Raw genomic sequence first — 266,062 nt, 5'->3', positions numbered from 1 at the left:
TCCTCTGGGCAGAACTGGATGTATCTCTCACACTGCTCAGCTGTAGTACTCGTTCTTTGATCTACTGTGTGGGAAGTAGTGATGCTACTGTTTCTATGAAGGATCTACTGGATTAGCAGTCTTTTTGTCTTCAGAAAATATTTGATCCAGATCTGGTGGCTGCTGCAGTTTTCAGAAGATGATCCGCTCCTCTAGCCATGAACAGAGGTTGATATACCATATACACATTTAAACATGTTAAAAGAGCTTTGTAGAAAGGAATAGAAAGTTGTTTGTTTGAATAAAAAAATATGGTTTTGATTGAAAGCCCACTGAAGTCAATGGAAGTTGACATCTGATCAGTGGATTTTGGATGGAGTCTGAAGTTGTCTTCCTCTTGTCTGTTTTGGTACCACATCTTTAATCCTTTATATTAAAACATGTTGTTAAGTCTTGTACTTCTCCACTTTTTTGCAAATCACCGAAACTCTTCCAACTGTCATCCATTAAACAATGAAAACTTTTCACTGACTCATCAGACCTTGAAACAGCTTGATTCCTAAGTTTTCTGTATGAAAGTAAACCAAAGGAAATTCTAGAGCAACCATTACAGATTAAAGCTCCATATTTCACAGAGTCACAGAAAGGGTAAGGTTGGAAGGGACCACAGTAGGTCATCTGGTCCAACCTCCCTGCTCAAGCAGCGTCATCCTAGAGCACATTGCACAAGATTGCATCAGACAGTTCTTGAATATCTCCAGCGCAGGAGACAATCTGTTCTAGTGCTCAGTGACCTGCAAGTTCCTGTCAAAGCTGAGTTATGATACATGACATCATCCTACAGACAACTGGAGAAAACAGGGGAGCCAAAGTGGCCTTACTTTGCCCCGTACCTGAGTACAGTGAGAACCAAGTATTTTACGTGCTGGACCAGTGTGCATACAAGAATGGGAGCACTTTCATGGATTTAATGTAACTGGAAGTCAAATCACAGAAGGATTATGGCAATGATAGCACTGCTCTTCAGAAGTCTGTAATGTGGATGGAAAGCACTCTGTGTCTGCCCGCCACAGGAAAAAATGCAAAAGGTCAGTCAGAAAACTGAAAAAGAGAGGAAGAAGAAACCCTGGAGTTACTCACTGCAGTTCACACTTATGTGAGGGCAAAACTGAGACCATCGCAGTCACTTGGGTAGACTTCTGCACAGGGCAATAAATGCTAAATCCCTTCACTAATCACAGACAAATCTGTTCACTATGTAGTCTGGTAAAAGTCTGAATCCTTCTCTCTCTGTTTATAGCATTGGTTATTTTAGTGCCTGAATGGGTCTCCCCACATCAGTTGAAGGGACACCTGTCCTCCACCAAGGGTTCATTACCTGGCCATGAAATAAGGTATCTCTTCTATTTACAGTCCTCTCTTGGGATTCATGGGAGGGAAGAGAGGGTTAAGACTGTTTCAGGTGTCCAATAGCTGTAACACTTCTCTGACTACTATTGCCAAAATGCCTTCTGACAGGGATTTGTTTTAGGAAGAAACTTCAGTCCCAAGCCCAGTGCCGCAGGGGATTGCCTAGCAGCACAGAGGGCTGGATCCAAGTGCATTAAACTCTCTACATCCACTGCTAAAAAAACCCAACCCTGAGCCTAACTTTCAGTAATACTTCTTAAAGGTTTTGCTATATTTCTGGAATTAAGGGGTGAGTTAGTGTTTCATTCTCTAAGCCATAGTAGCTCAAAACCCACATCAATTGTTTTTCACGTGCAGCTGTTTTTTTATCCACAAGCCATGGCTCCAGGCATTTTGAGGGTTTTTCTCCCCCTTTTTTTCCCTCTCTTCTTACCATCCATTTTGGACAAGCAGGAATGAAGGGAAACCAGCTAATCTGCCCGTGCTCCATTTATAGGGGATTCAGGAGAAAAAAAGCAAAGCAAAAGACAGAAAGAGCTGGGGAGGACTTGCTAAAGAAAGAAAAGTGTTGGTAGGCACTCAGCGTAATTTTTTGCAGTAAGACCTGTGCTTGCTGGATTATTGCTGTCACTGTTTTCTTAGCTCCCACATAACCTCTGCCCTTCCTCCTTCCCTCCTTTCCTGGGTAATTGATATGCAAATATCAAAACAATGATGAAATTTCAATGCTATAGAAACCCACAGCACTGACACTTTCTATCTCAGTACTCTGCTCCATCCTGCATGCTACAAATTATTAGGAGGATTAACCTGCTGGCTGCTTCCTGAATGCCACCTCTGCCAAATTCAGCATCTAGTCAGCAGAAAGTCTCTGAAACACTCCTGGCAGCCATGGAGAGCAGCTGGGGCACCTAGAGGTGGCTGGGATGGTGAGGCAGCTGGCCATGGCCTGCAGCAATGGGGCTGGCAGTGGGATGAGGCTGGGCACAGTGCTCCCAAGCTCTCACACTGACTGTTGTTTCTGCCCCGTCACCTGAGAGCAGGGTGCCAGAGGACAGCCCAGCAGCTAGCAGCAGCCACAGCAGTGGGATGTGGGGCTGAAGGAGTGGGCTGGTGGGACAGAGAAAAAAGGCTAGGAAAACTGCTATTGCCTCTCCACTACCCTCCAGTCCACACAGGGGAGCTGGTCCAGATGCTGCCTTGTGCTGGAAATCCATCAAGTGCAGCAGTCAACGCATCTTTCATTTCCAAGAAATACCTGTCCAGCCATGGCATATCACAGCCCGTTTCTTAATTCCTGATAGGGGAACGACTCTTGGCATGGCTCTGCCTCACCGCTGATGTAAGTGCAGAACCAAACCCCCAAAGCTGGCATTCGGGGTGACAGAGGGAGTTGTCCTCTGCCAGTGGGTGTTGATAGGTGTGTGGAGACAGAAATCACCATGCTGTGCCTTCAATGGGAAAGGAGGGTGGTGCAATTGTGTTTGCTCCCACCTCTCAGCTGGGACATCTGTCAGGAGGACCATTCGGCAGGACCTTGGGTGTGTGGGGTACAGATGTTGGTGGGGCCATGTCACCACCTTTGGCATCTGCTCTTTGCCTTTTGGTTCAGTCCCTGAGTATCATCCTTCTGTGATCTTCCTCCCCTCTATGCTACTGAGCAGTCCAGGAGTCCTGGGGACTGTCACAGCATCCAGCTCTTCCCTGGTGACCTGATAAATGGAGCTTTGGTATCAAAGTGCAGGAACAAGCCTATTGTAGTGCACCTTACAGAAAGGTAATTAAGCAGAGGTAGCAGCAGGGACTCTTAGATGAAAACATAGAAGGAATTTAGGAAACTGGCTTAAAATCTAACATCACAAACCAGGAGTAGTCACTGGATGGTTCCTGGGCTTCCTCCAGGACAGCGACTTGTTGCCGAACCTGCTTCCCCAGTGGGACCGTTTGAGAACCGCGTTACGTTTGAATTAAATGAGGTTTAATAGCCTTCAGTTGCAATCACTACTCACGCAGAGGGAAAATGGTATTAGTAGAAAGCAAGACTGGAAAAACATGCCTCTGTCTGCCTGACCAACAGGATGAGCAATGAAAATCTGACAAACTGAGTTTAGAAGCACTCAAAGAAGCATTTGGCAGTGGTTTCATGGCAAACTTGGGGAGTCTGTAAATCCTCCCCTTCAGGCATTCCAGGTTAATTTAAATAATGACAATTTATCAAACATAGCAATAAAGGCAGCATTTAGAGAAAGTACATTATCATTTCGTCATCTCATTGACTCCATTGAAAAATGAAAAATGACTGTCAGAAAACATGTAGAAAAACATTGATTAAATGATTGCACTTTGATTGAATGAGCTGTTGATATAGAAACTTCCTCCCTGGATCTCAGAGGTACTGTGAGCATCGGTCCCCTCTTGACCCTGATTCCCTTTGGTAAGCAATGCAAGGGCTCCCACCCTACTTGCACAGGACATGCGGCGCAGCCTCCAAAGGCAGGCAGAGCCCCACACAGAACTGATGGGGAGTTCGTTCCCGTGAACCAGCAGCAAAGATGAAAGGAGCCTGAGTGTGACAGCATGGCCAGAGAGGGCAAGAACGTGACTGGCTGCCGTCCTCCTTCTCCTCTGTGTAGCAGAGACTCCACAAAAGTATGAAAGAAATTATGTCTGTTCTGTACTGATGAGGAAGCTCTCCTGACAAAGAGATGTGTTGTAGAAGGTCTATTTTCCTTCCTTTCATTGGAAAACAAAATATCTGCATCAAGGAGTCAGGAATAATCCAAGGAAGCAAGAGCACTGGCTCAGAGGAAGATACTGGCCATGTCATACAAAGGTCCTTTCTTCTAATGATTGCATCTATGCTGGCATGAAAGTCTATCTTCTAAGTAGCCATAACCACAGTGGATTTTGCACCCTGCTATCATATTTGCCAAAGCTGTTTCATGGAGGGATGCTCTGGGAATACACTTGGCAGCTGCCTGGGAGATGCAGAGCATGGCTAGGTAGGTGGGACCCTATGGGTGTCCTGTTCTGTTTTTTTCTTAGGCCATATTTGCAGGTCACAACATGAATTTCAGGTTAATCTGGTTCAGAGGAAGCCTTCAGGCTATCCTACACAGTGTCAACCCAACCAGCACACATCATTCACATCTCCCAGTATCAGTGAGAAGCAGGCATGTGCTGGATGCAACACAGAACAGCCTAAAGCCTACTTCTTTGAATATGACCTTGGGGTGGCAGAGGGCTTTCTGTGATTGCTGCTCCTTTCCACGAGACTCAAGAAAAACCCATGCGTTACTTCCCCCTGCCCCCAGAGTCTTAATTCAGTGTTGTGTATCTTGGTCCTTTTGTCCACTTTTGAGTGAAAGTGTCACACAGTGTTGCTAAAGAGAAAGGGAATGTGGCAGCATGGATATGGTGGAGTACTAGGCACTGGATCTGACAGCGGGCTCAGGCTATGCCTTTTGTGCTCGTGGAAGACACAAAAAAGGTGTAATTTGTCCTCCTGGCTCAACAACATCTTTTGTTCTGCTAGCTCAGGGTCAAAAGTGCAACTTCCGCTTTTACAGATTTATGGATTGGCAAGGCTGAGTGGGAAGACTGGGAATGAGAAAAATGCATCCTGGAGATGTACTGGAACCTCTCAGGCACAGAGGAGTATAACCATGAAGGCATATATATACTCAGGGAAATCCTGATGTGCTGGTCACACCTCTTTTTGGGCTCAGGTAAGTCATGCTATGTATCTGAAGAGCTAGAGTTCTTAGGGCACAGAACTGGGCTAACTTTGGCTATGCTTCTCTTTCTCCCTATACAAACCTCGTAACATCTGTGCAGGTAAATCATAAAAAGTAATGCATGGGATAAAGCGGTGTCATTAATTCTTACTATCATCTTTACCTCTGAGGGGTCTTAAATATGCCTACCAGAAAATTAAACATCTAAGATAGTTTGTATATACTAAAGAGTGCAAATAATATACAAGGTAAAGACATGACACTCAAAGCACAAGGCTGTCTTTAAAATCTTGTCCTCCAGCATGTTAGAGAAATCTGCCTATCTCCATGTTCCTTTCCTTAGATCAAAATCTCAACTCAGATGTTGCTTTTGCTTTGGGGTCTTGGCAGTGTTTCCAGCTGTTCTAGACATTATTTTGCTTTCTGCTGGATGTACACCAGGGTGACATCATGGCTATTTCTGGTCTCTGACAATAATCTCCTCTCTTCTGATAGTCAGAGGACAAATTCATTTCATATTTTTGATTCCTTGACTTTATGAGACTGATGTGCAGGAAAATGTGTACACTAAGACTCATCACATCAGGATGCAGTGGAAAGACCTAATGCTAGAAAGAGCTCAAGCTAGTTGAGGTACGTTCATTACAGTCAGACTTCATGCTGAAGATTACCAGGTGTGAGTATCACTGTGTGCTGGGTGGTGAAAAATGGATGTTTAAAAGAATACACCTTTGGTATGTCTAACATGCATCTAGCAAATTATCTGGAGTATATCGTGTAGTCAAATGAATTATCTTCTTGAAGTGGAAATGGAAGAGCATTTCACTCTTTAAACAGAAAGAGCTCCATAAATGTGGAACGTGCTGTGTCTATACTGCTGCGGCAGCATAATACAGCAGAGCTACCAATTCAAGTAGCTCGTGCATGTGAGTCTACATTTACTCTAGACACCCCTTGGGCTGTTCTCAAGCTTGGATCACTAGGGACTTTTTAAATATAATTTTTATAAGTAGTTAAATATGGGAGCCCTGGTTGTTCTGTGTATCTGGACATAGAACATGGGAGTGGGAAGACAGACGGGGAATCGGCCTAAGTAACACTATTTTCAGCTGCCTTATTCTAGCATGTGTTAAAGATGCCAGGGGCCTCATGACTTTTGTTCTGGTTGAAAATTGAGCAATTAAGCTAAATTAGCCTATATTAAGCTCTTGCTTACAGCTAGTTTTGGTACCTCTAAACCATGCTGCAGGCAGCAGTGAAGATGTGAAATATCAGTGTAGCCAGAAAAAAGCCTGATCTCATCTGAGAGAGTCCTCTGGGGGTTCTTCATCCTCCTCAAAGCAGCTCAGATTTCCAGGCCCTAGTGTGCCTCTGATTCCACAACATCCAACAGGAACATGAAGATCTGAAGACATTTTGCAGTACATAGCAGAACAGTGACAGTTTGTTACACCAGGACACACTGGCTGTGTACCTTTACCCAAGAGGTTTAGGATGAGCTTTCAGAGAAGAAAGAGAAGTTGAGCCAACTTCACTCTACACAACCTCTTCTCACCAGCATAGACCAGGCTGATCTGGTAAATTTGCAGGAAGAACAGAAAGTATAGCCTCTATAGGGCTGAGAGGCCTTAAATACCCGAGTCACTTCTGCAAATGGGCTTTGAGCACCAATGAGTAGTCGCTGGGTCCTACGTGAGATCAGAAGGGACTGCCAAATCTACATGCAGCCAGGTGCATTAGTTATCTACATCTTCCACCAAAGACCTGTGGACTCCTATAAAGACATTTCAACAGGCAAGCCTTCTTTAGGTGATTGCTTTAAGCTCTGCCTGAAGTCTGCAGGGTAATAATTTTGGTGTCTGGTGGTTGAAGGTTACTTTTGCTGGACAACTGGCAATTTCTTCAAGTGCCACGACTTGATGCTGTGACTGTGCTTGGAAGGAGAGGAAAAAGCACACAAAAAGGGACAGATACCAGCCAAATGTTACTCAGTTTGTATGAATAAGATCATATTTTTTGTTTGTATGAATAAGATAAACAGCCCTGACACTCTTGCTCATAAGGGTATGCTAAAACACCAAGTTCCCAAAGCAGCTGAAGTAAAAGATGCCCTCACCCACGAACAGCAAAGTATTGGTTTGAGTCCTGGGCAGAATTCCTCCTTCTCGGGAAAACATCCTAACCAACCAGATATTGTAGGTTGAATTGTTCTCAGTGTTTTTTCTTACTCATTTAGGTTTCTTTAGTAAATTTTACAGCCTGCTGCAGCAGAGAGATTGTGCATGAGAGGATGGCTTTATCACCTGCTGTTTTGGGCACCACATTAGGAGGAATGGCCTATCCCTACAGCGATATATATCCAAGTGCAAAGTAAATGTATATGCAAAGATATATAGTGTCAGCAGAAGCAATAAAAAGCAACACACCCCAAAACACCCACCACAACCCAGAGCAGTGTGGTAGGACATACAAGTGTAAATGTCTGCAGGTAACAAAAAAGCTTGAACCTTTTCTGGATGCATCCTGGATGCACTTCTATTTCAATTGAGATGACACCAGCAGCAGTCACTGTTGATACTATTGCTGCTTGAGTTTCAACTTTTGCCATTTACACAAATGACTACCAAAAGTTGCTGTGGACATTATGGAAAGATTTATTCCGGCATTTCTAGATCATTATTTCTTCTTATAGCCAAATCTATGTCCTTAACCCTCAAGCTTTTCAGCTACTCCAAACTTCATCTCTCAGTCAGTGAAAGCTTTGACCAGAGTTCTTTTTTCTCCTTGTCCTGAACTGATCAGCTGAAACACATATCATATATTTTAAGGAGGAAAAAAAGTTGTCTATTTGGGCTGGAAAATAAAATTAAATGAGCTTTCATTTCTACTGTTCCTTTCTTATCTCTTCTTGTTGTTTTCTTCCTTACTCCAAGTTCTTCTTGAGTCTTAAACTTGCTCTGCTTTTCTGTGTTGCAGCCTAAATGCAGTCTTTACTTCCTGCCATCATGACCTTTAATTCCTTTCTGTTCACAAAGCCAATCCTACCCCTGACATCTGTCCTACACCTGATATCTGTCCTCCCTTCCCTGCTCTGTCTTTCATAGCCACCCTCTTCACTCTGTCCCCTTCTGCTATGTTTTTTTATGAAAATAGTATAAGATTGTGTGTAAGAAATTACCCCTAAAGAATATCAGACAAATAATAAAGGAAGTGCTCAAGCAAGGCAGACTCTATTCTTCTGGGTCATTATAACATCTCTTTGTTTTATAAAGCATGAGACCAAAACACAAGCAATTCTGCAGAATGAAAAAAGATGAAACAATCACTCTTTGTGCTTCCTATCTTTATAAAATTACTCTAGACCTCTTGGAAAGTGTCCATTGTTAGTCTTGAAACCCCTCCTTCACGGGGCAAGCACAATAACTGCGGTGCCAAAGCAACTGTTGTGCTTAGCATCTGAAAACAACAAAGTCCAGCAATGCAGTGGCATGTTTCCACCAGATGACCACAACATCTCTGACAGACAAACACTGGAGTAGTCTTGGCATTGCAGGAGTAGTACTGCAGTTTGCAAACAAATTCCCTGATAATTTCCACTTATTGCTCACTGGTTGGACTTGCAGAGTCGTTCTGACACATGAGAATGAGATTTCCTTCAAAGACTGCTAAACCGGAGTCTCTGCTCCAGATGAGCATCTGCAGCACTCCAGCACCCAGGGCCACACACGGGATCACATGAATGACCAGTCCTTCAGGCAGCTATAAGCCACATGCATGATAGGGACATTACAGTCCAAAGAAAACTCCTTGTATAGACACAGGGTAGATGCTGATTTTATCTATAGGTCCATCTAGCATAATGAATTACCTGCTTTTATGTCCTGGATCTCCAGTGTCCTGACCCCTGTAGTCCCATTCCTGGGCACCTAGCTCCCTCCATCCCCTTACAGTGAGCACAGACAGCTCACTCAGGGAAATATGGACACGAAAATGGCAAGATGCCTAAAAAGCAGATGACAGGATGCTCTGATTTACAACACTTCTGTCTGTTTGTGGCCCCAGTCCCAGTGGAAATTGCATTCCTACTCACTGAAGCACCGCAAAGCCTTTCAACCCTAGTCCTTTTGCCTGAGTTTTATGATGCCAGGGGGATTGGGCTCACTGCCCTCCAGTAATCCAGGCAATGAATTAATGTTCCCTTTGCCCTAAGACGACTTCTGTAACAGCAAAACTCCTTAGACAGGATGTAGAGGGCTGTTCAACAACTTGGAAACCCCACTGTTGGAAAGATGTTGACATGTTGATCGGATTCATACAAGAACAGGAGGAAACAAAGGGGGAGGACAGACCTCTGCTACACGAACAGAGAATGAAGTCTGATCTGGCTGAACAATGACTGCAGAGAAATACTGATGGTATACTGAGGGTGTATGAGTCATATATGGTTGTTCAAGGCAGTGCAGTGCACAGCTGTGATACACAAAAGAAAACCATAACTGAATGCCAGGAAAAATTAAATGAAAGATGAAATGAAAGAAGAAATTAAAGAAGTTCAGGGAATTTCCAGCTCCATTAAAATACATAATAATGGATAATACAAGGATATCACAGCACTGTGAGAGTGAGACATATGAGACTCCTTTTTCCACTTCCAGTTTCTGTATCTTTAGAGACCATAAAACAGAATGTGCTGCCCTGCAGAACTAAGATTTTTAAGGGAAGCAAATAAACACATACATAGTTGCATATGAATGAACAGCAATAGACAGGATCAAAAACTTTTTTAAGACACAGAGCAGATGCTAAACTCTGGGGAATATCTCTAATTATGGTCAAATAATTTAATTTCATAGTTTTCCATTCTGGGCTTATTTGGCTCTTCACCAGGTCTTGGCCATTCTCAGAGATGGGACACTGAATGATTGAAATATGACTGAGATAGGGTTCTCCTTGGTTTGGAAGAAGAAAGAACGGGGAAAACAGGAAGGGAGATAAGCAATGCTTAAGACGAAATTTCAGAATGATTCAGGAGTTAGTAAGGATGGGAATATTTTTTTATGGCTTTGTGATTTTGCCATGGGACAAAATTCTAAATACATTCCTGATAGATGAGATCCTCAAACATCTGGAGAGATACGAGCTGATACAAAGTCACTTACATTTCATAAAGGATAAATTTAGACATTTCTAACAGCTGCAGTGACTGTGAGAGTTAGGCAGGGCTGTGGATGTAAGCTGTCAGAAGTTCAGCAGGGAAACAGTCTGATGGCTAGACTGGACACCAGGGCTTCACCTCATCATCGGCAAGGGGAGGATTTCCCAAGTGCAAGGGGATTCAAGGAGGTAATCGAATTTTCCTCATGTCTTGTAAGGGCCCTGCAGATCTGGGCAGAATGAATGAACTTCTGCTGCTTCTGTAGACCAGTGGCATCCTACTCCCCCCTATATGTACCTGGCACAAAATGCCTACAGGAGGTTACAGGCTGAAATGACAGGTCTGAGCCCCAGCCACCCACAATGTCCCCCAGAAACCTGCTGCTTTGGAGAGAGGCATTCTAAAAACGTTGTCATGGACATGAGGTGCACCCAGCTCCCTTTTTCATGCTGGGGTCAGGACATGGGCTGTAACAGCCTCATGTAACCACAGCACTTGCAGCACTGTGACCTGGAACACAGGGGAAAGTCAGACTACAAACTGGGAGGTATTTTGGCATCTTACAGCCCTTGTCTAAAAACATCTCAGCTTCTGGAGACCAGGAAGGAGTAGGAACACCATAGGACAAATGGTTCAGATTTTTAATGGGTTTGAAATTGGTTTGAAATCAAAGAAGATGAGATCCATTGATCCAATGTCGACTGACATTCCTGAGACGCAGCCAAGAAAAACAAGTTGCCATTCAGAAAGTCACTGAAGAACAAAAGAGAGAAGAAGGAGATGAAAGGGAGAATGGGAAAAAGCATAAAGCCATCAGCTCAATACATGTACCTAGTAGAGGTCTGCCATGTCAGACCTTAATACTATTAGTGTCTAATAAGGTCAAATGAAAAAGAATTTTTCATTCCATAAAAACACGTTGATGTGTTTGAAATGCTTCTTATTTTGATAAGAAAATAATCTGATTTCCAAACACATTTCAAGACATGATTTCCCTTTCCAGACTGGATGGATGCAGAACAAATTCTGGGATTTGATATGGTTTAAAGTGAATTAAAGCGGTAATTTTTTTCTCTACCCATCCTCCAATGTATTAAAGCAATTTTGCATTCATGCTTGCTGATCTAAACTGAAGCTTCTCCTTTACCCCATAGTCTTTAATTCTCCTTTCTAATGTAGAAAGCCCAGAGAAAAGAAAGAAGCAAAAATGTAAGTGGCTCGTTTTTGTCCATTAGGGCTTAAATAAAAGAATTTTTATACTTGTCTGAAACCATTTTTTTAAGCTGTTCCATGACAAACTCTATTCTAAAGTGTTCCACCAGAAAGCAACATTTATTTTGATCTGCTGCTTTATTTTACACACAGCATGTTCCTCATTGCTGCAGCAATACATCACTAAATCTGAGCAAACTTCGCTCTTCTTTGAAAGGCAAGGAGATGTGCAATGCATTTTTTTTTGTATACATTTAATGAACAGGAATAGAGACAATATGAAAACAATCAAACTATCCCAGCCTGCAAGGAAAGACAGAGACAGAACCAAGAGCTCAGGTTCAAAACACAGTTTGGAGAAAAGTCAACAGTGATTCGTAGATCACAGTTGTGAAGGCTTAGCCCCCAGTCTCCATCTTCAGGGTAGTGATTTATATTTTCTATCTTGGGACAATGCTTTTTTGGTGAGTAATTGTGTGGGTTTGTTTGTGGCCTCCTATGCACAGCATTTCTGTAATTTGAAAGAAGCTCTGTATTTTGAGAAAAGCAATGTCCAGTGGGATTGACATTGAACTGTCTGACAGCAGATTTTAGTGTTCTGTTAGCAGCAATGACTGCTTATATTTTTGAAAGTAAGAATGGATATGAAACACATTTTGGGCTTCTTTTCTGTAGTTAGTTTTCAAGATTATTCTAAAACAGAAGACTAAAGCACAATCCCCAGCAACTGGTTTGCATATGTCCACATAACAACCGTAACATTCATGATGCTGCTGGGACACGCGCTGTCTTTACGGACTCTTCGTGTAAGAATTTTAATTTAGCTAAAGTTGAAAGTTTAAAACTTGTGCTAGCTTGCTCCAAAGACCTTTTGTAATATTAGCTGAATTATGTCAAGTATTTTCTGTCAGGTATAAGATTTGTCATAAATCACAAGAAATCATGTAATAATGTAGTTCTGAGCATTATGTCTCCAAAAAGCCCCTTTCATAATGGGAAATTCTGTCTTATGCTTTTTAATGTCTTTCTTTCCTCCCTTCCCTTGGGCTGTGCTTTTTTCTTTCTTTTGTCCTTTCTAGGGAAATTAAAGCTTTCCTTTGGACTAACTGGAGAAGATCAACCATTTAGTTAAATTCTATGTTTGTACCTTCTTTATCTCCCTGTAACAGAGGCAATTTCCTTTCATCTGCACAAATATTTGGTACACTGGACTCCACATTTAACATTTAGTTTCTGCTCAGTAATTTTCCACTTGAGATCTTTTAGCAAAGATGGACATGAGCGAGCTTATGGAAAAGACTTCTATATGCTGGAAACATTTGGTTCAGAGCCAAACCCATCTCTTGTAAATTAACAACACCTACAAACATCCACCCCCAAATAGCATCACTGGGTAATGCTGCCTGTTGGAGCAGATTCTCCTAATATAAAGAGATCTTCTGCATGTCACTCTTCTCCTTGTATATCCTTAGGAAGCCCAGGGCAGAAGATACCATCCCAGGATGCCCAGAGCAAAAGTAGGGAAGCTAAGTTGGGCCACATGCCCATTTTCAAAGGTTTATTCTCTTGGGCAGCGCTCACTGGTAAGCCAGGGCTGTGCTCTTCAGCCCATAATGTTGAAGGAGCATGTGAAAGAGAAGAAAGAAGATGCTGGCACTAAACAAAGCCAGCAAAGAGCTGGATAGGACCAGCTGATGGAAGAGGCTGTGTCACAGCTGACCTTACTGTCCTTCAGTGACTCCAGGCAGATGGCAGCTTTGGCTAAGCTGCACACAATGGAGTCACTGAGAGATAGCTACTTACTCATTTCAGATTAAACCATGAAAGCAGAAGCTGTTGCAGCATCTTCAGTTATAAGAAAAGCCTTGCAGGAGTGTGCAAGTCTTTGAGGAATATGTCTGTGCAAGGCTTGCATGCCGAGTCCCATACTGGGGACTTAGATGTATTTCTGTGGTGAACGGAGGACCCTGTTTTGATCCTGTTGCTTCACCTCTTCTGCCTTCTCCTTTCAAAGATCACTGGCCCCATCACTGGGTGGCTTTGAGGATGGTCTCACTGAGAAGCAGCTGGCTCCTGCTCAGAGCCACTTCAGTGTCTGAGCCTCATCTTCCAGGAGAGACAAGTGAGCCTGAGTGAGGCCGTCAGGTCACCTCATGAGACAGAGCCAGGCACAGCAGTGCAGTGAGGCAGGAGCTGATTCTGGGGCTCTGCTCCAGAGCCTTGTGCAATGTGGATTTTAGGCCCTGAAGTACCCCTGAAATTACATGTAGCTTTGAGCAGCAATTAAGTGACAGGCAGCAGCCTAGTACCAGCCTCCTGCAGATCCCCTGATCAGAGACACTCAGGGCAGTCACGTAGCAGGGAGTGTGTAGTTTTGGGAAATGAGTCTGAAGCATTTAGGGTATTTTTTTTAAACATTAGCTGACTATCTGGGCAAATAATTTTCCGCCTATGGGTGTCTTACAAAAAGCTGACTATCTTGTTCTACTAATGAAGCTTTGTGACTGGGGTGCCTTGTGGGTGAACCAGTATGCTTTCTAATTCTCTAGGCAAACACCGACATTCCGTAGCACGAGTAAGTTGAGTGCTGAGCAGTGACTAATGAACAGCTGGTATGAATTCCTGACACTCCTGGAATCCAGAAATATGTTGATGAATTCTGGCAGAAGTCCAAATATTTGCAAAGTAATGACTAAGGTGGTAATGAACTACAGTTGACTGGCTCATTCATGTTAAGAGGCTCAGCAGTTTATCCCAGCGTACATCCAGAATCTCTGAGCCAGTTCTGGGTCACCTTTTCACGTCTGGAAGAAGAGAGGTGCCTGGGGATGCTACAAGCACTGAAGTAGAACAGGGACCCACTGAATACTGGTGCTCATCTGCACTGCACACATGCTCCATCCTAAGGCAACCAGGACTTCTGGCATGTGTGAGTGCTCCAAGCCCCTTCCTATCTGCAAGGCAAGGTGCACAAACAGCTCTAAAAATACTGGCCCAGGCAAAGTAGGTACCACAGAGAAGGAGGAAACTAAGCAGCAAATTAGGAAATGTCTGTGGCCTCATCTTGCACAAGGAGCAGCACAGAGAAGATTAAACTTGATGAAAGAGACAGAGTGACTGCCAGGCCAGCAGAGGCTGAACAATTTAGGATTAGATAATTTCAAACTGGGAAGAGGATTATTCTCTGAAAAGACAACCCATAGTTGAACAACAGAGAAGGTTAGGAAAAATCTATGTCAAAGAGCATAGATTCTATACTGGGAGCATATGTATTTACAGATGCTAATAGGCACCAGTAAATCTTGGCCTCTTCTATAGGGTCACCTTTGAAAAAAGACCTAGGGTGACTTAGCATTTTTGAACACACTGCCTCCTGGTGAGGCATATGCTAGGTTTATGCCAAAGACCTGCACTGATTTCAATGAGGTCCCTTTTGATGTGCACAAAAACAAATATGATCAGACCATACCTTGGACAATGTCGCTGAGATAGCTGAGTACATATCTCACTTGTCTTCCACCCCTCCTGTTCAGGCAGACACATTCAGTGTGTGTGGACAGGCATATTTCCCAGCATAGACTGGGAATGCTGCTCACAAATTTCCTTGAGTATATTCAAGCAGGCATCTCAAATTAAACTAAACTCAACACAACAAATAGTCTCACTTTTCCTTTCTCTTTTTTGAAAGGGATTTATTCTAATGATAAATTAATTTAACTGGCAGGCAAAACCACAGATGGGTGAACATGACATACTGATACAGCCAGATGGAATCATGTTTGTTTTAATCCACAATCAGTAGGCACAGCAGCAAGAGCCTTTTAATGCTACTTTATAGGAATCAAGTGCTCTGAAACTTGACTGGAATTATATCATGAGAAATAAATAGCTCAAGCCAGAGATAACAAAGGATATAAGGCAATGGTGGTGCAACATTGCTTCAGAGGAAAAATGCATCTAGAAATTGTTGAATGTAACAAACCCAAGGACTGAGAAGAATAAGCTGACCTGGGGGGATGTTTTGGCTGTCATTGACCACTCATCAGCCAGCGCTGGAGGTTTCCACAGCATTCAGGAGCCGTGAGAAACACAGCCCTGAAACAGCAGAAGATATTTCTTGGCAAGTGTCACTCCTCTGCTGCCACAACTGCTGGCCTACTCTTCCTCCTCCTCAGCTCTAGACACACACCCCACTGATGCCACAGGGACACATACCCCACCATCCATGAGCTGACTCCACTGCACGCACACGCTGGCTGGGGCATTTCCACTGACACACAGGGGTTTTGCATTGGAGCAGGATTTTGCATTAGGGCAGGGTTTTATTCATCTGACCTTTTTTTGGTTTGCTCACCACTGGATTTGGAAAGAAGAATCTAGACCACTGACGAAGTTCTTTCTTTTCTCCCCACCAGAGCCCCCAACACTTCTGATGTGAAAAAGCCATAGCTGTTAGTGCTTTCCAAGAAAAGCAGCACTGTTTTGCTAAAAGTGCCGACTGGCAGCAGGTTGGCATTGGGTTTCTTTGTTAAAAGATAACAGAGCTTACGTTTTCCGGGAGAAAGAAAAGTCCTATTGATATAATAATATCATGCCAGGCAGACAGCCCTGCTTGTGTAATCCACTTTGAGCACAATGCTGTGTTGTGGCTCGAGCATTGTTTCCAGATGAAAAGTGGCTGTGATTTGCCTGGTCAAGGACGTTATCCTGACTGACAGGTCTACAAAAGGAGACAGCATGTGTGGTGGGCTGAGAGGCCAGGGAAGTCTACCTGAGGGGTGAGGGGGTGGGGTAGGGACTGGGGGGCAGGGACCTTCCTGTATGTGCACCTCTCTTCTGTGGGTCAAAAGGGCGCCAAGGGCATTCATGGAGCTGGGGGAATCCCATGGTGCTGGCAGCATCCCATGGGGGTGGGCCACAAGGGGAGCACTGATAATTCTAAATCTGACAGCATTATATAAACAGAATTAGATACTGTTTGCAAAAAATGTTGATTTTCACTCTTTATTTTTTGCTGTTTACTGGCTATTGAAAATCCCAACTGGTTGAGACTTTCAAAATGTGTGATGAATGTGACTATGTTTCTCAACACAGAGTTCAAAGATAGTACCATGTTGTAGGCAGGAATCTGCCTTTGGTTTAGATCTGTAAATTACCCCTTTGCCTTCTATCTCTTCTTGACAATTCAGGTGGAGTCAGAAGGACACCATTACTTCAAGGTGTTGATCCAGGCTTGCTTTGGATCACACATCAATTCTGTGGCAAATACGATGAACCTTGTAGGCACTTCTGTCACCTGATGGGCTGTGCTTTGTGTTTGCAATATAACCAGGGAGCTAAAGAGTTGTTAAATCTTTGTAGCAGAAAGTCTGCTGTAAAGTTTTGCATGTATATATAATAACCCTTTTCCAGATGCAGAGTATCTGCCATTGGCAAAATAATGTCTTCTACATAAAGTCATTTATTACAACCACTGGTGTTATAATGACCAGCCCTAAGCTTTTGTAAAGCCTTCTTAGGACTAAATTCAGCGATCGGGTGTACAGCGATAAATCTGGTTCATACTGAAGTCCTATAAAGGTCATTCATGAACCTCACGCTAGCCATTTAAACTGAGGCCAAGTTTCACTCAAACATGAGAAGTGTGTAACAGCAGCACGGTCAGATGGGTGTAGGGATCAGATAGATAAGCAGGACAAAGAAGGCAGGAGATAAGAGTTGTTCTCCTCTTTGGAGCTTGATACCTCAACCAATGTCCTTTCTCTAGCAAAAAATATTTCAGTGTATTACTGATGATAAATGAGCATCTGCAGGACGCCAGCCCAAACCATCATCATTTTCATTACATATTCAGGGGATGGCACTAGGAGATAGTGCCAGGCAGATGGCCAGCACATGTGTTCTGCAGCATCAAAGTCCTTCTCTGTCTTCTGGGTAGGAATTTTGGGATTTAAATGCCAAGCAGCCCCGAGCTGCTCTTCAAAATCAGGCTGGTTTTACCTCTCCGCATGCAAAAATGCATGTGGAGTGTTATGCACATAATTAAACCAAACTCTACTCCAGACGTTCAAAACTGCCAAGCTAAGTGTGGCTGGGACAGTAGCTGATTAGTGAGAGAAGTGCATCACCTGCAGCCTCTGAGACCACTCCTAGCTAAGACATATCATTTTTTGACAGCTTTCCATCTGGTACTGACCAGGCCTGAACATGCTTAATTAGTGAGATCTGATGAGCACTAAGCCTGAGGTTGTATTAGTCTTGCTTCTAAATTTGGACACGTGCTTTGAACTAGTAATACGGGAGTTAAAAGCATCATGTAAACAGGATTAGACTTGGCTCACAAAACTTTTGCTTAGTCCTTGTTTGAGGGAATAAGAGACAGCAAGAAAGCATACGGCAGAGCAAATGCTTCAGACAAAAATGGCTAGTAACTCTAAAAACACACCTTTCAACATCTATCTCTGAGCATGTAAGAACACGGTATGCCTGGGGTCCTATGATGGGTGTCAGCACTTCCAGGTGGGATGATGTGCCTGGGAAAGCAGTGGCACTCAGCAGCAGCAGGGAGGGGAGTCTGCCTACAGTCCCTGCTGAACACAGGCCAGGCCATCCCGTTCAGAAAATACGTGCCCGTGGGATGGCATTTTGTATCTGCAGTGACTGGAGTGCTATGGAGCAGCCCATGAAGGTGCATCATGACCCAGCCTCCCTGCTGAGAGGAAGGTCAGGAAATCCAGGGCCCTTATGGAGAGCTGGCAAAAGCCATATGAGCAAAACTTCCGAGTTGAAAACAAAGGAAGTGTCCAGGGAAAGAACCTTGTAAGGTTTACCCCATGGCTGTGATGCAGCATTTATGTGGTTTCCTGAATCCAGATCTTCCATGGCTGGACTTCAGAGATCATGGACCCAGCAACCACTGCCTCCAACCAGGGTACAGTGTCAACACAGTGAGCACTGAAGGAAATAGCCTTCAACAGTGGTGTGGTGCAGGCATTTATCTGGGGATTTGCTGTCTCAGCAGGAGTGCACAAAGAATACATGGAGCTTGATATGTTTGAAAATATGTCAGACAGCACTCAAACACACGTGCTGATGGATGCACACAGCTCAGTATGTTTCCTATAGCTGAAGTATAGTTCCATGAGAGAAATTGAAGCTTTAGGGAGTGCAGTAACTTTCTGGGAGAGTGTCTTCATATGTGTAAATTCAGCCTAGAACACTGGAATCCAGATTCTGATCTGGTCTCTTGACATTTCCCAATAAAAGTATTAAATGATAATTTATCATGTCTTGTGAATATGATCACGGATGCCCCCCAGTTTTGGAGTTCAGGGTGACATGAATGCTCTGAGAAATGTATGTTTATTTGTTCCTGTCCAGTATACAGTATTGCTCTCCCTGAGCAGGGATCTCCCAGGCTAGCCAGAATCTCTTAATTTGCATTTCTGTTTAAGAGAGAGTTAAACCCACTTAATGTGCTATTTTGCCTTCTTTTCTTTTTCTCATTTATCTGCAGATGTTTCAGGATGGGAGTAGAATGCATAGAAAAAAAATCTCACCAGCTAATAAATGAAAGACAGTATTTAATTTATTTACTTTCAAGTAAACCAGGCAAGCCATTCAGACATTTGTTGCCAAACAAGATCATCAAGGCTAAGAGGCTTGTGTATACTATTCGTATTGTTCTGGTGAGCTATTTGCTTTGTACTTAGAGCAGTCTGTAAACTGTTTCTCTCTATATAATGAGAAAGAATTTTACACATGTAAAGAATTCTCCATGCTTCAGTTTACAGATGTGATTTAACAGCTTTTGCTTTCAGAGAGCTTGATGGAGAAATATCTGAGGTATCTAAAATATTATAAGGGAGGTCAGAAATGGCACTGAGAACTCAGGACTGGCTGCTTTTCTGGGCTCATTCAGGCTGCTGCAATGAAAGAAGTGCTTTGACTTTTGGAAAGTGTGTTTAATGGACTTGGAAGGAAGTGAACAAAAGCCAAAAACAGCTTCTGGCGAGTTTTAAAAACATCCTCTATTCTTCTTTATGTGTTTGTTTTCCCACTGAAAAGTACATTCAGTGGATCATATCGAAATGGCTTGCTGTGAAGGTATTCCATACATTATTAAAATACATTATATATAGTCTCCATATCATAATAATGTGGGAACACTCATCTTCTGAAACCATTTTCACCTTGTCTTATGTATTTCCATACAAATGCACACCCAGAAACTGGAGCTGTTCGCACACTGGAAAAAGTAACACCAGCTCCTTCCTTTGCCCTGAGGAGTATCAGATGAGCAGCTGTTTGTTGCATTCATGGAGGTGGTGGCCTTTAGGCATCAGTCTCCTCTAAAGGATCCTCCACTCCTCTGTGGATTCCTCCTCACTATCTTCCTTCCAGACTCCTACATTTTACCAGTCACTTTCATCTTCAAACATTGACTTCACCTCACTTGCAAACCTGTGGTTCAGATCACAGTAAGGAGAATATTGGTGCAGATACTTTATTTGAGATTTTAAGACGTGTCACTGGGGGACTACAACCAACACAACTCTGTTACTGGCTCTGAGACACAATCTTTGCTCCTTTGGATTATGTCTCTTTTGGCCCAGGAGAGATTCCTTCTTGTTGAGTACAATTCAAATTCATTGCTGAAAATGAGCTTGGAAGAAAAGTGTCTTTTTCCAGTTATGGCTGTACTGTTGAAAGATGTGGCACCAGCTGGAGTCCATCCATGTGTAAGTACAGCAAACTTCAATCAACAGTCTTAAGCAAGAGTGCAACCACTTCCAAATTTGAACACAATTCAAAAATATACAGTCTTCTCCAGGAAAATCAGTATTTTCCATCCTAGAAGAAATTCTCACACCCACGAAGAACATTATTTGCAAATACTCACAGCTAAATTAATCCAACAGAAAATGGATTTTCACAATCACACAATTTTTTTTCTGCATGAGCAAATTTTTTTGTACTTGAGGAAAGCTTCTTTAATATTAATTTGGTAAGCCAAAGTTCCTTGGAAATAGATAATAAAGCTTGTTCTCTTCTTTGTATTGTGCACTTAAAGCAATTCAGGAATTTGAACCTGGTCCAGAAAACCGGACACTGGTGTCACTGGTGAATCTCCCAGAGGAATGTGTCCACAGGAAAGGCTCTCAGCCATACATGGCTGCCTCCCTCCCAAGGCTGTTTTATTGCATACAAAACCCCAGCTGCACTCCTGCTTACACCACTGATCATAATTCCTTCTTCCTAAATTAGAGTTTCTCCCTCTAGCAACTGAACCTTCCTTATGGGAAGGTCCTACTTCTGTGGTTTATTCCAACAGAAGACTCTGATTTTCCTTGTCTTTGACAAAGCACACGTCCACATCCATATCCATTTCATTCCTCTACTGTTTGAGTCTCCCAAGAAAATCTTCATCTATGGTTTTTTTCACATCTTTCTCAAGATATCTGGGGAACAAATGTGTGCTTTCTTTATTTAGCAATATCTTACAGCAGCCTTAGACCATGTCAGCCAGCCTTTTAACTTGGATTAATTTAGTTTCTTTCTCTCTCTTTGCCCCTTTTGCCATCAACAGCTCTATTTCAGCTGTCACTTGCCAGCCGGTGATGTCACCTTTATGTATGTCTGCTGGGCCTCTGTTTTCACAAGAGGTCAGTTCCTCTGGATATCTGAACAGATTGCATGTTTTAGACTGCATCTGACACCTAAATCAATATATTTGACTTTCTTTTCAACAGTTATAGTTCCTGAAACTGAATGATTTGGCATCAATTTTGCCAGATCATTTTAACTTCCACATTTGTGTTTGAGCAATTTTTCTGCCTGCCACAGATGTCATTGACATGCTCCTGCCTTTCCAGTTCATTACCAAAGCTGTTAAAAACCTTTTGTTGGCCATCAATATGATTTACCACGTGTTGCTCTTTCCCATGACTAAGGTGGACTATTAGTGGGTCTGGAAGATCACCAGCATTCCTGGAATCTCTCTGTATCTCCACAATTTAAGTCCTGCCTACCAGATAACCTACTTAGAAGACAGAAACAATAAAACAACACAGTTTTAGACCACTGAATGTGGATTAATTCTTTTCCGTTTCCATCCCTTCTGAAACAGAAGTTGCTTCTTTGTGATTTTACATACCCCCAATACTTTAGCAAAAGCAGTAAGCCTTTCCCAACCACAACACTCAAGTACTTTGAGGGCTGTGGTTCAGAAAGTCTTCATTCTTATTTCTAAAGCAGTTGAGCTATGAGAACAGCACACAGTGATAATTCTTTTTATTTATTTACTTATTTATGGCGTGAATTGTTTTTTGTTTTCTGTCACATTAGGTCTTGCTGGCATTTTCTGACTGCCTCCATTCTTGATAAATGGCATTTCTCTGCAGTAGAGATGAAAACTACTTCTCCTAATGAAGCCATTTCATGTTTCTGCACTAGAATTTTCAAAACGCTCATTAAAATTTCATTGTCTACCAGTATGCAGACACACAAGACCTTATAAATAAATGCTTTTGCTCTTTTTGAGTCCAGTGATTAAACCTGAAAACATCAGTTAGAGGACATATAATTCGGGGTTTCAGTTTGCATAGACAATTCCCTCAGATACCACACAAGATGTAGGTAGTAAAGGTGAAATAAGATTCCACATCTTGGTCCTGTCCCATTATAAACAAGGGCATCTCTTGCCTGTAGTGATCAATCAACTCCACATTGCTTTTGCTGGGTGCTTTGAGTGAAGATCTCTTCTTTGCAAGCATCACTCTCCAAGCTGGAGGTGAGGTGATAGCATTCCATGATTGCCAGAAAAAAAATGGCTCATCGTGGACAGCTCTTCATACCTCTCCTACTGAACCAGGATGAGGAACTTCTAGCTGGTGATTTTCATACACAGACAAGTTATATCCAGAGGATTACTGCCAGACTCAGAAGTTCCTTGTCTATCACCCCAGTGACACAGGGGAGTGGACAGGATCTCACGTGTAGTTCTTGACAGGACTAAAAGTCACAGGGCTGTTTAGTGCACCTGGATTTTAAAAGACAAACTGCAGAGAACAGTGTAAAGCAATATTTAATGGACTTCCCAGTTCTTTTCTTGGTTTCTTTTCCCGTACTGGTACCTCAATCACGAAGTCCTGGTGAAGCTGAAGGAGGAAGAGAAACAGAGCTTCAGAATCAGACCCAGGACCTCAGAGCTGAACTGCTGCCTCGAAGGCGGCCAATGTGTGCACGCCTGAGCCCAGGGCCGCCTCCCATCCCTCTGAGCAGCTGTGGTTTCATTGTAGTATCATACGACCCCCTGCTGGCCTCGTTTTTCACCTCAGCACTTCTGGCATTCCAATTTTTCTGGTTTTTTCCCTCCTCGGGAACCTTGAAGGAGCCACCCTCTACAGGTGCTCCTTTCTGAGGATGCAAGTAACTTTTCTGGAAAAGGATGGCCCTGAAAGGGCCTGACCGATGTTGCCCAGCATTGTCCTGCTCCCTCTGCAGCAGTGGTGACAATCCTGGCAGGAACCGACCATATCTCAGGCTAATGAGTTGTCAGAAACCCGTTCCCGTCCCTCGCCTCCCGGGCAGGTTATTATTATGAGGGCTGTCAGTGGCGGGTGAGGATGGGGCAAGCAATCCATTTCTGCAGCCAGCGGGGAGCTGCGAATCTGTTCACAGGGGATCAGCGGGGTGCTGTGGGAACCGGCCTGCCCTGCAAGCGTCCACCAAGGGCTACCATTCAAGAGAGCTCTGTGGGTTCATGGCGAGCGCAGCGAGTTTGCCTCTAATGTATGCCCTAATGAGTCAGCGGAGGGTGTTCTGCCTGCCTGAATGTCTTTAGTGTGGCAAAGCGGAGTGGACATTCCCATACAATAGTGGGCTTAAATTCAGCTTCTCACCGATGCCTAATTCATGGGCGGAACGGCTTTTGTAATACCTATAGAAGAGAAGTACAGTAGGTCATTTCTCCAACTAATTGGAGTTGACAATCCCATATCTATCCATATCTCAGAGCCATTTGCACGCATTTGGAAAGGGAGGCATTTCGTCTTTACTCACGTGGTCAGCCACCGAGAAAATAATGTATGTATGGGTTTCTGCTTTAGGCAGTCACAGATTTGCAACAAAAACTAATATATCCTGGCAATGGTTTTTTCACTTCCTTAATGGCAGGTAGAGCATTAAGGGTTATCTTTCTTACCTCCATTCTCCACCTTTTAAAGGATGCTTCCTTTCCCCCACCGACAGTTTGATATCTCTGCAGGGCACTCTTTTCATGACTGTCGGTTGCCCCGCAGCACAGTGACTCAATCATGCATGTCTTCTAGGTGCCATCATAACATCAGTGGTCAAAATAATACAAAATGTCCCTGCTCTGCAAACGGGACTTTCACAACTTGCTGAAGGCCACTTGCTGGACCAGTAGTAGGAGTAAGACTGGTTCCCAAGCCCACGTCTATAACGACAAAGTGCATCAAGGTGTCACATGGTTTAGTCTTTTTCAGCATGGCATGAACTTCTGCTGTTATCAACACTTTATCCACTGGCTGGTTCAGATACAGCAGTTATATACCCAGAGAGTATAAACTTTTCCAATTTCATCAAGCACATAACACCTGAAGAAGAAAACTTCCAAAATTCCATGTGGAAACCAAATGAGCACTTTGGAGTGCTGTGCCAGTTAAAATTGGACCTTTACCTTTCTTTGCTAGACCATTTTCTCCTCAAAGACATCAGCCACAGAACTAAGTCCTGTCCCCACCTATATCAGCCTTTGGGAAGAATTAACAGTAGTTTGAGCTAATTTGAGGGATTTAAACTATATATTTTTTTTTTAATAAAAGTTTGGCTTAGTGTATTTGTCATGCTAGAGCCTTCAGACTTTCTCAGTGCAATCCTCAACTCTGTTAACAGTCTATGATGAAATCATATAACTAAATTAATAGCCTTTTCCATTCACTAAGTGCCACAGGGGATCCAAAATGTAGAACGTGGTAAAATTGCCTGGTTGGTACTTCATGCTGAGACTGAAGGAGACTGTAACACCGCTGGGATGGAGACAAATAAACTTTACACATTAATCCTATTGACTCAGAGGTGATTTGGCTGTTCTTGATTTGACATGGAAGTTTTGTAAGACACTATAGAGCTAGGAAGCAGTATAAAGCCACACAATAAATGGAAAAAAGATGAGATAAACTGCCGCTTTATTTTTCTAAATATGTTCATTAAGGATATTAATTTACTTAGGATGAAAAACTTTACTATGCTTTTGCTTTAAAAAAAGTCTGCTGGAACTGTGGGAAATATGTTTTAAATAACCCAGTAAATGGAGCACACGTCAGTAAAGACAGCTCAATTTCGTTACGGTGGTGTGATCACAAAAACATTTTCTACCATGCAACTTTTAATTAGTCTCGCAAAAAATTATTCTGCTTCACTTATACAGAGTACAGTAAATGGCTACATAAATGCATAAGGAATGAAATAAATACGCTTTGTTCAAACGTGGTGACCTTTGGGAGACAAAGATGATAAGAGAATGAAGTTTCTCTCTGCTTCCCCTTGTATTTATCCTGTGGCAAGTCAATGTTCCTTCATGAAATACAGTAATTATGATAAAAAATAAACCAAAGTGAACTTCTTCACTTCACACTTCAACAATCTTCCAGCCATACAGATGCATTCATGCATGTATGGCTGTCATTTCCAATCCAGACAATTTTTGATAAGCTTTAGCTATTCTGAGGTGCTGCCAGTTTGAGTGACAACCTTGATACCTGCAACTAAATGGTTAATCTGTTCACCATTGTGAATGTAATCAGTCCTCTCAGACCCAGTAGAATCCCACATTTTTCTGATGTCTGAAATAAAGTGGTTGTTAGTAAATAATATAGAGTATATGTACATATAATGTCCAACACATAAATAAATATTAATATGCATGGTACTGTCTGCACTGTTCTGTGGTATCACATATGTGTGCATATATATTTTTATATATATATATATATATATACACATTAATATTAAATCAGAGAAAATATGGAAAGGAAAACATATTGCTTAAATTATATAAAATAGATTTGCCTTTGCTACAAATATAAAAAAAATTAAGTGATGCTTTTCATTACAACATTTCAGATGCACAGCTCAGGTCTGAGTCATGTGTGCTCTATGACTTTTTAGTATAATTTAGCATCCAGTTCCCATGGAACTCAGGGGCATTCTGCCTTTGAAAGCACAGTCATTACTTCCATCCTGCTGCTATTTAAACACACTTGGGGATGATGTGTACTTCCAAATGTGAAAAAAGCAAAACCAGTGAAGGCAAAGGTTATGTAGGCAAAGGGTATTCAATTTCCCTCATTTGCTAAAGACATTACAGCTCCAATCAGTCTGCTGAGCTTGCACCTTTTAGCCCATTATCTGAGACTGGGTCAACTTGGCAACATCAAAAATGTTGTATTTTTCATTTGTATAAGCTATTATATACTCATATATTTGCTCACCATCAGAAACAATGGTCTGCAGTTGACTACTCAGGGGAAAAAAATCCAATTTCATGCACATTTTCAGAATAAACTCCCTGAAATTCTTACAAGACTCAGAAAGAAAACATATTGTATGAATAGTGTATTAGAGGAATGAGATTCCATTATGTATGACCTCAAAGATACCTCATAAAACACAGGTTCTTAAGTCTGGTAAATGTCACTCCCCAAACACTACAAAAAGCAGAGCTTTATCATAAAGGTAATTGCCAGCATGGGCTGTGGGAAGGTCCCTCCACACACCTAAATTCAAGTAATTATTAAATGGTGAACAAGTATCATGGCAGTCAGGTTTCTGGCCACTCTTATCTTCTGGATGGGTAAAATGTTTGCCAGGGTCTTCCAGTGGGAGCTGTTGTCCTGATGCTGAGAGAGAAGCACTGTCACCCTCTGCCACGATCACATTTCTCCTCAAACAGCCCAGTTTAGAGGGGCACAGGAATTGCCATCCACTTCACTCTATATTAAATTACCATATACCTAATATAAAGTCATACCTTCATTAAAATTCTTGGGGTCTCAACATGGTAGTATTGTGAATTAAACAAGACTATTCAGCTGTGAAATTTTTGTCTGTTGCTAAATAAATCTTTAATTGTATCATTTAATCCTCTAGGTCTCCTTTCCCTGAAATAGAAAATTATAAGAGCTTCTTCTTGAGCACTTAAGGCAAAACCCCACAAAACCACAGATGAGCAGAAGTGTTTTATGTCCAATTCACAGAAGCATATAAATCCATAAAGTGTCACAGGAATGAACTAGCCCTTTCCCCCTTAATAATTACGTATCTTTTAGAGTCTGTCAAAACAAGTAGTCACTTGCCTTACATGAAGCATTATAAGAAAGGAACAACAATATCAGTCCATTGCAACCTACAGCTGATCAAACAACCTTAAAGTCATTTAAGAAATACCACATTTGCCAGAAAATACTCAACCTTGTGTATGGCTACGCTAAATTTTTGCTTGCTGTGTAGCAAAACAAAATGGTACAAAAGTTTCATATCTAAGCTAGCATTTATTATACAAAATCCATATTAAATGCATCTGTTTATTAAGTGAAGTTGGCAATGCTATTATTAAAGTTTCATTGTTTTCCATCCTAAGCTCCTCTTTCTTAGCAGCTTATAATTCTGGCAGTCTTTAATTGTTTGTATAAACATTCACAGGAGGTAGAACTCTAGAAAAGCTTTCCTGGAAGCAGGAAATATCTGCTCCAAGCTGATATTCTTTAAGAAAATTTCATCCAAAAAGGTCATTTCCAAGAATGGTGCTTGGTTAAGAAATAGGTTCCTTTCCCCTTATTTAAAAAAAAAAATTTCTTCTGGAAAAACAAAAAAGAATTTTGGAGCAAAGATTTCAGTGCTGCAGCAAATGGTCTTTGTTGAGGGTACACCTTCTGCTAAACTTGCGAAACACGCCCACACTCTAACCCTTGAACACACCCTAATCCTCAAAATGATCGCAGTCTGCATGTGCTGGTCAAAGCGAGCCAGCTCAGGCACCAGAATATGTTTATTGGCAGAGAAGCAGGCTTTTTTCAATTGTTTTTATTACCCAAACTAGCTAAGTATCTCTATCCTGCATTGCAGTAAACAATACAATCAGGGCACGATCTTCCCTTTCCTTGCCTGGTCCGTACCTACCCTTACAAGTGAGCTTGTCACTGCAATTCTGGGCAGAAGAGTGGATCCTCTATTGACCATCACTGGGTCCTATTTCAAGAACACACACCGCTTATCCCCCAGGTCCTTCCCATGACTTGTGGTGTAAATTGCCACAGAGAAGACATTGCCCTGGAGAAGGAAGGCACCAAATGGATGTAAATGCCTCTGAGACCATGCTATGCTGCCAAGGCCACTGCTGCCAAGCGCAGACAGCAACAGTGGCTGTTATAAAAGATGCACAGAACAGAAAAGGATCCAAAGAGAGCAGTGTGGCAGTGGGACCAGGTCATCTTGGGCATGCAAGGAGCATCAGGAATTGACAGTGCACCATCAGAAGCACTGAAATTCCTCATAATATCTCTCCAGGGTCTTGGCACCCAAGCAGGGAAGCCCAGGGCACATCAGCTGCCTCCTCAGAAACACCTGCTGGGCAAAGAGAAGCCAGCTCTCATCCTCTGTGTACTTTGGAAAAAACCTAACAGTTGTATAATTGATCTAACAGTTTACTCAGCAAAATGAAGGCCAAACTAAATGACAATGAACAGCTTTACAGGAGGCAGTTACAAGGGAACAGCACATCAGTGACCTCCTGGCTAGAAATGAACCAGGTAGAGCTGGTCTCTGTGACCACTGTTGTGTCCACAGTGTAGTGGAAACTTCACTGGCCAAAACTCTAACTTACTTAACTCTTAGACAATTCTGAAGAAAGGCATTTCTGTGGTGACACACTGCACCCAGCACATACAGCTGGGCACTGGCCCAAGAAGTATGAAAGTCAGGACACTGGTATTTTGGGGATGGTTGGCATAAAACCAGTGTAAACAGCTATAGCCATGCTCTCTCCCCTGGATTTGTACCAGATGACATGTATTGAAGTACGGGATTTTCAGTTACTTTCATCCTGAGTATGCTGCAGTCTTGTTCTGTCTGCCTTGGGCATTTGGTCCTAATTAACTGACCATCCCCACAGTTAACTCCTGGTCCCTATAATCCTTCTTATCTCAGGCAGGATAAGCCTATGGGGTTCCCAAGGTTTGAGGAAAGCTTGCCCACCTACATGAGCTTGGACTCCTGCTTGTTTCAGGCAGGCAGTGAGATGCTCTGAGGTTCTGGTAGCTGACTAGAAACTATCTGCATGACAGCTTCTCCTCCACTCTGTTCCGTGGGGAAGGGTGTTCACATACATTTGCCTTTATAGCAGACCCTCGGCATTCCCTACCCTGCAGAGGCCCTCACAAAGGGCCACCAGTTTAGCAGAGAGGCAGAAGCCACTGTAAGTTACTGGTCTCAGATGCAGCTGCCTCCAAGATGAGATGTGAGCCCTGGGCTCAGGTTCAAGTCAAACAAGAAATGCAGATGTCACCTCTGGAACATTTTCAGAGCACAGGGGGTCGGGGATTTTTTCTGTCTGCAGACCCTTCCTGGAAATGAGACTTTCTGGCCCAGTTGCCTCAGGACCAGCACTGGCTCCCCTGGGAGAGGTGCAAATAACCCAGCAGTCTTTGCAGAGGCTCCAACCTCAAATCGCTCTTCCCTTTACCTATCAGAAAAAAAGATGTATCTGGCCAAATTAATAAAACCACAGCACATTAAAGCCTCACAGTGTAATAGAGGGAGTTCAGGACATATTTGTCCCTACAGCTGCCAATCAGCCTTGATGACTCACAGGTTACTTTGGGACTTGGGCTCCTATTTCTCTGCCTCATCTCTCCAGAATATTGCTTGGGCTCAGACAGAGTTTTCTAAGAAATTCAAGAATCCTGGATTTAGCTCCTTCTTTTAACACAGTATAATTTCTCTCACTTACTTTCTCCTTACCAGCTAGTTTCTTACTGCTCTTTCTCTGAAATGCTGAGGGAATCTGTATGATATCTAGTCTCTCCTGATCAGCAACACCCCAGTGACCCATGTACCTGTGGCTTAATAACTCCTTTCTCTTATCTTCCCCCACAAGATTCACTGCTAAAAATTGCATGAGCTTCTCTGTTACAATAGAGTTGCCACCTAATTCAGAAAGCTTCCAACACCAGCCAGACTTACTGAGCTCTGCTCAGACAGATTTCCCGAAACACCAACTCTTAAAGCACTTCTGTGATTTGGAGCCAGTTATTAGTTTCTATTAAGATGTTTGTGTGAAAGCACAGTTTCCAAATTCCTTCTGCATAATACTTATCTTCCCCTTTTTGACACACACAAGAACACCATTTTATTATTTATACAGATCACTTTGTTTTCCTCAGCACATAATTTCAATTCCAATTCATTAATGTCAAAGCATAAAAGAAGCAACCGCACATAAAGCAACAAAAGTTTGCCAAACGCAGAAGATAACAGCTGATAATTAAGGAAGTCCCATTATTTCCTGGCAAAGGAGCCTGTGTTTTCAGAGACACATTCTTAAAGGGCCTCTCTTTAGTGTAGCTGCATAATTTGCATGAACACTATTTGCACAAATAAATAAAGGTTTTCAATATGAATAAAAGGAGGCTTTAATGTTCCCATAATTTTTGTACAATACCAACCCCATGCCCCTTCTTGTTCACACAGCCCAGCCTTGTGACGGGTTCATAAATGTATATGCTAACAAAGTTCAGATCTTTTGCCCACTCTAGCAAACCTCTGGGGGAGTGGACAAAAGATCTGGGCTTTGTTAGCATATACCTGCCCCCACTCACACACCCTCAATCTCATTTCATACTGATATCACTCCAGAAAAAAACCATAGTACTGATGAAACTACACATAAATCTTCTACCCAAGAATAAACCCTCCATTTCTTTCTTCCCAGGCTCACCTGTGCCTCCTGCCCCTTGAGTCTTTCACAGCATGGTCTGCTCACTGGGCAAGTCCAGCCCAAACAGACTTTTGCATGTTGTGTTTTGTCACATTACTATTTGCCAGCCACTGCCAGGCATGCAGGGCCAATGGCAAGTCTCTTGGTTTTTGTATTTCCCCCATGCTCTTCCCTTCAGCTGTTTCCAAATGTTGTTCATCAAGACCGAGCATCTATTCTATGCTACAGTCTTATACTGAGATGAAAATTTGGCAGCATGTGGAAAGACACATGTTACTTGGATCAAACCTGAAATAGGCTATCCAGCTTTGTGCTTCCTAGCACTTGGATTGTGTATATCCACCCCTGCAGCACAGCTTGGCTTTGGTTTGGTTGATGAGGAACTCAGAGACAAATTAGATTGCTGTTCTTCTGAAGCCCGATGTCATTACCTACTGGTTCCCAGTCGTGATCCATGGTAAAGGCCTGTGGTGGATAGCTGTTGTCTCATTCATGGAGATTTGATCAAAGATGATGTTATTAAAATGACAAATCATCAGCAGAGAGGAAAGGTGTTTCACTGGCAGAGATCTCTGAGAAAGCACTGTTTGAAGCGAAACTTGTTGTGGCAAAGCCCCAAAAAGTCAGGATTATAACTCATGTGAGGGCTGTTGACAATCCACACAATACTGCTACAGCACTTCCCCAGTCACCAAGAGGTGATAAATGATACAGGTTTTTTGTGCATACAAAAAAAAAAAAAAGTGTTTCTTATTGAAAAAGATTTTTAAACAAGATACTTTCTACAGAAAAATTGTGAGCAAGAGCAAGTTTTCCATTCCAGTATGATTTTTAAAGGCAAGTCTTCCATTATGCCTATTGCTGAAAGAAAAATAAATTTATTTCATGGCAAGACTTGGCATGAGTTCTAGATCCTCTTCACATTTAAACATCATTGCTACAGCAGTAAAACTTCCCAAGGAGTTTGCACAGAGCTTCAAAACCCTTCTAGGTCCGTGAGACTAATAGTCACTGCATCCTCAAGTAGTTACAACAGAGAGCTTGTCAGAAATGAACTCCTAGTCTGCATAAGGCTACTTAAAAACTGCTTGTCTTAGATCAAGGTACCATATCACCTAATATTTTCAAGAACCAGACTTGGTCTGGGAATCTGGCAAGGTGCAGGAAGGAGGGTGGTACATCTTCACCCAGCACAGGTTTGTATTGTGAGAGCAGCAAGTTCTTACAAGGCTTTGTCAATTGTGAACCCAACAGAACCAGAAGCTGAAGTTCATCTGCTGCAGAGCAGGGCTAACTCCGTGCTGCTACACTGGAGCTCTTTTGATGTAAACCTGTCCTTTGAAGGTACTGTCTCCGAGTGAAGCTTCCTTTCTGTTAACTCAGCTCTGCCCACTCCTAACTCAGGGCTGTGGCTTCATGGCTGCTTTAAGTTCTCTGATTGCAACTGGTGCCCATGACATGGTGTCTTTGGTGTGGTGGTGGCACAGATGATGCTGTTACTACTCTGGTGGAAATGACTGTGTGGTACCACAAGTAGCTCACTTGATGTGGAATAAGAGTGCAGTGGAGGAAAACCCCATTTACACTGGCACATTGCTAGGAAAAGGCGTGGGACGGTCACTAAATATGCAGCCCAGAAGCTGGAACATGGGGCAGCTCTGACAGTTTCCTTAATAAATGTGTTTATGGCAGGCAGAAGGCAGTCATTGCAGGGAGTTCCCATCTCAGCAAACTTGGCTCAATCAGGAAAGAGTTCTGGGCAGCTCAGCTTTCTCTCAGCGATGTGAGGGGCTCCCTTCTCTGCCTGGCACTATGGCGACACAGTGTGTTAATGATGACAGTGAGCAATTGCACTTACACAGATAACACAATTTAACAAATCCCTCCACCAGAAATGCTGCTGCCCTCGGATATTCAGCTGCTTAATGTGTTTCCTTAGGAGCAGAGAGTAGGCGGTTGTGCTAAATTCCCACTCCTGAGCTGTAAGAGAAAATCCTATCCACCCACCCAAAAGCTAAGGTTTGGATTAATCTATGACAACAACTCTTTCCTGTTCATTTCCTGTTGAGCAGCAGCCTAAATACCCTGACCCAAAGGCAGAAAAGAATGCAAATGATTACTTCCCCTATTACATGAGGAAATACAAAGAGGACAAAAGGTGAATTTCAGCCCTGTGCTGAAGGTCAGGAGACAGCCAGCATATGAAAATTGTCTCTGAGTCAGGATGATTCAGTCAATAAGGTAAACAGCAAATTCCTCACAAGGGAGAAAGAAAAACACCAGCTATTTTGTTTCCTGATTAACTGAGTTATTCAGTTAACTACATCAGATGTAGTCATGCATTCTGTGCTTTCGGTACTCCTTTCTACCCTACCACTACACGAAATTGCTGTAGATCCAGTCTGCAGCTGATGAGATTACTGACACATGAATTCATGTACCAATTATGAAACTAGAAGTCAAGCACTCTTGCTCTCTGACTTCTACACTGCTATCTGTGATCCTGGGAAATTTGTTTTTATAATTACAGGGCTGGAATATTTATTCATCTGTCAGAGGAACAGAGTGTATTAAAAACTGAATATAACTGCTCCTGTATTTTTTGGTACACAAAAAGTTTTCCCAACATGAGTAGGAGACATTGTGATCAAAATTCGTTCCATATGTAAAAATAAGATGTGCTGTTATATTGACATCCATAGATACATGTTTATCCTTGGCAATTGTCAGAACAGTGCAAAAGTTGCTCCCACTATATGACTTTATTCAAGACACTCCCTTTAAGCTCATTGAGTTCTGCCACATTATACACATTACATGAAATCAGCTATTCTCTACTCCAAATGGAATGACAAATTTTGCTATATATACACCATTTCCCATTGTGTTCATACTTCTCCTACCTAGTCTCAATAGACTTCCTTAAAAAAATCTTGTAACTTAGTTACTCTTTCAGCTGGCCCATAGTGAGTCCTGCTACCAGAAAGACAATTAGCCTAATTTTGATGTTGTTTCTGTTGCCCATCCACCACACCCTAAAAGGAAATCACACTCATTTCTAATGATCTTGGAAACAAGGACCTGAGTATTTCCACAAGCAGTTTCACCTCAACATGAGGAGGCACTTCTTTACACTCAGAGTGGCAGAGCACTGGAACAGGCTGCCCAGGGAGGTTTTGGAGTCTCCCTCTCTGGAGACCTTCAAAATCCACCTGGACACGTTCCTGTGTCACCTGCTCTAGGTGACCCTGCCTCGGCAGGGAGGTTGGACTGGAGGATCTCCAGAGGTCCCTTCCAACCCTAACAATTCTGTGATTCTGTGAGTGCACTTTTGATACACGCTAGTTAACAGGAATTACAATTCCAGCTGTTTCACTTCTACTCATCCACAACACATGCATGGTGCCACTATGCATGACCTTCTGGACCTGGGAAAGATAGGCTGTTGAGTCAACAGCTTTAAACGTGCAGATTTAAAAGGTGATGATGGCTTTGGTTTCAACAGTAGGGCACTTGACTGACCTTTGGAAGGTAAAGTGCACAAAAAAGTAGTTTGGTTACAGAAAGATTAGTTCCTCATTCAGCAAAAACTACATTAAAGACTATAGGAATATGCTGTATGTATTATGGCATTTGATGAATTTAGATACAGAGCAGTAGAAAGCATTCGCGTGGATGTGACAAATTAGTAAGTGGTATAGACGTTGGTTCAACATGTTTGCCTGTCAAAGGTTAAGAGTCACAAATTTTGCTAGTACAGGACTGGCGTTTCACGAGTGTGAATAGGCTGATGACCTCCACAGCCAAGAAAAGCTCCGGCAAGTTCTTTGCCTGGGAGTGAAATGACACTGACAGAGAACTCGCATCTGTGTCTTATGAACTCTGAGGGTTTCTATCCATGCGTGTGGAGTCACGAACACGCGCTAGTCCGCAGGTTCATTCTCATACACGGGCTGACGCCACGAAGCTTCCAGGGCCCGCCGGGCTGGCGAGTACCACGGGAGAGCGTCAGAGCTGCCCCGTCCTGCGCCACGGCCACGGCACGGGCCGGGCGCTGCCACCTCGTGGGGATCGGCCTGCGCAGAGGAGCAAAAGCCCACTGTGCCGAGAGGTGCCCCTGACAGGCAGGACAGGGACACGGACGAGGACAGGGACACGGACGAGCGCACGGACGAGGGCACGAACCCGCGGCGGGCGCTCCCCCCACACCAGGCACCCGCCGCCTTGCGCCAACCGCGATTGGTTTGTGCCCGGGGTAGCCCGGCATTCTGGCCAATGAGAGAAGCCCGCGGCAGCGCCGAGCCAATGGGCAGCGCCGCCTTTGCCGTGGCGTGTGAGAGGTCGGGGGTGGGAGAGCGGCGCCCCCGGAACGGGAAGTCGGAGGGGAGCTGCTTCCCATCCCATCCCCTGCCGTCCTCCCGCGGAGCGCACGAGGGGTTCCCGCGTGGGCCTGCGCTTCTCCCGACATGGTAAAGGCAACGGGGGGTGCGCGGCAGGGCGGCGGGAGGGGCGGGAGCCGGGAGGCGCTGACCATGTGCTTCCCCTGCAGAGCCTGCCCCTGAACCCCAAGCCGTTCCTGAACGGGCTGACGGGGAAGCCGGTGATGGTGAAGCTGAAGTGGGGAATGGAGTACAAGGGCTACCTCGTCTCCGTGGACGGCTACATGAACATGCAGGTGAGTGCCGGGGTATCCCCTCTGAGGTGCCTCGGGCGGGGGTGGCGCCGGGGCTCGGCCCTGGGCCGGTGAAATGAGAACAAGTTGCCAATCAGAACAGGTTGCCCGGAGAAGTTGTGGATACCTCATCCCTGGAAGTGCTCAAGTCCAAGTTGGACGGGGCTTTGAGCAACCTGGTCTAGTGAGAGGTGCCCCTGCCCGCGGCAAGGCAGTGGAACGCCGTGATCTTTGGGGTCCCTTCCCGCCCAAACCCTTCTGTGGTGCGGGGACTGGCGGTGCCTCGGCGGGATTGCGGGGCCGCTCGGCTGCCCCGGCGCTGTAGTGAGCACTGGGCTGGGCCGGGGCCGATGTGTGCTTTGTGAAGCTGCTTTTGTTACAGTCTCATTTTTGCTCATTTCTCTATCAAGCTCGCAAACACAGAGGAATACATAGACGGTGCGTTGTCTGGACACCTGGGTGAAGTTTTGATAAGGTAATTGGGGTATTTATTTATGATGGAGGCAGGCTCTTTCTAAATCTTCTTACCACTTGTATTAAAACTTGCACGGGTGGGTGTTGTATTTCTTGAGTAACTAAGAGGCTAAGTGTAGGTCTTACAGCAGGGCTATGAATGTGTGTCTTTTATGTTGAGGTCCCTTTTGAGGGGAGGAAAAATGGAACTTTTGAGTATATTTCAAAAAGTATTTACTATCCCTTTTTTGGTGGGTAAAGCTTTAGTTTTCTGTGTTACTGTGTATCTGTTAATCCTTTGGCGTTGTACACTAGTGCGTTGCACCTGAAAACATTTCACGTGCTTGGAAGTTAAACTTGACCATAACTGCTGACCCAGAAGTAAAAATTTTTTTGTACAGCTTTGTCAACCAGTTACTACTTTTATAAGGGTTCATAATTGTAATGAACTTTGTGGAAAACCTGTACAAGGCCAACAGCAGCAATGTGTTATGCAGAATTTGGCTGCTGCCAGGCTACACACAAGCAGGAAAATGCTTAAAGCATCTTATGTGGGGAAAATGATAACATTTGCAGCTAAGAACTAATAGAACTCTTGGTCTATTTACAGGTGCAATAATGTTTTGTACATCAGAGGTGTGGAAGAAGAGGAAGAAGATGGAGAAATGAGAGAATAGATGTTTTGTATTTCTGGAAATAAACTTTTTTTTTCTTTCTGTTTTTCATACTTTTGTAATAAGGTGTTTACATTTTTCCTACTGTGTTTTAATATGGGGAAGTTAACCCTTTAAAAGGTCTTTAGTCTTATATTGGTGTCTGAAAAGCTAATGCTGGAGGAGCAACAGGTAATTATTTCATTTTAAAGCTGAAAATATTAAAATGAAAAGCGAGTATTTAAAAAACACCGGTTGTCTTCCCATCTGAAACACAGGAAAACGTGGAAGTTCCTATATTTTACAGTATGTATGCAGTGACTATTTAAATACACTTCATCTTTAAACCTGTTTATAAACCATTTGGAAATAGCTGGGAAGACTTCACTTCAGGTGAGATGTAGAGATCTGTTGTACCCCAGTGTCTCTCAGAAATATTCCACTGCCTTGAGTCACAAAGCTTGAAGTGTGGCTGTACAGTCATTAAGGAAGGACAAATTTGCATCAACTTAGTAGCCAACAGCCACACAAACAAAGCTCTTGGCAGCTATAAAGGTCAATAGACTTCAAATTGATAGAGTTAAGACAACAGACTGCAAAATGGGAGTGTGCTTTGTGACTCTGCTGAAAAATGGAGATGATACTGTTCTCCTGGGGGGTTCAGAAGTAAGAGAAGACATTCTGTTTAAAAGCTGCCCAGATGGTAGCTGTAGAAAAGAAGCTGCATGTGGAGTGCTGATCTCCAGGCCTGCCTGCTGGGTTTGCACATCCTTTGAGAGACAGCTGGAGTGAACAGTGCTGGATGCTTTGGACTGCATTAGGATTGTGTGAATTGGGGGAAAAACACCAGCCTGTCAGGATAGATCCTGCAGAGAAATACTTCCCTGTTTGTTTCTCATGTTGGAAGTCATCCCTGTAGCTATGCATGTGTTCCTTTAATATTTGCATCTGTAAGTTGCCATAAAGAGTGACAAATCATTTTGGATGTACTTGTGAAGGTCTTTCATTACATAAACCAGGCCCTTCTTTTTGGCAGCTTGAGGGCTTACTTCCCAGCTCTTCTACAATCCCACTGGGAAAGGGAAAAGAGCTATTTAAATTAACATCAGTAGTATCACAAGGCTAGGTAAGTACTTTTAAACTGGCAGTGAGCAACAACTAAATGTGTTCTTGGAACAGTTTTGGTGGCAGGAATGAGAGGCAAAAAAGTGTCATGTCTGATTTGTGATACAGCACAGCCTGTTAATGATGTGTGATGCAGAACAGTGTCCTTCCTCTGCTGCCATCAATAGTTACAGTGGTATCAGTATTGGAGGAGAAAAAGCTGTGACTGTCATCTTAGTATGTAATCAGTTCCTTGTCTGGAATGGGCCAGCACTGACCTGAAAGCTGCTCCTCCACATGAGGTGGAAGTGCAGCTGGAGGTGAGTTTAACATGTATGATCTTTGCACTGGATCAGCAGGCAGCACCATTACTGTGACAGCTTACCAAGTGTTTTAGTCTTTCAGCTTTTCAGAATAACTGGGAAGGCTTAGCTTATGCTGAACCACTTTTATGTGTATAGATGAATGTGACTGGTTCCTCAACTGAACAGAGGCATACCTATAGAAAGATGTCTGGAGTTGCGCTGTACAGCTAGAATGCTTAATTCCTGTCATGAGGGTAAAGAAAATGGTTTTGCCTTGCAGAGAGCTGAAGTCCTCCTGTGATTCATAGCACTTCCTCTGATTCCCTTCCTATGGAGTGAGAATTCTTCAATATAGAACACTGGTACTTGTTGGACAAATGTTAGTTTTTGTGCTAGGAAAATTCTTCACACAAGGAAGATCCAGTAGCAGTTAAAATGAGTAGAAACCTTTTTTAAAAACTGGCAGCACAAAAGAAGCAAGGGAGCATTTTGTCCATGTCCTTAACATGGCAGATACTTCCTAACTTAAAAACAGGCTGCTGATATTCCAGGACAGACCTGTACCCATCATCTGGAAAGTAGCCACATCTTTTCCATTTGTTTTTGTGAGGGGCTGTTGAGAAATGAATTAAAGTACTGAGACACTTATTATGACCTTTCAAAAGACATACCTAATGTATACTATATCTAGATGAAACCATTATCTAGAAGAAAAAAAGTGAAAATCTACATTAAGATGAATAGTAGGAAAGAAAAGACAAGTCGACTTACCTTTTGCAAAAGCAAGAACCCACTCAGAACTAAGAAAACAAAGATATTTTTCTCCTGTAGTCTCTCTCCCTCTTTTAAAGACTGAGATAAGCTGCTTTATAGTCTTGAGTTTTCACTCTCAGCGAAACCATGCTCCTTTCACATAGTTTCAGATTCTTTGGGGATTTTTTGTTACGCATGTTTTTCTGATAGGTACATTCCTTAGACTTCAGACTCAGAAAGACCGTTTTATTTTTGGTCCTAAATGGTGTGGAATGAATTGCAGTGCAGGTGAAGGTAAGATACTCTGAATAAATCAAAGTAATTAGAGCTGGTCCTTAGTTGGTATGAAGTAAGCCCCACGAATACAAACAGATTTTTCATCGCTTCTGGAGCAAGTCCGAAAGGTAAAAGAACTGCAAACATTCACTTATATGTATAATAAAGATACAAATAAAAGAGCTCATAATTTTACTTTTTAAATATAAGGTACCTAGAGTAACTAAAAAAAAAAATGCTTTCATGTGATAAAGTTGTTCAAATTGTTTATAGGATAAAAGAAGTTGAAGACAAAGTAGCAGGACACTCCATCAGCAAAAAATTATACCCTGCAAAACCACTTACTTAATATGGTAAAAAGTTAGTTAGTCAAAAAGAGCCTGGAAAGACTTACAGTAAGATATGACACCACATGTAGTTTTGAGCTTGTTTTTTGTGTTATTCATTTGGTATAGGTTGGTTGCTGTTTATTTTTTTACTTGGAAACTTTCCCATTCCTAGGAGTACCCAAAAGGAGTACAAAACATAGCTGAGAAGACCCTAAATCCTTATCATTGCTAAGAGACAAAATGCTGTGAACTCCGATTCTGTATTGTACAGGTCACTGACTGCAAAGAATGACAAGCTTTGGCCCTAAGGCCAGATGCTGGAATTGTACCAGTTCCTATGTCTGTGACAGGACACAAGAGCACGCAAGCTCTCCTTCCCTTAGCTGCAGTTTTTGTGAAAAGGAAACCTAGGCACCTAAGTTGGCAAGGTTACACTGCTCAGGGAAAACCAAATTGTCTCCTCTGGGGCAGATTGCGGTGTTCCCCAAAAAGGTTGACCCCATGTCACCAGAGGGTTATGGAAACCAAGCACACATAACAAATTTGCAATTTAGTTTGGATCTATTCCACATTTGCAAGTCAGTTTCGTTCGTGTGATGCAATTTCTATGTTTGATCCTGAGAGTCTAGTAACCTCTGCTGCTTTTGTAAACAGGGAAATAGCAGTCAGTAAATTCCACTAACGATTAGCTTTTGTTAAGGCATGCACAGCGTCTCCTTTCAGGACATTTCATCATGCTATATGTATTATTGTAAAGGACTGTTTAGCAGAAGAAAAAACTAACAGAAATTTAAGGAAAATTTAGCTAATATTTGGTCTAAGACAAATATTTAACTTTGGTCCTTTTGAAAAAATTACATGTTGCTTACAAGAATAAACATTCTAATGTAACTGACAATGTATTTGAAAAGGTGTTCTTGAGGAGTAAGTGCATCATACTGTCACATAAAGCACCAGTGAGAAGAGATGAAATCTCTTAATAACCTGATACTGAACTTTTTTATTTATCTCTACTTTCACTGGTTTTTTTTGTTTGTTTTTTTTTTACTTCTCATTATTATCATGTACTATTGAAAATGCCACATTTTAAAATTATTTTCAAAAAGCACTTTTGCTGGAACATTAAGGTGATTTAAAAGCTCTAAGTTTAGAAATTTAAGCTGGGTTTTTCTAACACTCTACAGTCCTCTGTTTACATCCAATGAATTCTACCAACATTAAAAAAATACAGCCAAGTACTTAGAATCTTTACCTCTTGAATAAAACTAGAATTTCCTGAGGATGCAACCTAGAAACTGCTCCTGTACTAACTTCTCTGAGCAATATTCTTAAAAATAGATCAGGCACAGCATGTCAGAAACCACTGATTGCAGTGGATTAACCTTTTTCTTCCTAGGCTGACCTATTGCAGAGAAAAATCTTCACCAGAAAAGAACCAGGGCATACACAAGCACGGCTGTAAGTTTTCTGCAAGCAGAATGTAAGTCTTAAAATGAAATATGCTCCTATGTTACTAAGCATAAAATCTTCACCTATTCTAAGGATTTAAATTAGGATCTGCCCTTGGCTCTTGCAAGGTTCCTCTTTAATTTCTGCTTTCAAACATATTGTGGAACTGCTGGGGAAAATCAGCAGCAACTCCTGAAAGCAGTAAAGCACTCTCTACCAGCTCTCCTGTCAATCTTCTGCATGCCCAGTGAGAGTTCAGGAGGAAGACAAGGATTATGTTGTGGTGCAGTATTGAGCTGGTGGAGAAGCATCACAAGGTAACACCCAACACGTAGTTTTACTCACTTTTCAGTTTTGATATTAAATACAAATTACTGTGCTTTAGCTGCATTTTTTGCCTCATTTGCAAACAAGACTTCACCAGAAAGGTTCATTCGAAGAGCTAACATATACATCTTTTTCTGCTGGACAGGAAAATATATATGCACACGGATGTGTTACAAGCATTTTAAATTGATCCTCTTTCTAAAAGAAAAGGTTTCTAAACAAGATTGCCACTGCCAGAAAGGTGTTTGAGGGACCACTTGTTTAGAAAGACACTCCACTTGCCAGCTGGGAATTACTGGAGCCCTATAGACTCTATGAATATTTGAAGAGAAAAGAAAACAAAAAATCCATGTTGAGAAAAAATATTTGCTCCACGACTCTTCCATCCCTGATTCTGTAGGGGGCAGCAGAATTTCGATCTTGGAATCGGATAAATTAATAGCTGCCCGGATAAATTAATGTCTGTCTGAACATCTGGTGCGGGGGAGGTGTTATGGTCCCTCAGAAGCTGTTGCTGGAATGCAAGCAAGGTGGTGGGTGCTGGAAAGGTGATGGATGATGGAGTCTGGATAAGGACCATGTGGGCAAACAAACGCTCCCAAATCAGAACCTCCTATTTTTTCGGCAAAGGGTAATCTCCGGATGGTACTGTGAGAACTGAGAGCTCTGGGAGGTCCCAGCTGGAAAAGCCGGTGCTTCGGAGCTGATCGTGAACCAGAGCGATGCACGGATGCTGTCCCGTTATCTGGACCGAATCGAGCAAGCATCCCTCCCCTGGAGCAGGCTGCTGCAAAGTTAGGACAGACCAAGCCGGGCGGAGCCAAGGCCGGGTCCGGGGTCGGGCTGAGCGCGGCCCGAGGCGGGACAGGGCGGGGGGCAGGAGGGGCTCTGTCCCGCCCGCCCCGGGGGACTTTGAGCCGAGCGGCGTCCCCGCCACTCGATGCCTGGGGCCATGGCGGGCCGGGAGCGGCAGCGGCTGCTGCTGGAGAACGCCCAGCAGCTGGTGCTGGTCTGCGGCCGGGGAGAGCGGTACCTGCGGCGGGACGGCGCCGCCCGCCTGGCCGTGCTGCGGAGCGCCAGCCTGGTGGTGGGGCTGTGAGTGCGGGGCCGGGGGGGGGCCGCAGGGGTGGCTGCGGGAAGGGGTCACTGCGAGCTGCCCTCGCCCCCAGCGCCGGCTTCTGCCCGGCTGTTGGCTCAGCCCACCGGTGGGGTGAGGAGAAGCCCCGTGCAAGGGGGGAAGAGATCCCCCCAGTGCGGTTCAGAGTTCCCGGTACCATCCCCAAGCTCCACTGGCAGAACGCTGCTATTCAACCAAAGATCAGCCCTGAAAAGGCTGATCCCTATGGTTTCTCAGGGCACGGGGCACGATCCAGCTCCAGGTGATGACAGTTTGATTTCCGTGAAGGGAAGAGAACCCTGCAGATAGATACCCACTGGAGGAATGCTGTATATTTGCTGACCTACAGGAGAAAAACAGTGTTATCTGTCTGGAATTAGAGGAGTAAAAAGGTGTTATCTAGAGGGATCTAAGCAGAGGACATGACAAGCATTATGGCAAACAGCTTGGAACACTTGGTGTTACCTCATTGTTTTCTGTGCATCTGTAAAATGAGCAAACCACCTCCCCACGGGCATCTTCAGTCCTGCTCAAGGTCCTGCCTCTGTTGTTCCAGGAGCTCTGTCACCGAGCACTTGACTTTTCAATAGGCTTGTACGTTCTTTGTTTGTTGTCTCTGGTTTGCAGGGATGGTTGTATCAAAGCTGTGGGCCAGGCAGATGTAATTCGCAATCAGTTTTCGGAAGCAACATTTGAAAGGATAATTGACTGCTCCGGGAAGTGCGTGTTACCAGGTAGGTGTATTTGTTCATAATGATACTAAGGAAGAGCACTGCCAGCAGGTCAAGGGAGGTAATCCTCCCCCTCCACTCAACCCTGGTGAGGCCACATCTAGAGTACTGTGTCCAGTTCTGGGCTCCTCAGTACAAGAGGGACATGGAGCTCCTGGAATGGGTCCAGTGGAGGGCAACAAAGATGATTAAGGGACTGGAGCATCTCCCTTATGAGGAAAGGCTGAGGGAGTTGGGCCTGTTCAGCACTCAGAAGAGATGACTGAGAGGGGACCTCATCAATGTATATGAATGAGGGTGTCAAAAAGATGGAGCCAGGCTCTCCTCGGAGATGCCAAGCAATAGGACAAGAAGCAACAGACTTAGAAACCGAAGCACAGGAAATTCCACCCGAATATGAGGAAAAACTTTTTTACTGTGCAAGTGACTGTGCACTAGAATAGGTTGCCCAGAGAGGTTGTGGAGTCTTCCGTGGAGATATTCAAGAACCATCTGGATGCAATCCTGTGCCATGTGCTCTAGGATGACCCTGATCGAGCAGGGGGGTTGGACCAGATGACCTACTGTGGCCCCTTACAACTTTACCCATTCTGTAATTCTGTGAATGCTGTGTGGTGACAAGTACATGCATGTTAAATGTCACTCCATCCTTTTTCTTCTATATTCATAATGATAGAATCTTGTGCTGGGGACAGAATATCACAGTGTTCCCATCAGGTGTGCTGTAAGGAGAAAATTATGGCACTAGAGGTGATTCTTTTTGGCTTTGTGGTGGAGCTTTGACCTCTTTCTCATCTTTACATGTGTTCCTCTGTATCATAGATCACAACAGTAAGGTAGCTGGTAAAAGTCACCAAGTGACTTTTCAGATTCATCTCTCTTTTCTGCCCATCAGCAATTCAGCCACAAAACTCAGTTTCTCCATCCTGCCCACAGCCAGTTGGAGGCAAAAGGTATTTTAAGTCACATATACTCTGCAACTTTACCTGACAACCCTCCCCCCCCCCCAAACCCTGGGCAAGCCTATTGCATGTTAAATATGCAAGAAGTGTTAGCACATGAGCTGTTAGACCTCCGGGCACTCAGTAGCACCAGCTTCACAGCATGTAGAGAAAGCTCCCTCTGTAGTAAGTGGACTGTTGCTAGAGGAAATGCTAATGTGCTAAGCCTGGCCTAAGCAGTTTGCCTTTTTTGAAGAGCACAGGTTTAAAATCTAATTAACTCTTTCAATGCTTGAAGTTTAATGAACTCTTTCAAAGTTTGTAATTTATCATTTTTTCTACAGTTTGAAAATATAATCAAAATAATATGAAAAACTTAGCAACTGATGCATTTACCTGGAGACATTTTGCATAAGGTGCTGGACTTAAAAAAAAATTGGAAGAAAATTAATAGCCTCTTAAGAAAATCTTAGATATTTGGCTGGCTGGATTTTTTTTTCTCTAACCAATAGAGACATTGTAGGGGAGCTTCCACTGCCTGTTCACTTTTCTTTCATGTTCATAATCCTTTTTCTTGCACATGGAAGTAACTCAAGTGTACATTTACTTTGTTTTCTTTAGGCCTGGTAGATGCACATACACATCCAGTGTGGGCTGGTGATAGGGTTCATGAGTTTGCAATGAAGGTAATGGCATAAAATTACACAGCTGGATTTTTCTTTCTCCTTTTTTTTTTTCTTTAAATGTACAACTATTTCTGCTTTCTAATGACTCCCATCTTTCCATTATAGAAAAATATGTGATTTCTGTCAGACAATCTGAGGGAGGAGGGATGATTTTGAATAGTGGTAGGCTGATAGAGGAGTGTAACTGCAGCCTTTGCAGCCAGCCTTGGCATATTTTTGCATTAATTGAAGCAATATAAAAGTGCTGCCTTCTATTACCATCTCAATATTGATTTTTTTTTCACCTTTTTTTCCACATAAATGAATTTTGAGCTAGGGTCCAGTTTTCCCCTTGGATTCAGAGGGAAGCAAATCTTCAGAATAATTCTCTTTGTGTCACTTCTTACTTCATTTCTTCACTTAAATGGAAGGGAGAGAGGAGGGAAAGGGAGGAGGAATTAATGGGGATTTTTTTTCTCCCCTCGTTGTCTCTCTCACTGCAAAGAGACCTCAAGGCACTTTACAGAATCCCTTGGATAGAAAATGTGCAATTCATAGCTAATTATATGGGGGGGTTGTTTTTTGTTTTCTTTTTTTTTCCCTAAGCTGGCAGGTGCATCCTATATGGAGATCCACCAGGCTGGGGGAGGAATCCATTTTACTGTGGAACACACCCGGAAAGCCACGGAAGAAGAGCTGTTCAGTACTTTCAAACACCGACTGGAACGCATGCTCAGAGCAGGATCCACATTGGTTGAGTGCAAGAGTGGCTATGGCTTAAACTTGGAAACAGAGCTCAAAATGCTCAGGGTGATTGAACGTGCTAAGAGGTCCATGGATATTGGCATTTCTTCAACGTACTGTGGAGCCCATTCTGTGCCGAAGTAATGAGATTGATTTTGCTTGCTCTTGTTAAGTATTACTGCTTTGCATTGAAAACTGGCTGTTATTTTCAGAAAGATTTCTTCTGCCCCACTCCTAAAATGCAACATACTTGAAACAAGTCAGTATTTACAGAAGGCTGTCCTAAGTTTTAATTTGAAAGAAGATGGGGGGACATTATTTAATGACTCCTAAATACCAACAAAACTTAGCACAGAACCCCTGCATGCAGCTGCATCCAGCTGATTCTCACACTGGATGTAACACAGATTACTGGGTTTCCTGTACAGAAAGTTCTTCTTCTTGCATTTGCTGCTATCCTTCAAGCTTAGTCTCTGCCATGAGATTTTTTTTTGTCAGCTAACAACAAAAAATACTGTATTTAATCCTTATATACCTCAGTAGACAAAGTTTAATTACGCTTCCATGCATTGAATACTTGCATACATCTTGTAGCTATGAGATGAGTAGAAAACTAAACTAAATGTGTTTAATCACAATGATTTTGATAGCTCAAGTAGGCATATCATAAAAAGCCTTTCTAGCTTTGACTTTTTTTTTTTTCCTTATGAAAATAATGTCTTCAGGTTACCAGATTTCAGTGTATGAAAGAATTAATGAGGAGTTTTAGATAGGTAGGTGCATGTGAAACATATATATTTTGACATACTAAGCAGCAGGCTGCTGCAAGACAAGGCATGTGAGATGGAAGCAGGCCTATTATGTGGCAATATTTAAGAGATGTTCATTAAAAGAAAAAAGAATACTCCAAAAAAAACCCTACCTCTCCCCATTCAAGAAAACATGACCTAGACATTTTTTTAACAATCTAATTATTTTGTATTTGGGGCAGAATGAGAAATTATCTTTTGTTAATTTAACTATTGAAAACTAATCCTGTATCATCTCCAGTAACTGGAGGATTGTAAAGAATAAAGTAACTAAAATCAGCTGAAAGCACCAACTACTTCTCTCAAGAAGTTCCACTAAAATTTGGAGGACTTAATGGGAAAAAAAATTGATGTTTTACCCAAAACTATATATATTTCTTAGCCCTTCCTTTCTTCCTCCTCTAAAAAGCCTTGGGAGGATCTCAGTCAAAATCCTGAGAAATAGTCTTTCCCACCAATACTTTAAGCATTTCTACAAGCTAATGGAATAAATAAATTCCAGTGTTTTTACAAACTTATTAGCATGTGAGAAAGACAGGTGAACCTTCTCAGTCTCTGCATGCTTCTGTCCCCACTGATGAACATTAAGCATAACAAAATACAGATAGTAAGGATACTGTATTTTAAATAAGGAGAAAAGGCAGTTGGGGATTTGAGGAAATTTCCTGAAGGAAATACTGAATTATCTGTATTTTCCAGTTTAGGTCTTCTTAAATCCTCTTCTCTTTTCAATCAAATGTTTTTGTTTGGAATATTTTGCTTGAATTTTATGCTATCCCTCAAAATTTTTCTCTGGCTTGGGTTTTTATTTTGAATAGGAGGAATTATGAAATTCTTTCCTGGTCCCTCTAGTCATCATTTTGAATCAAATTCATGATTTTGAGAAAGTCTGAATTTTTTATTGTTTTCTTCAGTTGGCAAGGGTTCATTGGGCCCTTTTCATCTTTGGCAAGACATTTCAAAGTGGTGCCTGAGCAGAAGTCTCTTGCATTAAAACACCAGCAGTTTTGTTTTGCGTTTTTGGGCATTATATCTTCTAAGGAGTGAAACCTAGACTTAATGTTTCCCTCTGGTTTGTCTTGGCTCTGGCCCTAATCTTTCAGACAAAATTCCTTCAAAGGCTTCTGAATAAAGGAAGAAAAAGGAGAAGGCTTGGCGTGGTCAAAGCCTGAGCAACCCCAATGACTGTGTCAGTGAGGGGTGAATGAAAGAAAGCACAATTCTGCTCTGATTTATAACTGCACATCCTTGTTTATAAATTCAAGCAGAATTCAGCTTCTTGAATTTATTGCCATTGCATAACTCCCAGTTCAGTCCTGTGTGGCACTCTACAGGGCCAATCTCTGCACGTCTTACAGTGCCGGAAAGGAGAATTGAGATGTCTCAGATATTTAACTGATGTACATCTATCTTTGGATATTAAAATTGCAAAATACTAACTCAACTTCATGTTCTGGGATTATTTGCTCTTTCAAAAGCATTCACTGATTTCTCCTGGGTTATCTCTGTGTAATAGAGGATTCAAAAGTGGTTCTAACCTTGGCAATTTAAACCTTGGGAGGTCCCTCTGATTTAGAAATAGTTATCTATCCATCACTCTAAATGATATAAAAGGAGAAGAGGTAAATTAAAAATAATTACTAGTACTGCACATCCCCTTTGAGCTTTGATATTTGCATAAAAATATTGCATGAATACCATTTAACATATTTAAATACTCATTTACATATCTTAAATAGTTATGTTTTAGAATACAGTATAAGGAGGTCAGAATATATGAATAGGAAAGCAAAAGAATTTGCTTTAAAATATCCCATATCTTGGTTAGCATCCAAGATTCCAACCTTATAACAAATATACAGTAGTACAGTCTAATATTCTTTGAATGGAAAGTAACTCATGTTTCAGAGTGCAGGAAGTACAGTGGGTTTACATTTTTTAATCTGAAGTTTTTTTGAGTGATTCATATTTACATCATTTCCTAAGTAATCTAGTAAATGGCTTGAACATGTGCCAGACTTCAAAGGTGTTACTCATATAGCTCTGTAACATTTTGTTTTCATTAGAGGGAAAACTGCTACTGAAGCCACAGAAGACATTATCAGTAACCATCTCCCTAAACTGAAAGAACTCAACCTAAGTGGTGAAATACACGTTAACAATATAGATGTGTTCTGTGAGAAGGGAGTCTTTGATCTGGAGTCTACGAGGAGAATTCTTCAAGCTGGAAAAGATATAGGGTTACAGATTAACTTCCATGGTGATGAACTCCATCCGATGAGATCTGCTGAGGTGCGCCTTTCTTACAATTCAGTTAAGCCATTTTTGCTCTTATGAGAGCTGAATCTGTGAAAGAATTGCAGCTTTCAAAACTGAGGTTTTCTTTTCTAAGACTTTATAAAATAGACCATTCATAGACATGTATTTGTATCAGATGATAGGAAGTGCAGTACTTGTGCAGCTTTGGAGTTAAGGACATGGGAGGAAACCTCGACCTCTGGGACTAATGTGCATTGGCTAATCAAACATTGACTTTGCTTATCTTCCACATGGGATACAGATGAGGAAGGTGGATATCCACGAACCCAAGAATGACAAAAACATGGTTTCTATACAACTTGAAAAATATTTTTTCATTAAATGTCCCATTAGCAGTGACAAGTCAAGTGTGCACTGAGCACACTCAGCGGTCTTATTACTCAGACCAGTATGTCTGAGCACACTCAGAGGGGTAGTTTAGTCAAGACTACATTCCCAAATATCTTGAAAAAGAAAGTCACTTTGAGACCATGTTTTACCATTGTTTAAACATTGCTTACTTCCTGTGGGGTCTGGTCAAGTTATTCTATGCTGTATTTAAAAAAACCAAAACCAAAACAAAACTTGATTGATCATAAAAGCCTTTCTGGCTTCCCCATTGAAGGCAGCAGTTGGACTTTTAGTTCTGCAACTAGTATCAGTTTTGTGAACCATTTTCTAATGTATCCTTTATGAACAGGAGTTGATAATGTTTTTATCCCTGGCTCTCCCATAATTTGCATGGTTGGCTGTTAAAAACACTACTGAAAGTATGCTTTGGCTCCGTGGATGGCTAAAGCTTCTGCAGTAAATTAACAAATATTTTGCCTCTGTACTCTGTTTGTTCTTTCAAGCATTCTTTATTATTTCTCTTCTAGTAAACTTTACGTTAATAGTGAATTGTCTCCTCTAGTTGTTTGGAAACAACTTTATTTTACTGAATTAATTGAGAATAGTGAGTAATTCTCTTGAAAATTTGCTTAGCTTGGAGCTGAACTAGGAGCCCGGGCTATCAGCCACCTGGAAGAAGTTAGTGATGAAGGCATCACAGCCATGGCAAGAGCTAAGTGTGCTGCTGTCCTTTTACCAACAACTGCCTACATGCTAAGGTAAGGCCACTAGATAGAAGGAAATCTTTCATAACAGCAAACCCATATTTGTGGGTTTAGGGTCTTTTAATGCAAAAGCGTAAGCATGTATCCATGTCTTTGGGATCAGACTGGATCAGTGAAGACAATCACAAGCACACAGACCTGAATGAGCCTTATTTCTGATGGAAATCCTCAAAAATCTGTTAGACTTCTGAGAAGTCTCACAATAGATTTGGAATGGCTTTACAGTGATTATGACTAAAACTTCCCAGTGAACGTATTTCATAGTGTCCACCCTTGAAAACACCCAGACTGATTGAGTGGCCAAACAATTTTGAAATGTTTATTACAGATATTGAGGATATTGAAAAGATCTTTTGCATTATAATTGCTAAGTAAGAAGATCCTCTAATGTATGCAGATTAAATTCACAGACTTAATAATCAGGAAGGGACTATTGCATTGCATGTGCCACTGCTTGTATTTGGGAGCCTGTCTCTGAAGATGTAAGGACTAGAAAATTAGGGGTTTTTGAGAAATGGAGATTTCCACCTTGTAAACTCTGGCTGAGGTCTGGATAAACACCAGAATTTCAGTGTCCTGGAGCCTGATGGTTGATACTGACTGCTGCCACATGCTATTACTGCAAAAGCAGTGGATCATACTTCCCACTTATGTTGTACGTTGGGGGATAGGTAGGGATGCAAGAGGACAATTTGGGCTTTCATCTCAGCCAAACTGAGTGATGACTTTTGGCTTTGTAAATCATTGTATAATAACTAACCAAATCCTACTGACAAGTGTCTTTTTCCTGATAGACTGAAGCAACCTCAAGCTCGAAAAATGTTGGAAGAAGGAGTTATAGTTGCTCTTGGCAGCGATTTTAATCCTAATGCATACTGTTTTTCAATGGTAAGCCACTCCTAATACTTATGACACTGCAAAATTATGAAATTCTTACTAGTACAACTTGTGTATAGACCTTGGATGCTATTAACGGTCTTCGTATTCATGAAGAGAGCTGTATGCCCCACACAGGCAGCTGCTCATGCTTGTTTGTGTGTGTTGGCAGTTTTAGCCAGAAATTCTTGAAAATGGAAGGGGTTCCATTCTTTATATGCACTGAGAGGCTTATAAAACAAGCTCTTGAATTCCTGATTTTAGAGTTCTCATTTTGGAGTTGGTAAGATTTACCTTACGTGGAACAACTCCCTCTGTTGTGCAAGGAAGAAGGAGAGTGCTTAGGGATTTGAAGTATAAACAGCTTTGTGTTGCTGGTAACTCCCATTTTCCCCTTACTTGTCTACTAGCCTATGGTGATGCATCTGGCCTGTGTAAACATGAAGATGTCAATGAATGAAGCATTGGCAGCTGCCACCATTAATGCGGCTTATGCTCTGGGGAAATCGGACACACATGGCTCCTTAGAGATCGGCAAGCAGGGGGATCTTGTTATCATAAATTCATCAAGGTTTGTTCTTCCACTGCCATTTCAAATGTGCTTTAACATTTGGGACTTTGTTTTTCACCACATTTGGATAGCAGAGAAATTACCTCTGCCTTAAAAAAGGGACACTGCTAGCATTTCAGACCCATTTTCATTCTCCTTACTCATTCAGTGGACAATAGAGCCTAAGATTTTGGGGCTGTTATTACAAACAATCAATGCCTAATAACAAATTATCTATTAATGCCTGTTTATTTTGTGGAAGAAATTCTCCACTGATCTGTATATCAACTCACTGCACTCATGCAGCAAGAGTCAAGATGTACACATGGAATAGTATTTTCCCATTTTCAAGCAAATATTTTAAAATTTCCAGGTATAATGGGTATGTGACCTCTTTGGGTATGTGACCTGTTTTTATGCAAGTTTGTATATTCTTAAACATTGTGTCTTTTTAGGTGGGAGCACTTGATTTACCAGTTTGGGGGACATGAAACACTGATCAACTACGTCATAGTTAAAGGAAAAGTTGTCTATCAAAATGAGACCTGTGAGACATTGAGCAGTTACTGAGAGAAGAAAGTTACTTACTAAGCTACTAAAATCAAATTAGCATGGAGTATTTCAAAGCAAGAGACAAAATCAGATTTGTAACTACCAGTAGATTGTTTGCCAGCTCACGTTACTCTTATTCAAATAAACTTTACCAAGCATTACCCCGTTGGTACTTCTTCATGTCCATTGTCCTTCTCTCTGCAGCAATAAAATAATTTCTAATTGTATCCATCTGAAATAAGACCGTTTCCAAAAATGGTTTCCTATACAATTAATCCATAAAATTATTGTATTTAAAAATAACCCAAACAAACCAGCAATCAATAAATGAAGTTTGGATCCAGGTAGAAGTTATTGGGAAGTGTGATGTTAAGTAACCTGTGACAGAGGGGCCAGGGGCTCAGGCATGCACATTTGGAGTGGCCTTTGGCTATGCTGGAAGGTCACAGCATGCCAAGGCAATGTTCACAGCTCCTGGGTCTGCTCGGTCTTGAACTCAGCAGATATCAGGAACCACAGTTATGGTGGGAAACACAGTACCTCTTACCTCTCCAAAATACCAAGTCTCGATTCTGCAGCCATGAATCAGCTGCTCTGCAATACGTTCCTTTGCTGAGAATCTTACAGCTCCTTTGAGGTTTTAGGGGCACAAGAAAGAGGAGAGGAAAAGGCAATCAGGTACACCACTCTCTGGGCTGCTGAAAGCTGGGGTGCATTGTAAGTTAGAGGTTGAGCCAGGCCTGCTATTAGAAATTAGTGATGCCAAAAACCTTAAAGTTTACTCTTAGAGGCAGTTAGCCCAGTGAGGTCTGATGAGTACAGCCAACCTCTCAAATTTTCAATTACCTTGAAACTTAAAAGAAGATCACATGCAGTGTCATTCAGATGTTCATTTATTCTAGGCTGAACCTGAAATAACACGAAACATATTTGCTCGTGGAAGTTTGAATGTGATGCTGATAAGTTAAGCATGACAATTCCTACTCAGAGCCACGTCAAAGTTTAAGAATCTGATTTTTTCAAAGCTCTCTTTCTTTTTTCTTTCAGTTACTACTTTTTTCCAGAGTTTGTACCATCATTTGGGGATGCAGTATGTAATAAAAAAGGATGATACAACTATGGAGAGTTTAGGCTTTTGCAGTATTTAAACAGAGGGTCTGGCGTAGGGAGGGTCTATGAATACACGTGGACTGTCTTTTCTTCAAATTTTCAAATGGATGGTGGCTGCAGAAACAAAAGGGATTTGCTTTCTGAAGGTGAAGTAATAAAACTACACCTGACCAGCATGAAGAACTTCACATAAAAAATAATTATTGATATAAGCAGGTGACACAACCTGTGATACAAAGCAGAGTGTTTAGTGAACCAGACCCTAAGGGAAGGACAACAGTGTCAGTCTGATTAACAGATATCTGAAAGTCATCACAAACATATATGAGCTTTAATATGATCTTCTGATCTCCCTAAGCCATCCCATATAATATTTTTGTTCATGCTTTATTTGAGCCAGGTTAGCCAACTAAATCAGTTTTTAGAACAATGTAATGGAATTCCTGCCACCTGACGTGTTTTCCTGCAAGCAGATGTTGCACCAGATGTGGGTGTGGACCTTTGTTTTTATAAAGCTTGAAAGAACAAGTATGAAGTCACACAGTCCATTCTGCCCAAGACAGCCTTCATAAATAACATTTATCCAGGGATTTGGTAAGTCTGTCAGGGAAGGAGCACAGGCATTTCTGAAATGCAGTGTGGTGCCGGAGCGGTGCCTCTCAGCTCTGCACAGTGCAAAGCTAAGGCCACCATGCTGCAGTGTGTGCTGGTGGTTCCTCGGTCCCAGGCAGTCAAAAGCAGAGGTGAGTGGGAAGCAAGGTCCAGAACCTCCTCTCTGAAGTGCCTAAGGCATTTGGAGCCCAAGATTGCATAAGGAAAACCTCAAATATTCTCTTTCTGGACAGGAATAGGCATTCATGGCCTGAAACTACTGAAGCGAGGGCATTCTGCTCTCATGCACAAGCTCTGATGGGAACCTCAAACTATGTGCTTGCCCGAGCAGCTCGGCTGAATCCAGCAGCCACTTGGGAGTGTGCCCCAGGGCTGCAATTAGTGGCAGTTTGCAGTTAGAGTGTGGGGTTATCCCTCAGTGGCACAGCTGGCCTGAGTGTTCCTGACAGCCAGTTATGTGGTTCTGCAGTTTACAGCACTAGTACCACCGTGGCTGTGCAGCTGCCAGGGAAGGCACATCCCTCTGGAGTGCAGGAAGTTTTTTGCTTTTAGCATCCACAGTGGTTGGGAGTGAGACATAGGTAACATGGACGTAGGAACTTCTGCCAGCTTTGCTGCTGAAGGAACTGTCAGCCTTAACACAAAGCTGAGGGCAAGTGGTTGATCCTACAAGATACAATAAGCTTGGCTGTTCATTTTCACTCATTTCTAATTAATACCTTATTCTATACAAAATGGAACAGCTTCAGGAGGAGATTGAGATATGCCTGCTACAGAGAGCCTCAAGCTGAAAGGGTAGGGACTTTCTTGGCACATGAGGGAGAGACAGGATGGAGATGCTGCACCTCAGGTGCAGATGGAAGGACCTGAACTGGGAGCTCATGTGCCATGGGTGTCCTAGTTCTCAGGTCTTCTGGCCAGGTTAGGTGTCTCCCTGGTAGCTTGCCAACAGGCATGAGCCCCCTCCTCAGGGCACATTTAACATGGCAGGTCTCAAACGCTCAAGGGTAGCCCCACACTAGTGCTTTGGCCACCCCTTGCAGCATAGCCAATAGCCTGGGAAGATTTCCAGCCCATGCTGAATGCCCCACAGCCAGCTCAGTAGTGCCATGTCATCATTGCACCATGATGTGATATCTGTGTCCTGACTCTTCCCTTGTAAAATAAAGCCTGTGCCAGAGGTCAGTGTTGTAACACAGAGAACATGTCATAAGCCCTTGGCAGCCAGGCAGATACCTGGTGAGCCATGGGAGTGTAGTTCTTGGTGCTATTGCCTCAGCACTGGTTCACATCCACCATTCCTACACCTCCTCCTCCCCCTTTTCTGGCCCCTGTTTCACCTGTCCTCTTTATTTCCAAATTAAGCTTTTGCTTTACATTTTCATCATCACACATGACAGGAAAATAGATTGTTATAGTCTTATGTGAAGCCTCAGTTTATTGATTGCAGATGTGAGCACATAGCTCTTGGAAAGCTGCATTAGCGTGGCTCACTTCAGTGATGACATCCACAGTGGCTGGGAGTGAGACATAGGTAACATGGACATAGGAACTTCTGCAAGAACTTCTCCAGAATATTTGTTCTGGAGAAATAATCTCCATAGCACATTCTTATGCACTCAGCTTTTCTGACTTGTGAAGCACCTGCTCAAAAAATGCTCCTGTTATACAAGAACCTGTACTTCACATATGATCTGCAAAAGAAAGAAGAATTAAATGTAAAGATAATTTTTCTTGTGGCAAAATGAAGGGGACCACAGCAGTTACACAAAGTGGAAAAAAAAAGTGAGAATATTAAATAGGCTGATATCACTGGCACAAATGAAGAGAAAACAGGCAAAGAGCTGACAAAACAAGTACAGGAGGCCCTGCATAAAACATCCACTGGCTTCAGCAGGAGTCTGAATGATTTGTGTTCAGAAGTTCAGGAAATTCAGTCAAAACCACACTATCAGGACAAAGTTGTCTTTCACATGTCAGGAAAGCAGTGAGCCATTTCTTTAATATCTGTTTGTACTCCTGAGCTAGACAGGCAAGTCCCCTGAGTCACCTGGAGAAACCACATTGAGTTTGAGTAGAACAGCCACCCTCAGACAAGGTCTGGAAAGGATCTGCTCTCTACCAGAGGATTAGAGCTCTTGAAGTTCATCCTGATGCTCATGGTCATGACTAACATCAGCATTCATTCTCAGCGATCCCAGAGAGAAAGCTGTAGGTGAAATGGGTCTTGATTCAGGGATATGTTCCCTCCTGTACTTTTCAATGTAAGGGTTAGCCACTTCCCACACCTGTGAAACAAGAAAGTGAAACAGCAGAGTCAGAGGCAAAACAAAAGGTCAGCTAAGACATCAACTCGCAAGTTCAGGAAGCCCTGTAGAAAAATTATCGAGGTTGAGGTAGATATGGGTAGGAGGCAGACCTGTGCAGATATACTGTATGTGATCAGCAGAATCAGAGAGGCAGAGAGAGCAAGGTTTAGGGAAAAGCATGTGGATGGAGTTGACAGGGGATGGGAAAGGATACAGCTCCAAGGGGACAAGGTGAAAGGATTCAAGGCAAAACCACTTTGCCTTGTCTTGTTAGCTGGTTAATGCTCTGTGTGCAATAGTTGGGAGAGAATTACTGTAACTTACAACAAAACCACTTGATCATGAAGGGGTTGGGGAAGTAAAACAGAAGCTGGCATGGACAAAGAAAAAGGGGAAGGACAGTTGTTGGGGTTCAAGGCAAAAAAGGAAAATGCTCTACAGTTCCCTTTGTCTCTCCTCCTGTAATGCAAGAAAAAAGGGGGAAGATTTTCTTCTCCCATTTGCTTACTCTCCTCAATTCTTTTGTTATTTTTGTGTTACAAACCAATAAAATAGATAGATCCTAAAGGTGTACACTTAGCGTAGGTTAACACATATCACCACTGCTATTCCCTCCGCCACGTCCCCTTATTGCTTTGAGACCATGAACAAAGGCCTTCAGGCTAGGGAACAATCACTGCCCCAGGAATAAGGATCACTATCTGGAGAGACTGTTGATACCTCCGGACATCTGTGGGGTTATAGGACCCTGCCCTCAAACAATTCAAAGTTGGACCTGTGTCTGGACCCTGACAGATTTAGAAGTGTAAGCTACTTATAACACAGGGCAGGTTTAGGAACTGATTTCTAAACCTATCCTCCAAAACTAAGAAAAAACAAATCTCAAAACATCTGGTGGGATTGCCCCAGGCAGAGGAGTGCTTTTAGTGAGGCCATGCAGGGCACGTATGGAGGGGTGTTTCCAGAGTAGAGCTGCAGCCTGCTCTTTGGGACAAACTACTGCGCATGCCAAAAGCCAGCACTCACCTTCTGCTCCACAAGCAGCCTGTGAGCTGCTTCGATGTCTGGGGCCATGAAGCGATCCTTCATCCAAGGCCTGTAACGAGACACATTGTGAACATCGGCCAAACATTAACCACCACCAGCAGCAGCTGCTCCCCAGGCAACCTCTGGGGGAGGCATTTATCTGATCTTACCTCACCACGGAGCGCACAAGGTCATAGACCTTCTCCAATGGGGTTGTTGTCCTCAGAGGGCGTAGGAATTCAATGCCCTGGCAGGCGGCAAGAAGCTCAATAGCCAGAACTAGGGAATCAGAACCGTGAAAGGGATGTTTGACAGGCACAGCTCAGGGGGAGGTTTCCTGTATAAAGCTACTGCTGGCCTTTGTTCTGGCTGATATGATATGGTTTCAGGCAATGTGAAAAAACAGTGGATCCACACACCCCAGAGAGCCACCCCAGTGACAGGAGTGTTTCATGGATGGTGTTGGGAGCAGTATCCAGCACCTCAGCAAGCAGATTTTGGGTCTCTGCTGTACAGACCTTTCAAGTGTACCAGGAACTTCTGGTCACCAGAGTCTTAAAACTCCGGGAGTCTCTTCCAGGGTGTCTTGAATATTCAAATTAACGTCCATCATAAATCAGAAAACCTTTTTAGCACTGAGAAGAGAGAGGCCTGAGCTTTAAAAGGAAGTTCTCTCTCTATAAAGCTTGCAAGAGCCCACGTGAAAACATCAGTAAAAATATAGCACTTTGGAAGAGAGTATTCTGTCTGGAGAAGCTGGCACTGTATCTGCATACTCACACCCCATCATTATCAGTAACAGCTCCTCATTTTCATGAGTCAATTCACCCAGGAACTGAGTAAACCAACTGGATCTAGGACACTCAGTTTCTTAGCATGATGTTGAAATACACGGCTTCCTTATCTCGTTTCTTTGCACCCAAAAAGTGTATTTCTGTAAAGTAAGTCTTCAGAGCTCTCAAATGTATAAACTGGGCAAGTGAGTTCAGCACTTGTGTACTGCGTATTACTCTGTTCTCCTACTAACAGCTGACACCTTATCTCTGTACATCATCTGGCAAATAAATAAATAAATCAAAAGCAAGAGAGCTTTTACCTCATTTCCATTCAAAAGATCTAAATGCTTGTACTTAATATGTACTTAACACAGTATTTTTAGACAGTTCTTTTAGATGCATTAACTCCCTTTTTCTTAAAATCTATCTAGAATGAATGACACTAATATCTTCATCTGGTTACATCCCAGAGGTCTATCTGAAAATCAGCATTTTAATTTTACCTTGTTCCACGTGTTCAATAACTCTCAAAGCTTTTCTTGCAGCCCATCCTCCCATGGACACGTGATCCTCTGTAGCAGCACTAGTTGAGAGGGAATCCACAGAAGAGGGGTGGCACAAGGCTTTGTTCTCAGAAACTGCAAAAAAATCCAGCACAATGAGTGTAGGAGAGAATGGGCAGGAGACAGAAGAAGCAATGGCCAACCTGGAGCACAAAGCCTGTCTGCCACTTTGGGTCCAACTACTGCTCCTCTTTCAAGGATGCATCCATATTTTACCTGGACTGAATCATTCGTAATAACCACCTTGATAACCTTTGCCTCTATATTGCAAACAATATCAATCTTCAGATGCAAATATTAGCCAAATATAGAAACACTGCTCACTCTTCCCCATCTTCAGGCTTGAGTTGCTCTGGCTCAAAGGCCTGATGGCATTAAAGAAAAAGAGCAGACAGCATAACCAAAACACAAGCCTGGTCTTGCCTGTTTCTCCAAGGCCTGTAAAGATCACTGGTTCCCTCTTTTTTTTTAGGGTTACAGATATCACCATTCCCCTGATTTCAAGAAGACAGCTAGAGATCAGCATCTGGTCTCCTCATTGGAGCTGAGGCACTCAAAGAACTTCCTCTAGAAAGATGCAGGAGTTTGATATGAATCCTCTCCCACCCTCATTTCACAAGACTGATCATATCCCTGAGAGTGACAGCATTCCTGCTTTGAAAGCCAGGTGTGAGCCCTGGAGTAAGTCTCTCAAGTTGCACCCCAAAGCAAGGGGAATTTGGCTGCAGGAAGGGCTTTGGGCACTGTTTGATGACAATTTGAAGTTGAGAGTTGCTCTTTAGAAGAGAAAAAATGAAGTCTGCATTCACAGAGCTCTGGCTGCACTCAGGCCTTTTCCTTTTGAAGCCCAGCGGGATGCTGTGTAATGCCCTTGCCAAATTAGTGGCTTCAGAAAAGCAACAAGAGCAACAGAGGGGTGGTGACACAATTGCAAATAGGCTGGAGTGACACAGTCCAGGACCAGAGCCCAGCTGGCGCATTCAAGCAGGTGATGGCAGGTCATAGAGGCTGCATGTGGCCACTGCAAACAGCTCAGTCCAGCAGCATAGAGCTCTTGGAGAGGGGTCAGAGACACGTCCAGTGGCATTGCAAAACATCTGCAAATTTTTTGCAGCTTTATCTATTAATCCTGGCAGTGAACAAGATTAGCTGGTACACAAACACCCTAGAAACTGGCAGAGTGATTTAAAAAATATTAGTAGTAGCTTTTTAAAAAAAAAGAAAAGGAACTCAAACTTCAGTTTAGATAAAATCCTGTCTATTTTGACCTGGAAAAGAAGGTTTTGACCCCTGGACTCCTGGTGTCAGCAGAGACCACAAACACCCCAGAAGCTGGGGTGCAGAAGTGTGCTGCGAAACCTGAAGCCAAGAAACAGCTGAGGCCTGGAGCCACCCTAAACTCTACCCAAACAAAAGGTAAGTTTCCAGCCCTCAAACAAGGGGACCAGATCCACTTCCCAAAATAGCCTCCAGGCTATCTAGTACATCAATTTAGTTAATTCACTTTTTTTTCAGCAGGATATTTATCTACTCATTTATCTGACATCCTCTGTTCCTTTGTCTGTTTGCATCTTTTGAAATTTACTGTCTTCTCAGAGCATGTTTACCTTTATATTGGCTCATGTTTTCCTGAACTGTAATATCTCAGCAGCCAGCAGGCTTTTTGTTGCCTTAGTCATGAGTGCCAGAGAAAAAAATGAACTAGTGCTTAATTTCAGTGTGCTCCTCTGATAACTAGCCCTGGGAACTCCAGTCTTCTGAGGACTATGGGGTCTGATACTGATGTACTGACCTGGCCATCAAATGGAGACACAGAGGGCCTTCCACTTTTGGGGCTGCTCAGAGCACTTAACCTGCCCAAGAGTCAGTGCAGAACAAGGAAGAAACCTGAGCTGAAATAATTGCAGCTGCACTCAATGCTCAGACTTTGCACCCAAACAGCACAAAATATGTGGAGAAGAGACTGAAAACAGGAGCGAGATACCTTTGTATCTACTATTAGATTACATCTGCCCTGATAGAAATTGGTCTGTCTTGCTCTCTCAACGATACTGCTCAAGCACTCACCCAGGGCAGCTGCTGTGCAGTGTGCAATCATGAAGCCTGAGTTCAGACCTCCTTCAGTGACTAAAAATGCAGGCAGTTCACTGAGTGAGGGGTTGCAGAGCCTCTCAATTCTCCTTTCACTAATTGCAGCGAGTTCATGCACACCAATTGCCAAATAGTCCAGAGCCTACAAAAGAAAAAAACCTCATTAGACCGGATGACAGAAACAAACAAACAAACCAAAACAGAAACGAAATACTTTTTTTTCCTTTCTCCAAATGCTTAATTACCTTTGCAGGATATTCACCATGAAAATTTCCTCCAGAAATGGTCTCTGCTCTTTCAGCAAACACCATCTTTAAGGAGAAGTTAAGGCATACACATCAGTGAAATACAGTTTACATGAAAGATATCTGCCAGTCATTGGAATATCTTAACTGAAGAAATGTTTGTGCCAATAGGCTTTTATTTGCAAGCACATTATATTACTTCCGCAATTTCACTTTTCAGGAAATGAAGACCCAATCTCAGTTCTCCAAACCTCTAGTTTCAATTTTGACATGGTTTTTTTTTCAAATAAGCTACATAAAATGAGGTCTTTGATTGAGGGTGGGGAGGGGTGCAAAGAAACACATCTGTTTGGATGCTAGAGTAGTTTTTCAGCTCCTTGACAGATTCTTCATAGATGATATTATGCACAGCATCATTATACTGCTGACAGAAATCCAGCCTTGCTCAGTGTCAGTGCAAAAACTGTGCAGAGTTTACCAGGCTGAGCCACCATGGTGCTTACCAATCACACGTCTGTCTATCTTCCCTGACCAAGTGGAAACCTTGCTCTGTAGTTCAGGTTTCACTCACGCTGCACCAACAGATGCTTCATACACCAAGTCACCATTCATTTGGTTGCCAAGTCCCATCTATCTGACATATTCAATCAAAGCATATGGACTCTCATCTAGGAAACATTTAACGTGCACCAAAGCATATGCACACATGGTTTCCTTGCCCCAACACACACTAGCATACCTCCAATACAGTCATGGGGAAAGGGAGACAGGCTGCTCTTGCAGCCAATGGCACTTATTGACCAAAGCCAGCTATGACTTTTTTGCCTCCTGTGCAAGTATTTATGCAGAAGAAAAGGATAAAAAAGGCCAAGAAGAATTTTACATAGTAATAAAGTTATCAAAAAGATACAGGGTTGTCCGTGGCACTATTGATTTCAGTTGTCATTATGTCCTTCACAAAAGCAATTGTATCATTTACAACTCCATGGACCTAGAACAAAAGACATTACATCTGAGCTTAGTATCTACAATTAGTTTATCTTCAGGATACTAACTGAGCTGCAGGGACCCTCTTTCCCATCATCCCATTTTACATCCACACATGAAGATAGTCCTGGATTTGCATCACTGTGGGACACTGCCCATCCTGGACACTTGAAAGACTATATTTACTATTATTATGGCAGTTTTGCCGAAAGAGTAATCAGAATATGATATTCTTTACTTGTTTGGGTTGGTTTGCCCTAAATGGAAGATAAGATATTTATTCAGAGGCAGAAGTGTTATTAGGGGAGAAGTAGCCTTACAAGAACCCCACAGAAAACAAAATCTCTCATTAATTAATTACACTCCATTAATTCCACTGATTTAATAGTTTTGCTCCTGTTAAATAAAACTCACAGGATTGAGTTCTTCCAACATGTTTGAGATACTACACTCTGTCTGCTTTTGGAAACACTCAGTTCATGGTCTTAACACTAATGCAGATGAAACTTCCTACAAAACCTGCAAGCATGGAAACCAGCACCTTCCCTCTGCTTCCAACACCTGGCCTCCTCCACATCTGAACACAGCTTAGTTAGACGTTTCCTGATGCATGTGTGCATGGGATCAACAAATTATATGTCTCCATTAACACTAACTTCGAAGTGAAGACGAAACAAAATAAAACCACTTCCTCTAGCAGAGTCAGACAGTACATAACTGACAGTATTTCTGAGGGAAACTTCACTGTCTATTGTTGGGAAAGGAGATAAAAGCCAGTTTTTACCTGAGGGCAGCAGCGCATTGTGTATGCATCCTGAACTCGGTCACAGAATCGATGGCTCTCTAGAAGGAACAAGGGAAGCAAAAGACAAATATTTCTTACACAAAAGCATTCTGTCCTGTTGAAGGACCCAGCCTGTTCTGGTAATCTGAGATGGTGAAGGTTAAGGTTGTTCACCTGCTATTTCTGATGGATGATGGTCAGAATCTAGAAGGGACCTGAATCGAAATGCCACCTCAGCCTGCCCTCGATGTGGCCGTACTGCATGGATGTCTAGTAATACAAGTTAGACTGTTAGGTTTTGCCTCTCTTGCCAAGAGCTGTTAAGCAAACAGACAGGGACGCACCAGTACCCACCAGTGTCAAAGGCCCTCGTTGTGCCCTTCAAGACTTCGAGTGTGAGGGCAGCGACTATGTCAGCCTGCCTCGCTATAGCCGCGGCCCTTTCAACCGCCTCACATCCCAGTGAGGTGATCATTTGTGTCCCATTGATGAGGGCCAGGCCCTTCAAAAAGATAGCAGATGTTAAGCAAATTCACTGCAGTTATTTCACACGCTGTGACAATTCCCCATCTCTCTGACAATTCTCTTTCTCATTTGAATGAAAGACCTTTGCTCAGCTTTCTAGACCATCCTGAAATCATAAATGCACAGCTTGATGGTGCATCTTTGCTACATAAACTGTCATTGCTCATGATGCTACTAAGTCACAGTAAGCACTTTTGGAACTCCAGCAGTTCCAAACAAGTCAGATACGTGGTTCAAGTCAGTCATCTGGGCTCTGCTATGGCCAAAGGGCAGATAGGTACCTTGAAGGTGCTTTTTAGTCAGCTGTTTCAGGGTGATATAAAGTGTTTTCTGAAGAGGCCTTTCTCTCTCCACTGACCACAGAGCCAATCTAAATACCAAGCTTGGGTCTGACATTTCAAGTCAAGTAGGGTGACACTAGGAGAGGTGAATCCCACTCCCAATAACACTTCATTAATATCCTTCTGAAGTTTGAATTAAATATATTATTAATTCATTTAATGCTGTTATTGTATGCATAAAGCAACTAATGATTGACTATGCTCGTTTTCCATCAGCTGGCATCATTATACTTTATTACCTCTTTTGGTTTCAAGGTAATTGGTTTCAGTCCATGGGCTTCCAGGACCTGTGAAGGAGTTTAATGACAAGATAATTAATGAAAAATACTTTTCAGTAATTTGAAAAATACTTTTCAGTAATTTGATCGCTAAAAGTTTTAAATCTTAAATGTTTCCATGAACACAAATATTAACAAATTCCTTAAGTGTTGGGGGGAAAAGAGCTTTACATCATGAACATTTAACATATTTTTTTCTGCTGGGCTAAATAAAGGATAGCATTTTTGGGCTTCCAAACTAGCACCTCATTTCCTAATGCTAGTAAAAAAAGGTAGTAGGAGCACTGAAGTGAGATACTGTCACAGCCCATTAACATCTTCTGTATTTTAGATGACGGAAGAGAGTAATAGGAAAGAAGACTGGAAACGTCTTGGGAAGGCAGTTTTGCCTACACTTTGCCTCATAGCAGTTTTGGCTTGGCATAAATTATTCCTTTATAAATGATTCCCTAATCCTTTCTGTAGAAAATCTCTAGTGACAGGAGTCATCCTACTCAGTTTATTCGATACATGATGATTCTATAGGGCAATTGCTCTTGTGGGAAATTCAGAAACAGCATAATCTTGTTTCTGAAAAGAATCTCTCAACCTTTCCAGCTGAAGAGGTGTACAACTCAGGGGTGTACAACTGTAACTTCTGGTCCTGAAGGTCCAGGACACATTGGTCTGCTTCATACCTACTCCTCTGCCTCAGTAGTCCTCAATACTTCTCCAGTCTGTAGTGATGTACAGCTATCAATCCATGAATAAGTCTGGTAATCAAATATTCATAGATAGGAGTGATAGGTGTAGTGGCACAAACTACCATGAAAGACTTTGGAGGGGCCCATCTTTGTGATACTCAACACAAGATCAATCTCTTGATGTATTAGTGAGAGAAAAACAATTGATTAAAAACTAATTCCATTATAACACTTTCATCTTGTGGAGGAGGATAATATAAAGGTTCCTTGTAACCCTAGTTAATTTATCAAAAATGATAAAATAAGTGATAAAATGCTAAATACACAAACCCCTGTGTATTTACTTAAAGCAATTATAAAATCAGTAGAAATTTTACTGCTAAATTCCTGCCTCCAATAAGTGTCCAGGTACTCTTAGTATCTGATGTTTTGAATTTGAGAAGTGGCCTTGGATTTGTTAGAAAAGCGCTAATGTTCATGGAGCTGAAGATGCAGTAATAGTTCTTTCATAATTGATATCATTTCCTGTCCCTCTCTCTAGTTCATAAATGTCATCACTGTGGTATTTTGTATTGCAATACTATGGCATTATACTTCTTGGGACTTATTAACATGCTGCTTATTATATCTGCTCCAGTGACATGTGAGTCAGCTATTGCATTCTCATGGATCCACCTTCCTCAAGGCAGAGGATGAGTTGCTAAAGGCAGCCTAGTCCCAATTCAAACCGGTACAGAAACTCTGAAGACTTTTACATGTTACTAATCTGAGCAAAAGCTCTCTTTCTCTCAAAGCTACATGCAATTCAGAAAATGAGTCACCAAGCAGGAAAAAACCAAACAATCAGGTGCAGGAATCTTACGTATTTAGCATCAGCCCAGCCACTCTTTGGGGACCACATCTTTCCCTCTCCAATTAATCCCAGAGCAAGATGAGAGAGGGGGGCCAAGTCTCCACTGGCTCCAACTGTCCCTTTCTCTGGGATATAAGGAAGGCACGATGCTAGAAAGAAAAAAACCCAAACAACTATTAGAGCTTCACCTTGATACACGCTTTGGAAAACAGAGAAGCCAGCTCATAAGTGTGGTCACAGTAACATCCTGCAATCATGGACAATGGCACCAACAGGACTACTCTTGTTGCAGTCTGGGGGACCACAGCCCAGGGTGATTGCATCTACAGCCACGTAGCCAGGCAGCTACAACATCACTCCTCTCGGGTCTCCATCACAGGGTGACCACCTGGTGTGGACAAAGCTCTCAATTTCTGACTCCACTAAACACTGGGTTACTCTTAGAAACCATCTTTGAGCTCTCTTCCCCCCATCCTAATCCTCAGGGAACTGAAACGTGTGAAAATGAAAAAACGGAGCCTGGGAAACTGCAGAAAAAGCTGGGAAGGGACCAGTCTGTTCCTCTTCTTTTGCAGAGCTAAACACAGAATTGCAGCTCCTTCACCTGCTGCAGGAGGAGGAGGAGGAGGAGGAGGGTAAAACAGAGGGCAGCACAAAGACTGTATTCTTAGGGGCTCACATAAATGAACATGGCTCTTCTCTCATATATATCTGGTCTATAGTCTCAGAACAATCTTCCAATCTGCAGTTTAGGAAAAGGAGAGAAGGAGAGTTGAACCTAACACTGACTATAGGGAAGGTGCTCTTTGCTCATCACTGCCATACTGTCATCATACTGTCATGCCTCACCAGAGGGACCATCAATGGTCATCAGATAATGAAGAACACAGCCACCCCTCTAGTTTCCCTGCCACAGCAGCGGGCAAGGGAGGGAAGGCCACCCAGTTGGAACTGCTGTGACAGTTGTGGCTATGTGAGCTGCTGACTAGCCACGTGCTTCTGTGTGGCTGCCTTGTAGCCCTTGCTTACAAACACCTCTGTAGGTCTCAGGGGGTCTACTCACAAAAAGAGGTGCTGCTTAAGCTGCTCTGCTTGACAAACACTAACACATGTAGTTTTCTATATGGTAATAGCCCACTTTCCCCCAAAATCCAGTATCCCTAAAGATGGTGTCACACACATTAGCACCTGACAGGACAGAAGTTAAAGATTTGAGGCTTTGCAAAAGTGCTTGCCCAGAGTTATCTTCTAAGTCAAGCTTAATCTTGAACTAATTATTATCTGACCTCTCAGAGGCTCATTTTCCAAACTTCTATCTGTTGCATGCATTTCTTTCAGCCTTTCCTGTCAGTTCATCTCATGCTTCATGTCCTTCAACAGAGGAATGGTCTCCAGTTGTGAGCTTGTACAGCCAAGCTCTGGTCCTGATCTCTCAGAACCACCAAGTACAAAGACCAACATCTGTAGCTTGATCCATTGAGTTACACCATTTAAGAAAATAGTTAAAAGAAAAAAAATGGGAAATCAGGATTTTCTTTAAACATCTTTTTACCATTAAATGCTTCAATAACTTGCTCGAGGGTTTCTAGGGATATTCCACTGTATCCTTTGGCCAGGACATTGATTCTCAAAGCCAGCAGCATGCGAGATCTCTCAGGGGTCAAAGGTTTCCCCACACCTGAAACAGTAACCCTCTCAGTTACTAACCCACTACCAACAGAGGCAGAAAAGGGAAACATCAAGCCAGTCTCTCATTACCTGCAGAATGAGAACGAACCAAGTTCACTTGAAGCTCCCTACAGAAAAAAAAACATGTTAAATTCCCCAAAAGTCTCATCAGGTTTTATTTTGCACAAAACAGAAGGAAATACTGAAGCAGCTCTCTCATTAAACCCCACAGTATAAATGTATAGGGTTGAACTGCTCCCTCTTCTTCCTTTCCTGAGAAGAAAGGACAGAGAAAGCTGCACAGACAACTTACCTCAGCTTACTGTTTGGGATGACAGTCCTGGCAAACTTCCCAAACCCTGTGGTGATTCCATAAACAACTGCAAGAAATGTACTGCTGGTTAAGAAGGGAACCTGATGAAGTTTTCTAAACAATTAATAGTTAGAGGTAAAAATATTTACCTGTCTGTTCATTTACGATCCTTTCAATCACTTCTCGTGATTGTTTGACTTTAGCTTCAGCTTCAGGTGTAAGCTAAAACATAAGTAGTTTAAATACCAGTTTATTTATCATTATTTAGTTGTAGAAAAATAAACATGTAATTTTTAGCTGTGTTTGTTCAGAATCTTTACCTTTATCTTGTAGAGCCCCTTTCCTAAATTGACCAAGTCCTCCGTTGTTAAGCTGTTGCCATCTAAAGAAATATACTACACCAAAAAATCACTTTTTATTTTGGGATATAGATATGTATAACATTGCTTAATAATCAGAATAAATAAAAAATACAGCCAAAACTCAGCAACGACAGGAAGCTTCTGCATGCTCATTCATAAGACAGGAACTCAGTGACAAAAACATAATAAACATATCACAATTTAGTTTCCTAGACCCAGCCAATCTAACAGCCCCTGCTCTTCTGAATGCTGCAATGGCTTAACTCTCAGCATGTTCTGGTAAGTAGTAGGATTTGTTACTGAGTTATAAAATCATTGGTGATTCCTACCTGTTCTGGTTCTCGGTATTTGCTGTATCTGAAAGTTCTGTAAAGGAAAAAGGGCAGACAAGATTTCTTGGGTAGTAACCACTTGATTACAGCTGGAAATATGTTTTAAGAACAAAAGAACTCTAAAAAAATGAGGAATCTAGAGAATCATAAATCTGGAATTGTAAAAAGTTCACAAAGCACTCAAAAAAGGATACAAATGAACTCCTTCTGGCTGAGATGGTATGAAATCTGGAGACATTATATCTCCTTCTATAACTAGAAGAAATATGCAGAATAAACACAAAGAGGATTAAATTGCATTCTTTATATAAGTTGTTATTCATTACAATATACAGTAGTAAGAATTGTAATTTGCAGTTATCAGCCCCAAACATATTTGTATGCTTCTGGGAAAATAACAAGTATGTATTATTTAAGGTATTCCAAAGGCAAAAGCAGAACAGCTTATACTATATATAACAGCATATACAGATGATGTATATAGAATCCTGTACCTTCTAAACCTTATATAGGTCTGTTTCCAAAAACTAAATATTCTTAAATGATTGGGCATTTTTCCATAAAAACTGTAGACTATCTCAGGCACAGTTTTAGATGAATCTAGATAAAGCCACCGTTGGCTGACTCAGATGCCAACACAGTCACCCTGCAATACATTGCTTAAGGTTTTGCTTACCAACTTCAACAAATTCATTGTCCTCTAGAGCATCTCCCACTGTATCATCAAGATCCAACAAGCCAAGTCCCTTGCACCTTCGAATGTAAAACTTCACTTCTTCCACTGAGGCAAATCCCCCATTGTCAGGTTTGTTCTTCATGTATCGCCTCACAGCTTCCTTTCCCAGCCACTGAATGGTGTTCGTGGAGCTTAGGCATGGCACTGCCAGCCATTCTCCTCGGACATGCACTGTGTATCTCGGCATGCTTTCTCTCCAAAAATTATTCCTTGACCAAGAAGGGCTGCAGTGTGGAGCAGCCTCACATTGACCACGCGATGGCCTGAAGTGCCTCTCTGGAGTCCAGTGTTGCAATCCGAAAGAGACAAAAATCCACCCTCAAAATCCCCACCTTTGTAAATAAGCGAGATCGATGTATTTGGCTGACTTCATCCAATCAAACCAAACCCAGGGAACACACCTTCTCACAGCAGGACACAACCCCCATTTTTTTTCCAAAGATCACATCAGGAATATAGAAATGAAAATCCAGGAGCTGGTGCTATGTACTAAGATTAGATAAATTCGACTAAGATGCAGAGCAACTGTTCTAAAAACGTAAGGGTTTAACAAGAGTTAAAGTTAACACCTGGCAGTAAATCACAGTAACAAGAACCTCCATGAGGGACAGGGCTGCAAGAGAGTCACCTAAGATTATGGGTTGCTCATGACTGCTAGGATTGAAGGAAGATTGGATTATACTTTTACATCTCTATCCAGAGCAGGATAAAAGCAGGCAATAGAGGAAGCAAACCTGCTTTGCTTGGTTCCATGATCAAGTTTGAAAACAATTTTTTTAATGTAGGTGAGGAAAAGATCAATTAATTTCCACCGCCCTTTCCCTTATGCTCTGAAAGAAGTTACTAGAACAGGTAGCAACAAATACTGGGCCATAGCTGCACACTATCAAGCCCAGTGCTCCTATGTCATGCTTCCTTTGCAGGCAGATGCAAAGAGGAAAAGATGTGGAGGTACCTGTTATGATGGTGCCAAAATAAAGTTTAGCAATAACCATGTCCACACAGAAGCTGACAAAATACCTTTGTCTTTAAAGCCAAAACAAGTAACACCACTCATAGTCCATGCTACTTATACTAGTGTTCCCAGACAAAGGGACTACTTGGGGCTTAATTATTGTAGGGAATGTTAGCTTGGGACCCATGGGTGGGAGTCTCTATGTGGGAGACACTGCCCCAGCAGCGTGGGGTAATGAGAATAGTGAAAGCCATGCCTGACACAATTTTCTTTTTTCTGGCTCTGACAGCAAGAAACCAGGATTATCTGGCAGCATGAACTCCAGTTGCCAAAGCACTATATATGATACGTAGGCTTTTATAACAAAATGTAAGTTACCCCAAAACTAGTGACATAAAGCTTTTATAAAACACAGGACAGTTTTCATTGCAATCTGATAACTCAGACCTGAGCCTGCTGACACCCAGGTACCCCTGCTTCTGACCAAAGCTTTGCCCAAAAGAATCTCCATTCATTCACTAAGGTGATGCTGTAGCAGAAGCCCAATCAGATTTTGGGAGCAAATGAAAGGAACTGCACGAATTTCTAAGCTGAAATATAGAAAAATTCATTTCAGTGAGGTTCTCCAGCAGAAGTTACCACTCATTCAGGGGAGCAGCAAGAGAGTGAATGGCTCATTACATCCTTAACACAGGAAAGTCTGTAAGTTCTATACACATGAGGAAATTACATTATTTTTGTTCCCCAAGGCCAGTATTTTATTGCGTTTAATAAAAGTTGAGTGCCACAACATTCATAGAAAGATTTTAAGCTGATCTTTCAGGCTCAATAACCTACGAGTTAAATTTTCTATAATTTTTATTTAAACTACTTAAACATATGTGGGATAAAGTTGAAGTGAAGCACTTAGCGTGCCTTAAATGAATAAAAGTCAGCAAGGTATGTTCACGCCTTAATTTATCTTAGAGCTGCCTCCACAAAACAACTAATCTCCTGATGAAGTACACTTCATCTATTTGCGTGCTGGTTTTGGCTCTGGTAGAGTTAATTTTCTTTGGAGTAGCTGGTATGGAGCTACGTTTTGGATTTGTGCTGGAAACAGTGTTGATAACACAAGGACGATGTTGTTATTGTTGAGAAGTGCTCACACAGAGCCAAGGCCTTTTCTGCTTCTCACCCCACTCCACCAGTGAGGAGGCTGGAGGTGCACACGGAGCTGGGAGGGGACACAGATGGGATAGCTGACCCCACTGACCAAACGGACATTCCATACCCTATGGCATCGTGCTCAGCATATAAAGCTGAGGAGGGAAGAAGCAGAAAGAGGGGAAAAATGTTCAGAATGATGGTGTTTGTCTTCCCAAGTCACTGTAATGTGTGATGGAGCTCTGCTTTTCTGGAGATGGCTGAACACCTGCCTGCCCATGGGAAACAGCGAATTAATTCCTTGTTTGGCTTTGCTTGTATGTGCAGCTTTTACTTTACCTATTAAACTGTATTTATCTCAACCCATGAGTTTTCTCATTTTTACTTTTCCAATCCTCTCCCCCATCCCACTGGGGGGAGCAAGTGAGCAGCTGCCTGGTGATTAGTTGCTGGGTGGGGTTAAACTATGACAACTTGAAAGCTTGTAAGGATCAAAACTCAGAACATAAATTAATCAATTGTCAGGTTCTTCCCTCCTAAGTGCTATTATTAAATCCAAGCCTTTTGTCACGACCTATATTTGCTATTCTTCTCCCCTAAATCAGCAGTTTTTGGTTTTGTTTGTTGCTTCTTTGCACAGGGTTATCCCAATGTCAACAGATTTAATTTATACAAACATATCATCTCCAGGGAAAGCAGTCCTTACCAAACTCGCTGCAAAACCCAGCCTAGAGATGGCAGCATTCCCCACAGCATCACCTACGCCACCACCTTGAACTGCAGCGCTGTAACAAATCCAGGAAACACGGCTCTCCCATTGTTTTCGAACTTACCTCTAAGTTGTTATATTAGCACAAGGGGTAGAGCCCAGAACCGGTTAAAAATGCAAATATTAAAAATATCAAACTGGGTAAGGAAAGACTTGGACTTTAGCTCCCCTGTAATAATAAGTTTTGAAAATATATAGTGAGTGGGTTGAAAACCATCTTCATAGTCCTTTTGGACTCAAAAATTTCTCCCACAACAAAACAATAAATAAAACAAAAGTATTAAATCAAAACTTTTTGCACAGATCAATACACAGGCAAGTAGGGAAACAAAAGATTTATTTTGTAGTCTTTAGATACTTGAAGTTTCAATCACCGTGCTATGGAAAAGAATGCTGTGCACAAAGAGTCATACCATCCACCAATTAATTTATCATGTTTTTCAATTCTATCACTGACAAATGACTGACATCTCAGAACAGTTTCTGTGTGTTCTAAAAATTGCTTGTAACAAAAACATTCTTCCAGTTCCAGAGATGTAGCAATTTTGCTGCTTTACTTGGAAGTGCAAAATAGAAAGTAGTGAATTTGATTTGGAAAATTAATTTTAAGCTACATCAGTACCAAAGCAGCAGAGCATTTAATGGCATAATCAAGCACGCGTATCAACAGTTTGGGCAATGAGTCTCTTCTTTCAGCAACAAGAAAATTTCACTGGTCCTGCTTCAAGTCTTTGCCCACAAGCATTGAAGTGACTGGGTGCATAGAGGGCCTATGCTCCAGAAATGTCTTGACAGCCAGATCTCGACTCTTGTCAAAACTGTAAAGGTCCCTGTAAAAGAAGGAGGAGGGAGGGGAAGCACCATTACAAAAATCTAGAAAAACAGTACACCAGGGATTTCCTCAAGGTTTTACTTTTCCCTTGAAAGCCTCGCCTTAAGGTGCATACCGGGATTAAGCTTTCTTCTATGAAAAAAAGTCAGCAAGTGGAAAGCGACTCAGAAGATAAGCTTGGTCACAGTATTCCGAGAATTCTCTATTATATCACTTAAAGGTGTGCCATAAATGCATTTCTATTATACATTCCATTATACTAGAAATGCCAACAGCATGAGCTCCTACAATTTGGAGATTACTTTTACCTGAACAAGGGTCGAGTAAACTTCATCCTGCCCTGATCTGTTGCCATTTTTAGAGCCAGAGGAATAGCTTCTTCCCACTTGGACCTGATACAGAGACGCAGCCATCTGGAGATGGGGGGGCAAAGAAAAAATTCACACTTTTATTTTCATTTGTGGTGGTTGGTTATATTACGACTCTGTTCTCATAAACACTCTGGGCACTGCTCTGCCATCATGAGAGTGAGATTCTAGCTAAATTCAACATAAAATATTTAGTGTTTGACTAGCATAGTACAAAGGTGAACTTTTCCACAAAACAGGAAAAAATTGCAGCCAAGTTTCTCCAAAATGGTCTGATTATTTTCTGAAGCTATGTAATTTTTTTATATTACAATAGTGTGTAGTTGTATCACTCAGAATTAGAGCTGAACTATACAGCCCTTGTCATATTTGACCAAGTGATTATAGAAAACCCTGAAAAACAAACCAGCAAAAAATCCAAACAAAATATCACAAGCTACTGGCATGTGTTTGTTTTGTTTAAAAAAAGAGAAGAAATTCATCTTGTTACAGGAAGCTGGAACTATATGTTTAAAATACTTAGCTTTTTAAATAAGAAACTTAGAGTTCCCCCCAGTTAAGGCAGAACAGTGGTAACTATTTTAAATGTATCCAAGTAGGTAAGAGTAGCAAAATATGCAATACTTCGAGATACCTTTTGAGATTACTTATATCCCGATGGGGTACCTTTTTCCAACAAGTGACATGTGTAAACACCATTTGTAAATATAAAATAGAAGAAATTAGGGTGGCATGAGAATCAATTTAGCCAGAAGTACTTACTGCTTGTTTAGAAATTTCCCCTTTGACATTTACTTTTTTTAATGAGACAAATTTTTTATAATAGTAAGCAATAAAATGTGACAAAAAAAAATTCAAGTTGTGTTGAAAAAAACATTGGTACATCAGCAGAAAAACTGACTACGTTAAGTCCTGAAGACCAGGTGCTGACTAATATTGGAAAGATTGTTCACTATTGTTTTATTCAAGACCACCCCCAAAATAAGTTACCAGGTTGTCAGGCTCCTTTGTTAGCATGAAGATTAAAATAAGGCACAGTTAATCCACTGTCCACTTTGAGTTCTTCTACCAGACTGTATTTGCCCAATTCACAGTAAGAGAACACGACTCTGGTAAGCATGTTTGCACATGTACTTTTAAAAAAAAGCCACAACAACAACAACAAAAAACCTAAATCCAAAGCCTGCACCAGTTCTGTACAAAGGATGTCTCAGACCATTTATGAAGCAGGACAATTCATTTTATGAAAGCATTTAATATTAGAAAAGTGCCCACACTAGAACCAACCTGAATCTTATTTCAGAATTGTTTATAGCATTGAAGTCATATACTTCCTGCATGCGTTTGACATGTGACAATGGAAGAGGTGCCTGAAAAAGAAATTGCACAGTCAGAATAAGCCAGAGGAACACTTCAAACCAGATACTTCAAAAATAAACAGGGTAATCAAGAAGACTGATGCTACAAAGAAACTGAAATCTTACAAATATTTTATTTGTTCCTTTCACCTTTCCACAGTATTAGGGAACAGGCAAGGAATAAATGTCAGCTAACTCCCACATCCAGTACTATCAAAACAATCAAAACAAAGTATTTGCATTCCATTTGATTTATAGCTTATTTGCTATAACATCAAATACAGACAAATTCAAGCATCATCTCATAGTTTTCTTTTTACCTTTCAATCCAAAATACTCTATATGTTGCTTGTTAACTGAAGAGCCAGACATAAATCAGGGAGGCAAGGCTGAAGGTTTTAATAACCATGTATGGTGAGAGCAGATTAAGTTAGCAAAACTTAAAAGAACAACTTAATTCCAAAGCACAGTAGGGCTTCTGTGTCTGCTTTTGCGATACCAGAATCAAGTCACCCCAGGTGCACATTTACCTCCAGAAGCAACAGTGCCAGGAACTCAATTAACTGATGAGATGACATTTCCTTCAGGTCTGCTGAGCTGAATGAGCCCAAATCACTGTCTTTTGCCTGAAAGAGAATGGTTACTTAATTTTTAATAGGTATTTAAAAAGTACAATAGGGTGTAATTTTCTGTTTTGGCATCCGCACTTACTGTTGAGGCATTTCACATAAAGAAGATATTGATTTGTATCTGTGCAGGATGTTACAATAAGGGGAAGGGAGGGATTTAAGCTGCTGTCTGTATTCTTCACTTATTTTCTCTCCACTGATCTTTTTATCTCCACTGTCTTTCTGTTAGTTAGGTGAAAAATCAAATACTTTTTTTTATAAAAAGTATCATTAAGAAGAAAGTTAAAAGATAACATACAAGTACAGTGAAAAGCCACAGAGCTAACAAAAGGAAGGTATGCTGAATTCTCTATTAGTTGTATGTTGTTTATGGTTAAAATTAGGAGAAAATTATGTGGTATTAGTTATTATTACAACTTATGTATTTCAGCTTTTGATGGGAAATGCATAACTTCACTATAACGTAGTAGGACTATTGCTGATACAATATAATCAGTGATGCAGAGATATCTTGGCATTTGTTTTTAAATCAAGTCATAATATCAGGGTTTCAAAAAGAATATTCTCAGTTCAGTTACTACATATGTTTAACAAGAAGCTGGCTGTGTGCCTTGTTAAAATATGTACCACACTTCACCAACATAAGTCATAGCTAATCCACAAAGTTTGATGAAAAGCTAGTCTAGGAAATGCAGAATCCTTGGTAGCCAAACTATCACCATAAATACACGCTCTCTCAGCAAACAATAGATTTCAGAAAAGAAGGGCTCACTTTGTACAACAAAGTTTTACAAGATACAGACACCTCAGCATTCTTTAACTACTCACTTCAATCCATCTTTGGCTCAAGGCAACACAAGCATTTGCTAGTGTCATATCATACCTGTCAAATATTAAAAACAAAGGATCACACTTTGGAAACAGAAAAAGCACCTGTAATATTTTTTACAAGAATAATTAGAAATTATTCTCAAGTGGTTCCACATTAGTTCATTGTATGCTCCAACTCAATACTGCAACACAATTTACAAAAGATATCACTATCCCTTGATCCCACAGACTCCTAAAATGATTAATACTCAGCATATATGCTCATACATATATTATAGCTTAAAGCTGAAAAGAGAAGACTGTTGTAACAATGTGCCAGCAAAAAACAACCTTTCCTGGCAACTTTCAAAGCAAAATGAATTTCCACCGGAAATGAAAATGAAAATGTTAACGGTGATGTTTTTTTCTCCTACATAGTAGTAGGGCATTCTCTAATAAAATGTTTGTAAGAAGACTTTAACCCTGTTTACAAACTGTTTCATGACTGGAAAAATCATATGCAATCTGAAGAAGGAAAAGATGAACTTCAGAAGAATGCAGCTTACGTAGGTTTCACTGGTGGCATTCCTGGAGCATGAAACCATGAGTTCCAATCAACTTTATCAAGAACATCTACCTACAAAGCAACACAAAATCTTATTAAATTTTAAATGTGAATCAATGGTTTCGTTGTTCTTTTCTGCTTGGTTGGTTTTTTGTTTGGTTGCATTTGTTTTTTGAGAAAAGTATACCCTATGAAATCTAGTTTTAACCTTTTTTTTTTGTTTGTTTTATTAACATCGTTCCATTTACCCTGAAGAATCCTATACAGATTACTTCAAAACAAAATATTCCCTTCTATGGAAAGAAAAAAAAAAAAGGCATCATAATGCAAACCTATCTTTACAAAATGCCAGATTACATCATACTAAGATCTTGAAATAAAGAAAAGAAAAATAAAGAACTGGTCTTTAAAGATGATAAATCATGAGCTATACCATAATTTCACATTAAAAGGTTTCAAGTGATTAGTTTTAAATACTACTCAACCTTATCCTTGAAGTAGGAGTACAAGAACTTCTTCCAGTCCTCCGTTACTATGCTCTTATAAGCAAACTGCTGAACGTAAGCCTTCAAGAAGCCCATGAAGACATCTAACAGTTAAAAACCAAATTGTTTCAGTGTTTGAAATTAAAATGGAAAACAATAATATATAAGGTCTGACTAACACTTACCTGGTCCTCCAAGAAGTTGTTCAAGGTAGAAAAGCAAAGCAAAGCCTTTCTCATACGGAACAGATGAATAGGCAACATCAGGATCTACTTCATCCAGATTAAGGACAAGGTTAGTTACAGGATTTTTATCTCCAAGAGTATTTATCTGTGTCAAAAACACAAGAAAAGATATTCATCTAGGAAAACTAGCACTCTTTCAAATCATTACTAATTCTCTCTATAAAGTATAAACCATCCAAAACTAAGACAGCCTCATTTCAAAGCATTCTTTTTCGTTCTTTTTCCTGAAGTTCTGAATCTGCACAAAACATAGTTTACTAAAATTTTTCTCGTTTATCAGTGCCTGATCGTGTAACAAACAGAAAGATGTTATGATCAATCACCGTGTGCTCCAGTTGTCATAACCATAAGCACCTATTAAACTATCCATATTTATCCTTTTATTAATAAACTATTTAACCACCTGATTTAAATGGTTGATATGAAGAAAAAAATGTAAACCAGTGTACACTGCATCACCAAAGAGAATGAGAGGGTTGGAAATATCACAGACTGAAATCTTAAAACTAAGGTTTGACCATGCTAAACAACCCTTTTAGACACAGAAAAAAAAAATCAGTTACTTGCATGAGACATTGGAAATTTGGATGGTCATGCATGCATATAATTTTGACAAGCTTTTAGCTGCCTACGAGTATGGCAACAGGTAACACTGCAATTTAGCCTTACCCAAAATAAGCAGGGGAGTCTCTAAAGATGTCAATCCTTACAGGACAGCTTAAAATAGTTTAAAAAGCTTTATCTAATCTGTGTATATTAAGCTATTACCTTGGGAAGCAATCATACACCTTGGAATCAAAGCTGTTCATCATCTAATAAGAAAGTATTAGGAAAGCTGACTCAATTAATTTTATTTGTGGGAAACACATGAAAACAGCTTTTTTAATTTAGATAGAGGCTTAAGCATAAAGTTGTGATAACTTTAGAAATATTTACCGTATTCTGCAGTTCCCTCCAGCCTCCCAGGGCTTGAAAGTGCCTGAACTGCTCACCAAACAACCGACCACCAATCCTGCGTTCCAAATATACAGTATGACCCTCATTCAGCCTGGAAATACATTGATAAAGTCAGCACCACAGGATGGCAAAATGAATTTGGTTGGTCTCTTTACAGATTAAATTTAAAATATGATATGCATTGCACTGAACATCATACCTACCAAAAATGCTCCCATGTTTTGTTGGTTACCAAGTTTCCTGTCCAGCTATGAGAGATTTCATGAGCAATAACCTAAAACACAGAAAACAGATCTAAAATTTAGACTCCTCTGGAAAAGGAACATCGAATCCCAACAGAAAGAATAAAATCCTGATGGGATCTTATTTACTACATTACATTCCAAAAGTCAGCCACTATTCATAGTTCTGTAGACCTATCCATATAAATTTCAAGTAGAGGACTAACTCCCCTAACAAACCTTTTACAGAAATAACTTTGAATGCCCAGCCTGCAAGCCATAGAGCCACACTGATCAACAAAAATCCTCTGGTAGCTTGGTGTAGGTAACTCATTTATGAAATCACATTTCAGAATACAGAATACCAAGTGATGGGGTAGTACTACTTCCCCACCTAAGCAACTTCTGCAGTGCTGTGATTTTCCAAAATATCAAACAGGAAGTCACCCCTGGAAGGCTAATGATGCACAACACATTAAAAAGTATCCATATTTCTGTATTCTTGGTATAAGAAAATCTTTTTTTTTCTTTAGCAGTACATCAGTCTAGTAGAAACACATATGAAATAAAAAAATACTCAGAGCTCTCAACTTTCCCCCCCCAAAAAAAATTACTCAAATTGTACTCATTACTTTCACTTTATAGTAAATTGTACATAATATGAGTTCTAGTTCATAGATACACGTATAGAGGAAGACGTTCCCTAGAAACAATTTCAATTAGGCCAATTCAGTTGTTGTTTTTAAACATATCTATACACAGGTGTTGTGGTTTAACAGGACAGGAAAAGAGCTACAGAGCAGCTAACCTCAGTCAGCCCCTATACATGCAGGCACCATCTGTCCATTATACAAAATACATACATCTTCGGTTTTCTAGAATTTACTTAGAATGAAAAACAAGAACCTATTTTGGACTTACATTTGACAGAGATCGATCACCTGCCTAGAAAAGAAAAGAAAAAGATAAGTTAGTTGTCAGTTCAAGTAAACCTCAAAATAGACCACTTAATGCAGTTTCTAGTACGATCCCTAACTCCAAAGGAGGTAGGAACAGGTCTGTCTAAGAAGATTAATCCAATTTGTACGTTACTATCCACCACTTGATGGGTACAAGTCAACTTATCCTTAGGCCTTGCTTATCACTGTTATACTTACCAATAGTGTTGGAGTTACAAAAGTGAGACAAGGATTCTCCATACCACCATAAGGAAAAGAAGGTGGTAAGACTAACAAATCATACTGTCCCCATACATAAGGTCCTGCTAAATCTTCTGCTGTTTTCAGCATAGCTTCAGCCTGAAACAAGAATCCACATTAGTTTCTAAGATGAATTCTGACTACAAACACTGAACAAACAATAAGCAATGGATCCCATATTTCATCCTCTGTCACCTTGGTGAGTCCCACATGCAAAATGAGTACAAGACTGTATCAATATGTATTTGCAGTAATAATTTTGTGCTGCAAACATTTTTGGGAGTGGGAGGTAGAGAAAGAAGAGCTACAGATGAACAAAACAGTTAAACTCAGTTTGTTCCTTTTCCAATACTATGTGAAATAGTTCACAAAACTTTTGTTGCTGTTTTTGATTACCCACCTCAGAAAACTCATAGGCTGATTTATCCACTAGCTCCTTTTCAGCCCACACCAGTGTCCTTGGGCCAATCTTTCTGTTGAAAGTAAAAATAAATGCCAATAAGACACTATGAACCAGAAAAAATTCTATGGGAAACCAACATAGAAAGCATATGTTTAACTTTGCTCTTGAGTAACCCATGTTGTAGAAGAAACTTACTAGTCTTTATCTGTTTTTCCTCTCCACTGCTAAAGTAAATCCTTAGAAAACAAAACAAACAACACACATCCACTGTTCAGCACAAAAGAACAGGATTTTTACTTAAAGATTTTTAAATGCTGAAAAGCCCTAATATAAATGCATTATTATGGCCTAGATTAACACAACCTTGTACAGATGAGAAATGAAGCTGAAGCTATAATTATCTGCCTTTTGTACATGACAAGGCTTATCTGTTACCTGAGAAAGATCTATTTCCTGTGCTAAATTGTAAACCCTTAAGAGCTTTTTCAGTTCCAAACACTTCAGGTGATTTCTCTAACTTACAGTAAAAGTAAAAGGATTATGCAAGAGCAAATCAATATACATGCAGTTTGATACAAACAGGCTAACTGAACCTTTAAGACCTTTTAAAACTAGAAAAAAGACCAAGAAACAATTTTTTAAAAAAGTTAACTCTGAAGATTTATTATAGTTATTAATATTTATACTGTGCAGATTCACTCACCTGCTTTCTAAAGCTCCAACCACTAAAGCAAACAAGTAGCAAGGTACGGGAACCTAGTGAAGAACATGAGAAAAAAAAAAGAAATCTTATTTGTAATGTGAGTTACCAAGACCACTGATTCAGAGAAAAACAAAGATATGTAAATAAAGAAGTTTTCCTCTACAGTTTCCTGCCTTAAAGGCAGGTATTGTTTTTTTAAAGGCACTCCCCAAATGATATTCCATAGGATGTACTTGCTTCAAAGATGCTGCATGCAAAAGCCACAAAACTGTAAGTATGATCTCTGTTTGAAAAAATACAAGTACAAAAATGCTGTTGGTTTGCTTCCTGTTCAAAAGAAAGTCAGTTTTCCATATTCATTTCAGTTAAATTAAATTTTATTGAAGGAGAAGTTAAGAGACACTGTTCAGATAAAGGGCAGTTTTATCACACAGAAGGATGCAGGAAGAGTGTTAATGAAGTAAACAAGAATATTTATGGATATAAAAAATTCAGGAAAAATCAAAATGTATGTATTTGATTTCCATGTTTGTAATTAAAACAAACTCTGAGTATTAGTCATTTTTACGAAAAAACTTCAAACTGGAGTATCTTTATAGAGAAACGTTTTCTCTGAGTGCTCTGGAAAGAAAAGGGTATAATAGAGCCATCCCTGTAAGAGTTCCACTTTATCTGATTAATGCTGTTAAATAAGTAAGTAATACTTTACATCATAATTAGTTGGAGACAACATTTCAGAAAATTTTATTCCACCATTATCTCCAAACTATTTAAATATCATTTATTAAAATAGCCATATCATCATGTGTGTTTTAATTTTACCTATTAATCCATAGAACATATTCTTGAAAAGAACAAAGTCCAATGACTTATGTAATAGACAAGTTATTACAAAATTGTCAATATATCCCTATATTTTGATGTCCAGTTTGCTATTTTGACATTTTGAAATTCAAATGTCAATGGCTCTTGGGAGGTAAACTCATTTTTACAGAGGCTGGTCTCCACTACACTTCTTACCAGCCCGTCCACACAAGAGCAAAAAAAAGTAGTTCTACATAAGCTCAGCACACTTACATATCCAAAAGCTTGATGCATTTGCCTCTTTTATCTCAGGAAACACATTTGTCTTTTTTCATTTATATATTTTGCGCTTAATGCAATTTTTTGGTAAAAGGAAAACATGTCTTTTCTAAAAAATAATGGTTTTCTATATTAGAAAGTGTCACGCAATTTCAATTTGACTAAATTGTACAGGTTCACCAAACTTATCAACAATGTATTTCTAGATAACATACAGCTCTGGATAACACACAGCATAGAAACCTTAAGTACTAGATTGTGAGTGGCAAATGTTTTGGCTCCACAGAGAAGGCAAAACACTGCATTTTGATGAGCTCTCAGATAAGGTAACTATTTTTTCCCTCTCTGCCCTCTTGCCTCCCTCAGGTTTCACAGAGCAACCAAATGAAACCCAAGAGCTGCTGCAGTTCAGAGTAGGCTCCCCTCCTCTCCTCCAATCACACAATTCCATCCCTCCTTGCAGTCATTAAGTCTCTCAGTAGCCCAGATCTTCTGTAAAAACAATTTATATTTCAAACTTATGTTAATTTTATCTGCTTGTTCAGCAAAACGAACTAGAATCACCAAGAGATCCCATAAGCATCAGAACTGTAATCCAAAAACCTGTAAGAAGAAAAATGCCAGAAGAAAAATGCCAGAAGAGTAAATTGAGACTGCTGCTTTATGAGCAGTGGAATCATTAAACTAGCTGCACCACTTAATAGCATTTCATCCAGAGAACAGTAACATTTAATTCCCTGAAGATACTTTCCACAGAAGCCAAAGTTTTCACATTAAAAAAAAAATTCAGGATCTCTGCTGTCAGAATTTGCCTAACTTCAAGCTAAAAATTGGTTTCAATGCTGAGCTTCACTGCTAAGATCTTGGTGAGTTTAAAATTTGCAGTATATGTTCTCTAAAACTTACTCTCATGTTATTTGTGTCTGCATTATTTTCCAAGAATCAGTGCAGACAGAAAGGATTTTGACAGGACTAGCTTTGAGTACACCGAATGTTTTCAATACTTGAATTTTGCTTTTCTGGGAATGCCAAAAAAGACCAGTACACACCACCAGCACTTACTGGCTGTCTTCTCAGAACAAGATCTGAGGTATCTGAAATAGGAGGTATTACGGATCTCCAGATCCATAATACCTCCTATTTCTAGAATAGCAAAGACCCACCATGAGTAGTCACATGATTTCCTGATGACATCAAAACCATCTCTGAAGTGATTGTGAACTGCATGAGCCAGGAATAAGACCGTGGGCATCCATTTACTCTCCTGGAGCACTTACATTCTGACTGAAACAGTATATCTTCCGACTGCTGTCCTCTGGGTCAGGCATCTCTCCATCACGATTAGCGCTCATGAGAGCCACCAGCTCTTTAGGAACGGATATCTGAAAGGTCACCCAACTCTAAGCAATGCAGGCAGCACATAGGATTACACAACAGACTAGAAGCAGTGGTAACAAAGTGATAACAAAGAGTAGCCCAGATTGTTCTGTGGTTAAGTCATTTCTGTCAAGTAGAATATAATGTATGTGGAAAATTTTGTCTTGAAGACAGGTAATATTTAATTAAGCTGAAGGATTACCTCCACCAGAAGTTAAAAGTCTCACTTTCTTCAGACAACTGAATTATAATGTCATATTGCACATCTTGCTGTTTGATTCCTTAAAACAATCAAACTATCAAACTGCAAAGATCCCCTAACTACATAGCAAAAGATATACTTAAAGGAATACATAAGAGTAATTTCAAGAATTTTTATGCTACAGCACTCTTTGTTGTCTTACTTCTTGCCACTCTTAATTTTAGGACTTATTTCTTTCTTGCTACTGTATTTCTTTCTTTTGGAAATAGATATGTGTGAATGAAAAGACTTGATATAATATATACATATCAGAAAACATAAAAGCTAGAGAAGTACTACAGGGAAGAGAAACAGTTCTTGGCTCTTACATTAAGCTAAAAATCAACATTCTCTGTTTTTATTTTGGGCCACATGTTGGCAGCTACAAAAAAATCCCCCAAAAATGAGTGAATATAAATTCTCCCATTGTTGCAGTTGTCTTTGGTTAAGATACACATTGACTTAGGTTCATTTACCTCTGCATAGTAGGTTAGTTTCATGGCAGGTGTGTCTTGGCATGGAAAGATGGCTCTGCAGTGGGTAGCCTAGAGAGGGAGAAAAGAAAAAAGTTATAACAGCCTTTCTAATGCAGAGGACTAGAAACAAATCAACTAATGTGTTATTGTGGAAATCTATACAGCCCTTCCAGAGAATTCATTATCCACACACCAATACTTCTATCACTTATAGCTGACAGTAGTTTTCATAGTTAAGGCTTTTGTAAAAGAAATAATGGTAGGTAAGACTGATCAGTAGCCACATATATTGATTACAAAGTAGTGTATGTTCTTCAACAACTGGAGAGCGTAAAGCTCTTACAGAATTATTAAACTGCAAACATGTAAAAAATCTCATCAGTATCCTGGCATTAAGTGTTTCCCTTTAGGACCTTTGACATGCACAATTAGAAGTTATGGGCTACTGTACCTTCCCTTAGCAGACTTCCTCTCCAGCTCTGTAGAAACCAGAGGAAAACAATAGTGGTATGTAAACAAGCTTAAAAAAACAAAAGTACTCAACCTGACATTGGCTGAAGAGAAATGGGTGTTTCTTTCCAGAAGTTTGCTCTGGAGTAAACCACTGGAGAGCTGAAGACTTTGGAGAGCTTTCAAAAGAGATTTCAACAATTGCTTCTTGTCCCCTGTGTAATAAAGAACATAGACTGTTTTGACACAAATCCTGATCACACTGAAATACCTCTGCAAAGACTTCTGGAAAATAGGTCTGCAGCACTGCCTCAAAAGCATTAAAAATGAGAACAAGTAGCATACTAAGCACAACTTTTCCCTTCAAATTATGATAGTAAAAATTAGATAGTTTATTTCAATTTTTATGTCAAAACACTTCTATTATTGTTTTTACTAACCATAAACTTTTCCTTTCCTCTCTTCAAGGAGAACATGGACTTTTTCTTTGAACTATTTGGGCCAGCTACATCTATATAGTTCTATCACAACTATCTAACATTGCACATATACATATAAAAAAATGCTCAAACAAAAAAGTGCAAAACCTTACATAGGAAAATACAGAATGTGTATTCTGTAAATAAAAAAAATTTAGATTTTGCTACTGATGTTAATGTTCTGTAAGTATGATTCTTAAGCAGAAAAAAAAGTCTGCAAATTTTCAGTAATTACTGAAAATCCCTATTAACAGTAGGGTTAAGAAGAAAAATAAAAAATGTTCAAATTTTTTTCAGGGTTTCAGAATTCGTGTAAAGTAAAAACTAACGGTTCTGTGAAAGACAGGTATCAGCTTGCTCACAAGAGAACACACACAAACCTGACACATTCATACTCTTATTTATTAAAACCATATTTTAACCTCCACACCAAAAGCACACAGAAATACTTGCTTCTATTCTCAGAAAGTTCCAGGTTATACATGTAACTTTCTGGAATAAACAATCCAACCATAAATCAGAACAAACTTCAGCTAATCAGAGGAGCTGGACATTAGATAAGCCGACCAGGCACACATATCTGGTTTATAACCAGCATTCCAAAGTACATATTCAAAAAGAAAAGAGAAAATACTTCATATTACCATAAAGACATATTGCTTTCTGAACAGTCAGACTGTCAGTTGTAACTCCTACCCTTTCTTATCGCTCTTTTATTGATACTTACATGGGGGACTATATCTCACACAAAATTATAAATTCTTACGATCACAACTCATAACTCTAACTCCCCTTTTTTTCTTACAAGGAAATTTAGTACTAAAAAGAAAAAAAAAAGGCATCTGAAAGTCACACAAAAGAAACAGGCCTATGTTTTTGTGTGGACTGTTTGCTCAAGTACATAATTTGTACAGTTTCACATTAGATCATAAGTGTTTCCCAGAAGGGACAGCTATTGTACAACATTCCTTTCTCTTTCACATTACATGTGTTTCTAAATTGCATTAATTCCAAGTATAACATGAATAAAAAAATTAGAGACCAGATAACAGTTTTTAGAGGTAGTAACTAGTTCTGAAACCCAAAAAGTAAGAAGCAACTTCGTATGTAACTGTATTCAAACAAGGGAACTTTCTCGTACAGTCACAGCTTTGGCACCATAGAGGGGTAAGATACTATGGAGTTACAATATATAAAGCAAATTACCAAAAAGCATCTTGTAATTTGGCAACAACCTTTAAATTCATGGAATTTAAGAGGTAGACTATGGTTAGTTAATTCTCGATCATGCTGAGAAAACTCAAGTACCAGTTTTCAGGGACTTAGTGTAGTCAACACATTAAAACTTTTATTATTTGAAAACATACTTCTATCTAATCATAGTGGTAACCCGAAGTTCTACAGAAATGCAGAGTCAGCCCTTATGTAAAAAAATGGCAAACAGGGGCTGTAACTCCGTGGGCACTACACTGTAGCAATTCTGAAAAGACAGAATTCAGGTAGCTGAAGCAGAAATAATATTACTGATGAGAAGCACTGGAAAAATTTTGATACATTACACGTTATTTTGCTACTCAGTTTAGCAAGTAATTTAGTACATGATATATGATCTGGGAGTAGGTAAAAAGACTCCCAAAGTTTTGGCTAACGAAAATCAAATATCAAATTAATCTACAAGATCATATCAAATGAACGCAACACCCTAATTTAAGTCCCTTTGCAAGCTTTACAGAACAACCCTACAGGCAGACAAGCAGCTTATACAGTGCATTTTGGAAACTACCTAAAGGAACAGACAAAAGTGTGTACCTTCTTAGTTCCTTAGGAAATGTGATTTCCAGGGGGGTCCCCTTGAAACTGTGCTTTTCCCCAAAAGCAAATTGTGCGTCCTGTCCATTTACAGTCACTCTAAATACCTGTACATCTCTTGTATCCAAGACCTGCGATGAAGAAAACATTACATACCTGTTAAATAGTGTAATAATAAATGCAATATATATGAAATCTTAAACACAAGTCTCTCCAAAGGAACAAGTATTTACTAAGTAAAACCAGAAAAACTGCCTAACTGTGTTGCCCACTGGGAACAAGCATTTTAAGAGAGCAGCACTGAACTGGGAAAACTGGAGGGGAAAGAGGAAAAAAACCAACTTCTGATCATGGAAGCAGAAACAGGAGTTTACTAAGTGAACTACGAAGGTAGCAGGCTTCACAGTACTGCAATGAAGTGTAAAACGACATAAAAGCCTCTGCCAAGGCTTCCATCGTGGAACAAGCCACTGTAAATCCAGGCTTTCACTCAACAGAAGATGATCTAAATAGTGCAACACTCCCATTTGTAGCTCGAGTGAAGTGTTACTTTTTATTACTTACAGGATTAGGCTTTTTTCTTAAGAAAATAAGTGCCAACCGCATAAGAATTTTACGGAGTCAGCATGAGAAGAAGCCCATAAACCTCAAACTTCACATGTAGAGGAGCTAATGAAGTTCATACTCTTATTTGCAAAAATAACCGAGAAAGCAGCTGGCATAACGAAACACACAGGTGAAAAAGCCCTAAGCGTAGTTTTCCACTGATTTATTCCCATCTTTTTGGCAACACCCCATTCGCCGTTTCAACGAGAAAACACACATTTCTGCTCTTCCTTTGCCCACCGCGACGGCTCTGGGGGCCAGGCGGGAACCGGGGGCTGCGAGGCGCTGTCAGCCGCCGAGCCCGGGGGTCCGGGGAGGGCCAAGCGGCGGGAGGGAAGGAAGGAAAGAAGGAAGGACGGGGACGCCGGCCGTGGGAGGGGAAGGACGCGGGAGACAGCTGAGGGAAGGCGGCACCGGCGCGGGCTGCGCGGGGGTCTCCCCTCACCCCCCGAGCCCCCCCCGCCTCCCGCCGTTACCAGGCAGCGCAGCGCCTCGCGCTCGGCGCGCGCGGTGAGAGCGGCCGTGCCCCGCAGCGCCCGCGCGCCGAAGTCCGCGCGGCAGCGCAGGTGGAGGTGCCGCGTGAGGCAGCACGCGGGCGACGAGAACGAGCTCGGGTCCGCCATCGCTCGCGCGCCGTCTGCCCGCCCCGCGCGCCCGCGAGCAGCACCGCGGCCGCCCCACCCACCGCGGGGAGGGAGCGGGGGCGGCCAGCGCGCAGGCCCCTGGGAGGTGTAGTGCCGCTCTCTGCGCGCCGGCCCCTGGGAGGTGTAGTGCCGCTCTCTGCGCGCCGGGGGGGGGCATCGCGCCGAGAACTACAGCGACCGTGGTGCAGTGCGGAAGGGGTGAGGCAGGCTCGTCGAGCAGCGTGGTTGGCCCGAAGGGACGGCGTCAGCCGGCTGCCGGGCTGCGAGCGACCAATACAATGTGGCCACTGCTGCGGAACGAGCAGTTGTACAGTTCCTCGTTAGTATAGTGGTGAGTATCCCCGCCTGTCACGCGGGAGACCGGGGTTCGATTCCCCGACGGGGAGGTACGAGTCTATTTTTCTCACTGAATGTACCCCCCAGGCAGAAACAGATTTTTTGTAATTTAAAGATGTTCTCGCGCTGGTATTGGAAGAGCACTGCATCTCTAAAACAGAAAGAACAGAGCAAAAGTCTTGGGGGCGTGGCTGCCCACTTCCCCTGCACCAGGCTGGGGTGGCTGCAGGGTCTCAGAAGCTCAGGAAAAGTATTTCCATATTTAAATGGCTCAAACAGCTGAACAGGAGGATCAAGCCTTTCAAAAACATTCACCCTTTTTCTTAAACCAAAATGGAGAAAAATGAAACCCAGGCTCACCTGACATAGAAACAACGGGAAGAGGGACAGGTCAAATGGGCACAGCAGAAGAGGGAATGTGGAAGGCCAGAGGCGTTATGACTGCAGCCCATCATTTTAACTCTCGAAACGAGAACTTTGGTGACCAGAAAGTCCCGAGGCTGCACTGGACCCTGACCCAAGCCTGTACATCCAGCCAGCAGGCCAGTGCCATCTGCTGCACTAGCCAAGAGTACATTGCAGAACAGCTGTGAGGCTCCAACATCCCTGCTTGCCTTTACTTAATATCACTGAAAATGCTTTCTTAGGCACCCTGTTTTTCATAATCTTTCTGCCAAAAGGTACTATTTATTTATTTATTTATTCGCAGTTCAGCACAAGAATACTAAAAGAGACCTCCCTGTCTGTGGGAGGTCAGCAGATACCAAGCAGTAAAAGTGATCACCCAAAATTTCTCTTTTTCCAAGTCAGGAAAGAGCACTATGGCTGACCGCACATAAAAGAGGAGAGGAATTAGGACCTGAGAGAGGAGGCCAGGACACCCAGCTGCAAGGAGTGCAGCCTGGTGTTCAGAGCAGGAGGCTGGTGGGCCCTGCTCTGACCCTGGGTTTGTGCACTCAGACAGTTTTAATAATACGAATTTGATGCCCTGAGTGAGACACTGAAAGCAAATTGTTCTGTACCATGGGTGACCTCGCATCAGCCACACAAACAGAGCAGCAAGCACTCAAGTGAGGACATACACAAGAAAAATTTTCTCTGTGTAATAAGAGCCAAGAGCCAATTTGACAGCAAAGTCTGGCAACAAAGGGCAATTACTCTTGACAAAAACATTGCTGCAAACCATGGGCATGTAATGGCGAATGCAGAAGCTGACCTTTGCCATCCTTAGAAATTGGTTCCTGAAACAGCACGTCTTCAGCCTGTGCACGCACAGCCATGGGAGTAGTGCACCAGGAGCTGTGGGTAGCTGCAGGCATGGGAGGGATGTGAGGCTTGAGGTATAGTGCAAGACCAAAGGTGCTTTCTGTGGGCTCACCAGCTGATGGTAAAGCCCATGGGCCTCCCGAGAGCATCCCACTGCTCTAGCTGTACCTGGATGTAAATCTGAGATGGGAGTGTAAGAAGCATATGAAAAAGAGGAGATGTGACATGGAGCATCATCTGCAGTGACACCCAAGAACTTTGCATAAACTGGCAAGACTAGAGCTACATGCAGACAAGCCCAGATAAACTAAGTCAGGAGGGGAAAGGTGTTTCAGTGGGTCTACTGCTGTGTGCATTAGAGAAAGAAGAAAAAATAACCACCAGATATTTCCTTTCGTGATTTCTGAATTTACTGCCATGCCCACTTCCCTTTCTCAAAATCCACATATACATGTCATCAGAAAACCAAGGAAACTTATTTTGTTTAGTAGGCAGTTTATTTCAAAGCAGAGGTCAGATCATAAAATAAGATGCAAGAACCATTTAGTAGTTCATACGTGTTGGCGTCCAGTCAAGCAATTTCAGCTGTCATAAAACAATTAGGGATTAGAAAAGCAATTAATTCAAAACAGAAATATGCTGACAGTGTTTTGTAGTCATAAAAAAAGAGTCTTGCAAGCAATTCCACACCTGCTTAGTTGTGGTTCTTGTTTTCAGATTTAGCTTTCATAGTGCACAGGCAACTACCCAAGAGGCAAAGTTTTGCTATAGACATACAGTTTCTAAAGTCCTAGGAAGTCATTCTCATTTGTGCCTGGGCAAAGGTGAAAGGATGATGAACAAGGAGCTCAGGGCATTGAGCAGGGTTTTACAAGGTCAGCCTTTCTCCACCTACACGGTACTTTGTTCTCACCTAAGTCTCATCCAGGTCAGCTCCACCCAACCTCTTTCCCCTCTCCCACAGTACCAAATCCTTCCCACACACCCCTACAGTGCTGTCACACCACACCTGGCAGTGTGGAGCCAGCACAGCTGGAATACCAGCAAGGCCAGACACAGCTGGAATACCAGCAAGCCCAGACACAGCTGCCTGCACAACTTCAGACTTCCCTTAGAATTCTGGTGTGGTCCAGGATGGGTTCCCCATGGATAAAGTCCACAGGAAGCACAAGGTGAGGGATCACTGTCAGCAGGCTTCCTGCAGTCTTTGCAGAAAGGGAGTTTGAATGAGGGCTAGCACTAATGAAATCTGGAGGAGCAAACACTTCTGTATTGATAGCAGAAATCTTACCCTGATTTCTTCTTCAAATGCCTATAGAACTATTCACACACAGCTTTAATCTGCATCTCTTTCGATGATTCTAGTCCTTCCACTTGGCTTGCCATCATGTGTGATTTGTTAACTTATCAAAATCTCAGGAACAGCCAGTATCATGGCCGGGAGAGAAGCTGTGGCCAAACAAGCAAGATAAGATTAGGTTGGAAAGTAAATTGCCAGTTGCAACCTTGCTGAATGCATAGGGTGATATCAAAGCAATGCGGAGGGGAGGTGTGGGCTGGAGGGTCGGCCTGAGCATGTTAATGGCATTTTGCTAAAGCATCTGTTTTAAGCATGTTCAAGCCCTGGGGACTGTGTAACTCCATATATTCTGTCCTCTGTGTGTTGTATTCATAAGTGCATTTTATATGTGATTAACTCTGCCAAACATTTTAATTAACCTTTACAAAGACTTTTGGAAAGCAAAATATTGCTTGCAAATGTTACAATCTGCTTTATGTCATTAGTAATGATGAAACACAAACTTAGGAGAACTGAGTAGCTTGGAAGTTTTATACTGGTGGTTACTCTAAGGGCAAGGAAAAGAAGAGAGGCCCCCCTTCTCAAACTTAAAACTCCAGCAATAAATTCGTGTTTTAAGGCTAGTTAAAAATAAGTTTTCAGCAATTTTTTTAGGCAGTTTCAATGGGGAAACTAAAAAAGAGCCAGATACTGAAAATCTGCTAATTGTGGTCTCACTTGGAAGTAAACTAATCAATAAGTAGGGAGATCAGGAAGAGCAGATTAAAAAATGTCACTATAAATGCTCATCAATGGGTAATAGCAGGAATAGACAATGGCAAATTGTTCACAAGCTTTTTTGCAGGTCAAGACATCCAATGTAAGCATGATGAACTGACAATTTAGGAGGATACAAGCCCTTTGCTCCACCTTGATTATTCTACGGAGACTCCTAGCCATAAACCTTTTGGCTCGTAAGAGAAGAGGGGAATGTGTTTGTCCCTCAGAAGGGACAAATTGCTGAAGCAATTTACACCAATAGCTGCTGTATGCTGCTGATCCCTACACATGGTGAAACAGCTGATCATATAAATACAAAAAGCAACTTAAAAGAATTTAATCTTTATTTGAGAAGTTTTAGCTTGTCATCGTTAGCATCCACTAACTGTTGGACCCAAGGACCCCAATGAGCTCTGCAGTCTTCTCTCTCCACTGGGGAGTCTGGTTGCCAGCAGCCCTGACCAGCTCTGTGATGGTGCCAGCCTTGGGTCAGCTCCTGGGAAAAGAGCTGCATGAGGATGACAGCTGGACCATGGCTGTCCCCAGTTGCTGCCACCATCCCTGCCTTGCTCTCCATGTGCAGGTGCTGTGGTGCTGTGCCCTTGTTGGTGGCAGCATGGCTCCACTGCCCCTGAGGAGCCCCAGTGCTGCAGCTCCCTGGCACACCAACAGTGGCAGAGCGGGATATGGGTCTGGAAACACGGCGTGCCATCGAGGAGCTGGCAAATGAATCCTTTCTTTGAAAATTTCTTTACATAGGTCTGAGTCTTCAGGTGCTGCACATTACTGCAGCTCCACTTGGGTCAGTGGAACAATACTAATATAAACCAGATGGGATGTGACCTACCCGCCAATTAGAAAATACTCAGGCCACCATCAGGCATTTGATCCCAATCCATGCTGTGGTTTTATGACTCCTCCAGACTAGCCTGGCATCTGTCCACATTAGCTTAAAATAAGGGTAAATTAGATGTCTACTTTTTCTCCAGTAGCTCTTAACATCTTAATACTTCAGCATAATGATTTACAAGGAACTGCTCAGTTTTGTACATGAATGACCATTAGTGGATCCAGTTTCCTGGGACATACAGGGTGGAAAATATTTTAAAGCAATATATTATTGGTAGTTTGTCCTGCATTTATTTTTTAGCAGCTTGAGAATGTCTATTTCTTTCTTTTCCTGAGCAAGACAGCTCCTCAGTCCCATCTTCCCTGTAAGACCCAACAACCACTTCATACAATTGTATTTCTGTCTGTCAGATGGTCTGTTAAATATAATTTGCATCATCCTTCTTTTCATCTGGAGGGAGCTTGCTTTGTATTTTTTTTCAGTTTCCCCTTTCTTCTGATTGTTAAAACACTTTTGCACAGGCAGTCTTCCTTTTTTTTAACTTCCATGTTGCTAGACATGCACACAGCTTGCACCACCAGAACAATTAGCCTCAGCTTTTAGGTTATGTTTTTTAGACTGTGTTTAAGGTACTATAGAGACCTGGTCTTCTGGGTCACTCATATTATTTCAAAAGTAAAGTAGACAAAAATCACGATACACATATGAAAATGTTAACTTGCAACTTAAGTAACTAACTTTAAAATTGCCACCTGAATGGGCCATATTTGCATTTCTACACAGATAAGACACAAGTCCTTTTTGTCATTTCTAGGTGTGCAGTGTGTTTTCTTCTCCAGAGGATGTTATTTAACTGTACTCAGTGATCTGGCAACATCAGGGTGTCATCATGATGGGCTCAGGTAAAGATAATTCCTGCCTCAAAACCAAAAACCTAGATGATGCACAGTTAAATCCTCTGTTAATCTGATGCTAAATATCTATTACACCCCTTACCCTAGTCAGCATTTTGCTTTTTCTCAGATTTTTTTTCTTTGTAAATGTTTTGAAATCCCCTAGATGACAACACTTCCTCTTTTTGGTCCTGTTACTCACATTTAGCAGCAGTGTGTTACAGCATACTCCTCTATCTGAGAACCCTAGTGCACACAAAACTTACTATATAGACAGAATTGTTGTATATGAAGAAATCACCTGTGTTTTCTATGTACGTATGGCTATTATTAGCTTCATAATCTTCTCAGTCATTGATTTTAAAAACATCTGCTTCTGGGTGGTTGGGTCCTTTTTTCATGAGGTACCAAACACACAAGTTCATACTAACCTTTAAGAATCCAAGAATTAACATTGAAACAAAAGAGATAGTATAAATGTTTCACAGAAAGCATGTTTATAAGCACTGCACTTGAATAGGGTGCAGATGCTCATCTTCTTGCAGAATAAAGAATAAACTCCATGATTACAAAAGGAAGGTTTTCAAGATGAGATTTCATGTTTGTTTCCATAGGATTCAGCTTTGAGGGATTTTTCACTGGAGGTCAATACAAATTTGCCCCTGGACAAACTCAGGGTATTGTTTTAGGGCTAGGAGTGTTGAGACATACCAGTTGTTGATAATTTTCTTAGTAATTTTACTAGTGGCTCGTTAAGTGCTGTGTTTTGTCTTTAGTATGAGAAGCATATTGATAACACCCTGATGTTTTGGTTATTGCTAAGTAATGTTTATCCTAAGTGTAGGGCTCTTTTGGTTTCCCATGCTCTACTAGTGAGCAGGTGCACCAGAAGTGCAAACCAGCAGACAAGCTGTCAGCAGAAGCTGCAACTTGACAGGATAAGAGTGGTGAATGGCCTGCCTGCATGGACACAGAGAAAGAATCCAATAAGGTGTTAGAAGACCCTAGGCCAAAAATCGCCATTAGACCAAGAAGGGCGTGTGACAAGCTTGTGAGGAGTGGGTGTGTAAGTGATATGGATATAATTGCCCAGGGATTTATTTGTTCAGGGTCCCTCTCTGAAGTCATCCAGCTCAAACCTGGTGCTGTACCACTCTATTAAGTCATTTATTTTATAAATCTGATGGCTGAGACTCTTCAATGAGAAACCTGTGGTTGAGCCTGAAGGAGGAGGAAGTGCACGGGAGAGTGAGTGTGTGTGTGAGCGAGGAGTCAAAAGGGGCATTCATCAGCTCACTGTGAAGGGGCTCTGGTCCCAGCAGTGGAAGTCTCAGGTGGTTGTGCAACTCCTTGAATGGTGCAAGAATGCTGGGGCAGCAACTCCTCATTTAGCAGGGGTGCTATTAAATTGCACCTAGATCTGGTGGTGACTTTCACCAACAGATGCAGAGAAAGACATCCATCACCTTCTGCTTCCACACCAGGCCATGGCTTCTGGTCAGTTTAACACGCAGTAATTGGGCTGCTTTTAAGCTCTTTGTCAGGCATACATCTGTAGATCAGTTGGTTGGACTTCTCTTAGCTAGCTTTGGGTTTTTCTGCACTTAGATTGGCTTCTTGGAGGGAGATGGTGCAGTGCTTTTGAATATTTGTCCTTCACATCCAAATTCAGAGCAGGAATGCAAACCAGAGCAAGAACACAGGTAGAAACAAAATAATTGTGCAGAAAAATGATAATGTGAGTCTTCATCACTCCTCAGTGAAGGGCTGTAAGGGTGTGAAGAGGAACTACTTGTTTGCACTTTGTTGTCCTCTTTATTTCTCAAACCCAGGTGTGTCTTTCCTTATCCTCATTTAAGCTACTGGTCAACATCTGCAATGGCTTGCAATGCTCTTTAGTTGTCTCTGCTATTCCTTTGCCCCCGAAATCTTGGAGCCTTTGCAGGAGTACCCACAAAGCCTGCAGTGTTCTGGCCATAAAGGGAAGACTCCCAAAATAGATGTACTAGCACACTTCCCCCTTTGTCTGTAATGGAGATGCCACAAGTCTGAGAACTGTAGATGCTTACCACAGGCATAGCCAGCTTTTCACAACACAGGCAGTGATTTCCATACTTCTTGCATAGCTGATTTTTGTCATGGATATTTCATAAGGCAGAATCATCTTCCCACTTCCCCCCAACTTATTGGATAACATGCAGCCGGTTAAATATGCTATCCAGGTGGCAGTCTCTTCACAAAAAACCTATGGAATATCCCATCCATCCAGGTTTCCACACATGTAGAGTTCTCAGCAGAGGCATCCATCTCCTCTTGGCCCACCATGCATAACCTCAGCCTGATGTTGCTACAGCCCATAGATCAGAGTTGAAAACTCCGGCTGAATGAGAATAGCCTTGGGGTACAGGCAGGGCATGTTAAGAAATACTGCTTGTAACTTTTGGGACTCCTCTGAGGAGCAGGATCCTCTTGTCCTGAGCATGCACCAGGACACTTGGGCAGATACTGCACAGCCTGGACTGAAGAAATAGCATAGGTGGCTCTCTTTAGCAAAAGCTGATGTCATTTTGGCTCAAATATTCTCACTAAGAGGAAATAATAAGTCTGAAAGACCTCTTTCAGAAGATATGCTCAAATACATTTATTTTACCTGACCTCTGGCTGAAGTCCCAGGGAGCCCATTTAGCTGTCTGGGATCTGGTTTCAGGCACTCCAGGGTGGCTGAGGGGTCTGCATCCCCTTTGTAGCTCTGGGAATTGGTATGCACCAGGACCAGTGGCAAGACCTTCCTTCACCCATGCCCTCTGTGAACCAGGATAGCAGTCAGCAATGAATGATTTGTAGTTTTGTGAGGAATACAGCATGCACTCCAGCTCCCCAGACTGGCATCTTTTATCTGTTAGGTGCCTCATTAGCAACGGCTGGGCTGCAGGCAGCACCATGGGAGTCTGGCAGCCACCCTCCCAGGAGCTCACAGACCCACTGAGCATTGGCCATCCCCAACCGAGGTGATTCTCCGAAGCACTGCACAGACCACAGCTGGTCTTGTGCAGGTATAAGAGCTTAAATCTTTCCCAGTATCCCTTCTGTTCTGCTTTTTAGAAAGCACAGCATAAAGCCTTCTCAATATCATTCCACCCCCAGAATATAGAAAGCACAATTTCTACTGGGAATAAACAGATTTCTCTTTTCAGTGGTGGGGTTTTTTGTTTGGTTGGTTTTGGTTTGTTTGTGGGTTTTTTTTCCCCTGATTCCCCTCATTAACTTACCAGCACCCCCTGGCAGGGAAAATTTTACCAGTCTATGGGCTGCCAGAAGGAGGACAAAAGTCTGCCTAGCCCCTCACAGAAATGAACAAATGAGCAAGCACAGGGAGGGGAGGGGAGGGGAGGGGAGGGGAGAGGAGAGGAGCTGGTAGCAAACCTCAAACATGCAAATCCCTGTGCACACAAAGAGGTGCTGGAGGTTAAATCACCCACTGGGGACTCATGCCCACCAATGATTGGAAAATGTCACCTGTACCTGTTGGTACAGGTGACATTTTCCAGCCATCAGTCCAGCTCATAGGCAATGCAGTGCTTGCCCTTCTTCCACTGCCAATATCCAGCAGGATTCCCCCCACCTCCCCAGTTTTCCTCCAGTTAATCTCTGGAGTACCCTTGAGTGTCTGAGACAGTCCATTGAGGGAAGTCTTGCTTTTAAATAAATACTTCCCACAAAACCCTAAAAAGGAGGAAGCAATATTGCCAGAAAAATACACAAAGTGATGCAAGAGACTCAACTGGGTGTATTTACTTTCATTGCTAAAATGTGCAGCTGGACATTAGCCATGGCAGGCTTCATCCCAAGTAATATAACAGGTTGTATATCTCTATGAAGACATTGAAGAAAGTCCAGGGAATGTATTTTTAAACATTTTTTAAAAGAAATTTCTATCAAATCACAAGTGGTCTGGAGAAGATGAACTGGGAATGGTTATTTATTGCTCCTCATAAAAGGAGAGCTAGGAGGCACAGATGAAATTTTTGACAAACAGGAATGAAAAAGAAAGGAGTTTTTCATGCAGATAAGTTAAATGCAGCCATTTAAACTATGAAATTCATTGTCACAGGATATCATGGACACTGAGACTATAAACATATTCAAAAGAGTTAAACAATTGTGAATATTAGATCTAACAGTAACTTTAAAACATTTTTAAGTGGATGCAGCTTCCAGCACCTGAAATCTACAAAGTCCATAACCTAGGAGATTATACCAGGGGAAAAAAAATTGCTCCTTACTTCATCTTTCACTGTTCCCTTAAACAGGGAGAAATACTGAGTGAAGAGGGCCTTTGACTTGCCCTGCTTCTGGAGTCTCTTAATTACTGTATTCCTAATTAGATATACTGGGTTTGTCCCTGTTTTTATCCCACAAGGTACTCCTTCAGACTCAGAAGTGTAGTGTCTGGCTGGAAAAACACAGGTCTGCAAAGTGTGGATCTTATTGCAGACACTGACTGGGATTTCAGAGAACATCGTGCACATCTGGGCTCTGTCATGGGCTCTTTGTGTAACTCCTTTTGAAAGCTTTGCTAAATGAGAGTAATTTCCCCTATGTCTATCTTGTGATTTTGACTACAAAGCTTTGTGGGGAAGGCATATGGACTACAGTCAGGACCTCTGCAACCTCTTTGGATATGACCAATTTGATAAGCAGGAGAACATGGAAAGGAAAGAAACCCCTCTAGCTTCCTCCCCTGATGGGAGGAGGCCATTACCCCCTATTACCATGGGGCCTTCACACTCTGCTAAGTCAGCATTGCTCTCCCAACAGTACAGAAGAGGTTGTCACATCTGAGAAATGTCTGCACACCATCTGACTAAAATGAGCTTGTCAGCAGCAGTTAGTATGACAGAGCACCCATCCCTCAGCAAAAATTACAAATATTTTTAATTCCACATTGTGACTCACATTCTCTTCTTCAGTCACTTGTTTATGTTGCTAAGTACATATGAGTTACAGGAGGAAAACTGAACCTTGAATTTCCAAAGAATTCTTGGGGTTTTGAAGCTATTGAATTAATTGGCAAGGCATTGCTGGTTGCAGTCTGACAATTCATGCCCCTGCCCTGGCCACTCTGCTTAGGGATCTGGACCTCTCCCAGTCTTCAGGGAGTGGGGTCAGGCAGTGACAGCAGAAACCAAAAACTTACTGGTTTTGCTTGAGATTTTGTTAGGAAGCCAAGCTTGCACAGACCTAAACTGGTTGATCTAGATATTTTAGCCATTGTTTCCAGTTTATGATGACAGCTTCTGTGTAAAGAGTTATTTAGCTCCATGAAAACTGCAGTGAGGATTGCTGGCCAGTCCCATAATGGTGACCAGTTAAAAAATCATGGCCATAATTCCCAAAATCTGTTTTGCCAAGCAGATCATACTTGTGTGTCCTAGGAGTAGTGTTGTTCCAGTGGTTAATCTGCTGTGTAGTAGTCTCTCCTAAGGGGAAGCTGTTGAACATTATGGCACATGAGAGAGAAGAGGGAACACATTTCCAGCTGTGTTTTCCTCATGAAACAAAATCTACCATGTTAACCCCATCACCATTTTGGGCCCCGCAAACCCAGAGACAGTGGTCTGTCGGACAAGCACGGATGGTATGAAGCAAAGCTGCACCATGTGCAGGTGCAGTGGCAAAGACATCGGCCCAGTTTGTACCAGCCAAACATGTCCTTGGCTCATTGTCCACTGACAACAGGCCAAGGAGCAAGGCAAGCAAGGCATTCTGAAGGCCATGTTGAAGCCTTGCTTTGCAGTGTTGAGGCTGAATCTACACAGAAGTTGAACCTCAATACTAAGAGCCTGAAACCAAAACATTCCAACTATGCCAGGACTTTCGGGATCTGCTCAGTCTCATCCGGTGCCACTCCTGCTGTCTGCTGCAGTAGCTTAGCTTGCTACCCAGGAAAATCCTTTTGTAGGAGTAGACTGGGAACCCTCAAGAAAGAAAGACTGCATCTGCCATATTAGACAAGAGTTTCTAGATTTACCTCCTCAAAAATCTACTGCTACGGAGTGGTGACACCTAATGGTAGGGACACAATCCCTAGCATAGGGACACTATACACCAGGGGTGCAAATGAGATAAAAGAACTATGTCACTCTTCACGAATAGGAAGTCAATGTCAGGATATTTTATCAATTTACACTCCCAACTGTGCATAATTTTGATGCAATATCTCCTTTTCAGCCTTGGCTACCTCAATATAATGTATTTTTAAGATCTGCTCATGGAGATTGCATTTCAAGCTCTGATATTATACTAGCCCTTTCCCCTCCTGTGTTATCCTCTGCTCTGCTAACCCTTTTCATTAAATCCTGCAATTTGTAGCTTGTCTCAGAGCAGCTTGTTCAGATTAGACTTGCCTAGGGGCTAGTTTGAATTGCTCACATGACTTCTCATAAGAAACATTACACACATGGTAAATTCATGAGCCAAAGGCGGCTTGTGTGGGGAACACTCTCCATTTTGCTTTGCCCTTTCCAGGTGCTTTTTTCCTCGTCTTTCCACACCTTTCCCACATTCTCCTTTACCTTCCTCCACTGCCCTTCTATGCCTTTGTATGGAAACAAAGAGAATCTTGATACATCAGTCCAGTCTGAGTCCATAAATATTCAGGATTGAAACATAAAATCCATTTGCAGATAATTGTAATACAATATGCAAACATACCTGAAATGTGGGAAGAGAGCAGAGGGAACCATTCACATATCCACTGCCTTAATAAAAGAAGGATGCATTTTTGCCTCTGGTTCTGGAAAGCACAAAACAAGAATGGTTGTTCCCACTTAAAATTTTGCATTGCTGTCAGTGCAGAGAATAGCAGTTTCCTGCAGCCTTACTCTTAGAATGTCTCTTCCAGAGCTGAGAGTAGTACTTTGATTACTTGGGTACCTTTTCTGCAAAGAGCAGCCCTAGAGGGTAACAAACACCCACTTAGAGATCTGTTACTCTGCTATGTCAGGAATATAACCTTCTTCTAATTTTGACTTGTAGCTCTTTGCTGGAAGTTTAGCAGGTGGTCAGTGTGCTGGTGCAGGCAGACAGGTTCGTTTGGTTTGGAGTGAGCGCCTATAAAATGAAACCACTCTCAGTGTGCCTGGGAATAGTCACAAGCTACTACACTTCCCATAGCTACTGTGAGATGAAGAAATGATGTTCAGTATAATTAAATGAAAATAAGTAACTGGGAAGGCAAGAAAAATCCTACTAGTGCCTTTATTGAGGGGAAAAGTGCCTTTATTAAAGGAGGGTGGCTTAAGTTTTTCAAGGAAGATAGTTCAATTTAAGGCTGATACAATTTTAATTAAAAACATACAAACCGTGCTCCCTTGAAATGAGATAAAATTTATTAGTGAATAAGAGTAAACAAAAATTTAATGCAGATAGGCCAGTAGAACACATGCTCTCCTGACATGCTTGGTTGTAAAAGCCAACTGGTACGTTGTGTTGCAATATACTCTGAAATTCCTTTATTATTTATTGTTTATTAGTGATTTTTTATTTGCTACTACACAAAACTATACAGAGAATACCAAATTCTATGCTAATATAAATCATGTTAGAACAAGATCATTTCCATCTCCTGACACCCTGACCAGTCCAGCCTCAACCAAGACTTCCTGATGATAGTCGAATGATGTAGATGTGGCACTTCCTGGCTGTATTTAGTGTTAGATAGTTGAATATTTCATAGAAAAAAGTGATTGAATTTGCAAAGTGGCAGAAAGAACATTTTAAGAATTTAGGTTTCCAGATAATACACAAAAGCTGTCTGAGAATTCATGAATGCAATTGGTATCTATGTGGAAAAATGACAGTATTCAATGAGCCATACATCCTGTTCTGAAATATAGGCAAAAATATTCTTAACATTTTTACAGTGCTATTATTAGATGCCCCTTTAATTCATGTGCAAGTTATTTTACTTAGATTTTTATTTACTACATGACTATTTCATAGATTACAGACATACTCCCTGCCACACACACACACTTTCCTCATGGACATCTCTCTGGAGAGACGCACAATTAAAATTTCCAATCCAGTACATATTGTTGTGTACATTCAAAAGATTTATGTTCTAGTCACTTTTTTTTTGGTTGTACTGACTTATTTGATGCTGTGTTCTATGTAGAAAAAAAGTATTTTATATTTTGATGTCCTGATGGTGGCAGTAAGAGATTTTACAACAGAGTTTTCAGGAAAGAATGATCCAGAAGTAAACAGCCTCATTATGTCTTCAAGAGGAAAAGCTGTCCAACACATCATAATGTCACTTATTTTGTTCTCTCCATTCAAATGCAACTCAAGTGTCACATTCTCATTTACACAAATCGGATAAATAACCAGAAATCATGAGCTCTTCAAGAAGCACTGATAGGAGTGAGCAACTGCCTCAAACATATACATTTCTCTCCATAAAGTCTTCTTAAGAGGAGAAAGGAAGAAGTGTAAAGGAAGGGGAAAGCTGCAGACAGGGAACCTCCATCCATGCCCTTCAGATAGGACAACACGCCACAGACCAACCATCTCTATGAGCATTTCATTGCCCGTGGCAGAGCATCCATCCTCCTCCTCCTCAGGGGATGAAAGGAGGTTGTATCCATGATGATCAGAGACTGTTGGCTACAGCGGGCAAGCTGTCACCACTCATGTTGTGTAGGAGGCAGGAGCAAACCTACTGTGTTGTAGATAATGCTCTCCCAGAGTTGTCACCTGCTTCACAGCTTGCTGCAGACAGGCAGGGCGAAGACAAGCCCTTTTTTACCCTCTCCTCTTGCTGTGTGCTCTTGTGCTTGTCTCCTCTTGCTGTGTACTCTGTTCTCTGGCACTGTACCTAACTTTGCTCACTTGATCCCCTGTCCATCAGGGTCATGAGATGGCTGGAACAACCAAAGCCGGGGCTGGGTCAGCCCCAGTGCCCAGACTAGGCATTCCAGCATCACCAGTCCCACTCAGAGATGGAAGAGGAGACACACTGGGTCCTTCACCATCCAGAAGGGGCAGGGTAACTGAGCTGTGCTGATGACCATGGCCGTGTGAGGAGCATAGGTAGCAAGGGGCACCACAGCTGGCCTTGTGGGGAGGGGCTGGGGTCTTGACATGCCACAAGCAGACGCAAATACTGCCTTGGTTCTGCAGACCTATGGTGCCAATGTGTCCATGACACAAGACAAAAGAGAAAAAAATTCAGGGAAGAACACAAGCATGCCACAAAGGAACAAATGGGTAGATGCACAGTCCCTGCCTCTGCTGCCCTCTTCTGCATTAGGCTTGCAACTGACACAAAACAGGCTAAACTTGGAGTGATTAATGAGAGACTTAAGCAGCTCAACAAGTCTCACAAATTTTTTGTCCTCAGAAATTAAACAACAGTAATTAAAAGTGGTGATAGGGCTTTAAGAGAGATTAAAGATAAAAGAAAAAAAATCTCTTTCCACTTAACTGCCTTAAAAATTATATTAAAGGAAATGAATGCCTAGCAGTGGAGCAGAATGGATATATTCACTACCCATGTCGCAGAGGTAGACTCTGATGCAGAGATCCTTGGGAAGAGAAGTTGTAAATGCTGATAGCCTGGTCCTTATCTTGAACTGCCCTGGTGTAAAGGAGGAACCACTCCACAGGAAGCTCAGGAAGTTAAACCCTCTGAACTCTAAAACTGATTTGCACAAGACCTGAATCATCCTGTCTTGTGGCCAGTACAGAATACTGAGCTGAGTTTGATGAAAGTTGATGTGTCTCTTGTTAAAAAAGTGACCTCACACAAAACTGAAATGCTACTGAAAATTAAAAAAAAAAAAAAGTAAAGCCTTAATAACTGGGAACATGCACCAGCTGTTGTTTCACAGACTGAAATCATAAACCTATATTAAGGCTATCAGAAAAAGAATTTGGAGCATTAAAAATTTATGAAACCTTTTGAGTCCCTAGAAAGATCATTACTAGGCAACATATTGCTGTAGTTCCCATCACAAGGCACTGAGACAGTACAAACCCAGCTTCATATCAGCCCAGCTCTCTCCATTCTCACAGTGCGGAAGAGGGAGCCTTCTGAGCACTTCAGTGCCATAAAGTGCCTTTGTGCAAGAAGATCTTTGCCTCTGCAAGAAGCATCAAGTCAGCAGAGGCCTGCTGAGGCACACGGAGTGGGAGCACTGAGGTGTCCAGTTATCAGCATTCCTCGGGTTGAACTGTAGACAGCCTGGTTATTTCTCACACTTGCTAGTCAGTGTAGCTTTGACCTTTCCCTTAATGTGAGTTAGCACTTTCCCCCTCTATTTAGCAGGTTGAATCTGACTCAAAATGCCTCACAGAAATATTTCAAATGAACAGGTTTCATAAAAGTTGTTTGACTCTACAATGGTTTATATTTCAGAGCCTCAGCTACTGACTTCATTCAGTGTGACTATCCTCTTTATGATGCATGCAGCTTTCTCATTTACTGCTGGGTGGTTTTGTTGCAAAAACACTCAAGGGGCTCAAAGTCTCCTCAAGGCTTTGCCTTTCTCTTTCAGCCATAACACTGAATGTGACGCCTTCTCTGCAATAGCTTCTGTGGTTTTGAATAGGGAAAATAATACACTGACTCTCAGAGGTATTAAGGGGCTCTGCTACTTCTATTTATGAAGTGCTTTCAGTTTTCAAGAGAGGGTGCTGTAAATGCAAAATATTAATAGTTATTACTCAACGTAAATAAAAGAGAATTTTTATTTGTCAGGTCTCAGAATAAGTGGGTCAGTCATGTCAAATATGTGCTGTGTTAGTAATAGCTGAGTGAAAGGAAAACCAAGACCTAAGCTGTTGGGATTGCTATCAAATCTATACACAAATGTATTGACAGAGGCCAGCATTAGGGCTAAGGCTCTCCAAAAAGTCAGGTGGGATTTACTAGGCTATTGCTCTCTCAACAAGATATATCACCAAAAGGCTGGTTTATTTCTATATCTTTATATCCATTGCCTAACGTTGTGTTGGTTGTTTAAACATTTGTGTGCATTCAGGAGCAGCAATTTCATCTCTCTAACAGAAAAATGTTGCAGCTGGCAGTGGCTCTGGGCCAATAATACACAGGATGTTAGAGCAGCCCTGTGTTCAGTGTTTCTCTGCTCCAGCAATCTGGATTATGTTTTTGTGAATTTATTTGATCATAGTGCTCATGAAAATTACAAATTAATAACAGTAAGTAGAAGCTAACATGGTGTCAGTGTATCTTGAGTAGTCTTTGTCACAGCTCTTCTCAGCTCAGTCCTGACCTGCTGCACTCCTTCCTTTCTCCAGGTTACACTCCTTTCAAGACTGATGCTGGTGGTGCACCACAGAAACTGCAGATGCTAAGACAACTGAAGAAGTACACGCTTTGTAATTTAAGGCTAGCAAACCCAGTCAAGTTCCTTATAACGAGAGGAATATGAAATAACAATACCTCAGCATTGTAGTAACTGGCCAACAACCAAGAATTTCATTAAAGCCTTGAGCATTTAAGAATACAATTAGCTACATACCTACTTTGCAATGCATTCCTATGTTAGTTTAACTCTCTTCATTCACACAGCTCTGTTGATTGTTTATACTTCAGGCGAATATGATTGTAAGAATTGGTTCTTAGATGAAGGGTGGGCTAGTGATTGAAGACTGATACAAGGTGGCAAAGTGATCCTGTTTAAGACTGCAGTACTAATTACACATACACACGCACACGCACGTATCATAGCAATCTTTAGTTTTCAACCACTTTAAAAAGTGACTCATTTCTGCACTGGGAAAAATATTAGTCCTCATCATGGATTTTGGCAATATTGAAAGAAAAAAAACCAACAAAAATTTAACGTCACACAGTATGCTATACACACTGTGCATTCACTAAGATGACATCCTAAATATGCCTCAGGAGGCATGCAGTGAAGCCATTTACACAAGCAAATCATTCCCTCACAGTGTTTAAGTCCAAATGACACTCATGTAACTATCCTAAGGAAAACAGTCATTTGTCTGCTGAAGAGCTCTCCAGTAGGTTAGAGCAAGAGAGATCAACAGAATCAGCTTTCTCCTGCTTTCTCATCATGAGAGCTTGCAGGAAATTAAGTGGAATTTGATGTAAACCATAATATCATACTGCCATTTAATTGCATGGTAATATGACATATAAAGCACTCCCCCAAAGCTGAACCTGCTAGTTCATTTGATTAATTGAACATTTAGCGCTTCCTCCCCTCTCTCCCTACCCTGTGTTCTCTCCTCTCAAAAGGAAAAATTGATCATTCATTATTGGCTCCTGCTACAGGATAATTCCCTCTCCTTTCCAATGCCAGTATCCAAGTGTTCTTAGCTATTACAAAAAAAAAACCAAACCAAAAACAAACCAAAAAAAACCCCCAAACGAACAAAAAGAGGATATTTTTATTGGAAATCACAAGCTGAAAAATGTAATGCTTGCAGGGACCAGTACACTACAAATTTTAACATTAGCTTCCATTCCTGTAACAAGCTAAACAAATCTATCATATCTGAGAACCCCAGAGCTGGAGCTCAGGCTCGCCTTCACTCAGCAGTTACAGTACCAGTGGGCTTAATGGACAGGACAGTTGGCTTAATCACATCCACCTTTCCAGCACTCGGGGAGGAAGGCAGTCTGCCAGCACACTCCCAGTTTGGGGCTGTTGCTGCCTTCTCCTGCCTCAGTGCAAGTCAACTCAGCAGTGTGCCTGGGCAGCAGTACTGGCCTGTTCCCTTCTGTGCGCTCCTGCTGGCGACCCTCCAGCCTGTTCTACCCTCCATCATGGGTGCCAAGCACTGCTGCTTCATCAGGAACAGCTTTAAATGCTCCAACCCACTCCTGAGAAGTCAGCATCTAGATGGGTCTTCTACTAGGACTGGAAATTTGAAAATGAAAATTTTAGCAAAGTCTGGCTCACAATATTTTTTTATTAGAAAATTAGACAAGCTAGAAGGAATGAGGATTCATACAGATAGATTTCTGCAGACACTTTCCTCTTAGAAATTATGCCCAAATAAATTTTAAGGTTTATCTCAGATTTCCAGATGTTTGATAGCTCTAATTGATTGTGCACCAAAATTTCAGAGCTGGGACTATTAGAAGATTTGACCATATTATTAGATTTTGACCTCACTATTAGAAGATTGCCTTTTAACTCTTGTAAGGGTGGTCATACGGGAATCAAGTGGAAAACAGAAAGCATTGCAAAAATTAATTCAACATCATAATAGTTCTCTGAAAATTGCTTAAGAACATAAGCCCTCTAAGCAATGTCTACCACTTTTGTAACTCAAAATGCTCAGCTAGCAGTAGGCATCTGACCCTGGAGTTGCAAACAAAATATTTCTAAAGTATGATCTGGGATTTTTCCTCAAATTTCTGCCCGCATGGCGTTAGAAGTCTCATAAACTGGCAGAAAGTAGAGGACCCCATGCAGAGGAACCATGGAGTGCTTGTTGCAGGTGACAAGATGGGATAGTTGTGCAAGCTTCACAAAGCATGACACACAAGCTGTATGAGACTGTACAAGCTGTATTTCATGTGAGAGCACTGGTCCAGTTAGCAAGTAAAGACAGGCTGGTTTGTGAAAAAGACATTGCCATGTTGCTCCAGTGGCAGCTCAAAGTGTGAACAGCAGCATTGTTTCTTCTTTTCCTTGAAAGACCACAACATGTCCTTGCTGAAATGTAAAAATCTGTTGTAATTTAGTTTTGGCCTCTCTTGGGAGCCTTGAAGCAAGACAAATAAGACTACTCTCTCCACACAAGGCAGAGCAAAAACATGCAGATGACAAGTTGGAAGCTTTTCTTCTTGACCTTGGGGAGGAAGCACCAAGCTCCTTTTAGCTTTGCACTGGTTTTCAGTTTTCACAATAGGTCATTCACATCACAAAATCCTCCTGTGGGAACCCCATCAAGCAGCACCTCATTCCTTGTGGCTCTGGAGATGGGAGAGGAAGCTGTCACCAGTGTCATTGCAGAGGCTGCTGATGGGAGAGCCTGTGACACCAGGTCCAGGAAAGCCTCCCCATGATATGGCAAGAGGAATAGCAGCCTCAGGAAAAAAAGACTCTCTGTCCTCCTCCTTCCCTCACTCATAGGACTAAGCTTTGGAATATGTAATGAGAAATTATGGTATATGCCCAAATGCTAGTAAAGGAATGCTGAGTTGAATAAATTAAATTTGCCTTTGGTTTCCACCTGCAAACCCTGCAGTTGTTCCTGCCTCTTATGTAGTAAGGAGGATGATTTAGTCTAGTCCTGGAGATTTCCTCCTACTGGTAATAACATTGCTGCTCCAAGAGGATGCAAATGTTAAAGCCAGGTGCTGTCACGGACAGAAAGGAATGGCCTGCTCAAGAAGGACTTTCCTATCTGGATACCTGGAGTTGGACTTTGCATGTGTTGGTGACTGGTTTGGTGTGGCTGTATTCAGCAATGAGAGAACTGAGCAAGTCAACTTTGTGCTGAAGGAAGTTTTTTTCCCAGTATACAAGTACACCTACAACAAATTGCAGCTACTGGATGAATTGCTAATGCTAAAGATGTTCTGACACTGTGTCCAGAACTCCAGCTTGCAGATTATTACAGGGTTGCAATTTTCTCAGCAGCTACAAAATGAAGATGAAATTTTAGCTGTCTTGAACGTGGGATTATTCAGAAGCATCTGGGAGTCTAAAGCTCAATAGATACTTAGGTCATATGACAGGTATTATCAAGAATTGGGAGACGAGGCTGAATTTTTATGCTGCATATTCCAGAAAGATTCAGTGATTGCCACCACTCATGCATTGAGTTCAGTCTAAGGTAGCCAAATCCTGCCTTTTGTCCTCACCCTAGAGCCTCTTGAAGAAGACCTGTACACCCTGGAGACTTCCTGCAGGGTGGGGCTGGATGGAGGTGACCTGGAAGAGGCCATTGACCAGCATTACAAGTGCTGCATCTGCACCATGCTCTGGCTCATAGAAATCCAGCAGTGAGCAAGATGTGCTGGAGCCTGGATTTGGCTACTGGTAGGCCTCTTGATGGCAAAGCCCTTTCACAGGTAATTGCAAATCGGAAAAGTGAGAGAATTTAGTTGTCTCTGAAGGAGACAGCATTCAATGCTGTCATTCTGTCTAGGTCCCTTTTTCTGTGCAAATTGTGCATTTTTTCTCCAATGGGCAGAGATGATATCTAATTTTGAGTAGCCTATTGCCATCTTTGTTAGCTTGTTGGAATAAAATTTAGACTTCTAGCAGGTAATAGGTAATAAATATCATTATCTTTTTCACAGGAATAAAATACTTAAAAGTAAGAGGAAGATATACAGAGATTAAACCAAAGGAATGAATGACTGGAAGCAAAAAAATATTAAAAAACCAGTATGCACCAATGCTCAGATGTGTTGGCTCATTTGTCAGAACCAGTGGTTCTCTAATATGAAAATGTCACATTGAAGGGTTTGTAAATCACTTTTTAAAGGGTCTGTTTCTTCCCTGTTACGGTGAACAGAACACAATGTAAACATCACCTCGTGTCAAAAGATTAAAATACATGGTCACTTGAAAAGCTCATCATTTCTTTGTATCGTCATCATAGGAGCAATAAAAAGAAGAGAGAGAGGAGTACAGGTGAATAGAAAAGAAAATGGTTTACACATGTCAAAAAAAGACTGACAAACAATGGGCAAATGCTGAGAAGTGATCAGACCAACAGCTGAGGAGACTGAACTGCCTTCCCACTTGAGATGAAGATCCCACCACAGAGCCAGTGGAGATGCCAACATGGCTGCTACCCTTGACAAATTACCTTAGTGACTCTAGAAATAAAGTTTCAGCTTCCTTCAGCTGGCTCACCTACCAGGAGACCACACTGCTGCAGGCACTCACACACACAATTATGATGTGTGTAACAGGAAAAAATGCTTGTTGAAAAGAGCTCTTGCTGAATTTGCCACTTCAGCTGGGGCATTTCTTCTGCTGCTGTAAGGAGATGAATTCCTTGTATGCTAGGTTATTATTTTTAATGTTCTTCAGGAGGTGAATTATTCAGTATTAGGAAATATAAACTACTGATCAGGTTTGCAGGTCTGAGTCCTCTTCATAGTGATAATATTCTTTGAAATATGCTGTAGGGAGGTGCTCACCCACCGAATGCTGTGTCTAATCTAAAATGGTCTATGCTAACACTTCCTGTAGCTTGAAAACAAAATGAGGAGGGGAAAAAAAACAAGACCAAGGGGAGAAACAAGAAAGAAGGAGAAAACCATAGGAGAGATTTGGTTGTATCGCTAATGAACATTTGAATTGCTATTTTTCCTGATCACTTTTTGAGAAAAAAAAAATATCTCTTGCTTATTTTTAATATGTCTTATTGTCTCAGAAACCTATGCTGAGGATTCAGATATCTGTTCTGCAGGGCAAATGTTCTGTAAAATACAAATGATGATGTCCATGTGGCAGCAGAGGTTAAGCCCAAACCTATTAAAATCAATAAAAAACTCCTGGTGTTTTGAATGGGCTTTGAATCAGCACAAAGTGAGGCAGAACTATGGGCCTCTGCTCCTGGCCCAGGTCTACCACAGGATTCTGAAGTGACCTCACCAACTAATTCACGCTTTATGCCTCAGTTTCCCTGCTTTCTCGAGTCTGCTAAAGTTGCTGCCCAAAGGTATAATCAGGCTTAATGGCTCATAAGGTGATTGAAAGATATTAGAAAGTGCTATGGGACTGAAGGTTTTCCTGCTACCCAGCAAACACTTCCTTTTATGAGTGTTTAAGATATGAGGAGCTGGTGAACACAAGTGTTAATTACAGGTTCCCATGGATTAGGTTTTCTCTTGTGGGTCTACTTTGAACTTCATTCCCATGTTTATTTAGCTGTGAGTATGTGTGTGCATGGCCCTGCATGTAGCAAGGGCCAGAAGGGCTGAGCCCCTCCCTGAGGAAGCTCTGACAGAGGATCTGTGCAAATGTGCTTCCTCTTCCTTTCACTCCCCAACCTTAAGGTCAGAGGATCTGGAAAATCCTCCTCCACCCTGTGACTTGATCTGATGATTGTAAGAGAACTGCGGTTCCCTGTGCCTTCCGCTCCCCACCCTTCCCTCTCACAGCCCAGTAACCCTTTAAAGCCTTCTCCAGATTGATGCCTAGTGATCCTGAGCACTGGGGAGGGACGTGGGGGAGTTGGCTGCTTGTGTTTTCACTGGCTGACTGGCTCTGGGTTATCCCAGGTGGAAGGCTGTTTCTGTGACCCTCATGGGCCAAGGGCAACATGTGAAAATTATGTCTTAAAGTTTTTCAAGGGCATTGCTTCCTGTTCTCAGTCAGATGAGACAAGCCTGGAAAATGCATCCATTATTAACTCAATTGGGAAGAGTTAACTGCTTTTTTATTTACTTCTTTTTTTCATTCTAAATCTCAGATTTTTGGATTCAGGTTTGCCAAGTCAGGAATTCCTGCGTTTGGCTTCCAGCTCCCCTGTGGCATGAGGGACTCTCACAGTGGCTAGTGCTGGTGGCTGGCACAGACAGGAGCATCAGGGCTGCGAGTTTCAGGCCTCCTATTTTGGGTGGAACACTCCCATCAAGGTACTTTCCCACAGTTGCTGGCACTGCCCTTAAGCAGCTGCTTTGAGGACTATTAGAAAAGCCTTCAGGGGCCCCTAGATGGAAATCACAGGAAAAGGGACAGCTGGCTGGAGCTGTGACTCCATGCCCACAACATTTGCCCAAGATGGATGCCACACAAAACCATGAGTAACCTCTTCTGAGCATCCCTCAGCTCCAACAAAGCAGCACACTTTTACACCATCTGCCTCTCTGCCAGCAGCATTTCAGCCCGGAGAAGGTGAAAGCCATGGTGCCCCATGCCATAGCCACCCCTACTTTTGGGAAACCTTGTGCCTTCTTTGGGATGGAGACTTCTGACAAAAAAAGCCAAAATAACAATGGCAATTGGAGTTGTTTTCATATGCCTTCTGGCTCCTGAGCCTCTTAGTCATCGTGGGCTTCTCTCTAGTCATGTCAAAGCCAGAAAGTGACTTTTTGCGTCCAGTGGAAGGTACCATTTGCACCAAGAAGAGCTGAGGTGCTGAGGCAGGCACACCAGCTGCAGGCAGACAGTGAAAGGGTGAGACCGGGCCACCCACCACCTGCACTGCATTTCAAGGTGGAGACTGTCTCCCTCAAGGAGTAGCCATAGGCTTGCAGAGGAGAGCGAGACTGACCCACAGCCCAGTGTGCCCCTTTCTGCCACCCAAAGCCGAGTGCTCTTGGGTGCCATGAGGGCTTTGGATGGCAAATACCCCAGCACTTGGCCTTGGCTGACGTTTTTAATGTAGCACCCAGATTCCCAACAGCTGGAAGGCAGTAGCCACAGCAGACCCAGTCCACCACAACCCATTTGGGCCTTCTCACCCTCTTCTCTGGATGAGTGGGCTCACGTCCCTGCCTGTCTGCAGGAAGAGGCCTCATGGCAGTGGTGTGATCGCAGGCTGCCAGTTTAGGTCACAGGTTCACCTCTGTTGGGTGGCCAGCTGGGGTGGCTCTTCCTGCATGCCTGCCCTTCTGGGAGCTGGGGATGCTGGAAGGGACACTGGAGATGGGATGACTTGGCATGTCTGATGACAGCCTTTGCAGCTCCTTGGTTCATTTCAGCAAGCAAAGGACCTGTCCCCTCTAGGATGGGACAAGGAAGGTGGCAGTGTCTCACCTGCTGCTCCTATTTGTGGGTGGACAATCTAACCTGCACTTTCCAGAGATGCTAAATGCACTCCCAAACTCTAACAATACACACACAAACCTGATTATTTTGTATTATTCTAAATGATTTTTAGGGAATCATTTGTTAGCATTTGTGGCTTTTGTACACAGTCTGACATTTCTGGTGCCTTGCATAGACTTCATCTCCTTAAAAAGAGCCAAAGGTGCTCCCCAAAGGGCAAATTCAGTGTGTTTCTCCATTTCTCTGTTCAGTCTAGACCAAGCAAACATTTTAGGTTCTATCAGTGTTTGTGGTCTGCAATTAAAAAAGCTGAGATGGATACAGGTTAGTCTAGTTCTTCTGTAGAGTGATTTATTACGGACAGGCAGGCCAGGGGCAACTGATTAAGTACTTTCTAATATTAGCAATGACCCAGGTGAATTACAGAGATGCCCGTGTAGTTATGACTCTTTGAAAGGGCTTTTAGTAAACATATACATGAATAAAGCATCTTTAGTTTAAAGAACGCAAAGTGTCTTGGGTCTTATTCCTCTCCATTTACTCTTCTATAGTGAAGTGAAAGATGAAACTATACTGGGCTTCAGCTTGGGGAAAGCCACAGGTGTTTATGTCCTGCAACTAACATTTCTGGGTGCCTACACTAGCATTTGTAGAGGTAATCACAAAAGGAGTTATGTGAGGGCCACAGACCTGACTATAAATATATTCACAAATATCACCTTTCCTGAAGCACCTGTCACAATGTAGTTGTGACCTGGTTAGGGTTCTTGTGATGTCTTGAAGTGAAATGGTAAATAAAATAGTGATAATGATGTTTTCTCCTTTCCTTTTACACAGTGTTATTGCTGGGGTGTTCTGGTTTAGTGGGTCTAATCAGCAAACTTCCAGAGTTGCTACTGAATGAAAAGGATTTGGAAGAGAGCATAGTTTGTCATTTGTGAATCCCATCTACTTTAAAACAGGGCATGGGTTTCTTGAAATTTTGTAAGAAACATAACTGTGTTTTTTACAATAGTAATGAATTCTGTGCAGTGCAAAAGGTCATATAAAAAGCAGTAGGAGGACAGGATGCTGGGATAAAACACTGAGCAGATTTACTTCCTAAATTAACATATTTTCTCTTTTTATTTTTTTTTCTACTCTCCCTGGGACTTTGTGGAATAACAGCATTTTGTGCTAGACAAAGGAAATGAAAGAGCATTAAGTGCAGGTATACTGCAAATGTGGTAGGCAAAATACTGGGACGTTTCTGAAGAAAAACAACAAAAGAACCCAACAAGGAATGTGGACTTAAGTGGAAACATGCAATTCAGCTTATCAGGAACTTTACATTTTATCTATTGGTAGATGCATTGGGAAGGTATTAAGGTATATGTAAAAGTTGTCAAATATGGTTAATAACAATGAAGTAATTTAATTTATGAGAAACTCGTGCATCTATCCATGCAAATACAAAGTAGGGTTAATATGCCTGGTTATAGCTTTCCTGATTCTGAAGAGACTGGACCAAATTCTTCTCTACCACAGTTTCACCACAGTCTTCAGACATTTATTAAGCTCATATTTGCCTGGTATATGTGCCTGAAAATGTGAGCTCCAATAGCACTTCAATCCAACAGAGTATGAAAGTTTGGTTTAATAAATGTAAGGGTTATAAATTCAAATGTCCAAAATGCGTGCAAGAAGTTTTAAAGACTAGTTTTGCACACTGCAGCAGCTAATAGTTTGCTTGTACAAGGTGTTTGACATCTATCTATGGCAAGGTATAAATCATGACATAGACTTAGAAAATCTTGCAAAGTTCACGAGAAATGTCCATACACATTTGTCACTTTGCTTTACTAGCTAGGCCCTTCTGCCTGATCCAAGGTCTCAGGAGGACTCTGCATTCAGCTGCCCCAGGCCGAGAGGATCACTGGGACAGGCTGACAGTAAGACTCATCCGCTTGGTTGTAGGAGTAACTTATCTCACCATCCAGCAGTACTTTTGGGCTGATGCAAGAGGGTTAGTGCCATTCCTTGCCTTTCCCTGTCCTTCCACATGCCAAGAAGATGCAAAAAGTGCAGTCCTGGCATCCCTGCCCACTCATCTCTTTGTCTCCTTCTCCATGGGAGTGTTTCTAATTTCTTGCTTTGCTGACACACTTGCTGGGCACACCCATTCACCCTCAGGTTCCTGAGGGATAAAAGGAAGATCAAGTTACCTGTTTTCTATTTCTGTCAAGAGTTTCAGAGCCCTTTCCTGTCCTGAGTCCCCAGGATCCTGAAGGACTCTCCAAGGATAAGCTTTTGCAGAAAAGAGGAAGTAAAGATTCCCATAACAGCAGCATTCCTTCCTCTATCTCTCTGAATCTCTGTGCATGCAACCTCTGGATTTTCATCTGCAAAATGGAAAAAGATAAGCTTTTCCCCATTTTTGTTTCCCACAGGCACTGGAAGAAGTGGGCTAGGAGGTATAAAGAGGATAAATATAAATATTTAAGGAAATAAAGACTAAAAAAAAAAAAAAAGATAAAAAGTTGCAAGCCAGAGAAGACTACAGGGAAAAAAAAGGGGAAAAAGTATTAAATGACAAAGAGTAAAGATGAGGAAGGTATGAAAAATTAATCATAAGCCCAAGTATTTGCATAGCTGAGGCTTCCACTTCCACAGTAATGTGTACTTCCTAGATTGACAAAACTGTGCAGGAGCATTTTGTCTTCAGAAAAACTAATTTCACACATAACCTGTTGAAAGGATCACAGAAACCCAGTCTTCTACTAAATGTGCTGGAAAAGTTATAACCAAATTACAGTTCTAGGGGACAAGGAGAAAAAGTCAATACAGCATGGTGCACTACAGCATGCTTCCACATTCTGCCTGGGATTGCCCCCCAAATACCTCCTACAGGGATAATTTAGAACTTTTGAGGTCTATGACCAGTGCATACAAATTGTATCCTCCTTTGCTTTTTCTTTATCACCTTCCTCCCAACCTTCCTCTTAGTTCTTTGGGTCAAAAGGGCATCACTTCCTGTCTGCTTCCTAAAACCTTCGTCTTTTTTATTTTGAAAAAAGAATGAGCTGAAAACTAACTTTATTTTGCAGACAACTGGGTATGAAAACATTTAAAATAAATAGGAACAGAATTTGAGGGCTTTTATAAAGGAAAAAAAATTCAAGCAAAGTGGTTCTCTCAGAACACTTGCAAAAAAAGACACAGATGTGAAAAAAATCTAAATTTGAATATAAAATAAAATTCAGACCTATAAATCCTATTTTTTTTTTGTAAAGCCAGATATTTTGATATATCCTCAAAATATGGAAACAATAGACTTGGAAAAGTGAAAAATAAGGTGCAAATACAGCATCATAGTCCTGAAAAAAACCAATGGAAAGAACAAAGTGAATGAGGATTTGCAGAAGCCAAAAAAGTGCTGACAGGACTTGAAGAGAGCAAATAAAATGATCCTACCTAGGAAAAGGTAGTCTCGGCATCGTAACTGGAAAAAAAAAATTAGAGAAATAACACTTTGAAAGATGATCTGTTATCTTTATCAAGAATTTCCTTGCTAAATTCTGACCCTAAAGCCACAGTAAATGTAAAGAGTAAATAATAGTAAATAATTTCTGCAGCTGATCATCAAGCTACTTAAAAGGATGTTTGTTTATTTTCTATAAATCAGTAAGTAAGGCCACTTTGAAGTATCCAGACAGTAACACTACATACACTCCCTTGCAGTGTGCGTGTTGTGAAAGATTTAAAAAAATGTAAAAGTGAACTGCTAAACATAAAATTCATCCCAATGAATTATTTAAGTTAATCAATTTAACATAAACAGCATAAACTGGGGTTTTTTTTCCTCACTATTTTGAGGAGGAACAATTCTTATTCTCTCTAGCAGATTAATCCTCATTCTTGGTGAATTTTGATGTTCAAAATAGAGGCTCTCTCAAAAATCCCAAGTATGTATCTGACACAATACAGGGGTTTGGTTGTTACCTGATTTTCTTCTTCACCATTTTAAGACAGGTAAGATGTTATGCATGCAGCTACGGACTCTAATTCTTCAATGCATTTGATTTGCAATACGTAAAATGTCAACTGTCAAAATATCAGAAAGAAAATGTGACAACAGTTTTCATTTTGTTTGCAGAAATTTCATCAGTGCCATTGACCAAAAATTAAAAAAAAAAAAGTGTTTTAATTAGGAATCAAAGCAAGGTCTTCATGAAACTTCTTAAGCAATCATGACAGCCAAAACCAAACACTTCTAAACTTTTTTCAGTTCATATCTTACAGACCAATAATTTTTAGCAACCCCTAATGTTGCTAAGGTTGGACCAAGTAATGCACTGTAATCTCATATAGTTGCACAATCAGTACAGAGCAACCCTGTACATAAGCATCAGTTAGTGAACACATAGAATATCCATTGGGTGTATAATCCCAGAAACTGCTACATTTGAGGGTATAACTCCTGATTTAGGGTATTTGTATATATAGTGTTAAATATAGCTGAACACAGTTTCAGTCCTCTCCTCTCCTCGAATGTGCCATTTGCTTTACAGCTCTTCAGAGCAGATATTTTTCATGCTGCATTCAAGGAAGCTGGAGATACTTAATGAAATGTCTTTTATTTCCTTTTCGTCTTTGATATTTTTCTCTTCTAAACCCTGGAAGAACTCCATCCTCAGCTCACAGACAGATGACTCCTTGTCATCTCAAGATGGATGAATCGGTGTAAGACTTGCTTGAAGTCACTTAAATAGCAAATACCTGTTAGAGAGTGACAGTGTGATTGATACCTTACCTGCAGAGTTTGCCTACCCCTTTCAAAGCAATTTCATTGAAAAAAACAGATAATGCCAGAAGCCCTAGCTTAAACAACCAGGGCTCTACCTTCTCAAATATATATTTTCCAGACAGATGACCTCCATTTTTCTCCAGATCCAAGACTGACAATGCAAATCACTGCAAGATAATATTCCCCAAAAGATATATAAAACATGTGCACTGTTCAGCAAAGATCTTAAAACAGCTAAGTTCTCCATTCCTGAAGCAAAGGAGCATTATCAATAGCTGGTCATCACTTCCCAGAACCCTTGCCGTGAGACCCAGAACATCTCAGTTCCCTGTTTCTTGCCACTCAACAGTTATGCAGAACTTTGAAGAGAGGTGATAAAACAACAAGCATCTTGGAAAAAAAGACACTATCTCTATTTCCTTCTGGAAATTAAACAATTTTGTGAGCAGAAAAACTCATTGAAAAGGACCAAAATGGTATAATTCCAGATTTGCCTTGTGCCCAGATGTCTCTAAACTGGCAGACCTACCTTAAAAGACACTGGCAAAGCTGCAGTGAGGAAAGACAGAGGTGATTCTTGCTGGGAGAAAGACAGGCATCATAGAAGTTGCTGTTTCCTCTACTATACTACACATCCTTGAGGGCATCTGTTTTTAGATGATTAAATTAATCTTCTGCCTGTGACTCATTTTTGTTTCTTCAGAAACATAAACTCCCTTTACAGCTGCTCTGCTTAACTAGGGAAAGTATTAGGCCCCAAAGGAAGGTTTTTGCTATGGGAGAGAAATGGAGACTGTGGAACTTGAAGAGGCAGATGCAGCCCTGCACTAAATATGACTTAGCCCCTTGATATAATGATGTAGCAGTTGAGTGTATGGGGGTCTTGCAGACCCATGCTAATTGGGGAAGCACAGGGAAGAGGAAGGAAACCCTATCAGCATCATGGTAAATGCCCAGCTTGGTTACCTCCCACAGGAGACAAAAGCCATGGTTCTGACTTCACTGTTTTCAGAATGATACAGAGCACTCATCTTTTTTATGTATCTTTATTTCAATAAAATCCTCATAGAAACACATACATTATCTTTTTTAATTTAATCAAATTATGAAACAGTTTTTCTGGGGTGAAGAAATAATTGTTTGGAATCACTTATAATCAGGTTTAAACAAACAAACAAACAAATCTGTAAATGCAGGCTCTGAAATAGCTGTTAAACATTCAAGGGCTGTTCTTTACCTTCGGTAAAAAATCTTTCACTAGAGCTGGCCACTTCCACAGAGCCCAGGTTCCCTTGTGACACTACCAAGCAAGAACTTTATGATAAAAATCTGCTAACACAAATCTCTTGAAACCAACCACTTACGCATCTCATAAGTACCCTTTTACTAATTCTAGTTTGCATACATAAAGGTTTCCACTTGTCCTAAAGGAAGCAATGAGTTTACAGCCTTATGCATACAGGTAAGTGGGGAAATTAGTTCAGAAAAACACTGGTTTCACCATTTCTGCCTGGCTGTGCAACAGGAAAACCCTCTGGAGACTGAAATAAGCTGTTCACTGAGCTACTTGTTCATATTCTTTTTTCCACTCTATAGAACTCAGCTGAAACTGTCTTATCTAATATAGCTGATCCGAAGTGTAACTAATAAATTAGGGTAAAATACACATTTCTGTGAGTCTTCACCTTGTTTTTAGTAAAAGTTTTTCTTGTTAAGATCTCATGTAATTTTACAGTGATGCCCTCAAGGAAAGAAGACTCCTGCAGCCTCTAGGGGAAGGTATTGAACAGTTTGCACTGCTTTTGAGGTTAATCCAGAGAGTAGAACAGAGTTATCTGAACTTTCTGAAATGTGGTTTCATGAGGCTCTGATAGGTAAACCAAGATTATCAAAACAACCAGAAGGACCAAAGGACAAAGATACAATGAAGGAGAAGCAGATTAAAGACTGTAAAGTGATCTATGTTTAACTGGCACAACACTGGTCCCCAAGACAGTTCAGTCTTTCTTAATAGCCTCTTGTGTGGGTTGGACAAGAAGAGAGGAATTTGTCTCTCTGTGGAGTTGTGCAAAAACCCAAATTGTTCCAGAAATCAAGAGACAGTGAAGTCTGGTTTCATATGGCTTTACCTATTTTGACTGATTTTTTTGGTGTCTAATAAGTGCAAAATCCAATTGACTCTAATCACATGATATAGCTTATCATCATGTGGACTCACTGGTATCTGTGACTTGTTGAGTTCAATTATACTTCCTCCTGATTGTAGCATTAACAGGGTCTTCTTCCTAAGAGCTAATTTTCACCGGATTTTTATGGAGCTTAAAGTAATGTTATTCTCTGCCCACCCTGTAGGTGTGTCTGGGCAATCCCAGACACACCTGGGCAATTGTCTGGGCAATCCCAGACACGCCTACAGGCTGGGCAGAGAAGTGGTTGAGAACAGTCCTGCGGAGAAGGACTTGGGGGTAATGGTTGATGAAAAACTCACCATGAGCCGTCAGGGTGTGCTCGCAGCCCAGAAGGCCAACCAAATCCTGGGCTGCATCCAAAGGAACGTGGACAGCAGGTCGAGGGAGGGGAATCTCCCCCTCTACTCTGCTCTTGTGAGACCCTCCCTGGAGTACTGCATCCAGCTCTGGTGCCCCTAACATAAGGACATGGAATTGTTGGAGTAAGTCCAGAGGAGGTCCGTGAAGTTGATAAGGGGACTGGAGCATCACCCCTATGAAGACAGGCTGAGAAAGTTGGGGCTGTTCAGTCTGGAAAAGAGAAGGTTGCATAGCAACATTCCAGTATCTGAAGGAGGCCCACAGGGAAGCCAGAGAGGGACTCTTTGTGAGGAACTGTAGTGGTAGGACAAGGGGGAATGGCTTCAAACTGAAAGAGTGTAAGTTTAGATTAGATGTTAGGAAAAAATTCTTTACTGTGAGAATGGTGAGGCACTGGAACAGGTTGCCCAGAGAGATTGTCAGTGCCACATTGCTAGAAGTGTCCAAGACCAGGTTAGATGAGGCTTTAGGCATCCTGGTCTAGTGGGATGTGTCCCTCTCCACGGCAGGGGGTCTGGAAATACATAATCTTTAAGGTCCCTTCCAAACTAAATCATTTTGTGATTCTATGATTCTAATGTTGGTTGGACCACTGAGACCATTTGTCAGCTTGGCTGAAATGGGAAGCCTGGGTTACCTGCTATCAGGGACAACTGACAGATATCATGATAACACATCAAAATGCAAATCTACAGTCACACAGACATAGGTTCTCTCACTTGCGCTTGCAGTGTGTGATCTCAAAAGAGTCATGTTTCTAAAAAATGGATTCAAGCTATTTCTGTCTCTTTGGGATTAGAAAGCCAATATTTATTTCTGAAACACCAACAAGGCTCTGAAATTGTTCATACTTAGCCTAATGAAAATTCAAAGTAACACCAATGATTTCAGCAGTGTTCTGTTAATTTAGACATGAGGGAGCCTGAGTAGAACAGGAATTGGAATCAAATCCATTAACCACAAAAGCAGGATGTTCTAACACAATCATAAATGCTTGCTATATGCAAAACTATAGTTCCCACTGCTAACTGTAATCTTGTGAATTGCTTAGAAAAAAACCCACTTGCTAATCTACAGTGTCATTGTACCAATTTTAAACATGGGGTTTTTTTAGGGACCATTCCTTGCTACATGTTAGCCTTGTGCTAATTACTTATTATTAAAGACATAATTTTTATAGAAATAAAGTCCAGGCAAGAACATTATAATACAAATAAGTATGATAAATAAAATAAATGTTAAATTGATGTATAGTTCAGTTTGGTAATCAGCGAGGGCACAAATTTTGAATCATGAATTTTGCTGGTTACATCCTTATTTTGTTCTTCATGCTAATTATTTCCTACAAGTCAAATTTATTCTGTTTGATTTTTCTATTTAACACAGAAAGAAAGATAACTAAGACAACAAAATATATACATTACCAGAAAAGGTGGAGAGAAAATAAAAGACTGATAACTGTAGGAAACTTAACTCAGCAGATCTCATCCATGCAGAAGTAGGAGTTTTGTTCTGTATTATTTTAAAGGTAAATTTTAAAACATCTACTTACTCTTTGCTATGTATTTCAACAAATTGTCTGAAACCTTTGCATATTTTTAAAAGTTTCTGCCTTTTTGCATTATTTTTAGCTTGGCAGCCCTGTGGATCATTTATAATTTTACATACACGAACTTCAGTTACAATGAATAATCAGTTTGTTTTCAGATCTTCCCTGTCTACTAGACCACAGAAAATTCTCTTCCATTGTAACCACCATCATGCCTTTTTGTTATTGCTAGGCAAGCACCTCTAAGTGATCCAAACAAGAAACATACATATGTACACCTGCATTTATATGTGTGGAGGGTTACAAAACAGGCTTCCAACATACAGAGGAACAGTACAATGGTAAAAGCCTACACTCAAGAACTCAGTCCATTAACATTAAGAAGATTTTAAAGTCCTGTTCCTTTATTTTATTGTAAGTATTGACTTTTAGAATTAATTAAGACTGGAACTCAGATCAAAGGACTTTACTAATTTCCTTATTTATTACTTGGAGTTAAGAAATTCCCTGTACAATTCCCACAAGGATGCAGACAGAGTCTGGACAGACAGACAAGTGAAAAGTGGGAGCTAATGAATATTGCTCCAGTGTCAGACAGGTAAAGCACTCCCCCCTTCCTGTTAATTCAGTCAAAACAATGAAAAGAAAAACCCAACCCAGTCTTGTCTTGTTTGGCTTAGACATGAACCCTTGATAAGACTCTGGAAAACAAGAAACTTTGTAATAGGTTTTAGCTACCTTTGGCTGACAAAATCATATGTCATAAAAATGTAAAAATAGAGGTACACTTCTGCAACCAATGTACATTCAACTTGATATGAACACTGAGATAAAGAATAATATAACATTTTTACTTGAATATTACATACTTTACATTTCTCTACAGAAAGGATATCCCAGCAGGAAGGAGAAAGGTGGAGCACAATCTCTGTAGCATTTCTTGTTCTGCATTGTACAAAACTTTGTAGGGACACAGGAAGAGGATACGGAAGTTTCTACAGGAAAACAGAGAAAAGTTCAAACATAAACAGAATCCAAAAATTTACCAACACTTTATAACATTTCCTTTTTCTCTTTAAATGTTTAAAGCAAGTTACATTACAACATAGTTTACTACATTTTTCTATGTGTATGTAGTTTTACAATTACTCTTGCAATAATATCTCAAAGTAATTTTTAACATGAATTGTGCAAGCTATATTAAAGCAATGTATGCAATAATCTATTTGGTACAGCATCCTCCTTTTAACAGAATAAGCAAGTGTTGGACTAACAAGTTTATACTACTCTCTATAAAGGACTTTGAAGAAACTTGGTATTTAACCGAAGTCCCCCTGAAGACCATTTCCACAACAGACCCTTGACTGGAACCCACCAAAAGAAACTTGACATAACCTCAACCCCTTTTATACAAGGATGTAAGATCCTGCTTCAGCAAAGCTTAAGAATGTGCTTAAATCTGGTGTTGCAGGCAGCTGAAACAAGCATGAGAAGGTTATATCTGAAGACGTGTCCTCTCACCTGGAGCAGCCACACTCCACTGGGTGGTGCCAATGGTGGGATACATCTGTGTTAGCTGTTACCATAGATTTGTCTGTAAAGGAAACTTCCCTATCCAACCATCCAGGAGTCGTTCTGGCAGTCACACTCGCACCATCTGAGCTGAGACCAAGGCACCTTTGGAGCTACACACCCCACACTCACACAGTCAGACCAGGTTTCCTTACCAGCTCAACCAGGTTTCCCATAGACGTCCATGTCTCTCAGACATCCCAATACCTAAAATAATTTAATCGAGGAGCAATAACTAAATAAGAAAATAACAGCTTGAGCTCTTGCCTCCAAGGAAGGACTCCAAAAAAAGGAACCCCATGGCTTTTATTCCCTTACAGTCTAAATGCAGGAAAATCTGGGGGTCATTGGCTCCTGCCATATCTCTGAGTGTCCGGTCCCCTGGCTGGCGCCACAGATCCCCAGGCCCTTTGTTATTCAAAGGGTCGGCAGTCCTTGCCACCCAGAGCTCAACCTGCAGCTCCCACTGCAGCTAGCAACTCCCACAGAGCTACCTGCATTAAATGCATTCCTTGACATGTAATTGCTTGAATATATTTTGTATTAAGCACAACATAAGAGCTCATGGTTAGCTCTTAAGAATTTGTTTAGTAAGTATGGACTTAGGCTTGTGTTATGGCCTTTTGCTAAGTCTGGCTGTAAAGGAGCCTACAGTCTGTATCAAAAACGCTTTCCGTGTAAATGTGGCATCTCTCTATAAAATCAGTCAGGAACATGAAACAACAGCCAAGGCAATATTCATACAACCGTAGTTTTGGCTGCGCATCATCAATTCTCTTATAACTGCAACTACTACTAGTATGTGATGAAAGGGTATCAGATGGGCTAATGGGTATCAGCTTTTCAACGTGATATTTGAGGTACAGGCAGGACAACAGTCACGATCTAATATATAGCAAGCCAGTAAATGAAAGATGTATGAACTGGGAATTTTTGGAGGAACAAGATGAAGTTTGCATTGCAAGCCTACATTACTTGAGTTTGTAGAAAGACCAAAATGTTGTCACTTTTAAATGACTTAGACATGAGTATGTCTACACTGAAAACCTTCCATACTTGCAATTCAAATGTATAGTAAATAAAATCTGAATAAAATCTCCTTATAGACAGCTGAAAAGTGATTCCACATTTCAGCTGTACAGAAGGCAGAATATGAATCAAAGATATCTTCCAACTCTAAGCATCTAATTAGGGGGACTGGGTTAGCTGGAGACACTTCCCAGAATCCCTGTGTAGTCAGCGGGGAGAAGCGAGCACCTCCAGATCATTTATAACAAGGTCTTAACTCACACGCCTTGAGTTGTTTTCTGAAATCTCTTTTCATTACAATTCAAGCAAAATGATTGCACATGCACATGTAAGATAAAGGTATTAAGATACATTCATTTTTAAACTTTTTTGTGTAATGTGACTTAGAAAAAGAATTTTCTAGCAAGCAGAAGGCAGGTACAATTATGCTAATAGCAGTCATTTCCAATAAGAAACACATAATCTGTGTACTCTATGGTTTGCACCAATGACGGGTTAAGAGGTTAGTTTTGACTTCAGAAAACCAAAGATATTTTGAAGATTTGCTTTTCCAAAGTGTCTTTTATATGAGATTTATAATTATGGCTATGAAGTATAAGAACAGGAGGGGCTTTAAGAAAACATCTATTATTTTATTAGAAAATGCACATCACCAAGAGCATGCATAATTAACTTTGAAATACAAACACAAAAATACAATAATTGGAACATCCTAATCAAATACACAGTAATTAGAAGAGAAAAAATATTGTCATTTGCACCTATCTGAAAATTGCTAAGTAGAGCTGTGTCCCAAAGTGTATGGCATACTGGGAAACATAAAAACTATAAGGTCACATGTTGAAGATAAAATCTGTGCTATTTCATTCATCATTGAAAAATCTTAGAATTAGTGTAGGCTGAAGAGAAGTGGCAGTGAGTTGTGCTCCATTTGACCAAAAGCATTTGAGAAGAGTAAAAACAGTTTAAGAGTGTTCAGATGCTATGGTGATATTTGGCAGTAGAATTACCCTGGATCCATTCTATTTAGAGATTAGATTAGGCTAAAATAGACAGATGGGAGACACGGGCAAAAAAAAAAAAAAAGACCAATAAAATATAACTTAAGTTCTAGCTCAGGCCTTTAAGTAATTAGCCTGGAAAAGAAATTGCAGTAGAACAGATTGGAAGATTTAAGAGAAGCCTGGTGACCTCTGAAATAGTTAATCTTTGCAGTTAGATTAGACCTCATGATTATTCAATGGTTCTTGGAATCCTCTTTCCCTGTTTTCATGGGTTGCTCGTTTAGGTGCTCTAGACTCCTTCAACCCACAGTGGCACAACATTCCTTAAATGACAAAAAAATCATAGGCAATCACACTGCACACAGGATGTAATTCCTTATAAATCTTTCACTAAGAAGGCAAACCTAATGGAAGTGTACACGCAATGATGCTTTTACTTGAAACATGTTGGGTCATGTGCTTTCTTCCACAACACACAGGGAAAGCAAAACATTCAGGAAAGCGAAATGTGCCAGAGGAAGAGGAGTGTAAAAGAGTCATTTCCCCCAAACACTCCTTCCTGATAAAGCACTACAGCCTTCTGGGGGTGCATAGGGGAGAAAAGGAAAACCTTGGGGTCTCTGAAACATCATTCTCATAAGACTGAGGGCAGATTTCTAACTGCAACCCAGCAGTAATCCTCATTCACAGACTGTCACGAGGGACTAGAACATGTTCCCTGAGGGGAAAAAAGGTCCCAGGAAAAATAGAAGAGCCTCCCTCTTCCTTGCTAATGTCCTACCATCTGCACACTATACATGTGTGCACTATACATGGTGTGAAGAAACACTTAGTCCTTCTGACTGTAACAGGAAACGTTTTAGGTTAAAATTTGCAGAATTTCTTTGTTCTAGAAAATGTGGCATGAGGTTTTGAACCTTTTAATGATGACATGCAATTGTTTTTCCCACTAATCTGAACCAACTTTGACCAAGAGGTTTCTCAAGGGCAAACACAGTTCTGTTGATGTCTTGCCATCACCTCTTCTAAACCTCACAATTTTACTCTAGATAGTTCAGCAAAAAGCTCAGGAAGAAATCTTGCTTGTGGGAAACACTGTGCAGTGTGGTCCCTTGAGGTTTAGAGTCAGTGTTACATCCTGGAGGTAGTGCTGTACAGTATGGTACACTGCACTTTTCTTGCCAGTGAAGCTGCCTGTGTGATGAGATACTGAGTACCTGACCACTTTTTGAGTGGTATGGATCCCCAAGGACTTTTTGCAATAATTAGGTTGCTTGGCTCTAAAGCCCATGCTTGTCCAGCAACAGGAAAGTGTGAAAGAGAAAAGCCAAACCTGCTAGAGGAACATTCATCAGTATTGATGCAACATTTGCAAGACATTTAAATAACATGTCAAGAAGGGCAGCCAAGAATCCTACACAAATTAGGCTGTCATTCCAACTCAGGTAATTATTTTCTATTTATCCAGTTTCCAATATTCCCTAGAAATCCTACTGTAACCTGTTAGGTGGTTATTCAAGGTAAAATTTCTAGAAAGTAAGAGAGAATAATGGTTACAAGTGATTCTTCCACAGAACCTACTGTGTTAGTTGTCATAAAGGCAGACACAAATCTGAAGCCTCTTCGCTGCAGAGACCATAATTTAGAAAGAAATAAAAAATGTTTAGAGAGGAGGAAACAATGTATACATTCATTAAATATATTCACAATTAAAATGTTAAATGAAACAAGTTATTTCCAACTGCTTTCAACTTTGTTCTTGATAATTACACATGATTATAAGCATCTATGTGCATTTAAGGAAAATTGTATACTGCAAAGTGACAGTGCAATTATATAATTTAATTTAATAATTTAATTACAGAGGGTCTCAAGGCTCAGAGTGAAATTAAACTAAACCCTAGACCAACATTGATATGAGTCTCAGCCTGAAGAGCTTTAAACAGAGATCTGGAGGAGAGCAAATCTACCTTTATTTCTCTGTTTCCTCCTTTTAGATTGTTAAATTACAGCAGCACATGAGATTTATGAACAGTTTAAAAATGCAGTAGAAACAATCTGAAGAGACAGACAAAGCCTGGTTTCTTAATTGATGTAATCTAATAAAAATGAGGCAGAATTATAGTCACTATTCTTAGGAATGCTTTGGGGCAATTTTTTCAGCAAAAGGAGAGGTTTATAAATACAGGCTCTTCTACAAACTGCACTGTCCATAGGTAAACAGGACACCGAGACATCCTGGGTGAGTGTTTGTTCAAGGATTGCCTGAACCCACCAGATGATAACTTCCAGCAGCAGTAACCTGATTTACTGGTCGAAGGGGAGCTGTCTTAGTTACATTTAGTCCTTTATGAGTGCAACAGCTGTTGTCTGGACCAACTCTGAGCGAGGAACAACAATTTCCAAAGCGAAACCCTCAGATCTTCACAGCTTGAAGACAGAACTAAGGCTTTACAGTTAACAGTTGCAATTATTATATGTGCTGACGAATCGATGTGAATTGAGACAGAGAAGTTGACTACTGACTCTACTAAAAACATAACTACCATTTTTATGACCATGTCAACAAAGAGGTTTTTCTGAGTGGAATTGCTTTTGCAGAAGAAAAAAGCTTCTACACAATAAAAACATGCAATTTTCCTCATTCACTGTCTTGTATTTTTGCATCAGATAATTCTTAGGGATAACTATAAGTGTAGATTAATTCAGCCAGGCAGATATCGTAGATGGGAGAGTTTCAGCAATCATTCCATAAAGAACAGTGATTTTATCAAGGCAGTTTCCAAAAATAGTTTCCCAATGACATCCATATTGCTAGGATCAGTAGCCCTGGTCGAAAGTTCCCATTTTCTTCCAGTTCCTGCAGAGCTTTCTGAATTGTGTTTCCAACACATCCTGGTGGCTTCATTCCATTAAACAAGTTCTGCACTTTTTAATCCAGCTTTCATAGGGTGATATGAAGACACCTCATCCAGTGGTCATCCAACTTCCAGCATGGCAGTTTTATTTAGGTTTCTATCTCACTATAACAAAAAAAGGGCTGCTGCTGTAAAAACAAAACAAAACAAAAAAAGTAAAAAAAAAAAATCTAGTGCTGTAAACCAAGATACAGTACAGGAAATTAAAGAAAAATTTTGTTAATATTTTTAAAGGCATAATGTTATTTACTTTTTTGTAGAAGAAAATAAGTTGTACTGGTTTTGAGAGTTTATTCTCTCAGATCTCCACATCAATAACTGATCAAGGCAACTCTGGAATATCTCTGCTTTGCCTCCTGGTCAAGTGAAAGATAAATAAAGAAGATGAATGCCCAATTGTCAGTCCAACATTGCATTTCGGTACTGTAAAAGCTTCTCTGACTGTTTTGCTTTTACAAAACTGGGTCTTCAGTTGTAGTTCCCAAACAAAGATTGATTCCTGCATCCCACTGACTTACAGCAAAGACTTCATCCACTGTGCATTTTAATCTAGGAAATGTACAATCTCACATTCAACATTTTATTGCTTCTTTATTTCGGAAACACAAAAAGAGGATTTAGCAGACCTCAGATCTGCATTCTGAAATTCAGAATGACTTCTAAAAGGGAATGATTTAAGAAAAATAACAAAATGACATTATTTGGTGTGCTGATAACATGTTATTCTCGCTCCCCCATGGCATGTTGGAAGACAAGAAGGAAGAAACTTGAAGGACTTCCACAAGAGACTGAATTTGCTCGTATTCAGCTGTTCAGATGCTATTGACTGCTGCTTAGGGGCCAACTGTGACAATCTCTTTAGCTTCATCAAAACATACTTTTGTTCCCAATGACATTGCAAGCAACAACCCAATAGTGATAAAAAATTATCATAGCTTCTGTGTCATTGCATGTCAAGAACATTCTTAACTGCAGTTATTGTGCTGGGATGATAAATCTCATGACTATTAAAAGAAAAAGCAGTATTGATTTTGAAGTATTATTCATCGAACGTCACTGATGTACTACGCAGACAGAAGATAATGTCACTCATTCTGAGGATTTCCAAATAAAGTTAGAGAAATAGCACAATGTAGACATATGAGACACAAGAAAAGACAAAACTGATGTAAACTACAAATACTGGAAATGTGTCCCTTTTAGTAAATCCAAACCAACAGTTCAGATCTGTGGTCTGCAGCTTGAGGGTCAAAACCTAAATCCCAATCAGCAAACTACCACTGGTCTGTCTCTTGAGCTATGACGTGGAGCTGGAAGATACAGCTTGGATTTTACTGTATGTGATAGGACAAGGGGTAATGGTTTTAAACTAAAACAGGACAGTTTCAGATTAGATACAAGGAGGATAGTTTTTACAGTGACAGTGGTGAGGCACTGGCACAGGTTGCCCAGAGTGGTGATAGATGCTCATCCCTGCAAACACTGAAGTTCAGGTTGGACAGGGCTCTGAGCAACCAAATCTAGTTGAAGATGTCCGTGCTTATTGCAAGGGGGTGGGACAGGATGACCTTAAAAGTCCCTTCCAACCCCAACCATTCTATGATTCTATGATTTGAGTGCCTCGTGACTTTTAATATGTTATTTCCCTCAATTTAAGGTGTTGGCCATGTTGCACTGCTCATGTACTTTGCTATCTATGTGAGGTCCAGCTCGGAAAACGGCCAGTGCATCCAGTGAGCTACTGCACTCCCCCAACCCCTCAGACCCCAATGACTCCAATCAGATGCTCCCCTCCACCGTGACCTCAGCTCCAGCACGGTGGGAAAAGGCTACTGTCTCTCCAGGGGCCGGTGCCTCGTAAGGGGTTCCGAAGCATCCCTCCGGTGTCCACCGGGGAAATGCGGGTCCGTTTTGTCCCAAGCAGCTGGGGCGGCCGGCGGCAAGCTCCTCCCAGGGGTGTAGCACAGGAAGAGGTGGCGGTCGGGCGAGCCGTGGAGCTCCCTGCGAGCCGGCGGAGTTACCGCTGCCCGTGTTACTATGCGTGTGTCTTATGTTACAGCCATGCTGCACATCGACGGCCAGAGCGAGGGGCGCGGGGAGGAAAAGGCTGTTTACACAGACTGCAAACCGCCCGGGGAATAGTGCGGGAGAGGAAGTGAGCCGGGCCGCTGTCTGACTGCCCCGGCTTCCTGCTCGCTCCCTCACACGGGCAGGCGCTCACACACACACACACACACACACACACACACACACACACGCACCGGCCCAAGGGACAAAAAAAAGAGAGAGAGAAAAAAGGGGAAAAAAATCAGGATCTCATTACTAGAACAACAGAGCGTCTGCAGAAGACTGTCAGCATGGAGAACCGGGGGATTTTACCCAGCTCCCTCTAAACTACCAGGAGAGAGCGGAAAAGTCCCTCAGCCGCTGGGTAGGTACAAGTGCTGCTGCGCCCGCCCCGGCTCCCGCAAAGTTTCGGGGGGCTGCGGGGAGGGGAAGGGGGAGCCGGCGGCTGCTGCGGGGGCCGGCGCCCCGCTCGCTGGTGGGAGCGCGGCGGGGACACCGCGGGGCGCACCGCGGGCTGGAGGTGAGCAGCGCCGGGGGCAGCGCGGGGAGGGGGCTCGGAGCCCCGCTCGGAGCCGGGGAGCCCAGGGGTCCTGCCCCGGGGTCGGGCCCGGCCACGGCGGCGGTAACGGGGCAGGGGGCGGCGGTCAGGGGGGCGGGACGCCGGAGGAGGCTCCCGCCGCCTCGGGGGCCCCCCGCCCCAGTGGAAAGTTGCCCCGGGGGCCCTGCCGCCCCCCGGGAGCTGCGGGTGAAGGTGAGAGGACGGAGCGTATGGGGGGCGACGGGGGGGCCGTGGGAGAAGGGCCCGGGGTGTGAGGAGGGGCAGGGCCGGGAGGGGGGCGCCGCGGGTCTGGGGGAGCCCCGGGAGTCCGCGCCGCCCCGCAGCCCCTCGGCGGTGCCGGGTCGTGCCGTGCTCCCCTCCCCGGCCGTGCCCGGCCGGCGGTGCCTTGGGACTGCCCCGTCCCGGCAGCTCCCCGGTAACGGCGCTGGGGCGGCGGGGGCCGCCAGGGTGCCTGTCACGGCGGCGGGGGCGCCGCGGGGTCCCCGGCGGCGCTGCGAGGCCGAGCGGGGCCGGCGAGGGCGTGGGGGGAGGGAAGGGAAGGCCCCTGCAGAAACTGCAGAAGGGGCTTTAAAAAGGGGAAAAAAAAAAAAAAAAGTGTCGGGAGAGTTTCTGGCTTGTCTGGAAACAGCAAGACTAATTGCCATGCGCTTCCGGTTTGAAACTGGCAGCAGACAACATCTTGAAAATGAGTCACTGCAGCTCACAAAGAAACTCTGTGGTTTTCTCCCTCTCAGGTTTATGTATTTGCTCCTTTTTACAGTTTCCTTTGTAGTCTTCTGCCTTCTCCCCGGCCCTTCCCCCCTCGGCTTTCCTTAGCCACCTCCTGCCCCTAGACCCCCTTGGCCGACGTGGATAGTTTCCACGACCAACTGAAAAGAAAAAAAAAATCAAAACAAAAAAATGTTTGTAAGGGAAGGAAAAAATAGAGACAGAGAGAAAGGGAGAGAAAGTGGAGAGTTGTTGTTGGATCTGGCTTTACTGAAGGTTAGAGGGACTCTGATGCTGCAGGGGGAAAAAGTTCCCTGAATTTTCCACTGGCTGCAGGAAGAGAGCCCATTTAGTCATGGCTAAGTAATGTCTGCACACACACCAACTAATCTCATTAGGAGTTTCCGTTCCCTAACACAGGAGGGTTTTGTGAAGCCCTGTCAGCCTTTCTAACGTTGCAGTTGAAAGGGAGACAAGTTACATCTTTATTTACTTACGTTTGTAGTGCTAAGACAATTTTATACAATGCAGCATCTTTTCGGTCATGAGGACTCCAACTTCAGAAGTCAATGGTTACATTTAATTTCTAGCAGAAAGTCGTGGTTTATCTCGTATTTTGCTCATATAGACTTTTCAATTATTTTGGATTAATGTAATTTATCCATAAATATTTCCATGGGGTGAAGCACATAAATGGGGTAAGCAGAAGGCTGTGTTATGAGAAACATGTTCTATCCATCTGTGACAGTTGTATGTAACTGCAAGATTAAAAGACTTTTGAGCCAAGATACTGAGGTGATGGGCGTATTTGAAAAGCGTATTCACTCACATAGCCTTCCTGTACTGATGCTTTACATGTCTTAATTTTCAAGTGATTTTGTACATACCACTTTTAATTTAGTGGTTTGTGTAATTATTTCATGATGATTTATTTTCACAGCCGTCATGAAAGAAGTCCATGTTCAGAATTAGAAAGATTTTTGCCATGCCCCACCAAACTTTTTGCAGAAAAAAAAAAAAAGCCTGGAGCAAACAAAGAAAATGGATTCTTGCTTGCAAGTGGGTTTTAGCTAAAGGAAATGTCAATAAATGTGAATAAAATGGCATGTAACAGGAAATAACACTTAGCTACTTAATTGAATTATCATGTGATAGCATTAAACTAGCAAATATTATGCAAAAAAGTAGTACTTGCAGTATACCACGTGTTTACTTTTGAGGATCTTCAGTGTTTCCTGTACTTCCTATGTCCAAGTGGCACAGAAAAGTTCTTCATTAACATCTCTTTACAGAGGACTTTTATTAGTGGATTAGTGACACAATCTCCAGAGACACATGCCTCTTGATTTTCTAGCCAGGCAGTGAAGAATTTTTAGAATAGTGTACAAACCAGAAAATGCCTGATCTGTTTCAATCAAATGCAGTTATCATGAAGCAAGAGAATTTTTTCAGTTTTGTAGGTTTATTTCTTTTGTAAAATCCTAAATTTTAGAGAAAGAGGTGCATTACTGGGCATAATGATCAAAAGTCTTTTGAATATATTATAGAACAATTAGTGTGATGTACAATAATAAACCTCTTACTGAAGAGTGTTTCCTAGCTCTTATTATCTCTCTTCGAAATATCGATATTTAATTGTCCACTTACTGCATTAAATATTGCTGGAATTTCATTGTGCCATCTACATGAAGCACACACATACGTAAATATATATATGTATATATGTAGTCTATCCACACAAATTTCATATATTATGTTCACTCAATTTAAGTCTAAAACATCTTGATGTCCTATAGAAAAACAAATGTAGTAATAGTATTATGGTTGTGTGTTCTGTAAATTTGAAAGACTGAATGAGAAGTAGTCTGTAGATGTGTTAAAAAAACAACGGTTCCGTTTGAAATAGAAAAAAAAATCCAAATATCATATAATGCATGATAGTTTCCGCTCAAATAATAAAAAAGTATTAAAGGCGTTTTTACTGTAAGTATGATTTTATTCTTTACTTCTTTTAATTTACAAGGCATAAAAGTGTATGAGAAGAATATATATTGTCTGTTAAGTGTTCAGATACTATCATCTTTGCTTACATCTTGATTTTTCAAATCACCTCTGGGAGTTGTCCTAAAAAGAAAAAAATCTTCAGGTTTATATCCTTTATGATATCGCTGACTCTACCTGGATGCAACATCTGAAATAAGCAACACGGTCTCAGGGAAGAAACTCAGCTACAGCTTTCCTTGTAACTGTTTATAATACTATGCACATGGACACTTTAATATGTAGAAACAAAAATGTATTTTGTTTTATTCATTAGCAGTTCTCACTGCTTACTGATTCACAATGGTTCTTTGCTCCTGTTACTTAATGTTACTTTATTAAACTTGAATCATGAAAAGAAATCAAATGTTTCACTCCAAAGACTGAGGTATTCCCTCTTTGCTGTGCAGAAAGTCCAATTATGTAAATTTTACCTACTCGTTGTAATGCCCTTCTTGGGTTGAAGGCATTCTTATGACAGAGGTATCCTTAGAGGCAGGTGTTATTAATCAAGTGATCACAAATACTGATCAAAAACTGGTTCTGAAGGACTTAGCACAGAATGAAAGTCAATTTGCAGGTTCACCAAGGTGCCTGGAGCTTGTTGCTTGCTCTGAGGCTCATATGTTTAAATGTAGGAAGGTAGGTATACATAAAATGGACATAGAGGTCCATCAGCTGTACAGAAAATACAAATCTTAGCCTTGGAAGTGCAATGACATGACAGCATGTTACTTCAGAAGAAAGAAATAGGTGCCAAAATAAACAGACATTTGGCTACTAAGGACAAAGGAGCACAGGATAAGAGTGGAAGCACCAACACATGGTTATTTGTGATGCATGTGTTTATGAGAAAGTATTTTAGCTAATGTGTCTTGGTGACACCATGTAAACTTTGTAAGCTCATGTAGTTACCATTATCTCCGTGAGTGGTTCTCTGTCATAGTGCTAAATAATCTAAGAGAGCGAAGAACTGATAAATTAGCTACTACTTCCCATAAAGGTATGGCAGGTTGGACTCACTTGTGCAGTTGAGGTGATTTATCAGTCCCTGGTTTTCTTCTGGTGGAGGTGGGTCCAATGCGCATCATGCTGTTGCTGGAGTCAGTTTTGGAGCTGTGACACTGATTATAGGACAGTTAGCCTGGGCCAGTTTCAAAGAGTACTGTTGGTTTTGAGCTGCTGTCTATCTCTGGTAGCCACACCCAATGGTTCATGCCACAGGCTGTCACTGACGGGCCTGTCAAAGTCCTGTTGGGCTGTATATCCCGGGATTGATTCACCATGGCTTTCTCAGTGTTTCCCACAATAGGGAATCTCATAGTCTTGAATCATTAGGCAGATGTTTACTTTGTCTGTGGCTTGTTAAATGAATCAACAAGTATCTGGAGGCTGTTGAGAGCTCTTGAAAGACAGAATATGTCTGTTCTCATGTTGAAGTATTTTGTTGAATAATGAATGATTAAAGATTTAGTCACAATTTTGAGGGGAATGTCAAGGTGTAGGCACAGGAAGTCCAGCTCATCGCACCACAAAATACAAGGCTGCATGGATGGAAACAAAGCAGATGAAGCACAAAGTAGCTCTCATCTGTGCACTTCACAAGAAGAAATTCATCTTTGTCCTTAAAACTTACTTTTAGTCATTGTGGTTTTATATGTCAGTAATTATATCAGAATTCAGGTTCTTAAGGGTTTGCTGTTAAGAGTGGATTTTAATTCAGAAGCTCTTTGAAGGACACATGCTGCTTTTATAAAAGCAAGAACTAAAGAAAACGCCTGCCATAAGCATTAGTATGAAAATATTACAGAGGCACTACCTGCCACTTAATAAGTGTATAGTCTTTCTGCTTTTCTAATATTGTATGAATACTGTGGCAGTTTTTTGCAGTACTAAAAAAGTACACTGGAGCTGTTGATCTACTTAGTCAATGTAATTCATGGGCAGTGTCTCATATTGTGCTGAACAACTAAATATTTAAGTAATATTTTATATTGCAGTTAAGAACATCAGAGGCCAAATTTTGCCATGGCCTAGGCAGGTAATGAAATGATACATTTTTTACTCTTATGGAGTTACAGTTTCCAGCACCTTGATTTTGGGCTGCTTAAGTAGCATTGCTGTGTTTACCAAGAGTAGTGGGGTTTGTCCTTTTTGTATCTGTGGATCCATAATTATTTCTGAGCAGTTGTGCCTACTGTTGTAGTACTGTGGTGCTTCTGCCTTGCCTTCAGGAGAAAGGTCCATTGACCCCTGTGGGCATGGCCAGGTGTTGAAAACTGCTCACCTGTATGATGACACCTATGAACTTTTTTTAAGATAAATACCAGTCAAAATCAATGTAAAGAAAGGTTTCTGAAGACTATAACATGATCTGTCTACATCTGAGCAGTTAGATACAGCTCAGGATTTTCAGGAGAAGAATTTCTGTAGGAAGCTACACACTTTGTTTTGATCTTTTAAAGTACTTAGGCATGTATTTACTTTTGAGTGTGTCAGCACTTCTGTTAATGGACTGAGACCAACTGCATGCTGAATGTAACTAAGGCATTGGAGTAGCTTTTGCTTGCTCTTGCAAGGGTCCTCCAAGTCTTCCATAGCTTTACTTTACATTTTGCAGTGTCAGGATATACTGTCTGAACAATACTGCCAATTCTGTGGCTTCTCCCAGACCCATTTCAGGAGTCATTTCACACATCTGTGTCTCTGCTTGCCAATTTACTACTCATTATATGAAGATTCAGAATATAACTTGAATGATCTTTGCAAGTACTAGTTTACTACATATTAATGTTTTTTGGCTCTCATGCAAAAACCCTGTCTTAGTTTCTTGAGCTTTAAAGTATACAATTTTCTTACCTTTTGAATCCTAACTTGAAGATCATTTGAACTACTGTGAGAGGAAAACTTACATCTTACACATTGTCTTTTAGTTTTAGCTGTCATTAAATTATGTAATGAATCATTTGTAATTTTTATGATTCTTAACAATCATTCTAAATAAGTGAAAGCTTTCTAGGCACTAACCGAAGAATTAAGTCCCATTAATACAATTTTACAAGATGGGTCTTTTTCTGAAAACATTAATGAACCAACAAAGATGTTGTATAAGACACGCTTCCACAGTTGTACAAAAAAGAGTAGACTGGGATTATATACTTCATCTAAAGAATCTAAATGTTTTTAATCAAATGTCCTCCTGTAAGTTTCCCATCCTCATTTTGCAACACAGCTGATAGTTCATCTGGAAAACAGATTTCTATTGTGCATCCATTTGCCTCTAATGTGGAGACAGCACCTCTTTACTGTATATCTGTATATTTCTTCTTTTTGTTGTTGTTGTTGTTTGGTTTTTTTGATGAAAATTGATCAAACGTATTTCAGTTTAAGCTTTTTGAAAAGGATGCTAATGACTGCTTCTGTTTTTAAATGTTTATATTGTGGTAATGTTTGAGAGTCCCTTGCTGTATCAAGTCACAATACAGCACAAAAAGTTTATAGACTGAAGTACCACCATTATCTCTTCCCAGCAATTAACAGTAATTCATGAGAAGAAACAATCTTTAAAAAGCATTTAGAAAGTTAGAACAAATTCCTATTGCCGCTCAGTTAGTGAAATCTGGAGAAAGTTGACTACCTTCAGAGAATTTCTTCCATGCTACACTAACATAGCTGAGATGGGAATGTGTGTTCAGATTTTAGATAGAGACCTCTGTGAAGTCCAGTGACTCAGAGCAGACTCAGAGCAACTGGCGTGTGTGGTTAGTTTAGCAACCTGTGAGTGTAGAATAGGGCTGGTATAGAAAGGATGTTTAGGAAGGACACTGGGGAGTATCCAAAGCAGGGCAATGCTGGTGAAGGGACTCGAGCACAGGCCCTATGAGGAGGGGCTGAGGGAGCTGGGGCTGTTTAGCCTGGAGAAGAGGAGGCTCAGGGGAGACCTCATCACTCTCTACAACCACCTGAAAGGATGTTGGAGCCAGATGGGGGTTGGTCTCTTCTCCCAGGCAACCAGCAGTAGGACAAGAGGGCACCATCTTAAGCTCTGCCAGGGGAAGTTTAGGTTAGACATTAGAAAGAAATTCTTTACAGAGAGAGTGATCAGACATTTGAATGGGCTGCCCAGGGAGGTGGTGGAGTCACAGTCCCTGGAGGTATTTAAGAAGAGACTGCATGTGGCACTTAATGCCATGGTCTAGTTGACAGGTGGCCTTGGGTCATGGGCTGGACTTGATGATCTCAGAGGTCTTTTCCAACCTGATTGATTCTGTGATTCTGTAATCAGAATGACTGCAGCACTCCTTCAGTACTCCTGCTTCAGTGCTGAAATTCTGTGATGAAAACTATTCCAAACAGAGCAGTATCAAGGCTAGATTGATTCCCTGGAAGTAGGGTGCAATAATACTGACTGTGCAGTCTCATCCAAGTTGAGGAGAGGGAGCATTTTGTATACAGCAAAGTTTTCTGTAATCACTGAAATAGTGTCCCATTTGTCTCTCATCCATAGTTTGCAGCAGCATAGTTTAAGCAGACAGGACACAGACAGTACAGGAGAGTAGCAGCCAGATCTTCTGTTGGCTGAAATCTCATTTAAAGTGAAAAATACAGACCTTGACTAGTGCTGTGATTAGTTGCTCATTTTTTAGGACTAAAGATCTTACACTCTGGCTCGTGCTCCAAGAACTACTGCAATAGCACTAATGTTTTGTGAACAAACTGTCCAGGTAAAATGACTCTATATATGTAGGTTACCATCTGCTGAACTGTGTTACACCATTTTCGGTGTAATGCTATGACTGACGCCTTGCAACATGGCAATATACAGGTAAGCTGGTATGTTATTTAGTACTTTAATGGCTCATTTTCCTAATCCAGCAAATTCTGAAAATTCAGCAATGTACATCATAAGGAAAGCTCTGACTGCCAGTCTAAGCTGTGATGATCTTGCTGTGCTTCAGGTCTCATGAAAATTGCCAGCCCCCTTGGTTTGTCTGAACAGAACTCCGAAGACTCTTTCCTGTCCTTTTGGCCAGGTTCCTTTCTGCTCACAGTATAAAAAAAGACCTTTGTGTTTATCTAAGTTTTAGTCTAGGAAAAATCAGTGGCAAGGGGAAGATTAGTTTAAACATTTGAATATGAAATGTATTAAAGCAACATTTGAGACAGCAGATAGTATTAATACACCATTTAAAATATTAGGGCCACTAGCATAAGTTACAAATTGCAAATTTTAATATTTCAATTAAAGAAGGGAGTTCATATAAGGAAAAAGCATTTACATTTGAGAGTAATCATCACTTGATATGTCAAGTAAACTTTTAGAATGGCCACTGTTCCTGGAGGTTGTAACCTCTGCTCTCTTTAGCCCTGGGACCGTCAGAAATTTTATACAGGACAGTCAAGTAATCATGACCTGTGTCCTATTGATGCCGACAAAAATGTAAGAGAAAGTCATATGGGAAAAATAAACACATAAGGCTGGCTTTGAAAGCAGGAGTCCCTTGGATTGCAGCATAGCGTGTTGTCAGCATGCCACAGATGTGCGCCACATGAGCAGACAGAAAGCAGTGCGAAGAGTCTGCATTCATTTTATGTCTGTCCCAAGGTGAACAGTTGGAGCCATTACGGATTTCTGTAGTTTTGTTTACAGCTCACTTTAGAAATAATTGAGCAGGTTATTTTTAAGCCTTTCACAGGGAAGCAAGTAGCCATATTCCCTCCTACTAAGGACTGTCACTCCAGTGGGATTAAAACTGTTTCTTGAAGTGCATCCTTACAGAGAATGTGAGTATACTCGTGTTTTAAAGGCAGTGTCATCACACCTCTGCTTGGCAGGCAACCAGTCCTTTGTTGTATTAATTTAAAGGTTGCAGAACTTTCTTCCTTTGGACATCTGCCTCCGGCTTTCTTTGACTTAGGTAAAACAATTAAAAACTGCAAACATTTTATTACCAAATGTACCTACTGAAAGCATTACTGGACATGTGTGTGAAGGCTTTCTTTTCTGCAGTGGAACTTGATGTAATTCCTTAATATTTTGCTAGATCTTGCTGCTGTCTCTTTTATGTTGCTCTTAACCACGGGAGGCTGTTTATTTTTTTAAATGTGCTGGGCCATAACAGTGGGTATTCTTGCTTGAGAAGGAGACCTTGTAGATTTTTACTGTAAATAATCTTTTAAATTAGAATTAAAGTTAAGAGAAGACTAATATGCAGGAGTGGCAGAGTAGGCATAGCTCACGTGGCTCTTTTAAGTACATTGGCTGGCAAAATCCTCTCTGCTTTTTTGGCACATCTTTAAACCAGTCCGGCTTTGTGTGGCAATATTACTGTAATTTTGCAGTAAATTGGAACTTTTGTGCTGGGGCACCCCTGTAGCTTTTTCTAATGTTTCCACTGGGTGGTGCTGCAGGAATTCCTTTTTTTTTTTTTTTCCACTTGAATCTGCATTTCCCAGAAAGACGCCTCTAAAATATAATAGGAGGAAGTCCTGATTTAGAAAGTTTTTGCAGTTTCAACACAATGGAAGGACTTGGAGGATGCTCTCACAGGAAATGTCCTGGTTGCTGGATGTGGAAAAATTACCGGCATTCTGTATCATACATATAGTCGGTTCTCTGAAGTGCCCTGGGTATGGGTTACACCACGAGTTTGATTTACTACCTTTACCAGAGAAAGTTCTGCATCAAATGAAATGAGGTATATTTAAACATTTAGTTGTGAGCTTATTTTTTCAACCTCAATTAAATTAGCAGTAAGATCTCCTTTGATGCGTATTTGAAAACTTTGAGTAAACAAATGGATATTTGTTTTTCCTCCTTTCTGGCAGAATCACTAACTCTTCACCAACCACATCCTATTTATCACCCTTGAAGCATCTCTGTTGAGAAATAAAGTGTTAGGACTGACTCAGCCTTTTGCCTTGTTCATTCAAATGTTTCTGAGCAAACACTTGGGCAGATTTGGCAATTGTCTTTAACCTCTCATGATATATTCACTGTTATACGGATGAATTTTCAGTGAAAAATGTTATGGCTGATAGATTTTTTGATTATTTTAGGAAAGTTTCTTTTCTTGATTGCTACTCTTTTGCTTCTGTAATTAAATGCAAAACCAAAGTGCTTCAATTTTTTATGGAAAGAAAAATTGTCCTAGAGGATTTATAAGCTGTTCAACTTTTCATACAGACTGTAGAACTATGTTTAGAATGTATATAGAGACTACCTTATTCCATATAAACTCTTTGATATTTGTTATTATGGAATGGAATTGTTTTGGTGATTTCCAACATGAGTTTTTTTAAAAACTCACATATCTGTTTATTTTCTAAGTATTAATATAATTTTACGTGCATTTAGTTAAGCAAAAATCTCTATTTCTAGTACTGAGAAATGATGGTTAAAAAAAATAATGTCAGAACAGTCACATTCTTGCACATGTTATTGCAGTAGTCCTCTCAAGGGTTAAAATGAACCTGAGACACTTAGAAAAATAAAACCAGAGCTGCTATTACAAACTGGGACAGATGTAGGAGGCCAGGTTTCCTGTGGCCCATTTTCCAGTTTCCTGGCTGCAACCTGCAGAAATAAAGGAAGCTGAATGCTAACGTGAATGAGAAATTTAACAATGCCCCGCGTCACGCTGCCCAGGGAAACGTGCTGGACAGAATTCGGATACAAAACCAGTACGTGGACATTCAAAAAGTATACACACGTTTTCCAGAGTAGCTGAAGTGGTAAAAAGAGGTGTCTGTTACTGAGAAATGCTGTGCGCTTGCAAAAGCACACGTGCTTGTAAAGGAAATGTAAGTGGAGGTGTGTGCCTGCTGTGATGGGGCATACAAAAAGGAGCTGAGTCTTTTGCAGCTGCTTTGGCTACAGAAGGAATCAGCAGTTTCTTCATATGCTAAGGGAAATAAATTTCCCTGCCCTGACTCAGCCTCTTAATCCTTTTCATGTACGTGTCTGATCACCCTCTCTCTGTGACTACCTATAGGGCATAATGCTGTCTAGCACCTTTTATGTCTTCTTGATTTAATTGATCTCCAGCTGTTTTTTTTTCAGCTGCTGAGTTCCTCAGACAGTTTGTCCCACTCAGCTGTCCCTCCTCTGCTCCAAGTCCCATGACGTGGTTTGTAGCTCAGACTTCCAGATGTTGTTCCTCTGCAGACCCTCTAAAGCAAAAGGGGCTGTTTTTGATCTTAATGCCTGGCGGATTCCTAGTTTTAGCCCTCAGAACTTGTTCATGTTGATTATCTGGGATCAGCAGTACACCTCTTTATTTTAGAAAGGCTATGGGGGAGCTAGCATAGAGTGGGAGAAAGAATCCAAGTAGGAAACCTGGACTTTGTGTGAGAACAGAACTATATTACAGCTGTAACATAGTTGTATGGAAGCTAAGGACCTCTGCAGAAGTTGTGAATGCTACAGAGCTGCTTTCCAGCTTTTTGCCCTTTTCATCTAGCTTTTCCTGAGCAAGAGTCCTACAAAACTTAATGCCTCAAAGACTATCCTGCTTATCTCACAGTTCATGCCATAAATCTTTCTTAATACTGAGCTTTTTATTTAGCTAGATTTGTCTCTGAGCCTCCTGGTTTTCCACTGCCTGGATTTAAGGTGGCCTGCTTATTTGCTTTATTTTGCACACCAGGTTAATGACTGTATTTTTGGACCTTAATGCCACTTTACTGACTGACATTTTTTCATATGTATTGTCTTGGTAAAAACAAAAATTACAGCGGCTCATCAGCACATGTATTCTTGTGTCTTAACTATTTCTAGTGTAACTTATGTAATGTTTTCATAATGTTTGTTCATGTTGGTAAAGGGCAGTCTCCATGCACTAAAGGGAGAGACAGTGTTTGGCATGTAAGCCCCTTGCTGAAATGAGGAATTTGGGTACCCCCTTTACAGGAGCATCCTATCAGATGGAACACTTGCTATGGATGTCTCTGTCCTTTTCTGTTATCCTCTTCAGGAGGAGCTTGTGGTGTTAACTTGGCTGCCACTCCAAGTTTAGGCATTTTTGTTAGTACCTCAATTTGGTTGAAATAAATAGGAGCAGTATTATCAGCACAAATATCTTGCATTGCCTCCTTCTGGCATCAGTCCTGGACTTAAAATTTGGGGTGTGGAGAGCATGTAGTATCACACTGATCATGCAGTTGGTACTGGAAGGAATGTAAATTGTTAATGCAGATGGTGTTAGTGTACTGTCACAGCTGCCTGAGAAATGGATTTTCAAGAAAACTCAGTCCTGAAATATTGTTTTGCTGTCTTAACACAGCATTTCCAAATGTAATTCATTCTAACTATGCCTGTGATTATTTGCATCAGCGGTGGATCAATGGAACTGATCAAAAAGTAAAATTACTAGGCTATCTAGGTCAGGTCAAATTTTGTTTCATGGCTTAGAAAACATCTTTGGCTGTCAAAGGCATTGTATAAGTATTTAAAAAATGGTAAGATTGCAAAATCAGATGTGTCAAAGTTAAAATGGATTAAAAAATTGACTGTTTTGTCTACATGAATTTTGATTAGGCTTTCCATGACACAGAATATATGTTTCTAACATAGGTTGCCTTTCCCATTCTGTACCGTTGATGGGTGTCACTATCTAAATAAGGGCTTATATAAAACTATTTTTCTTCTAATCCATGTAATTCAGTGTGTGGTTCCATGTATTATTTAGTGCCCCGTCTTCAATCTTGTACTGAGCACAGAAGTAACAGGAATTATTATTATTATTACCATTTAGTATTAATAAAGAGTTGAATGAAATGTGGTCACTGTAGGAAGTGACCACATCCTAAGACCCCTTTCTGTCAAACTAAGGCAAGACACTGAATTCCCTTTGAGTCAGTAAAAATTCAGAAGAATTAGAGAATACATAAATGAAATTCAGTGTTTTCTGAAGATTTCCAACTCCTCTCAGTCATAATGTATAATGACTTTTAATACAGGTACCAGATTTTTGGTTAAATTTCATGTCTTCTAATACATCTGCCATGTGATTCCTTTGCTCCACCACTCAAATGAGGCACAGGTTAAGCCTTAGTACACTGTGTGGCCATGCTGTCCTCCCAAGAGGATAGTTAATATGTTGTGGAACCCAAAAGGGTGCCTGTAGAGAAAGACAGGTTAATACTTTTATTGACCTGACTGGAAATGAAATGTTTTGCGTCAGTAAAAAAATCCTGTCACCACAGAATCTTACATTTTTTCTATTGTCACAGGAAGAATGGGAATTGGTCATAGACAGAATGGGAGCTTCAGGGCAAAGGTTATGAGAGAAGCCCTCCTGCTGAGTCACAGGGTGCAGAAAGGACCCCTTTGCTTTCTAAACTCTTGAGTCTAGGTATGGCTGGATCCAGTCTCAGCCCCAGATTTTGTCAACAGTTTATTTCTAGAGGATCATATAGGTGTAATTAAACCTTTATACTAGATATAGTTATATAAAAATAAATTATATATTATGATACCAGTTAGACAAAAAGATCTTAAATCAAGATTATTTACTACACAGTATAGAAGCTATAACTACTAGTATAGTGCACTATTTTGAAGCAATATTGAAGCGATTATATTAAAGCTGGCAAAAAACAATTATTAAGTTACTCACTCATACCAACAATTGTGGGCAATTCTCTTTTGCTCTGCCTCAAGGAGTAACCTTGAGGGGCATCCCCACTCAAGAGACACACACTCCAAGAAGGAAAACCCTGCCCTTAAAAGGTATGACTGGACTTTTATAGTACAAAGTGATCAGATGTCTCCAGGCCAGTGTCATCTCAGCAGCTTTAGGTAAGTTGTCTGGTTTCAGCATTATTCAACACCAAAAGCAGCATGAAGCACCCCTCTCCATTCACCACTAACAGATTTGCAAACAGGGCATTGTTCTATTGGTTTTACCCCATTCCAGACAGAGCATCCTGCTATAACTATTCCCCTGCAAATCACATTTTACAGAATGGAAATGAGATGCAAAGATTAACACCAGTTTACAGAATTTAAGGAATTTGAGGTTTTACTTCACCATATATGTTTAGCACAAGGCTTGTGTTAAATTTACAGCTGTGAATATTCAGTGCAACTCAGACCTGAACGCCTCAAGTTTGGTGCTTAGAAGAGAAGGACCATACAATTAATAATCAGCTGAAAATGTAATTAGCATGATTTGCCTCATGTAGGAATCATACATATAGTTGCTATACCAGCAATATGGGAAGCTTTATGCAGGAACTCGGTGGCAGATGGAGGGATGAAGCACAATGCAGCACTGAGCTGTTTTAATCTCATTTCTGTAGGGGCAGACTTAGGTCATACCCAGTGGAAGATTTATGCATATACCAACTAAACACATCGATGCTGAATTCAGAGGTACACAAGTCCTTTATAAAGCCCATTCAGAGCCATTCACTTGGGAGAGCTGATGGTAAGGCAAGCAGGGTGGTGAGGAGCTGCCTAAATCTAATCCCACCACAGCCATCTGCCCTTGATCCAGCACCTGAAGTGACCCCCAGAGATTATGTGTGCATCTCAGCTGGCTGAAGAAATGAACCACTTTGAAAAAGGCGGCAGTAACCTTTTATGTAATAACCTGATGGAAGTCACATCTCCTTACTCACCAGGACATGTGATTTATGGTGTGAGTAGTCCAGTAGGATGCTCTGGCCCAGGCTTGTGCTGTTCATGCATTTTACCTTATGCCTATGGCTGAGTCACCTTGAGGCCCATGTTCAGTAGATAAAATCGAATCCCAAACTGTTTACATTTAACAAATGATAAGCATCAAAAAACAAGGCTCGTAATAGAAAGTGTACTACAAAGTTAGCTGTAGTTACCCTATGAGTGTTCTTAGGCAGAGGTGAACTTAGGCAGAGGATGGAAGAGGCTGCAGCAAAATGCTCTTCCCTTTGAGTTCACTTCCACCTAAACTCTCTCAAGAGCCACAATTGCTGATCATTTGAAGGAAGGTGTAGTTTAAGATCTGGATGAGAGAATTGTGTCTCTGAGGCATTATACTGTTTTGGTTAATGATATAGTGCTGAAGTTTGTATTGGTGCTTCTATAATTCTCTTCCATTTTTATTTTCCTCAGCTGAAGTTCTACTGGCAGGTCTTTGTAGCATGGAACATCTGTACACAATTTAATGAAATTTTGAAGAAAGATATTTATAAGTTACTAATGATTTTCCAAGGCAAAAAAAGTTCCATTTGTGATTTCTTGTTTGGAAGTGTGGCATGATACAAGCTGAGATTGTGCAGGGTATCACTGCATAATACATGATATACAGAAACTAGGATTATTTTGAAGGAATATGGTTGTATATAACTACACTTTTTTAGCAAAGTAAATTGCAAAATTTATAAATATTAATTAGAAAGTATATATGATGTATATCTGTGTATAGGGACACTTTATTTAATCTGTGAAGTTATAGATAAATCATCTGCGAAAGAGGTTAATACTTGCTCAGATGGTGTAGTTTAAAGGAACTTTTAAAGACTGTAAAGTGAGTAATTTTCAGATATATTTAATTCTAGCTATACTTTTTTTTCTTGCCTTACACTATGCGGAAAAGAATTTGTATGAAATTTGTATAATTTGTATTATATTTGAATAGAATTGCAGTGAAGCAAATGCAAACCTTTGAAAGTGCCAAACCATCCATATAGGCAGTTCTGTTTCAAGGATCCCTAACAGTCCTGGGAGTCCTCTAATGACCCTTGGAGGTGCTGTGTAGTTACTCTGTCATACAGCTGGGCATCAGGAATAGGTGTTTTTGTCCTTGTCATGCAGGCGGGATTCTCAGTTAATTAGGGAACTGAGGATTTTGCAGGGATAGTAAAACCATCATTAATTCTGCAAACCCTTGTTTGGCCAGTGTAGTTAGTAATTATTTGGACCAAAACACAGCTCCAAATCCTGTTTTTCTGTAAAACTATTGACAGCGTTCTCTAGTATCATCAACTTGTTTTACACGAGTGAAGTTTATGTAGTTTCTTTTTACTAGTGAACCTTATGCACCGTGATTTCCTTTGTGCTGGGGCAGACCTGGAGAAGCAGCTGTTCCTGCAGCCGCCTGCTGTTTTGTTCCCTATGGTAGATAGTTGGAAGTCTTGTGCCCTCTTGTGGTCCTCACATCCAGGGAAGCGTCAGGCAGCAAGCCTGGCATCCTGTCCATGTCATCTGTTAGGGCACAAACAATAATGTATTGGTAAACAAAATAAGCAAAAATCGTGAGCTTGTCTAGATAAAAACAAAAATATCCATTGTTACATGGAGAGAGGTGGGTTAGGTAATAATTAGCCCCATTAGCACCATAGTCAACCCAGCAATACCAGCAATATAACTTGTCCAAATTAAGAATCAGAAGAAGCCAAGAAAAAATGATTTGATCCAATGTTAACATGCGAAGGCTAGGAGTGTTGAAAGTGGGTGAAAATTTATTTTTTTATTTCTCTAGTTTAAAAGGTCAATTTTAGCTGCATCTTCATTAAAATGATAAATTGTTATCAGTGATAACGATCCCAGATTTTAAGTTGTGTATATGCCCGTGCTGAGTTTGAATATAGCTAGTCTTCAGTTTATCCTTCTATTGCAGTGCCTGAACAAAAGGTTTATTCTAGGAAGGGCTCAGTAGCCCAGGCAGTTAGCAGAGAAAAAAAATATTCAAACAACCTTAGACGTGAGACTCAGGCACTGTTAAAAATATTCCTCCAATATAGTTCTCAGCGGTACCTATGATAATAAAAGATCCCTGTTAGAGAGAGGTTCAGGGTAAATATCACTTATTTTACTGCGCATAAGGGTACTGAACTTTCAGCATTCCTGACAAATAAAGAATATCTTTTGAGCTATTCGAATTGGCAAACAGAAGCAGCAACAGTAATTTCAGGCCCTGGAAAAAACAAAATAGGCAAAGGCTATATGATACTGGGAAGACAAGTGTGTGTGGTGGGAGGGGGGAATGAGTGTGGTTTCTGGTCCTCTAATCAAAGGCAACTGCTCTGGTCTTCCCTCGTCCGCCCCTTTTTCACAGTGACCTACCTGAACAAGTTCAGTATACTCCCCATGACAGTAAAGAGCAGGTTTTCAGTCCCATTTCAGTGGATAGTTACATCAAGTCTTTCTCCTTCTCCCATATGTTCCTTTGAAGTGTGATTGCATACATTGAATGGAAGACACCAACTGGAGATGACCTTGTACCACATGAACTATGTGGGCAGTGCCTTTCTAAATACTTCCTCTATTTTATGTGTTGCTTCAGAAAATAGCAGTGGGAAAAAATACTGAAAGAGGAGTGGAAGACCTGTAGGTTTTGTGGATGTTTGGTTGTAAATTATATAGTAGCTTCCCTTTTCTCAATTACCTAGGATGACTCCTACACAGAGCTTATTACTGAAACGAGTGTTGGGTGGAACACTTGCTCCCAGATGTTTTTCACACTGTTGCTCTCCTTTGTCCTTTGTAGGTATGGAGAGTGCAATCACACTGTGGCAGTTCCTTTTGCAGTTGCTGCTAGACCAGAAACATGAGCACCTGATTTGCTGGACGTCTAATGATGGCGAATTCAAGCTACTCAAGGCAGAAGAAGTGGCTAAGCTGTGGGGACTCAGAAAAAACAAAACTAATATGAATTATGACAAGCTGAGCCGAGCGCTCAGATACTATTATGACAAGGTAAATTTTGTTATTCTCATGCAAACTAAGAAAATTGAAACACTACCAGTTAATATTTCTCCTCTCAGTGGAAGCTATTCAGAAGTTCCTCTAACTAGTCTTTACAACAGACAACAGTATTGAATGTGATCACAGTGGAGATAAGAGGTTAAAAGATGCACAGGAAAACACTGTACATCCTGTTTCCTGAGGAGGGGAGTTCTGACCTGGGTTTACACTTACTGATGCTTTTATGTGTTTATGCATTTGGCTGCCCAATATTTTCTGTAGCTTTTGACAACAATAAAATAACTGTTGATAACAGAGAACTGCTTGATTATTAGAGCCTGCATAAGATCTTCTGGAATGGTAGAAAGCAGGAATTCTGCAATGCAGCAGGCAAAATGGCAGCTTTACTAGCAAGTATTGCCTGAGTCAGAAACAAGGAAAAAAACAACAACCCAACAGCATAGAGGGTGGGGTTGTGTTTTCATGGGACACATTTTTTGGACCATAGAACCTGCTGACCAGTGCTTTAGCTAGTCTTGCCTGAGCTTTTTTGGTATATCTTTACTGCAATTGTTTTAGCTGGAAATACAATCCTGAAACACTTCTACAGTTGTGACAGTGCAGTATCTCCTCAGCAGGATCTCATTGTAACTATTCCTCTGGTAATGCTCGGTGTTTCTAGGAGTTTGCAAATTTTCTACTATATCACTTTAGGACAAAATCTGACTTAGCTTCAACACTAGTCTAAATTACATGTTTCTGTCATTTAATTAGCAGCAATAAATATGAAAGAGCACTAAGGTGATGTCTTAGTGGATGAAGGTGCAGAATTAGAGTAGCAAGCAGGGAAAGGTGGCTGGTGAGATGGTGGGTGTCAGAGCAGTGATATGTTTGGGTTTGTTTCTCAAGGTAGTAGTCTCATGCTGAGCTCATCTCAGCTGAAGACTCTACTTGCTGTAGAATGTTAAATTTACTCTCACTTCAGAACTTATCTTCCGGGTATCTCAAGTTAAAATAGTGAAATGTGCTTTGATATGGGTTTCTTCATCCAATTTTTCTCCCTTGCTAGATCTAATGGATTTTGGCCCTCCTCCACGGATACATCTGTTGGGGTTTGATAGAACTAGTAAGACCTTAACTAACCGGCAAGCCGTGGTTTTTTTGTGCACTCTTGGAAACTGGTTACAGGTAGATAGATAGGCATGCACTTAGTGCAGAGCTGTTAGCTATTGGCAGCTCCATTTTCAACTTCTTTATTTAAAACTGTAATCTGAAATAATAACATATGAACATAGTAATCTGGAATTAGTTAGATTGTTCTATTTGCTTCTGAATATCAGACATCATGAGCATGCCCACAATTTAGAAGAGGTCAATAGAGGTTGCTGGTAGCTAGCACCTCTGAAAATAAAATTTCTGCAGTATAGTGGGGTTCATAAGATCACTGTCGCTCTCCTTCACTTTGACATTTAGTCCTTGGTCTTATTCTTGAGCATGAAGCAAGGTGATGACAGTACAACAGAGAATGCAAAAATGAGAACAGGGAGTAGCCAGGATATGTATTAGATTGCTGTAACAGATATTGAAAGGAAATCTCTCAGATATGTCAAGATACTAGAAGGAAAAAATTACAGAACACAGGTACACAAATCTTGTAGAACGCAAATCTTGCGTATTCACCTTTCTCAATTTTAGACTCCAGTAAATTCAAGGAGTTTCCAAACTGTTTCTCTAGCCTTTTTTGGATGAACATTATATTGCTTTTACTTACCAATATTAAGTTTTTTCAGGATTAGTTCCCCTTAAATGGATATTTTTAAAAATATATCTAAATTCTAAATTACTAGGTTTTACTATTTCCTATATTCTTGTAGATTAACTATTAAAAAGAAAGACTTTTACAGATTTTGTATACTAAAAAGGAAAACTTTATAGCCATGCTTAGTGGTCTGTTCTCATCTTGATTTTCAGAAAAGGCGGTGATATGAGATTACGCAGTGAGTAACACCAGTGTCCAGCACAGTTATGGCATGCTTGCTGCCTGCACAAGGCAGAGGAAACTAGATATTGTTTCTGGACTGAGCTCAGAGTACTGTTGTCATGCATTATTTGTAGTGCACTAATTCTTGAAGGGCACAGTTGGGCTGGGTGTTATGCAGTCAAACACAGCAACCAAAATCATGTTGACTGCAAATTAACTATGAACAATTTGATGATCAGACTTTTCATTACTCACAAGGACTCCTTTTTTAGTTTCAGATTTAGAGCTGTTAGTGTTTTGTCCACTAGAAGTCAGATTTTCCCACTTAACTTGTTTCAAAGGTGGCCTGACTGAGGAGGCACAAAAGGATTCAGCGAGGACAGTGCAGTGGCTGTACTGAGCAGTTGGTATGATGAATTCTCCTTCACTAAGTGCTAAAAAGGCTTCTGCTCAGCATGGGGAAGCTCACTTCATTATATTGCTCCAACCCCTCTGATTATAAACTTGACTGGGATCAATGGAGACAGAGTGCCTGCTGGTGCATGAACAGCATAGCCAGGCAGAGCCCAAATACGCAGTTACTGACTGAACAGACATCGCTTTAAAACAAAGGACCAGATATTTGTAGCACTTGTCCTTTGAGATCTCTCTGATCTCTTCAAATTAATGGAATATAATGGCTCCTTACTTGAGATTCCCTTGCTTCTTTTAAGCTTTAACTTTTTTCTTAACCCCTCTTCTGTTTTCAGTTCCCCCCTCCCAGCACACATATACCTTTGTCATCTGTTTTGTCTCTGCTCATGCAGTATCTGCCAGAGTGGCTGTACAGTTTCTTCATCAGGGCTGTGGCTGAGGCAATTGCTTGCTGTTCCTACAGCTGCTTTCTTGGATTGTGCACTCTCTTCTGTCTGACAGTTTTATCTAAGTGTGGCACAAGGATTTTGGCCATTTTTCCAGGAGTTCTGCAGCCCAGTGGAGGTCATAGCTCCTAGATGTGTTGTGATCAGGGTTTGAACCCCAAACCAAACCTATGGCTGAAACTCCTATTCAAACTGAAGGAGTAACTCCTTTAGTTGAAAACAATGGGTGCTTCTCACTCTCTGTGTGGATATAGTGTGTTGTGTCCTGTAGGTTCCCAGACAGTAGAAAAAGATGGATTACTGGGAGAGTGCCAAGGGACAGGGCAACTTCTGTGGGTTTTGAAGTGTGAGAGATACTGGCATAAGATAGTAATGAATCCTAGTAGACTGGCAGCGAGTGAGTGCTCAGCAGTGGGTTCAGTCCTAAACACTTCCTCTGCCTTCAGTTCAGTCTACACTGCATAGCACAGAAGGGAAGAAGTTGTGAAGGGAAGGAAAGGCTCCTTGACATTCTTTTTTCCCCTCTGCAACAAAAGCGGAAGGGCTGGTGAGATGAAAGAGCCTCTCAGACATCTGTGCTCTTCTCCCCAGGACCATTCACCAATTTGTGGGATGAACCAAGAGCAGTCTAGACTCTGAGGTAGCTTTAAGGAGCCTTCTGAGATCCTTGTTTCCTTCTTAGCTGTTGGCAGTGATGGATATGTTGGCAGCTGGATGTGCTGGGGCAAATGGTTTGCACACTGAGCAAATGGGATAAACGTGTTGCAGACAAGGGAGTGGCAGCAGGAAAGACAAGAGGCAGAACTCTGGACAAGACTCAGTTTGCCTTGTGGAATTATTGACAGGGACTTCTTTACCTATAACCCAAGTGATCTGGCAGCATGTGAGTTTGAGACAAAGGGCAGTGATATTTTAGAAATGATGGACACAAGCTGTCCATCCAAGGCACATGGGCTGGACCTTTCCTTCTTGACTGCCCTCTCCTCCTACTGCATACAGCTGACACTGAGCTAATGCTTCATGGTCTGTCTTTGGAATTATTCACCATGGAGAAATAAAAACTGATTACTGGATAAATGGGGGTTTATGAGCTCTGCATTTTGCTTGGGGGGAACACTGGCTTGTTAAAATTCATCATCTGATTCATCTGAACTTAAAAGTAAATTAATTCCAGTACTGGAGAAAAATAACACAACTGGGACAAGTTCCTTAGCCTGGCTTTGAAAACAAGCATGACATGCTGTTGAGGCTGATGGCTAGATTTATGCTAAATTCACATAAAAAGCACCCCAGGAAATGTAGAGTATGGCATGTCTTGATTGTAATTTGCTTCCATGATTATGGTTGCTAAAGGTTTGTAGATAATCTGAAGATTCCATTTCCTGTTTCATTTGTTACCCAAATTCTGCCCCCCCCCCCCTTATTTCTGTTTAATGCATTTCCCCTGTTGCTTCAACAGAACAGCAGAACAGATGACAGAGAGTGCTGGCCTCCTGCACTCTCTCTACCTACAGCTTGTGTCCATCACGTCACTCACTTCTGCTGCTTAGAAATCCCTTTTGATGCTTTTAGGGAACAAAACCTTTCGATGCCATTCCCACACAGAGCACTTCAGTTTGATATGTAGAGTAAAATACTTTTATAAATAGGGTAGTAAATTTCTTTTTGTTCAAGTTGCCCAGTTACTTTGTTTTTTTGATAGCTATAATGGCAGATATCTTTTGGAAGTCTCTAAGGGCTTCAGGGCTACTAAAAGTCCCCATGAATATTTCAAGATGAGAACACAAGAGGGAACCTAGTGAGTTTTTCCCATGAGGGTTTTTTATTGAGGGAAGGAGGGCAAATCCAGGAAATTACATGCAGATACCGACTTTAATAGGATGTAGCTGTTATGGAAGTCAAGCCCTCAGAAGTTAGGAAATACAAGAATCACAGTTCCCTGGGTAACTTTAATGTTTGCATGAGTTATGCTGCATCTTTAATTACACAGCCATGTACTGTTGTGATGAGCAGCTATTCAATAATTTTGCATCCTCTCTGAACAGTATGTGGCCCCAGGCTTTACTCAGTGAGTGTTATTCAGTCTGTTTCAGTTTTAGTTTCAGTTAATGGCTGCCCACTTGTTTAGATGGATTGGCAGTATGATGTATTGTATATAAATAATATGGCTGCTTCATGATGGTGCAGGGAACAGAGCTGCTTGGGTGCCTTCAAGATTCAGGGGTGTCCAGCACATTCGCTCCCCTCCTATAACAGGTCAAACCCAGTATCCTGGTTACTAGTTCCTATTTTTAATGCTCAAGTGTGTGTGGCAGCATGGAAGACTTGTTTTGGGAAGAGGGTCCTTTTCTTGTCTGCTTACAGAACTTCAGGATATACAGTGATAATGGAAACTATTATTTTGCTTTTGGCAAGGTTTTCTTTTAAGATAACGCAGGGGAAATAGAATCCTGCAAAGAAACAATAGCAGTGTGATGGTGCTAGAGTGCTATTCCTTTTGTAGTGGCACAAGTCAGAGGTGTTATGAGGAAATACTTGAAGGAGCATTAGAAAATACCTTTGTGGAAAACTGGAAGGAGCTTCTTTTGAGAGTGATGTGTGGAAGTCAAGAAAGTGCTTGACTGAAATGGCATAAAGGTGGTTATATTGTGCTGTATGGAGAGATGGGAGTAAAGAATTTGATACTCAGTAAGAGGTGATGGCTAGAGGAGAAAAACTAAGAACACTTGCCTTGAAAAGAGTCATAAAATTGTTCATGTTTGATGTGAGAGGAAAGGGACGTCCAGTGAACTGCAGTAGAGAGAGCAGAGACCCTGGCCAAAGGTGCCAGCCAGAGAAATGGCCTTTCTCTTCTAGATGGAGGTGGGTGAGGAAAGACCAAACCACAGCTAAATGAGAGCCTTGATCTTCCAAAGGTTAGTATAGGTGCCCAGTGTAGTAGCACCTGTGCCTCCATCAAAAATTTCACAAATCCAGCTTCTACACACATGGTATAATAAGCATAACTGCATAATCTATGATGTTAGCAGAATCTGCCTGCCTGCACATGCTGATATGGGCACACCCCCATCTTTCAGAACAAACCATGCAGCTACAGGTACCTCCTGCCAGCTTACGCACTTCAGATACTGGAGTTTGAGCAGCCCTCTCTCTGGGTAGGGATCCCAATAGCTGGAAGCAGCCTGGACAGAGTCCTGTGAGGAATTTGTAGCCTAAGTGTCCCTACACGTGTTGCATCCCTCGGTACCCTTGGAGCTAGGGAACTTGCAACACATCCAAGTGGGAGTTATGAGCAGCAGCTACAGCTGTGGTCTGTCTTCTTTCCTGAGCAGGGATGTTTAGTACCCCCATAGTATAGTCTGGTTTAAGCTGCAGGGTGAACCAGGCCACTGAGCCTTTGGCATCCAGCTCAGCCAGCTGTTCTGTGGAGGATAGGGAGAGACCTATTTGTCCAGGTGGTGATTCAGAGCTCTTGGGTGAGGCTGTCTTTGGAGGGGCTCATGAAGCAAGTGCCTGAAATGCTGGTGTGTGAATAAGCCTGAGCTCCCTAACACGGCTGATGCGCTGGAGCAAACATTGGTCAGGGCTCTACCCAGCTTTCAAAGCACTTTTCAATGGGGTGGCATGGTCATGTTTCCTGTAGTCACTGTTTTGCAGACTGGAGACAGAGGAGAGGAAGTGTAAAGAACAGTCAAGAAGTCAACAGAAGAGGGGTATTCCCTGCTCCCTGCCCTCTCTCTGATTGTCCAAGAGCGCTGTCTCTTGGTAAGATTTTTTTTTTAAGCTGTTGGACTGGAGCCCCTGCTCCTGGCGTGGTTGCCCATTTCTCCTCCCCAGCTGCACGGCCCCAGCCTTCCCCAGCTCCCAGCAGCCCTGGCTGGCAGCCACTAGCACTCATTGCAAGCCTGCTCATGAGGGAATTTACCTAGAAAATTCAAACAACAACAAAAAAAGGGGCTGTGTGCACATATACTGACTCTCCTGCTACCAAGCAAGTGTCTAGTCTTCCTGCAAATGCAGTCCTTCATATAAGGAAGCATTCTTTGCCCTTTCAAACTGAGGGAGGAAAACCCCTTCTTGTCATGGTGCCTGTCACTGTCTTTTGAGGTTTGAACCATCACAGTTCAGAATGATTCTGACAGATCACTGAGGTGATGGTAGAAATAAGCTGCTTTTTACCTTCACTTCAATTATTTGTCAAAAAAATATAAGAAAGTCAGTGGCATTTCAGAGGCACTTCATTAATTTGTGTCCTTTTTTCTCTTGCACACTGATGGAGATTTCCTCAGGCTACACATTTAAGAGAAGCCTGCAAAGTGCTTGAGGGATCTGCACTTGAATCCTTTTCATCTCCAGCCATCGTTAAGTGGGTCTTTGCTGCAGGCTGGTGGAGTCAGAGGAGAGACACTGCAACCTTCTTAAAATATAACTACATTTAATAATAACAAAGGAAGTATAAACTCACCAGCCTGTTCAGTTGCTTTTTATAGCAATGTTCCCCCATTTCAAGCCTGCATCAGTGAAAAAGTGCCATCCTTAAATACATTTATTCTTTTTCTGCTGGGAGTCACATTTTCCAAGGAGGATCTCAGTTGCCAGTGCTTGATGTAAAAGTAACTCAAAGCTGCCAGGAGCAGAGGGGAGGTATTATTTTGAGTTAAAATATATATATTAGAAAAAGAAAACAAAAATCCAGTTGGGGTGTTTCCTTTCATATGTGAGTAGTTTGGAGGTTTTGCCTTTTTGAAAAAGAATGCAATACTGGGAGTGCACACAATGTGCACCCATCCAATGTTTCACCTAATTAGCAGGAAAAAAAAATCTAGGCCAAGCCCAAAGCCATAGGAAGGGAAGCTCATGCAGACTGAGATCCTATGGGCTAACTATTTGTCCTGAACCTTTGAAGGGGAAAAAAAGGGGCATTGCAGCATCTGTCAGGTGGGTAGATATGTGTACAATTCATCATTAATTTCACTAGTCAGTTTAGACTGATGAAAACCTTCTGCCTGCACCAGTGAGCATCACGAGCCTAATGCAAGCCTGGAGATAGTGCCGGGGATACAGCAGGATGCAAATACTTTTCCAGCCCATGCAAGCGCTTGCATTTTTGACAGACCATTGAAAGAACGTCAGTCACCATCAGTTTAGTTCAATCCTTCTGCATGGTGTAAGGAAGAGAGGGTAAATGACTGGAGCCAGAAGGCTTAAGGTGGTTTTGTCCCTTATGGACATTCTGAGAGTACTTCTTACTCAGGGTGGTTGGTGTTGGTTTCGGGAGGCATAAGTGAAGGAGTTTGCCTTTGCTGTGGAATGCAAACGGTGGCATAGCTCAAGTCTGCAAGGCAGCAGAACTGCTTTTACTGGAAAGAAAATATTCCCAAGCTGCTTCAGAGGAAGCAGAAGTAAAACAGACCACCAGCAGGTTTTTATCACCTAGTGATGGAGATTTTGGACACATGAGGAGCAGGGGGTGGACTCCCTGGCAGAGCAGAGGTATTGGAATGAGCCAAAGGTGATACCAGCATTAAGAGCCCCAAGGAATGACCTGCTTAACTTGATGAGGAAGCAGTGCCCCCCTACCGTTGTGTTTGCTATACTGAGTGCCTCTGAAATGCTGATATTTCTAGCATCTTCTTTTGTATTTGCAGAACATCATCAAGAAAGTGATCGGACAAAAATTTGTATACAAGTTTGTCTCCTTTCCTGAGATTTTAAAAATGGATCCACATGCTGTGGAAATCAGCAGAGAGAGCCTTTTGCTGCAGGACAGCGACTGTAATATGCCTTCTGAGAGCAGGGATCAGCACAAGCACAGCTTGTCAGCACTGAAAAGCACAAGCCGTAATGAATATATCCACTCTGGCCTGTACTCCTCTTTCACTATCAACTCTCTGCAGAACCAGCCAGACCCTTACAAGCCAATCAAAACAGAAAAACTGGAGGAGAAGTCAGAAGGAAACATACCAGTCGAAGAAGTTCGGACTGTTATCAGATTTGTGACAAACAAAACAGACAAACAAGTTACGAGGCCTGTGGTGTCATTGCCTTCTACTTCTGAAACAGCAGCTGCCTCTGCTTTCCTCAGCTCTTCAGTATCAGCTAAAATATCTTCCTTAATGCTACCCAACAGTGCCAGCATTTCATCTCCATCATCATCTTCCTCCAGATCGCCTTCTCTGTCTCCCACCTCACCCCTCCCTACAGAACACAGGAGCTTCTTCCTTGAGTCCAGTTGCCACGACTCAGATTCCCTTGAGCCTCTGAACCTCTCCTCAGGCTCCAAGGCAAAATCTTCATCTCTTCCCCCAAAGGCTAAAAAACCCAAAGGCTTGGAAATTTCTGCCCCACCTATGGTTCTCTCCAGCACTGACATCGGTTCCATCGCCCTCAACAGCCCTGCGCTTCCTTCGGGATCCCTGACTCCAGCTTTCTTCACTGCACAGGTAATACCTGCTTGTCTCCAGGCATTCACTCCAAGTAGCCAAGAGTGTTGGCTCTATTGGCCTGTCATCATCTGATGGGAAAAAAAATCATATGGAAAAGAGTGAAACACAGCAGTGGTCTGAACAAGGGGTGGAAAGTAGGTTCCTCCTGGGGTTTGTTCCTACATGAGTGTGGGAAAAGCCATCACAGTTGACAGACTGCCTGAAGGGCTAAGGAGATAGGGAGCCGTTAGTGAATTGTTTATCTCAAACCAGCCTCCAGGTCTACAAAACAAACAGGAAAAAGCCACAAAGAAAACCACAGGGGTTTTGTAGATCACAACTTGTGCGTTATGGGATGCTTGATTAGATTCCTTTACTAGATGTTGTATCCATTCAAACAGTGTGACCTTTTGAATACGGAGCAAACGAAATGGTTTCTAAGACAGGCTCTGAAACCAGTTTCGATTTGCAAAGTTGTGCAGATCAAGAGAGTTGATCAAAGTTGTGCAGATCAAGCAGCCAGAGCTGCTTTTCAGCACAGACCTACTAAATAACCAGAAGATTAGTTTGTTCTTTTAATCACTTATTTGTGGTAATGTCAAGAGCGAGTTCTCATTTTCATGCCAGTCTATGAAAAAAAAATCTAGGAGTTCAGAGCAGAAGAGGAAAATCACATAGATATGACTCAGTGCATTCATTGGTGAGTTTTGTCTTACAGTACCACTGCAAAATTAGACAAAAATACCAAGAGTAAAATTATCCCAATTGAGGAACACCCCTTAAGATCCCCAGCCCTGAAATAACGATGCAAATACTAGCATTGAATGTAACAAACCAAACGGCAAATAAATAAATACAAAGGTGTGTTACAAGCCATCACTCACTTCAGGCTGTCTAGGAGACATATTGTATGCAGAATCCCATTACCTCATTACCCAACACCTCTTGGGGGTGTTGGAGGTGTTTGGTGCAGGCAGTGTCGTGTGCCCGTGGCATGAAGGCCTGGCAGAAGCGAGAGTGTCAGCAAGTACTCTCAGCCAGCACAGCACTTGCTCTTATTTTCAGCTGGCTGCAGAGCAAGTTTGTGCAGTTCAGGCTCACCTGTAAACCACCAAGACACAAAGTTGTGTCACCAAGAAAGGCTGTCACCTGTAATTTTTGACCTCATAAAGCCTTTAAGTGAAGTTACGTTTGGCAGGAAGAACAGAAGTGTGGCAAACCAAAATCGAGGTGATTGACAAACTCATATAACCTCTAACTGTGGTATAACCACAGTTTCTGCCTGTAGGGAGAAAATCTGGCAAATCATATCAGATGCTGACCAGACACAATGACAGCATGAATTATTGCAAACCCACTTTAATCTACTGCTGCCCCCAAACACAGTATGAACAGAGAATTATTTCCTCATTCTGTAATTATATTTTTAAACATTCAATTTCCCCATTAATCTGTGAACTAGTGTACTTACTGCCCTGAAAGATGTAGAAGGGAATTAGGTAGAGGATTGTGGTGCTCCTTCAGCGGGATGGCTGCTTAGGCCATGATGACTGTAACACCATGATGCAAGATAACTAAAGGATAATTTAGACTGGATCTGCTGTTCATCCCATTATCCAAGGAAGAACATGCATCATATCTCAAACATTCTCTGGTTTATCAGATCCTAGTAGGATATACTTGCTGCCATGGGGCAAGTGCAGAACAGGCTGTCTGCTCCAGTAGTAATGTAGGTTCAGAGAAGGTCCTGTGGCCTGAGAGGGTATTTCAGATGGCTTTCTACTGCACCTGGTAGTCCTGAGGAATACTCGAGGGTGGAGCCCTGTGAGCACAATCAATTTCAGAACAGAAAAATAGGTTTGAGGGTGTCAGAGCATACAGTACCTTACTTTGGTAGAGAAATGTTAGCTTTCCATTTGGTTAGCTTCAAAGAGAGATACTTAGGTTTTGTTCAGCACTTGCTTCTTTTGCAGATTATTTATACTTATTACTTTTGTTGTTTCTCCCTTGGCCAATGTGGATATATAATTTTGACTCACACTCTTTCTTCAGGCCTCTGCTTTAGCATTTGTTACATTTACAACATGCCATTTCCTTAGGGACAAAGTAGTGTGCCTGCGGCCAGCTCCGTTTTGTATCCACAGACACCACCCAGGCTCCAGCACATGCCTAATGATCTGGGAAGTAATGTATGTGTGACAGCACTTGTCTGTGATCTAACAGCTAAAAGTGACAAGATTGTACTTACGCACATTGTTTGTCAGGAGTCAGGAGCCATGAGCATTGTCACTTAACATAATCCTCTCTGTGCAATGAATTATTTCTATTTAAACTGTTCCTATACTTAGGTTATAATGACGTTTTTAAGTAGGAACTTCCCAATGGGTTCCACATCTACTACCAGATGTACAGCTGCATGAGGGCAGAAAATGAAGTGACACATCAATTTCCACATGTAATTTAGGGATAGCCTATCCTGTGGTGTTGTTTACACTTATGTTTCCTCTGGTGGTTTTGATGATTGGCTGATGGTGATACTGAGAACAAGCCTGGGAGGCTCTGTGCTCTTTTTGCATTACATATTAAACGGATTTGGAGGCTTGCTTTGGCTGGCTCTTGGCTCTGGCAGAACTTGCAGACACTAGTGCTCTCCTCATCAGAGGACATGAGCTTTTGCTAGCACTGCTGGTAGGCATGTTAGCATGCTTCCAGAGATGAACCCAGGGCGACTAAGTTTCAAATCTCTCTCTCTCTGAAGACCTTCTCTGGCTGTATCTAGGTAGGAATAAACACCTCCAACTTTTCCTCATTATTTTCAAAAGACCCTCTCAAGAACAGCATTTTCAGTTCTGGTTATCTGCAGTTTCTTAGAGCAAAAGTAAAGAACCGAGGCTGCTCACTGGAGCTCTTAGTACTGTGTCCTTAGTTGAATGTTGATGGGTTTTGCTGCTTACATCTCTGGTTTTAAGGTTAGTAGGCTCTTCTGTAAGTAGATCTGAGTATTTATCTTGACCTAATTCAGTGTGTTGTCAGTCCCGTAAATCTCCATCAATAGCTGCCTGCCAATGGAGCACCAGCCTGTCATACAGCACAGGAAAGGGGCTCTTGCTGGTGCTGCTGATTTCCTGCCCCACGAAAGCGCCATGGTCGTGGGAAGAGAACAACTGTAAGGGGGCTGTTCACAGGTGCCTGCTTGTCAAGGTTGTTTTTTCAGCTATCTTGACAGGAGCTGTCACTTGGTGAGACCAAGATGGAATTCTTCTCCTTTCCAGGCCTCCACCCGCTCTTTGCCCCTTTTGTTGTCATGCAAATATATCCCAACCCTGACCTCACTGGTACTCCTGTGACCACTACACCTGCTGATTTACTGCATCAATACCTTTTGCTTTCCCAGTGATACCACAGGTTTATTACTCCCTGGGACATAACTGTGGTTTCTTCCATGGGATTTGGTGTTTCCGATCCACCTCTTTCAGCACAAGGAAGGTGGCAGTGTCCTTTCCCTGCACACATTTCTCCACAAACCCTGCTTCTCCTGAGACTCCTTGGAGAAACCATCCCTTTGTATTAAACTGCCTTTCAGACACCTGAATCACTGGGAGAGCTTTAATGTTTGCTGTTCCTTGTCTATCCCTTCTGCTAGTGTTAAACTAATTGTTTGACCCTGTTGTGAATTCCAGTGCAAACACGTCACAGCAGGTCTGTATTCCCCTGTGTTTGCACAGAGCCTCAAACACCACAGCTGATCCCTCAGGTGCTGCTATGCAAATAATGTCTGTCATATTTGAAAGTCTACATGACCTGTGGTGCTGCCTGTGTGAGCCTGCTCACTGCAGAGTCCTGGTAACGGGGTGTGATGGTCCGTGGTGTGAACAGCTGTTAAGTGTGACCCCAGTTGCAATTGCCACATGTGGGAGTTTATATTTCTGTCCTGGTGGGAAGCTAGCAGGTACCAGAATGCATGGTGTGCTGGTTACTATGGGAAATACTCTCTATCTTCTGTCTTCTCTGTACATATTTTAAAGTCTGGAAAAATGGGTGTCCCAGTTCAGCAGAGCACTGAGGCACTTGTCCTACACAGCAAAGCACATGCTTATTTGCTAAGTGTGTACTCAAATCCATTAAGTGCTTTGGTAAATAGGACTGATTTTGATAATTGGCATCAAGATTACTGGTGAGATTAACTCATTATGCCAAATACTTTTTCAAAACTGTCACATCACTTCCATGTTCTATTTTGGAATGATAGAAGTTACTCTGTATACAGAATAATTTGAGTGATTCTTCATTTGAATCAAGATTTGCACGTGCTTTAACTCTACCTCCCCTCCAATTGTGCTTAGAAATGCTGAATGCATTCCTAGCAATTCTTAGACACCATGGCACTGGAATGAGACACCTCTGAGTTGGGAAAAGCTTTGCATTCTTAGTTCTTGCCGTTTTGAGTCTTTTCAGACAATCAGCTGTGCTTTCTGCCATCCCTCTGGGCACCCAGCCCATACCTTTGCCCCTCCCTGTGTCAGCTTGGGCACTGCCAGTTTCTTGAAGCCTCTTCCATTATGACAAGGCGCCATCAGGGGAGTAAACTTCAAAGGCTGGCAGTGACTCTTTTGGCTCCACATGATTGCATTAATACTTGAAAAGCTGCAGTCAGGTCAAGCAATTGCTGCCCTTCAGAAGGTAAAGACTGATTCTGAAAAAGCCTAGGCAGAGTAGGCAGGCATTGGGGCATACATGGTATTATTCTACACAGCTGCATGAGTGTGGTTCACATAAACAATAACTGCTTCTCCTTAAGCAAACAGAAATTAAATCAATTTGCATATGAAGGATTATTACATGTGTGGGTATCCAGTATTGACAAGACAGGACGCAGGGCTGGATGGGCAGCTGCTGCTGACCATGCTGTATGTGTGAATTACCTGGGAAATAGAGCCAGTAGGTGATGTGTAAGATTGTAGGGGTGGTGACTGCTGGATGGAGCTGTAACTCCTGAGCCATGTGTCATGGGGTCTTTTTTTGTCTTGCAGACCCCCAATGGATTATTGCTGACCCCCAGCCCGCTGCTGTCTAGCATTCATTTCTGGAGCAGCCTCAGTCCTGTTGCTCCTCTGAGTCCTGCCAGGCTGCAGGGACCAAACACTCTCTTCCAGGTAGGTCTTTCCAATGCACAGGTTTCACTGCTAAAGGTGCACATGTGGAAGAGACATCTCCTTACACCAGTCTGGAGCTTTTCAAACAGATTAAGAAAATACAGGAGTTAACAGGCACTTTCTTATAGAGAGGCCTGCCTACTTACCTGTACCTTCTTTAAATCGTTGGCGGCACAGTCAGAACCTACAGGGCAGTGTCCACTGCAGCAAGCACACACATGCTGTGTGAGGGAAACAGAAATAAATGCTGGACCCCAGTAAGAGAAGGTAACTGAGCTCTCAGAGCTTCTGGAAGAGAGTGAAAACCAGTCCGGGACCAGCCAGGAGAGGGGTGGAACACAGCTCCGGGAAAACCAAGAGCAGTTTGGGTCTCACACAGTAAGGTGGGTGTAGGTTTATCCTCTTGTCTTAATTAGCTACTTCTCACTCTAGAAAGACATATTTGTATTTACAGTAAGGGCACTCTGAACCTGAAGGCTCCATTTCCAGTTCCCCTGCAAATTATCCATGTGTCCTCAGCCAAGGACATCTGCTTGAGGCTTAGGAAGAAGATGGTGGGGATGATATTAGCAGTTCCAGCTGTAGCTGCTGCAAAACAGACCATTCATTAAATCAGAAGAAATTATGCTGTTCTGCTGATTGGCAAGAAGCACAGGAACCCAGTGGCCATCTGTGCAGCTGAAGAATGCAGGGTCACCCCTGGAATCAACACCTCGACTGCTGTGGAGGGCCAGCACTTACAGAGGAGGAAGATACTGCTAGACAGGGACCCTGTGTTAGTCTCTGAACCTTCAGGGAAACTGACTGCCTGAATCCAAGGCTGGGCTTCAGCTCAAGTGCTCTGCTCAGGTACAGTCTGCACTGGGGGAGTAAGCCTTTCTGCCTCCAGTGGGACAGCTGCACATGGAGCTCAGGGCTCCTTATTTGTGTTTCAGATAAGCTCAGTAATTTGTATTGGACCTTAGTTTTGCACACGTGGTTAAATCAACCAGACAGTTCATCTGAGAGAAGTGCCTGCACCAAGGCCTGGAATGAGCTTGGACAGCTATGGATACACACTGGCCATCTCCTGTGGGAACTGAAAGTGAGGAGTGGCCTTGGCTTTCCCTTCTGAGAGACCCCAAGGGCCTTACAAACGATGTTTGATTCAGTCAGAGGCCACAATGACAAGCTGTAGAGCACAAAGATTTATTTAACAGCAAATTGGAAATGAAAACCACAGCCTGAAGGCCAGCCAACCCCACTGAGAACTGGTGGGTCAGCAGTGTGGGTGTCAAGGCAGAGCTCTCCTCAGACTCCTTGCAAAGCCAGCCCACACTCCATGCAGCTAGGCAGGGAAGAGCTTGTAATCCAGGTCTGTGTTTTAATGAATCTTGGCAGAAGTCACGGAAACATTTCCTGAAATTTGGTTTGGTTAAAAGAGAGGCATCAGGCAGTCCTGGCCACACCAGGAGCATGGTGCCAGCCCCTCCTCTGCAGCACATGCTGCTGAGCCTGTGCTGCTCTGCCTGATTTTCAACAGAATGGTGGAAGACAGGTATCATTAAGTGACATCTTAGTGGAAGAGTAAACGTGTTATGAGCAGATTACGTGCATGTGTAGGGAGTGATTACAGCAGAGTTGGCTGTTGAAGGACTGATCTTCTAAGAGGTAAAAATACACCAGATGCTTGAAGCTGAGAGCTCTGTTGTTCAGCTCTGCCTCTCTCAGGCTCATGGAGCTGGGCCTTGAGGCCAGATCAGTATTTACCACTGGGATAATTCTCGCCTCATGCTGCAGCAAGTTTATTCCACCTACTTGCTTTACTTTTTCTCAGGTCAGATGTTAAGAACTAGTCAATAAATATCACTGCAGGTAAGTTACAGAACTAGGAATATACAGTTTCTGTATTGAATAAGTATTTTTTTGCATGGTATTTCAGAAGTAGCAGATTAATATAAATAATTTATTCTGCTTCACATGCTGAATGATTTGGTGTAGCTGTAGTTTCTTAGTGAATACAGAGAGAAATTGTAATTACTTGAGAGTAATTTTCCCCATGCTTTGTATTCCCAATTGTACTTTTTCTGCCCTAAATTTACATCTCGACTTTCACTTTTGCAAAGGTCTTTCCTGCATAGTGTTAAAGAAGGGCAGACAAAAAGGATGTATTGTAATTAATAGGCTGTAGGCTGAAAAACATTTTTGGAAACAGAATGGATGGCAAAGATTTCTCTACAGTGTTCACTTTCCCAGGGCAATGATAAATGTATTATGTGAATTTTTATATAAAATACAGCCAATAATAGATTTCTATATCCCCATATATTTACAAATTAGTCATGTTTTGTGCTCTATTTTGCATTCCTAATGGCTGATGCAGGCATTTGGGATATATATCTTACTGTATAGACATCACAAGCCTTGAAACCATCTGGAGCCAGTTGCTAATGCTAAATCCATGTGCTTCTGGGCTGAATGCTTTGAGATAAAGAGTAATTTTTACCTTTTGGCCTCTTACAGTTTCCAACTCTGCTAAATGGTCACATACCAGTGCCACTCCCCAGTCTGGACAGAGCCTCTTCACCAGTACTGCTTTCTCCAAACGCTCAGAAATCCTGATGATGCCTCATCGTGCCAAGGATGTACTGGTGGATTTAACACTTCATTCCTATGGGCTAGTTTTTCCTGTGTTATGAGAAGGACATTGTGAAACCCTTTATTACTTCGGTTTGCACTTTTCATTACATGGATAATCTACTTTTATTATGTTAGCATTTTCCAACAGTGTTTATATATAAAAGTATATATAAATCTGTTATGCATTAAATGAATTATAATTTTTTTATATCATAGCTCTCGAGTGTTGAACACTTCTGTTGTTGAAGTACTTTTCTTAATGTTTTGCAACAATGTATCTAATAGGGATGTGAAGCTTCTTTTTAATCCCTTTTCCTGCATATTATGCATTGTGCTTGTGTAAACTATAACCGGCTGTGCCTTCTTTTGCATAAAGTCATGTAAATGATTTATATATTTTCTAGTATTAAGATAAAAAGTTGAAAGAAAAAAACTAGTATTGAACAGCCCTATGATAGTATTTCAGTATTTTCTCCATGGATAGGCCATATGATGCAGTGTATTATTGTAACTTTGTATTAAGTGCTTTCAAATTGTATAAAAATAGCCTTATAATTTTTGTTTGCTGAAGAAATGAAAAACGTAATCCATGTTACAGTCAGGAGATGTAGTTAGGAGTAACAAAACCACATTTACGCCCAGGTTCTTCTGGCGAGTTGCAACAGGGAAGAACTGGGCTGTGTATGTTCGAGACATTTCCAGCATCTGAGAATACTTCTGTAGAAAAGGAGACATTGCTCAAAATTTATTTGGCCTATACTTCTTATGAACTGTCAACAGTACAGCTGGAAAGACTGCAGGTAACCTCTGTCCTCCTAGGGAATGAGGATCATTCCTGATAGAGAATTTCCAGGTGCTTTGTTCAGCCATGCCAAGTGCCTTCTACTACTTACCTGGAAAGATTATTGTAGCTACTCAAGCTCAGAAGGTCACATTTCCCCTTCCCCCAAAGCTGGAAAAGTTACAGGTCTGTAAATAAATGCCTGGTGCTTGCAAAGAGGCAGAGACTGTACATGTGGGATGTTTATGTATAAACAGCTGAATTCTGGATGAAAAAACAGCACTGTGTTACTATATATTTGTAAATTGAACTTTCTGGGTATGTTCTCTGCCTTGAGGTGATGGCTTAGTCATCTAAATGTCAGGTTAGGATTAGGCCAGACTCCCTGGCACCACAGATTCTAATCTTGGCAGGGCTGATGCAAATCTTCATTTTTCTGAGGTGGCTAAATTGGGTTGAATGCAGCTTTACCTTGTAGGTTTTCCAGATGAGACCTTCAAAAACCAAACCAAAATCAGAATCCCGTTTGCGACAGGTCATTAGAGCCTCTACTTTGCTTTCTGGCCAAAAGACCGTTCTTTTTGAAATGTATGCAGTGAGTTGTCTGCTGATTTTCTGCTTGGATGCATTTCAGTGATGATGTGTGTAGTTAATTGTAAAGTGCTTTTGGATCCTTCAACCTGAAAGGTGCTAAATAAACATTTTATTAATGCAGTTCTGATGTTGAAAAGCCATTTTTGGGGCAGAGGTGGTCTGACAAAAGACAGCAAGAATTTTCCTCAGGCGCCTGGATTGCACAATCAAAAATGACTCCTCAGTTTCCCACTTGCAGTAATTAACAAGATAAAAACTTGCTGTATCTCTAAGAAGTACCAGCTGATAAACAGAGCAATTAGATGCAAGACATGAGGAGAACGGATGAAATGCTTGGGAAGTCATTTGCTCCATTCAGCAAATGGTGCAGTTTTAAGAGCTCCACGCTGCACCACCCCACTGGGTCAAAACCAGAAGGTGAACTGACACTAAATTTATGAGTGAGGGCAAATTTCATACAAAGGGAAATCAGAATAGGTTGGAAGAAAGGGCAGAATGTAACTGATGGGATTGACTAGGCTAGTGGAGATAAATCACAAGGGCTCACAGATCAAACACTTCTCTTCCAACGCATTCCTCTCAGGTACATGGAATATTTTTCAATAATTAAGCTACAGGGAGGCAAATATTTCACACTCTAGAGCCAACTCTTGCCTCATTTTTAAAGAAGCATACATACCTACTTATATCTATAAGGCATGAGCAGCAAATAGTTCCACCTTGTTACCAGCCAGTAGAGCCAATGGGAGAACACAGCATAGAGATGGAGTGTTTCTCACTGTGAGTTCAAAAAGTGAAGGCAGATACTCCTGAGAACTTAAAATCAAATATCACACTGCAAAAAAACCAGATAAACATGAAAGTAGGGAGTATGTGACAGAAAAGAGATTCTTAAAAGAAAAATCCTTCAGATTCTCATGATTTTATTTCTTCCAAAGTTTTACTATTAAGAAGGCAGATTCTTTTCTTTTCAAAAGTCTCAACACACCTACATCTTCCCTCCTACCCTCCTGCCTCTTGAGTGATTGTGGATTTCTTTTAAATATAAGAGGAAACAGCTGTTCTGGGAAAAAAAATCCTATTTCAACAAATTATTTTAAAGGATCTGGGAGAATCCAGTAAAACTTAATGGAAGACACACAGCAACTGGGAAACAGCGCTGTCTTCTTCTCTATTCTTTGAGAGAATAAAAATAGCAAAAGAACACATCTTTTGCTAATGGACTTTTCAATTAAAAAAACAGGTTATCAAAATGAAATCTGCCTTCTAAACTGGTCAATAATGTGGAATAAAAATTTTTCCAGTTGGGAAGAATTTATACAAATGAAGTCCAGCCTCTCAAGTCTAACACTTACATAAAACACTAGATGGTTATGCCTTACGCTTTGAAGAAAAAACTCTCTTGCTAATCTTGTACTGAATTTTATTAACAGATATCTTTTTAACTGTAGAGAAAAATCAAATAAATGTTTTTAAAATAAATACTGTGAAAGTGTCAGTATTTCCAGTGGCATGGAGAGCTCCAAGCCAACAATCCTGGGGAATAAACCGGGAGTTATTCTCTCTTCAGGATTCTTAGTAGTAATCGCAATTTGATCACAATTGAGGGATTTAAGATTTACACTTTATTCATGCTTCAGCAATACACAAAATCTTTCCAATATTATATAGGCTTGGATGCATGATTAGGCTGTTTTTGGCTTACCTGTACAGAAAAGCCAAGCATCCACCAGCAGGGTCACAGCTTCAGAGCAGCTTTGTCGAGAGACTGTGCACACCTTCTGCCCTGGCACCAGTAAGTGGCTTCAGTTCTAAAGAAAATTTTCAGGATGGGGAAAACAGTGATGGGTGATAACAAACTACAGAAAAAGATTTGACACACATCGATTATGTCAACAAAGAACAATTTGTTTTGTCTGAATAAAACTCCTCTCATCAGACAGGCACTTGCCTATTTGGAAATACCTACCAAAGAAGTAAATAACTGTCAACAAGATGACTGTTAAAAGGGGAGATGGTCCTTTAAAACAGACTATAGCATGTAACGGAACAAGTCTCTGCATTAAGAGGCTGTGTGATCTTGTGCCTACAGGAAGAATCTTCAGAAGTCATCATGACATCCAAACAAATTTAGAAAAGGCACAGTAAGTACAGGTAGTCTTTTATGTAAGGGCATCACTGTTCGCTTCTGATCTTGTGACTGACTGTATATCCTGTAGGACAAACACACACAGGTCCTTCAGATCCCTACAGAGTCATCAGAAAACTACAACTTTTGAAATCCCTTTTAGCCCCAAACTGTAACTGCTCTTACCAATTAATGTGTGAGTGCTCTGCCTACACAGATGGAGTGCAAACCTACTTCTTGAGGGCAAAGAGATTGACAGCACTAGTGAGGAGCAGTATAAATTTATTTAAATGAAAAAAGGAGAATGCACCTCAAGCAAGGACTCTGGAACAATCAGCATCGTGGCCCGCCTTGGGTGAGTGGTGGTATTTGTAGAAAAGCATCCTAGAATAGAGGGTGTTAGGATATGTTGATTGTTTTTTTGTGAAAGATTCCCATCAGCTCATATTCACTCCATGAGATGCACGAATGAATAAATGTAACCTTAATTATTCCTAACATGGCTCCAGGCCAGCTCCCTCCTCCTGCAAATTAAGTAAAAGGATGGGGAAGAAAGGAAAAAACAGCCTTTGAAAAACAAGCTCAGGGTGTGAAAGAGGAGGGGCAGGTGGCAGCGCAGACACAGGGCCTGGAGGGAGGTGTTCTGCCACAGTATGTCAGAGAGGAGACAGGGAAGAGCATTCTCCCTGGTTTGCAATCTGCAGCAATGCTAATTCCATCAGCAAAGAGATCCTACCGCATCAAATGAAGAAACTTTATAGCTCTCTGGGGAAAAATGTGTCTCAAGGCAGGGCATCTGAGCCAAGTACGACTCACATTTCATTAGGAGGACCATAAAAGCAATGTGCTCAGGCAGGTCTGCGTCTTGAATGAGTTTGGAGGATGCAGCCAGGACAATAAATTAAGAAGTTATTTACCACAACAGCATGTGCACATGTGTGCATTCACAGTTTAAACTGGCTCAAATATTATAGAACTTAAATGAGTTAAGGGATTTTAGAAAACATGCAAAAATTATGGAAAATTGTATGTTTTCCACTGACATCAATCTTCTTCTTTCAGAGAAGCACAGTATTGCCCAGCAAAAATCACACACAAAAGATTAAAGAAACAATCTAGAATAGCTAAACTCCCATCCCAGTTCTGAAAAACCGAATTTTCACTGTGGCCAAGAAAAAGGGTATGATGTTTGTGCAACTGAACTCCACAGATGAAACGGGTGCATGGTAGGAATTACAAAGCCCACATACATGCTTGATTTTTTACTGTTCATAATCACCCCACCTGTACAGCCAGAGCTTACAATGTTCCAACTAGCTACACGTTTTCATGGTGCTTTCTTTATGTTTTATAATTTATACATGCTGCCAATCTCCTAAATTGGTAAGACATGGATGCTGGTGAGATACAAGGATGTTGCCGAACAACACAAATACCAAATGGGAGCATTAAACCTCTAACAGTCCAAACTCTGGAAAAAAAATAAAAAATAAAACCAAAAAACTGTATAAGTTCCTTCCAAAAATTAAGGCATTTCATAGAAATGTTACATTTGTTTTAAAGCCAAAATTTCTTATAGTAAAAAAAGGTACTGAAATGTGCTAAGAATTACTTCAACTCCGCTCATTAGTAACCAGACAAACTCATCATGTTGTCACAGCCAAAGTAAGTTCTGATTTTGCTTCAGTGTCACCATGTGCTATAATAGCTGCACATTTCCATACCCTGATTTGTTTGGATTTCTTTCAAATCTGACCTTAATTCTGAGTATTTCCTGGGTTTATAATACTTAGCTTGGGGATATTTACAACATACCTTTCATATATTTTGTCCGCAATAACTGAATGTATTCTTAACCTTAATTCCATCTTAACATTGCAAAACAGAAACAATGTACCTTTATTACACTGAAAAAACTCATGCAACAAACAACAAGCAAGCAGCCCAGAGAACGCTACCTCGCAAGTTTTTCAAATGATTTGCAAATACAAAGTACGTTGATTCTTTAATAACTGTTTATTTTAACTTTTATTGCCCAATTCAGGGATACACTCTGGCTACTTAACGCTGTGGTAAAGCAGCACAAAAATAACACAGCCATGTTGAGATGCACGTTCCTCTAGAGCATTGCTGAGCAGCTGGTTTGCCCTGCCCTGTCCGTCTCCCATCCTGTCCTGTCAATCCCCGTCCTCCACCCACCCTCTCTCCCCTTCAAACTCCACCTGTGCGTGCACACCCCCACATCGCCACCACCTGCCTCTGTCCTGTCTCCGAGCCCACCTTACTCTGACACGCACCTGCACCCACTCCCTGGCCTTCCTACACGGGGGTAGGTGGGATACACCAGGTGCCTTCTAAAAAGAACTACTTAAAATCAGCCACAACTTGCAGGCCAGGCCATTTCTCATAAACCGGTCACTCATCTTCAAGCAAAGGTGGTCATACCAAACACTGAAAGTCACCCATTTTTGGTGACTACCTGCTTGGGTTTTGTCACGCTTGAGGTCTTCTCCCAAAAAGGCCAACACTCCTTACAGTTCTTGGGACAGTGAAACCAAGTCCGTAGTACCTGATTCTGCCAGACAGGAGGCGGAACAGTGAACTGCACAACAAGGATGTCATAGAGATGCTCAGAAACCTCAGACTTGCTGACTACTGCCCCAAATAGGCAGCTGCCACAGAACTGTCTCTGCTGATGCAGGAATTTCAATTAGAGAATTAAGAAAAACCCCCAAGCTGGCTTGACCACAGATGCCATGCTTTTTAAGAAATACATTCTTTAAAGCTACCTCCTAATGAAGAAAACAGATTCACTTGTAGGTTCTTAGGAAAAATTTCTTTATAAACAGAGTGCTTTAATTTTAAGGAAGATCTTCTCATCTGCATCTGTAACAAAAAAGCTGAGCTCCTACTTAAAATGGAACATCCTTTTGTTAGCTGCAGCAGATCCCTTTCTAAATGTATTAATGCACTTCATTTTACCAGTTAAACCTTTAAGTCCTTTACTCATTAGTGTCACATTATTACTTGTTCTTTTATGATCTATAAAATATTACTGTTCTAGAAATGCTAAATCCCACATTTATCCACAGTGAACATTTACTCTATATCTTCACTACTTCTGTAAAAAAAGGAGATGTTTTTCTGATACGTCTTTCTTCAACACCATCACATCTACAATGTATTTCCTACAAAGTTAATCAGTATAAAATCTAGATCATATCCATAGCAACTATAAAAAAATATATAACAACTATTTCAGGACAAGGTTTTTTATCAGTGCCACGTCTGCCTCTGACACACACATAAAACTCCCACTCGAATCAGCGGGAGACCTATGCACGTGTCCAAGACATGTATTACGCTCCCAGACCTAGGCAAGACTTCTGACACCGTGTGACACGCAGGACTTGCTCACCAACAATGAGACTGTGGGCCGTGCTTCTCATAAGATCCTGAACAACCTCAGTCACGGATGAGCCACGTTACTTTCCACTGCCACTACTTCTGCGTTCCATGAATCAAAGAAGCGGCCAGAGCCCAAACTGACGGCTCCCACAACACACGGATCTACCGAAACGTTTCCAACAATGCCCCAAGAACCGCAAGTTCACTTAGTCTGTATTTTTAACAACACAGGGCTTTTCTTATTATAAATTTCAAAACAAAACCAAAGAATTCCACATAATATTTATACTTTCAAAAGTACAATATTAATACAGGTCGGTCAGTTAGAAATAACAGCAGTTTGTTAGGTCTACAAGATTTAACGTAAAACCAGTTTACAAATGCTGAAAAGCAGTAGTGGTCCAATAGTCACCATTACACATGAATTTCTCTCTTCCAGAAAATAAAAAAAAATCCCAATTCAAATTTACCAGTATCAATGAAATATTAATAAAACACCCCCAAACATGCCACAATCACTATTCACAAATAAAGTTAAAATGAAATATACAAAAATTCACTTAATACTGTTAAATAACAATAAACTACAAGATTTCCTGAACAGAAATGGTAGGACCCCTGAACGTTTTACAGTGAATGTCAGGAAAAATTAAGTTACCTATGACTATTTTCATGATATACCAGCCAAAGATTTACATGAACATTTCAAAATATACCAATAAAGATTTACAGTCTCTTTAAGATGCACTAAACAAATAGGTTCATAAAGGTGAACACAAATGCTTAAAAATACTGTAACCATCACCAAGGTGTACTTATGATACTCATTGAGATGCATAAGCATAGTAGTAATATGTTTACTATCTCTGGAAAACAGATAACATCTAAGATCTGAAAAACTCCCTAAGTTCCCACTGTAAAAGCTCTGTAGCACAGTGAGTTCTTATCAAGTACAAACTTGCATCTTTCCAGTTGATTTCAAGTGAATAATGCACAAATGGCAGAGCAACAAGGTGGGAAAAGTGTGACATTATTCCCATGTTCTTGTAATTAGTTGTCCTGTTCCTCTGTAACGAAAAGTAAGTCAGGGTCCAATGTATATGGATTATCTTTTTACTATCTGTATTTCTAAGTTAAAAATAAGGTAAAAAATTAATTGTTTCTTCAGGCCCCATATGCACAACAATGTGCAAATATTTTATGCTGGAGTAAGCCTGACAAAATTTATCACCCAGCCTCCATGCTTTAATTTATCAATAACTAACATAGGATCTGAGAGCAAATCATAGTTACTGTTCACTTGTTGGAATCAACTTTCACACCATGTGCTTTTCAAAAATATAATATGCATTATAATTTTTCAACTATTTCAACACATACTTCCAATGTTAAATAAGGAATTAAGTGCCAAGAACTTAGAGCATTAAAGATGGCTCACCTATAGCCAAGCAAAGCTAAGTTTACATTCCAGGAAACACTGCAGTTTAAGAAATAGAAAAAAACCCCGCAGCAGTAGAACATGTTATCAAGAGAAACAGATGCATTCACATATTATAAAGCCATTGCAACTTTTTCAGGCATGGAACTGTTGTGTTAACTATACAGACAGTAGTTATTTAGCAGCAATGATTCCGCAATAAATAATGCACTGTGTTTCTCAGTCCTGCACAAAAATTGCAGCTACAGTTACATCAACAGCTGTAACCTACTGGCTCTAGTGGCAGAGGAGACCTTAAAACCAACTGTACAAAAAATTGTCACACTGTGACAACAAATATAAAAACATAATTTGCAGGTTGGAAATAAAAAGACTCCACTGTGAAGAGGACAGTGTAGACAAACTGCGATTCCAAGTCCACCAACAGAAAGCACTGCCTTTGGATCCGAGTCCTTGATCGACAGGATAGTCTTGGGCTTGACTCTGCACTGCCTACTTTAAAAAAGCATGCTCTGCCTTCTGTTCTTCCCATGTCCTACAACAGAACACGGACCATGGTAAGAAAGCTAAGCATTTGCACAAGAGAAGTACTAAGTTATTATCTACATCTTCATTCTATTTCAAGAGAATATTCTTTGTGCTTAAATCAGTATCAGCATCTTTGTTTTAACTGCACTTAATGCATTTTTTTTCACTTTGCCACATTCACACCCACACAGCAATGGTCTGAATCTCCGAGATACTCTCAGATTAACAGTCCCTCTGCCCATCCCTGGCAAAACTCATCTCTTTCTGTGCCTTTAGCTTGCATGTCTCTACAGGAATCTCAGCAAATCATTCTTGATATTTGAGTACATTCATACAAACTAATTTAACAAAATGTTTTTCAATTACAAATGCCTCTGGTACAGCATTCTTTTAGCAGATACAAGAAAAAAATCAAGCTTTCCATACCTGTCTCTGGGTAAGTGGAATTTCGAAAGCCAGGGTCTTTTTGCAATTGAATCTCTTTTAGACTGAATATTGAAACACCTGGAACGTAACAAAGAAATTCATTCACATCCAAACACAACTATGTTTTAATAAACAAAATTATATTCTTATGTACATAGTTCAGAATAAAAAAGTTTCCTATTAACAAATATTTAAGTCAATATATATCAGATTTCTTTAATAGATTAGAGTTTTTCCTTATGCAACATATTTAGCTTTAATGTACTATCTTAACAATACTCTGCTACTTTACTACTCGTCTTACTTTCAGGCAGAGTGTGTACTCTTGTTCCAAGACTTCTGAAGTATGCGTGTTTCATGGCCTCTTCTGCTGAAATTCTCTTCTTTGATTCATACTATTAATATAAAAAGCATACAAGCATGTTGGTTTCCATTTAAAATATCTTTGCATGCAGTGATTTCATCAAAGGGAAAAACAGAGTTCTATTTGCTCAGTATTTCCCATAATGCACTAGGACAAATTTGTTTTCATTACTTATATTGCACGCACAAAAATCTAAGATGTTATCTGAATCAGTAGTGCCAACAAGACTGCTAACATAGTCAAAATAACTTTTGTAAATGGATGCAAGTCAAAAATATACTTTATGTATAGATGTTACAATGCTTAGATGTCTCCTGCTTGGCATACATGCAATTCTGGACAACAATGCAGACACCTAAAACGATGTATACAAATCCTGAACAAAGTCCTGGTTTAGACTGCAAGTACTGTTCTAAAACAATGTGAAAATAGAAGAAGACCTGTTGTAGAATTTAAATCACAAGCTGCAAAGCAGAGTAAGTGCACTCCACCTTAGGTAACAAGGATTTTTAACACTGTGAAGTCACAGTGCTGCATGTACTCAAAGACTTAGGAGCTGGCCTTCTATCTTGCTTCTGGCTCATTTTTAATACAGATTAAAAGATTAAGCACACGTACTTCACCTTCTGAATACAGTTTGCAAATAGAAGAGTTACACCTTAGTAACTCCTTCTTTAGTACTGACTCAGTTCATCGCTATGGAAATATAGCATTTGTATTTAAAAGTTCTGGTTTAACGCTGTATTTCACAAGAGGTTTAGTTTTTTCAGGGTATTGCTAACACAGAAAATTCTATTCTTACAAGTAGTAGTATGAGAAGAAATCAGTTATGTGGGAAAAAAAAAGTAAACATCAGTTTTTTTAATTCTCACAGTACACTGGCTTCCCAAAACTCATTCTTCTCACATCATCCACTACAGACTCACCTACACATTTCTCTTTGAGACAGATCTACCAGATACTATTGCTTCTAATACATTTTGCAAATAACATATCAAAACTCTAAACTTGCACTTTTACAAAGTAAAGCCACAAAACACATCTTACTTGAAGGAACTTCGCTATCAATTCAATTCCTTCCGTGTCTAGCCTAAAAATAAAAATATTTTTAAAAATTAAAACAGTTATTGAACTATATTTACAAAAGTAAAACCGCTGAGGAACTAACAATTAAATTATAACAAACCTGAAAATTAAATTGAAACATAAAAATGCTTTCACCTACACAACATTTACGTATGTTAAACTATGTACTTATGAGTACCAGTATGTCAGAACAAGACTATTTGGAAAACACTGGGGATAGACAAATCCTGAGTTTGAATTGTGATTTACTAGGTTGACCTGGATTATTTATTTGAAATTTTTTTATCATTTTTTAAAGCTTAATACTACTCACTTACTAGGAAACAATGTCAACAAAAAATGCTGTAGTCTATATTATAAAGTTTATTTATATTAACTGTACAGATCTTTAAACTCCCTCATTATAGCTTTAACATTATTTCAAGAAATTGCCCAAGGAAATCTGGCTATTTAAACAAATGGTCTGGACCATAATAATATAACCAGAAGAGAATCTGGGTTATTTAGGAAATGCTGTGTGAATACTCCTACTATAAAGACATTATTAATTGGAGTTTATAGTTCTATAGGTCATTAAGGAGCTGTGGTTCCTAGAATGAAATTAGACAAAGTAATCACATAGTACCAGGATTCTGCTTTACATTAGCATCTGCCCACAATAACACAACTGATGTGCAGTTTTACAGAATTCAGTAGCAGACTGTACTTGGAAATATGTTCCCATTTACGAATATGCAAAGCCACAGGGATGCGTATTTTCTATTAATAAAACACAAAGTACCTTGGTGCATGGTTGATGAGAGGTTGTGGTTTATACTTAGGAAAGTTGTAGTTTCTAAATTCATCACTGGAAGAAATGCCCGGCCATGTTTCTTGACACGGAGTTCCTGCATTTAAAAGCAGCAACAAATTCAGCTTAAAATGTAAACGAACAAACAACTTTGACATGAATAAGCATTTATCTTGTAATTTAAAAAAGAAAAAAAATCATTCAGTAAGTCTATATTCTGCAAACTCAGCTGTACACTCAGCTGAATAATTTTCCATCACCTTGATTACAATGCGATATAAAATATCATTGTTTATAAAGATCTACAGTTGTCATACAAACATAAAGCATCAACATTACTGCTAAAAGTATTCATTTACCAAGAAGTCTGAAAATTAAGTGCAGTTCATCTTCAACAGTCGAACCAGGAAAAAGAGGTCTTCCTGATGCCATTTCAAAAAATATGCATCCAACACCCCTTTATAAAAACAGGAAAAAGATAAAGCAGAAATAATCCTAAAATTTCAGCTCTTAAAGACTTCTGCAATTTCTCTTCAATTACAACAAATTATTAAATTAGTTGTTAAAAATACTGTTTAGAAAGATGTGAAGCAACAAAAGAGTTGTCAAAGACTGAACAAAACCTGTGTCATAGCTATATTATATCCCCTTCCTTCAGATGTCAAGTTAATCAACTGTATTAAAGTTCATAGTAAAATACCACATTATCATGTCATTAGGAGAATAAGGTTTGTTTTTCCCCCTAACACTGTGGGCCTAATGCTTGCTTACTCCGAGCAATAAAAAGGTACTCTGCATTTTCAGAGAGGAACAGTAGCACCTTCCCAGTCTACCATTTTTTTCTCTAAGCATCTAACTCAGTTGTAGCCTACAAAAATTCAAAGGATTTGAGTATATAAGTATCTGAATGTTACTATATAACAGCAGAGTTAACATTTTTTCAACTTCACTCAGAACAAAACTTTAAATTAGACAAAGCTATACAAACCACATGTCAATTTGAGTTGAATACTCTGAAGATCCGAGGAGAACATCAGGTGGTCTGTACCATAATGTGACAACTTCATTGGAATAGGTCTTCGTAGGAACAGACTTCGCTCTTGCCAATCCTTGATAAATAGGGAAATGAAGAGTCATATGCAGCTTGCTGAAATCCTTTTTGCATGAAATTGACAAAATATTTTTAAGAACTAAATAAACCTTATTATACTTGCTAAATACCTTCCCTTAATGCTCATTTAAAGGCCCTAATAAATACATTTCTACAACCTGTGATTCGTCTTTTGGTATTTATGGCAATCTCACGGTCAACATTTTTAAGCACAGAAGATCAGTGAACAGATCAAATTCTGGGCTAATCCTATACATTTCGTTAAATCAACAAAGCACTAGATCAGTATGACACCTTCCCACTGCAAAAACCCTTCTGCTCTATTTCTATTTGAAAAATACATTGCAAAAAGCAGAAGGCAACAAACAAATAATGAAACAGTGGAAACAGACCAAATCTGCGTTGGATCATCAGGGTTCTTCCATTCTAACATTTCAATTTGTCAGTAATATCTTCAATAAAATTCAGGTCTATCATGTTAGATGCAATCTTCTGAGCAACTTTCATTCACACACAAGGGGAACAACCAGTGGTATCATAACTTTTGAAGGATCTTCCAGACACAGAAGGTAACAGGAAAATGTGCATGCCCCACCTACTGTAAATCCCAAAGGAACTGGTGTATCAAGTGATGGAGCAACACCTGATAATTTAGCATATGACCCTTTCTTTCTCACCTCATGTCATGGTTACCCTGCTTTAGAGTGACTGTGGAGGGTTAGGAGAAGCAACTTGAGCTCCACCTTAAAGATTTGACTAAGTATCAATTTTAAAGGAAGTTGTTAAGACTACTTTCAAACCACAACTCAAGTGACAGTATTATCCATACAGGTATTACTTTGATTACTGTAAAAGACTGACTTTCATTTTCCCTTTGAGAACACCCAAATTCCCTACAGACCAAATGTACTCATTTCTCCTTCATAAGGAAAAAAGTGTTTATTTTGCTGAGAGATAAAAATATCTATTACAGAATAATTTCAGGCCATACCAAAGTCTGCAAGCTTCAGTTCTCCTTTCTCATTAATGAGTAGATTTTGAGGCTTCAAATCTCGATGTAACACCTTCCTCCTATGACAGTATGCCAAACCACGAAGAATCTGATATAAAAATAGCTACAAAAGAGAACATTTAGATAAATTAGACAAAGAATGTTAGTCTACAGATTACACAACTGTAACAGCCCTTCTGGGTACTGGAGAGTTAAGACTCTGTATTGTAAGCAGGACAAAAACACTTCTCAAAAAGTGAGTTACTTTTCCATATGAACACATTCTGAACATCTTCATTATTGTTCAGAGATTTAAAATCCTTTTATGCTAATGCACTGCTTTAGCACTATACTTTTTACAACAAAGACTTTTAAGAGCAATTTGTTCTGTTTAACTGAAGAGAACCACAGGCCTGTTTATTTTTAAAGTAAGCATTTACTACTGCTCTTCCACACACTGATGTTTTTAAAGGTAACTGTCTCTGACTATATACTCAAGTTCCCTTCTGCCATAGAATCTCTTCTGAAAATGCAGCATAGCATCCTTTCTATCCAACTGTGCTAAACTATGAAAGAATGCTTTGGCATGCTACTGGAAAAATACACTTAGATTTGCAAGCTCACAGAGAGATGGGGAAATGAGGATTACTTAAACAGCCCAACTGCCTCTGGCATTTACATTCATCCCCTCACCTTGACACACACAGGTTTATTTGAGTCCTTTGCAACAGCAAGCCGAGCAAGCAGCTCCAGTTCTGCATATTAATGCTGCACATACATAGGTATTAAAGTAGTAAGGGGTGAAGAAAGGTTTGGCAGCCAAACAAGTTTACTATATCACTGCATTAAGAACTATTCTGCAGTTTCTGTATGTATAAAGGGTCTGATCTTGACCATGAAACTTCTGGGTAGCCATTGCTGGCATTTACCACACAATGGCCCTCAGTCAGCATAGGTGATCAAATATACAATGACAAAACATAGAGCAGTACTGAAAGCAATGTTTACCAATGTGACAAATTCATCATGGAACAGGACCTTTGAGGGAAAACACTAGAATGTTTTTATATGACCATCTTCTAACACATCAGTTTATTTTTGTACCAAGTGACACCATCAAATTCTTTTTTGTAAACTGGGCAAATACACAGCAGGTGTAGTTATATCCATCTGTTCTCAGTCTACTGACGTGGGATTCACCTGTTCTTGAAAAACAGGAATTGGGACTGATTTCTTTCTTTGTTTTCTTTTTTTATAAGAGCAGAATGAGGAGCAACAAGTTTTGTTCAATCTACTCATGTCCATACTGTTGCAAGGGTAGCCAGTCCCAAGCTATATTAGCAGGACTGCTATGGAAATTGATGGCCATCTTTAGTGTACACTGGGACTGCAAGGATTAGTCAAGAATGAAAAGCAGGTTATTCTACAGAAATTGTGAATCTTCACCACCCTTGGCAGGGATCCTTTTGGAAATGCACAGGATGCCATGTATTAGCTCAAAATTTTCGTTGAAACTAATACTTGCAGAGATCACACACATCTTCATGTTGTGAAAACACAAAAAAATTAAAATTAGCTGAGGAATGTGAGGGGAGTGATGACAGGGAGGTCTCTCAAATGTTAATGATGACTCGAACCCCCACAGCTATTGCAAGGTGAGCACCTACAGCTACCACAGTTAAGAAACTGTTCTGTTTTACCAGTGCCAAAGGTAATGACCATATAAATCTGCTCTTCAAGCACAGCTTAAACCATAGGCAAACAAGGAAAAGAGTTCCTCTGCTTAGCTTGGATTACCACAACCAGATTCTGCTTGTTCTTTAACTGCACTTATTATAGGAGTCAGGTTCCCACTTACAGCTTTCCCTTACGTTTTTTAAGCTTAAAGCTTTACTTATTAATTTGTAGATAATTAAAAACACAAATGTAATTATGTTTTTTTGTTGTCTCTCCAAAGTAGAAACAAATTAAAGAATTTCTTTTTGCAGACTCTCAAAGGAAGCAACAGAGTAGGTTAAGGGCAGATGTCTTTCCACAGAGATACTTCTTGTAACGTGACAACAGAATAAAAGAGAAAGCTAACCAAACAGTAACCAGTATCTAGACTGAATGCCAGCTCACTTCACTCATTTCAAGATAGCACTGACCTCTGTTTGGAACCTTGTTTATAAAGCCATAAGTATTAACGAACATAAAGAGTTATTCCAGTTTTCCAAATCACAACCTACTTGTTATGAGAGAGGTAACACTTGAGTCAGTTTCAGCAGGCCACATTCAAAACTTAGTCACTCAACCAGGCCACAGCCATAATTAAAAGAAACAGGCAATTAAGCCTTAAAGAAAATTACTTCCATTTTCTTACTAATGGAAAGATGAACATAACTCATTCTTAAACATATATTTTTAATTTCTTATTTGTGTGGTAGGCAGTGGCACCCAAAACCACATTCATGATCAAGGCTACATTTTCCTGTGTATATAGTATGCATATATATAGTATGCATGTATATAGTGTGCATATATAAATTTTATTTGAGGATATATCAAACTACAGCCTTAATAAATGAGTATAAATCAATGGAAGTACAAGAAGAGCCCAAAAGAGTTATGAGTGCATTATTTTTTAGGAATTTTTAAATTTTAGATATATAACTTCAAAGAGAATGAAAATACATGAAGTTCAATAATCTCTTTTCAATGTTTTAAACACTTAAAACCCATCAAAATCATAAAGACTCCATTTGATGTCAAACGTAGGCCAAAAGGTCAAAAAGGAAGTTGTTTCTTTATTTTATTTTTAAAAAGACTAAACCATATAGCTCCTGAGATTATTAAATTCTCTGAGATTCTTAGGACAAAGCTGAAGGTAGTTACTGTCACTAAAAACACTCACCTTTACATTGTGCATACTCATGATGTTACCACAGTCGTCCATGTACTGCTTCAGATCCTTGTCCTATCAAAACACCATCATTGTTGTTGTTCAGTCAAATTATGGACAATAGATTGCATGAATATTATTTGTTGGTAGAACTAAAATACTACATCAGAAAAATGAGTTTTCTGCAAAAGATATTCAATGATAGAAAACCCAAACGCCTGGGCACAGAAAATTCTGGCTTTCCACAGGATATAAATACCCATGTTTTTCAGCAAGATGCATCAGCTCAGGCAACATTATTTGCTACTGCCTTCTCCTCCATCTGTGTGTGGCACAGTATTTTATAAAATTGGTATATTCTCCAATTACACTGGAAGTGAATACATCGTAAGAAAAAAATATCATAGGAACAGCAGTGTGATTACCCTTTTCTACAGTTAATGATTTTGGACAAGTAGGCCATTTGCTCAGGTAGACCACAACTACCTGCTATTAATGAAACTCTGAAATGATCACAACAGTGTTTACTAATTTACAGCAATTCAAGAACTGAATACACTTTCTTCATTTTCAGCTGAATGATTGTAGATGCAGGAGTAAATTAGAATAGTCCCAGTATTTTTAAAAAGAGTACAGAATTTCACTATGTTTCCATTTCTTAGAAATAATAAACTGAATGTAAAGCTCACTAATTGTTTAAGCACTTACCAGGTATTCGAAAACAAGAGTCAAAGACTTGTCTGTGTGCACAATATCATGTAATGTAACAATATTTGCATGCTTCAGATCTTTTAATAATGACACTGCAAAAGAGAATAGTAAGTAAAAAAATAAGTGCAAAACCCACAAGCATTAAGTGCATTTCTAAAAAGTTCATACATATAGGCTATTTGATTTTTTTTACTTAAAAAGCTATTTTTACGAACATAATACTCTCAGAGATTAAGTTAATAAGAAAGGTATTTAATCAAAGCATCAAACATACACTTGAGTAATAAACTGGTAAGTATTTTGCAAATTATACGTTTCAGACAGATGTCATTTGATAAAAATGTATCTGAGTCCCTGGAAGTTACTCACGAATAGTAGTCTAATTCAGCATCAAATCATCTGTTTGTAACACTGCATTTGAGATCACAAGCATCCCCCATAAAGCAAATAAATCTGAAACACAACCTCTAAATATGTTTGCACTAAAATTGTCCTGATCTATACTAATATCAATTTCACTAATCTCCCATGTAGTCTATGTATTTCCAAGTACTGATGGTTCTTTGGTCAAAAAACAAATTCAGAAGTATCTGAAATTCCAAGAATTAAAGAAAAAGTTACCACCTTCTCTTATGGCTGTGCACGGGGCTCCTTCTTCATGTTCCAGGCGTATTTCTTTCAGAGCTACCAGGTTCTCTGTCAATTTACTTCTCCCCTTATAAACTGTTGCATAAGTACCCTATAAAATAGAAAAAGAAGGAAACTTTTACAAGGTATTCCTTCACTGAAACTTTAGTTAAATAAAAAAATATAAACTTCTGGTCTGAGGTTCTAAGAGGTTTCATTTTGGATATGAATAGTTTTTACATTGTGTTCTTTTGATATTATGTAAAAATACAGGAGTATTTTTCAAGCACAGGACCGAACTCACAGAAGATACATGGGGTGTGCATGCTTAACAGCTCTGGAAACTACATGGAAATCTGTATACCACAGAGCTACCAAAGAAGTCAGATCAGGTAGCATTAAGTTTACGAAGTTCACTGCTGGGATCATTTACACACCTGAAAGTCTCTGTTAGATGACTGATACCTAGCTTGGGTATCTCTACACTATGCTGCAGACATACTCCTCCACAACCTTAATGAAAACATACTGGAACAGGCTGCCCAGGGAAGTGGTTAAGTCACTGCCCCTAGAGGTATTTAAAAGATGTATAGACGACAGATAAAAGATTCAGGGACCTGTTTTAGTGGTGGACTTGGCAGTGCTGGGTAACAGTTGGACTCGATGATCTTAAAGGTCTTTTCCAACCTAAACAATTCTGTGATTCTACAAAACTGGTGCTGTCCACTATATTTTTTAAACAAGTGAGACTATGTACACCCACAACTATCACTTGATTGCTATTAAATTAACATTCCTCTAGAGAGGGGCATTGTTATGTCATGTCTAGTGATCCATCTAACAAGTATTAGAGGTAAAATAAGAAAATAAATGTGTTTGGAAATTAAAATGTTGCAAATGGAGGACTGCAACATTCACAGCAGAGATGCTGACCAGCCCTGCCTCCTTCTGCAATGCTCAGTGCATCCCTTTCCTGTGCTCCTTGTCCATTTCTGATTCCGTTGCTACAGGACTGACACTTGGCGACCCACCTGCTATTTGTCTGGAAGTCAGAGGCTGAGTGGAGGTGGAAAGCCTGCTGCCCTCCCAGATGGAAAGGCAAAATCAAAGTGTTCCATACTTCACTTGGCAGCACCTGGCTGGCTGCCCAGCTCAGGCGTGCAGGCTTCTTTACCAGAACGCACATAGCTACTGCCTGCTCCTTGCAAGCACTGGCCTCTAGTCCATCATGAGTGTTCCCTAACTCCTGGCAGGAGGACACCAGACTTAATTAGTTTTATTATCAACAGAATAATTTTGTCTATACTCCAAAAAGCCAGCCTAGGTAAGAAGGTCTCAGCTCATTGGCTAATGGAGTCTTGTTCTTCCTCTGCTCTACGACAGTTTTCCTGGTTTTTTTTCTTTTTTTTGCTTATTATATATGCACAGAACATTTGTGTGGTTGTGAAATTATTATACGTGTTGAATATGTTTGGTTTACTGAAAAGATAAATTCAACTGCTATTTTGAGGGATATGAAGAATTTCGGTTAACACTTATGCAAAATTTTATATAAGACATTGTCATCAAAGCAGTGATTGTTCCAAAAGAAAGCTATACATACCTCTCCAAGCTTTTCTAACTTGATATAGGTTTCCATTTTTCCAAATCCAATTTCTGACTGCAATGAAATAAAAGGAAAATTCATGACTAAAACCAAACACTTAATTTATACCTCATTTAACGAGTAAGCCAAACGTCACTTCAGAAAATTACCTGATAGTAAACACCATATAACTCTGCTATTTTAAAAATAATTTAGTATGTTATGATATAAATGCATCTCAGCATCCAAGTCTAATGCTCAGCTCGTTGGCCAGTCTCCTGTGTATCCTGGAAGGACTCTGTACTGAGTTACACTTAGACCAAACCCTCACTTTAACCTACCTCCTACTTAGGTCTTCTCCACTCTTCTGATCCGATTACTACTAATGAGGTTGTTACAGCTCAAAGCACAGAAGTCACCTTGAACTAGTCCATTCTTTCTCTTGCTCAGCACAACCATATGTTGCTGCTTCTTTCAAAGTAAATTTATTTGCTATGTTCAAGATCCCAGCTCCAAGTTTCCTCTCCCATTCTGACTCCCAATGCTTTTCGGACTAAAACTTCGCTAGGAAAATCCCTAAACATAATTCCTCCACAAGCTTCAGCTTTGTCTCAACAATTTACATTTCTTACCTTATAACTCCACATCTTTGTATATTTTACTTGGATCTATTCACCTTCTCTTTTTTTGTCACCAGCTTAGCTCTTCAGAGCTACAAAAGCCAGAAGGCTTTGCCTGTCTATATAACACCTTTATTTCCAAAGACTATAAGATCATTGCTCTTTTCCTGTTCGAATTCACTGCTACTCTCATATTTAACATGGTTGTCTCTAATAGTTATTTTCACATAAGACCACAGTCAACTATACCAAAGCCTTCTATTGTTCTTGCAGTGTAAAGAATGCTGAAAGTAAACATGTAAGCATGTAAATTTTTAAACCAATTTACAACATGCATATAGCCTGTATCCTGTCAAAACCCAAAATTCACAGGCTTCATGGGATTATGCTTTACTGACAACTGGACATACACTAAGACAAAAAAGCCAGGTTTTCTCCCCTAGCATCACCTTTCACTTCCAAACATAGCCCTCCACTGGCTATTTATTTCCAAGGAACAATCCTTTGATCTTGGACTGGCTTTAGTGCCCAGGTACACACATCAGAACACACTGATTTGCTCCTAAAAATCTCATGGATATTAAAGTTTTATATTATTTCATGGTAACACAGTGTAACATAAATACTGATTACTGTATTCAGATTTGAAAACAATACAATATGAAGGTAAGAAAAGTTTGATTAATACTTAATTTTCAGAACACATGGAAGAAAATACATCCGAAGTAAGTATAAGATCTTGTCTATAAACATATTTGATATATCTAAGAGAAAAAAAGGGCATATAATTATGCCAACATAGCATTAAGAGTAATTCTGCTTTATTAAATTATTGCTAGAAATGAAATGTTTTAGAATTGCCTAAGCAGTGATACTTACTTTAGCATCACACATATTTAGGAGCTTGTCAAAGACAAGCTGTTTATCTCAAAATACAAGCAAAGTTGATATCTGGCAAGCCTTAGGGATTATAGCTCCAGTGAGATTTTAAACATACCACTTATACAGGTACAATGTCAGCAAAATAAATATTATGTTTCCAAAGTGCATTTTGACCTACTTAAACAAACATATCTTAAAGTGAATATTAGATGTTATTAGAATTAAAAAGATAGGCTGCTTAGTTTATAGGAGAAACTAAAGGAGAACTCATAGCCCTTAGTCTCATTACTGCCAGACAGTCTGGAATACAATTTAAAAAGCCTAATTACTAAGAAGCGTTCATGATTTCATCAAGACTAAATAAATTCATTATCTTTTTTTATACAATAAAACCATAAAATATTTCCTACATACAGAAGACAGATATTCTCCAAGATCTGCTTTTTTATGTGTTTAAATTTTTGATCACATTTTGGTTGCTTATTACTCCTAAGAAAAACTAATTTTTACATTCCTCAAACTAAGATCAATTTCATTCTTCCTTCAAAATAATTTCTGAACTATGTCATTTTTTTTCTGCAATATGCATCTACCTTGACTTACACAGAAACACTGAAGCACTGCATTTTTGGTCTTTGACTTCTAATAACTGGTGCAGAAGTTACACCTATGTCACTGTGCATGCAATACTGTACATGTATGCACAAAATCCAGACCTAAAGTATAACAAGTCCTCACTTGGTACTTTTTATAGCCTTTTTGATTCCTATTAAGCCTTGAAAAGAAACATGCCTTTGAAACAGAGCATAGTACTCATATATTGTAATTAAGTCTGCTACCAGGCTTTCAATGACAATTTTGGAATAATGAGTCCTTGAATTTCTCCTTTTTAAAGCTTAGTTTGAAATCATGAAAGGACAATGCAGCAAATGCATGCCTGAATTCCACAGCACTGCTGGCAGGTTTCATTTTGGACTTTTAAGCCCATTAAAAATGAAAGCATTTTTAAAAGGTGAAATGAAACAACCTTGTGACAGCATGCTGATTCCACACACAGACCATATTCATTAGAGGGCACTGTTTTTCTGTCAGTCTTCCAGAAGGTACAGAGAACTTCAGCTACTCTCAGGGCTCAATGTTAAATGAGCAAGGAGACTTAAACACACAGGAAAATTCCCCCAGCCCCCAAATAGTGGACTCCACTGAAAAGGTTCTACTGAACAGGTATTTTGCCAGTATCTGAAGATAGGTTTGGGGAAGTCTGTTCCTCAGTTAAATGCTACATCAGTAACTAAGGGGTGAATGAGCTACAAAATTCTGGCATAAATATTTCAGCTAGCTACATTTTTTTTGTAAAATAAGGCAATAATGGTGCTTTTTGTATTATTTCAGGGATGTGCATATTTTATATGCACAAGTATCCAGTATTTCTAGGACTTATACTCTAATTACAGTATAGAAATACTCATTCTGCCATCTCCAAGAAAAAGACTTATTTTTTAATGTAACTCAATAATCTAAAAAGATGTATGTGAATTTATTCATTCGTTCTTTTAGGAAATCACATATGCTTTAAAACAACAAAAATGCAAAACACCCATTATCATCTCAACAGCAATTCTGAGAAAGAAAATCTGTTATCCAACACAAAAAGAACAGTAAGGAGGACCTGCCTTCATATTATGCTGCTTTAGGGTCTTCCTACTAAATCATATGAAGGCCCCAGCCCTGACCTAAGACTGCATGGCCTATTTGCTCAAACAGATCATCCCTGCTCTAAAAAGCAAAAGGATTTAAGTATGTACTTCAGGAGTTGAGTTTAGCCACTGATTTCCATGGGTCAAGACCTTCAGTGAGAAATGACAGGACCAAGATAGCAAGAGAAAAATGAAAAGAAGTTCTTAATTGGGTTTTGACAGGTGTATGCTGACGTTCAGGACATAAAAGCCAAGGTGCAAATGAAGCCGAAACATACCCATGGAATACAAGCACGTGCAGTAAATGGATTCTGAAGACCCGAGAGGTTGGTTTAGAAAGGCAGATGCATTACACTTACTAGTGATGCTCTACGAGAACGTCGGCTCATGGGTTGATCAAAGGGCGGGCTGTTGATCTGCAGCTTTTCAAGATAGACATCAGGTATCCTGATGTCAGCGGGCAGGGACAAGCGCTTGTTCAAATCCTGCAGCAAAGAATGTTGAAAAGAGAAGGGTCAAATACAATTCATAATTTTGTCAAACATTTTTTAACACTTGTGGTGTCATTGGTTTTCCAGTGTTGCTATTTAAAACTGAAAGATTTATACAATTAAAAATAATCTCACAGAAATTGCTTTAAAAACATATTCTCTCCCAACAATACTTCAACTTGCTTAGATAACAGGTTAGAAAAAAACAAACCCCGTGTAAACTCATTAACCTAACAAGAGGAATGAAATATTAAAATGCAATTAATTACACTGTGGACAAATGTATTGAGTTTACTTGGATACTTATACATACCTTGAATACTAGAGACTGAGAATTCAGAGACTTGTAAATACATTTCTTTTCTTATAGCAATTACATTAAAATAACAAGAGATCTCCATGATTCAAAATATATCACCCTCTCTTTCTCTTGACTACTGGAAGTTACAGACTTCCTTCAATTTCCAGTTTTTCCAGTCTTACAAAACAGAACTGCTTCATTATTAGAGCCAACTATAACAAGTATTATTACATTTTTTCTATTTCAAACTCTTTACTATAGGATCTTTAGAAAATGAAAATGCCATTATATAAAAGCAGTTTTCCCTAAACCAGATTCTGTTTTTCACTAGTAAATTTTTTCAACAACAACATGCATTATTTCTAAGACAAGAGGGAAACAAAATTACTTCACATTTCAGCAAACGGGAGGGAGAAGATTTCTTTGGGGTGACTGCACATTCTTACTGTTTTTATTTTTAGTTTGGCTTTAATCTCAAACATGCCAGAAAACAAAATATCAAATGTTGTCTTAAAATGGCCAGTCACCGTGACAGAGATAAAAGGACAAGATATCCAAACTCACAAAACATGGGAAGTATTTTTGCAAAACAGCAGGAATTGTATTTTGGCGAAGCTTATCCAAGTTAAGAAAATCATGCACAACGTCACAGTATACAATCCACTCCCAGAGATTCTACCCTAAAGTTAAGAGGACACCTCTGGAAGCACTACTGTTTTCACACTTTTCTCCAGCACAGGAGGGGAACTGCAGATTTCTGCTGGTGGAGCTCAGATTTAATCAATACTGACCTGAGGGCAGCAAGGCGTTCTGGAAGTTACCCTTTTCTATCTTACCAGTCACCTCCAGATGGGCATCCTGAGCTAAAATGTTGGCAGCTACATCCCAGTTCAGTTCCCCTCAGGCTTGACCATGTGCTTCTACTCATGTCTTTGCAGCAGCTTTGAACTATTTCAGCATGCTAAATCATCAAGAAACTATCTCAGGCAAAGTGCAAAAGCTTCCTGCCAGCTTTGTGCTCCAAACAGGTTCAGTGTAAGGTCACACAAGCTCATAGCCTGAACACAGGGCAAGAGAGGCAGGGCAAGCCCAGGAAGCCGGCAGCCAAATTGGCTTAGGCTGACAAAAGAACTGGATCGTCAGACTTTTCAAGACTCAAGATCCTGGTGAACTACTTCCTAAGCTTTCAGTGATGAGAACGTATTTGAACCATGTATATATATGCATGACCTGCACACATACCTGGAGCAAAAGCTAGGTGAAAAGTATTAGTTAAAGATATATACTTTGAAAAAAATCTCTATATATTGGCAATTAGTTGAATCTCAGGTAGGACTGAAGTGCTAATATATATCCCCCCACAATGATTTACATATGCTATTCACTACGGCCACTGGATATAGGCAGAAATTTTTAGAGATGCCAGCAAAGCTCCAAATTCTGGCAGATGATCCTCCTTTTCTCCTTTTGCTCCTCACACCTCCTTAGGTACAGAGCACAGTCTGTCAGCTCCTGCTTTGCTGCCCAATATCAGCTTCTTTGCATAACTGAAAAAAATGTGTCTATTTCTCATTTGGTACAGAATTTTTAAATTTTCTTTAAAAAAAAAGTGCTGTTCACAGAATGACAGCTCTGACCAACATTTTGAAGTTAAATCAAAAGAAAATAAAAGGATGGCTCTGTTTTGGCAGCTTCTAGTTTAAGTTTATTAACTCATTTTCAACTTGAGTATTTCAAATTTTTCAAAACACTGGCAATTGTAAAACTGCCTGCGTGGTGTTCGGGAGAGTGCTGGAACTAACTAATCATAACAGGAGCTAGAAGTATTCCCTACAGTAAGCTGGCATTTTCCACTACAATATTTTCTTTCTTTTTGCCAGGCTCTGCAAATGCCTAGCAATTTAGTAATAAGCAACTAAAATTCAGTGAAGCTGAAGTCATCTGAAAAGAGAAATGCCTCTTTCCTACTGAGGAGGGCTTCAGATCATGAAAAATAAATAATTTCATCCTATAATTTACTGCATTCTTCAGAAAATTCTGGTAGCCCTTCAAAACAGTTGAGCACAAAGGAAGGCGTGCCATGTTGACTTAAGGAAAGCAGCTTTGACATCTCACTGCAGAGTAAAATCATGAGACTGCTGGAACAAGACAGGGATGACAGAAGAAGGAGCAGCGTCACTCTACTCCACCTTCCTATTGTAATCCCAGATCAACACTGGGCCAAATATCCTCATTTTCTTTTTCTGATGGCTCAAGAACAATTTGGTAAATACCAAGACAGCAGAAGAAAAGAGCACTGAGCTGAATTTTTCAACATAACCTTCTGAACACAGCAGATATCATCATTATCCTATATACCGTGTGGCAAAATAGCTTTGTCCTACTTCTATCCATTAACTCTTATGGCACAGAAATCTGCTATGTAGTGCTCTCTTCTCACTGTCCCACAGTGCTTGTTTGACAATATGTATTTTAACACAGCCTGTTTCTAGGGATTTTAACGGAGAATGTTTATAGGGACACTGAAATCACAGACCACAACTCAAAGGCCTCATGAAATACTGAGTTGATTGTACCCCAAAGCTTTCAATCTGCATGTTCTCTCCTCTCACAGCAATAATTCTTAATGCAGCCAAAGTGGTGCTTCAAACCTAGCTCCATAGCCTCCAAGAAGCATTTCCAAGCATACAAAGTCGATGGGTATACAGGAAGAAGGAAGCAAAGGTAGCCTTTAGGCTGTGATGGCAATTTGAAAATTATGCCATTAACTGTGCACAGCGCCTGCCATCAGTAAACATAACTTTTCAGATGGAGAGGAAGGGAAACAAGTCTAAGATTCTTTAAGAATTCCTTATTTTGAAACCCAGGTACCATAAAAAAAAATAGAGATAATATTTTGGGTACCAGAAAATATTATAATGGGAGGTATTTGTAAATCTATTACATAATTCCTGTTCCTTTATTCTCCAAACTTCTGCCTATGCCATTTTTGCAACAGGCAATTGCAAAAGCCCCCATGACTTACTTCAGAGATCCATGTGACATCGTCAGTTCTAAACTGAGCTGAAGCTGTAAACTTACATTTGATGCTCCACAGTAGGTAATACAGATACTGTTTGAATGTAAATACTTACTCCTGCAAAGGCCAAAATCTATTCCAATTTAGGTAAAACCCCCACAAACACTACTTTGATTTAACCACACAACAACCCTCATATCCCCACCCTCTGCAGTGTCTGTCTTTAAAAAAGAACCAAACACACCACAACCTGAGGGGGAAAGTAGGGAAAATTTTTTTTAGAATTGCAATACCTGATTTTAATAAAATTGCTCTACTTACACTTTTAATATAATGGATTATACACAATAGTAATCATTCTTTTTCCCCTTAAAAAAAAAAGTATTAAGTGCAGGAAGCCTGAATCTTTGCCATGTTGTAAATAAAATCAAAACACTATCTATTCTCCTTAACTTCTTTGAATTGAAGAAAGGTTCTTTTCTGTGACAAAAACATAATGATTTTATGAAAACTGCAGCAGGTACTTTATAGATTTTTTCCTCCTAATGATTTACACTACTATTCTACTTGCAATACTCATGCACATTTGGCTGTGTTGAAATGCCAACCAATCCAAGACTTCTTTTATAAAACCATATATTAAGATTGCTACCCCCCAGCCAGAAACCTTTTATGACATCAATATCTGAAAGACTATAGAATCATAAATAAGAAGTCTTTTTTGTATTACAATTATCCTTTATCTAACTGCCTAAAATAGACAAAATTAAAGAAAGTAATTTAGACTGGAACCCCAGATATCTGAAAAATGGAAATTATTGTTTCTTGTTTCTCTGTACCACCTTAATTCCTCCCAGTTTTCGCAATAATTGAAGCTGCCACCTCTTGGGAAAAGCAAGCAATTATAATTCAATGCTATACGATAACATGAAAGGGGATTCATTTGATGTGCATAAGAGGAATAAGCATAATGTTTCCTAGTGGCTAAACAGAAAAACTGGAAACTAAAATCACATCAGTCTGACACAGTTGAAAAACCCAGTTAATTTAACTGAGGTAATACTAAAAGAAAAGCAAAAACCTGACCACACACCCACCAATTTTGAGCCTTAAGTTCAAGACCAGGCAGTCTGCTGATGCTTGGGCAACCTGGTCATCTGATGGCAGCATGAGACCTACCCTCCCACTGTGGGCTGACCCCGGTGCACAGTCAAGCCTGCACCCAGAGGAGTGCCCACTCCCTGCTCCCGCGAGATGCAGAGAAGACAGAAGGGTGGTGAGGAGATTGTGGGTGTAGGGAATGACAGGGAAAGCAAAAGCTGTGTGCCCAAGCAGAGTGGAAGAAGGAACTGATTCACAGCTTCCCATCGGCATGCAGGTGGTCCATCTGTTTCCCAGAAAGCTGGGCCTCAGTAAGCATGGCAGTGGCTCAAGAAGTGAAAGACAAATGTCCTCCCTTCCTCCCCCATTCCTGCAAATGTTCCCCCTTCCTCCCTCCTACTCCCAGCTTTTATTGCTGAGTGCCATGCCAGATGGTACAGAATAGCCCTTCGGCCAGTTTGGGTTGGCTGTCAAGCCCAGGGGAGACCTGTTTCCCTGCTGGTGCTGAACAGCCTTTACGGAGAGGCTGCCCTTGGAGTATGAAGCCCAGAGCTGCACGTTAGATGCAACCTCCAGCTCCGCTCCCTCACTCTGCTCATGCAGCCATCCCACCCCAATCCTGCCATTGCTGCTTTACTAGCAGCAAAACCTGCTCTTCCAAACCCCACAGCTTGCTGCTGTTTTGGTGTGAACCAGGCTGCGGTGCCAGCAACAGTAGGAAACAGTGATTTTTAAGAATTTCTAATTCTCTTAAATCTCTGCAGAATTCCATGAAACAATGAGAAAGAGACTTTCTGGACAAAGGACTTTGTCCACACTAATTTCAATGACCAACTGAATGCAGTGACCTGTTAGCATTTCTCATAAGAAAAAAAAAACAAATGAAAACCAAGAAAGCTTTTATAATTGAAACTATTAGGATGCAGGCCATTAGAAGATCTTGCTACAATGCTGTTAAAAGAATAAGGCAGGACTGAGTTTTCCTATCCTCTTTAACTCAGATACTTAAGAGTTTGAGACAGTCAATACTTCAGAGTTAAATGTCCATTTTTAACACTAATTTTGCATCCCTTTATAAATGTTCTAAATTTTTGTTTAATTTTTAAAGGTAGTGAAACACAGCAAGTCTCTATGCTATTTTATATATCCTTTCTTAAACATAACAGGTGTGTAAGTGGTGTACACAGACCCTCAACTATGCAGAGGGAATCTGGGTACATTCCTTTATAACTCTTAAGAAGCAAAGGTTTACTGGAATGTGGAACCTTAGCTTTTAGAGACAGCAAAGTACTTCAGGTAGAACAAACTATCTTTAAAAAAAATTAAAATTATATTATTTTCTTGCATGTCACTTAAGATTTGTTTCTCCAAATGAGGTCTAGATATATGAAAAAGCTTTTGTCAATTCATAGCATTTTCTAGTTAATTCCTTTATAGTTATCTTTAGGGGTCAACTTGCAACAAAATATATCAGTGTGGTACTGTAAATGCTGAAATGCCTAAGGTTAACTGTATGTTACTTAATGAGCTATTTTTTTGATCCAGTTCCAGACTACACTCTGGAGAGCATATTCAGGCACCATTTGATTTGCTAGGGAAACCAGAATGCTTGTGGCATTTCCCCCCCTCCTTCCAAAACTTAAAAACACATTTTCTATCCTCATATGCAATGCTTATTCTCAGTTTTGCTTTTCTACTGGTATTACTGGCAGAGAAATGCAATCTATTTTTTATAATTTGTCTGAAATGAGAATCACATTTGTCCTACCCTGCTTGATGGCAGATAAACATGTAAGCACTTGTGACACTAATATCACTTTGTTTTCTGTGGAGATAAACTACCCTAACTTGTGCTTGTCTTTACCATCTATTTCTAATGCCAGCTACAGCAAATGCTCTGAGAAGAGCTACAGTTCGTGGAGCCTTTTCTTTCATCTGGCTAGCACCCAACTGTGTTGCTGTAACTTGATGTGCATGTTGTGTCTACCACTGACTACTTACACTTGGGCACAACTTAAATCCTGTAGGTCCTGTGAGCTGAGGAATTTAACATTATAGAGTAAACAAACATGTCTTCTAAATTAAAAATGAACAAACAAACAAAAACCAAGACCAAACCCTCCAAACTTAGCCTGCTTTTCACACATACTTTAAAGTAAAAAACAAAACTCCTAACATTTTTTTATTTCATTACTTATAGTCCTCTTTCAGATGGCCTAAAATACTATTGCAAATACCAGCTTCTTGACTTGGCACCAATAGTAAACCATTCCCAAGACTTTAATACTAGAATTTTGTTATCACATTCTGTTTTTCACATCTGACTGTCAAACTTCTCCTTTTCTACTTATCCTTTTCTCATCTCCTATTCTCCATAAAAAAAACTTACCAGCTATTCCCCTTTATAGTTTCCTGACTTGACTCATAAAATATTCTTTAGTGTCACAGCATGACACTTTCCAGAAAGTCTCATTCCTGATCAGTAGATCAATTTTCACTTCTCTTAGACCCTGTCAAAAAAGTACATTTTTCCACAGGATAAACCTACTTTTATTTGTGAAAAGAAAACTGTTAACTTTACACTCTTTAAATCAGATATTATAATAAAATACTTCTGGATTTGCTTAACTCACCATTATTTTTTTTTTTTTTTGCCAAGATGCACTACATACTTCACTAAATTTCACCCAAGTTAAAAAAAGATGTACCTAACACAGGACAGAGAATGTTTGAACTCTACATGTTGAAACTGCTCGAAAAAGAAATAATTTGAAACATTCACACTTTTTAGTCTGTCTTCTGACAACCCGAGTCATTACGTCTTTGACTTACATAGCACATTTACACAATAGATACTAATATTTTTGACAAAACAGAAAAACTACAATCAAAAATAAAATACATAACCAGAAAATTGCCCCAGGGAAGGATTTGTTAAGGTCTTCCTGGACCCAATTTTTACAACACTACAAAAAGCAGAAAAAACAAGGCTACTTTTATTTTTATCCATTAACAAATGTGCCACTTTGCAGACTGCTTCTATCTTGCTGCAACAATAAGTCTCTCTCAAATCTACTGGGCTACAAATGGCACTGCACTCAAAACTGCAACAAGAGAAGAAAGATTCCTGCCTCTGCCAGTGAAGCAGCAGGATGCAAATAAAACACAAGAAGGGCAATCCTGTAATACCAAATGACTTGTTAGAAAAACTGGAACAGGAAACCACGATAACATCAGTCATAGTTGATTCTTACTTGAATGTTTCATTTAGCCAACCTAACAGCTGAGTACCTCCAAACCCAGTATTTCCTTATGTGTGGCCAGATGGGTTTGGAGGAGAATGGTCTCTAAGGTGATGATGCAGTGATGTGGTGTAAGAAAGTGAACTATCAGATAACTTACCCCTTCAAAGCAAAGTGAGTAATTATCCACTGATACAAGTTTAGAAGCCAAGAAGGAAGCTGTCTCTGTCAGTGCATGACAGACTATATTGTCAAGCTACATCATTATATACCAATCCTTATTGCTTTGGGTCTTCAGTTCATCGATAAGTTACATTTCCAGACCAATCGTTACTTTACCATAAGGCAGCAGAGACAACTTGCTCTCCACCTCTCCCTTAAACTGTACCTTATCTTTTAAGAGTTAATATTGCTAAATTCCATCTGTAAGATTTTGTTACAGCCTCACAAAGAAAAAAGAATTGTTCTTCTAAGAATACAGACAGTCTGACAGCCAAACAATCCACTATAGATCAAATGAAAATACTCTCTTGTGTAAGCATTGGTCTGAATTAGCCTTCTCACCAGTTTTAGCAAGGACCAGAGAGATGTGTCAGCTGCAACCACAAGCTGTTCACTAGTAACTCACAGTGCTTTTGTTCACTAGAGAATGCTTAATGACATCTACATCATATAACCCTCTATGCAACGCAGTTTAACTTCATGACATGCTTACTGGAAAAAACCCCAAAACAACCAACCTTTCCCTCTATTCTTGCCTTGCATATTTCAACTAAAAATGTGTATTAGGTGCTACTTCATGATACATAAAGCAAACATTAATTTTAGGACACTTGCTTATGCCAGTAAGAATTTAAAGATTCTAATATACAACCTTATAAGCATGTACTTATTGCAATATTTTAGCTTGTGGAGTTTTTTCTGAAGGTTGCCTTATCAAATTTCAGTGCATTTTTGTCAAATGACAGTTAGCACAGTTGAAGCCAACTGGATCCTCTATGAAACTATGACATACAACAAGACTGCTAGAGGCAAAGCAAATAGAAAAAAAACTAACCCCAAATCAGATAACATATTTGTGAAGAACTGTGTTGTTTGGTTACAGCTCTGTAGACCTCTGAGGTGTTGAATCAAAACCACCAGTATACACATGCATCAAAAGAAACCTACAGCATCCTTGTAGGATGCTATTTTTAACACCTTTATAAATAAGCCTCAATTACTGTAGCCAGAAAGACTATTTTAACAGCTAGGATGAGTTATCTATACCAGTCTTCCTTATATGTGTATAAAACAATCATCATTCCCCCCTGCAACAGGTTTAGCTATAACTTCATTATGATGGATAAAGTGCCTTCAGCAGAGTGATTTCTATCTGAATACTACATTTTTTCTTTATACTTAAATGTTGCTGTTATTATTTCACTGAAAACATTAAATCACAATTAATCAATTACTATTCTGGTAAACTTGAGGAAAGGGTCATCAAAGAACCTTTACTTCTGTTAGCAGCAATAAGGAAAATATAATCTTAAGACTACAAAGGATCACTGCTACTTCTCGTACCATAAATCCATGCTGGTTTTCAGCCAGTCTATTGAAATGCAACACAATTTAAGAAAGCATCAATCTGGAGCACTGAATCACGTGGCTTTTTATATTTGGGATAGAATTGATCCCAATATGTACAGCAGCTATGGCCAAATAAAAATATAAAATAAATAATATAAAAATAAAAAGCACAGAAACCAGGTTAAAGTTAGGGTATCTTTGCTTTAATTTACTTTAGCACCATGAAAAACTTATGAAATGTGCTAAATATCTTTTCAGTAGTATTTGCAACAATTAGTATTTCTGAAGGCACAAAATTAGAATTATAGGTCAACAGGTTTTTTTCATGGAAGCAGTCAAATATACGAATTCTGAACACTTTCTTTTTCAAAATACTTTTAACAAGAATTTTCATTTCATGGATATGCTGCTTACACTAATGACTGGCTGAATAAAAACTGCTCTTTCTTTCTTTTTTCAAAAAAACACAGGCAGGTTTTTTTATTTACTTCATATCTCCCAGTAGTTTTAGAGGGAAAGACTGAAACTGTTCAGCACAGAGTATTCAGAAACTGCAGTCCAGGAGTTTCTATTTACAACCAATGAAAACCAAACAAAATAAATACATGTGTCTTAAAAGCAGTTTTGAAAAATCTGAGAAAGGAGAAATGAAACTCAAATGTGAGACATTAACTTTCTTTTCATCAAGTGTATAAATACACAGGAAATCTGTGACAGATTATGCCAGAAATAATTGAAAGTTCTTCTTCTGTGTTTTTTCTTTTACTTTTGTTTTGTTATTATTTTATTGGACCTCAGAGAGCTTGTAAGGAAGTGAACTTACAAAATATAAGGAAGACTATGAAAAAAAAAAAAAAATGACAACCCTAAAAGATCATGTCTGATTTTGTTTGCTTGGTTAAATTATCGCCTATCAAGATATCACTCTGTGGCATCAGCCTCAACATAAACCCTGCTGAAATCCAGGCTCTGATGGCTGTTTGACTCAGTGGTAGGTGCTGGGCAGTAACAGAAGCTAATAAAGCAAGCTCTGCCTCATTTACTACTACACCGTCCTGATTTTTAAATATAGATTTCTGTATGTTTTCATCAGTTTCTGTAACATAGTAATAGGAGAAACTGCCCAAAAGAAAGAAGGTAGCACAAATTTATCAGCTTGCCAGACGTATGAGGCAAAGAGGAAGGAAAAAATACCATGAGAAAAGAAACAGAACATGCCACTGCAAAAAAGCAACTTGGACCTTTAAAAAAATTCTGTGTAATGTTAATTATTAACACTAGCATTCACACCATCAACAAAGTTTCAAGTACCAAATGGAAAGTCCCATGAAGAAACTAGCTAATACAAAATAAACCAACTTCTTGAATGTGAAAATGGGAAATCTGACCTTCCTGGATAGAAGTGTGGTTGGAGTGCAGGGTATGAAACTGCAACCTACTACTTCTCAGCTGATGCATTCCAGTGATTACTAGAGATGTGTTATATAGATGGCTGAACACACCCAATATTATATCAGATTACTCCTAAATGGAACTTTAAAGGAAATCCGAGTTATGAAAATGCAAAACCAAAACAGCATGCATTCCCTCCTTATAGAAAGAGCATTGCCTAGTGCAGTAGCTTTTCTAAAGGAAGAAGCATTTGCAAGTGGAATGCAAGAACTTTAGCACCAGGATTACAAAGGTTCCTAACAGAAACGCAAAAAAAGCATCAATTGCTTATAACAAAGACAGTTATCCTTTAAAAAATCTAGCAAAAAACAGGTTAAAGTCCTCCGTTATCCAAACTGAAATTATTTTTCTTGTTGCAGTGACAGTTTTCTTATGCAAAAGAAATTAAAGTCTGCTAATCAAACAGATCAAAAGGAGGTCCATCAGTTTCATCAAAACTGTACTAGTAATTTAGAACATACATTTGTGGTTTTAGAAGAGGGACTTAGAAATCATCAAACTTCCTGTGAACTTGAAAGTAGGAGTTTACAAAGATGATAACACTTTTTCTAGTGTTACCTTGAAAAAGGTTGAGACAGCTGCCAAGCATATCTGAATGGAGATAATACAGTGACCACTGAAAATCAAAAAAAGTCTTGATTGTATTTAGCTTCAACTTTTTGTCTGTCTAGTACTGAAATCTTCTGGTAGGTGATTACACGCTTAGATTCTCAGAAGAGACAACTGAAGAAAGAGCTATGCATTCTCAGGAGCCAAAGAGAAAGAAATTAGGCAAAACCCAGTAAATAAGGCAGAGTTCTGCAGCTGCCAGGCACAGAAGGAAGAGGGAAGGAAGAAACTTTGCTCAGAGAAGGCATCATGCAGTAATGTCTGCTGGGAGCCTCTTGAGGGGCAAGATATGCAGGGCTGAATGCTCAGGCTCTCCTGGATACAGTGGCTTCCTGCTTCCAAAACTAATGGAAGGAGAAGATACTGCACTGCCCCAACCAAAAACCTGTGTCAGTACTGCCATCCAGTCTGCTGTTCAAGCATTCAAGCAACTGAACAGATCCAAGAGTGCCTTGTTAGCAGCACATGTGAATGGGGATCTATAAATCACATTCTAATCTGAAGCCTATGAACAAAATCCTAACACTATGTCAGTTGAAACACCAATTAATTTTGTGGGGTTTTCTCAGGAGAAGGTACACTTGCCCAGCTGTACCAACAGCATACTGAGTTACTCAGACTGTGTCAAGACCCCCCAAACTAGTCAGCCCTGGTAAAGAGTGAAGCTAACCAAAAACTTCTTTCTCATCCACACTCTTCCTTTCGGAAGGTGACCAGCACAATGCTCACCTGCTTTACAGCATCAATTCACAACCTTCATATTTCTTTCTGTTCAGCTAAAAGCACGACCCTTCAGCTAATCCTCCCAGGGGAGAATTATACTCTACAGCAGTGTGGTAGGAGCAGTCTGATCTGGAACACACTTCTGTCACTAATGTGACAGTCCAATGGATAGGAACTCTTTCTCAGGATAAAATATCTGGGAAACAGGCTGGTGAACAGTGGGTTATGGCCCTCCGCCAGTTCACATGCTAAGACAGCTTACAGACCTTGGACTTCTGGGAAAGGGAAACAGATGTTTCAATTTGCACAGACTGCTTCTCTATTTTTTATCCACCACAGCTCTTAATGATGCACTCACTATGCAGTGGGTGGGCACAGGGACCCCAGCGAACCCTTACAGCTTGAAACATGAATTTATATTAATGCCTTACTGCCCATGTCTTCTTTTCAAGCAAAATCAAAGTGAAAAATGCTTTAAGTTGTAGCTCCATGATCTAGAGAAGTGTTTCTCATTACATGATGAAAGCACATACACTTAAAACAGAGATACACATGTAGTCATTCTTAAGCTGTATTGCTTCTGACACTTGAAAAAATTATTCCATACAACTGTTTTGATAATTTTACTGATTTACTAAGTAATCATTAATATTAGCATGAGAATAGTAGACATTTTAATTGAAATCTAACAGCTGTTTGAAGCCAAACTCCTCACATAATAGACCTCACACCTACTGTCACAGCATGGTTCCTGCCTGAATGAGTGGAAGCAAGGAGATAAAAAAAAAAAAAAAAAAAAAAGAAAAGGCAACTGCTTTACCAACAATTTGTAGCCTGTGGATTACAGGCAAAATAAACTTTATCTAGGCAACACAGTGAGATTCTGGTACGTTCTCTTTGTTTTCTAAGCACATGATAACAAGAAATAATCATTAAAAAAAAAAATTAGAACCTCAGCTGCAGCGTTGTCGAATTCAGAAGCAAATGCACACCATCTCCCTGTCTGCAGCAGTCACGCTGGCCTAAATTGTATGTCAAAGGGGGGGGTGGATGGGGGAGGATATGACAAATTGAAAGCTGGTATCTCTATGTATGGAAAGTTTTCACCCCAGCAGACTTCTCACTGCAGAGCAGGATTCTTTCTCATTGCACTATCACCACTTCATATCTAAAATGCTTCATATTTAGGTTACATGGCAGTATGATGACTTCCTATCTAAAGCAGAGCAATTTAAGGTTATGAAATTTCAGTTTTCTATTGTTATGGAGATTCTGCTACAACAAACATGTTTTCCACTTCTCTCTCCATTGTCTATTTTGCATTTCTCTATCTTCCAAGATATTTCTATATACAAAAATTTTAGAAACATCAAGTTTTATTTCCCAACAGAATCTTTCATATACTCTATAGAAGATAATATGTCTGCTGTTCTTTGACAGCATTTTATTTGTAGCTCTGCATTATTTGATTGCAGTGGGGATAGGCACTAAAAATCAAAATGTGTATTCTAATGGACAAAACATGCCAGGAATACTAATACTCAGTTTTTCTAATTAGCACTTTGAGCACAGTATGCATGCTTTCAGCAAGCACTTTAAAATAAGGGTTGAGTTTTTCTTTGATGGGCTGATAATTTTCAGAATTCTAGAGGAAGGTCAAGCTTAGCATGAAAAATCTGGTTATATACACGAAGTTCTTTCAAGTAAAAAGGACTGTTCCAAGGTTTCAGCTTTACCTGATTAGTTACCTTCAAAACAACTCAGGACCTCTGTCAATTCAGCAGAGAGAAACAAACATATATAACAAAGTAATTATGAACAAAACCACTATAAATACAGTGAATATTGGCCAAACTAAACACAAAAAAAGCACATAGCCATAGTGTGACAGGCACATTCACCTTAATGTGGAGGAACAAGAGTATTGATTTATCGCATTTATCCAACTGTGTATATTTAATCAAACACATTCTACAATGGATTTCAAGTGGGACTGATGACTTCAGCAGACTACAGCAAAAACACACTGTCACACGTACACTAATTTACTCCAACGTGTATGTATAGCACACAGCTATAACTCAGCTAAAGTGGCTATAAAGGGAGTATAGGCTACTCAATGATGTCTAGAGATGACAGATTAACTGTCCCCACAAGCCAGCAAAATAAAACTGAAATAACAGAAACTTACTTAACAACAAAGATATTTCTTTCTCTTTATGTAATCACATTGCTACTATTGAACCAGCCAGCTCCATGGCACAAATCACACAAGGCATGCAGGCATGACTTTTTGCAAGAGGAAACCTTTCTTTGGTTCCCTCAAAGGCCAAGGAAGCAAGCGATCCCGTTCCACAAACAGCAAAACGGGTAAAACTGGGTTTTCTATTGACTTATATCTTGAAGCTCAACTCATATATGGATGCTGTGGCATTTAATAAAGTCTGCATCTTTCCTAGCAGTGGATACATTAACAATGTCTCCCGATGCAGAGCTTTTTTTTTCACAGAAATTAATAGAGAATTAGCATCTAAGATTTCTACCCACTTGTCAAAACTGACTAAAAATGACCCACGGGATAAACAGGAGGAGGGAAAGACAGGCAGATGATGTAATCACTTAAGGCCTTTTCACTAAGGAAATTAGAAAGTTGACTGAAAAGATTATCATTAGAAAGGTATTTTAACCAAAGCTACAAAGATTGTTATAGTTTTCTCCCTCTGGAATGCACAAACAGGTAAAAGTCCCATCTACTCTCCTACAAAGCACTTCTAAGAAGTAAACTTTAGTCCACCAAAAATATCTCTCAATGGCAGCATTCTTAAAATTCAGAATTGAGGCTGCTGGCAGACATTAGCATGAAATCTTATGGGAAAAGTCACCATATCAGTACTAAAGGGATTTGAGGGAAACATTGCACTTCTTACAGAATATACATGAACAGCTGCCAAAAAAACATTCCTGCTCTCACTGACTGAGCAGTGAGAAAAAATGTTAATTTCAACAGTCAGAAACAAGCATTGGAATTCGGAGGAAAACGAGAAAATCAGCACTGCATACACAAAACTTAGAAGCTTCCCAAGCCTCTTAAACAGTAATATTAGGTTTGTTACACAATTAGAGAGGCCAATGAAAATATGCATTTATTTGACATCTTATGAAAAACTACACAGAAATTTCCTGAACTTTATTGACTCTTCCTGAGTTCTTTTGTAATTTGTTGTAGAGTTCTTAAATTCTAATATAAAAGAGAACTCTTTAATGCTTCTTAGCCCTCTCTGGAAGACTTGACAGATTTCCATTTCAGTTTGTAATTTCATCATGCATCATTAATTTCTGTATTTCTTTCCTGTTTTAAGTGTGCATTTCAAAATGCAGAGGAAACAGACAATGAACAAAAAGTAAATAATCCTTTTAAATAATTTCCTTGATTTTTAGTTTCTCCAGCATGCATTCTGCCAAGCAAGTTTTTACAATGACTTTTTTTCTTAATTTAAGTATCCCTCATAAACCAATAGGCCCACCTTAGTTCTCCCAAGCAAACTCCAGCAAGCAAACTTGGGAGAATGAAGTCTTTAGATCAAACCTGAGATTAATTTACAAATTCAGGATTCTGAAGACAAAACCTTCCACATGCAAGAAATTATATAAATAATCAATACAGCTAATTCACAACATTCTTGGATTCATATCTGCATTACATGCTTGGAGTCTTGGAATTCCAAGCATAACAGAATGCCTCACAAATAAAAAAAGTTTTGGCACGTCCACCCTACTGTAACTTATCCAAATCTGTCTCCCAATCCAGTATTTGATATGAGGCTTTGAATGAAGATTTAAAATCTTACGAACTGTGCATATTGCTATGTATACTATAAAGCAGCAACGAAAAAATTTTACATGCTTCTGTAACAAAGACATCATTATAATTGTAACTTTTATACGCTCAAGAAAAAGGAAGTGTTCTGTTTTAGTTCACAAAGGGAAATGACAACAAAGCAAGCACAAGGGTGGCTAGTATTCATAATGAGACTCATAAATAAAGGAAATTATGTGCACAGTTATTCATAAGGTACTTTTCCTCCTTTTGTTTACCATCCTGTAAAGTTCCGTTCATGAAAAAAACAGGAAGAAAGGAAAAGGCTGAAGCAGTCAGGACCATTGCTGCTGTAGCATTAGTTTTGCAAAGACCAGAAAACAGTGTTAAGTAAAAAAAAATGTCTAAACCATGTATCTTCTTGAATACATTCAGTGAACTGCACAGAATGTGACAGAATGCTATTCAAATGCTACACTCAAGAAATTCCTCCCAAAAAACCAAGTTTCAAACCATATGTAGATTTTCAAAATTAACAGCTCATAAACAGTGCAAGATAACCATCTTTCTGTGTGACAAATGAGGACGTATTTAGTGCAGAACTGAAACTATTTTATGTCAGAACAATTACAGTTAATTGAGAAGACAACCATTTATAACAAACAATTAAAGCAACCCCCAACTCTCTTGTCAATTTAAATGATCCTTATATGAAAAATAAATTACCTCCATGGAGATTCGCCTGTGTATCCGGTTTCTGAGACAAACACCTGTGGGAGACTGAACTTCATCAGATGATGTTCCAGAAGCTTGGTCACTTTCCCCATCTGACCCCATTTTCAGATTTTCATGAACAATATCTTAAAAATAATCCAAAGAATTGAAAACAGTTAATCAGCTCTTTTGAAGAGATGGAAAACAATTCAATCATTACTGCACTTCAGATTACATGGCAGAGTCAAAGGCTCATCACAGCCATGGTAGCCTTGATATATACTTTTTATGGCTCAGGAGTAATCACAAAATGAACAGGTTTACTTTACAGGACTTCTACGTAGACTTTATCTTTCTTTCTCTTACTTGGACTGCAGCAGAACTCAGTTTTCCAAAACAAAAGACAAACATTTCAATACCAATTTTAATTCCCAAAGGCCCTTCCAGCTAAACTCCATCAGTACCTGTTCTCTTTTAGCTGCTCTTGGATATACAGTATTACTGAGAATATTTAGCATTTTCAAATCAGAATACCTGATGTTAGTAACCTAAATGTATCTTCAGAAAGCTTTAAAAAAACCCAAACTGGAGAGGTATGGGTATATTATTTTCAGAAACGACAAATACTGGAACTTCAGAAATAAAATGCTCTGGTGTCCAAGTGTGGAGGAATGGGATGTATTATGACCATCTAAACAGAGGCCCACAACGTACAAGTGCATTCAGTGGAGGACCTGACATTTAAGAGCAATTAAGTGAAACTTGTGATCTCATGGAGGAATTTACGTAACAGACTGCCTGAGTTATGTGATGTTGCAGGATCTTCATGTCAACTGAAATCGGTATTTTTAAAACAATCCTTTAGATTCATCCACACAAAAGAGTTTATGTGTATAATATACATTACTTTTAAGCACCAAAGAATTTTCCAGACTTTGGAAGACACCGTAATGAACAAGACGAAATCAAGGCGGTGTCATTAATAGTAGAGAGCCAAATGATTTGCAAAAGGACGCACATGGGAAATTGGTCACACAAGCAATTCACTATGAGTAATGCTCCATTATTACTTCTGAAATACTTGAACTCAAAATTACTCTAGCGATTAAATACGAGGTGCTTCAAAACCCACCCATTTCCCTGCCCTCTCCTGACCCTTGATATTAAGCATTATCTTGTACAAGGTAAAAGAGAACCTGAGGAACTAAAAACCTCAGACCTCTACCCCTAAAAAAAATGCTAATATTAGGAAAACACATAGAGATCAATTCAGTCTTACCACCAACACACATGAAAATATTTATCATTTGCAAAGCCTTACAGCAACTAAAAAAACCCCAAAACAAAACAAAAGAAAAACTGCAAGTTTTTTCACTATCAACAAGCAAGAAAACTGGATTTTCTAGGGGGAAAAAAGCCATTAGGCCAATGTTTCTTATCAGCACATCTTCACTTGTCTAGTTTGTCTCACACAGAATCATGTAGACTTCAAAGGAACAAATTCTTCTTCAGTGCAAAGAATTTCCTTTTACAGAAAACAGAATGGATATAAAAAGAAAGATTAACTCATAAGGAATTAGCAACACATATTTTAACACAAAATACTGCAATTAAACACACAAACTAAGCATGCATCTCATGCACAAAGCATATTTTCCAGCAGTGATGTGGATTTATATTGGATTTGATTTAAAATCCACACTGCGTTAGAATTTTCTGTGCAAGTCATGCTCAGATTTGGACTGAATAAGAAAAATTAACCTGCACTCCTTACATAATAAGAAGCAATCTTTTGGTTTCAAACAAGGTAAATATTCATCAATGCTTCTAAAAGCATAGTAGTTTGAACCAAAGGAAGAGATTTCCAGAAAGTGGTTCCTAAAGATCAGCCTTACCTTTAAGCTAAGTAGACAAAATGTGACTCTCTTTTGCCAGATTGCTAAGAAATCTCTCTTACCCTCTGTAGTGACTTGACAGCTGTATTTTTAAAAATCTCTAACAAATGGTGGGAAATTATCTTTAGTAATATAAAAGCATCATTGAAAACATTATTTGCAGCAAAGCTGTTATGACAGTGCTGTTGTATCTGGTAAAGAGCACATTCACAGTATCAGTTATTTAATAAATATCCTCTTTTCAATTACAGTTCTCGAGATTCTGTTTGTAAAATGAAGTGTAGCACCTACTGACAATTGTTCCCCAAGTTATTTATCCTCATGTTAGCACAAGCCCCTTGATTGGGCCCCAAAGTCTATTTTCTTTATGGAAGCTAGGTAAGAGACAGTTATCGCAGCAATTCCACAAAATAAAAGACTGTATTTAAAAAACTGTATTTTAAACCATGGAGCAATTACATATTTTCCTTTTTTAAAAAGACTGACACTTATTAAAAAGTAATTAGGGGACTGATTCTGTCATACTTTTCATGTTCAATTCACAAAAGCATCTGTATTACAAAGTTACTAGTAAAAAAAGGGCAGTTCAAAATGCAATGTGCAGAACTACAAAGAGCACTCCAGCTGACAAAGGTAATTCTACTAAGAAGATTACCTATGTTATGACACACAACTAAGGACTATTTCAAGAACTAGTAACAGAAACCCATACATTTGGGACAAAAAATGTAGCTGCAGGGAGATTCTGCTCTTTATATATCAGGAATGTGAAGATGAAGTGGTTTGTACCACACAAGCCTAAAAATGCAGTATTTCAGACTTATATAAGATGATGATTTTGAATACTGTTGTGATTTGATTAATTCTGGTAAGTCTGGATAAGCTACATACCCATAACCAAGCAGGCTTAAGCAGGATACTGGCTGTAGCATCCAAAAATGTATCATTAAGTGCATGCCTGAGTTTCCAATGGGCTAAATACCCAACTGCTCTTATCTGTAAGGGTTTGCAGATGTTTTAATTATTTTCTAAATAGATATAATTTTAAGCTTTTTAAGAATAATTTGACTGTGTCATCATCTAATATAAATTCATCTTTTTATTTTATTGAAGTAAAAAGGCATTAGTAGAGCCTTATGTTCATTATTTTAATAGCATAAACCCCAGACTAAGGCATTAACCTAGACATTTTAATAATTTTTACACAGGTGCATGATGACATTTGATTAAGCAATGACGAAAATCATGCAAATATTTCCTTAATTTCACTAAGCTTTTCTACAGATAAGTTCTTCTGCATCAGAGCCTACTTGCAATGGTCTTATGAGGTTTTAAACATTCAATAATGTATTGAACTGCTTTCACTGAATATCGAAGCCATTCTCTTACACAGGTGTTTATTTCAGTGTACTCTACACATCTTATTAAAGCTGTAGATGCCTACAGTGTAACACGGTAACTATGGAAGTACATTTAAAGGAAAAGGCTGTCCTCAATTCAGAAAAGGCTGTCCTCATTTCAGGGAAGTCCTCATTTCAGGCTGTGCAAGGAACACATCACAGAAGAAATTAATACAGGGAACCTACAGTGCAGCAAAGGAGAACTCCTCCAAGTGAGCCATAATCAAAGGCACTAATTAGTCAGTACTGAGTCAGACTGTATGATCTTTCCACCTTATCTCAAATTATTACAAAAATAATCACATGACTTGCATATTGGATTCCTTCCAAGGCACACTTTTCCAAAGCTTACTTTTCTATGAAGTAACTATATTTTAAGATTAGTTTCACTAATAATAGGATTCAAATTGAGGAAGGCCATAGAAATTGCCTTTGCTGTTAATGTTATCGAACTACAAAAACTGTATGGGAACCTCATTCCTTTCATTTAATAATTATGACAATGAAAACTTCTCCACAACTATATCAGCTCGACTGGCAAAAGCAGGGATAAACTCTCTCCTGGCTGTTACTACTGTTCACCAGGAGGGTCAGCTTCAGGTGCCTCTGCACATTCCAGGTGCCTCTCCAGAGGTGCCATTAACGTAAGCATGGAACAAGGACAATTAGGTTTGCTCTGCATTCAGCCAGGTCAGGGCCAAAAGGAGTTTATTAGCTCTGGTTTTATCATGGACTGTAGCAGTTAAATGTTTCCAGAGGCACGTGACTGTAGAAGCTGTATAGATCCAAGTGAACTAAAAAAAATCCCTCCGCTAGACCCTCATTCGGTGGTTTCACAGTTTGGCCTGGGAATCATCTAGATTATTTAAAAACATCCTGATAACTGAATACTAAATTAAATAACTACTAAACAAATTTTAAACAGAGGTACAGTTAAAAAATTTTTATTTTACACAGCATTTTATGAAACCTAAAGCTAACAGAGAGTTTCCACGTAGAAATTCTTTTTAAAGTATTTTTGGATTTTACACGTTACCACAACTGCAAGAACTCAAGCACAATGCTCAATAAAACTAACAAAACTCCAAAACACTCCTTGGCTTTTCAATGAATTACGTTGAAAATCTTATTCAAAAACAAGCATCCATGAAGATGCACTTGTGGCAGGTTTCAGTTTCATCTGTTTTTTTTAACCAAATAATCGTCCTTTAATTGCCATCACTTTGTGATATTTCTAGGATATCTCTCTGACCGCATTTTTCTACCTATGAAATAAAGGAAAAACTGTAAAGAAAAGAGGACAGATGAAGAAAGCAAAGAAAATAAAAGTTTCATGTAGCGTAGTACATTTAACTTGTTTAATTTGTGATGTCATTATCCCCACAGGCAAAACCTCAGCTTCCTGCTGAGCAATAACCATTCTAACATGGCAGGAACAAAAGGAGGAAAAATGGGAAAAAGGAGCAGAAAGAGTAATTATGCTTGCATATACTTGTACTTGTGTTTTCTACCACTGTATAACATGTATAAGTAGCTTACATTTTCATCAAATAAGGAGTAAAAAAATGGCATCATCATATCCAAAGCAAAAAGAGGTGTTTAATGTACACATAAAGAACCTGGTCCAGTGAAAATTGTCCCTGCTCATGGCAAGCTCCAGGGAGGTTGGGACTAGGTGATCTTCCAACCCAAACCATTCTGTGATTATATGATACATTCATTCTGTGCATCTATTCCATACTACTTTGACAAAATTACAAACTGTACAGCTATCTGTAGCTATTTAAAACATGCTATTATAACACTTTGTACAGACTAATATATTCAAATCATGCATGCTATTTAAACAATAGTTCACCTATAAAATGCGATCATCTGAGAAAAATATAACTAACGTCATCCTTTCACAATACTTATATATTAGTATATTTTTTCAGATGAAAAATAAAGCTTTGGAGAAAACTGAAGGATCATTAAATGAAAACAAAAACTGTTATGGGACATTCACTTCAGAGTTCATCTTGATGATCCTTGCGTATCCCTTCCAACTGAGAATACTCTGTGATTCTGTGTATGAATTTTCCTTTTGCAAAGCTCATTTGAAGTTCGTGAAGAGGAAGTGAAATTCTGGAGAGGAATAAGTCACTGGTAAATTTACATTTCAAAATCTTAAGAGAATGATGGTAAAGTCAACACACAAGTACAAGAGTACAAGCATCTCTGTACTCAACAACATCTCTGCTGTTCCTCCACACAGTTTATATTTATCTAGTTTGACAAATTTAAGTACACAATAATTTTTTTAAACTTTGTCTTCCTGTTAGATTCTTGGCAAGTTAACTAAAGACTGGCTTGGAAAAAACGAAAAAAAAATAAAATCCTGTGTACAGTACTTGAGTGAAATCAGGAATTGATATAGCAGTCAAACTGTGCACACTAATACCCATTTTCTTGTGTGATGACAGCTGCTATAGTCAATTCAAGAGGACAGGTTGAAGAAGACAGATTCAGTCTGAACAGTAGCACAAGCAGTAAAAAGGCATGTTTTTGAAAATGATGAATGATATTACAGCAGAGTAGGATATAAGTGGTTTGACTACTATCTTGAAGATTCATAGCTTAATCTTGAAGATCAGTTTATCACACACTTCTGAATGAGGGCAGAAGATTGAAAAAATCATAAAATTCTAATTAAGCTGTGACTTGCTCTCATTTTCTAGAATCAATTAATTAAGCATAATTTAAAATAACATAAAAGCAGGGTAAAACATTAATGGTGACTGGAGGCAGCAACATGACAAATTACTTGTAGAAGAGAAAATATTTCACAACTTTTTTGCTTTACAGAGGCACAAATATACCTCGGGAGCACAACAAAAAGATAATTATAGTTGAGTGGTCTAATTTGTCACTGAAAAAACCATTTTTTCTTTTAATAATGCAAAGTAATACACCAGTTCTTCTACAATTCCACATATCAGACAATTATTCTCTATTTTTAACATATTACATTTATTGTACTTCTTGCCAATGCTTAATTGAGATGGACATACGGGTTCCTTGCAAAGTATTTAGAAAGAGTATTTTGTAACTTTTGTAACATTGCAACTTGTCAAAAATTCATGAGTGATTTCTGTGTGTTCTTCTGATTGCTTTCTTCCTGAAAATCTTAGGAGACAGTGCCTCAAAAACAAAATTCTCGAACAATTCCAGAAAAAATTACTGCATACCCAGAGATTTATCAAAGCATTAGAATCATCATCTCTCTTCCTAAGAATCAATACAAACATCACTTTTCACAGAAAACTTCATTTAAACAAACAATGTAGGAAATTACCTAATCTGCTCCCATTTCTGGGCATTGCCATGAAGGAGCCGAGGCTGCCCCCTATGACGCTATGTGGTCTCCGTAAAGGGGGCTTCTTGAAAGATCCTGTGTATTGGTGGAGAAACGAGTGCATGCTGTGAGATGTTGGAGGCCTGCCATTCTTCACAATAGGCTCTACAATTCACAAGGATCAAAATATTCATTGCCACAAGCAAGTAGGAGTGTCAGGAACATGCCAGAAGGAAAAAAAAAAAAGAAAAAGAAAAAAAACAGTTACTAAACAGGAAATCACCAGTCTGGTAAGATTATCTTTCATGCTAACAGTAGACCATCATACTACTGCCATTTCTCTATTAACAAATGAGTACAAAACATGGCATTAAGTATTATGCAAATTTAATTTTATTAAATTCTGTCACTCTGATGCTGGATGAGTAAATGTGCTGAATATACAGTCTTAGAACTTCAAGAAAATGAGAACACTGTAATTATTTTCTACTGTCTTACTGCACAGTGTCAAATCTTTACTATAATTTAAACAGAACAGCTGTTAGATCAACTATGATGAGCAAATTCAACTGCAAGCCTTTGCAAACATTCTGCCTCTCAAAATTCTCGCGTCACTAGTAGCAAGATCTTGCTATTGGGCGTCCTTAGAAGTAAGCATACCTGTCTATACCTACCAGAGCTGTCATGTCATAATTAAAGTTATTAACTTACAGGATATCAGAAAAATTAAGTGTTTGATTTGTTATTTTGCCTTTCTACCGGACTGTACTTCAGACAGTTCATAGTACTTAAGACTTAAAACCAGGATTTTGAGATTTTTGTAAAAGTTATTATTACTGATAAACACTTTCTAAAAAGATAAAATGTTATAAATTTCAAAATCTTATTTACAAGTGTGCACAGAAATAGAGAGTTCATGTTCTCTCAGTAACCTGACTGCACACATGGACTAGCACTCGAAGGATCGACATGGTACTAGAAGCAGACGAACTGTAAAAATGTAAGAGGACATTTTTACCCCAAGAAGAAGCAGAACAGATGTCAGCTTGCATTGACTGTCACAAAATTGGATTTATCAGAACCGCCAATGAAGTCATTCATACAAGAAAATAAAGGAGAAATACTCTCACTTCAGAAGAAGAGATCAGAGTCATTTGGCAGCTACATGCAAGCACTGTCCCTGTACTAGGGTAAAGACCAGAAGATATGCTCAAAAACCACTTGTGATTCAATTGATTTTATTTTTCCATCGTTTGATTCTTATTAACATTACAGATTTGTGTTGTTTGGTACTATTCAGAAGACAGAAAAAGCAGTAGCCACGCATTGAGCAACCTCAGCACGAGTAGTGCTACTGAACAGAGCAGCACCCGCCAAGGTGTCACTGGAGCCACTGCTCCCAGAGTGTAGCACAGACAGGATCTTCTCAGAACTCCACTCGTGCCTACTGGGACAGGGAGTAGTCTAGGATGCCATTTCAGCACCCCAACTTATATTCCCACATGCAGGGACCCCAAAATCTTGCTTTCCCTTCCAAAATAAGGTAAGAAGAACAATATAGCTAGGAGAAAATTTTGTATGGAAAGCAGAATTTCAATGGTGAAGGAAAATAACAGCAAGAAATACCTATTATTCTAATAAAAGCAGGATCCTGATGGGAACCCACTCTCTCCCCACATATACAAAACCCTTGTGCATATATTACTATGACTAGTCTGAAGCAAAGAGATAGAAGCACACAGAACTATCCAAGGACAGGGCAGTGACTTTAAGAAATAATTGTGCAACGGATTTTTGCAAATAAACATGTATAACACAGTGAGACAAAAAAAAAAAAACCACAAAAAATCCAAAAAGAAACACCAAGAAAAGACTAACTCAGCTGCTGCAGAAAAAAACCAAACACAACAACGACAAAAAACCCCGGAAAAAAACCATGCTGCAGGCAGAAAACCAAATGTGAAAGGACATGTCAGCACTTATAAACCTGCCTGCATCCTTCAGTTACCATCCTTCATAAATACAGCTTCAAAGTAGGTGAACATAATGAAAAATTCACCACACATGCATATATATCCTCATGAAGTATAATCAGGGTCTTCAAAACTCTGCACATCTCTGTCCCAAATGCTTATTTATGTTTCTAATATTTTGCATCATCCCTTTTGACTTAAGCATGGTATAAGCTTCCTTCTTGTGTTCCTTCAACAGCATGTTTATACTAGGGCAGCAGGCAGCAAATTCCTCATAATTTTTTGAATAGAATCTATTACTTATTCCACGTGACACTGTAAAAGTTAAATGCATACACTATATACATCTATAATCTGCTTCCTATAATTTTATCTCTGTGATTATAGGTTTGATTTGCCTTTAAAAAAATGGTTCCCTATATAAAACTCACAAACATTCCTTACCTTAGTGTCAGTGTACTAAGTAACCACTCAAAGGCTTAGCTGACATGACGGAGGTGTCTCCAGCAGCACAGTAGGTATTTTCACGCTGCTGTTGCTTTAATATTCAGCCACAGTCAAAATGAATGATGGAAATTAAAAGGGGAGTAAAAAAAACAACAGAAAATTCACTGTGCAAGTATATCATACACAGTCTGGTCTTCCTCTCTCATATAGATTAAACCAGTAGAAATATGATACAACCCACAGACTTTGTAGAGGACTGAAGAGGGCACTTAGGAATCAGCTGCATCCACCACCTCCTTCAGCACAAGAGGGAGGGTAGTGAAACCAGCTGTGGCAGGTTGCAAATGGCACACAAAATGATTCTTCACACCACACAGTCTGTGGTGTTTCCTCACCACAGGAGGCTACAACTATCAGAACTTACAAGGCTCAAGGGGAGACCGAACAAGAAATCTGCTCAGGGTTACTAACCACACAGAGACTTGCCTAGTTCACGAAGGCTCTGAACTAGAAACCAGTACAGTTCTCTGGGGAAAGGATGTTATATTTTGAGCTCTAATCTTAGACTTGCCCTCAAATGTCATTCTCAGAGACTGGAGAACAGACAGGTAGAACTCCAGCTGTCCTTACAGCATAAGACTTCTGCAGCACCTAGGCAGTTCACTCGTGTTGGCTCTCGCTGCCACAACCATTCCAGCAAGGGTCTTGTTAATTATTTATCTCTAGCTCTCTTTCCTTACCCTGCTCTATAATTTGTAATTCCAAACTGATATGGAAAGAAGTTGAAGCAGAGACTTCTCAGTGGTTCTTTTTAAACTGTATTTCATTGGTTGTTATTATATTCTCTTCCTATTTTGGCTAAAAAATCATGAGATCTTTGACTCATCTTTCAAGAAATGCCATTTCAACTCTTACATTTCTTATGCAGCCTACTAAGCTATCACCCAAATCTAGTCTTTAAGTGTGGAAAAAGTTAACACTTTTTACAATAAAAAAATATTTTATATCTATATAAACATTAATTTTATATCTATAAAAACATACACACCCCTTTTTTAATGCCATGTTCATGTTATCTTGTTTAAGTGTACACCTTCAGCAAGGTTGAAGACTGGGCAGTGCATGGTGATTATGCAGTGTTGTATTACTCGATTTTCAAGTCTGGTGAATGCTGAGCTGACCATTTATTTCATTTGGATAATTGTCTTGTATTGTCTAGTAACTTCCGTTACTATTAGCATGACCCAAAATAAATACAACAGCACTACCCAAAGACAACACGCTATAAAATACAACCAAGCCTGGCTTATTAACCTTGTAAGAGTTGCTAGACCATGTTACTGATTTGTTTTAGAATACATACATATACTTTAAGAAAATACAGTACCCAGTAAGGTACCACTGCTTTGCTAAGTTTGAAATAATGCCAACACTAATGCTAACAAACATAAAACCCCAGAAAATAACTCAAATGAGACACTGAAATCTTTCAGTTATGAAATTACATAAATTCATGTTTTAACATAAGTGGAATTGTCTTTTATTACTTCATAATTATGAGAACTGCCAGAATCAAGTAAAACATTGGTGTATATAACTAAGTAGCCTGTCTGAGGAATTAGCTAAAACCAAGTATTTCATAAAGACTTTTCCTTTAACTGCAATTTAAATTAACCACAAAGCTGACCTGAAATTACTCCGGAGTTAAGCAATTTTTCAATAAATCCATGATATTTCTTTTCCTTGTCCATCTATAAGAACAAAGACCTACACTACCACTTTCTTTCCTGTGCTGGATTTACTTAACTGGATTTACTTAATCTAAGCTCCAGAGAGCCTGCAGAATTGCCTGGCATTTCTTGGCAAGGTCTCAGCAACTGACATACTGTCACACATCAGTCAGCTGGTGGATTAAAGAAAGAAAGTGTTTTCATTAGGAATGTAAATGCATTTTAAAACACATTTTATGAATATATAATACCACATACTCAACTACCTCTTTCTTTTTTTTATGTCCCATGAGTATCTCTATTATGTGACAAAAAGACCAAGCTGGTTTTCAGATTTCACTGCCTAAATTTTAGAATGATATTTGCTTCAAGCTAGCTTTAATAAAGAACCAAATCACCTGTCATACAGCACAACATTATCCCTTAAATCAAACATCTCTGACAGAGCTGATTAAGTCTGCAAAAAAAAATTTTATTCCATAACCGTTATCCATTCTGGACATGGAAACCATACAAATACATAAATATGTATTTTAACTTTATACAAATAAAGTACACAAGTGGAGTTTTTTCTAATCAAGTGATACTGGAGACACAGAATTGTGTCTCAGCAATTTGGGTACAGAATGGGGACTGAACTCAGGCATGTTCCGTATTCTAAGTAAGGGTGAACTCTGGGTGACAGCAAGCCTGCCACAATTCACTGCTGCTACCTAAAATGTAGCTCAAGGTCCTCCTCCCACAGAAAAGAAGTGTAATTTTGATTTAGGTTTTAGAACTAGATCACCATGGGGTACACAGAGCGGGTGCTGGCAGAAAGGTGGGGGCAGAACCTCACTCACCACTCTCATCTGCAACTTGACTCTGGACTGGCTCAACTATCACAAAATCTCAATAAATGTCCCGAGAATCCGCTACTGGTTTTTATAGGTCAGGATTCTACATAGTTTCTTTTCCACCCACCTTGACCTCACCCTTGCTCCAGAAAACTTCCAAGGCTGTTTTTTTTTAATTTTCCATTTTGATAGAGAACGAAAAAGTGTCAAAAATCTACATTTGTGAAACTAAATATTCATTCTCTAAACAGCCTTGCATTCATGAAGCTTGTGATGCATTTTAACAACCATTTAAGATTATTTATATAGGCCTCTCAAATGCCACTGTCATATAGCTTAATCATATTTTGGCATCATCTACTACACATTCACTTAACTGATCTGAATGTATGCTCTGTTAATAATTACTCAATTTTTACATGTGTCTCAGCAGTAAAAAAAAAATTTTTTTTTTTACTGGAAATACAAAATATTTTGAACAAACTATTGAAGAAGCTGTTGTCAAGAAGCTCTTTATTTCTTCAGAAAGTGTAGAATGTAAGCAGGTGAATTTCTGACATTTTAGAGCTGGCATGCTGCGCTGTACAATACTTAATCATACTGCTATAAGGCAGTCAGATCCACTCAGTAAAATTACTTGATTGCAGGTGACAGCTCCCATATAAGATATATTTAAATAACTCAAAGCAGCAATATGTTTTCTATATATGTACTCTCAGGGAGTTGGATGAGGAACACTACAAAATACTGTGTATTTATACATTATTTTATGGGATTGTTTCCTTGGGCTCCAATATGTGATACCCAGGAAAACATTAAGTCACTCTAAAACCAGAGCAACCACTCAATATCACTTAAAATAGTATTTATTCATTAAATAATAAGATGAAACCTCTGAACTATTGACTATTAAAATATTATAAACTTAGCAAAACCTCAAGGGATTCCTCCCATTGCTCAGAGTTATCCATCTGAGTGCAGCAGTCATGTCCAGAGCAAATATTCTTCACTTGGACGACACAGGGCAAAAAATATTTGGCAGCACATTTGAAGAAATATGCTGACAGAAACCCAGAGAAACATGGTCTTCAACCTTTGATGAGAAATTAAGTACATCAATTACTAAAATGACACTGTAATGTCCTGTAAACTTTATTTTTTAATTTGGGACAAAAAGGGCAGACATTTTTCCAAGGCTTCTGTTTAAACTACAAAACCAAGAGATAATATGCAACACAAGGAATGAGATCAAGCCATCTAAAAAAAAACACTAAAAAAAGTCTTTCAAAGTTGACTTCACATGCAGTGAGGTTTTGCCTCTGGTCTGGATGCCAGGACAAAGATTACAATCAAGTGAAATATATTCAAAGCCAAAAACCTGCCTCTGAGATTTACGTATTTCATAGTGTTTGGAAAATAATTCTCAGGCAGTATTTTTGCTCATCAGATCTGCACTGGAACACAGGCATGGTAGTTCTGTACCTCAAATCATATAAGCATAGCAAACCATCAGTTTAAAATTGCATCTGCAGAAGGCATCACACTACACCAAATCCTTCAGAAAACTGTTTTAGCTACAATTTAAATCAATGTGAGTCAGCATCATAGCCAAGACACAAGCATCCCTGGCCTCTATCCTTGCATCCACACACACAGCTACCCTGTAACTCCCAATGCAAACATCTGTGAAACCACGCTGCCAACCAAACCAGGAAACAGAGGATCCGGCTCCTTTTTACCCTACTTTCAGAAATAAATTGTGTTGGCTAGTTACGTGTGTTTTACTTTTCTGTACTTAGAAACTTCATCTGAGCACCATTTGAGAACAAATCTCTGCATATACATCAGTGAGCCTACGCTAACAGAAATTTGGTGTATTTAGAGAGTCCACTTCTGCATCTAAGCATCATGTTCTCCTGCCAAATCTGTATTCTACTTGCGAAGGAGAACAATTATGAGTGGACAAGACCTACACATAGCCCTCCAAGACTATGAGTTTCTGCAGCATGCTTTCAGGCACTGAATTTTCATGCTCATTTCACTTCATAAGCACTTCCACACATGAACAGAGCCTCTACGTTTTGTGGGAAGAAACAAAACAGAAAGGGAAGAACACTATGTTGTGCAGTGTATGTGGGATGGAGAAACCACACTGAACAGTAATAATAAAAATGGATGTATACCATAGCACAGAAGGGTACATACAGACTGTAATAAAAACACTGTCAGTACGGGACAATCCAAGGTGCAGTGTTTAGCTGTGACAACTGCCAGTGACTTGCAGTAATCTAGCTCTCGAATGAGCTCTAGCAATTCTGGGGATTTTTTCCCTCCCACCCCCCACATTTTTATACTGATACTTTCCTCCAACATCAACAGAAAAAATGTACTGATTTATTACCAGTAAGCATTTCTATGCTTATATTTTCAATTCAAGAACTTTGTCTTGAAAATATGTTGCAACACACTGTTTTACTTCCACGCTCAAGGAATCACACAAAGCAGATGGAATGCGAGTTTTTCAGCTCTGTTAATGAGACGACATGATTACAGCTACAAAGGCATTTGGATGTTCTGAGACAGTATTGCAATGTGTCAATTTTTATAAACATTCACCCCTCTTATCAGAGTATTAACTAGTCATTAATGCCTTAAACCTAAAAAACACTTACGCACTTTACCGTAGCTGATCCTTCCATTATTACTCACACCTGTAAAATTACAAAAAAATTATGCAAGTGTTCGTGAGAATGGATCCTATGATCACATCACCGAGCTAAAACAGACTAAATGGGGATAAATATTATTCTACAAATTCATATAGCCATTTCTATCAGAATTTCACTTGTTTTGCTTATTATGTGCATGTGTATTTATCTATATATAAAAACAAAACTTGACAAAATAGAATGCTTTCCAAGTTACTTACATATAAATATAAGAGCTGTGGACATATTTTGGAACACGCCTTGCAATTATTATTAAAAGCATGCTTGGAGTTTGTGATAATGCAATTCATAACATTAGACAATACGGCCACATTTTCTGCTTTTATTAGAGAGCATATGTATTTAAAGTATTTGCATAAATTTTACACTGAATTGGGCTTAAAATATGCATGATTTGGATATTACTTCTAGCCAAATTATATTAGTATGTCATTGGCAAAGAAAAATTTCAGGAGTAAATTTAGTCATCAACTTCTACAAATTACCATTTAGTATTTTTAATATTAATCTGAATACATATATTAAGGTAGAACCTAGAATTAAAAAAGCAAGCCGGCACATTGTTAGTATGCTGAATGAAAATATGGCAGAATGAAAAGTAAACAACAAATCCACCTAATTGATTTTATATGTTGAAACATCAGAGACCATGAAAAGCTTTTGTACTTAGCTAAAAGGCTAGCCCGAAGTATACTTCATACAGTCCACAGTTCATAAGGCTTCAGATGTATTATTATGCATTTCACTGGTCACTTTATTGTTATGGTTTATGCATATGATTTGGCAATGCTTCCTCACCCAGAAGCCAATTATGATGAACATAATTTGTAAGGAAGATTTAATTATATATAGGTTTCTAGTCACTAAATAATTTGATGGTGTTAAAAAAAGCCCAAAACTAATGGTTATTCTACATTCAGTGCAATAGCTCTGTACTACTGCATTGAACAATGTGGGTTGATCCCTGCTAATCCCATTTTGCTGCTCATGGATGAGTGATGCATACTGAGATTGTACTGACATCACATGATAAAGGAGTATGTGTATGAAATGAGACTGCATACAAAAGGTTAGCTGATTCAATGGTATCAACGTACTGCTAAGAAATGAAAAGTTATGTATCTATTTTTATGTCTATGAACTACAAATGGGACAATTTGTTCTGCATTAGGAGTACTGTTCTTTTGGCCTTGAAACAACCCACTCAAAGCTGGAGCTAATGACAAGGTGGGCCTCTGGATGGGAGCAACAGTTATTTGAAATCACAGGCAATTGTTTGGGAGAAGAAACATTTGACAGGGGACTGAACAACACAGGCTATTGCAAAAGGGTGATCATGAGGAAAGGTACCTGGTACTATGTACAAGTGATCTACACCTGGAATGGCAGCACTGAACTGGAACTTTATTTTAAAGATTTTACGGGATATGTACGTGAAAATCAGATGGACATGAGCGTGGATTCTAGGTCAGCACAGATGTGATTTTCTACGGACTTAGTCCCTACAATCTCTACAGTCCATTAACACAGTTGTTTCCCAGGAAGGAAAAAAGCTAGCATGTATAAAATTATAACCTTCAGTGAACGCAGTCATCAGCATGGAATGACAGGAGACAAGATGAGCAATTTGCCAGAAAGAAAAAAAATAAAACAAAATTGGACAACAACACCGGAACAAAATGCTGCTGTAAAGGTCTTCAGTGTTCAGGGTCTAGCCTTGACTTCTGGCATAAAATGCACAGTTGCAATGCCCTTCAACTCTCACTTCTCAAGTTGATGATGTACTAATGCTTGAAAATAAAGCATATATGAAGAACCACTTTCTGAAGGCTATTTGTATCACTGGCTTTGATTCTCTGTAGATCAAGATATTGGCATGCCTTTTAAAGTTTTTAAACTGTGCTTTTAAAGTTTCTTTAAGAGCAGATTCAAAGCCTGTAAACTGGGCACATTTGGGTTTCTCTGTTCCACAAGGTAAAGGAGCTGTTTGTTCCTAAAAGCAGAACTAAGCAGACGGTTACTCCTGCCTTCTGAGACCAAGCACCATTGCAGTAAAGGATGCACTTTCAAGATCTTAATGCAGCTATCACTTTATAAAATATTCTTCAAGAGACTACATCCTCTCATGTGTCCCAGCAGGATACTTAGAGTTAGTACAGGCTTCTTACCACTCTGATTTTATAAGATGCCAAGGCAAACCATCCTCATTTAATCAATCCTTTTTAAGCAATTTTTTTAAATGCCCACTGAAGGATTTTTTTTCCAGGCTATGTTCTCTACTAAACTTGTCTTTCACCAAAAGAGAGAACTCATTACTTGACTCTTTTTCCAGCACTTTTCATTGCCCAAACCCTACTCTTTCCAAAATATCTTCATCCGTGGGAAAGTTAGAGCTTCCTTTACAAAAGCAAGACTAGCAAGCATTTTCCAACCCTACTTCCTAAGAAAAGTAGGGTTGAAAAGGAAAAACAAAGGAAAATAAAAATCCATAATGTAGTATCCTGTTCATCTCTGCAAGATCAAAGATAGGACAGATACTAATAAATGCATTCCGTAAGAATCCAAAAAAGGTAGCAAGTGTCAGTAAAACTTTTTTTAGTGACAGAAAATGATGAGTAAAGATTACACACAGCAAAAGTACAGTTTATATTTCTTCTTCTTTCAAGAGACCAACAACACCTTGAATGCATCCAAAAAGACTCTACTGAGGCATCAACAACATTCTGCATGTATAAGCATAGCATATAATGTATCATAATACTAGCATATGAAGTTCCTTTTGGCCAATTAAATAACATGGAAAGCAAAATAAAAGGAGCACTAAAAGCTAAATAAAAAATTTGCAATTAGAAATATTTTCTTGAATTGTATTTTTATCACTTTAAGTATCTGCTGAGAAGTTGCTTGTCACAGTTTGGCAACAAGCATGGAGAAGACATCTAAGTATTGCTGTTTGGGATAATTCTCAGATAAATATTACAAGCCGCAAATGGATTCACACATGGTTTAAGATGGCATAAGCTCACATTTCTGTAAACAAGTTACTGTGTTCTCTGTCTCCTGAGCTGACAGCCAGGACATGGTCCAGTTTAAAGTAAAATGTTTTTATTCTTCCTGAATTCAGTTTTCAAATGAATCAATTCAGCAACCCAGTCCACTATATTCACTGATGCTGGTAACAATTTTTCATGCTTATTTCTTAGTGTGAAAATAGTTTTCTTAGCACTTATTTCCATAATGAAATCAATCTTGCAGAAGTATATACAGGTCTGAAGAAAATATGCATCAGTAATTAAGGTGAATACAAATAAAATCATGTGGGACAACCCAGTGTCTCAGAAAGGACTTAGCAGATATCAGCGTAAAAATACTGTAATTGTTGCTTCAGAGCAGACCTGTTGTATCAACACATAAAAAGTTGTAATAAACCTTGTTTCCCAAGATACTGGGCAAGGCCCATGATAAAAACAGGACAAAAGCACGAATATATCAGGGATTAAGGGCAAAAACGAAAAACATAACTAACTTTGTTTTGCCAAAGGTAAATACAACTTCCAAAACCTTGGTATGCAACTTATCTAGAATGGGGGTTTAAATGTCTGCAAGGCAAATTCCATTGCCTCTACCTCTGCTCAAATTTCCCGGCCCTGTCAGTTTTCAGTGAGAAAATTCAGAATTATTTATTGCTGTGAAGTGGGGGAAAAATAAAATTCAGACCACTTGATAATTGAGAAAAATCTTAGATGTCGGCAGAGTAAAAAATAACACTAGTCAGCACTGAAGATGAAATATGACTTAAATGCTTCAGCCCAGGAAACAGAACAAGCAACAAAACCCCTTCCAGTCATTATTACTGCAGATTGCATTCAAAAGCTGTATCATCATTAATGTGGACTTTACAGCAGCTAGTATGTTTATGGGATCAGCCAAAGACTTATGTAAGATACACAGGGGCAAGCTGGTTATCCTGAATGTTTCTAGTCACCCTGATATTGGTGAAGAGAAGTTCGATTGAGAGACGTGAAGAGATGACAGAATTCAGACTAGTGCCCTGCACCACCAATGGCAAGGTAAACAGTTTTATGTATAATACTTAAGCAATTATTATCAATCATATTACTAAATAATGATTTTGAGAAAAGACTCAGTTTGAAGCCATATGAGCTGATATGAGACCCAGTAAATTCATACAATGGGTTTGTTTACTGAAAGAGCATCTGTGAGCCTTGCTGCACATGACATAGAAAGATAAATTTAGGTAGCTTTTGATAAATAGCTGTTTTGATATTTTTGATAAATATTGTATATTTATTGATATTTTGATAAATATCAACCTGTTGAAATAACCAGGGCAGTTGAATATAAGATAAACCAAAAGAAATGGTTAGGAAGGAAGTCCCTGCAGCTGTGAAAACTAAAATAAACCCCAGCAACACTCACTTGAGCAGGGCCTGACAAAATTCTTACATTTTCTACAAAGTGAAAGACATGCTTACCGTTATCTTTGCTGCTGTTTTCTTCAATTGTCATTTGTTCTGCCAGCTCAGACAGTGACTCATCAATGGTCTGGCTTCCCCGCAAGGTTAAGGAAAGTCTCCTCTTAAATTTTTTCATTCTATCAGTATTAAGTCTGGCTTAAGGAAGCCTGAAAACAAAAATAAACAACAAAAAGTGAGAAAAAATTATTTAAGCAGAAAATGAAATTTAACTGCCTGACATAAAAATGCAGGAAGGCTTACAGAAAATTTAGGCAATATCCAAGTTATCCTTAAAACAATATCCTTAAAGCAAGATTACTCTACTGGATGGAAGAAGAATGTCTTGAGAGGCAGATGCCCGCACACTTTTGCAATTTTTATTTGTTTGGGAAAATGAGAATCTTTGTGTTTTTTAAAAAAAACAAAACAGCTAATTTGATCACTAGTTTTACAGTCTGATAATAAAACAAACTGTCATCTGAAAACTCGATGAGCGTGTGCTCCATCGCCTTCTCCACAGCCTCTTCCACCAAATCCACTGAGCGGAAAGAGGCTGCAACCTTCTGTTTTAAGCCCATTTGTTTATGATGATAACTTACGGAACTTCTCTGTATTTTGCCCTTTTCACAAAAGGAGGAAGGGGACAACGCTGAAAGCCTTAAACACAAAAGCAATTCTCAAACCTGATCCCACCTACGGAAATAAGACAGCCAGGGCCTGACAGTGTTGACTAAAACAGGTATTTCTCTGAAGCTGAGCAGTAAGACTAAACTGGGAACAAAGCAGAAGGCACTTTCTCCATTGAAAGTGATAAACTAACAAGCCATAATAACAAAAGGTCCAGGTCAATAAACATGTTGCCACAAGTCTAAGCTGGTAAGTGAACTTTGTGGTGTGCCATATGTTTGCCCTCGCATGACAAGAGGCACGAGTCCTTCTTTAGTCTATATGGACAATTCACCCTTGATGTTATTTCACAGTAACTTGTTCATCTGCTCACAACCTCCAAGATTCACATGTGCAGTGCCCGACACAAGCAGAGCATAGTTTTAAGTCTGAGCTCATATATTTTTTCCCCTCCATCAGCTTCTTTGCACTACAAAATGCATAATTCACATACAAAATCAAATTTTCCTCGACGTTCTCCTTTAAACAGAGAAATGCAAGAAGTAGTATGTCACAATCTACATTTAGTGTATTGACAGCATTCCCTTAAGCATACACATTTCAACTGTGGAACTTACTCTTTGTTTAGATGCTCCATAATAAAAAGGAAAACAAAGTGGTGGAACAAACCTGGAAGTGGCTGCGAGTGGTAGGAGAATGCATACATAGACTGAGCTATCACAACACTAGATTGCTTAGGACAGAAGAAAACACATTAGGGATGGATAAAAGAAGACCTTTGGGATATAAGCTCCAAAGTCTGAGATGAACAGTAAAATCATTGGCAAAGCAACAGCTGCATCCAAGGGAGAAGAGGTGGATTACAAAACGGTAACATCCCAGACAACCACAGTCAGTATAAGCAGAAATAGTGGGGCACTGGATACAGATATATAGGAAATAAAATATACCGATGGAGATACAGTTAAGACAGCAGTTTCCAAACTGCCCCTTTAATGCACTACTGTATGTGCAATAAAGCCATGCCTTAGTATAAGTAACTTTGCTCAAAAGCAGGATATGCTTATTGTTAAAAACCTGCATTCAGAAAATATTCCAAGGGGAATATTTAATTCTCCTGTTCAGGACCAGCTTTAAAGACCTTACTTGAAACGGTTTTATTTCTGCATTTAACTTTCCAAAAACAATGGTTCCTGTTTCTCTTAAAAACCCAGTTTTGTAAAATATTTGGAAGGACACAGCATTTATATGTAGTTTTCTCAATTCTCCCACAATTTTCTTTGAAACCTGCATTTTCCTACATGTATTATTCTCAAAAAGATACATGCAATTTTTAAGCTATGTAATACCCTAAAGCTACTTGACAGCACAACAATTTCTTTCCAATTTTCCACTTGGGCAGTAACCAAAAAACCAGGTGCCTTTATAGGGAAACAGGCTGTTCCTGGATTTTGATTCTGCAAGTATTTAAGCTTACACAATTTTTTAATTAAAAAGAAGGTCTAATGCTGAAGAATATTACATATAAATTAACAGATGGGTGGATTAGAAAATCTAAGAGACATTCTAAATCTCAAGCTAATAAAAAAGCAAGTCTTTTGTTAACTATAGTTACAACATCTCTCCTGTTAAAGGAATGTTTCATGGAGCAGCTAGGATTCTGAAAAAGTTCACAGCTTGATTTTCCAAGAATTCAACAGTAAAAAGGAATAAGGAGTGGGAACGTACATGTGAGTGAATGCTTCCTTCTACTGAAATGTAATTCTGTTTTTATAAAGGAAAAGATGCTCACAGAAATGAAACCAAATTTTCCTCCCTTAAAGCACCAGTATTCTTGCTAATTCAGATTTGTAAAGGAGAGGGGGGAAGAAAAGAATGGAAGGAGAAGTGACTGGTATCGAGCACTTGGAAATGTCTTATCTTTTTGACTTCTTCATTCTCACAGCCTAAGTTGTAGAGCCTGCTAAGTCTTGGTAGTTTGAGACCAGGTATCAGTGAACGGAGCTTTGAAAATGTCACCTATACAATCCAAAGCTAGCACTGTTTCTTTAAAATGACAGCAATTTTGCAGAAAAGTCCTTTTTAATTCAGTTTAACAAATCTGGAGGGAAATTGTCTGACACTCATTTTCACCAATTCACAGCAGATGCATACTTACCTCCTTTTAACAGTAAACCTAATTTAAATCCGAACTGGAATTACTTGATTAGTATCAGACATGTAATAGCAATGATTAGATGTAATAAGACTCATGATGTTTCTCCAAATTCTTAAAAATTGTGAGAAGAATATACTGTTATTTTTATATTTAGTTCTAGAATAGAAACTACAGCTTGACTGTTCTATTCTGTAAATTTACCTACTCTGAATACATAATATGCAAATCAAATATTTTAGATGTCATAGCAGATAGATGCATACACTTGAATGCAACTAAGGCAAATTCTAGTCTTCTGCAGACAGAATGAGGACAAGCAATCTCACATGATACTATCTGATACAACCCACAAAAGCTGGCAAAGACTGTTCAATCCTTATACTGATATGATATGAAATGAAGGAAGCAACAATGTATAAAAGGAACTGCCGCTTCTTACAAAAGATCTGCAGTATAACCCTGAAAAATTGGTCTTTTTGTCTTTAAAAGCAACATAAGTTAATCCTTGAAAAAAATGCTCAAATTTACATTTTCTGTTTTCCAACACTGTCATTAACTCAGTTGGCTTCAACAGTCTTAAACCCCTGTTTTGAACCCAAAGTCTCTAAATGTGATCTTTTAATACAGTTCTGAAAACAAACTGCACTTTTTAAATCATCCAGGTTAAGATCAGATTTAAACATATGGGTTCTGGCTCACCTTCTCTGAATCAGACCAATCCTTCCCACAATGCCCGTAGTATAGCACTTCACATTCAGCACAAACAGATGTTCACAACACCCTGGCTACATAGCAGACAGACATTAAAGCATTTTGATTCCAAAAGAAGTAACTCAACCAGATGCTGCACTCGTATATTCACCAAAAATCAGAGGTCTTAGACTGCCAATGGCTAAAATCCTCAAAAAACCCTACCACTTCCTTCAATCTCCCAGACCCTTGGTACACCTTGAGAATGAAAAAAGAAATGCATAAGACCTTCACACACAATTAACACGTGTGCTTAATCCCTGTAAGTTTAAAAAAATTCAGCTAAAATGTTCAAAATTAAGTTATTTAACAGCTTAAATTTTAGTCAGTTTATTTCAGGAGGATCACAAATACCAAGATTACTAAGATTTTGCTGATTCAAAGCCCTTTGAAGTCAAAGGGAACCTGTCCTTCAACAAGCTTTGCATCAGTCTAAGTGCTGACTCTTCTGCTTCCAGAAGTTATACTGCATTAAGATACATCTACATAGAAATCAAGCATTATAAAAGTACTTTTCAACTCAGATACACACTGAAGTTGCTATCTGACTGCTTTTACAAGCTGCTTTACAAGGCATAGGTGTTTTCCAAACATCTAAAGGCAGTTCTTGTTCCGGAAAACTCACCTGTAAGCTGACAGCTGAAGTGGGGAGGGAAGGAGAGGATCAGAAACCCTACCTAACAGCATGAGCAACAGCATGGATGCATCATGGCCCCTAAGGAGGTGAGCAAACTAAAGCCACAGGCAGAAGACATCAAAGAAAGCAGGTAACAGCACACCATATGAACTCCCTGTGTCAGAAAGAGTGGTCTGAAAAGCTTAAAGTGCTGCAAACGATATTAATTAAAAACAGGAACAGGAAACACCTGTCAAGGAAAAAAAGAATTCTAAAAAGAAAACCAGCTTTCTATCAAGTAATTTATATTTAATAAACTGTTCTTGATCTACCTGAATTAGAAAAACAAAACTATTGATCACATCAGCATGTTGCACATCAAATATAGAGCAAACTATTAATTACACTAATGAGAAGTATATAGATAATTTATCCAAGATCATGAACCATCAGTTTAAACGCTCATAAAATTCACATACAGTACAGACACACTTCCTTACAATCACAATTCTACTCTACAAGAATGGATTATAAATACAGCATCTTAGTCATTGCATCTGTTCTTTGTATTTGTTTCAACTTACATTTGTTCACTTCAATGAAGAAAATTTTCTACTGCATTTTTCTACCTCTGGTCTTTAGAAACAATACCAGACTCAGCAATTAGACTCTCTTGTCAGGAACACAGCTACTTAAAAAGTTATTAGCTTTATGCTGCATTGGGTCAAAGAACTGACACTGTACAGATAAACATCTGACAAACAAGGCCTCTGTTACTGATGAAAGAAAAAACTGTGAAGTCAAATACCACAGCTTAGTTTGACCTCCCAAGTGCAAAAAGGGCAAAAGCACCCTCAGAGCCTTTTTCTTATGAATAAAACAATATCCAATATGGAACTAAACTTTAGAGGTGAAGCTCCTTTTTACGTACTTATAGAATCACAGCCAAACAATTACTCAAAACTGGAGGTAGAAAGGTACTCACAAAGGTTAACTTCTTATCTTGAGGATAGTTTTATTAGGTAATGTAGGCAAAGAGGCTCCTCACAAAGGGAATGAGAGCATCTATATTCAGCTCCTGATCTAGATCATCAACTGGAAGAACCATTGCAAACAGAGGAAATATATGGAAATTACCCTGTTCTAATTTAATTTAGCCTGTGAATACTTTTCTGTATCTTCACCCCCCCCCCCAATCCCTTTGCCTTTAAAGAGTAGCGAAGGACAGAAATTAATAGAAGGAGTTTTGGCTTCTTTTTAGTTAATCCTTTAAGTTAAAAAGCATATTGATCATTATTATAGGCATATTTAACTACTGGTATAGAATTTAAAGGAACAAAAAAAATCAACAAAACCACCAAATCTGCCAACAGGGTCAAATCTTGCAGTCCTTTTTTCATATTCTGTGCTTCTTTCCCTGGACTCAAAAAACTTTACTCAGGTAATCATTACAAGTCTACATTCTTTACAATATAGACATGTATTCTCTACCACACAGATTCAAGCCATACCAAACACCAAAATCACCAGAGACATACTATTTGATAGATCTCGCTAGATTACATAGATTGTACTGATTAATAACTCCATGCTAATTATCAAAGGCTCTGTTCTCTCAAGTGCCAAGTGAAAAAACACAGTATGAGTCTGGTTAAATTGGCTGACATTTAAGCCAACAAAACAAATGAGCTGACTGGCAAAGCTTCTTGCAGTTGCTGTCAGATCCATAAATTGAAAGTCCTTTTTCTATTGAAGGGAAAGGCAGAAACTATTTATGTATGGATGTAGCATAAATACTACCAGAGAGCCACAGAACTTTAGATCCTGGAAGATAAGTGAGCAGTGGAAACCAAAAGCAATATCTGTAATTTTATGAGCTTTGATTAGTAAGTATTAAGCCTTAATGCAGCATTCAGGAAAAAATATTATAAAAAAAAGAAGCTGTGCACACAAAGCTTGCTATTCCCTAATACTGAGATTATTTTAGTAACATATTTACAATGTTGCAGCCATCACCTCTAGGACAATTTTCCTCAGTCTTGCAAACCAGCAAGTTTTTGGAAGAAAATTGAGCGGAAGACAATGTTGGTTCTAAGACTGAAAAGCATCTGCAATCTTTTGTGAGCCTGAGCAATTTTGTCAACAAAAAGCATGATTTTCAAGGCTTGCCTTCCCCCCCCCCCCCATTACAATTCAGGCATCAAATCAAAGAATCTCATACTGAAGATCCTTCTCTGAAACTCCAGTAGCTCTCAGCCCAGCACCACCCGTCCTGTAAGCATCTGAACTCCCACGACCAGAGTCTTCCACATTTGATTCTTGTTGTGCTAACAAGAAAGTTTTATTTACAACATGAGAGCTAAGGCAATGTTTTCAACTTACTTCAATATTCTTGAATCCAGCATCGAGACACAACAAAGACACTAGAACAATATAAACCAAAAAAAACTAAAGCGACACCTGATTTGGATAAGCAAAGAAGAGGGGCACAATTTTCTAAACAAGATAAAAAAACAGTTTGGCCTTTTTCTTTTAAAATAAAAATTCATTAAGTGGGAAAGCTGTTGAGGAAACTTTATGGTGGCCTGCCTGGAAATTAACCACCAAGTGAGAACTCACACCAAGAAAAAAAAATCTTTGTAACTGTTAAGACTGCAGACAAAATGAAGGTAGTCATAAAAAATTAGTTTTCTGTGGCTAATCATTATAAATTTACAGCTCACAATTTCTACTACAAATGTCAAATTTTTGGGTTTATGACATGTTGAACCTGAGTACACATTCTGTATAGTTGTGAATACAAAAAAAGCCCCATCAAGCAACCCGGAGAGAAAGGTCTGACATAAAAGCCCACAAAGCAAATGTAAAATCAAACCCTTCCACAATTACTGTAGGTAGACATCTGTGCCTAAGAGTAATATTAAAGAGCCATGAATGGTTTAAAAACAGACAGCATTGAATGCATTTCTGTTACATTTCTATGTACATGCAGAAGATTAAAAAAAAAAATTGTCCAGGAGAAAGTTGTTTCACAGTAACTGACAGTTTGGTTTTATTGATTTTTTTTTTGGTTGATTGTCTTTTTTTAAGAAAGGACAATATAACAACATTGGAAGAATTTTCAATTAGTGAATTAAGAGACCAATAAGCAGCATGGTACAGATCATGTTCTACAGTACTGATGACATATATGTATATTTTTCCAACAAGTAACAAGCCACATATCAGATCTGATGCACTGAAGGCATTACATAAAACAAGATGTTAAGAAAAAATTGGTATGATAAAACTGACACTTTGGAGACATTAAATCCATATGATTTATCAGTCTTTTCTGTATTCTGTATTTTTCTAGAGATTTCTGATGATAGAAATATTGTCAATGGTACAATTACTGTTCCTGAAGTAACAGACAGACAGATAGAATACCTTGGCTACAACTAAGAAAGCAACTACTGACAGAAACAACAGTCTAAACAGGTTTCTTATAGTCGGGCTGAGCACATTTAATACCTCCACTGAGGTATTTCAAAGGTAATTCCAAAGGACCAGTAAATAAACTTATTCTTGCAATAAACAGTCTTTGAAAATTTGTTCGAATTCATGAATGTCTTTTACATAAACTTATAAACTGCTCTGATTTAATAATTTTTTTAAAACTCGCAAATTACCATAGTTTCTTCCCTTCTCAAATCTTGTAATTGGTACAACTTCAGAGATTCCTCAGTAATAGAAAATCTCTGAACAATAAGTCAATTACAATTTTTTTCTGCTGTATTGATTTTTACATAGCAGTCAAGATATCTCAGCATGGCACCAATTTGTTCTGTTCTAACATTCAGACAAATGTTGCTACATCTGTCTGAAGTGTTCATGCTGCCATTTAATGGTCAACTGAATATGCACACATGGATCATTTCAGTATCCATTGCCAAGGATACTAAACATGTAAGGCAAATTATTATCTAGCTGACAACCTGGGAAAGAAAGAAGAGTTTTAACATATGTTTGCCAAGTGGCTTCGCAAATAGCTACGTTGGCAACAAAAAGGTGGTGGCAATACGCCCTACAAGGCAGAGAGGAAAGCATGAGCCTGCTTAAGCCAATTTAATACCTCCACAGAAGTAGAGTACTGGTCACTACTGCAAATCAAATCCAAGGTATAAGACTGTCCTCACAGGGAGCACTATGACAGAACTGCTGTGTACCAGAAAAGTAGCCTGAAAAACCGCAGTTTTGCCTTAAGCTTTTTTAGCTTAGCTAAACAAAAACTGAGATCTGAAATAAAACTAATCTGTGAACAAAATAAAGAACAATAGCAAATGCTGTTGAGGAAAGATGACATGGGAAAACAAGAACAAATGCCTATGAAACAGAATGAAACACAAGTGCCTTCATTCTCTGCAGTAGGTTCAGCCCCTTACAATTCCCATCACACAATAACTACATGCAAATGCCTCTTTTTCTGTCTCTATACTTCTCCTGCATCAACATCCTGCTCCCATATTAAGTCTGAGCAGCTGACGGCCTTACAACAGGTATTCTTGAGGGTTCAAGGAGCCAGGGGAAAAAAAGTTACATCTTCATTTAAATATACAAAATAAAGCAACTGCCATGCATCAAGCTGTCACAACTGTCACTGCTGGCTTAAAAAACAAGAACCCTACATGGAGACTAACACATACAGAGACTAAAGATCACTTGATGCTCCTTTTCTTTGCCTGTGCAGGTAATTCTTCCCTATGTGTCTTTCACAATCTTACACATTGGTCTTCCTCCAGGTAACTGAGGCTATTCAGGACAAGGGTTCCCAGATTCTGAAACTAAGCAGAACAACTAAATTACAGCTACGTAATCTGGGCGACTCCGGTTAATCAGTGTGAGAGGCCACTCCCTCCCAGACTGAGCAAACAGTCTAGCACATCAAAGGACACTTACTAAAACATCACATTACCTTCTCTTACTATAAACAATTCTCTACCTGAAGGTATCCAAACAAGTTTTCTGGACCTTGAACAGAGACCAGCTGAAGATTAAGAAACAACAACAGGTTATACAGAACTGAGAGAGTGACAAGACTTCAGCTTGACTCAGTAAATGGCAACAAGTAAAAAAAAGGAAAAAATATGTATATGTAAGTGAATGCCAAATCTGTAAGACAGCATTAGTATATAGGAAACCTTGAAAAATAACAACTATTAATGTCAGTCAATACCATTACACCAGACACAAAGAATTAGCAAACAAAACCTGAAAGACAAGTAGTCTCCAGATTTCTTTTTAACAGAATTTAAAAAAGGTAAAATAACTGTGACTAATACCAGGTAAGCAACACTGATACTGTCAACAAAAGCAGGCCCACACACATGGCATATCAGTATTTCTCTAGGACCCTGCAAGCTACAGTTTAAAGGCTGAGTAAGGACAGATGGATATTTTATTACAAAATCTCTGTAAAGCAGCAGGGAAAGGATCACACAGTATGTACAGAGCACTGGTCTGAAATAGGTATTTGTGATGGGCAGATCCATTTGCTTTCTTTTGTTTCTTGAGTAAGAAGAAAAGAAGTGACATTTTGTATTTGTCTTCAAAATAATTTCTTCTGATTTATAAACACCAGCATTCTTCTGCTGTTAAAGCCTAATGCTTACAGAGTCTCATCCTGGCAAGGACTAACATTGGGCCAAACTCTTCCACAGCAAACTAATTCCCAATCTGGATGTTAATCACATTGCAGAGGCTGATATTGCTATTGCTGTCAGTGACCTGAGTAAAGCTGTCAAACTGTAAGATTTGTTTAACAAACAGAAAATGTTTTATGAAAAGGTAAATTTAAATTGCTGCCTCTACAGAGACAGTGAGTTTTCCTAAAGAGACTTACTTCAGCATCATTTAATATCATAGTCTAATACACATCTGTATCAAAACTAAGTTTTTCACTTGGAGAAGTACTGAAGCAGTTTTGCTGTAAAACTCCAAGGGAGGAAAACAGAGCCCTAACTGTTATTATAACGTCACTAGATGAGGTAACTCTCAATATAGTCCAGCTGAGCTACAATCATAGAATGGTTTGGGTTGGAGAGGGTCCTCAAAGGTCATCCAGTCCAACCTCCCTGCAATAAGCAGAGACATCAACAACTAGACCAGGCTGCTCCAGAGTCCTGTCCACCCTGACTGTGCATATTTCCTGGGATGGGACATCTACCACCTCCCTGGGCAAACTGTTCCAGTGTTCTACCACTCGTTGCAAAAAATTTCTTCCTTTCATCTAGTCTAAATCTACTTTCTTTTAGTTTACAATCGTTACCCCTTGTCCTATCACAACAGGCCAAACTGAGTTGCTCAAGGACACGTAAGACTCCTGCTCCTCTAACACGGAAGAGATGTCCAAGCTCTTCTAATCGCTTCCTCCCTCCTCCATTACATTCAGTAACTTGGTTCCCATAATGGTTTTTTCTTTCTGGAATCTAAGTGCTGGGATAAAGAGACACATAAGAGAAAATTCATGATAAAGCAGCACCAACATTCAAAACTAATATGCCAAGTTTAAGGGCAACAGATGTTATCTTACTAGTTGGTTTTTTTTCCCTCAGCTATGTTGTTCTTTGTTTCTTAACCTTCTTTGGAAAACCTTGGGTTGTTTTTTTCCCTGTATTCAACCTTTGATATCCAAAGTCCAATTCATGTCATCTGCCATCTCACGGAGTAGATTATGTTTTGACTGATATAACAGAAGGTCTATTTCTTTAAAATTTTAGAATATGCTATTCTTCTACCAAACTACCGTTTCCACGTCAAATACTTGAGCTGATCTTGAATTACACAGCTCAAAAGCCTTGGAAAACAGTATCCTTTTCCCAAAATATTCTTTAAAACAATATTACATGCATTTTAAGGGAAGTATATATTTGTTTTACCACCCAGGTATGCTCCCTTTCAACATACCCAAGCATACTGGAGAGTAACCAGAAGAATCCTCCCACTCCAATTTACTTCCTTTTGATAACTACGATCTATCAGCCTGAAATTAAACAGCCCAAGAAACTTCTAGTTTTTATTTGCAGTACTTGTAATTCAGATTTATAGCTTGCTTTCTCTAAAATTAGTCTGCATTTCTGCTTAATAAAAGGGAACCCAAGAGAACACCTTCAAAAGGACCAGGGATCTATGTCTCATCAGTAATTTGTAGAAGCACAAAATAATCAAGTACTATCACACTGAAATTTTAGTTGTGCATCTTGAATACAGTTTCAGCACAACACCTGGTAAACAGATATATCTTTGAAGTAAATAAAATGAGCTATTAGATTTTTTTATTAAGAGAAACAAACTACACTTGCTTTTAGAGAAGGTTTTTCAAAATTAAATAACCAAAAACCCCCAACATATAAGGTTCTCCTTACACAATTATTTCACTCTTACATTCTGATGAAAACATCAGAATAAAAATCTGCCAGACTGTTGCCGTGAAGTCATTTTTTTATCTCCCTGTCCCTGTGTTTTTAGTACATCTTTATAACACGACTTGAGAATTAAACTTCTCATCAGCTGAATGATAAAACAGAACAGCACAGGCTCTCACTATTACTACTTACTTCAGTAAACTACAGGTTTATTTCACATAGAAACAAGATACACATACACAATTAGACAAAGTTATGCTTCTGTTCAGTATCAATAAGTACATTTAGTTACTAAGTTACACTAGTTACAAAGAAATAGTAGTTTTAATGAAGGCCTGGTTACAGCAACCATATCTGTCTACTGAACTGTGTATGCTTCCTTCTGCTCAACTGTTGACATGCACTCTTCATTTGTGCCATTTCTGATTTTAATTACATGAAATAAACTGTTGGATTGCAGTCCAGCCAATATCCCATATAAAAGTATATTGTACATTCATAGAGCAAAATAAACTCAAACCTTTCTCTTCCCAATATGATACATGTCATATAGGTACTATTTCTAACAGTCATCCTCTAGGCATTACCATTTCTGGCATCAGAATGACTCACTAGAACAAGCCATAGCCTTTGACTGTTGAGAGCAAATCTAAATACCATTAGGTATCAGCTGATTTCATTAATCTCATGGACTCTTTTTTTCTCAGGACTCTGTTTTGTTTAGTATTGTCATTTAAAACAATTGGGACCATCTAACTGCTCCAACAGTTTTTTGGGATATTTGTATCTTTTATTCCACACTGTTGGTGAAACTTAGGACATTTCTCCGCTGTCCATCTCTGACCCCTCTATGTCCCTAGCAGAGGTTATAAGGAACACTTTTTGAAGGGATTTTTACAAGAGTACTTAAGTAACCTGGGGGTTATATGAAAACCTAGATCTTCAAAATTATTTTGTTGTCTCAACAATTCAGGTTCTTCGTTCCATATAATGCTATGGTTACCACAGACTGTAAGATTCCTTGCCAAGGAACGACTCTAGGTTGACACACTTTCCTTTATCTGGTCAGGTATGCATACACTTGCCTTCTGCATAATATGCACATGAATTGCTCAGGACATCTACTTTTAGGTTCTCATAATTCATTTGAAAATAGAATCCACCACAGAACTAAAACAATGTAAATAGAGTAAGATTATGAACGTTTACAAAAATTGTTTCAGAAATTCAGAAAAATTATTTTGAGAGTTGCCCTGAGGAGAAGGACTTGAGGGTGCTGGCGGACAAGAACTCACCGTGTCTCATCAACACGCACTCGCAGCCCAGAGAGTATCCTGAGATGCATCAAAAGCAGCGTGGCCAGGAGGTCAAGGGAGGGGATTTTCCCCCTCTACTCTGCTCTTGTGAGACCCCCATCTGGAGTGCTGCATCCAGCTCTGCGGCCCCTAACACAAGAAAGATGTGGACATGTTGGAACAAGTCCAGAGGAGGCCACCAAGATGATCAGAGGGCTGGAGCAACTCTCCTACATGTAAAGTCTGAGAGAGCTGGGGTTGTTCAACCCAGAGAAGAGAAGGCTCTGGAGAGGCTTTATAGCACCTTCCCGTACCTAAAGGGATCCTACAAGAGAGCAGGAGAGAGACTTTTAACAATGGCATGTAGCAATAGGACAAGGGGGAATGGCCTTATAGCTGAAGGAAGGCAGATTTAGATTAGATACTAGGAAGAAACTTTTTACTGTGAGGGTGGTGAGGCAGTGGAAAAGGTTGCCCAGAGACACTGTAGACCCCCATCCCAGGAAGTGTTTAAGGCCAGGTTGGATGGGGTCCTGAGCAATCTGGTCTAGTGGAAGGTGTTCCTGCCCACAGGAGGGGTGTTGGAATGAGATGATCTTTAAGGTCCCTTCCAACCCAAACCATTCTACGATCCTATAGCTTTGGATCTTCAAAACTTAGCTATCTCTACTGTTGGAAGCAAGGTCCAAAATGGAGCCATTTATCATGAATAAAGATAAAACAGACATAAACTGTTATGTGGTTATGAAATATTTCCTTTCTGAATTCACTACCATTATTGAGAAAAGAGTTGTAGGAGAATCCTGATGGTAGCAAATGTGCTAGGCATAAAGTGCTTGTGCCCGGCTAAAATTGTACTAGAAGCATATTCACTTTTGCTTTATACAAAGAACATAGAACAAACTCAGGTTAATGAAAGCAAAGGTGGTTTTCAAGAATGAAGACCGAATTTGCTAAATCAAAGAGGGTTTGTTAAAAAAAAATAATTCAGAGAAACAACACGTAAAAATATGTATTATCTTGGTATACTGTTACTGAAACCAAACAACATAGAAAAAATTGAGAGCTAAATCTTTGAGGGTGGCAAGCAACCAGGTAAACATACAAGAACTGCACAGATTATAATGATCAAAACACATTCCTAAACTCGCTGTGATCTTCACTTTAACTGCTCAACCTCTACTTTGATTTCCACATTATAATTTATATAAAAGCTATTTCAATTGTCTGTTCAGCCTATCAGTCTTCAATTACATTAAAGCATACAAGCTACTGAAGAGAAATTATGCACAATCACCTTGCAGTCTTAGGGAAAAGAAAAAAGAAATCAGCTATTTTCAGTTAGTATCCTAACTATATTTAAACATCTGTTAGAAAAGATTGTGAAGCACTACATACAAGCTTGCTCTTGTTAAGAGAAGTTACTCTGGAACCTACAATTTAAAAAGTTGCAACAAAACAAGTTTTAAGGTTAAACATATATTGATGCTTCCATGAGATAGCAACTAGAGCCTCTGGAGAATGAAGCTTGAGCAAGGAAATGCAATGGGCAGTGAATGACAGGCATAAACTGTGAAATTACAAGAGAGGGGAAACTGAAGAAGACAGGAGACTCACAAGGTATTGAAAAGGAGAGAAAGGACTGGAGTAAGCTGCATGCAACAAGTTTTCTCACCAATAAAAAGGGAAAATGATGACAAGAGATTTGAGCTACATTTCAAGACAGTAAACTGAGTATTATGCTGCCTAATTACTAGATCAAAAGCCCACACATTCACACAATGCAAAGCAGCAGAATTCTCCAGCTTTTCTGCACAGATCTGTTCAAAACACTGTAAGTATAACTCTGTTCCAAACCTACACTAAACAGAGGATCAACTGTTGTACAAGTCACCAGAAAGCTGAAAAGCACCATTGTTACATGTTCTGATCAAGTCAACAGAAGTGTTATTATTTGCTTACACTTCATCTGGACCAAGTTTGCACTGATGAGTGATCCTGCAGTGAGACTAATGAACAAATCTGCTATTGCTAGAGGTGCAGCTGAGATCTGCAGTACAGGAGCTTGCACAGATAGAGCTGTAGTGACAGCCTTCCAGAGTAAAACAGCAATCAGAAAGCCCTACAGCCCCCTAAGCAATCTTATTTCAGGCATCAAAGAAACAAGGGTTTTCAAGAAGTCCAATTACAGGCTGATGTTCTTACTTAGTATTTTGTTTAAAAAATCTTTTCCACCATTACCTGATCAAAATTTTTCTCTTTTTTTTTATTTCTATTGTTGGTCTAATTACTCTCCCACTGAAGACATTAAAACTTCCATCAACTTCCAGGAGAACCATCAGACCAACATAAGACACCTCAGAGACTAAAAGCCTTGCTTTAAATTTCATTTGTGAATGAAGTTTTCAAAAATTTACATCAGCTCAAGAAGGTTTATAGTCAAATATGAAATTTTCTATTTTCCAAACCTGTGCTTTCCCAATTCTCAAGTGTTTTCAAGAAAAAAAGTACTAGAACCAGTCCTAAGCTTAAGAACCAAGACCATCTCGAAACTAAGGCTCTGTCTTGCATAGGAACAAAAACTGAACTGTTCAGTCAAGATACCATTCTCCTCTTTACTCAATGTCATGATTTTTACTTCTTACTTAACTTAGCAAAATTGGTCAGATATCTATAATGTGTCTAGTTTCAAGGGGTTGTTCCTTCAGAAATTACTCCTAAGAAGGACACACAAGAGTAGAGGACAAAGTTTGGGCTACTTTGTAGTTGTGCAGTCTTCTTACAAGAATAACTCCAGAAAGGTTGAAGATATGTCATCACTTTTACTCTATCATAAAATATATTAATGATCTGCCACGTCCAGTTAGTGAGCCCTTAAGTGCCTAGGGCAAGTTTTAATCTTTAAATGAGAATGAGACAGAAGATCTCCAGAGCTTCAAAGATCTCTGGTTTCCTTTACTGTACACAGGAAGCCTTAAGTCAACGCAGTGTTACTATCTAAAAATCATTTGAACATTTAGTCAAAGGAATAGTAAGTACAGATACCACAGAAATTATCTAATTCCACCAAGACACAAATGCAAGCTCTATTTTGGTACTCTCTTCACTTATCCCATCCTCAATAAAGGTGGGAAGACCAAAAGTGTAAAGAAACTAGAAGTCAGGCCATGAGAAAATGAAGAATAAAGTCTAAGAACAACAACAGATTTATCAGAAGTCCTCAAAACCCAAAAAGGAATTTTGTTTTATTCAGAAATAAGGTGATATTCAAAATGTCTCTTTAAGAGAATTGTAACTCATCCCCCTGCAGATAAACCAATAACAATTTCTTTCTTTTTCAGAAACAGCAAAAGACAGATGCTGTGATTTACATGAAAATGTTAGCACAAAACCAAATGACAGCTCTTACACAGAGTAAGAAACAGAGCAGTACACAAACCTCTTTCTTACACTGTTTAGATAAAATTTTCAGTGTGTGTTGCAATTAAATTTACTGGTTTTGTTGAATCAAAATTTTGTTGCCTTTAAAGGAAAGGCAAAACACTTGAAAGTTATTCAGTTTTAATACCATGTTCTACTCAAACTGTTTGCTCTAAAAAATGAATTGTTCTAGTCTGTTTTCAAAACTAGATTTTCTTGCCTGTAAAATTAAAGTACTCCTTTCGACTGAAGTAGATCACTAGCCAGCCATTACTCTGCCATCTGTGTTGAGCCCCTTAGCTTAGATGGCCAATTTAAATTTCATGCAGCTGAAACTATTCAAGTAAAAATACTGAAATGTGTTATTATTTCTAATTATCTTGTACCCTGCACAACAGTTCCTTAAATTTGAAATAACAAAGAAAGAAAAGTTGAGAGAAATATGTGACTCAGCCAATTTGACAGGAACGTTTGATATTTTACATAATTCAGCATTATCACAATGCATATTTTTATCTGGTTTTGAAGCAATTACAACTAAAAAGTTATTAACCTACAATAAATTTTTGTTTGAATCCATAAAATATGATGAATACAGTAACAGTCATGTAACAGCAAATTCCTTAAGCCTAAATATTAATGATGGAATTGATTCCGTGGAGCAAAATGATTCTTCTTCACTATGAAAAGAAATACACTACAGCTAAAGGCTATGTGGCCATCACTGTTGATTTATCTGTTCATTTTCTCAATGCTGCACATTTTATAAACTATTTTATTGTCAGTCAACAGCAACAAGACTGCTTGGAAATAAATGCATTATTACTGAAGGTACACTTACTCAAAACATTTGCAGTATTTGATTATATTATAAGAGCAAGTATGGCTAAAGAATAGATGGAAAAATATATAGCAATACAGACACTTAAACAGCCACTTGATGCTTTTTTCCCTAAAGATGAATAGTCTCACTATTTTGCCACAAATGGATTAATTTAACAAGAAAAATATTAATACCAAAAAAATCATAACTTCTTTCACTGTACTTGCATGGCTACTGTTGAAAAGTATGCAATCAAAAACAGTATTTCTGGAAAGAAAATAATGTAAACAATGAATCTATATACTAATCTTCAAAGAGGGATGTGCTCTAGACAACTGCATGTAGCAATCTTCAGTTCTCCGTAGGGATCATTTAAGTCATGCCCTAGACAAATTGGGATTCAATGCTAGGATGAAAGTTTTCAAGGAACTGAAACATGCAACATGTTCAGAATAGTTACACATCAAAATTAAACAAGAAATGGTGTAAAGTGGTCAGTAAATCAATACTACAGAAACACAAATATTTTTCCCCCACAGATTTCAGGACAGTTTACCTTGCTACAAATTCCACTACTAGCCTGATATCAAAACATAAAATATTAATGTTGTTTTCTAATTCATTTTTCCACCTTTTTCCCCTCATTATGTAAGCTACAATTATTTTACCTTATGTAATAGCATAAACAAATATCAAAGCCATATTTAGAATTATAGAACAGGCCACACTATGATTCTATGGTAAGATTCTGTGAATCACAGAATGGTTTGGGTTGGAAGGGACCTTAAAGATCATCTCCTTCCAACCTCTCTGCAGTGGGCTGGGACACCTCCCACTAGACCAGGTTGCTCAAAGCCCCATCCAACCTGGCTTTGAACACTTCCAGGGATGAGGCAGCCCACAACTTCTCTAGGCAGCCTGTTCCAGTGCCTCACCACTCTCACAGTAAAGAATTTCTTCCTAATATCTAATCTAAATCTAAAGTCTTTCAGTTTGAATCCATTCCCCCTTATCCTATCACTACAACCCCTTGGAAAAAGTCTCTTTCTATCTTTCTTGTTGTCTCCATTCAGGTACTGGAAGGCTACAAATTAGGTCACCCTGTAGCCTTCTCTTCTCCACGCTGAACAGTCCCAGTTCTCTCAGCCTTTCCTCGCTGGAGAGGTGCTCCATCCCCCTCATCACCATGATGGCCCTCCTCTGGACTCACTCCAACAGATCAGTGTCCTTCCTGTGCTTGGGGCCCCAGGGCTGGTTGCAGCACTCCAGGTGGGGTCACACCAGAGTGGAGCAGATGGGCAGAATCCCCTCCCTTGACCCACTGGCTACACTGCTTTTGATGTGGCTGAGGTTCACATCTTGCTGTTCTAACAATGGAAGAAAGTAAATGCGTTTTACAGTTGCTTCCGGTCTGATTCAGATTCCATTATGATGGACACCACTCAGAGAAGCATTTTCAGAATGCTGAGTATGCCTTGGAGGTGTGTGCCTGTCTTTTTCTCTCATTTTTTAACTTGTTTAATAGAAGCATTAAAAAAGGAAATTGTGAAAGCTCTTGCAAAATGCATGCAAGTTGAACCTGGCTCTGAAGTAAAAACTACAACAAAAAAAACCCCAGTAAATAACACTCAAACCTTTCAAATAAAATGAGAAAGAACACTGACAATGGATTTAGTAGTCTTTCAGCCCTCCATGACCTCAACAGAACCAAAATTCTCATGCTTAAGACAGTCTTGCTTTTTAACTGCATGTGTTTACAAGAACATATGAGTGCCTTTACAAAATCCACAGCACTAAGCCAGCACCATTTAAAAATACTCTCCTTATGTAAGAGTACTTTAATATGCATTTCTGCTCTTTAGCCTACTCTTCCTTGTGTGTCAAAGCTTATTTCTGATTGCACTAGATAGGCAACGGATTAAGTTCTCCCATACTGCTGAAGGTAACCTTTCTGGATGTAAAGAAGTAGATATAGTCAAATAAACAAAGCTACAAAGAAGATCTGAAATATAAAGAATAAAATAATGATCTGACAGAGGCTTCTATCAAAAGTATCAGAAATGAGCTACTCTAAGGCTAAAATATTGACAAATATTTTTAGTAGTGATTTTTCCCCTCTTCTATCTTTGATTTTAAAAATTTCCACTTCCAAGCTAGCCTAAAGTTTGTTTAAACATCAGGTACAGTATTTATTATAAATAAAAACACCCAAAGTTACACATTTACAATGGGAAATTGCCAAAAAATTGAAAGAATTTCACAGATCTATTTTTAGTTTTGAGAGATGCTGAGTGAATTACGTAGGAAATCCTACCCTTTTCAGGATACGTAAGAAATACGTAAGAAATCTTATCATTTTTCTTAAGTTCCCAAACTTGAGTCAAATAAATTATTGTGAAGAAAAGTTGAAAAAATGAACAGGGATCACAGTACAGATATACGCAATCAAGTTCTTTGAAAAAAATAAAGATCACATTTGATTTAGTTTTTCTGGCTAAAATCTGTAACTTCCACCTTGTTAGCAAATCTGAAATATTGAATCCATTTCTTTATCAACCATCAAAACATTCAGCCCAAGTACTGATCCCCAAAACCCAATAATTATCCATCCTATAGACTGGAAAAATCAGCAGAAATGTTATACCTTAAAAATATTAGAAGTCATCTGAATTTAAACAAATACACTTCATACTCTTGACACTTAAAAAAAAAAAAAAGATAAAATCGATTAATTTTTTTCCCCCTCCATTTTTGCTAAGTATTATTTGTCTTTTCTATATGAACTTATATCTCAATCTTGCCGTTAGATTGACAATATGAAAGTCAACTAGAGCTAACAGTCATTATGCTTGTAGATATCTGGTGTCTAGAGAATGGCAAAATAATCTAGCTATTAAACAAATAAAGAAGAAAAAAGGCAAAATTGACTGCCTGGAAACCAACCACCTGACATTCCAGATGCACAAAAAAAAAAAAAAAGAAGGCTTGGTCTACAGGCAAGAAGTTGCAAGCCATTTTCTTGTTCAGTAGAATGAAGTGTCAGCAATGCCACACAACCAGTTTTATAACATAACTCATACTGATGATTCAAGTGGAGATCATGACCATTTAAGTTCATGACCACTTACTTACACTCATACACTTCTCTGAACACATAAGGATGTTTTAAACTGTCTATCCCCACAAGAAAAATGTCTACTAGCATGACAACAGTGGACAGAAAAGAATATCAAAAGGATATTCTTGTCAAATATTATTTCTCATATAACATTTTGATATTGTGTATTTCAGTACCAACTGTGGAATAGTTTAATTTTAGATTTGAAAACTTGTAATATGATAGCAGGTGATGACAATCCAACAAAATACATTTTCCAAACAAGCTCTTGCTTTGCACAGCCTCAGCAAACATCTCAACTTAGCATGACATGTCATAATAGACTGTATTTTCAAATTTTATAGCAAATTCTTAGGGTGAGGGGGAAATAAACATTCACTGATCACTTGCTGGCACAGACCCAGAAACAGATTAACTTTGAAAAAACACTGACTTCAGTCCCTGAAAGTTGAAGCTAAACAGAACATGGAAAAGTGAAAGGTTTTTAACCTGCAGGGAATAAAAACCTTCAAGTCATGGAGGGAGGTGACTGGAAGACTTCATAGAAAGTTCTATAACATTTTTTGCAACCATTTCCAGTGAAAGACTTCTGTCAGTAGCAATATGCAAACCAATTACTTTATAGCCAGCTCAGGTATCACTGCTGCTGTGACTGCAGTACAGACAGAAAATAATGAAAATTATATGCAACCCACTACAAGCTATTTCCTCTCATGCTTTTGTTTAGTGTTGCCACCTATACTGCCCTCGCAATATGCTGAAGCACAAACAGAATTATAAGCTTGACAGTTTAGGATTTTAGTGAGTTTTAGAAATGCCTTGGCCTCTTGCGGTGAAGCAACAACCAAGGAACCAGGTGCTTCTGAATTGCAGGTAGCTTTCCACTATGCCTTAATCACATGTGTAACGTCAATACATGCAAGCCAGTCCAAATACAAGCAGATGACCTACGTGGAAATACCCTTTGCACAGCAACATCAGCGTTGCTTGGCCCCCTAAAGATACCACTTATCTAAAATCTAAAGAACAAATTGCTGTTTTACAGGATCAGTGATTAATCTGGCCTATTTCCTGGGTGTAGGAAGAATTCCTACCCCTGCTGGCAAAAGAGATGGTAGGATGTAGCCATTACTAATGAACTACCAAGACAAGCTTCTCGTTATACAGCAAGAATTTAAGAGAACCTCCATAAGGAGAGAAATACACACACTTTGCTTTAGTGGCAGTAAGGATAAAAATACATTTTGGACTCCCCACGAGCTGTAACTGTATTGTCAGTGATGCTTCTGCCATCACATATCTCACATGCTGGAAATCTGGATAAGAAAGCACAAATGCTGCACGGGTATTCAGAGCATGTTTTCCAGACTCATACCAATTAGTTCCTTCCCTTCTGTTCCCTATCACTTGAATAAAAACATTGGGAAAGATCCAAATAATGACATTTTGACAGCAAAAAAGCAAAGACAGTCAAACATTACTGAGGCAAATCTGAAACAAGCCAAGCATAGAGGAAACTCTTTTCCCAACATCTAATTCGCCATTACATGCTTCCATGAACTCTAATCAGATCCTTAACAAAGATAATATGTTTCCCATATGCTGCATAAATTCAGTAGGAACAGATCAACTACGTTCCGAAGAATTAATCTGTACCTGCAGTAAGCCTGAAGAACTTCATTAAGTATTAGAGACTAGGAAAAAAAATACTGAACATGCAAACATAACTACATGGAGCTTGCAGGCCTACACAGATACAAGATCTTAGACTCGTGTAAGAACAGGACTCATGCTGACACATTTATACTCCACCTGATAAACTGATGCCTGAAGAGCAGCTTCTCCCTTCAACAGGGAACACATTACCATATTTGCACAGTTAACTTCTGAGCTGAAGTAACTACCTGACAACATGTTTGAAAAAGCTCTAAATTTTGAATTTGAAAAAACTTAAAATTATCATGAAATTTACAACGTATCCCAAATCAGGTATCAGAGGAAAGAAAATCGCAGAGCTCACATGCTAAATGTCAGCAACACACATGCACACAGAGTCAGGGTGCCCTAGGAATGAGACTGACTAGTCTGTTAGAGCTGCCCTTTTTTCCACATCCATGTTCTGCCCTTCTTGATCACTCTAGCAAGACTTCAAAATAAAATTCTCTATCATTCCACTAAAGAATCTCCCATCTACAGGGTTAATAAAATTACCGTTGATTTGTTTTTCAAATGTATGTTCATCATTAAATTTGCATGTTAAACATTCAAATATGATTTACAACGCAAAGAAAGGTTGGGACCAACTCTTCTTAAGCCTATTCTTGCTACACATACTCTCTGCATATCCTGGAAATCTGTTACAACAGTTACATAAACAAGGTATCCTGCTTCCTTCCAGACTAGAAGCTCTTGCTTACCATTGAAACATGACAGAGTTAGAAAGAAGCACAAAAGTCAAGCAGAAAATACTTCCAGTTGTTTAGAAATTCCAATATAAAGTAAATTAACATTTTAAAGGCTCATGAGTATCCCAGCAAGATGATATAAAATATCAAAATACAGATTGTCAAACTAAACCCTTATTTGGTAGAAGAAAGACAACTTTTGAGACAAAAAACCCCAAACTGGAATCTAAGCTACATACAAGTGGCATCCCAATGCAGTTGGTACATGCATAGACCAAGTTAATTTTTTAAGCCAAATCTGACGATTTGCAAACACTTGAAATACACTCTGTATCTAGTATCAACTCTTTAAAATACACATTATTATATTTTCTTCACAGTAAGACAGAACCAACGGAACATTAAAAAAAAAAAAAAGGGGGGGGGCAAAGAATCAAAACACATACTGCCTCTCACACTAGCAAGACACACAACACTAAACTTTCCATTCTCAGGTATAACAAAACCACATCCCATTGTAAATACCATGCTGAACCCCTTGTATTTAAACACTGAGTCTTCACAATGACATAAAAGCAAGAATAAGGATCAGAGTCTTTCTACTAGTATCAAAAGAGAATTACTCTATCTACAGCTCGACAGACTTCTGGAACTTAATTTCTGCCCCAGTTCATGTTTTGTAAACCACCAGCAAAAATTCTGACAAAGACAGCACAATAAGCTCAAAAAGCAGCTTGTTTTGATATGACTTACAGGATTGACAGAATTTGTTTCACAATTTATTATGATGCCCCAGAAATTGTTCAAAATATTTTAATTATGTATTATACTAGGTGACATTTAGTAAAACAAGATGAGGTTATGAGGTGTAAGTATAGAATGTTTCTTACTAATTAGTCTTGTAATGAGCAGGTTTTATGTGACCACTTAATTTATAACCAGTGTCAAAAGTATCCTCTGTGAGAATTACCTAATTTAATCACCAAGTCAACTAGAAGACCTAACCATCTCCCTCCATTATGTAGTACACTGCACTTACTGTACAGAGCATCTTGGAGGACAAATTGAAAATGTGCAATTTTTTGGAATGTACGTGTCTGATTATCAGCAGTTCAGCACACTAATGCTTAGGTCAACAAGCATATAGAGCAGAGAGCTTCACAGCAAATAACTGACCTAAGAGAAAGAGATGGGTAACCATGAACTCCTCTAAATGCCATTAAATTAAGCTACCACCCAGAGAGAAAACCACTGTGTATTTACCACCCTGTGGTGGGAATCCTTCTCTGTTGAAGTCCGTGGGGCAGGAAAGCTGTCCTGGAGCATCAGACAATGGAAAAGGCCATCTTTCTACTCCAGTCTTATGACCACCACATTAAAGGAAAATAGTGTGGAGACAAGACTAAAGCAATGACCCATGGCCATCTCCAGTTAACCTTTTCAAAACTTTGTTTTCAGCCTCGTGCACAGTACAGCAGGGAAAAAACATTTACTCAGCTCCGTTCAGCCTCAGAACAGCCTTGTACTAAAAAACAAATACACACACACTCCTGCCCAGACTTTATACATAAAGGCATTTACCAATGTCATCAAAGCAGGTTTACAATCACTTTTTCTGCTGGATCTGTAGAATAGCAGGGAATAGTGCCAGGCATAAATCCTCAGTTCAAGAAACCTTTTTATAGTATCACAGCTAAGTTTTTGTTTGTGCCTCACATTACAGCTTTGATGAACTAAACCCCTAAGTCAGAGTAACACAGAGATTTACTAGCTTTTGTATGGACAGGTAGAGCTAACTAAGAAAATACTTTACCACAACAGGATCCTGTCCATTAGAAATTCCAATATAAAGTAAATTAACATTTTAAAGGCTCATGAGTATCCCAGCAAGATGATATAAAATATCAAAATACAGTACGTCAAACTAAACCCTTATTTGGTAGTTTTTTTATTTGAGATAAAAAAACCCAAATTGGAATCTAAGCTACATACAATGGCATTCCAATGCAGTTGGTACATGCAGAGACCAAGTTAATTTTTTAAGCCAAATCTGACGATTTGGTATATAATCTAGTCAGCAAAGACCTTTGGAGGTAACAGTAAATACACATTCATTTCAAAACTTTCCTACTCTTGAACCTCTCCTTAAAACAAGTATGATGCAAACAGATGAATATCCTGCAAATGTTAATTTCCCTGTAGCTCACACTATTCTCAACCTAGTCTCTTTGTTAGAGACAGAAACCTTTATCTTGGTACCAACATTACATTTTAACTGAGTGTATGTCTGCCAGCTAGGAAGACCAAATGACCAAGTTAGTGAGAATACAGACAGGAACAAGAACTCAGGAATTTACCAAATATCCCTAGTAGAAAGGATTAATGCAACAATCTAAGGTGGTTTTCTGAGCTTTAAAGCTAATTTTATCATTGCAGAATGCACCCACTAGAGCCACCAAAAGGGAGGTGATGGTGGCCAGGTTCAGGGCACAGCCAGGCTACAAAGAGCCCGTTTCCTGCCATGCCCTGACTCATTCAGCCTTACACCCTCCAGGACAGGAATGCCACTCCCAGGTATCTGTACACCTAGAGAGGCATAAAGTCTTGTAAAAAAACCAAAGAAAAACAACTTTATGCCTTTTGTTTTTAATTCATATTATTTATGTTGATCTGATTGTATAAATAAAAACACCTAGAAGATACTGCTATTTTCATTAAATGATTCTAGATTACAGTGCATCATTTTGATAAACAGTACATCACATGGTATAAATTAAGTTAATTTCAGCCCTGTACACCACTTTATACAAGGAAAGTTCCTATTCCTTTAAAATAAACAATTAGCTTTAAATAATTACAAAGAGCTTTTTAAAAGCAACTACCTCTTTATCCCAACTAAATGATTAATAACTGCTGTTTTGAGCCTGGATGTCTAAATTTGAGACAGTTTCACTATCAAACAAGAACAGTACTTTTAATTTATTTAGTGCTTGTATTAAACTTCTACTTTAGCATGACAAAGACTTGAATATTCTTTATTCACACAGTGGATTATTTCAAAAAGTGGTCCATGCAGTTGAGAATGTAAACACGTGGATACTGCTGATGACAGCATTTAGAAGTGTCTTAGGAGAATTCATTTACTCTCTCAAGTGCTGCTAGACAATTCTGTGTAATGAGCAGTGAAAATACTGAATAAAGTATTTATGATTTACACAGTATAAATCATATTCTGATATGCCAGACATGCATTTATATCACGCCCAGTGTGCATTAACTAATCATGAAGTGTGCAACAAAAGTAACTGTGGCTGCCTTTTTTTACATCTCATTTCCTATATACAAATTTCACCCAGGCATAAAATTGCAATTTCAATCTCCTCCTTTGTGAATGCTTCACTATAGGAATACCTGAAACTTTCATTGCATTTTTCAAGTAAAAACAGTTTCAAATACATCATAAGTAGGATTTTCAATAGACCAAACTCTAAAAATAGGTCACATTTGTTAAAGTTACTTTGAGATCCCTTAAGCAAAATATGCAAAGGCCTACTAATGCTTATTATAATCCTAAATACCTTCTGTTTTCTACAAGGTCAGAATGTTCTCCTATCCATCAGGTGCCCTTCTCTTTTCTATTAATTTATTTAACATTTCAGATAGATCATGTTTTCTCTTTCTAGTTGTTTGAATTTCAGAGTTATATAGCACACCATTTTAAAAATTCAACATAAAAAATCTCTTCAATATAATAGATGGCAGTCTCTAAGTAGTGTCTCAAAATGACAAAGAACTAACTAATTCTACAATCTTTTTTCAAACATAGCTTTCCCAGATCAGAAGCTACAAGTTTCCGTCTTTATTATAATACAAATTCTTACAGCTAATCTCATGGAATTACCTGAGTAAATAAATTCCTGCACAATGTATGTAGGAAAAAAACCAGAATACAGTATGGAAAACCTGGGCTGAGAACAAGATTCTATGACTAACTTTGCCTCTCAGTGATCTAAGATGGTTGAAGTAACATCAAAAATTTCAGATTTGACATCTGATCAACACAGCAGACAAAAACAGAGTGCAGCTCCTCTGTATTTCATACTGCTTAAGCAAAAAGCTTCCTAGACTTTATGATAAAGAGCCATGATAACTCAATCCAACTGGAATATTACCACCTAGCAGAAAAGCTAGGCTTTTACACACTGTGGAAGGAGCTTTGACAGGAGTTAAACAAGATAATAGGACCACCATAAATGTCTCCAACTTCTGCACAAAGTGGTACATGTTATTTTTCCAAAGCCTCTTACAATCACGGAGAGGCAAACATTATAATTAGAACGTAACACAAATAATGTGGCAACTACCACAAATAACTTGGGAAGGATATAAACCCACATAATTTTCTTTATCCTTTTTAAACCTCTGAATACAAGAGAAAAAAAAAATCTATTATGTTACTAGGATCCACCAACAGTTAAATATATTACCTTTGGGGTGTGGCTCTTCTCATAAAAGTGACTATACAGAAAAGGAATTTTCTTTGTCAACAATTTTGCTTCCTGTGCTTTATCAGACGTTTGAGGCTTTTTTCCTCCTTCAGTGACAAAGACCTTTGTGGTTTGTTTTTTTTTTAACAGTCTACTACTGGAAGCTCTGTATACCAAATGCAGTTAAAAGAGAATACTCCCTACAGAAGACAGTCAATAGGGCTGCTTTCCAAACCTGTATTTCAGAGCTGGCGGGAAGCAGTGAGGTTACATATGTGTTAGTTCTATCTGACATACGACTGGAAGAGGCTCTGTGCAATTACCTATACTGAGACATAAAGTATTCATGTAGATTAAATAATCCTGCTTAGATTCACTTACATTGGCATAAAAGACTGAGAGCAAGATAACATCTAGCCATAGAAAAAGGAAAGTTAGCCTATTTTGTTAGTATAAAGGTGGCTTATTAGTATTTGATAGATCTTTGCTTCTCCTTTAATTGTTTCTTAGAAATATTTACTAGAATTTACTAAGTTTTCTGACCCTGCTGGGGTATTATCTCTGTTAATAGGCCTCTGCAGACAATCCTGTTAAGGCTGACTTTCAAAACATCCTCAGCACTCACACCCTGAAGATCAGTATCTTAAAGAAGCCTCAAGTCAGGCAACCAAAAATTGACAGAATCCATTCCTACATACTTCTTTAGGTAGTGATGCACTTCTTCTCATGAGAACTGGCAATGTCACTGCACAAAGCCTCTTGCAGTTAGATCCTAAAATAACATCTTCAACAGGTTATCTAAACTAGCATAGAACTTGGCAAATAATGTCAATCAACGCAAGAAAATAATTCTCAATATTCAAGTAAAATAACGACTTCACATCCTATCTTCCAAGCAAAATCAAAAAAACAAACTGAATTAAGATACAATTTCAGTTACCAAGAGCAGATATGTCAATCCAGTCATGTTAAGGATGTAAATTTACCATTAGCTTAATACAGCGTTATATTGTTAAAAAGTCAATAATGAACATCAACTGCAGGAGTAGGATATGCCCAACTCTTCACTAGGCTTACTTTAGCACAGAGCACATATATTCTAAGAACCAGGTTCTCATACTACAAAAAAACCCACACCAGAGAGTTATTATTTTGCAACCCTGGATTCTGAAATTGCCACAAAACATCAAATGAACACAAATCATTCAGGAACCTATTTCAACATTAAAATGGACTATCACAAATACTCACATGACTAGAATTTTAATTCATGTTAAGCATTTGCCAGCAGAAGTAAAGAATAAAGAAAGTCTGCAGGTTTTATTGCATACATATTAAAGGACCCAAATGCATAAATTGCAGGGGGGTGGGACAGTATTCATCTTTAGGCACCTGAGGCACTTAGAAAGTTTCATACCAGTTCTAGAGTCAATTTACAGTTTCCCACCACTAGTAAAAAAATGCTTGACTCCATCCCCCAGCCACCCTCTCTTCCTTCTTCACCATGGACTGTGTAATGCCTGCCCTCTCTCTTCCCTCCAGTACTTTGCAGATGGTTGTGGAAACCTCTTCTACTTACCCATGCAACAAAAATTATTCTGAAGTAAGCACCTAATTCAGCTCAAACCATAATGCTGCAATATAAAAACAATGGCTGTGATGGGCTCCCTCAAAGGTAAATGTGGAAAGAGAGACAGCTCTATATTAAGATCTTTGGATTATCCTCTGAACCTGTTTCTCTCTACTGATTATAGAGATATGCATTTAAGAAAAAAAAACAGGTTTTAGCTCCCCACTCCTAGAAACAGATCATTAAGAAGAATATAGGTATTTTGTTAAGACACAGCTACAGGTGAAAATGATCACTGGCTATCCCTTCATCCCCAAAATAACTTTTAACAATGACAAACAACTAATGACTTAAATCCTTCAACTAATGTCTGCCTCTTCCACTATAAGAAATATTCACAAATACCAGGAAACCAAAACTCCTATTATGTAAAACCATCAGAAAAAAGAGAACGAGCCCATTTTAAAGGTGCAGGTTCAGAACTCTTAGTTAACAGCACTCAACACTTCATACATAAACTAAAAACAAAAACATTTTAAAATGCAGTAACTAAGCTTACTACCAAAGCATATCAAATTCATACCTTCAGAACTCATAATCTACTTTGCTCCTAAATTACTAAAATTGCATAATTCAAGAAGAAAAGCCTTGAACTACTGAGCAAACCAATTATGTTGTTTCTCCTGTGCTGTCCAGGACAAAAAAAAATAAAATAAAAAAGAGTATGCTTAACAACGAAAAGCTGCCTTCTGCCTAAATACATTTTAAAGCTGTTTTTTTGGCTCATGGATCAAACACTTTGTTTTTGAGAATTATACTGAGATGTATCAGAAACAAGCCTCCAAAAAACATTTAGGTTAACTGTATTCCCTGATAAACAACCCAGAATTACAAGTAGCAGGTTTAAAAATACTGTGACTTGTGCATATGGGAACACTGTAAGCTGTTTATCTTGTTTAATCCTGAAGGTAAACAGCATAAGCTTCAAAATATTTTGCTTCTTTGCCATAACCTACTGAATCACATTGACAAAGGTAATGAAACAGTATGGAGAATCTTAAATTTTTGGTATTGCCTCTGAAATTGCTTTACCTGAGTATTTGTACAGGACATTTTTCTCACTCTTTAAGAACGCTCAGTGTAAATTTCAGTGTTTTACATCCAAACTGCAGCTTCAATGAAGCCAAAGATTTCATTTGGTCTCTCCAGAGGTGATCAATTTTTAAAAAAAAAAAAAAAAGGACCCTGCACAACTCCACTACTGGGCTCCTTTAAAATATGAATACTATAGTTATCGATTTTTCATTGTTGCATGTTCCAAAATTTTTCAAACTCCTTCTGTAGCTCAATTTCAGCTTATGTAGTTAAGTTTTTAAATATTATTTGTAAGGATAAATATAACTTTTAGTTTCCTTAGATTTCTTTCCTCCAGCACTGACATTTTCCACAACAAAACTCCTATTGCCTTTCATAACTTTCACTTCAAAGATGTACTCATATTAAAAATTAAGAATATATCTTGTAAGATTTATCAGTAATTATTTCCCCACTGTCCCTTCTTACTGAGTACCAAAGTAAGCTTCTAAGCTGCTGTTTTACACATGATTTTTAAAAGACTTTAGTAGAGAATATATGATTGATATATTTAGCAGCTGAGCACCTCCTTTCCTATCTGTACACAGGAAGTTTCCCCTCCCATCTGCTCAGGATATTTAAAAAAAATAATTACAAACTGCTGTTTCTCCATTGATTCTGCAGAAAGTGACTGTTATTTACATGTAAACACAAAAGTAAAGTTGAATCCAAATATCTATTGTAACCTCCTTCTTTCCCTGACAGTCACAAGACACCTGCTGGTATCAAGGCAGGAGTGTGGGGATGAAAGTAGCCAGTGAAGGGGAAAACCACCACAGCTTTGAGCAATAGTGCCAAAGTTATTAGAGGCTGAACTGTTTGTGGAGCAACGAAGTCATTCACAGGCAGCACCAGCTCAAGCTTAGTCTCCCATAGTCATATAAGAAGACTTTAGTTTTACATTTAGCTTTCAGAGCAAACATAAATAAAGTGAATTATGAAATAGCTTCACGCTCTACAAGGAGATGCTTAAACAATTTAGTCACATATTTATGACACGGCTTTAAGACTGAATGGTGGTTAAGAAGGAAACAAGCCCCCTCCATATGTAAATACTCTACTGCTGTTTATGACAACCAGATCCTGACAAGGAAAGAAACAACAGCGGAAGCTGTGCTCGTAATAAACTAAGGACAGACTGAAAAAAGGCTTTTTCAATTGTCTCCAGTTAAACATAAATATGGCCACATCTTTTTCGGCCTACACAGAGCATTTACAAATTCTACATTCAGAAATTCAACTTTGCTCCAAGACATACAGAAAACTGATGGAAATATAACATGCAATCTATTATTTCATAACTGTTTTTCCTCCTCTTGCGTATCATTACTTCTATTACTGTATTTTCAAAATAAAAGCTTTCTCTAAAACCCACACACTGAATGCAGATCAACACTTAATATCTGTTCTCTATTATACATGAAAAACTATTCCAAACCTTTACAAAATAAATTCCCAAACTAAAAGGTAATATTAATAACTGCTTATATGTGATTCAATCACAAAATGTAACTAATTTATTTTAAAAAGTTAGCACACGGTATTCAGTCTTTTAAAGCATGATATAAAATACCACATCAAGTAAACAACCAGGAAACTGCCATTTTACCAAGCATCCACCCTGTGCTAATTACCCGTTCTGCAGTATCTATTGTTTTCGCAGTTTTTTGCGAGCTACAAACATGACCAGCAATTGTCACTGGCTTTCCCTTCATTAGCGGCAGTGCCCAGCAGCCGGCACTGAACAGGTTTCCCCAAGCTCCTTCGTGAACGTACTGTGACCATGAGGAGCCCTCATCACACCCAGTTACGTAACAGCAACTATTTATAGTTAACCACTTGATTCATATTATCCACCAGATTGTAAACCATTTCATATGTAGACACTCGATCTATCATTCTAGTTCCTTATAATCAGAATGCCATGTAACAGCCAAGTAAAAAGTTTCAGAGAAGCCTGTCTGAAATATCAACAACATACCAAACAAATTTTTTAATCTTATCAAGAGAACCAGAAGTTAATTTGACAAGATGAGTCCTCTATAAATATATGTTGAGCAACAGCTGTTTTCTTTACTTAAACTCCTGCTCTGTCAATATCCATTACTATGCATATTACTAACTTTTAAAACCACTGAAAGAAACCCTACATTGTGCAAAAGTGACACAATTTCTCAGTGTTCTGAGACATACTGAGAAATATAACCAGCATTACCATTCCAGAAAATGCCCTATCAACTTTTACAATTCTTATCACACAACTTCAGTGGCAGCTGTTTAAAACCTTCAGGTTCTCTAAGGAAGTCTCAGAGAACCACATATGACTATCAGCTGGTTTACTTCTGAATACAGCACTATTTAATGAACAACAACCTGTTCTAAGAACATCAAACACTAACATTTTCTTTACATTTCTAAAAGGTAAATTTGTTAGAATTCAATTTCCTCCTAAAATACACCTTGCCTTATTGTAATAGCTGGCCATAGAATGGGTTTTCCTCATCACAGCCTTTGGCCTCTCTTATCAATCATATTAACTGATCTCAACTTCAACTTCTTCACACTTTTGTAAATTGGCTTCTTTACATTTTTTGTAAACTGACCTATAGGAGACTGTAACTTTTTAACCCAAACAGTTTTCTCTCAGTTACAGGACAATGGGTTTGCTGATGACTACTAATTCTCGGTAATCCATATTTCAAAAAGATATTTATTTCAGTGAACACTAATTAATACGCATTACTGTAAACCTCATTAAATGTTAACTTTAATGACTGCTGTATAAAGACATTGCACGTACCTGAACAACATGTAAACAAACAAAGACACTTCCCTATAGGTTAAGAATAGGAAGTCAGAAATACTCAGGAAGAGAAATTTCTGAAAGACTATGCAGGTTATGGCAGTTGACTGTGATATTACTGTAGCAGTACAGCTATGTGCCTGCAAAATGCTCTAATCCACCAAGCAAAGAAAAGAATGTCATGATTCTGACAACTTAAACACAAACTGAAAGCATGCAAGTATCCTTAGTGAAGCTGACAAAGTACACATGTTAAAAATCAGAGACCATCGTGCAACTCTGCCAAACCTTTGGAAAAAACAGCAGTCAGAGAAAGGAGTGCAATTACGAGGTACAGATTATAATTAAATGAAATATGATTAGAGGGCAGAAAGTAACATTCACTTATGCAAGATACCTGACAAGTTCAACCTAAAATCAAAGACAGGTAAGAACTGTAGCTAGGAGTGCAACTAGAAGATACATCATTTCTTTGTTCTGGTATAATAACATAGCCCTGATCAACGTAATATATGCAAAACAAGTTGCTCCAGAGAAGATAAATTAAAAAAAAAATAGGGAAAAAAGGTCAGAATCAAAACCTAGGATAAAACTGTCCTTCAGCTTACTGCATTTTCAAGGTATTACTGAAATAAGCAACCAGAAAATTGTCCTGAAATTCAGAGAAGTCCTTGAGTGTTTAGTTAAAAATGTTATAAAGTGGATACTTTTCAGTCTTCTTAAAATCATTAAGCCTAATTCTGTCCTACCACATGAAAAATTAAACGTGACTTGACAGTTATTTCTTCTGCTGCTGCACTGAGGATGCTGCTGTCACATTTCTTTTTTTCTCCAGCATTCATGCTTATGCATACCATACCAGATAAACTGATGTTTCCTAGTGAATGACATTTCTAAGCCTTTAAAAGCAGGCACTAGACTACAAAAGCCCAAATACGCCAGTAAAACAGAATTACAGTGATGTCCAGTATCAATGAGTCTATAGTATTTTATAATACACCCCAATATAGCGTTTAATGATCTCCAAGGATGTGGCAAAAGCCAGGACCGATGTATCAAAAGCCAGTCCAATGCACGTTACCTGATCTATGTATCCATTAAGGTTATTGTTTTCCATATAACTGGATCACAGAACTAAAGAATTCTTTTTTTTTTTCTCTCTTCCAAATGTTTTTGTGCTCCAAGTCAGCAAATTAGCCCAAGTTCCAGTTTTGTTTATTCCCTGTGACATCAGTGGTTAATCACTCGAGGTTTAAACCACTGTTTGTAGATGTTCTAATTAGCCAGTTCTACTAAACTCTGGAGGTGACATCACTGCTAAAAGGAATCCAGGAAACCAACAACTCTGGAAGGATTGCCAATCCATCAAGTTAGTTAAAAGTGTGTATATATGGATTTGTATTCAATACAGAATTAGAAAAAAATTATTTGTCCAAACAAGCATTAACTTTCACTCTTCAGATAGAAGCTGTTAAAAGGGCATCACAACTCTTCACAAAATCCACAGGAAAAAGAAAACATCCCACATCATTAGCAGGTATTTCTGGAGGAAGCCTTGTTCTTTCCTGCTTCATGGGGAAAAATGTTATACAGAAGATATACATAGAGGATATAAAATATTCAAAAAGTTAAAAAGCCTCCTAGGCCCAGACTTGTTTTTTTAAAAGTAAAATTTTTGTCTAGTGATCAACATATTTAAATACAAAATACTTCTACTTCTAACGTCCACGTCTCTATATCAATATGTGAACAGGAACCAAAAAAAAAAAAAATTTAGTTCTTATACTCAGAAGGAAAGCCACTGCTATAATTACATGCACTGCAAAAAAAGGACAGTGATCACTAGCAATAGACTGGCTTAGTTTGTTCTTTAGATGTGAAGCCTAACTGTCAAGTAAACATTTGGCATTTTAAAAGCATTTTTACATGCTAAAGTTGTGCAGTAGTGTATTATATCAAATTCTGAAGTGCCACTGATCACAGTTCTGTCCAGCTGCCTCAACAGCTATTCAGAGCTTGCTGCAAAAATAAAAAAAGTAAGCATTAACAAGCATGCAGCTAACAACTTAAGATATCTGTAACTTAAGAACTTTAAGCAATGTTTTATGAATTTATGCTCGAAAAGCTTTACTATTATTGAGCTAGATTTTTAGACGTGATCTTGTCCATTTTCACATCCTACCAGACAATGCATTCAATAAGGACACAACTAGTATATACACGTTTTTAGAATACAGCTGATTAGCTTCCCTGAATAACAAATAAAAGCTGATTAGTATGTGAAATATCAACAGCTTCCATTAACACGAAAAGAGGGTAAGGACTAAATTCATGGAAAGATTTTAATGTAGACTGTTCACTGAATTGGATTCCAATAAAGCCTTTCCCAACTGCACTTTTTAGGTGTAAATACTCAAATGTACTGCTCTGAACCAAAACTTATTAGGAGGAGTGAAGCATTCTGGTTTTTTCCCTAGCAGCAGGTAGTCATTTAAGAAATTTGAAGATTTTCTATGTTAGTAGGCCATTCAAAATTTTCTGCCATTTTACTGTAAGAGCTCCAGATCGTAACAGTAACACAGGCATATAGAACATGTTAACATCCCTGTCATAAGCTGTATCATATTTTCACACTGCAGTGCTAGGCAGAAACTGAAGCCAGAGCCATTCAGGGGAAATACACAGCCCTGATCTGTTTCTCAATCTGAATTATATTTGTAATTATAGATCAAGTATTTCACTACACCTTAGTTGCATTTTACATATTAAAAAGATCAATTAATGCACATCCTTAGCCAAGCTTAAAATAAATGACTCGCCACTTTTAAACTATAATTTGCTTCAGACAACATGGGCTCTAATTTGCAAACTCTTCGGTATGGATGTAGGCAGAACCCACCTCCTGATTTGTGTAGAGCTCTGTCCCAGGTAAACACAGGGTTACACCACACAATATGCAAAATAAAGGTATGAACTTCACTGCTTCCTACAGATTTTTCTAAGTCAGTCATTATTGTTAAAGCAGTTATTTAAATAATGCCACCAAAAAAAAGATGCTTTCATCTTTCCAATTTATGTGTCACTTTTAATGCCAAGTTAATATTATAATGGTTTATCTATGTTGGAGAAGTAAATTCAGTTTGTTTTTCAAGCATAAGCAATTTTTAAGGAAATTTTTCACTATGCATTTCAAACATGCAATTTGACATTTTCGTATCTGTTACTTCTGTGTTAATTATTCAGAACAAGCTTTCCTCCTGTCACTTATTGAAGTGCAGATATAAATAACAAGAGCTGTGTACGAGAACACAGAATTCTTACAACAAAGCAATATGGCAATTTCTTTAACATCTTAAGCACATAAAATACCCAATCACCTATTTCGTTTTAACCCAGTTCTAATAAGAAAACAAAGCTGAATGCGGTACTAAGTCTCCTTTCATAAATATTTTCTTCTGCCCTGCATCTTCCCAGTATTTAACCTTCGGTGATCTAGTTTCCAGTTCAATTAATACAATTAAAAAAGACGGGGGGGAGAAGAGAAGAAATGGAAGAATGTCCAACCAGGCTTCTCCTTATATCTATGCCATGATAGCTACAAGAAAGTTGCTATTGATCTTCTGTTAAATCATAAAAAGAATATAAGTTAATCACCAAAATTAAAAAAAAAAAAAAAGGAAATGGATGCTTTTTAAATTACTGAGTTGGACTATGATGTAACTCATACCCTTTTTGCTCATAACACCCATAATATTGTTAACCACTATTAGTAAAGTGCCAAATACAGCAATGAGTTTAACACAACTCCAGCCAGCTCCCAAAATTGTTGCAGAAATGACAAAGGGAATCAAGGTCAGCATTCTTCTAACGCAACAGCTAACCCATTCCTGTGAACATGGTATACTGGCACTGGTGGGTGTAAAAAATTTCCATGAAGTGTAAAATAAACGTAATTCCACCAGATTTCCCCCTGTCCTTTAGAGAGAACCATTTTGCTCTCACTGGTCTCAAGCCATTACATATCTGAGAAAGGAAGAGGAGGGAGGAGTTCACAGAAGTTCAGGGTCAGCCAGTGTTCACGTATCCTGTCATCTTCGAACTCAAAGCTCAGGGCACAAAAACTCCTATACCACGCACTGAAACCTATATATTTTGGGTGTGCGTGTGGGGGGAAACCTGCAATAGGAGCGAATGTGTCATACGTGCGGAGGCTGCGAGGAGAAGAGCTGTCAGAACGCTGCCTCGCTTGAAGCAGTGGAGGCGGTGGGAAAGGACGGTGACGAACGCAGGCTCACCAAAAAATTCCGGCGGTGCTCAGGGCTCGCAGCCCCGGCTCACCCCTCGGGCCCGGCTTCCCTGGGCTCCCCTCGCAGAGGGCTCAGCCTCCCGCAGCTGCCCCCCGGCCCCCGCGGAGCCGCTCCCAGCGGCCACCGGGCAGCGGAAATCCCCCACGGCCCGGCCCGACACGGCCGGGGGCGCCGAGCGGCCCTGCCCGTCCCCGAGGGCTCCCGGCGGCCCCGGCCCCCCCGCGGGGCGCTCCCCCACCGCTGCCCCCGCTTCTCCCGGGCCGCGCTGTCACCTCACCCCCGCCACGTCCCACACACCGCAGGCCGAGAGCCGACAGCCCCCGCGAGCCGGACCCGCACCCCGGGGCCGGGAGACAATGAGCAGCCACCACTCACCAGCAGCGCCGGAGCTCCGCGGGTCCGGGGGCGGTTCCTCTCCCCCTTCTCCTTCCCCTTCTCCTCCGCCCAGAAGCTGTATCTGGCCGCCAGGAGCCGAACCCCTCCGTCCCCTGGCTGCCCTGAAAGCCTTCTCCGCCGCCGGCCGCGCTCCCTCCCCGAGGAAAGTCACTTTATTCCCCGCTCCAACATGGCTGCTCCCCCCGCCGCCGCAGCAGCCTTCGCCTCGCCGCGGCTCTCCGCGGCTCCCCGCCGCCGTCGCCGGAGAGCGGCCGCAGGCCGTGGTCGGGAGCCTCCCGGCCGGCCGCTGACGGTGCCGAAAGCGTCAGCCGAGCCGGGCCGCGGGGGTGTGCGAGGAAGGGGCGAGCCGAGGCGAGCCGGGCTGGGCTGCGCGTCCCCGCTGCGGGCTGACGCCTCCGCCCGCTCGCACTGAGCCAGCCGCGCCGGCTCCGGGCGCAGGAGGGGCCGGGGACGCCCGGGCGCCGGCGACACCTGGCGGCGGCCCCGGCTGAGCCGGCGGCGGCGCGGCGAGCGCGGGGGTCAGGGCGGAGCGCAGGGCCCGCACCGCGGGGAATGCCTCGGGCGGGGAGCGGGGGCTGTCGCAGCGCTTCACTGGGCCGCCCTCCTCGCTGCGGGGGAGCCCGGCCGAGCCGAGCCGAGCCGAGCCGAGCGGGGCGCTGCTGCCGTTCCCTGCTCCTCAGCGGCCCTGCGCAGCCGCCTCCTCTTGCGGGAGGAAGTGGGTCTCCTCGGCAGAGGCTCCCGGGAAGCCGCCCCGAGGCCCTGCCCGCCGGTGGCCGACCGAGGGGTCTCCCCGAGCGGTTTCGGGGAGGGCAGGCTGGGAAAGGGGCGTTTGCTGGTTTCATTTTTTTCCGGTTTCTGGCAGCGTTTCTTCCTGGGTTTGTGGGGCGATTTAGCTCATCTCTGAGGCATCCCCCTGCTCCCCCCTTCCCACGGCTGAGACATCAGTAACTGAAGGGAAGTCGTGTGGCTTTTTAGATCGATTTCTAACTCATGTTTTCCCATATTTATTCTTGCGGTACTTTATTTCCTTTGTCTCCTGCATTCATGGTCCCTGTACCATCCCTCTTGTCTGCTTTGTGATCGCTCTGCCAGCACCAACTACGCTGCCCTCCTGTGCTTTGAATCTCTTTCCCTTCAAAGTGATCCAGTATGTTTCCTCACTGCTCAACCCTTTCCACCCCTACATTTCTTAGGCTCTGTGTTAATGAACAAAACCTAAACGGTAGTCTTGAGGTCCAGCTATTCTGCGCTATCTGTTATTTTCACATTTCCACCACGCAAAGAGCAAGATTTATCAGGAAGGCCAGATCTGAAGTGATTTTAGTGACATGGGTTTGAACTCCCAAGTACCATATCATAGGTACACTTAGGCCGGAATTTGGCAAATTGTTTATTTTTTTTCCTTTTGGACATCTGCTGATCCTCAGTGTGTGCCTGCTCTCTTACTTTTTCAGCTCAAGTTCAGTGTCACAGGGCCTTTGCCCACCCTCGTGGATACCCGTTACTGACTGAATATGCCAGGTCATGTCACAGGCTCTGAACTCACTCACAGGCCTTACAGGTCTTCGCTTCACCACACTGCTGTGAGTGCTGAGGGAGGCTGAAGCTCCTTTGTTCTGCAGGTGGATCTGCACTATGCTGTCTAGGTGGAGACCAACATATATATTAATTTGCAGCAGCAGGAAGCTCCTGATTTTGAGGAACTCCATGTGCAGCTTATGCTAGCCAGTCCTTCTCCACAGTAGGGCCAAGTGGGAGCTGCCTTCGCAGGAGCAGTGCCAGCTGAAAATTCCCCTGCTTCCAGCTCTGTTGACCCTTCCAGCAGCACAAGGAAACCAGAACACAGACGAGTATGTTTCCCAGTAAACAGAAGTCATTTGCTCTTGCCTAAAAAAGGAGTGCAAGCATGAAACCACTTCTTACATGCACAGAAATTCACTTTGTTCATACTGATGTAGTGAACCTCTAGTGAAATTGGTTTAGGATAAAAAAGAAGTAAATATGACTCAGAAACACACTTGCTGTTTCTACAGATAAAACATGACTACCAAGGTATTTCTGAATGTTTTCAAGATGTAGGATAGCTACCTTACATTTGCAAAACTTGTGGGATTTTTAATAACACAGGGAAAGCAGACACCCAAGCTTTGAACTTCCTGGTAATGCAAAGATACTCCTTACGGATCTCCTTTAAAGCTCAGGAACTACCAGTTCTAGCTAGACCTACCAGTTTTCCTAATCTTTGAATGCTAACAAGATGATGTGTGTTTTGTTTTATCTTATTCAATTTTGGGTAAGTAATATAATTATAAATGATAGTGTGCAAGTTTGTTACTATATACATGATTTGTGAAACAAGTTCATGAGACAGCACAGCAATGAGTGCATTTATTGCAGCACATCCAAGTAAATGTTGTTCCATATATGAGGTACAGAGAGAAAGTGGAAGTTTATGAAGCCATGTTTTTAAGTATTAAATATATCAGTAAAATATGCTTGTTTTACTTGATACATATCCATGTTTGCTGTTGATACTTCTGTTATGGAAGTAATTATGGCAAACAAAAGAAGAAACTAAAAAAAAGAGCTGTTAGGATGAGTAACCCAAGAAATAAGGGGTCAACACTGTTTGCAGTGTAATCAGAGTATTTTAAGGTTTTTGACTTGTAATGGGGAGAATAATTAGTTAAGAGAGGAGAGTTCGTAACAGTATAACACTCGATATCCATTTGGTCATTGTATCTGCTGCTACTTCATGTCCTGAGACAAAGATTTTCACATCTGGGCAAAAGATAGTACATAAGCAAGACAGAGTGACAGACATAAGTTTGAAATGTAGGCACTGATTTTGATTAATTTATCCCATAGGCCTGCTTTTATAACTATATCTATTGATTTGTTTTACTATTTAGTAGATTATGTAGCAATCAATCATATTTCCATCTAGCTACTCATGATTATTAATATTTTAAACTAGTTTTAAGATGGATTGGCTGGTGAGTGCAATAGGTCTGCTCTCTAAGCTAGTGAGAATGGAATACACCCAGGTTACATGCAATGAATTATTGCCACTGGACAATCTGATGAAATCTACATCAGCCATTAGAATATAAATCCAGCAGCAGGAATACAGTGCTGTCAGGGGACCGAGATTTCCTGCTTTGAAAATAAACATACTGGCTTTACCTCTGCATTTATTGAACAAAAGTACAGAGTTTTTCTGTGACAGTAAAAGTATAGGAGTTAAATCAGTGGAGTTCACATAATGGCAGATGGAAACCTTACAGAAACGTATGCATTTTTCACACAATGTATGTGGAAGGCAGTTACTTTCCTGCCAAAAGCCAAGCTCAGAATTCTGTGTCACAGCATCAGGAGTCAGCAACCTCACAATCAGCTAGCAGTGTGGGAAAGCATTGTGCTAAACTACAAGGGATGTGTTCATTTGCAGGGGAAAGACTGAAAGTCTTGGCAGGTTATTAAAAGAGGAAATGATTTTCAAATACAATATTCTGTTTTGAAATGCAATTGTTTTTTTCTATTGGATGCCAAAAATTTCTGAAGAATGCAATATCCTCTAACTAATTGTATCTGTGCTCCGAGAAAAGAAACAGAGCTATTGTTCTCCTCACAGCAGGAGCTATTTTTATATTAGTCTGTGTAGCACTCCTTTGTGTAATGATTGTCTTCTACCTACGCAAACTTCAATCCATTTAAAATAATCAAATTAAGATAGTTTCTTGCTTTCTTATACCAAGTTGGTATTCATATAGAGTGTTTTCTAGGTTACTTGGATTTGGTACAAGGCCTTTAGGCTAAAAAAAGTAAAATTCTCTTACCTCAGTCGAAGACCAAACCCCTTCCTCTTTGAATGAATGGAAGCAGGAAGTAGCAAGAAGAAGGAGGTCACCCTTGCAAGAAACAAAAGTTTCTTCTGCTAAAAAGACCTGTAGGCATTTCTACCATGATTTCAGTCACTGATAACTGGTCATTGACTTAGTTGCACTTTGAGTTGCACTGTATTCTTCACATAGAAAGAGGGAAAGCTACTATTTGTTCTTGTAAACCTTGATTTTTGCCAAGCAGGAAAGTGTTCTCAAAGTGCAAACAGTGGGGTATTCATTATCTGCACTTGAGATTTTCATTTATGTAGTAATACAGGTGTTTGGAGACTGATCAACTGCTGGAGAAATTACCATTACTGGAAGGTCTGTGTCATCCTATCCATGTTCCCTATCTCTATTTTGTTATTTATTAGCATATAATTATTTGTAATATATGACATGACATACATATGACATATCATTGTCACTGTTTTCTTCCTTTATGTTGCTTAACCTTTTAGTTACCATATGTAACTTCACAATATCCTATCAGAATGCTACTTAAATATTGTTTCTCATTTCCTTACACCTTGTATCTCTAAGTTTTGAAGAATATTTATCATTCATGAAGATAATAATTTTTGTATCTTTACAATAACTGAGTCGATGCTTTTATTTTTATCTGGCATTTCTGGGACTTGAATTTTCAAAATGTCTACCAGTTGTGGGATCTTTAGCATTGCTTTAGTGGAAAATCTAGTTTCATTGCATGCTTTATCTTGATTATTTTTTTCTCCAGTTGGAGATTCCTCTGGCTAATGTAAATGAAGTCTTTCTATTGACTTCAGCAAGAATCAGCTTAATCCTTGTAGAAGGAAGTTAATAGCATGGAGAGAGACTTTTTGTACAGTTTTGCCTGGGTTTGCAAACAAACACTAGGCACTCCTTTATTTCTCTATTGCTCTGAAAGGCAGAACATCCTGCAAAACACAAGATATTAGGCCTACCTCAACCCAGTGCAATTATCATACTCAGATAGGAAATGGTTAAGTATTTTCTGTAGATTGTCTATAAATAAGGTTTGTGCTGTAGATGATAGGTCATTATTAAACTCTAGCCTAGTGAAAGAAAGAATTTTTTATATATATTTTTTGTTCACATTTTGTCTTGGAGACTAAAACTGGTGAAAAGATTTTGAGCAAAACAATGAAGATCTGCAGGTAGTGAAAACTGGTCACTTGTGTATGCTGCTTCTCCTTTTCAAGTACCACTCATGGATACACTTCTCCCTTTATGAAATGTCCAGGGAAGAGACTCCTATTCTTCTCCTCTGTTTCTTTCATGCAGGTTCAGTGTCTCAGACAGAATAGCAAGCATCTCTCTTTCTTCTTCATTGCCAGTAAACTCCTTCATAGAAGTTTGCTGTCATTATCCACTGAATTGATTAGAAATGCCATCAGTGAATCTCAGAACATTTGTACCATTTGTACCATTGCCAATTCAAAATACTTATTGAATTTGAAATTTAAGTACTAAATACACAGAGACTCCTGCAGTTACAAGACTATAGGTGTCAAACTTCTTTTTTCCTTATTGTAATGGTTGCTCTATCCAGAGCATTTTAGGACTTCAGTGAAAGTGCTTTCAGTCATGACTTTCCTCTAATCCTGCTGCATAAAACCTAAGTTTGTTGTAGGAAAGGTGGTATCTGTTCCAGCGAAGATGAAACCAAATCACTCTCAACTTAATCTTTTTCAGGCTGGACAGGAAGGTGTAGAATGGGAATAAAAGAAGTGGGACCGGCGCTAAAATCTGATGTAGAGAATTTGAAGACTATGAGAAAAGGTACATGAAAATGGAACCAGTGTGCATAGTGAATGGAGATAAAACGAGGTGTAGAAAATCTTGGGACATAATTAAGTGGTCTGAGGGAAACATAGGCTACTTCAGTGAGGACTGAGTACTGCGCACATTGTTCTGTGTGCCACAAGACAAGGGTATAAATATATTGTTGATGTGCAGAGAATTCCTTATGTATTCTAGAGATCAGTGTGCATGCTCAAATCAATTACATTTTGGAGTTTTTTGTGCATGGGAAGCTGGCTGTCAGACTGCTTTCAAATTTACAATGTTAGCTTTGGAGATGTCAGTGGTAATTAGCCTTTGCAAAACAAGCACTAAGGTAAGAGGAGAGCTGGGATGGATGAAAGAGAATGCAAAAGAGAAGATATGGAAAAAGGATGCAGGAAATTAGGAGGTAAGTAGATGTAGGGCTTCATCTGGCAGTCTAGGCCAAAGGCCTTTACTGTCTTACATTCTTATCAACACTAACTACGCAGGGGAGATAGGTAGAACTAAGATGTTACTTTTTAATGCGTTACTACCCCAGCTAGTTGCCCTACCCTTCTGCTGCAAGCTGTTACACCCTGAGGGAGAGGAGATGGCAACCATACCTATTTCCCTGTATAGTGTGGCAATTAGCTTTAACCACCAGTGAGGCAGGTGAGTCAGATGCCTGTAGTTTCTTCTGCCACACCTCCCACAGGGATGGCACCCTCTGGCACATGGGAGGGACAAAGCAGTGAGGTCTGTAATTTTTTTTAAATCGGCACAGCCAGATCAGTCAGGCTCCTCTTAACTAATTTTTGCTGTCCTATGAATCCTCCTGCTTTAGGCAGCCATGTGTATATTCATATGTTGGTGCTAGATTTGGAAAACTCCAACCAAGTGAGAGAGAAAAAAGGGTGGCATAAAACCAGAAGGATATAGATGGCAGCTTCTATCTGCTCATGGAAAGAAATGCTGCTTTGTAGGTGCCAGTGAGAAACTTTACATACCTACATATGCATTTAGGGTTGATTAAACTGATATGTAACCTATAGAATATTTCTGACACTGAAAATACCGAAGTGCATCTTCAAATGAGATTAATAATTTTTACAGATGTAAAGATAAAAAAAAAGAGGTCACTCATAAATTCCAATTGATTTCATTGTGAAATTCCTCACTGATTTCTTTCTGTGTAGCTTCTTACTTTGCCAAATCGTTGATTGATCAAGTAAACTGTTCTTTAAGTCAAGAGCAGTATTTTTCAAGGTCTGTTTCAGCACAGAATAAAATAATTAGAGCTATAAACAA

The 266,062-nt window shown here is 39.8% G+C and overlaps 6 protein-coding genes, 2 long non-coding RNA genes and 1 other non-coding gene across 15 annotated transcripts; 5 read left to right on the top strand and 4 right to left on the bottom strand.

Moving 5' to 3' along the window:
- Positions 1-22,560: 22,560 nt before the first annotated feature.
- LOC135415279 (uncharacterized) lies at positions 22,561-26,094 on the bottom strand. Its single transcript, XR_010431047.1, has 4 exons — positions 26,010-26,094; positions 23,699-23,953; positions 23,397-23,434; positions 22,561-22,652 (listed from the first exon to the last, which is right to left on the bottom strand). It is a non-coding gene; the product is annotated as an uncharacterized LOC135415279 (long non-coding RNA).
- An 8,766-nt stretch (positions 26,095-34,860) lies between these two features.
- Positions 34,861-36,363, top strand: SNRPF (small nuclear ribonucleoprotein polypeptide F). The gene is made up of 4 exons (XM_064655415.1): positions 34,861-34,980; positions 35,061-35,186; positions 35,594-35,658; positions 36,247-36,363. The coding sequence occupies exons 1-4, from the start codon at positions 34,978-34,980 to the stop codon at positions 36,311-36,313; spliced, it is 261 nt and encodes an 86-aa protein (XP_064511485.1). The 5' UTR covers positions 34,861-34,977; the 3' UTR covers positions 36,314-36,363.
- A 5,314-nt stretch (positions 36,364-41,677) lies between these two features.
- Positions 41,678-51,457, top strand: AMDHD1 (amidohydrolase domain containing 1). Its single transcript, XM_064655414.1, has 9 exons — positions 41,678-41,927; positions 42,577-42,683; positions 44,243-44,307; positions 44,893-45,170; positions 47,906-48,131; positions 49,122-49,246; positions 50,047-50,140; positions 50,539-50,699; positions 51,134-51,457. The coding sequence occupies exons 1-9, from the start codon at positions 41,773-41,775 to the stop codon at positions 51,246-51,248; spliced, it is 1,326 nt and encodes a 441-aa protein (XP_064511484.1). The 5' UTR covers positions 41,678-41,772; the 3' UTR covers positions 51,249-51,457.
- A 3,481-nt stretch (positions 51,458-54,938) lies between these two features.
- HAL (histidine ammonia-lyase) lies at positions 54,939-68,131 on the bottom strand. The gene is made up of 20 exons (XM_064655413.1): positions 67,765-68,131; positions 67,283-67,343; positions 67,086-67,113; positions 66,715-66,789; positions 66,544-66,616; positions 66,395-66,461; positions 66,172-66,209; positions 65,966-66,091; positions 64,423-64,562; positions 62,839-62,886; positions 62,088-62,235; positions 61,908-62,003; positions 61,734-61,792; positions 60,873-60,953; positions 59,963-60,028; positions 59,694-59,859; positions 57,567-57,701; positions 56,458-56,566; positions 56,288-56,357; positions 54,939-55,240 (listed from the first exon to the last, which is right to left on the bottom strand). The coding sequence occupies exons 1-20, from the start codon at positions 68,009-68,011 to the stop codon at positions 55,082-55,084; spliced, it is 1,992 nt and encodes a 663-aa protein (XP_064511483.1). The 5' UTR covers positions 68,012-68,131; the 3' UTR covers positions 54,939-55,081.
- Positions 68,132-71,014: 2,883 nt separating this feature from the next.
- LTA4H (leukotriene A4 hydrolase) lies at positions 71,015-86,661 on the bottom strand. 3 transcript variants are annotated; one of them, XM_064655409.1, is made up of 19 exons: positions 86,467-86,661; positions 85,385-85,515; positions 83,191-83,311; positions 82,647-82,715; positions 81,830-81,934; positions 79,470-79,522; positions 78,764-78,836; positions 78,322-78,462; positions 78,086-78,109; positions 77,147-77,217; positions 76,923-77,034; positions 75,927-76,071; positions 75,742-75,845; positions 75,258-75,328; positions 74,710-74,764; positions 73,783-73,878; positions 73,182-73,264; positions 71,835-71,939; positions 71,015-71,524 (listed from the first exon to the last, which is right to left on the bottom strand). In XM_064655409.1, the coding sequence occupies exons 1-19, from the start codon at positions 86,611-86,613 to the stop codon at positions 71,404-71,406; spliced, it is 1,827 nt and encodes a 608-aa protein (XP_064511479.1). In that variant the 5' UTR covers positions 86,614-86,661; the 3' UTR covers positions 71,015-71,403. The 3 variants fall into 3 exon arrangements, with proteins under 3 accessions (XP_064511479.1, XP_064511480.1, XP_064511481.1); XM_064655410.1 differs by lacking the exon at positions 86,467-86,661 and adding an exon at positions 85,949-86,005; XM_064655411.1 differs by lacking the exons at positions 71,015-71,524; positions 71,835-71,939; positions 73,182-73,264; positions 73,783-73,878 and adding an exon at positions 73,911-74,103.
- On the top strand, positions 86,517-103,586 carry LOC135414542 (uncharacterized). Of its 2 annotated transcripts, XR_010430716.1 has the most exons (4): positions 86,517-86,719; positions 86,756-86,965; positions 91,960-92,047; positions 103,364-103,586. It is a non-coding gene; the product is annotated as an uncharacterized LOC135414542 (long non-coding RNA). The 2 variants fall into 2 exon arrangements; XR_010430717.1 differs by lacking the exons at positions 86,517-86,719; positions 86,756-86,965 and adding an exon at positions 89,312-89,408.
- On the top strand, positions 86,949-87,020 carry TRNAD-GUC (transfer RNA aspartic acid (anticodon GUC)). The gene has a single exon. It is a non-coding gene; the product is annotated as a tRNA-Asp (tRNA).
- Positions 103,587-128,149: 24,563 nt separating the features above from the next.
- Positions 128,150-164,769, top strand: ELK3 (ETS transcription factor ELK3). 3 transcript variants are annotated; one of them, XM_064655404.1, is made up of 5 exons: positions 128,150-128,622; positions 146,040-146,248; positions 154,726-155,520; positions 160,533-160,655; positions 163,158-164,769. In XM_064655404.1, exons 2-5 carry the CDS (start codon positions 146,042-146,044, stop codon positions 163,254-163,256), a joined length of 1,224 nt encoding a protein of 407 aa, XP_064511474.1. In that variant the 5' UTR covers positions 128,150-128,622; positions 146,040-146,041; the 3' UTR covers positions 163,257-164,769. The 3 variants fall into 3 exon arrangements, with proteins under 3 accessions (XP_064511474.1, XP_064511476.1, XP_064511475.1); XM_064655405.1 differs by lacking the exon at positions 128,150-128,622 and adding an exon at positions 128,923-129,009; XM_064655406.1 differs by lacking the exon at positions 146,040-146,248.
- A 4,005-nt stretch (positions 164,770-168,774) lies between these two features.
- CDK17 (cyclin dependent kinase 17) lies at positions 168,775-259,208 on the bottom strand. 2 transcript variants are annotated; one of them, XM_064655401.1, is made up of 18 exons: positions 259,080-259,208; positions 221,807-221,955; positions 217,254-217,292; positions 209,596-209,760; positions 202,976-203,109; positions 186,282-186,407; positions 182,742-182,798; positions 181,136-181,250; positions 180,509-180,603; positions 179,813-179,875; positions 176,920-177,043; positions 175,806-175,926; positions 175,177-175,274; positions 174,809-174,914; positions 173,989-174,031; positions 172,882-172,972; positions 172,578-172,655; positions 168,775-172,158 (listed from the first exon to the last, which is right to left on the bottom strand). In XM_064655401.1, exons 2-18 carry the CDS (start codon positions 221,922-221,924, stop codon positions 172,121-172,123), a joined length of 1,611 nt encoding a protein of 536 aa, XP_064511471.1. In that variant the 5' UTR covers positions 221,925-221,955; positions 259,080-259,208; the 3' UTR covers positions 168,775-172,120. The 2 variants fall into 2 exon arrangements, with proteins under 2 accessions (XP_064511471.1, XP_064511473.1); XM_064655403.1 differs by lacking the exon at positions 217,254-217,292.
- Positions 259,209-266,062: the final 6,854 nt, after the last annotated feature.

This window comes from Pseudopipra pipra, chromosome 5 (assembly GCF_036250125.1).
Source record: "Pseudopipra pipra isolate bDixPip1 chromosome 5, bDixPip1.hap1, whole genome shotgun sequence".
Lineage (NCBI taxonomy): Eukaryota > Metazoa > Chordata > Aves > Passeriformes > Pipridae > Pseudopipra > Pseudopipra pipra.
This window is presented reverse-complemented; position numbering and strand designations above follow the sequence as displayed.

Excerpts from the sequence above, each read along its gene's own strand:
- SNRPF (XM_064655415.1), top strand. Across the intron at positions 35,187-35,593 it reads ACGGCTACATGAACATGCAG|CTCGCAAACACAGAGGAATA; the intron begins GTGAGTGCCGGG and ends TTCTCTATCAAG. Across the intron at positions 35,659-36,246 it reads CTGGGTGAAGTTTTGATAAG|GTGCAATAATGTTTTGTACA; the intron begins GTAATTGGGGTA and ends GTCTATTTACAG.
- AMDHD1 (XM_064655414.1), top strand. The coding sequence starts at position 41,773 with ATGCCTGGGGCCATGGCGGGCCGGGAGCGGCAGCGGCTGCTGCTGGAG. Across the intron at positions 41,928-42,576 it reads GCCAGCCTGGTGGTGGGGCT|GGATGGTTGTATCAAAGCTG; the intron begins GTGAGTGCGGGG and ends TCTGGTTTGCAG. Across the intron at positions 42,684-44,242 it reads CGGGAAGTGCGTGTTACCAG|GCCTGGTAGATGCACATACA; the intron begins GTAGGTGTATTT and ends TGTTTTCTTTAG.
- HAL (XM_064655413.1), bottom strand. The coding sequence starts at position 68,011 with ATGCCGAGATACACAGTGCATGTCCGAGGAGAATGGCTGGCAGTGCCA. Across the intron at positions 59,860-59,962 it reads ATGGTGAATATCCTGCAAAG|GCTCTGGACTATTTGGCAAT; the intron begins GTAATTAAGCAT and ends TTTCTTTTGTAG. Across the intron at positions 57,702-59,693 it reads CTGCACAGCAGCTGCCCTGG|TTTCTGAGAACAAAGCCTTG; the intron begins GTGAGTGCTTGA and ends ATTTTTTTGCAG.
- LTA4H (XM_064655409.1), bottom strand. The coding sequence starts at position 86,613 with ATGGCGGACCCGAGCTCGTTCTCGTCGCCCGCGTGCTGCCTCACGCGG. Across the intron at positions 83,312-85,384 it reads TTTCCTAAGGAACTAAGAAG|GGGACAAGAAGCAATTGTTG; the intron begins GTACACACTTTT and ends TTTATTACACAG. Across the intron at positions 73,265-73,782 it reads TGGCACTGTTGCTTCTGGAG|GCACCTCTTCCATTGTCACA; the intron begins GTAAATGTGCAC and ends TTTCTTTTTCAG.
- ELK3 (XM_064655404.1), top strand. The coding sequence starts at position 146,042 with ATGGAGAGTGCAATCACACTGTGGCAGTTCCTTTTGCAGTTGCTGCTA. Across the intron at positions 155,521-160,532 it reads CAGCTTTCTTCACTGCACAG|ACCCCCAATGGATTATTGCT; the intron begins GTAATACCTGCT and ends TTTGTCTTGCAG. Across the intron at positions 160,656-163,157 it reads GACCAAACACTCTCTTCCAG|TTTCCAACTCTGCTAAATGG; the intron begins GTAGGTCTTTCC and ends GGCCTCTTACAG.
- CDK17 (XM_064655401.1), bottom strand. The coding sequence starts at position 221,924 with ATGAAAAAATTTAAGAGGAGACTTTCCTTAACCTTGCGGGGAAGCCAG. Across the intron at positions 181,251-182,741 it reads AGTTAGAAAAGCTTGGAGAG|GGTACTTATGCAACAGTTTA; the intron begins GTATGTATAGCT and ends TCTATTTTATAG. Across the intron at positions 177,044-179,812 it reads TGAGTATGCACAATGTAAAG|CTATTTTTATATCAGATTCT; the intron begins GTGAGTGTTTTT and ends TCTCTTTTGTAG.